At 43.3% G+C, this 288,358-nt stretch overlaps 5 protein-coding genes across 5 annotated transcripts; 4 read left to right on the top strand and 1 right to left on the bottom strand.

Annotated features, from left to right (window-relative positions):
- Window positions 1-37,392: 37,392 nt before the first annotated feature.
- Window positions 37,393-47,956, top strand: RPL10 (ribosomal protein L10). Its single transcript, XM_082263785.1, has 6 exons — window positions 37,393-37,491; window positions 42,221-42,279; window positions 43,205-43,312; window positions 44,865-45,003; window positions 45,950-46,112; window positions 47,736-47,956. The coding sequence occupies exons 1-6, from the start codon at window positions 37,469-37,471 to the stop codon at window positions 47,889-47,891; spliced, it is 648 nt and encodes a 215-aa protein (XP_082119911.1). The 5' UTR covers window positions 37,393-37,468; the 3' UTR covers window positions 47,892-47,956.
- Window positions 47,957-62,647: 14,691 nt separating this feature from the next.
- LOC309560572 (uncharacterized protein) lies at window positions 62,648-151,737 on the bottom strand. The gene is made up of 18 exons (XM_082264197.1): window positions 151,563-151,737; window positions 128,023-128,190; window positions 126,146-126,234; window positions 124,514-124,594; window positions 116,676-116,788; window positions 104,631-104,743; window positions 103,077-103,234; window positions 98,963-99,053; window positions 93,688-93,816; window positions 80,958-80,989; window positions 79,626-79,770; window positions 77,644-77,732; window positions 74,696-74,782; window positions 72,062-72,174; window positions 71,609-71,721; window positions 69,690-69,847; window positions 69,513-69,609; window positions 62,648-62,737 (listed from the first exon to the last, which is right to left on the bottom strand). Exons 2-18 carry the CDS (start codon window positions 128,158-128,160, stop codon window positions 62,663-62,665), a joined length of 1,821 nt encoding a protein of 606 aa, XP_082120323.1. The 5' UTR covers window positions 128,161-128,190; window positions 151,563-151,737; the 3' UTR covers window positions 62,648-62,662.
- On the top strand, window positions 143,986-185,614 carry LOC309559643 (mitochondrial carnitine/acylcarnitine carrier protein-like). Its single transcript, XM_082262987.1, has 9 exons — window positions 143,986-144,301; window positions 146,272-146,364; window positions 161,266-161,393; window positions 161,484-161,574; window positions 164,182-164,299; window positions 166,262-166,334; window positions 167,449-167,558; window positions 173,273-173,394; window positions 185,151-185,614. Exons 1-9 carry the CDS (start codon window positions 144,191-144,193, stop codon window positions 185,217-185,219), a joined length of 915 nt encoding a protein of 304 aa, XP_082119113.1. The 5' UTR covers window positions 143,986-144,190; the 3' UTR covers window positions 185,220-185,614.
- A 16,377-nt stretch (window positions 185,615-201,991) lies between these two features.
- TAFAZZIN (tafazzin, phospholipid-lysophospholipid transacylase) lies at window positions 201,992-241,967 on the top strand. The gene is made up of 11 exons (XM_082264700.1): window positions 201,992-202,043; window positions 210,769-210,898; window positions 214,766-214,894; window positions 215,041-215,086; window positions 215,193-215,278; window positions 222,099-222,179; window positions 231,568-231,609; window positions 231,705-231,767; window positions 235,472-235,524; window positions 238,150-238,227; window positions 241,630-241,967. The coding sequence occupies exons 2-11, from the start codon at window positions 210,790-210,792 to the stop codon at window positions 241,729-241,731; spliced, it is 789 nt and encodes a 262-aa protein (XP_082120826.1). The 5' UTR covers window positions 201,992-202,043; window positions 210,769-210,789; the 3' UTR covers window positions 241,732-241,967.
- Window positions 241,968-252,235: 10,268 nt separating this feature from the next.
- Window positions 252,236-288,127, top strand: ATP6AP1 (ATPase H+ transporting accessory protein 1). Its single transcript, XM_082262986.1, has 10 exons — window positions 252,236-252,392; window positions 261,349-261,475; window positions 262,355-262,429; window positions 264,778-264,971; window positions 265,127-265,167; window positions 266,984-267,069; window positions 271,791-272,029; window positions 275,634-275,669; window positions 286,998-287,241; window positions 287,805-288,127. The coding sequence occupies exons 1-10, from the start codon at window positions 252,283-252,285 to the stop codon at window positions 288,012-288,014; spliced, it is 1,362 nt and encodes a 453-aa protein (XP_082119112.1). The 5' UTR covers window positions 252,236-252,282; the 3' UTR covers window positions 288,015-288,127.
- Window positions 288,128-288,358: the final 231 nt, after the last annotated feature.

Below are 288,358 nucleotides of genomic sequence, written 5' to 3'. Positions count from 1 at the left end.
GACCATTCCCAACAAATCTTTTTGAGGTCTTCTTCAACAAGAGTGGCAAAGACATTTAGCCACTTGTTGTTTCTAAACTTGGGCATTGTGGTAGACCGTATACGGATGTTCGCCTTTCTAAGGTCAGGGGAAGAATCCAGGGATTCGTCATCACTGGATTCATTTTCGTCAAGTAATGATGTGAGAATTTCTATGGCCTCCTGGTCATTCGATTGTGACCCCTGTTGGTCACCATCAGAATTCATATCAGTAGCGTGAAGTAGTCTGTAGTAAATTTTTCTTAGGAAGAGACAGAGATCTTTGTATACCTCAAAGTGATCCATATTGTTTACTGGTGAGAAGGAGAGTCCCTTCTCCAGTAGATCAATGTGTCTCTGATCCACAGGGAAGTCAGACAGATTGATCACTTTTTGGTCCTTTGAGTCCGAGGAGGGAGCTAAAGCAAGGACCGGGGTTGGATTTAAACTCAAATTTGAATTAGGAGAAGTTATAACGGGGACCAGCATGTTATTTTGTTGATTTATCTCCGCTTCCCGGATCGTGTTCTCCGTTCTCCCATCTCCACTCTTTCTCCTCCGCTTGCCTCTCCTCTTCCTCTTCCTCTTCCCCCTGCCTTTTTGGATGTTTTCTTTAGGATACCTTTTATGGCCGCAGGGTGATTGTCCAGATCTCCCTGAGAGTCTTGTCCTAAAAAAGTCACTGACCTCTCATCGTCATCACTTCCCGAGAAGGTCGAGTCGTTCCAAGATCTGTTCCTTTGTGTGCTACCTCTCCTACGTGACCTACCTCTCCTAGAGGTGAGATCGAAGATTTCCCCAGTTTCCCAATCTCCTAAGTCCCTCTGAAATTTGGATTGCTTGGTACTGCGTAGATTTTTTTGTACCTTCTCGATTTCTTTCTTAAGATATTCGTTCTGCTGTTCGAATTCCTCGAGATCTTTCAGTGGTTCAAGTTTTTCCGTAGTTAATTTAATCTCCTGTTCTAAATCTGCCAGCTGGATTTTCTCTTCCTCGATAATGAGCTTCATTACATCAAGCCCATGCTGTATGCAGACAGCTTTCCATTTTTGTAGAAACCTATCCGTATGCAGATGTGTTGCTGGTATCACTCTCTCCCTTAAACCTCTTGGGATAATACCCTGTTCTACATATGATTCAAGGGAGAGAATATCCCATTTTCGGTTAAGTGACTTGACTAGTAATTTCTTATGTTCCTTAAATTGTGATTTAAGGTTTTCTCCAATAGTTTCTTCAGGTGTCAAGTTTTTCCCAAATGTTGCCCTAATCTCTGCATCAAAGTTGTCCCCAAGGACAAATGCCATGATAGACTAAAAAGTACAGTAAAACCTATGAACCGCCAGGTAATAAAATACACTGAGAACACGTCTGAACCCCAAAAGAGGGTCCACAGAGTCAAAATATCTTCATCCGAGTCTGCTAGTAACCACCAGCTTTTCTCAGTTAAAGTAGATTCATTGGGAATCCGGGTAACATGGCAGAAAAAATATTGATAAAAAACTGAGTGGCTGAGGTGGTACTCTCAAGCCAGACTAAGTATGTCGGCGAGAAAGCACTTGGATACGTACCACACGGTCAGATGGGACCGGGAACCCAGCGCAACCTAAGATATGAGGACAAAAAAGGTTGAGAGGTGGAGGGACAAGATTTACCCTCCGTGAATGGTTGCAATGAGGGGCTCACAGGGATATAGGTGCAGACAAAAAAAGCTTTAATGGTGAAGATAAACACACATGAAAAATATAGACAGGTAAATCTAATCAATAAAAGAGGTGTGGAAGCTCATCAGGTGAACTGCTTGACTCCGTGGACCCCTTGGGGGTCAGAATGGTACAGACAGCAATAAAACACATTGAGGTCCCCACCCACCCAGTCCCAGTATGCACTGTTGTTGGCGGGCTTAGTGTGATTAGTCGAGGAAACACGACCTGAAAATCACTCAAGAAGCCCGAGCAACTGTGCTGTGGCCAGGAGGGAACTATGGTGGGCCCGTGGAGGGAAAGTACATGGGGATGCCAATAAAGTGTGGGGAGGCACCTGAAAGAAATCTTATAGATATTGATATGACGTCATGTCAAAAAGTATCATCAGTGCATCACAAAAATTGGACAAAGTAAAGCATCATTGTCTCATGTAGTAACAGACAACACGGGCCTGCTCCCTATGATGTAAGTCTCATTTCCTGGCTGAGAGCCTCCAAGGAAACCTAGCCCAACGGGGCAGTGCACGGAATGGTGGTGCTGGGAGGGATCGTGGCTTAACCAGCCGTTTTGCTTAATCAGCAAGTACCGAAAAAAGGTAGGATATGTTGGGGGGATCCGGGCTTAACCAGCCACTTTGCTAGGACAGCAAAATAGATGAATGTTTGTTTCCTAAAAAGGATCTCCCGTGTGAGTAGAGGGAGGGCTGTATGATAGTCCCAAATAATGGCTTATCGCCAGAGATACTGGTTCACTGGGTGGCTGATCCACAAGTTGGCAGTGCCTGAACAGCTCAGACGTCTAGAGTCTGCATGAGAAAAGTCCCGGTCAGACCATTGGCTGGAGCTGCTAAAGGTTCCGGGGATGAGGTGTAGCGACCATGTATAACTGATGATCCAAAGTTGGATGTGTATTAAGGAAAGTGTTGGTCTTACCAGATATCACCCGTGCTCATCCAGGATAACAGGGATGGAGGTAGCATGCTCCGCACTTAGGTCACAGTCAGGGCAGGCAGACGCAGATGAAGGATGATTCGGCTGTCCGATGGATTTGTAACTGCCAGTGGCGTTGTGGCCTCTACCATCGAGGAAACTGCAGGGGCAGACTCAGTTCCGTGTCCGGGTGCAGTCCTGGTGCTGTTTCCGGGTCACGGTGGAAGTATACAGCCAGTCCGGTGCGATCTCCTACGGGGACGAAGGGTGGGCGGGGCGTCAACGTGTGATGTCGACGCGTTTCGCGTGCTTACGCACGCTTCCTCAGGACGTCATCACGTTCTCCGGGGTACGTTTATATAGGCTGAAACCATGGTGACAGCAATCAACATTTAGATCTTCCCGGAGATGTTAAGACTGAGGCCATCTGGTGGTATAAATGTGGTACTACCACCACTTTACCACAGCGGTACGGGTCTGGTATTGGTTCCCGATGTCGGTCAATTTGACCATATAAAAGACCTGGCGGTGAAGGGTAATAAAAGTCCAGTACAGAGGAGGGGGCGGGAGGAGGCGGGGGAAAACAAGGCCGTCTCACAGGACATAGTGTCGAGGTCTATGTAGTTTACACTTTTGCTTAACAATAACCGGGTTAGTAAATAACCATATAGTGTATAGACAAAGTAAAAACATAAATAGACACTAAGGTAAACATATATTCCCACTAGTAATTTGGCATGAGCCGGGGTACAACTCTAATGCAGAGCATGATCATCAAGGCAGGAGGTAGTGTACTGAAAGCAATTAGATGGCCTAAACCATGCTATTAGTTGAGTAAGGGGTGTACTGTCCTACAGTATGGATACTCAGGAGGGCAGAAAAAATATATATATATACAAATGATGGGAATAATGATACTATTTAGGAAGCGGCCCCTTTTAACTTGGACAAACAAGTGTTTCAATAGAACTTACTTTTAGCTATATTTTTCTCCCTAGCGATGTTTCTTTTTTGAATGCCCAGAGTTAATGCAGGCATATTTACATAACGAAAACAGTATCTTAGATATCAAACTCTTATTTTTATACCATTACTAAACATAATTAGACTAAGCCAATATGTATATATATATATATATATATATATATATATATATAAATATATATATATATATCTAAATTTAACCATATTAATTGTGAGCAATGAACTAGGGGCATTCAAAGGGGGGAAGAAAAGTTGGCCCTCCCACCCAGCGATCATAGGGGTTGATCACAAAGGTGGGATAGGCCTCCAGTGTTCATATGACGCATCAACTGCTGTAGGTGAACATCCGAGTTCCAAATCGAGAGGCACAGCAACACTCCAAATAGAGCACAATACAAAAGTCAAAAACAAAAACATTTTCCATATATATGTATGCATTATCCTAATCAGGGAAATGCATAAACAGCAAGATTCATCTTGAAAATGAGTAAAGAAGTCATAAGAAAGACTTGAAGCTTATCGCCTCATTCAAGCCTGGGCATTGTGTCGCAGACAAATTAAAGATCCATTTTGTTTCTCTTTGTAGTAAATTTTTATCAACACTCCCCCCTCTTTCATTGAGCGGAATGTGTTCCAAAGCAAAGAATTTCATCATATTATCATTGAAATTATGATAAAGTCCCATATGTCTACTAATAGGACCTTCAAACTTTTTGTTTTTTACCAGTTTAACATGATCTCTAACATGATGGAAGAAGGGTCTTTTTGTTTTCCAAACATAAAAGGCTTTGCACTCACATTGCATATAATACACAACTCCAACTGTTTGACAGTTGGCTCGAAAGGAAGGTTTGTATAATCTACCATTTGGAAGGACCAGTTCATTGGTATTTACAAAATTTGCATCCCCTACAGGACCAAGTGCCATTTGATCTCTCATGTTATTTTAATTTTATTGTACTATGGTGGCTATGTACTAATTTATCTCTTAGAGAATGTGACCTTTTAAAGGTAATCTCAGGACGGTTCTTTATATATTTGGCCACTGTGTTGTCAGCTTGGAGGAGATACCAATACTTGTTTAGAATTGACCGTATTTGATTATGTTGTCCGGAATATCGTGTGATAATCCGTACACTTTTTGTATTTTTGGGTCTTTTTCTTCTATATATCAATGAACTTCTATCTTGATTTTTTGCTCTGTGATAGGATCTTTTCAAACATGATTTACTATAGCCCCTGGAAAACAAACTTTGTTGTAAATCCTTAGCTTCTTTTTCAAAGTCCTCAATTTTACTGCAATTGCACCTTAGGTGCAAGTATTGACTATAGGGAATACTCAATACAACTGGTTTTGGCTTTGAACTGCCAGCATTAAGGATGGTATTCCCGGCAGTGGTTTTTCGGAACAGAGTGGAACCTAAAGTGCCATCCTCATTTACATAGATTTTTATGTCCAAGAAATCCAGACTGGTCTGACTATAAGTAGTTGTGAATTTTAAATTGAAGTTGTTTTTATTTAAAATTTCTAGAAATCTCTTCAGAGACGCAAGGGGCTTGGTCCAAATTAGGAAAACATCATCTATAAATCTCCTCCAAACAAGAACTCCCGAAAGGAGTTCTCTGATATCCTCCCTCGAGAAGAGGTCTCGCTCCCACCCCCCAGGTACAGGTTGGCGTACGATGGGGCACATTTAGTCCCCATCGCCACCCCCTGCACCTGGAGGTAGTGGGAGCCCTTGAACAAACATACATTATTGGTCAAAATAAACCTAAGAAGGGAGATAACAAAATTGTTATAGCCAATTGCAGAATTTCCCCTTTCAGATATAAAGCTCTCAGCAATTCTAACCCCACAATGATGTGGGATCGAATTGTACAGTGCCTCAACATCTATACCTACTAACCAAGCCCCCTTAGGGACCACTATACCATCCAAGGCTCTAATTAGGTCACTAGTATCCTGAATGTGGGAAGGAAGGGCCGTAACATGTGGTCTAAGGTAGTCATCAATAAGTTGACTAGCAGGTTCAGTGAGACTTCCAATTCCCGAAACTATTGGTCGACCCGGTGGCCGGGTCAAATTTTTGTGGACCTTAGGTAGTGCATATATAGTTGGAGTTTTTGGATTTTTTACATTCAAAAATGGCACATGACAATTTTTATCTCTGGGTTAAATATAAAAATGTTATCCTCATCAAAGTGTGGATATGTGCAGCCCCCCTTGTGAATAATATTATTTGTGATATTAATCTTTAAAAAGTAACTTGCTTTTATTAAGAAAAAAACATTCCCCTCTGTGTGATCTATAAACATTGCAAGGATTATAACAAACTTTGTTGCAGATTTCTACCTTTTGTTATTCTGAAGGAATAGCCCACGTCCATGTACAGCAGGGATCCTCAAACTACGGCCCTCCAGCTGTTGTTGAACTACACATCCCATGAGGCATTGTAAAACTCTGACATTCAAAGACATGACTAGGCATGATGGGAGTTGTAGTTTCTGAACAAATGGAGGGCTGTAGTTTGGAGACCCCTGATGTACAGAGTACATGTGCAGAGTGAATCTGTATGGGAGTGGTTTTATTATCAATCAGCTGCTGCACCTGCAGGGTACTAATGAGGCAAGCTGCAGGGTCTGCATCCCTTTAGATGTCATTTCCCTTTGAGAGTGTCTCACCAAAAATGACATTTTTGCTGCAGGGGATGCTCAAAATCTGATTTGTATCTTAGTGTAGACTTCTGGGAAAATCAGTAAGCCAATCACACAAGCATTAAATCTGGGGAGAGTTCTGTACACATTCTGTGTACAGAACTCTTTCAGGTAGCCATACTGCATTGCATTTTACAGAAAAGTACAGCGCTACGGAATAAACATTAAAAGGTATTTACAACTACAATATGACTTGTGTGGCAACTGTATACGCTATATTAATTTTTTTTTCATTTGCTAATTTTTTCCCCACGAAAGTGGAGTTACCCTTTAATGTAGTATTATTTTAATCATGTGACACTTGTTAAAAATGTGTGATTTATTCAAAGATCACATTTTTAGGTATTAATTATTAATCCTCAAAGGGTATCTGGTTAAATATAATGTAACATTTTCCATTTCACTTCAGACCCATAATATGAAAAAAACACTTATTTCTCATTTTAAGTATTATGATAATACCTATACTGTACATAGGTCTATATTTCTTATTATCATTAAATACTTTAGATAGCAAGATGTCCTATATGTGCATAAATAAATTACAAAGCATATAAACACTTATAGTTGTTATTTTCCAAGGGTGTCCCTCAAAGGTATAAACTATTTTGTTTTATAAAACAATGAAAAATATTAAGTTCACTTCCATTTGACCTCTCTTAGTTTTTAAGTCACTTGTAGAAAGGTTCCAGAAATATTCCCTTGTCAATCATTTTTATTGCACAATTTAGTTTGTTGTCATTCTTGATTCTTAGACAGTGCAAGGGCAGTTGTATATGCAAAGTGTAGTTTTCTCGCTGATAGATAAAAAGATTTTATCTTTCCCAGTTATAAAATTGGTCATTATTTGCATCAGCAAATGCCATGTATACAGAAAAAGGTAATTTCAATTTAAAGTGGGTTTCACGTATTCAGGCTTTGTTTCAGTATAAGTATAACCTATTGTCCATAGAATGGACATGTCTTTGATTGCAATTGATTTTCTAAATGTTTTTGGAAATCAACATTCCAAGCATCTTTCATTTTAATTTGTAACACTTGTGATACTAAGTTCATCTAAAGTTCAGTCTGTCTATCTCCTCAATATTCCATATTACTTATAATTTGATCTCAGGAAAACCCTGACAAATATTCAATTGTATGAAAATTGTGCATCAGTGAATGATCACCATAAATAGAATTCAAAGAAGAAAGTATAATGAGAAGGCAAGACAAACTGACAGATACGTTCAAACCATGGTCTTTTGATTTCCTTGATATGTAATGGTAGGCCATTTTCACCTTATTCAAATTGACTGATAAAATACAGTTTTAAAATGGTAAAAAATTTTCATTAAATCTCTATAATTTTTCCCAAGGGTCAAAATATTGGTGTAGCCCCAGATGTTACGTTATACAGTAACATTTTGACATATATATTTGTTTGTCAATTAGAACTGCTTGGCTCATAATTAGTCCCCAGAAGACTGCTTACAACATGTCAGGCTGCCAGACTTGTCAATTTAAAAAAAGGAGGGGATTTACTTCTCTACAGGGTTATAAAAACAGCTGCCAATGTTTGATTCACCAAAAATCACACCATTGTGATTTACCCCAATTGATCACAAGCTAACATAATTAAATAAATTACAGCTTCTTATTTGCCTATTTATTTTTAAAGCTAAGCTAAAATGTCTGGAAATTCAATTGAAACAATCATAATCTAAATATATTCAGGTAAGTGATAAAATGTTTTTTAAAGCCCTACACTTAACAAACAAAAGGGGCTTAACCCTAAACAAGAAAAGCTTAAGGAAGAAAGGACTTTCGAGGTGCATATACATTCATTTAAATCGATCAAGAAATTTTCAAAGGTTCTTTTTATATAAAAACTGTGTTTTATTTTATTAAATTTTAAAACCAATTGTTTTTTTTTAAATTGAGAGTCATGTCTCTTTTTTGCTAACAAACAATACATTTCCGTATGCCTTTACATATATTTCATACAACTTGCTAGAGGTTTATGGAAATGTCTTGTTTGGTAACAAAAAGAGACATGATTCTCAACTTTTGTTTTAACAATATAATATGAATAGATATGTGATGTGTATAGATAAAAAATAAAAACATACAGTTTTTAAACAAAAAGTACAAACAAAAAGTAAAAATTTGTACATTTATTGATCGAATTTAATGAACATGTATGCACCTCGAAAGTCTTCTCTTCTTTAAGCTTTTGTTTGTTCGAGCTGTTTGGGATGTGATGTCCAAAAATGTGATGTGATGTCAAAACACACATATATATATATATATATATATATATATATATATATATACATACACACACACACAATATATATATATATATATATATATATATATATGACCACTATAATGGTAAGTAGGCCGGAGTGAACATTATCACAACTACATTGGTTTATCATACTTGCAAAAAAGTTGTCTCTCAAGTCACGTTAATGGAATCTATAGATTCTAACCGTCACTTTAATTCCAATTCCAAATCACTTTAATGGAATCTATAGATTCCATTAAAAAAGCATACATTTTAAAAATAGATGAAAGAAGACACTAATAGGCAGAGTGATAAACAAATCATACCCTTAAGTCAGCTGGGACACTTCCATGAGTGCTGAACTTCTGGGTCCCCTGCAACCTTCACTGGTTCCTCCCTTTGACCTCAGGTAATTACAGTATACAGTAGTGACATGGAGGTTTGTAGGAAGAACCAGTGAGAGCTGCAGGGGACCACAGAGAATGACAATCCTTAAAAGTTTCCCAGTGGATTCTGTGGGACAATTTCACAGCAGGGGGTGGAGTATAGTGGTGTGGGCAGCGGGGAAATCTCCAAGGGCTCTTTCACACGGGCGATCAGTTTTTATTCTCCGCTCCGGTCCTTTTTTTTTTTTTCACGGCACCGTGTGTCCGCATATCATCCCATCCGTTTGCGGATGATATACGGACATAATGTAAGTCTATGGGCATTGCGGATGTCAGCGGATGACACCACTGACATCCAATTTTGCTTCCTTTCCGTTTTTTGAACGGAGGAAAAATAGGGTTCTGTTCCGTTCCAAAAAACGGAACAGAACTGAAAGGAAGAAAATTGGATGTCAGCGGATGGTATTCCACTGACATCCGCAATGCCATTGACTTACATTATGTCCGTAAATCATCCGCAAAAAAATAGGATGATTTGCGGACATACGAAGCGCCCGTCTGAAAGGGCCCTAACACTGAAAGCAAATAAACACTCTTTATTCAGTGAAGCAGGGGGAGGCTGGATCCTATATCATGGTTTGTTTGTTTTTTTATATTTTTAATTGTTACCTTGTTTATTGTTATCTGTGATCCTATTGCAGATTTTTCCTTACTTTCAGTCTGCTTAAAATGTAACTCTGTAGTAGTTTGTGTGTACGATATATACTAGCACATTATGTGATACTTACGTCCAAACAAAGCCATCGTCGTCCCCGCTGGCGGCCGCATCCATCTTCTGCCATCTTCCTTCCTGGACTGCGGACTCCGGCTACGCAACTGGCCGAGAGCCGTGTGACGTCACTCCCACACATGCGCGCGGGAGCCGCTGGTCACACACAGGTCTCTGAACAAACGGCAAGGGCGGCCAATTCTTCAGAGCGCATGTGCCGATGACATCATCGGCTGCATGAAATGTAAAAATCTCCTAAACGGTGCAAGTTTAGGATATATTTACAGTACTTATAGGTAAAATTGATCAGAGTGGGTTTACTTTAACACCCGGAGGGACAGCTGGAAATACAATTGGGCCCCCCTTACCTGTTTAGAGGCTGCCCTCTGTGGAAAAAATGGGCCAAAATCACACCTGAGAAATGCATGCAACTAGTTTCTCCATACAGGAGGCATCTTGAAGCTTATTACCAATGGATTTTGTACGAAGTATTAAGTACATTTCAGTTTGCATATTTAATACTGTTTTCCCCGTATCATCCTTTTTTGTTACACGTAACTTAATTTCTGAATTTATTTGTTTTGGTTTAATTGTAAGTATGGATTGCATGGGTTGTTACCGATATGTGGTAAACATTTAATGTCAATAGCACCTTTAGAAATAAATTTACCTAGAAAAATGGTGACTTGTACAATACTAATTTTACCCGCTGTATAATATACATCAATGCATACGGGGTACAGTGGTTAAGAATGTGTAACACAGGGGCCTTGGCACATTGGTGATCATTGGTCAGAGGGAGAAGACAAAGGTGTTATTGGAGAAAAGGGAGAAAAAAATGCCCTGATGTTAGCTGGAGGAAAACAGTCCTGTAGAAGAAAAAATGTCATCAGTAGTAGGAAAAAATCAGCAGGAAAAAATCAGCAGACCCTTAAAGTCATTTTAAATTCTCATTTTTTTCTATTAAAATAACAAACGTGTTATACTTACCTCCTCTGTATAATGTTTTGCACAGGGCAGCCTGGATCCTCCTTTTCTTGGGTCCCCCGCTGGCGCTCCTGGTCCCTCCCACCTGTCGAGTGCCCCCACAGTAAGCAGCTTGCTATTGGGGCACCTGAGCAGAGCCACAGCTCCGTGTATCCATTGAGACATGGAGCAGCGGATCCGCTCTGCCTCCTCTCTCTCCTCATTGGCTAACTGAGTTTGATTGAAAGCAGCGGGAGTCAATGGCGCCACTGCTGTGTTTCAGCCAATTAGGAGGGACCAGACGACTGAGGCATTCGTGGACATCGTTGGATTGGGAGGGGGCTGAAGTAAGTATTAGGGGGGCTGAGGGGGACTGCTGCACACAGAAGGCTTTTTATATTAATGCATAGAATGCATTCAAATAAAAAAACCTTCTGCCCTTACAATCACTTTAATATTCAGAACCCTGATCAGCCCCATATTAACTTTCAGACCCCAGATGAGCCCCTTTCAACATTCAGACCCCAGATTAGTCCCCCCTAACATTCAAACCCCAGATCAACCCTTCTTCAGACCCCAAACCACATGTAATTTAACCTTTACACCTTGTAACGCTGAGCGCTCCGGTCCCTGCTTCTGGACCGGAGCGCTCGCAGCGTTCGTTCCAGATCCACTCACCTGTGCCCGCTCCGGCTCCCTCCTCCGCTCCCCGCTCACATGGTTCCCGGAGCGCGCGCCCCTGCACCATAGGGCGCGCGCGCGCAGGTCGTTTGAAATTTAAGGGGCCTGTGCACCAGTAATTGGTGCCTGGTCCAAACCTCCCTTCCTGTTTCCTGTGACCTGTTTCCTGTTTCCTGTTTCCTGTGACCTGTGACCTGTTTCCTGTTTCCTGTGACCTGTTTCCTGTTTCCTATATAAGTGACCTGCCCCTTCCAGCCATTGCCGGATCTTTGTTGCCTTGTTGCCTTAGTGAAAGCGTTATTTGTGTAATCCTTTGCCTGTTGCCGAACCCTTTGCTAACGACTATCGCCTCTGAACCTGTGCTGCCTGCCCTGACCTTTGCTACGTCTGACTACGCCTCTGCCTGTCCCTTTTGTACTACGCCTATATCAGCAGTCGGTGAGGTTGAGCCGCTACCAGAGAACACGACCTGGTAGTTACCGCCGCAGCAAGCCCATCCCGCCTTGCGGCGGGCTCTGGTGAAAACCAGTAACTACTTAGAACCGATCCTCCGGTACGGTCCACGCCAATCCCTCACTGACACAGCAGATCCACTCCCTGCACCGCTCCTGCTACCAGTCCGGACCCTGACACACCTTATTCCAGGAGAGCAGTGGTCCGACTGGACATTGCAACACTGGATGACCTCAGCGGCCATATAGAGTCAGGGCATTGCTAATAAATAACAGTGTCCCACTGCAGTTGGCGCACAGTTGCAAAGTGGATGGAGTGGACAGAATCCACGCTGGATAGGAACAATTCATTAAGCCTAGGGAGAGGTTCCTGAGAAGGGACAAAATGGGGACACTGCTGCCAGTGCTGATAATTCCAGGACTTCTGTGCTGTGATTTAGAACCCACATCAGTCTTCTATTTGCTGATACACTACCACTTTGCCTACAGCCACCTTTCTACTCAGATGCTTCTCCAAGTGTCAATCTGTTAACTGCTGGAACCTTGCCAAAGTGCCACTAACATTACTGAGAATTTTCGCAACTGTGTTCTTGTGATATTGTGCTCCTGGTATTATGTTTTGTAGAACTATGACATTAAATACTTTGGCTCTGTACTGCGCCTTATTATTTGCCTACCTACAACGTAAATAAATAATAATTGTGCCACAATCTTTGGGTCTCTGCATGCTTTTCTTCCTCATTTAGTACCAACTCCTTGGCCCCGCCTACAGGTGTCACTCCGCAGCGTCCTATAAGAGACAGATGGAAGAAGGTCCAAAGGCACCGGTCTTCACTAAGCAACATGGTTTCATATTCCTGGGAGCAAGTGAACAATGAGCTTCGTCCAGTAGAACAAAGTGTGCCTGAACTTTTCTTCCTTCCATTTCAGAGTAGCAGTGATGTTTTTCATATGTTGTATCTCAGCAACCCTAGAAAGCCAAAGGATTATTGAGGGGGGGAGGTGTCTGCTTTTAGAGTGCAGGAATGCACGCTTTATTTAAATTTAGGTGATGAATTTATCATTATTTCCCCTGGATCTGTATATGGGGAGGTGGAATAGGTGTAGCAGGTAACGTGCTGGGTCGTCCCCTAGGTTGAAATCTGTCAATCATTTAAATAAGCCCCTTATCTAGGATCAGAAACTTCTAAGTTTACCGCAGGTCCAGAATATGTGAGGAAGCGTACCCGCTTCTTCTCTGTAGCACCAGCAGACGTCCAATGTATGTGGGAACATTTTATGCAGGGGCATTAGGACTTTATAGCATCTGTTCTGGACCTTATATCCCAATCCCTAATGTTTATTCGCTATAGAGGAGGCATATACAGTAGTGACAATGCCTTGAAAAAGTATTCACACCCCTTGAAATTTTCCACATTTTGTCATGTTACAACCAAGAACGTAATATATATTTTATTGGGATTTTATGTGATAGACCAACACAATGTGGCACATAACTGTGAAGTTAAAGTAAAATGATAAATGGTTTTCAACATTTTTTACAAAAAAATATCTGAAAAGTGTGGTGTGCATTTGTATTCAGCCACCTTTACTCTGATACCTCTGACTAAAATCTAGTGGAACCAATTGCTTTCAGAAGTCACCTAATTAGTAAATAGAGTCCACCTGTGTTATTTAGTGTCAGTATAAATACAGCTGTTCTGTGAAGCCCTCGCTTTGTTAGAGAACCTTAGTGAACAATCAGCATCATGAAGGCCAAGGAACACACCAGTCAGGTCAGGGATAAAGTTGTTGAGAAGGTTAAAGCAGGGTATGTTTTAAAAAATTTCCCAAGCTATGAACATCTCACGGAGTACTGTTCAATCCATCAACTGAAAATGGAAAGAGTATGGCAGAACTGCGAACCTACCAAGACATGGCCGTCCACCTAAACTGACAGGCTGGGCAAGGAGAGCAATAAAAAGAGAAGCAGCCAAGAGGTAACTCTGGAGGATCTGCAGAGATCCACAGCTCAGGTGGGAGAATCTGTCCACAGGACAACTATAAGTCGTGCACTCTAAAAATCTGACCTTTATGGAAGAGTGGCAAGAAGAAAGTCATTGTTGAAAGAAAGCCATGAGAAGTCCTGTTTGTAGTTTGTGAGAAGTCATGTGGGGGACACAGCAAATATGTGGAAGAAGGTGCTTTGTTCAGATGAGACCAAAATTTAACATTTTGGCCTAAAAGCAAAACGCTATTTGTGGTGGAAAACTAACACTGCACATCACCCTGAACACACCATCCCCACCGTGAAACATGGCAGCATCATGTTTTGGGGATGCTTTTCTTCAGCAGGGATAGGGAAGCTGGTCAGAGTTGATGGAAAGATAGATTGAGCCAAATGTAGGGCAATCAGGTCTCAGGTTCACCTTCCAGCAGAACAATGAACTTGAACATACAGTCAGAGCTACAATGGGATGACTTAGATCAAAGCATATTTATGTGTTAGAATGGCCCAGTCAAAATCAACCTAAATCCAATTGAGAATCTGTGGCAAGACTTGAAAGTTGCTGTTTACAGACACTCTCCGTCCAATCTGATAGAGCTTGAGCTATGTTGAAAGGAAAAACTGGCAAAAATTTCACTCTCTATATGTGCAAAGCTGGTAGAGACATACCCAAAAAGACTTGCAGCTGTAATTGCAGCTAAAGGTGATTCTACAAAGTATTGACTCAGGAGTTGAATACAAATGTACGCCACACTTTTCAGCTATTTATTTGTAAAGAATTTTGAAAACCATTTATCATTTTTCTTTCACTTCACAATTATGTGCCACTTTGTGTTGGTCTATCACATAAAATCACATAAAATAAGATCTATTTCATACAATTTGTAAATATGGCTACTTAGAATGTTTAATATGGTATAACATTAATCACCTTCTCATAATTTTTTAAGGCATTTTTAAACATGTGCGGCAATGGAACCACTGTTACAGAGTTTTTCATGATCGGTTTTAGGAGTATCTCAGGCTTGAATATCCTGCTTTTCATTCTGTTATTGATCACCTACATCCTGATATTAATTGGCAACTTCTTCATCATCTTATTAGTGTCAACATGCCAGCATCTCTATGTGCCCATGTACATCTTCCTGCGAAACCTATCCTTGGCAGATGTCCTTTTCACCACCAATATTATGCCGAAAATGTTGCATGTCATACTGAAAGAAGGATCTCGTATTTCCACCACAGGTTGCTTAATTCAGTATTATGTTTACCTTGCTTCAACGTACACTCAGTCTTTGATTCTTACTGTGATGGCTTTTGACCGCTATTTGGCCATTTGCCATCCATTGCGTTACCCTTCCATCATGAACCAAAAACTTCGCTGCCACCTTGTTTACTGGCCTTGGGCAATTTGTTTTCTCCTCCTTCAGACTGAAATAGCATCACTGTTCCAGGTAAAGTTTTGCGGTTCCAACATTATTGAACATTTCTACTGTGACATTGCCCCGATCTTAGCCATTGCTTCATCAGACACATCAGCCGTAGAGACAGAAGATTTTGTGTTTGGCATCCCTTTCATGTTTCTACCATTTATATTTGTTACTGCTTCCTATTTATGTATTTTAATTTCAATTTTTAAAATGACATCTATTGCAGGTCGATGGAAAGCCTTCTCTACGTGTAGTGCCCACCTTGCCACCATCTTGATCTTTTTTGTGACTCAGATCACCATTTACACATTTCCAGTTGGAAATGAAACATTTCAAGGCAAGACAGTGAAATATCTTCTGTATACTGTCCTGACACCATTTATTAATCCAATTCTTTATAGTATGAGGAACCATGAAATTAAGAGAGCCATACTGCAACTTTTTTTTGGAAAAAATACTAAATAACATACCCACTATTCAGGCACATTTCATGGAACAGGCAAATTCTGTCAAATTAAGAAGGTTGACAGATTAACCTGAGTTTTTCTAAACTACTTTTAAATTTGCTTATTAGAAATCAACTGGATGTGAAAAGTAGTAGGGGTGGGCCTGAAATTTCTTTAAATCTTATTTCACTGCAAAATTGCTAATCGCACATTTTCATGGAATTTGACATTATGCAAATTGAAGCCATCAGGATAATTAAGTAACTAAAAAAATACGATCACTGCCTGTCTCTTTAGATGACTCTGTAGCCACTGTACCTACCTCAGCCCCCCCCCCCTCCCCACCCCCACACAGACACACACGCTTACTACTCTCTGTCTCTCACTATCGCTAGAAAAAGCTTTCTTGACCCCCATCACTTCATCGTCTTCTCCCATAATAAAATCCTCCATTCAATTCTGAACGAGAAGGTGAATTAAGGACTTTATTGATCCATATCAATGTACTGGCTGCAATCAGCATACTACATGAATGGGTGTGTTTACAAACACAGACCATTCATAATAATTTTTAAAAAAGTGATAAAACAAAAAAATGTAAAAATAAAATTCGGTATATGCCTATTTTGCTTATCATATATTTTTGTTGTTATCTGATGTTTTTAGACAACATGAAAAAGTGTGAGAAGCGTACAAGACCAGCAAGTAACTCAAATTACTTTAAGCAACACAATCATGTAACCAGTGTTAAAAGTTGCTATTATGTCTCTATTATTTTTCTGATTGTCTGAAAAAAATCAAAAAATAAAATCCACCAAAAAAATGTGAGAACATATGTTTTTCTGGGGGGTGAGTGACACATGTTGTAGAGGGGTCTGACAAAGTCCTGATAGGTGCCAGACCCTCTGGAACTCCATCGAGGTCATTCTTGTTCTGCTTTTGTGACTGAGATTTGGTCCTACAGACAGTTCGAAAAAGAAGCAATATGCACAGTATGTTATACCCGAGGAAAAGCCATGTGTAGGGCATGATTCTGAGATGCCCTCTGCTGCATGTGTCTGGCTTGATGGCCTCCCATAAGCTAGCCAACATCTTATTGTTATCTCATTCAGTGTCTTAAAGTGTTACTAAACCCGCAACAGTAAAATCTGTCTCTATATGCAGTAAAGCATGCTTGTTATATTCACTGTAGAACCTAAGGTGTTAATCCTCTGCATTGTGTAAAAAGGTTATTTGAGTCTTTCTCCTTTGATCCTTCCCTTCATCCAGAGTCCCCAAACCATCTCAGGATAGTACACAGGCTAGGGGACAAGCTGCACATGCTCAGTTTGGTGTATATTGCTAGTGAGTTTTTTTTTCTCTTGGGAGAGTGCATGTGATCAGCACAGGGCCAATCAGCAGGGTGAGAGGTCCTGCATACTCATAGAACAGTCATGGTAGAATGAAAACCCCTCCTACATATTTTTACCAGACACTGATAGAAGTCACAATATTGCTCTAACTGCTGGTGAAAAAAGGTATTTAGCAGTTTAGATGAACTAAAACTGTTGCATTTCCATGTTCTGTGTACTGTGGGAGACCAGATATATTGAATGCAGAGTCCTGGGTTTAGTAACACTTTAAATCATACAGCATGATTACTCCTGATCGGTGTTACTATATGCTTGCCTTTGGTGGAACTAAGGAACTTTTATCCTAGGTGTAAAGAACCCAAGGTTTATTCAGGCTCCACGCACCCCTTCTGGACTATAATCAATTGTTTTCTGTTGACTAGGTCCATGGAGCCTCAGATTAAGGATTTACTTGAAAACTTTTTCCTGATATGATAGCTCCATGACTCAGGGTAGATCTGAGGGGTGACTCAACTGCTACAGCTATCTAAGAATGTTGTAAGACCTGTCCTAGTTTGCCATATGTTTAGGTACCTCTTGACCTATTGAGAACTACATCCATATTTGGATGACATATCTGTGGATGCATGGCATGCACTCTCATATAGAGGTTGTAATCCTCCTCCCCAGCTGAGAAATCACCGTTGAAATATAGCTGCTCCTTACTACCACCCCTCCCCCTTTTTCTTCCTTGGTTTTTTTTTTTTTTGGTCGGGATGTGTTTAGTTGTATTACAGTTCTTGGTTTTCCCAGCATTGGCGGGAGGCTCTTAACTACCAGTTTTGGTAGCTCATGTGACCTGGACTGATAAGGTCAACTGTTAACATGTCTTCTTGTAGTTTAGGGTATAGGCCTCTTTCTGTAAATAGTTAAAGGTTAGGTACTTGGTGCCTTGTTAGTTTCTGAAGTGCCAGGGCTGTTTGCCGTTATGAAGGCCTATGTGGTCATTACGTTTTTTTTGTTTTCTTCTTTACCAGAGATTGTAAAATAATGTACTGCAAAACAACTTAAACATGCATGTATTTTTTTCCTGACAGCTCTATGTCAGCCTACCTCTGGGTATGTTCCGCCCATACCCCCACTTGCAGGACCTAACTCATAAATTTGACTCCCTCACTCAAGCCAGCATTCCTTTCTTTTCCTCCTCACCTAGTCGGACCAAGCAGCACCCCTTACTTGGCTGCAATAAACTTGTGGCCATCCACCTGTTGCTCCCCAGGTGCAGACCTCACTTTATGGACCCTTAAATAGGCTTCTTGCGTGGGTGTTATGGCTGGCATTGGGATTGATGCTCTGTGACACCATGGCTGTGCAGCTATATTCTATGTAATTCTGCCTGATGTTATTGTCTTTTATTTGTCTCTGTGATGCATACTGCATCCTACTTCATTCCATGTATGGCAGCTGGTGTGCTTTTTGAGCTCCACAGAAGCTTGGGGATGAGAAAAGGCACCTGCTTGTGGGCTATTGAAGTTTACTCCACTTTGGTTGAATGTGCAATGATGAGAGTTACAATTCCCTTGGGTGATCTGTGTACATCAAAGAATATTATTATAATCTGGGTTTGATGAATTAATCACCTGGTGATGTCTGAGATGGTCTGGGAAGCTGCAGTATTAGCCTTCCTTAGCAGTTGTTAACCCCTTAGAGAGTTATTTCCAAGCAAACAAATTCCTATTGCATTGAATTTGTTTTTGTACTGCTTTTTTAGTCTGCAGGGCTGTAATTTGCAGGAAGTGGGTAACTTTTAAACATCTTAGTTATCTTAAGTTACCAGATGACTTAGGTAACATTGTACATGTTGTATTATTATTCTTGATGTGGAGTTCTTCTTAAATCTTGCTAAGTATCCCTGCTTGTCTGGGATTGGCTTTTACTGAGACAAGTCCTTGTTCAGCAAGCAATAAAACTGTAAGCTGTTACCACCTTGTATTTCTTACTGCCATTTTGCTGCAAAGCCATGAGCGTCGTTACCTCATCCTTGTAGCCAGTCATTGCAAAGAAGGTAAGCGGCACCATTCAGGTAAGATTTTTGCTTTTAGGTGTATGGGAAGCGAACTATGGGCTCTTGCGATTTAGTCCCTCTGGACTGGCAGGCATCATGCACTGCCTAAATTGGGCCTGTGCCACTCATGCCTTGGCAGGCAGCCCTTTATGTGGGCCATATACTCTAAAGAAGTGTTTCCACTCACCCTATGAAAGGGTTACCAATTCTTGCAATGAGCAGTCTCCAAGCCTTCCCAGGCAAACAATCCTTTTCAGACTTTACCAAAGAGAATATACATTTGAACATGACTGCAAGAATGCTGCCTTGTTCAAGCAACCAAGGATAAAGATGACAACTCCTCACAGGTTGTCACATTCATTAAGACTGCAGTCAATACACTCTAAAGGAGTGTTTCCACTCACCCTGTAAAGGGGTTACCTATTCTGGCAATGAGCAGTCTCCAAGCCTTCCCAGGCAAGGAATCCTCTTCAGACTCTTCCAAAGAGAATATATGGATAAACATGATTGCAAGAATGCTGCCTTGTTCAAGAAACCAAGGATAAAGATGACGACACCTAACAGGGTGTCACATTCATTAAGCATATAGTCAATACACTGTAAAGGCCTGTTTCCACCCACCCCGTGAAAGGGCTACCTAGTCTGGCAATGAGCAGTCTCCAAGCCTTCACAGGAAACAATCCTCTTCAGACTCTTCCAAAGAGAAGAGATACAGATAAACATGACTGTAAGAATGCTGCCTTGTTCAAGCAACCAATGATAAAGATGATGGACACCTAACAGGGTGTCACATTCATTAAGCATATGGTCAATACACTCTAAAGGAGTGTTTCCACTCACTCCGTGAAAGGGCTACCTAGTCTGGCAATGAGCAGTCTCCAAGCCTTCCCAGGCAAGCAATCCTCTTCAGACTCTTCCAAAGAGAAGATATAGATGAAAAGGATAAATATGACACCACCTAACAGGCTGTTACATTCATTAAATATGTGGTCAATACTCTCTAAAGGAGTCATCTCCACTCACCCTGTGAAGGGACAGGATCCAGGAAATTGGCACGTCTCCTACCTAGCTTGTATAAAGTATGCGCTATCCATCCTGCTCCACTGAGATGTGGTCTCTGTGTTCACATGCTAAATGCATCGTGTGTCAGGGAGCCACTCTGTTGGTCTCTGGGGCAGCATATGAGGTGTAAATCACTCTCTATTTGGAAGCAGTGCAATATCATGGCTAGAGTAGACACTTGCCTTAATATTAATACTGAGCTTCCTTATAGATGAGGCACTGCACTGCTGCTTAATAGTCATTAACTTGTTCCTAGTGCCTGCTGCTAGGGGGCGAGTGTGCACCACCGGCGGCGTGCTACCGCCCCCACTCGGCAGCGGGGACTCCGATGCACGGGGCCGGTGGCTCCAATTGCCGCCGGCCATCCGCTATCGCAGCCCGCTGAGAGAGAAGGACGTAAACACAACTGACTGTTCTTCTCTCTGGAATGATCACAGAGCACCTGTGATCCTTCTATATAGGCTAACAGGTCTCTGTGATCATTTCAAAAGCCCATCCCCCCACAGTTAGAAACACTCCCCTAGGCTTACATTTAACCCCTTGATCACCCACTGTGTTAACCCCTTCCCTGCCAGTGTCCTTATTACAGTAACAGTGCATATTTTTAACACGGATTACTGTAGTAATGTCACTGGTCCCCCCAAAAGTGTAAAAACGTCAGTTAGAGGTCCGATCTGTCCGTCGCAATGTCGCAGTCCCGCTAAAAATCGCAGATCGCCGCCCTTACTAGTAAAAAATAAAACAATAAAAATTACATAAATCTTTCCCGTAGTTAGAAGACGCAATAACTTTCAAAATACGCTTATTGTGATTTTTTTTAACCAAAAATATGTAGCAGAAAACAAATTGGCCTAAAATGTTAAAAAAATTTGATTTTTAAATTTTTTTTTGAGAATGTTAATTAGCAGAATATGAAAAATATTGTTTTTTTTTTTTTTTCAGAATTGTGGCTCTTTTTTTGTTTATAGCACAAAAAATAAAAATCGCAGAGGTAAACAAATACCATCAAAAGAAAGCTCTATTTGTAGAAAAAAAAGGACATCAATTTTATTTATGTACAGCGTTGCACGACTGCGATATTGTCTGTTAAAGTACCACAGTGCCGAATCGCAAAAAATGGCCTGGTCATTAAGGGGGCAAATCCTTCCGGTCCAGAACTGGTTAAACAAGCTCAATGTTTTTTGATTGCCTTCTGCTTCATGTGGAAACACAGATGCCAACCCCAAATAAAGACCAGCGCTACCAAAGAAGGTAGGGGACAGTGCCCATCTGCTTTCTAGGCAAACAGCCCTCTTCAGACTTATCCAAAAAGGGAGATGTGGATAAACATGACTAAATAAATCTGCTGCTAGAGAACATACTGGTGGTAAAGTGCTGAACTGTCAGCATCTGCATGCCCGGTGACTATCGGGAGCATGGTCTCTCCTGTCCTTATGTTGAGTGGCTTAGTGGACCCTTTCCAGTGGACCCCTTTCCAGGGGTTTTTCTTCAACAGTGGATATGCACCAGACTATTTATATCTCACAGACACCTAGTAAAAATCTCCTCAGTTGCCAGACAGTGGCACAAGGTCAAGTTCTCCATCCAGCTCCAGAAAAGCTTAAGTTAGCAACCTGGATTTTGAGAGGTGAAGGTTAGCAGATTTAGGTTGCTCTTCGAGAATGGTAGAAGCCCTTATGAGAGCACGGTAGAGCAGCATGAACAAAGTCTACAATAAAGTCTGGCAAAAATTCCAAGAATATGCTACTTAAGAAGTTTTCTCTAGGGAAGCAAGTTTGTCATATCCTTGGTTTTCTTCAAAGAGGTCTCGATATAAGCCTGAGCGCGAGCACACTCTAAGGACACATCTCTTCCATGTCGGCCCTTAGCAGGACTCAGTGGACCTCTGATTTCTCAATTCTCAAGGCTGTAGTAAAGTTAAGGCCTCCCAGAGCCTCCGTGTTTCTACATGGGACCTCAAAGTAGAACTCAACTTCCTGTCTGCTTCAAAAATTCAAGATGGAGTTGTCGCTATGGGAATTACCAGCTTTCCTGGTGGCAGTAGCCTCAGCTAGAAGGGTTTCTGAGTTGGTAGCTCTAGAGCAGGGGTCTCCAAACTTTGGCCCTCCAGTTGTTTAGGAACTACAATTCCCATCATGCCTAGTCATGTCTGTGAATGTCAGAGTTTTACAATGCCTTATGGGACGTGTAGTTCTGCAACAGCTGGAGGGCCGTAGTTTGGAGATCCCTGCACTAGGGTATAAAAAACCTTATAAGTCCTTCTTGGCGGACAGAGTTATTCTGCTCCCGATGCTGCATTCTATTCCAAAAGTGGCCTCAAGTTTTCATTTAGGTCTAGAAATCATGTTACCTACTTTTCATCTGAAAGATGGACAAAAAGTTAGTCCTTTGGATGTCGGGGAAACACTGAAGATGCATATCCATGCTACCCCAACTTTCAGGTCATCAGATTGCCTGTTTGTGGTTCCCAGAGGTTCACATATGGGGGCCAGAGCTTCGAGCAGAGTGATTGCTTCTTAAATTGTGAAAGTGATCTCTTTCTCATACAGTATAAGGATAGGGGGTTGGCCCTTTCAGAAGGAATAACGGCGCACTCTACAAGGGGAGCCTCAACCTCCTGGGCAGCCGCCTTTAGGGACTCAATGAAGTCAATATGCAAGGCGGCAATGTTGACATCCATACAAACCTTTATTTTGAATATCAAATACTTACTGCAATTTTCCTTTCCTTGCAAGCTCAGCACAGACTCCTACCCAGGTGCGGAAATCGAATTATGGAACTCCAGCCTGAGGGAGGGAGTCAAATTTATGAGTTAAGTCCTGCAGATGGGGGTATGGGCGGAGCATACCCAGTGGTAGGCTGACATGGAGCTCGTCAGGAAAGGAAAATTGCTGTATCTGAAATTCAATTTTCTGTTTTTGACCAAAAAAATGGAGACCTGTCACCTACTTTTTTCAGACTTTCAACATTTCAGGAGATAAAGGAGATTGTAGAATCAGATTATATAGTGTACCGTGAGCCTTACAGACTTCCAGAGACACCGTTCTGTTTTCAACACTACTGCCTGCATGTGAATATAGAGGTAGGTGAGAGCAATCTCCTGGGGGAGGGGGGAGCAGATGCAGGGTATGTGCTAATGAGGTTAGTGTAATGTTCATGCGTTTTTGTTTGTGGATGGATTTACAGCTGCAGAATTATTACACTCAGTAGCCTTGTAGAGAATCTGTTGAACAACATATCCAACTCTCAGGACTTCATCACCGTGTACAGCCTGTTATATACTATATATATATATATATATATATATATATATTAATAGATGTTTAATGGAGGGATAGCGTATATGAGGATATATAGATGAGAGACAGGCTATTGTATGGTGAGCACTAGAAGTAGTATTAGGAGAGTTGCAGGTGATGGTAAAGCAGATAGGTTCTGATGTCAAGTATAGTGCAGATGGTAAGAGGACACAGATGGAGTATTCTTAGACAGAGTAACCTAGTGCAAGGATAGTTGAAGGTAGTCCCAAGAGCTAACAGTCTATGCAGATGATAGTGGATAGATAGATACAGATAGTCTTTGGTAATTGCAGTAGATGACAGTAGGAGATTGGTTAGCAAGAATCCCCTGCGGGGTACTTATCACTTAGATAGGTTTAGGAATAACAGTGTCCATTGGAGAGGGGTGATCCCGTAGCGAGATACGGATCACCAGCGAGGTTTCCGGCTTCAGTTCAGCAAGGGAGGTATGTCAGCAGCTCCGACTTCTCAGGCGTAGGTGCGATGAACATGTGGGTTTGAACGAGCGATGAGTGAGAGCAAACCGGTGATTGAAATAGCCGCTCATAGCGGCGCTCGGCAATGATGTCATCCGGTCTTAAAGGTATATGCGTCCTTTGTTACACAAGATGGGACGCAATTAGGAGAGGAGAAATATGGAGACAAGGGTACCAGAGGTACCGGAACATTACAGTACCCCCCCCCTTAAGGCCGGCTCCGGAAGGCCTCTAGAACTGGTTTTTCCGGATATTTCGAGTGGAAATTGCGAATCAGTCTAGGGGCATGTATATCGGAGGTGTCCAGCCAGGTGTCATCTTGGGGCCCATAATTCTTCCATCGCACAAGATACTGGAGTCTTCTTCTATTGAAACGGGAATCCAAAATCTCTTTTATCTCAAATTCTTCTCCACCTTCCACTTGTACAGGAGGTGGAGGTGAGATAGTAGGCCTTATTCCTTGGTTAGGAACATGGGGCTTCAGTAGAGACACATGGAAGACAGGATGTATCTTGAGGTCTACTGGCAACGTGAGTTGTACTGCAGCTTTTCCAATAAGCTTCTCTATTGGAAAAGGTCCCAGAAATAGAGGTCCAAGTTTTTTACTAGGGATTTTTAGTCTCAGATTTTTTGTAGAAAGCCAAACAAGATCCCCAATGGCATATTGGGGAGAGGGTTTCCTACGGAGGTCGTAGTACTTTTTTTGTTGGCTATGAGCATGAGATATGGTATTGTTGAGTAATCCCAAAGAATCCTTTATCTGGGCAAGATAATCAGATGCCACTGGATTGCTTGATGGCAAGATACGTGGAGGAAGGAGTGTGGGATGAAACCCATAATTCAGGTAAAACTGACTTTGCTTAGTAGTGCTATGAGTAGCGTTGTTATAGGCGAATTCCGCCAGCGGGAGGAGATCTGCCCAATCGTCCTGTAGATACGAAGTATAGCAACGCAGGTACTGTTCAATGCACTGGTTAACTCTCTCTGTCTGTCCATTGGTCTGAGGGTGGTAGGGAGAAGTAAGGTTACGCTCTATTCGCAGTATCTGACATAGAGCTAGCCAAAACTTTGAGATGAATTGTGAACCACGGTCAGACAGCAGTGTTTTTGGAATACCATGTAACTTAAAGACATGTTTCACAAGTAATTCCGCTGTTTGTTTGGATGAAGGTAGTTTTCGGATAGGAGTGAAATGTGCCATCTTGGTCAGATGGTCCACTGACACCAAGATGGTGTTGAATCCTTTGGAAGGTGGTAGTTCCACTATGAAGTCTAAGGATACCACTTCCCACGGAACCTGGGGTATCGGTAAACTACAAAGTAACCCTGATGGTTTCGTGTTGTCAATTTTAGACCTTGCACAGATATCACAAGATGAAACGAACTTTTTTACGGTTGTCTTCATGTCTGGCCACCAAAATTGCCTAGTGAGTAGATTGAGAGTTTTAGTCATACCCATATGTCCTGCCATAGGTACATCATGCGACAATTCTAAGATCTTGGTTCGCATAGTAGGGGGTATGTATAATTTATCGTTGTAGTAGAGGAAGCCTTCTGCGTCAGTAGTTAGTTGTGGTGGAGGTGAATCCAACCCTATGCTGTGCAAAATCTCCTCCTTCAGGGAGCGAACGACTCCGATAATACGCTTAAGTGGTATTATAGGAACTGAGGGAACCTCAGTGCAATCTTTCTCGGCTAGTCGTGAGAGTGCATCCGCTTTTTTATTTTTTTCTGCGGGGGTGTAAGTTACTAAAAAATTTAATCTCAGAAAGAATAACGACCACCGTACCTGCCGGTGGGAAAGAGTTCTATTAGTCTGAAGGTATTGAAGGTTTTTGTGGTCAGTATATATCAGAATTGGCAATTGAGTGCCCTCAAGTAGATGTAGCCAATTCTCTAATGCCAGTTTTATGGCTAATAGCTCCTTCTCACCTACTGGGTAGTTCACCTTGGGGCTACTTAATGACTTTGAAAAGAAAGCAACTGGGTGAAGAGGTGAGGTGTTTGTTGGTCGTTGTGAGAGAACTGCTCCTACTGCCATATTAGACGCATCTACCTCCAAGATGTATTGAAGGGATGGGTCTGGATGGCATAGTATGGGGGCAGTAGTAAAGCTTGATTTCAGCAGAGAGAATGCTCCATTTGCTTCTTTTGTCCAATTAAATGGTTTCTTCGTGCTTGTAAGTTGTGTGAGAGGTTTCACAATCGCAGAGAAGTTTTTAATGAATTTCCTGTAGTAATTAGAGAATCCTAGGAACCTTTGTAATGCTTTGCGAGTGGTTGGCACAGGCCAATCCAGAATGCAGGATATTTTGCTCATGTCCATTTTGATTCCACTTTTAGACATAATACATCCTAGGAATAGTACTTCCTCTTTATGAAACAAACATTTCTTTGATTTAACATATAAGTTATGTGCAAGTAGTCTTGACAACACAAGTCTCACATGTTTTATGTGCTCAGGTAAGGAATGAGAATAGATAAGTATATCGTCCAAATATACTACCACACAAACATCAAGCAAGTCTCGGAATATCTCATTTATAAACCGTTGGAAGGCTGCGGGAGCATTACATAGCCCAAATGGCATTACAAGGTACTCAAACAGTCCGTATCTGGTTCTGAATGCCGTCTTCCATTCATCCCCTTTACGGATTCGAATTAAATTGTATGCCCCTTTTAGGTCCAATTTTGAAAAGAAAGAAGCCCCACGCACCTGTTCGATAAGTTCAGCAATAAGAGGTAAAGGATATCGATCCTTTATTGTGATGGCATTTAATTGTCTGAAATCAATGATAGGCCTAAGGCTAGAGTCCTTATTGCGGAGGAAGAAGAGCCCAGCAGCAGTGGAGGAAGTAGAAGGTCGGATGAATCCTTTTGCCAAGTTCTCATCCAGATACTCCTTAAGGTGAGAGAGTTCATCCTGTGAGAGAGGATATACATGTCCGTAAGGCAACTTGCTATTAGGGAGCAGATTGATACAACAATCATAGTCCCTATGGGGAGGTAGCATTTGAGCGTTTTTTTCAAGGAAAACCTCCGATAAATCTTGATAACACTTAGGAATAATGTCATCCGGCAGTACAGACAGGATCCTATCATGTGTGGGGAGGTTACATGTCGTCTCACAATAGTGAGAAGAGAAGGCTAACGTTCTTGTTTTCCAATCGATGATTGGTTGATGTATGTGTAACCAGGGAAGTCCCAAAATGATTGGAAAATGTGGTGAAGTTAATACATCAAAGGTGGTGGTCTCCACATGAGACTCGTCAGCAGTTACAAGAAGTGCCTGTGTCTGACTGGTGATAGGACCAGAGGATAAAGGGGTACCGTTAATAAAACTAACGGAGACAGGTTTGGGTTTTGAAACAATAGGTATTTTATTAAGGGAGACAAAACAAATGTCAATGTAGTTTCCACAAGATCCTGTGTCAATCATAGCCTTGGTGGTGATCCTAGTTTGGTCCCACTGCAATGTTAATTGAACAAAAAGATAAGGATTAGAAAAGGAAGTTGTGAGTCCCCCTAGCAAGACATTTGAACACTCACCCTCTTTTCTGCGGACAAGAGGACAGTCGTTTACCAAATGATTCCGGGATGCGCAGTACATGCAAAGATGTTCGGTTTTCCTCCTGGCACGTTCAGAAAGGGTCAGAGGTGGACGTATCATTCCTACTTCCATAGGAGTAGGGTCAGCAGGCAACATCCGAGAAGGACTGGAAAATGGTGAGCCCATCTTCTCAGCCTTTCTTTCTCGTAGTCGTCTGTCAATATTGATACTGGTCTGGATCAGTCCCTCTAGAGTGCCAGGTAAATCTGCTCGGGATAGCTCGTCTTTAACGGCCTCAGATAGGCCGAGTCTAAACTGCGTTCGCAAAGATGTGTCGTTCCACCCTGAATCAGGGGACCATCTTTTAAAATTCGCCACGAAATCTTCAACAGGTCTCCTTCCTTGTTTTAAGGCCCGTAATTGGGTGTCAGCGGTACTCTGCTTGTTGGGGTCTTCATATAAAGTAGCAAGTTGTGCTAGAAATAAGGGATAGGAATTAAGGAGTGGATCATCCTTTTCAAAGAGAGCATCTGCCCAGGCCCGGGGTTCACCCGTTAAGTAGGAGATGATGGTACAAACCTTAATTTGGTCAGTGGTGTAGGTTAGAGGTTTTAACAAAAAAAACAATCGACATGCGTTTTTAAATTCACGGAATTTGCTCCGATCACCAGAAAACACTATAGGAGGGTTTATCTTAGGCTCACGGGGCTGAGCAGCAGGAGGCTGTGTGAGACGGCCAAGCTGCTGTCTCAAGGTTTGATTGTCATTTTTTACCTCTGTAAGCGCAAGGATCAATGCATCTACTTGCTGTTTTAATTGTAGTACATGAGTGGATAATTCTGCTGAATCCATATTTTTTTTAAAGGCTCGTTCAATCTGTAACGTTCATGCGTTTTTGTTTGTGGATGGATTTACAGCTGCAGAATTATTACACTCAGTAGCCTTGTAGAGAATCTGTTGAACAACAAATCCAACTCTCAGGACTTCATCACCGTGTACAGCCTGTTATATACTATATATATATATATATTAATAGATGTTTAATGGAGGGATAGCGTATATGAGGATATATAGATGAGAGACAGGCTATTGTATGGTGAGCACTAGAAGTAGTATTAGGAGAGTTGCAGGTGAAGGTAAAGCAGATAGGTTCTGATGTCAAGTATAGTGCAGATGGTAAGAGGATACAGATGGAGTATTCTTAGACAGAGTAACCTAGTGCAAGGATAGTTGAAGGTAGTCCCAAGAGCTAACAGTCTATGCAGATGATAGTGGATAGATAGATACAGATAGTCTTTGGTAATTGCAGTAGATGACAGTAGGAGATTGGTTAGCAAGAATCCCCTGCGGGGTACTTATCACTTAGATAGGTTTAGGAATAACAGTGTCCATTGGAGAGGGGTGATCCCGTAGCGAGATACGGATCACCAGCGAGGTTATCGGCTTCAGTTCAGCAAGGGAGGTATGTCAGCAGCTCCGACTTCTCAGGCGTAGGTGCGATGAACATGTGGGTTTGAACGAGCGATGAGTGAGAGCAAACCGGCGATTGAAATAGCCGCTCATAGCGGCGCTCGGCAATGATGTCATCCGGTCTTAAAGGTATATGAGTCCTTTGTTACACAAGATGGGACGCAATTAGGAGAGGAGAAATATGGAGACAAGGGTACCAGAGGTACCGGAACATTACAGTTAGCTGGTGAATTACTTCCTGTGTCCTAAATCTACATACCATATAGGAACTACTTTTCTATCGAACAAGCTGGAGGCTGAGGTTAATGCCTGTCCTAAAATACATAGAAAGCTTTTTCTTTTCTGCAACAGAAGTACAATAATGGTATATTGCGACACAGGGAAGCTGGAATTTAAAAAGAAAAGGTGAATTTGGCCTTTAAGCCTGGACAGGCTGCAACTTCTAAGCAACTGAGCAGGCATTTTGCATCTGGAAATAAGAACTGAGATTCTTTTTGTTTTATATTAAAAATATACATTGAACATAATTACACCACACCTTTGAGGCCTTCATTGGTAAGCTGTAATTTATGAGGGTGAGAGTAAGTAGATTGCATCTACAAGTAAAAAATTGCTTCCTTTTTTCACAGACCGATTAGTGCTCGGTTCACACATATGCAAATTGGATACCTTCTCAACCGCATCCAATTCACATACTATGTGAATTGGAACGACTTTTAATGGAGCCGGTTCACACAATAAAAAGTTTTAAAAAGGGGCCTGTGCGTTTTTGTTCACAGGGGCTGCCCATCCAAATACAATAAAATTTGGGACCTATGGCTGCAATCTTCTGACACATGTGAATGAACCTCCACACTCCTACCCCTAGTATACATACCCGATTCCAAAAAAGTTGGGACACTGTACAAATTGTGAATAAAAATAGAATACAATGACGTGGAAGTTTAAAATTTCTATACTTTATTCAGAATACAACATAGATGACATATCAAATGTTTAAACTGAGAAAATGTATAATTTTAACAGAAAAATAAGTTGATTTTAAATTTCATGGCATCAACACATCTCAAAAAAAAGTTAGGACAAGGCCATGTTTTCCACTGTGTGGCATCCCCTCTTCTTTTTATAACAGTCTGCAAACGTCTGGGGACTGAGGAGACAAGTTACTCAAATTTAGGAATAGGAATGTTGTCCCATTCTTGTCTAATACAGGCTTCTAGTTGCTCAACTGCCTTAGGTCTTCTTTGTCGCATCTTCCTCATTATGATGCACCAAATGTTTTCTATGGGTGAAAGATCTGGACTGCAGGCTGGCCATTTCAGTACCCGGATCCTTCTTCTACGCAGCCATGATGTTGTAATTGATGCAGTATGTGGTCTGGCATTGTCATGTTGGAAAATGCAAGGTCTTCCCTGAAAGAGACGATGTCTGGATGGGAGCATATGTTGTTCTAGAACTAGGATATACCTTTAAGTATTGATGGTGCCTTTCCAGATGTGTAAGCTGCCCATGCCACATGCACTCATGCAACCCTATACCATCAGAGATGCAGGCTTCTGAACTGGGCACTGATAACAACTTGAGTTGTCCTTGTCCACTTTAGTCTGGATGACATAGCTTCCCAGTTTTCCAAAAAGAACTTCACATTTTGATTCATCTGACCATAGAACAGTCCATTTTAAATGAGCCTTGGCCCAGAAAAAACGCCTGCTCTTCTGGATCATGTTTAGATATGGCTTCTTTTTTGACCTATAGAGTTTTTAGCCAGCAATGGCGAATGGCACGGTGGATTGTGTTCACCGACAATGTTTTCTGGAAGTATTCCTGAGCCCATGTTGTGATTTCCATTACAGTTGCATTCCTGTATGTGATGCAGTGCTGTCTAAGGGCCCTAGGATTACTGGCATCCAGTATGGTTTTCTGGCGTTGACCCTGACGCACAGAGATTGTTCCAGATTCTCTGAATCTTTGGATGATATTATGCACTGTAGATGATAGAAACATAGAATGTGTCGGCAGATAAGAACCATTTGGCCCATCTAGTCTGTCCAATATATCTGAATCCTATGAATAGTCCCTGGCCCTATCTTATATGAAGGATAGCCTTATGCCTATCCCATGCATGCTTAAACTCCTTTACTGTATTTGCAGCTACCACTTCTGCAGGAAGGTTATTCCATGCATCCACAACTCTCTCAGTAAAGTAATACTTCCTCATATTACTTTTAAACCTTTGCCCCTCTAATTTAAAACTGTGTCCTCTTGTGGTCGTTTTTTTTTCTTTTTAATATGCTCTCCTCCTTTACCGAGTTGATTCCCTTTATGTATTTAAAAGTTTCTATCATATCCCCTCTGTCTCTTCTATATCTATATCCTTCTGGAGATATGGCCTCCAGTACTGCGCACAATACTCCAAGTGAGGTCTCACCAGTGTTCTGTACAGCGGCATAAGCACTTCTCTCTTTCTACTGCTTATACCTCTCCCTATACATCCAAGCATTCTGCTGGCATTTCGTGCTGCTCTATTACATTGACTTCCCACCTTTAAGTCTTCTGAAATAATTACTCCTAAATCCCTTTCCTCAGATACTGAGGTCAGGACCGTGTCAAATATTCTATTTTCTTCCCTTGGGTTTTTACGCCCCAGGTGCATTATCTTGCACTTATCCACATTAAATTTCAGTTGCCAGAGTTCTGACCATTCTTCTAGTTTTCCTAAATCCTTTTACATTTGGTGTTTCCCTCCAGGAACATCAACCCTGTTATATATCTTTGTGTCATCAGCAAAAAGACAAACCTTACCATCGAGGCCTTTTGCAATATCACTTATGAAGATATTAAACAAAATTGGTCCCAGTACAGATCCCTGAGGTACCCCACTGGTAACATGACCTTGTTCTGAATGTTCTCCATTGACTACAACCCTCTGTTGTCTGTCACTCAGCCACTGCCTAATCCACTCAACAATATGGGAGTCCATGCTCAATGACTGCAGTTTATTGATAAGTCTTCTATGTGGGACAGTGTCAAAAGCCTTACTAAAATCTAGATATGCAATGTCTACTGCACCTCCACCGTCTATTATTTTAGTCACCCAGTCAAAAAAATCTAAAAGATTTGTTTGACATGATCTCCCTGAAGTAAACCCATGTTGTTTTTCATCTTGCAATCCATGGGATTTAAGATGTTCCACAATCCTATCCTTTAATAGGGTTTCCATTAATTTGCCTACTATTGATGTCAGACTCACTGGTCTATAGTTGCTCTATTCCTCCCTACTACCTTTCTTGTGAATGGGCACCACATTTGCCAATTTCCAATGATAACTTCAAACTCTTTTCAATTTTTCTCTGAGAAACACCTTTCTGATATTGCTCCACTATTTTTCGCCGCAGCACTGGGGGAATTGGTGATCCACTGCCCATCTTGACTTCTGAGAGGCACTGCCACTCTGAGAGGCTCTTTATATACCCAATCATGTTGCAAATTGGTCCTCCAGCTGTACCTCATATGTACATTTAACTTTTCCAGCCTCTTATTTCTCCTGCTGCCGATGAATGGCCGATTCTCCTCTCCCTCCTGCAGTCAGTTAGCGGCAGCAGGAGGAATATGTAAAGATCAAATCATCTATATGCAGCTGTCCCATCCCCTCTCCTATACAACTTGCTGGCCCCCTAGTGCTCTCCAGCCCCCCCTCCCCTTGCTCTTAACACCCCCCCTGCTCTAAACACCCCACCCTGCTCTAAACACCCCCCCCTGCTCTAAACACCCCCTTGCTCTAAACACCCCCTTGCTCTAAACACCCCCCCCGCTCTAAACACCCCCCCGCTCTAAACACCCCCCCTGCTCTAAACACCCCCCCTGCTCTAAACACCCCCTTGCTCTAAACACCACCCCCGCTCTAAACACCCCCCCCCCGCTCTAAACACCCCCCAGCTCTAAACACCCCCCCTGCACTAAATACCCGCCTGCTCTAAACACCCCCTTGCTCTAAACACCCCCCCTGCTTTAAATACCCCCCCTGCTCTAAACACCCCCCAGTGCTCTAAACATCCCCCAGTGCTCTAAACACCCCCCTGCTCTTAACACTCCCCCTGCTCTTAACCCCTCAGTGCTCTTGCCCCCCCCCCCAGCGCCCCTTAGCCCCCCAGTGCTCTTCAGCTCCCCGCAGTGCTTTTCATCTCCCCCCTATGCTCTCTGGCTCTCCCAGTGCTCTCCACCCCCCTGTGCTCCCTGCCTCCCCCTCAGTGAGTTCCAGTTCCCCCCATGCTCTCCATCCCCCTGGTTTTCCCTGCCCCCCCCCCCCAGTGCTCTCCACCCCTGCGCCTTCCAACCCCCCTACAATGCTTTTCAAACCCCTCTTAATTCTCTCCAGTCCCTCTCCGCGCCCTTCAACTCTTCCAGTGCTTTCTGCTTGCCCTGTGCTCTCCGGCTCCCCTAATGCTCTTCTATCTTCTATCATGTCTGCAGTCTCTGACCTTCTTTTGTATCATGTCTGCAGTCTTTGACCATCTCTTGTATCATGTCCTCAGTCTCTGACCATCTCTTGGATCATGTCCTCAGTCTCTGACCATCTCTTGGATCATGTCCTCAGTCTCTGACCATCTCTTGGATCATGTCCTTAGTCTCTGACCATCTCTTGGATCATGTCCTCAGTCTCTGACCAACCATCTCTTGGATCATGTCCACAGTCTCTGACCATCTCCTGTATCATGTCCTTAGTCTCTGACCATCTCCTGTGTGTTGTCTGCAGTCTCTGACCATCTCTAGTATCCCGTCCGTAGTCTCTGACCATCTCTTGTATCATATCCTCAGTCTCGGATTTCTCTTGTATTGGGTCCGTAGTCTCTGACCATCTCTTGTATCATGTTCTCAGTCTCTGACCATCTCTTGTATCATGTCCTCAGTCTCTGACCATCTCTTGTATCATGTCCTCAGTCTCTGACCATCTCTTGTATCATGTCCTCAGTATCTGATTTCTTTTGTTTTAGGTCCGTAGTCTCTGACCATCTCTTGCATCATGTCCTCACTGTGATAGGGGGGCTGGGAAATTTGTGCAATAAATATTCTTGGAGACATTACAAATTTTTGCGGGTGTTTTTACATTTTAAAGTGGGGGGGGGTGCCAGATATAGGATCCGCCCCGGGTGCCAAATGCTCTAGGTACGCCACTGGGTAGAGGTCCGTCGCCAAGATGGATCTGGCCAGGCTTGGTCAATCAGAATAAAAGATGACATGGGAAAAGTTGTGCGGTTTCCCCATCCGGATTATTACTGTTAGAAACAGACTCTTGAATCTCATTAAGACTGGCTAGCCTTTGCTTTGTTGGCTATGATGCATATAGCTCAAGTTCAAGTTTCGTTGCTAAAATACTACTGCCAAGTAGATTCATCAGAGAGGGCTGCCTCTCTAACTTTCAAGAGAAGGGACCTCTTTCTTTGTGCAAAAAGGGACTCTGAACCTATCGCAGTGACACTATTGAGGAGATCCATTGGGCCATCGGGCCAGGATCCTGTTGTTAAGCAATTGAGAGAACAGTCTATGGAGTACATGGGCCATCAGGCTGAAGATAAGAGTTTTCTACAGAGAGACTCTTGTCTATGAGATGCCCTGTGAAGACTTGACAGACCAACGGGTTGTCAGTGGAACTTTGCTAGGTACCACCCCAGGAGAGGGGGTGGTGACGCAAATTTTCTTTGGTGGGGGGTGTCCTAGTGTGCGGGGTCCCCGGAGAGACTGCTAATACACCAGGTTGGACAGGTTGCTCAGGCTCCAGCAACAAAGATCCTGTCGGAAGAGGACTTTGCGTGTTTTCATGATCTGGTGGGCAGAGTTGTGGTAGCTAGTTAGTGACAGGGTTTAGTGTAACCTTTGAAGAATGCACATTAACACCGTGTCAAGCCTGCTGCCAAAGTCGTGTAGCTGGGGATAATGGGTGAGAAGACCACCTCTGCGGAGAGGGCCTTCTCACCGACTGTAGTAAGAAATGTGGAAACTTCTGTGATGTAAATGCTGAAATGCTAATGTGTTTTCCTTGCAGGTTGCCAAGGAAGTAGTTTAGTCAGTTAGGATACTGTATATACTCACCAAACAGAGTTTTGTTTGGTGGGGGTGCATTATTTTAATGCGCCTGAAATGTATTATACTGTACAGAGAAATATGTTTTTTTTTTTCACCTTAATTTATTGAATGTACATTTGTTTTTCCCTTTCCCCCTCTCCAAGTTGATGGGATACTCCATGGATTTTTCCGGTAGGAATTTTTGTAGGGGGCGGCTGCCCCAGAGCCAGTGGGGACATAGCTCATTTTTGGTGGGGGGTGGATGTAGCACCCTCCTAGATGGGTGCTAGGTAGGGAGTGTAATTTGCTCTGCCTGCTTATCAGGAGAGTGGCAGGTAAAACCTAGGTGCTTTCTCTGCCTATCAGGGGAGCCTGGTCGACAGTTAGGCCTGCTCATTGTGCTCAGTGTGTATTCATCTGGTCTGAGGGAGTGTCCCCACTGTATCTTATAGGGAGGCCTGTTGGACAGTGGAGGAAACCTGGCGAATGATACACAGGCTTTTGTAACTGTCCCAGTGGGTTGGCACCCGGAGAGGTGAATCATGGGATAGGGTATAAAAGCTGAGAGCACATGAGACAGGGGGTCTTTGGGCGGGAAGCCAAGTCCCAGAAGGAGAGTACGGCTGTTTCTCCTTCTGCAGCTGGGAAAGGTGGTCATAGGCAGTTGGCCTGGTGAAGGTGTTGTTGAACGCAGAGGTCCAGTGTATGCTGACAAGTAGAGTTTGGAGGCAACGGTGACTCTGGAAAAACAGTGTCCATGAGTACAGAGGAACTTGCCCAGGGGTCTGCCAGGAAGTGGACCACTCCAGAAGCTAGGGTCAGCAGACAGGTGTCAGCACACTGGTATTGAGAGGAAAAGGGGTGCCAGTTACAGAACCCTGAAGAGAATAACTAAAACCTTTAAAGCTATCTTCACTTCAGTGGCAAGGTGAAGCAGTGGCCTTGCCGCACACTACAGCTAGTTGTCCTCAAGATTGTGCATAGTTCATAGTTGGAGTATCCCACTCATCCCTTCTCCCAGTTTAATTAATTAACTAACACACACCTCCTACTTCACTTCTGGTTTTTAATGATCTGACCACTTAATAATAAGTTGTACTACAGGAGGAAGAGAGGTCCTATGTGACAGGTACCAAGATGCCTGCACCATTGAGGACACTACAGACAATATCACTACACCTTCTAGAGCCATATAAGATTTCTAAAATATGACAAATACAACTTCCCAGAAGCAGGAAGCACCACAGATATGACCTGGAAAGGATTGTACTCCTCACAAATCACCAGCATTATTACCTCATATCTCTGTAGGAGGAGGGTAGAGGAGGACAGATTGCACAGACCGATCTTCTGCCGCTGCTTCCTGTGGCTCCTGTCACAGGCGGTGTGCATTTCATATCACTCCGCCTGTGACAGAGCCGGAACTATACAGGAAGCAGCGGCTCTGTCACTGGCTCAGCAGACATCCGAAGTCTCCCACCGCAGCCGTGAGATCGCACGACGCTTGCGGGTGTCCGTGAGCCGCCCGCCAAGTCGCGGGAGACTTGGGATGTCTGCAGTTGCTAAAGGTAACCCAGGGGAATTCAGAAAACATAATTATCAGCAGTCCTATAGGGGACAGTGCTACATTAGATTTTATATATATATATATATATATTTTTTTTTTTTCAAAATGATGGTTCTATTTTTGTTTATAGCGCAAAAAAATAAAACCGCAGAGGTGATCAAATACCACCAAAAGAAAGCTCTATTTGTGGGGGGGGGGGGGGTACTTCAATTTTATTTGGGTACAGTGTGGCATGACCACGCAATTGTCAGTTAAAACAGCGCAGTGCCATATTGCGAAAAAATGGCCTGGTCATGAGAGGGGGTAAACCTTCTGAAGCTGAAGTGGTTAAAACAGTTTGTAAAGATGATAGAGCTTCTGTATCCAGCTGTGTAGCATTGTGTCGCCATAACAGGGAATGTGTTTGTGAGGATAAAGCTTTAGCTTTCCGCTAAAAGGCTGGACTCCAACATAATGGCCGCCCAGGGAGACATTTCTGTGTGCATTTTCGAAGACGAGGGCGGAAAAGCGCAGCGTGTAACAAGAGGTTGGTGTGGGAGGACATATTTCTGTCGACATTGACTCACTGGGTCCAGAGATTGAACTCCAACAAAATGGCCACCAGTGTTACATTTCACTTGGCGTTCGGTGTCATTTCTAGAAGACGTCAGGTCAGGTGGGTATAGAAGGGGCGGAGCGCGTTTATAAAGGAGTGCGCAGGCGCCCTAGCTTCCTCTTTGCTGTCGGCGAGGTGAGTGAGATGGCGGTTTGGGCCTGGGAGCCGGTGTGCGGGGGGTGGTAGGGGATTCCTGGCAGACCGCTGACCGGTGTTTTCTCCTTGTGTCTCCTGTGTACAGGTACCGAGCGCCATCATGGGCCGCAGACCCGCTCGCTGGTGAGTGATCCGAGGAGAGTAGCCGCCATGTGCCGGCCAGGCCGCATCCATGTAGAGTCTGAGCCGCCAGCATGGGAGGAGCGGGCCTATTCCGGGCAGGGGAGGCCGCTCATCTCTCACCCTCCATGGCTCAGGAGATATTACTGGGGGGCTCCACTGATGGGGGAGGGGAAGATGATTTATAACGAAGTGAGCAGAAAATCAAACCTTGGCCCTGCTGAGACCTCTGGGGGGGGGGGGGGGTGTTCTGATTATTGCTGTGATGGGGGGAGTCCCTCTAATTCATAACAAAAGCATATGTAGGAAACACTCTTGGCTTTCCAGGCCTACACAGCAAATTGCCCCCTTTTATAGTCAGAGGAGTGAGGCCAAGGGTGCAGCTGCTGATACTCTAGTGAGCCCCCAATTAAGAAAATTTGGGGGTGTTCTTAAAGTAGAAATCCACCTTAAAGTGTTCCAGCTGTGGGAAAAAGTCACAGCTACAAATGCTGTAGCTGCTGGCTTTTAATATATTATGACACTTGCCTGTCCAGGGAGCCCGCAATATTAGCACCCCAGCCGATTTTCAGATCGGCAGCCGTCATTTATTCTAAAGGAACCTGGCAATGAAGCCTTTCAGCTTCATAACCATTTCCCTACTGCGTGCTGCTCATTCTAATTGGTTCGGCGGCATGGGAAGGAGGATGGGGGCAGAACTTCACAGGGATGTCTCCCAGAAGTGGGGAAGGGTACTTGTCAAACGGGTACCAGTTCCTCCTATCCACCCCCCCAAAAAGTGCCAGATGTGGCACCAGAGAGCAGTGGGGGGCAGGTAAATGGAAGTTCCACTTTTAGGAATACTGAAATCCCTGCATCTACAGACATTCACAATCTAACACTAGCCTATCTAGCCCTGTAAAGAAGAAATCAGTATACATACCTTTTTTTTTTTTAAGCCAATCTGACCCGATCCCACGCTGAGCTGTCATCCGTGGCTTCGCTGTGGAGGGGGGTGCAGAGGACACAGCTAACAGAAGCCCTATAGTAAGTCCATGAGTGACGTCACTCCCCATTCATTTCCCTGCCATTGTCAGCCGTGTCCTCGGCACAGCTTCCGCTGCTGGAGACTGGATTGGCTTAAAAAAAAAGGAAGGTATACTGATTTCTTCTTTACAGGGCTTGAGTGTTAGATCGTGGAGGTCTATAGATGCAGGGATTTGTGTTAGGGCGGACTCACCCTTTAAAGTCAAATTCTAGTCTTAATGTCCTCCTCCCCGCTCCTAACAACTATACTGACAAACCTATCTAAAGAAGGTGTATACTTATTGTCTGTTCACGTGATTCTGTGGCAGCTGCAGGGGAGAGAACGCTCAATGACAGCTGGGAATGTCTGTAAGCCATGACATCACCCATAGGCTTCCATGTCCAGCAGCAGTCAGTGCTTCCGCCTCTCCCCTGCAGCTGACACGGGAGCCGGGTCATGTGACTGGAGTGGGATGAAAATGGATAAAAAAAATTTAGACAGGTTAGCCAGCAAGTTTGAGGTCGAAGGACACTTGCCACCTCTGTGCAGTTGGCTTTGTACAGGACAGCCTGGATCCTCCTTCTTGGGTCCTTCTTTGCTGCTATTAGCCCCTCCCCTCTATCGAGTGCCACCACAACAAACGGCTTGCTATGGGGGAGCCTGAGCTGCAGCTCCATGTGTCCATTCAGTCACGGAGCTGCTACCTCTCCCTTCTCCTAACTGACTTTGACCGCTGCGGAAGCCAATGGCATGCTGCTGCTGTCTCAGCCAATCGGGAGGGAGAGTCCTGAACGGCCAAGGGACTCGTAGACATAGTTGGACAGAGATAGGGCTCAGGTAAGCATGAGGGGGGCTGCTGCACACAGAAGGCTTTTAACCTCCCTGGCGGTATGATTATTTCAAATTTTAGGTGCTGAAAGCGGTATCATTTTGCATGGAAATCTGTTTTGTACATTTTGAAACTCGCCTTCCCCTGCGATCCCCCGCCGTCGTCCTGTGTGCTCGGCTGATGCTGGCACCTGTCTTCCGGTTCCCTTCCCTGTGAGCGCTGCGACGCAGGGGGTGGAACTGGTGGCAATTTCAAAAATGTAAATACACTAAATGACATGATACAAAGCTGTGATCCTAACGGATTACACTGTATCGTGCCATTTCACCACAAGATTTCACCTGGTGCCTTTTCCAGTGCCCTGCCTGTGCTTTTCCAGTTCTTTGTGCCTCGAAATTGGGAATGACCATGGCGTCCAAAATGTTGTTTTTGCGCAAAGGCGCTTTTAGACGAGCTGGAAAACGGCGACAGCTAAACTGAGTTACTTGAACTGAGCGGTAGCGATTTGTGGGAAAATTCGTGATCAGGTAGGGAAAGTGACAGCAATGATTCTGAGGTCTTCCTGGCACATCGCTCCGTTGGAAATTGTGAAGAATCATTTGATATACTTCCCAAACTCCACAAGCTATGTGCCAGAAACAGACACCAGGATCGTCGCTGTCATCACTTTCCGTACCTGATGACGAATTTTCCCATGAATCGCTCAGTTCTTCAAGTAACTCAGTTTCGCTTTCGCTGTTTTCCAGTTCGTCTAAAAGCGCTTTGCGCAAAAAAACGCTTTTTGCACGCCATGGTCGTTAAAAAATTTCCAGGCACAAAGCACTGGAAAAGCACAGGCAGGGCAGTGTAAAAGTATCCAGGTGAAATCATGTGCTGAAATGGCATGATACAGTGTAATCCGTTAGGATCACAGCTTTGTATCATGTCATTTAGTGTATTTACACTTTTGAATTTGCAGCTGGTTCCTCCACCCTGCGTCGCAACGCTCACAGGGAAGAGAACTGGCAGGAAAGTGCCAGCAATCGGCCGGGCAGAGTGCGAGGATGGCGGGGGATCGCAGGGAAGGTGAATAACAGTCTGGGGTAATCCTGAGTGTGGCTCGGGGTTACCGCTTTTGGTACTGAAATTTAACCCCGAGCCACACAGGAATACCGCTAAGGAGTTTACTCTGCGTTGCATTAGGATAAAGCCTTCTGCCTTTACAATTTAAGACTAGCTAGGTTTAGGCTGGAATTCTACTTAAAAGCTCTCTGAGGATTACAGAAAACTACCCCTACACTACTTGACTATAGGGGTAAAGCTCTGGCATGCCCCTGTCTGTGACCAGTCTCCTTAAACCTCTGCTACTAGATGGGTGTATGAAGTAATCTAGTACAATGTAAGGTCAATAGTCCTGCAATGTACAGGACTCCAGTGAGGGACCGCCCCTAGTGGAGGAGTGAAGCGTGAAGAAAGTATTAAATCTTATTCCTCGCCTGGTGTTTAAGCAAAGCTAAACTTGCCTTCAACAATCTATCCCGCACTGGCATCTTCTGGGTGCTGGGCTTTGGCAGTCTTCATTACCCATTGCGGGGTGTCCTGCCTGCGCAGGTGTCGGTCAGCCTGGCGTGTAGGGACTGTGCCTGGGATGTAAACAGCTGCCCCGCAGAAGACGGTAGGTGTTTTATTGCAGAAGAAACATTGCATGCCTCTTTTGCATTAAATACTGGGACCAAGCAGGCACTTTAACCACAGGACTTTGATTCCTCTTTAATGTGTATCTAGCCCTTGCAGTGGGACCTGGAGCACTCAAAAGTTACATTAATTCATGGCTTCAGCTTAAATAGCAGGAGCTAGTCTGACATTAGGTCCTCTTTAATGTCACTGCAGAGCTCTGCTTGTATTTTGTAGTGCCAGCACCTATTCCTCCTTGCGCTTTAGCCATCTAGTTATTGGGGGACACCTTATGAGAGGATGAGTTTGGCCATAAGATCAGAAGTGTAAAACAATCTCAGCTGTTAAGCCAAAATCCTGAGGCTTGCAGCACAACCACACTTCCTTGTTTCTGGAGTCCTTCTAAAAGATGGTTTTCAGGTAATCTTTGAGGCTTTGTCCTGCTGTGGTCCTTTGATCCCCCATCACATGCTGGGTCCCATGTCCCCCTTTTAACATCCTTGGGAGCTGGTTGTCGCTTCAGAGTTCTTGCAACTGCCCCCGATGTGCCAACATGTCAGTCCTCCAGCAGCCATCTGTAAGGATGTGTAGGATACTGGAACAGGTTTAATGTTCTACCCTAAATACAGGTGGAACGTGTAACATGATCCATAAATAAGTGAAAGAAGGCTTTAAAAGCAGTAAGTTTGCATTCTGCTTTAGGCGTAAATTTATGGGGACACAAGTGTAGCCTAGTTCATGGCCCCCTAAACTGTAGCTTAGAAGGTGTATTGGGGCTCATTAACATGGGCGAAAACATTTGTACAGTGTGCAAGAGCCTTTTTATTATGCATCTGGAGCAGTATGGAGTGGCATGTGCTGGCTGCCATGTTAGTCAGTGGAGATGCAGCAGCTCTACAGACTTGACCACACATCTGAGTTTGACAGGCATTTGTGCGTGACCCCAAACTGTCTGCATTTAGGGCCATGCAGACGGGGCTGCCTCAACAATGCTCTTGCATGCTGTACAGGCATCCTTACCCATGTGACTGAGCCATTAATGTGCCCCCCCCAAATATGACTTTACAGATATTTATTAAATATTCTGCATGTAGTGCATTGAATGTGAGTATTAAAGTATAAGGACATTGTGCCAGTGTTTTTACAGCTCCTATTGCGGATTATAAGCGCATACACTGCCGTTAAATGTTACAGGAATGTTTTTTTTTTTTTTGTACACTGTTCTAAATGGATATTCTTTTTAGTTACAGATACTGTAAAAACAAGCCCTACCCAAAGTCTCGCTTCTGTAGGGGTGTCCCAGGTAAGTTGCAACAGATTTTTTTTTTCTCTACTCACGCTTTAAACTTTATAAGAGCTCAAGCCATGTCATTAGCCTGTTGGATCCCTGGGCCTTGGTGTCAGTTTACCAGACTGAGATTTTCAATTCTAACTAAAAGCAAAAGTTTTAGTTTTGGATAGTGATGAGACCCCCTGTCAGGTTTTAATTGCTGTCTGTGCCCTGACCCTCACCCAGTTAAAGACTTGCCCTTCCAACAGGGATGCTAGGTCTAGTAACCTGGGGTCCCAAGGGGTATCCTTTGGAGAGTTCCTGTTTTGGCTATGGGACAGGAAGTAAAGGTAAATCTTAATGGGACACAAATGGGAAAAACTGACGGGTTATTACCCTCCCTTCCTATAGCCAAAATTAAAAAAAAAAAAACTGCCTTTTAGTCAAGCCCATAGTGTCTAGTTTCATATTTCTAAATGTGATCGCTTTATTTGGAGTGATATGTTGGGCACTCCATGGAAAGGCCCTTGTACACAGACGTCAAAAAGAACTTAAGTACCAACCAGGGTGTTTTATATGCCAAAGGATCTGTGCACGCTTATACTTCCGGTTTTTCAAAATGCACACAGAACTTTGATGTTGAGGCTCCCTGGTTTAATACAGCACTAGCTGTGGTGAGGTGAGACCAGTTATATCTATCCAGCAGAATTTGGTCAATCTACTTCTGCACCTTGCCTTTAAAATATTGTTTAATTGTAGTATCCCATTTCAAGTCATTTACACTTCAGTGTATTTGCCTTGTATGTCTGTCTTTAATAAGGAATGTTATTTTTGGAGGTCCTATTGTCCTTGATAGGATTTCAAGTTTGGCCTATTTTCAAGAAATTTAAGTTTCAATATTCAGAGAAACAGAAATTGTGTCAATGTCCATTTATCTGTAGCTGATTTTGTTTTTTAGATCCCAAAATCAGGATTTTTGACTTGGGTCGTAAGAAGGCCAAGGTGGACGAATTCCCACTATGTGGTCACATGGTCTCCGATGAGTACGAACAGCTTTCATCTGAAGGTAAGACCAACCAGCTATGGAGCTTGTTTTCTCTAAGTTTGTCTGGATAATCTGCACCACTGTTTAAGTTGTAGAGCTTTAAACTGTCAACTTTATTATTGCAGACAGAAAAGACTTGGTGCTCTTAATTGAGACAAGTATACACTATAGGAGTATGATTTGTTCATTTTCGTGTCTGTTTTCAACCACTTTAGGCTTTGGGACAGGATCTTTTTAGATGAGGAACACTCCATAAGGCTTGCTGTGTGCAATTATGTATTAATCCTTGGGCTTTATTTACGAAGATTAATTTTCACCTTGGCTTTTAACTTTAACCACTTCCAGCCCAAGCCAATACCTCATGTGTGGATTAGATGCTGTTTACATGTGTGGGCATGACCTGCAGTGCGGTCACTTCTGTGTAGAAGCATGAGGGGATGGGGCACTTTAAAAAAGTATACTTTTTTTTTTTGATCACTTATTCTTAACAGTAATGTAAACGTCCATTGTAATAGGAATAGGGTATGACAGGTCCTCTTTACGGAGCGATCTTGGGTCCATAAGTCTTGGGTCCATAAGTCCACACATCTCTCCTCTATGCTGGAAAGCCTGAGCTAAAAGTGTCTGCCAGCGCTGGAAGTGAGGTTATGACGTCCTGTGCCGGCCTCCCAAGAGTCAGATGGCCAAGGGCCATCTGGTCCCTGGCCTGCTCTATGGTAAACCGGCTCCCCGATTGCACAGGAGAAGCGCCGGAAGGGAGGGGCATCCCTTCCTGCTGCCTGTAAAAGCAGTCAAGCGGCTAAACAGCTGCTATGATTACTTTTTGCATGTGAGGAAATCGCCGGCTGAAAAATATCTGAATGATAGTTGCTGGCATCATTCAGATAGGACCACTTAAAGTTCAGGATGTCATTTGATGTCCACCTAAGGATAAGTGGTTGAAAGGTCATTGCAAAAAGTGAAAATGAAACCAGTTTTGCTGTTTGGTTTACAGCGATCAGCAGGTAAAGAGCCACTTTGGCTCATTTTATTTCACCTGTGATCTGTGCCATCTGACATTATCACAAGCATTGCGTGTGCGCAACCTTGCTGTTAAAGGTTTGAGATGTTTCCACCAACCCTGTTTTGTATAATGGCATGCTAAGAAGGTGGTTTAAAGGAAAGTGGACAGCACTTTGTATTTCAACAGACAATTTTGCCAATGGATCTCTAAAAAGCTATAAAGTTCTCATTAGATGGTTAAGCCCCTCAACATGCTCATGTAACTTCAAAATGGCTGGGATGATGCTTTCACCAGTATTGCTCACCCATTGATTTTCAAGGTCTTTCAAAGAACGGTTAACATAATAAAACAATGTATCGGAATAGGATTTGCAGCTTATTAAGCCGACCAGCTTTTGCCATTATCAGAAGCTGGTGTGCAATGGCTGCATACAGCAATTCTCTGGTTGTGTATGTGCTTTGTTTCACCCATACAAAGTGCTCTAAGGGACCATTGAGACATTTTGCTGCTGACAGAAAATGTCTTAGCAGAAGTTATTCTCTGACTTTAACAGACTTTTATTCTTTCTAGCTCTTGAAGCTGCCCGTATCTGTGCAAACAAGTACATGGTGAAGAGTTGCGGCAAGGATGGTTTCCACATCAGAGTGCGTCTCCACCCATTCCACGTCATCCGCATCAACAAAATGTTATCCTGCGCTGGAGCTGATAGGTAAACATAATAGATGATGTGAACTCTTAAGCCCCGTACACACGTACCGATGGTCGGCTTACAAATGTTCCTCTTTTCTCCCCGGGATGTCGGTGTCTGCTGAAAAGTGCAAAGACAGCACAAGGACAGCACAAGAATTTTGTCCGCCGACTGCAGAAGTGATGTCATGTAATGGTTAACTTTCCCTGTGTTTTCTATTTTCTGAGCATGCCCAGTCTTGCAAATCTGCGGTCTGTCGGCCGAATTGTGTACTGACAGGCGAACAATCGTCCGTTCTGGTGTCGGCATACAAATATTTTCATGTTTGCACGAAAGACTTTTGTCCGCGGATTGTGCGCAGACATCTGTCGGAGGCACCATACTAACACGCGTACAATCGGCAGATCCTTCGTCCACCGACGTTTGTATGCCGACGATCGGTACGTGTGTACGGGCCTTTAGGCTCAGAAACCAAGCCAATACCTTTAAGAGTTTAAGCTCCCCAGAAACTGCTTAGTTTAGAGATTCCAGCTTTGTAGGGCTAGTTAGGTTAGACCTGTTCTGGCACCATATTTTTAAGGCAGAACGCCTAGAGGAACCTGCACATAACCTGTCACTAGCGAAAATTAACGATCATATTGCTAACAGCTTGGCTAAAAGTACAAAAATCATGCTAATGTTACAAGTGTAGAATGATCAGTATTTGAGCTCAGTGCTTTGCTTCTTCTGACAGTAAGTCTTCATTTTCTTCCAGCAGCTAGTGAAATAGTCTACTTTAAGCATTTTCTAGCTTGCAGCTAATTAAGCCGACCGACTTTTGCTGTAATCAGAAGCTGGTGTGCAATGGCTGCATACAGTATAATCCTTGGCTGTGTATGTACTTTGCTGCCTATGCACAGTGCTTTAAGGGGCCTTGGAGACACCTCTGTGCCAACTTCCTCAGATTCTAACATATTTACCTCCACAGGCTCCAGACTGGAATGCGTGGTGCTTTTGGGAAACCTCAGGGCACAGTGGCCAGAGTTCACATTGGACAGGTCATAATGTCCATCCGCACTAAGACCCAAAACAAGGAGCATGTGATTGAAGCTCTGCGCAGAGCCAAGTTCAAGTTCCCTGGCCGCCAGAAGGTAAACAGATCTAACTGAAAAGTCAGATTATCAACTACACAGTACTGTCCTGTCCCTTTAGCTTCTGATTAAGGCTTCTGTTCAGATGTGTGAACCCAATATCTAATCTAGTATGGTTTGGGGGTATGTTCTGCTGTATACAGATTTGTTAATTTTTTTTTTTTTTTTGTTTATTGCAAAGTTTCTCATCTAGAAATCCTTTTGGTAATTGTACTTCTGTTGCAGGTTGAGCCATTGTCTCTTGACAGCCTTGTAAGCTTGCTGTTTGCTTTCCTTCAGTAGCTTGTTGGGCTGCCTCTGAAACCTTATGGCAATCTCAATATCAATGGCCAAATTAAGGAATGCAAACAGGCTAAGTTACTGGCCTAGTGTTGGTGGCTTGCACCAGTGCTGTTAGCATGGGCTCTGGAAATAAACTTTGCAACAGTTGAGACTTTAAACATTTGGGTTTTACATACTGAGGATCTTCATTCACAGCTGTTAATAAAAAACTGGATGGGTAGAACCTTGACTTTTTTGTAATGTCCTCTTTGGGAACATTCTGCTCTTGTCTAACCTTTTCCCTACTGGAGTCTCACTTAAAATTTGTTGACCCGGCTGCTCGATTGAAGTTGCTTGATGGTTCTGGGTTATTCAGTTGCAGGCAGTGGTGTGGTTGGGAATACAGCAGGATTATTCATAAATGGGTCATTCTATAGGTTTAACATTCTTTACAGATGTTAAAGATGACCTTTAGTCAGAAAATTAGTTCCTAAACCCAAAACAGTAAAATCAGTCTGTATATGCAGGAAAGCATGCTGGTTATACTCACTGTGGAACCAAAGGGGTTAATCCTTGACATTGTGTGAAAAGGCTATTTGATCCTGTCTTCTCTGATCCTCCATTTACACTGTCCCCAAACCATCTCCTGACAAGACAGCCTTTGGAGACTGCACATGCTCAGTTTGGTGTGTTTTTTTTTTTTTTTTCTTGGGATGATACATGTGATCAGCACAGGGCCAATTAGCACTGTCCAGACAGGTTGAGGTCCTGCAGCCTTGTAGGACAGCCAGAGAATGAAAACTCCTACAAGTGCTAACCAGACACTTGATAAGTCACAAGACTTGTACTGCTGGTGAGAAGGTATTAGCAGTTTATATTTACTAAAATTTCATTTCTATGTTCTGTACTGTGGGAGACCAGATAAAGTGAATGCAGGCTCCTGGGTTTAGTAACGCTTTAAGTCCTGCTAGATGACTCCATCTTGGCCCCCTTTGCCTCCATCTTGGCCCCCTTTGCCGCTATAGCTATGTAAAACATTAAGAGTCTGTACTTGTTAAAACCCCGTAGTACACTCTCATCCCACTCTACAAACATACTCAGTTGCTCTTCATTTTTATGCACTGCCAAATTTGTAGAGGCCATTCTGCTGACAGCCTAAAGATTTACTGCTGTTCAGAGGCTCTGGACTTCATCATAATGGCAGTCTCCAGCAAGAAGAAACAGGAGCAATGGTGGAGGCAATTTGCAGCGTCCACTAATTTTGGTAGCATAATTAATGTGGAATGTATGTTCCTTGCTAAAGATAATTATCAAGTTGTTGGGTAAAGTGTCGCTTTAAAGTGTCCCTAATCTTTTTTCCAGATTCACATTTCCAAAAAGTGGGGATTCACAAAGTTCAATGCTGAAGACTTTGAGAACATGGTGGCTGAGAAACGTCTTGTTCCTGATGGCTGCGGTGTCAAGTACATGCCTAGCCGGGGCCCTCTGGATAAGTGGAGGGCACTGCATGCTGAATGAGCTCCCCACTTTTATCTGGCCTCTGTACTCTTGAGATCTTGTTTCAATAAAGTTTTCAAGTACAATGCGTGTTCTGAAATGGTTTCACCACACAAGGCTATATATAATTAAAATGTTTTATTTATCTTTTATACATTTTGTAAGTTAGAATGCGTCAGTTTTCTCAGCCCTTTACAGGCTGCATGTTTTCCAGGTTGGTTAATTGGTGTGACCCGTGGATCAAGATATCCGATTACCCATTTAGGCTGTTAACACTTTTTTTTTTTTTTGTTAACACTAATGCAATGTGTGATTCCTGTGCAGGTTCCTGAATCGCATGTCTCGCAGGCAGTTCACACTGCCCTCGGTGAACTGCTGCGGGTGTCAATACAAAGTTAATGACACCCCAGATTGGTTCGCAGTCTGAACTGTGAAATGGTACAGGAATCGGATTGCATAAGTGTGAACACCCATGCGATCAGATTCCAGTGTTGACCAAAAAAGGCCTGCACTATTTTGGTCCAAATGCAATGTGAATTCAGCCATACGATCTGGCTGAATTTGCATTGCATGTGATCTGCACAGCAATGCGGTGTGAATCTCGTATGAATTCTGACATCGCAACAGTGTGAACCCAGCCTTAAAGTGGTTGTAAAGGTTTTATATCCATGCATGTCTCTTGATCCAGCGATGTGTGTGAGGGTGGGGCCAAACCATGGGTCTGTGTGTGAATGGAAACTGCTGTGGATCGGAAGCACACCTGCTTGCTGTGGGGGCATCTGGCAGGAGGGAGGGGCCATGAGTTCCAGTGTTCTGTCAAGAGCTAACTTGTCAAAATCTCCTAACGTCACTACCGGTGACTCTCCAGCAGCAGTAACTGCAGATTTTGACGACATGGCTGTTTTCACAGGACACCGGCAGCCTATACACTACAGTACACCATATAATGAAAGAACACTTTTTCCTTTGCTGGTGTTTTGGTAAAACACTCAATTTGTTGTGTAGTGTATAGGCTACCGGTGTTCTGCAAAAATAGCCAAGTCGTCAATCTGCAATAAATGCTGCTGGAGTCATCGGAAGGGACGTAATTGGAGATTTTGACAAGTTTGCTGTTATGAGAAAACACTGGCATGGGACCCAAGAAGAGGATGATCCAGTCTACTTTGTGCAAAACTGTTGCACATAGCAGGTAAGTATCTAATGTTTGTTATTAGAAAAAAAACTTTAATATTGCTTTTAGGCCTCAAAAGCACTTTGAATGTTTGACCATCCCTCCAAGATGCATTTCCTGGCAGTAGCATTTTGGTAAAGAAAAATGCTTGACATTTGTAAATTGGTGGTCATTTTTTATTGGCCCTAATTTTATTCTGCCCATTGAAATGAATGCTAAATGCTCCTAGTGTTTAAGCAGTAGTAAACTGGCCAAAAATCAAGGGCCCCTGCAGGTTTATGCCATAACGTGCTAGTATACACCGCATGACAAACTTATCTTTCTCATCTTCCAGGACGGCCTACGCATGAGAAATTATAGGCTCCTCCCAGAAACACAATCCAGATACAACTTGTTTAAAGGCCCCAGCCTTCCCCTTGTCCCTCAGTTTAGATTGGGTTTCTTCCTACAGCGAAATGTTTTTCACTGACCTGAAGACTTGGAAGTCTGGTCCACCTGTGAGCCAGGTTCAGGAATGCCGGTGAGAGCTGCACTCTACCTGCCGCCTCTTTAGGCTTCTCACAGGTCGCCTCCATTTTGCACAGGCCGTCGGTCACCAGGGTGTCCCTCTAGGCCTGTCTCTGGCTATCCAGCAGTCTCCTCCATGCTAGTAATTCGAAAAGCCCGCCGGATGGTTGTCTCAAGCCTCACTGTGAAACCGGAACTTCCGGCGTAGCATGTGCAGCGCCGTACGGAAGAGAAGCAATGTGGAGGAGACGCCGGACAGACTCCCAGGCCCCAGGAGCCCGAACAGCTGCAGGGGAAATGAAGCCTACTGCTACCCACCTCATGGAGGAGGGAAGGCCGGTTCAGGTGACTGCAGCCAAACCCAGGTTGGAACCGGGGAGAAGAGGGAAGGCCGGTCCAGGTGACTGCAGCCAAACCCAGGTCGGAACCGGGTAAGTGCTGACTGCTGGTGTTAACAAGAACCCTAGAAGGTCCTTTCCCCTGACCATAGTCGAACCCATATTTTGTCCTTTTCTAAGGTTTTATTCTTATGGAAGAGTGATACATTTCCCAAGTCATCCTCCAGGACGGTCACATGAGAGATGGCTCCTCCTACAGGAAACACAAGCACAGTTAGGTTTAACCACTTAAGCCCCGGAAGATTTTACCCCCATTCCGACCAGGGGGTATTTTGCGATTCGGCACTGCGTGAATTTAACGCACAATTGCGCGGTCGTGCGACGCTGTACCTAAACGAATTTGACGTCCTTTTTTTCCCACAAACAGAGCTTTCTTTTGGTGGTATTTGATCACCTGTGCGATTTTTTGATCACGCGCTATAAACAAAAAAAGAGCGTCAATTTTGCAAAAATAGCAATATTTTTCACATTTTTTTATATGAAATTCCCCCAAAAAAAAATGTAAAAATCAAAATTTTTAAAAATTTTCGGCCAATTTATTTTATGCTACCTATGTTTGGTAAAAAAAATCGCAAAAAGCGTATTTTGATTGGTTTGCGCAAAAGTTATCGCGTTTACTAACAAAGGGAAAGATTTTTGTCATTTTTGTTGTTTTTTTTTTTTAACGCGTAATGGCGGCGATCTGCGATTTTTTTTTTTGCGGTACTGCGACATTGCGGCGGACAGATCGGACCCTTGACTGACATTTTTGACACTTTTGGGGTTACCAGTGACATTTCTACAGTAATCAGTGCTATATATATGCACTGTTACTGTAAAAATACACTGGTAGTGAAGGGGTTAACTTTATTTGGAAGGGAGGGGCTGTGTGTGTCCCTAGGGGCGTGGTTTCTACTGTGATTGGCTGTGGCTCTAGCTGTAAAGACACTGATCAACGGATCTACATACCAGATCCGTTTTATCAGTGTCTTTGCAGCGAAGAGAATGACAGGCAGTTTGTTTACACAAGCTGCCTGACATTCTCCCTCTCCCCCGCCGATCGCCGAGTGACCGGCGGACATCGGGTCCGCTGGTCACACGCGCGGGGGGGTCCGTGACCACGCGGGAGCGCGCCCCGGGGGGCGCGCGCTCGCTCCCTAGACCCTCACAAGCAAGCAACGTAGCCCTACGTTAGTTTGCCTGTGAGGGGCTGACCGCCGACGTAGATAGTCGTGCGGCGGTCGGCAAGTGGTTAAAAGGCTGCCCCTCAGTTTCTTGTGTTTCCTGTCCTGCTTTCACAAGCATGGTCTTCTTTTTTCATCCCCTGTTTGTTATTTTCATTCCCCCGTCCTGGGCAGGCATCCCGGGACACCTCCTCCCTCCACCGGCACACAGCCGATGAGGTCATCAGACGTGCAGGTACCAGCATCAGGGGGGAGGGAGGAGGACTTCCCTAGGGGGGGGGGGGGGAGATGAGGTGCTAAGGGGGCCCACTCTTTCCTTAACAGGGCAGAACTGGCCACCCCTAGCTTTGAGGGGTTAGCTGGTCACAGGATTCAGCTTACCTCACTCTTACAAGGCTGAGGGGAAGCGGACCACGGAGGGATCTTTGCGGCCAGCCGGAGGCAATCCTGAGCCGCATGCCATCCCCTTCCAAAGGGTCCAAACATGCAGGGTGAGTCCCAGATCGCGTGTGCAGCAGCCAGCGTCGCCGCTGACGCAGCGGAAGTGACGTCATCAAGATGGCACTGGAAGTAGGGCAGCGGCCATCTTGGAAGTGGGCAAAACGCCAAAAAATCAAAAAGCTGATTTCTGGCGGGATTTTTAAACTTATAAGGTGCCCCAGCTCATTTGCAAGTGGGCTCTTCTTGGCTACAGTCGGCTGCTGCACCGACCTTCCCTCCAGGCGGTCCTTATGGCGGAGGACCTGACCCATATACCAGAGGCTGCTGATCTTGGCCCCAGCCTGTCTATGGTAAGTGGAGGGAAGAAAAGGGGGGGGTACACCCCGCACACCCACCCCCCCCCCGGGAAAAAAAAAAAAAGAGGGAGAGGGGTAAAAGGGGGGTAGGTCTGGCATTTTCCCCCTGTCCTTTTTAAGGGGAGGGGGGGCGCATTGGGGCAGGACCGTGACCTCCCCAGCACTGACAGAAATTGTTCCTTGTCTCGTTTTCTCTCTCTCTGCTCATAGCCCAAGTCCGCAGAGGTGACCGATCCTTTGGTCAAATCGAAAAAGTACTGTCGCACCTGTGGGACAAAAATGCCGACCGATTCTGACAAATTACTATGCCATAAATGCATCAAAAAGATTCTCAACGAAGAATCCAAACCTCTAAGTAAAGATTTCCTGCAGTTCAAGAAGGTTACATCCACACTGAAGTCGCAGCAAACTTCCATCGCGGAGATTAAAAAAAGCTGATCAGCCTTCCACATCTACCGCAGGCAGACACCGCATGAAGATAATTAAGCATCAAGCGGTCACCAAACTACGGGAAGACCTTTCAGATTCAGAGTCCCAGGAGGAGGAAGGGGAGGTCCTCTTCGGGGACAGTTCAGATTCAGAGGATCGGGACAGGGAGGTACCAGAGAAAGTAACTAAACATTTATTTCCAACAGATGAAACGGAAGAGCTACTGAAGGCTATCTACGTTACAGAGGATCTGCAAGAGGACGAAGCGCCAAAATCAGTAAGACTGGCTGTACAGAGGCCTTCAGGTACCCAAAACCCGAACCTTCCCGGTCCATCAATCCCTGAAGGGAATCATTAATAAAGAATGGGAATGCCCAGAGAACAAGCTCTTTTTACAAAGGCAATGAAGAAAAGATTTTCCTTTGAGGAATCAGAGGGCATCTTGTCCAAGTGCCCCAAGCTAGACGCATCACTAGCCAAGGTGTCGAAGAAATCAGACCTATCTTTTGAGAACATGGGGCAACTAAAGAACCCAATGGACAAAAAGATAGATGTGACGCTCAGGAGGGCATACGTGGCAGGAGCAGCATCATTCCAGCCAAACATGGCAAACGCCTGCGTGGCCAGGAACGTATCCTTCTGGTTAGAACAACTAAGAGTACAGTTGGAGAAGGTTCCAGGCACAGAAGAGGCGCAGGATTCCCTCCTCCTGATTGAAAAAGGGGTCGCTTACATGGCCGATGCGGCCGCAGAAGCGGTATGGATATCAGCCCGAACAACTGGCCTGATAAACTCGGCCAGAAGAGCCCTATGGCTCAAAACATGGGAGGGAGATTACGCCTCCAGAAATCAGCTTTGTAGCATTCCCTTAGACGGAAAACTCCTATTCGGCCCAGAATTGGATAAAGTCCTAGAGAGATCAGCGGACAAATCCAAGGGGTTCCCTTCCAAAAGGAAGGAAAAACAAAGGAAATTTTTTCAACGCCCAAGGGGAGACACCCAATTCAAAGGGGAGAAACCAAAACTCCCAAAGGAAGTGGGTGTTCAACAAGAACAAGGGCAGACCAAATGCCCTTTTTTCCAATGCCAGCAGCAACATCAGAAAACCCCAGTGACGCCAGATGGCCTGTGGGGGGGGAAGCTGCGATTCTTTGTCCCACAATGGGAGAAGTTTTGCCCAAACCCTTTCATACTACAGATCATCAGAGAGGGTTACAAAATAGAATTTACAGCAAGTCCTCTTCACAAATTCCGGACAACATCCCTACCGGGAGCATCTCCGGCAAAGGAAGCCTGGGAAGCATCCATCTTGAACCTTCTACAAGAAAAGGTGATAAGGGAGATACCTTTTTCACATCATCGGTCAGGTTTCTTCTCCCGAGTCTTTCTCAGACTGAAACCATCGGGCAAACACCGCCTTATCTTCAACCTCAAAGACCTCAACCGTCTGGTGAGGTACAGGAAGTTCAAGATGGAATCCATCTTCTCGGTGAGAACTCTGCTCCTGGAAGGAGCATTTATGGTGACCTTGGACCTACAAGATGCGTATTTGCACGTACCAATTCACCCAAGTCATCAAAAATTCCTAAGGTTCGCTACCCGCACAGGGCCACAGACACGCCTGTTCCAATTTCAGGCGCTCCCCTTCGGAATCACCTCAGCCCCCAGAATCTTCACCAAGATCATGGCGGAGGTAGTCCAGGACCTCCGGGTAAGAGGGGTACGAATAATTCCCTACCTGGACGATTTTCTGATTTACGGCCAATCAAAGTCGGAGGTATTGAAGAATCTTCAGACGACAGAGGACTTCCTCACCTCACTGGGGTGGGTGATCAACGCCCAGAAGTCCAACAAAATCCCCTCACAGGAGATAGTATTCTTGGGATACCAGGAAAATACAGTGTCACAAAGAATCTTGCTCCCAGAGAGCAAGATAACGAAGCTCAAGGAGGCTACGAGGCGCCTAATGGAACTACACAGAATCTCAAGAAAGGATACCATGGCGGTCCTGGGCCTCATGTCGGCAGCCATCCCAGCGATACAGTGGGCTCAGCTACACATGAGGCCTCTCCAGGGTCCCCTCCTGAGCCACTGGGATGGGAAAACCGCTTCGCTGGACGGACTGATCTCGATCCCATCAGCCATAAAGAAGTCGCTGACTTGGTGGCTAAGAGAAGACTCCCTTTCCCAGGGAAGACTCTGGATGCCCACCATCCAAGTCAGAATAACAACAGATGCAAGCCTCTTCAGATGGGGGGCACACATAGGACACCAAGTAAGGCAAGGCACTTGGTGGCAAACTGGGGAGGAGATATCCTCAAACATGAGAGAACTAACGGCTGTCAGAGAGGCCCTGAATGGGTTTCAGGGAGAAACAATAGGAAAACATGTCTAGGTCCTGTCAGACAACATCACGACGGTTTCCTACATCAACCACCAGGGTGGCACGCGCTCAAAACACCTGATGAGGATAGCCCACGACATTCTGACAGGTGCAGAAGCAAACTTGCTATCCCTCTCGGCGGTACACATAAAAGGGTCAACAAACGTGCTGGCGGACCTCCTGAGCTGGAAGAGCCTGGACCCAGCAGAATGGGAACTGAATCATCAAATCTTCAATACGCTGGTACAGAAGTGGGGGACCCCGGAAGTAGACCTTTTTGCCACCAAAAACAACAAAAAAGCGGAAAAAATGTTCTCGCTACACAAAGAAAAGAACGCACTGGGCATAGACGCCCTGGGATTCCCCTGGAGGTTCAATCTGGCATATGCTTTTCCACCAATCCAACTGATCCCCAGAACAATCAGGAAAATCCGCCTGGAAAGAGCAAGGGTGATTCTAATAGCACCCTTTTGGCCGAAACGGGCGTGGTTCACCCCACTACAGAAAATGGCAGAAGAAGATCCCTGGGTCCTGCCGGCTCAGAGCGACCTTCTGGCACAAGGGGGGGCACATCACCCTCACAGCCAGACGCTAAAGTTAGCAGCCTGGATCCCGAACGGAACATTCTTCTGAACAAAGGACTGTCCACCAGGGTCACGGAGGTCCTGCTCCAAAGCAGGAAACCCGTGACCAGGAAAATTTATAACAAGGTATGGAAAACATACAGATCAAAGGATCCCAATAACAGGAACCTGAGTGACATCAGCACTGTGTTGGATTTCTTCCTAGACTGCGTTGACAAAGGTCTTGCGATAAGCACACTCAAAGTGCAGGCAGCAGCTCTGTCAATCTTCTTGGAAAGACCCATAGCCGAAGATCCTCTGGTGAAGCGGTTCTTCAGATCCATTGAAAGATCTCGGCCCAGCAAAAACCTCAGCGTGGCCCCCTGGGATCTAGCACTGGTATTACAGGCACTCACCAAAGCCACGTTTGAGCCTATAATGGACTGTAATTTGAAGAACCTTACCTTGAAAACGGCCTTTCTGGTAGCAATCACCTCCGCTAGGAGGGTGAGTGATCTACAGGCCCTTCCCATCAAGGAACCCTTTTTGACGATCTTTCCAGACAAGGTAATCCTCAGGATAGACCCTCTCTTCCTTCCGAAGGTGTCCTCGACATTTCATCGCTCACAAGAAGTAATTCTTCCTTCATTTTGCCAAAACCCAACCTCCCCGGGGGAGGAAGCTTTTGCCACGCTGGACGTCAAGAGGTGCATTCTACATTACATAGAAGTCACCAAAGAGGTCAGGAAGTCATCCAGCTTATTCATTCTTTTCGGAGGCACTCGGAAGGGTAAAGCGGCCTCAAAGTCCTCCATAGCCAGATGGATCAGAATGACCATCATTGCAGCCTACACCGCTCAAGCATCAAGGCTCACTCCACTCGAGCCATATCCACATCTTGGGCAGAAAAGGCTGGGGCCTCAGCAGATCAAATCTGCAAAGCAGCCACCTGGGCCAGCGACTTGACGTTCGCCAAGCACTACAGGGTCGATCTGGTCTCCGCCCAGGATCTATCCTTTGGTCGCAAAGTTCTACAGGCAGTAGTCCCACCCTAGGTATGCATCGTTGGGGTCTCGTGACCGTCCTGGAGGATGACTTGGGAAAGTCTGAGTTATTACCTGATAACTCCCTTTCCAGGAATCCTCCAGGGCGGTGGACCCCCGCCCTATTGGTTGGTCGACTATGTCTATAGTATGTTGGGCTATTCGCCTAAGCTGTCCAGTTCATCTTTTAACAACTGAGGGGCAGCCTGATGGGCAGCCTTTTAAACCTAACTGTGCTTGTGTTTCCTGTAGGAGGAGGAGCCATCTCTCATGTGACCGTCCTGGAGGATTCCTGGAAAGGGAGTTAGGTAATAACTCAGACTTTTTGTCTGTATTTTCTCTTCCAGAGCGGTTTACAAGAAACCTCTAGTACTGTACCCCCCTTATCTACAGGTGACGGTACCTCAAAAAAGTGTGGTAATTGTGGGGACAGACTATCTAGCTCCCAAACTTAGCCTTTCTGCTATAAATGCATCAATAAATTAGCTGGTAAAGAGGCATCTGCATTAATGATTTTTTTAAATCTGTCCAGGAAGAAATGCTGGCTACAATTCAGTCATTTCGTTCCTCGGTGGTTTCCCCCAAGTCATAGAATCCAAGTGAGCCGACCCCTAAGGAGGGGGGTTTCTTCCCAGGAAAGCTCAGCTTCCAGGGCAGATCCTTCAGGGTCGTTATTTTCCCAGAACCCCCCCAAGCACAGCCCAGGGAGGAAGAAAGGTTGACAAGTGAGGCAAACCACTCTGACTCCCAAACCAGTTCAGAAGGTGAGGGAGAAAGGGACTCAGAAAGTGAAGCCGAGGATTCAGGAGTAAATAGGAATTTATTCGGGTTGGAAGATATGCAGTGAGTCCTTCAGGCCATTTTATGCCTCGCAAGAGATCCCTGAACCCCCGAAGGAAACTTCAGCACAGGACAGAATGTATAAGGATCTAGGAAAGAACCCCTCAAAGGTCGTACCTGTGCATCAGTCCTTGAAAGGATTAATCCTTCAAGAGTGGCAGTTTCCAGAAAGCAAGCTAGTCAAACCGAAGTCATGGAAAAGATTTCCCTTTAAGGAGGAAGATGTGGAAAGGTCTCTAAAAAAAAATCTGATCTCTCCTTTGTGGATACAGGCAATATTAAAATGCCATGAGCCGGAAGGCAGAGTCCTTACTAAATAAGGCTTGGGATGCCAATGCATCAGCAATGGCCCCAGCCCTAGCTGCTTCTTGTGTGGCAAGAAACGCTAACTGTTGGGTGGAAAGACTGACTAAACACCTGTCTCAGGTTAAAACCCAAGACTTACAGGACTCCCTGTCAGTTATAGGTAAAGCGGTTGCCTATCTGGCTGGAGGGGGGAATGGGACCAGTAATAGTGCTGGTGGGGAGAGGGGTGTATGGGATCAGTGACAGGATTGGTGTGGGGGGGGGGGGAATGGGACCAATAATATCAGTTATAGATTCAGCTAAAGTGGGGGCTCTTCTGAATTCAGCCAGAAGGGCCATCTGGCTTAAGGAATGGGAAGGTGACTTCACTTCGAAAACCAAGCTCTGTGGTTTGCCTTTTGAGGGGTTGTTACTCTTCGGGTCAGGCCTAGATGAAGTTCTGACCAGATCCTCAGAAAAAGGGAAAAAGTTTCCTGCCAAACCTAGGAGGGATAGAGGCAGGACATTTTTTCGTGGCCCCCCAGGACAAAGGCAGCAAAAAAACAGGAAAGAACCTGCTAAAAGATTGGGCTTTGGAAAAGGGAGGCAAAGAAACAGTTTGCTTTTCCCCCGCATCTGGCACAAGAGATAAGTGATGCCAGAATCAAAGTGGGGGGCAGACTAAGCCAATTTCTGTCCCAATGGGAAGAAATTGCAGTGACCCCTTATATCCATTCCCTCATAAAAGAAGGTTATTACCTGCAATTTACATCAAAACCCCTCCAAATGATAACTCTTACCCATCCTATGGAAATTCAAAAAAGGGTCCTGTTACAAGGAATTCAAAAACTGGCAGAGCAGTTAGTGATAGTCCCTGTACTGGTAGATCAGCTCTTCCAAGGCTTCTACTCCCATGTGTTTGTGGTCCCCAAACCCTTGGGAAAACATTGCCTCATAATAAACTTAAAGAACTTGAACGAGTTTTTACTATACAAGAAGTTTTCAATGGAAACCATCTATTCAGTACGAAAAAACCTGCTGAAAGGTGTTTTCATGACTACCCCGGATCTCAGAGATGCATACCTGCATGTTCCTATTCATCAGGAACATCAGCCCTTTCTGATATTTGCGGTAGTTACCAAAGAGGGAACAGCACACTGGCAGTTCAGGGCACTTCCCTTTGGGCTAGCAGCAAGCCTGAGAATCTTTACAAAACTCTAGCGGATGCAGTGGCCCATCTCCAAGGTATAGCCTTAATCCCCTATCTGTACGACCTGCTTATTTTTGGCTTGTCAGCAGATCAGGTGAACTCAGACACCAGGCAGGTGTTTAGATTCCTACAAAAACTAGGCTGGCTAATCAGCCTAGAAAAATCTTCCCTGGAACCAACCCAGGTGCAAACCTATCTGGGGTACCGTATAGACTCAAAGGTACAAAGGCTCTTTCTTCCGGTGGAAAAAGTGGAGAAAATAGTCTCTTCAGTAGGAGCTCTGAAGAGCGCATCCTCTTGTTCCAGGAGAGAAATCCTAAGAGTCCTGGGACTCATGTCAACCAGCATCCCAGCGGTTGTTTGGGCTCAGCTGCACTCAAGAGACCTTCACTTCTTCCACCTGTTCTCCTGGGACAGGAAGTTGGAGTCACTAGACGAGAATGTCAACCTCACACCTCAAATCCAGGCGTCATTAGAATGGTGGTTGGACCCAAGCAATCTGGGGAAAGGCAGACCGTGGGGTCAGTGGAACCCTGTAAAAATCACCACAGGCGCGAGCACCTGGGGATGGGGGGCTCACCTGGAAGGGGCTCAAGCTCAGGGGGTCTGGGACGAGCCAGAAGCTCAGGGGGTCTGGGACAAGCCAGTAGCCCAGGCCTCATCCAACTTCAGGGAGCTGAAAGCAGTGGGAGAAGCTCTGAAAGCTTTTGAGAGCTCCATCTTAGGTAGGAAAGTGCAGATCCTGTCCGACAACACCACAACTGTGGTCTATACAAATCGTCAAGGGGGTACCAGGTCAAATTCCCTCTTAGCACTGACCAAGGAAATTCTAGGGTGGGCCGAAAGGAAGGTAATCTCCCTGATGGCCATTTATATAAGGGAGAAGAACAACGGGCAAGCAGACTTCCTCAGTCGTCACCCTATAAGAGAAGGAGAGTGGGAGCTAAATCCCAAAATCTTCCAATTGTTGGTCCAAAGGTTCGGGTACCCGGAGATGGATTTATTTGCCACCCTGCAACAAAACAGGAAGGTAAAAGGATTATTTTCCCTTACGCAGGAGAAAGGGATGCTGGGCTTGGACGCCCTGGCTCAAGAATGGCAGTTCAAGCTGGCTTATGCCTTCCCCTGGCTCTAATTCCCAGAATTTTACAGAAACTAAGTCGGTCTCCAGGCCTGTGACTTATCCTAATTGGCCCTTGGTGGCCAAAGAGAGCATGGTTTGCAACTCTGAAAGCCATGTCAGTAGCTTCCCCATGGGAACTCCCAAATCTCCCAGACCTGCTGTCTCAGGAGTCGGTTGTGTATCCAAAACCAGAATTCTTCCATCTGACAGCTTGGTTAGTGAGCGCCAGATTCTAAAAAAATGAAGGGTTGCTCAGATAGAGTGGTAGATACACTCTTACTGAGCAGAAAACCAGTCACTAGAAATATATATCTTAAAATTTTGAAAAAAATTTTGTACCTGGCATAGGCAAAGAAACTTTGCCTCCACCTCTATTCCTATGGTTTTGGAATTTTTACAAGATGTAGTAGATAAGGGTGTGTCAACGAACACCCTTGGGGTACAAATAGCGGCTCTTTCAGTATTTTTGGATACAAGGCTAGCAAAAGAGCTGTTGGTCAAAAGGTTTTCTCAAGTCGTCTTCCAGGACAGCCCATAAGACCTAGGGCTCCTCCTACCAGGGCAGGAAACAAATAAATCCAATCAGATTAAAAGGCGGCCCTCTGGTCCTCGCCTTCAGTATTAGTGTTTCCTCCGGACAGGGGGGTAACATGTTCCTGGAACTACTCCTGGTCTCATGGACTGTCCTTGAAGACTGGGAAAAAGATGCATCTTCTCCTGCCCAAGTGCGGTACCCCTACTTACTGGCATAGGGGTGACCGCTTTGTCTCCTGTATCTCAGTGGTCTGGGGAAGACAGGACCGTGGATGTCATCAAGGATCGCAGGGGGAGTCCTCTTCCGTTCCTGGCGGCGTCCTTGGAGCAGCGGGGAGCTGTGTACCCGTGACGCCGCTGATTCAGAGCAGGGAGAGAGGCCTGCAGATTTGAATCTGGCGCCACGGACAGAGAGGGCGGAACTCCTGCGTTCCACCCTGGTCCTAGGAAGTTACAATGTCACTTCCGGCGCAGTGACGCACATCCGTGGGCGCCGGAAACAGCGGTTCCAATTTCCATGGCATGAACAGGCCGGTGTGAGGTGAAGACCCAGCACAGGCTGCGGACCACCAGACAGAGCAGGATGGATTCCACGGCAGCATCCGCTCAGGCGGCAGAAGCAGGCTCTGGCTCCGGAACCTCCCAGGTAAGTGATGGGAGTCTTCCCTCTCTGCAGATACCCGTTTGGGGGTCTTTTTTCCTTTCCCTTCCCTTTAGCTTAAAGGCTCTGGCACCGGTCTAGACCTAGCCCTCTCTGATCCAGGAGAAGACAGAGACACATCAAAAACGTGAGTTCCACCAAGCAGCACACTAACACTATCACACATAGGCACATTTAACCCCTTGATCACCCCCCAAACCCCTCACAGTGAACACTATATACAGTGGTATACAGATCTTTTACTGATCACTGTATAAGTGTCACTTGTGAGCCTAATTTACGCTTGCGTTAGGCACAAATAGGGTTAGGGCACCCGCCATCTATCCCCTAATAAAGTTTTAACCCCATTGATCACCCCCAGTTAACCCCTTCACTCCCTATCACTCTGTGCACTAAATACAGTATATAGGTAAATACTGATCACTGTATTTAGTGTCACTTGTGACCCTAATTTGCACTAAGCCCAGATAGGGTTAGGGAACCCGCCATCAATCCCCTAATAAACTTTTAACCCCTTGATTTCCCCCAGTTAACCCCTTCACTCCCTATCACACAGTGCACTAATATATACAGTATATCAGATAACTACTGATCACTGTATTAGTGTCACTTGTGACCCTAATTTGCGCTAAGCCCAAATAGGTTTAGGTCACCCGCCATATATCCCCTATAAAGGTTTAACCCCTTGATCTCCCCCTGTTAACCCCTTCACTGCCCTGTCACAGTGTTCACTATGTACAGTGATTACCGATCACTGTATTATTGTCACGGGTGACACAAATTAGGCTAGTTAGCGTCAGGGTCCCACTACACCACTGTTATTTAGCGTCAGTTAGAGTCAAGTACACACACACACCTCCATTACTAGTATAGTGTTTGAACAGATCAATATCTAATATCAATATTTACTATAATTTATCCCAATACTGCAAATTCGATTTATTGTGTATTTTATTTTAATTTTATTTTGGGATTTAATATCATGGGTCCTTGGAATATAGTTCACATTCAGATTTACCATGTATATATGATTTATCAGTGCCGCCTGGTGGTTTGGGTCCTTTGATCCAATTCACCCTTTTATTTTTATTAGATATGTTTTATAGCAGAAAAAAATAAATATATATATTTTTTTTAATTTTTTTTTGTTTATAGCGCAAAAAATAAAAAACGCAGTGGTCATCAACTATCACCAAAAGAAAGCTCTATTTGTGGGCAAAAAAATGACATACATTTTATTTGGGTACAGCGTTGCATGACTGCGCAATTAAAGTATCGCAGTGCCATATAGCAAAAAATGGCCTGGTCACAAAGTGGGGTAAATCTTCCAGAGGCCAAGTGGCTAAAATTAATCTATAACATAGTGCTATATAAACATGAATTATAATTCACAGTCTTCAATAATAAAAGTAATTGTGCAAAGTGCCCAGAGAAAACAAAACACTCATTTTGTATGAGAAGCCAGTGCTTAAGTTTAGCTGCCCTGCCTCCCAGTAGATGCAATAATGTGGAGACAGAGTTCTCAAAATAAAAGTTTTATTGGAGTTTCATGCCTTCTGCTTGATTAAACCAGTGAGGTCATTTGATCAAGAACGCAACCCAGACTGAAATGTAACAATGCCATTAAGCCTTTTTATTGATCAGCAACAAAACGTACAATTCATTTGTTGGAATGAAATGGACAGTTATAGCTCCCTGTCCATCCGTGGGTCTGTCCGGATATTGACCTCCACTGGGAAGTGGTCACTGACCTCCAGAGCCTGTGAAGAAGAAAACACATTAAAATTTGCATTCTTCATTAAAGGGAATCTGTGCCATGTGTAGCTCTCAGCTGCATTAGGTGGACTTGCTAGGAGCAGTGCCAGGACAAGCTCATCTAGAGCCCAGTATCACCTTTTTGTATAATCGTTTACCATAGTAGTACACCAGTAAACTCCTTGTAATTTGGTATATCTGTAAGAAGCCGCCACACTCGCCGGGGAGACGTTTTTGCATGCCACGCACCTTTCTATTTTTCCATCTAGCCATCTGAGGTACTGCATGGGGGGCATGTGGGGTCGTTATTTGCTCTCCTATTATATTAACACTCTCAAAGTATTTATGTCTGTATATATCTATGTATAATTATTTGTATTGATGTTTTATAGACAGTAATGATATCCTTATCAAGCTAATCCGCCCCTGAAGAAGCTTTGTATAGCGAAACATGTCGGGCAAGGATTCAAGTGGTGGCATCAATAGCCCCACACCAATATAAGGAGGATCTTATTTGTCAAACAACCTTGAATTGTCACCAATATTTTGTTGGTCATGTATTGATTTTTTCTTTATGTATGTTCTGTAATGTCAATGTGCAAATTTCAATGTCTTGTTAGATATCAATAAATAGTATCATTTTTATACAAATGTATGAGTAGTCGTACAACTTTGAGTATGATACCAGTAAAGTCCCCCCAAGCCCACACCTTACCAATGTCCTCTAGGAGGAATTGGTATTATTAGACTAAACACACACTGTTTAATCTACATTGTCCCTTCTCTTTCTGTATATGGATGATGCAACTGTAATTATTTTAATAAAATATAAAGCAGGGAAACATAAGTAGGAGGAGCTTCTTTTCCTCTGCTGCTGCTCACATGTTAAAAAATAATATAGAGAAAAAATAAATATTTAATATCAATAAACTGTTTTAAATTGTCATACAAATATATATTTGAAATCAAATCTTTATTATTTTGTGGAAATAACATGGTGTGGGCAGATTTCTGCCAGACACAGTCTGTGTTACATCCCTCCAAGCTGTGTCTTAGAATAAGAGGGAGGGGAAGTCTTCATTAATCTACATGTAATAGCCTGCCCCTATTGTGCTTAGCTGGTTAGTGAGCAAGAAGGAGGAGGGAGGGAGTGGGCTGTCATTTACCACTGTGTATACGCCCGCATCTGTGACTCTATAGTCACATGGCTGCTCACATGTGAGCAGGAAGGAAATGCTCACCATAGAAACTCACTAAAAACTGAGCATGTGTAGAGTTGCCACCAAAAAACAAATCTCATAGTGACTGAGTGAGTATGAACAGTATGTAATACACCATTTATTGATAGTTTTTTTATAATGTAGGTTTAGTGACACTTTAAATTTAGATTCTGGATGAAATTTTGATTTGTAGCTTTGAGCTAAAGAAGAACCTGCGAATAAGCAAATCTGTCCTCTTTTCTAGAAGATTATTCCTGCATTCATAATAAATGTAAAGTGCCAGCGCTTAGGATAATAAAATATATAATCAATAAATATCAACTGAATAGCTGCTGCTGATAAAAGGGGGGGTTCCTTTAAAAATGAATAAAATTATGTATCAGCGCTGCTCCGTATACTATATTTCTTTCAATATACCAATAGATGTCTCAACCTCACTAATTTTAATCTGCGCTTGTTGTAAATAAAGTGATATTATGGTGATAAATTAACAATACATTGTTTTCTTAAATAAATAACATTTCTCAAAAATAAATGTCCAGAATGTGTGCTACACAGTATAAATTCAATAATAAAGTTTCCAGTGCTCAGGTGATTAAATACGATTTTGAAAATGCTCTGATTGGCGGAGCGAAGCGCGTTAAGCCGTCTGACTTACGTACTACGCAATTTCCGGTTTCCGGTTTATGCAGGTGGAACGCACGGCCATTGTTTGGCGTCCTGCATGGGGAAATACGAATGCTGACTGTTGACTGCAACATTGTAAGTGTATTCTTTTTAGCATGTGAATAAAGAGTTTAAACATATTGCACGATGAAGGCTATTCTTTTTTCATGTTAACCGTGCATGGATAAGCAATCCTGGATGGTGTTAGTTGGAGAATGCTCTGGTTTATATCGATGCTTGGTGACTTCCCTTGATCCCAACCAGTGAGGATTATCTTATAAGGCTCATATATTACCATTGTCTGGTGAGTAGGGAACCGAGAAGGGAGCACCTGATTGCACTTGGAGAGCATTGGGGCTTTGGATGTCTTTTCTTGGCAAAGTGGGCACTGAGCACCTTTTCTGAGGAGTTGTTTTTGCCCAGAGACTGGCACCTAGCACTTTGGATTATTATATGTATTTTATATCTTATTTAATCACCTGAGCACTGGACACTTTATTATTGAATTTATACTGTGTAGCACACATTCTGGACATTTATTTATGAGAAATGTTATTTATTTATTTAAGAAAACAATGTATTGTTAATTTATCACCAAAATATAACTTTATTTTCAACAAGCACAGATTAAAATTAGTGAGGTTGAGACATCTATTGGTATATTGAAAGAAATATAGTATACGGAGCAGCACTGATACATCATTTTATGCATTCATTTGCAGCTGACTAGGGTCCACAGGCCCTGTGCGCTGTCAGTTAATGCTTTAAGGCCCTACCTACAGGAGCCGCAGTTGCGACCTGGCCCCATGCTCCAGGGGGCCTGTGCAGCTCCCTGGTACACCTGGATAGGAAAGGTGGCAAGGGTGGCATATAGAGGAGCCAATCCCTCCATTTTCTTTCTGTTCCTCTAAATGCCGCCCCGCCTCCCTTTCTATCCAGCTTCTTTCGGCTTCACATTTTAGGGTAAGGAAGCCTTCCATGTAGAAAAAGTTGGTAACCAGGTGAGAATGAATGAAATGCCTCTCTATTTCATCCAAGGAGTACACATGTTCCAAACAGAGCCAACACTAGCGCTAGTTACCATGGTTAGTGTTGGCTCTGTTTGGAACATGTGTACTCCTTGGACGAAATAGAGAGACGTTCATTCTCACCAGGTTGATGACTTTATCAATGTGACAGACCCAACCAGTACAGGGGCTTTTGGAGGGGGATGCAGGCTAGCCTCTTGCTTACTGACTATGGGCCCCTAGCATTTGAGGTAGCTACAAGCATTTATGAAGATATCCTGTTATATAATGCAAGAGGACATTATTACATTTAACTTTCAAGGAAGCCATGATGGTCGCTGCCAACGTGAAACTCAGTAAGTGAAAAGAAAGCTGGTAATGAGATTTGGACAGCCCTGGGTTTTCTTGAATAGTGTTGCTGGACAGTCTGGGACTCTAACCAAAGCAATTGTCTAGGTGTGAATTCCCATTCACCTATTGTTTCTGCCTATTGGCTAATTTGGCTAACTCTTGGAGGATCCTCTATGATGGGATTAGCCTTGTGTCAGCTCTACCTCATTATCTAAACTGTTGTGTGATTTTCTGGGTAAATATTTGGTTTTATTGTTCAGGTGGTGACTGACCTACTTTTGAAGTGTATAAAAACTTGTAGTTCTGTTCAATAAACAGTCCTTCCTTTGGAGTTTACCTCAACATCTTGTCTGTGTATGATGATTGGAGTAACAGGGCTGGTATTAGCTATCAATCTGCTGTAACGGTTTGAAGGGCAGGAGGCACTGTTTGGCGAAAGGAAGCACCCAAGCGGGGTGCCCAAGCGGTTCTGTCACAATCTACATGGAAGGACTCTTGTGTTGTGAGGTGGAGACCGCAAGTCAGGCATGATGAGTGGAAACAGAGAGCTCTTGCTGGCCCTGATTGCATGATTGGGTTGCAGTGCCGTTATCTTTCATGTGTGTTCAGGGTAAGGAAGGTTCACTTTCATGTGGAGGGATGGTGGTGTACAAAGATGAGTCTGCAGCCACTATGGAACCCACTATGACACCCGAGAGCAAGACCAGCCAGATGAATCAAGCATCAGCAGTGGCATCTACGGCTGAGAGCAAGCACCCAGAGGAACGAAGAGCAGGCACGACAAGTTTCAGAGGCTCCAACTCCTTTTTAAAGCTAGCCAAGGGTGGGGAAAACTGTTTTTTAAGCCAGCGAGTGAGCGGCAATTGCCTGACAGCTCTCATAGAGCCGCTGAAATTGTGAAACTACAGTGACAAGCATAACAACCAGTAGGACAAAGATATAGCATGTCAATTGGGGACTTTTTTTACAAGTAAAATGTATTCTTCGGGGGACATTATAGGTGGACTGATTTGACAATGTAACAATTAAATAAAAACATAAATAGATAAATGGCAACATATTCTATTAACGGTAAAACTGGAAAGGATATATGGAGAAAAAACTTCATAAAAACTACCATAATAAATGGGTGTAAAAGAGGTGAAAATAAAAGTTGAATTATAAAAACTCAAAATAAACACACCCATCCATCCGCAGACATGCATGCACAGGAACGCACTGAAAATTATGCCAGAAACGTATATATTCATGCATGCACAAACGTGGACGCACATGTACACACCATAGGCTGAAATCTGTGCATATCCACAAAAAAAAAGCTTCAGTTTGTGAATGAACAGAAATCTCTTTTCAGAGCTATTCCTGTCCATTCATTTTGTGCATCTGAGGCTGCAGAGATAGTGATTGGAACAAAGGATCAAAGGTGGAACATCAGAGTTCTGTTTAGATCCCTGATATCTCACCAAAGCCCCCCAACAGGATTCCTAAAAAAAATATTAAAAAAAATAATATTGTAAAAAAAAAAAAAAAATAATATAACAAAAATAAAAAAACTACTTACGCCAGTGGCGGAACTACCAGGGTCGCAATGGTCACATTTGTGACCAAGCCCTGAAGTTCTTCCACCGGGCTCGGGGGGAAGCACCCCAGCTGGGGGTCAGGGAGGCCCTGAAGGTTCTAGTTACATCTCTGGCTTTACAACTTATAATGAAGGTTTTCTACAAATTAGTAATCTGTGTTGGGATACCTATGCACTGCTATGTCCAAAAAAAGATAAAATAGTAGTGATAAATGGTAATATAGATAGTTCCTAATAGTTAACAAACAGAACAGCTGCAACCATTAAATAGTGAAACTCAGACAGGAGGATATCCAGGTAGGATATGGTAATTATATAAATGGTGTGCATTGTTCAAATCCCCTTACATATTATTACATGAAAAACATGTAGAAATATCAACTTGTATCATTAAATTAAAATATTATGTGTATAAAGAGTTCAAAACAATTGTGGATGTCCACTTTATGCATGCAGGTGCTCTATTCAAAATAAACCTGATTACCTTAAGAAGTCATGTGACCAGTGACGCAACGCTTTGGGTGGAGCCAGTGACGTCATTTCCGACCACTCCGTTACTCAGAAGTGCGGTGAGGAGGCGACCTATTGAGCCTGATCTATTGATATGCAATGTTTAATTTGTTTTAATGTGAGTGGATATCTTTACTTTTAAATAAATATGGATGGTTTTTAGCAATATTGTGCTATGAATCTCTCTTTATGTTCTGTGCAAAACAGGAGGATAAGATTGGGATAACCCCCACAGAGGGACCAGTGGAGATAATTGTGGACCTGGTTACATGGATCGCACTGGATGGAAGTAATTAGAAGCTGAGGACCAATACCTTACATCTAAAAGAGCGCAGTTTGACCTTATGGTCATTCCCTGAGGTGAGTGGCTATTTGTAATGTTCTGGTACCTCTGGTACCCTTATTTCCACATTTCTCTCTTAATATTGCGTCCCATCTTGCTATCCAAATGGGACGCATACACCTTTAAGGGCAATGACATCATCGCCGAGCGCCGTTATGAGCGGAACCTCGCTGCCGATCCGTATCTCGCTACTGGATCACCTCTCACTACTGAACTTTGTTACTACTACCTATCTAGTGATAAGTACCCCACAGGGGATTCCTTACTAACCTGCACTTCTACTGTCATCTACTGCATATACCAGGACTATCTCTATCTAAGCTATTTCCTATCATCTGCATAGACTGTTAGCTCTTGGGACTACCATCAACTATCCTTGCACTAGGTTACTCTGTCTTGTATACTACATCTGCTGTCCCCTACCATCTGCACTATACTTGACATTAGAACCTATCTGCTTACTACCATCACCTAAACACTCTCCTAATACTACTCCTAGGTGCTCACCATACTATAGCCTGTCTCTCACCTATATACTCTCACATATTCTATCCCTCTATTAACATCAGATTGAGTGTATGTATATTGCATAAACAGGCTGTGCACAGTGATGAAGTCCTGAGAGTTGGATATGTTTGTTCAACAGAATCTCTACACGACTACTGAGTGTGACAATTCTGCAGCTGCAAATCCATCCACTAACAAAAACGCATGAGCGTTACACTATTTCACCTGAAGGTGGCTGGTGCAGGCTATATATTTATCTTTATAAGAGTTTCTTTTGTGTTTTTGGGCACATGTATCTTGCAACAGCTAGTTTATTTTGAACGGAGAACCTGCATGCATGAAGTGGAAATCCGCAATTGTTTTGCTCTCTTTGAACACATTTTCTGAACTTTTAAAGAAGATTTAAGTGCACTTCTAACTGGACACCTTTGTTTAATTTTTTGTTGTGTGGATATTTTATTGATACAAGTTTATATTTCTACATGTTTCTCATGAAATATTATGTAAGGGGATTTGAACAATGCGCACCATTTATATAATTACCATTGCTACAAATGAGAACATTTATGACAAAACCCAGCAAGAGTCCCCTCCTACCTCTTCTTCAGAGAGCCCAAATTTTTTCTGGAAGTTAAACGGTTTGGCAGATCCTGGTATAATTGCTTTGAGGAATTCTTCTCCATGTACAACAATGCTGTGTGAATATAAGGGAATTTGGTTATTTCAAATACATTAGGACCAGAATTGACCCGTCTCTTCCATCCCTGTATTTACCGGTCATAGGCACAATGTGTTTTGGTGTTTACTGTTGTGTCGTCTTTATCACTGATGAGCCAGTGGAAGGTATCACTGCTCTGCATTTGAATATTCTTCCATTCCTTGTTCGTCACATAGCCACAAGCTGCATTCAGATCTCCAAGAAGCATAACATTCTAAGATGAGAGAAAATGTAATACATTATTTTCCATACAAAGGTACCCGTTGCTGTAGTCCTGCTACAAACATTCCTATGGATATCTGTAGTATATGAGCTAGTACACTTGCCCTGCTGCATTGGGAATGTGGGTTAAATCTACACCAGGGCTCTATTTGCATGGCAATTGTGTATTTCCCCTGTTTTTGTGGGCCTCCACCTTCAAAAAATGTAATCAAGTATATAGGAAGATGTACTGTGTGTGTCTTATTATTAACCTTTTGTAGTTACTTACATAACAGGGGGCAGCAAAGTTGTTAAAGTTGTTCTTCACCCTGACAACAAAAATGTTAAGGTCAGCAGCTAAAAATACTATAGCTGCTGACTTTTCATAATAGGTCACTTACCTGTCCAAGGATCCAGCGCTGTCCTCACCGGAGCCGGCTCTTCAGCTGTCTTCAGTTCCAGGCACCGGCATGTCTACTTTGGGAAGCTGCATGTGACTGCTTGCTGCTTCACAGCCGGCCCATTGTGTATGTGTGAGCCGTGCTGCACTTTGCGAATGGTCCAGCAGCTTCCTGGGACCTATGACGTGCCCAGAAGGCTGCGATCAAAGGGGAGGGAGGTCAACTTTTGCAGCAATCCGACCAGGACTGACAAAATCAGGTACCTGCTCCCCTGACCCCCCCCCTCAAAGTGCCAAAGTTAAAAGAGGAGAAAGCAGACAAGCAGATTCTCCCCTTAGAGAAGCGAACATAGAGCTTATATATCAGGGAGTGGGTATACAGGGAGTGGGTGTACAGGGAGTGAACCTGATGAACCAGCCGTAACTTGGTTTGTCTGCTGCCTCCCACATGGCATCCCAATTAGATAGAGGTACTGTTCAGGTATTTTGACAGCTGGCAGAGCTAACAGAATACAATACCCACAGCGAGAGATTCGTCCATCAATTCTGTGATGGGGGAATCTGATAAATGCTGGCTGAACAGAAAAAAACTCATTTGGACCGCTTTCAAATATGTAGACTTAGCAGGAGTCTCTCTGACATTTCTGCTCTGCGTGCTTGCTGCAGGCCAGTGATTCATGAAGTTTTGAAGCCAGAGGATCAATATGACAGCTGATGAACTATTATTTTCAGGCAGAAGTTCGCAATGGCAGCCTTTACATTCTATTCAGTAACATGCTGCTGATAAAAACATCCTTCACCAAAACCGTCACTAATGTTTGTGCCTGTATGACTGCCGTTGTTGAGCTTAAAGCGGAGTTCCGGCCTCAAATACATTTTTTAACCAGAAATACCCCTATAATACTAATCCATCGCCCTTTACAGAACCACTATTCTCATACTTACAAGGTGTACAGTATTGGATTTTAGTCAAAATCTTACTTTTAAAAAAGCTGTCTGGGCGAGGCCATCTTGGATGTGGGCATTGTAATCTGCTGTGTCCTTCTTCCTGATTCCAGGGAGTGTTCTGGGAGTTCTTCCCGATTCCAGCCTCCTGGGAGTGATGACAAACAGCTCCCAGGATGCAATGCAAAGGCGGAAGTGATGTCAGTGGCCGTGGCCACAGAGGGGGGAGAAGGAGGAAGTACAATCAAAAATGCCCTGAAAATAAGGTAAGGGACCCCCCAAAAAAAATGAAAATGCCCAATTGTTGATCAGCATAGCGAGCACTCCAGGAATCACTAAAGTTGCAAAATAGGCCGGAACTCCACTTTAATCTGGCCCTGTGGAGGTTAGGAAAACAATGATCTATAGAACAAGCCTCTCCATGCCTACCTCAATTCTCCAGCGACTCTTCACCTCCAACATGACCTGCAGGAGACGGTTTATCTCCTTGGCCGCTTCCCTTGGGCAAGTGTGATGAGACATCAGGGCAAAGTCTTTAATAACTGTCACAAAGAACATTTGAAATTTTTACATAGAGTTGATCATCACAACGTAATACCCATTGAAAAAGCCTTTGATGGAAGCTACAGCTGTCCTACTGCAGTACTCAGGGGCAGTCTGTTACCTAATATGCATGAAAGCTTTACTGCCAGCCTGGGCCATGTAAAGACCATTTCCTACTTCTTTGTGGTTTTTAGCAATTAGTGTTTTGTTGATGTGACCTTTAGCAGACATATACTGGCCCCTTAAGGATTATTTTGTCCTAAATGCAGACCTCTGTTCCATTTGAAGCGACATGCCAGTTCTATACAGAAACAGCAACAGTCAATAACTACAACCTACCTGTCCTTGGTGAGTGGAAGCGGACAACAAATGGTTCTCTTGCAAAGGCCTCAGGGTGATCTGGATGGTCTTCCACATACTGATACCAGTCGACCACCTTTACTGAGTCAGATCTGCCAAGTGAGGAGAGCCATAATTACTCTAGGTGGAGACAATTGCAGACCTGCAGCAAGTAAATTGTGCAAGTTGTAGGAGTTATTGGCAGCTACTAAAAATTATGTTGGTCCAGGACTGAGATCACACTTCACAACCTCATCATCTACATCAAACAGTAATGAAATGTTTGCCAACAGCAGTTTGTATTAAAGTAAACCTTTCACAGATCTGGGAAATTCAAAATAGACATAAAGTCACTTCTAGTCAAAATCATCAGCAGATCCAGAGATATACACATTTGAGTATAAAGTATATAAATATTGACTTTCCTTGTAGTAGGTAAAGTTGGCACCACTGCCCTACAAAAACAAGAACAGAGGGCACACCAGCCTTGCGCATTACCTTAATAACACATTTTATTGGAATAGTAAAACAGATATATACTCAAGCTCATCAGTATCCAACAGTCACAGACCACATGGTCCACTAGGCAATTCACAACCATGAGAAGACCCTCAGTGATGGCTGACGTGTTTTGAGGGGGGATTCCCCCTTTCTCAGAGCCAATCCACTGCCTTCTACCCCCCTGGGCCTCCCTGATATTTTTTTAATGTGATGGGTGGTGTAATTGGCCAATAGGGAGGTAAAAGGGACAGAGCCAAGATTGATTGATTGATTTTCTTTGTTTAAGAAAAATATTCAATTCTGTATAACTTCAGCTGCCTTTAGCTATAGCTCTGATCTCCTGAATGTTTTGATGTGTTTTCAAAGTAATTGTAAAGCATGTTTTTTTTTTTTTTTTTAATTTAAATAACAACCATGTTAGACCTACCTGCCTATCTACAATGGTATTGCACAGAGCTGCCCCGAACCTCCTCTTCTGGGGGTCGAGGGGTAGAAGATTTGTGCTAGGAAGGGGACATTTTTTTTTGGGGGGGGGGGGATTTGTGCTGGGTGCATATGGGGAGAGAGGATTTCAGCTGGGAGGCAAATATGTGTGCATGCAGATTAGTGCTTGATTTATATTAGGGGGGGGGGAATTTTGACACATAATGCTCATACATCTTGGGGGCGGGGGGGGCGCAATTTAGCATGCTCGCCCTGGGCTCTAGATGACCTTGTCCCGTCATTGGGTCCAAGGAAGGAAAAACAGCAAACTGGTAAATGGTCATGGGCGGCCAGGGTCCATTGATACACGTAGGGAGAGCAGGCTGGCCTGTGTAGTCTGTTCCAAGAGAAGAACTACTGTAGCTCAAATTGCATAAAAAGCTAATGTTGGTTCCAATAGAAAGGTGTCAGAACATACAGTGCATTACCATTTGTTGCATATGAGGCTGCGTAGCTGCAGACCGGTCAGGGTGCCCATACTAACCTACAGTACAATGGGCATGTGAGCATCAGAACTGGAACACAGGGCTATGGAAGAAGGTGGCCTGGTCTGATGCATTTAGGAATGGTTTGAGGAACACAATGAGTTTGAGGTGTTCACTCGGCCTCCGCATTCTCTAGATCTCAATGCAATCAAACATCTGTGGGATGTGCTGGAAAAACAAGTCCGATCCATGGAGGCCTCACCTTACAGGACCTAATGGATCAGCTACTAACGGCTTGGTGCCAGATTCCACAGCATACCTACAGAGGTCTCCTTCAGAGGTGGGTGGTCATAATGTTATAGCTGATTTGTGTGGATTGGGATCCAGGGGCAGACTGGCAACTTTTGGCCCAGGGGGCAAGTACAAACCAGAGGCCCATGGTGCAGCAACTTGGCCCCCCTTCCAATCTCCCTCTTCCTGTCCTCCTCCTGACCCCCATTTCAGGCTAAAGCCCTGCTCCAGGTACTCTCTACTCACTGGATGAATCCAGGTTCCTAACCTGGCCAGCAGGGTGCAGTTGGGGGGAGCTGGGGCACCCTTCTGGCACTGAGGCATGGAACTGGCCTCTGCTCAGACACAGTTTACACCATCCCTGCGCTCTGTCCTTGTCTTCATCCCGCCCTCGTAGGTCAGTGGTGGGGACTTTTTACTTCTATATATATGTCTGTGGCAGAAGCAGTGCAGCCTTTCTACAGGACATCAGAGTGGCCCAGGGGGCAATTGCCTCCCTGCCCCCTGGCCCAGTCCTCCCCTGTTGGGATCATGCTTTTGTTGCATTTGTGTTTGGGCGTTTTTACCTTTGGATAGAGTTGGAAAGCACCCTCTGCTGGCTTTTTATTACTGTCTGTATTTATTTTTGTTATTGGAACATAAACAGAAGGCAAAATCCAACATGTTATGGTTGTCACTAAAACAGGAGGCGAGGGGAAATTATCCAGAAGGGGCACCTGTTCAGGGGACAACTATTAATAGTGAAATTCCCCATGCTTTGGGGGGACTTCCACTTACCATGATTCTGGGACTAAAAGTGAAGGAAAATTTCCCGGATAGGGACAGCAAAAAAACAGGAAAATTGTAATTCTACCTTATTTTAACAAAATCTAAAGCAAAAAAAAAAGCCTTTGGCTTACATTCTTCTTTAAAGAAACATCTACCTGGTCCATACCTGTAGATGAAGACAAACTGCTCTTTGTAGCTGTTCTTTCCCAATCTTTTACTCTCCACATGTTTGTATTGATGGATGGAGTCATACCTACATCAAAAGAAAAGGAGAATGTTTAGACCCAGCAGCACAAAAGTGTACAGAAAGATTTTACACAATACACCACAATCACAAAGTGTAATAACAGCTTATTTTATAAACCTGTGTCTTTGAAATCTAATAAATGATGGAGAGGAATAAAAATTAAGGTAAAGAAGAAAAAATTTAAAAAATGGACATTAATTATGATAGAGCAATGTTAGTTTGAAGTGGAACTTTCCCAATCAACACTGATTATTTTTAATACTTATGCTGCTAGCATTAGAAAAATAGACAGGAAAGTATATTAAATGTACTTGTTTTTACATTTCTTCAGTTAATTCTTGGTTTCCATGCCTAGGTAAATTATGTCATACATCCCAAGTAGTCTTCAGGAGGGGTTTTCTCAGCTAAGCACACCCTCCTGCTTGCATGCCTGAGCTAAGGGCAGATGGATTCCAGGAAATAAATGCAACATGAATCATTTTCCCTTACTCCAGATAGCTACAGCCAGAAATGATAGGGGGTATTTTTCAAAGTGATTTCTCAGCAATATAAAGCACGGAGACATGGATGGATGGGTGACTGGTTTGAAAATTAAAAATTAATTACATGTTGTTTTTGGTGCTCAGGTGCAGCGTAGTTCCACTTTAAAGCAGCATTAAGCCAAAAAAGCATACGCTTACTACATTGCAGCTTTCCAATTCTTAAATGTGGTGACTGCATTTGTCTTCTTTTTTCAGGTTTCTTCTATTTTCATCTGGTGATCTGGCCAGTAAGTGTTGTTTTTCAAAAAAAACAATCTATCTTCCCGATCAGTTTACAGGGATGAGTCACACCATTTACCATGGACCTGGTTTTATTTACTTTTGTAAAACCTTTATCCCCAAGGGTAAAAAAAAAAAAAAAAAAACTTTTTGCTGTAACTGATTATAAAATCTGAGCTGGAGTTTGGCTTCAATTTCTTAGTGAAATAAAATCACCAGACAACACTGCTGTGTTCATTCAGTCAGAGTGAGGGTTCTCTAATACAGTAGGTGTGTTACTGGCCAGTTCACCAGGTGAAAACAGAGGGAAAAAGCCCAATAAAATAGAAAACAAATGCAGTCACTGCATCTAATGATTGGTAAACTGCAGTATATTACATACAGTATCTCACAAAAGTGAGTACACCCCTCACAGTTTTGTAAATACTTTCTTATATCTTTTCATGTGACAACACTGAAGAAATGACACTTTGCTACAATGTAACGTAGTGAGTGTACAGCTTGTACAACAGTGTAAATAAATAACTCAACACACAGCCATTAATGTCTAAACCGCAGGCAACTAAAATGAGTGCACCCTAAGTGAAAATGTCCAAATTGGGCTCAATTATCCTTTTTCCCTCCCCGGTGTCATGTGACTGGTTAGTATTTCAAGGTTTCAGCTGTGAATGGGGAGCGGGTGTGTTAAATTTGGTGTTATCGCTCTCACTCTCTCATACTGGTCACTGGAAGTTCAACATGGCACCTCATGGCAAAGAAATCTCTGAGGATCTGAAAGAAAGAATTGTTGCTCTACATAAAGATGGCCTAGGCTATAAGAAGATTGCCAAGACCCTGAAACTGAGATGCAGCACGGTGGCCAAGACCATACAACGGTTTAACAAGACAGGTTCCACTCAGAACAGGCTGCCCCATGGTTGACCAAAGGAGTTGAGTGCACATGCTCAGCGTCATATCCAGAGGTTGTCTTTGGGAAATAGACGTATGAGTGCTGCCAGCATTGCTGCAGATGTTGAAGGGGTGGTGGGGTCAGCCTGTCAGTGATCAGACCATACACCGCACACTGCATCAAATTGGTCTGCATAGTCGTCTCAGAAGGAAGCCTTTTCTAAAGGTGATGCACAATAAAGACAGTTTGCTGAAGACAAGCAGACAAGCATGGATTACTGGAACCATGTTCTGTGGTCTGATGAGACCAAAATAAACCTATTTGGTTCAGATGGTGTCAAGCACGTGTGGCCGCAGCCAGTTGAGGAGTACAAAGACAAGTGGGTCTTGCCTACAGTCAAGCATGGTGGTGGAAGTGTCATGGTCTTTGGTTTCATGACTGCTGGGAACTGGGTAGCTACAGTTTATTGAGGGAACCATGAATGCAAACATATACTGTGACATAATGAGGCAGAGCATGATCCCCTCCCTTTGGAGACTGAGCCACAGGGCAGTATTCCTACAGGATAACGACCCCAAACACACCTCCAAGACGATCACTGCCTTGCTAAAGAAGCAGATGGTAAAGGTGATGGACTGGCCAAGCATATCTCCAGACCTAAACCCTATTGAGTATCTGTGGGGCGTCCTTAAACAGAAGGTGTAGGAGCGCAAGGTCTCTAACCTCCACCAGCTTCGTGATGTCATTGTGAAGGTGTGGAAGAGGACTCCAGTGGCAACCTGTGAAGCTCTGGTGAACTCCATGCCCAAGAGGGTCAAGGCAGTGCTGGAAAATAATGGTGGTCACGCAAAATATTGACACTTTGGGCCCAATTTGGACATTTCCACTTAGAGTTGTACTCACTTGCCAGCGGTTTAGACATTAATGGCTGTGTGTTTTTTTATTTTGAGGGTACCGCAAATTTACACTATTATACAAGCTGTACACTCACTACTTTACATTGTAGCAAAGTGTAATTTCTTCAGTGTTGTCACATAAAATGTTATAATAAAATATTTAAAAAAATGTGAGGGGTGTACTCACTTTTGTGAGATACTGTATATTACATTCTTGGTTTAGGGTTTAATACCACTTTAAAGACATGTGGAGAGGGCAGCATAATGCGCTACATATATATTTGTGTGTATGTGTTTTCCCAGAATGCACTTTGGAGTTACCGGTTGAGTTCAGTCATAAGAGCTGGGACAGCTTCTCCCTTGGAATCTCTGACCTCTTGGATGGCACTGATGTCACAACGTGACAGAATCTGTTAAAAAAGGAGGGTCATGTGACTTTTTCTTTTTGCTCTGCACAGTGGTTTTACAAAAAGTAGCCCTGATCCTCTTCTTTTTGGGTCCCCTACCATCAGTCCCAGCTCCTGCCTCCTGCCCTCAATGGCAAGCCTCTTGCTATGGGGTCACTCGAGCAGGCTCACTCCCAAACTGCGCTCCTGCGAATAGACATTGTCCATTCACACACAGAGCTAAGTTGGGCCCCGCTCTCTCCTCATTGGAATCACTGGATTCAGATGGGGCTCAGGTAAGTGTAAGAGGTTGTAGCTGCACCCAGGAGGTTTTTTTACCCCCAATGCATAGAATCCATGAAAGTGATACTAAAGTTTCATTTATTTTTGTTTAAAACTAACAAACATACTTACCTACTCTGTACAATGGTTTTGCACAGAGCAGCCCCGATCCTCCTTTTCTCGGGTCCCTCGCCGGAGCTCCTGGCCCCTCCCTCCTGCAAGCAGCTTGCTATGGGGGCACCCAAGCCGAGCCACAGCTCCCTGTGTCTATACAGACATGGAGCCATGTCCCGGCCCGGCCCGGCTGATTGACAGCAGCGGGAGCAAATGGCGCTTTGCTGCTGTCTCAGCCAATAAGGAGGGAGAATCTCGGACAGCCGAGTCTCTCGTGCAACAGCGCTGGATCTAGATGGGCACAGGTAAGTATTAGGGGAGCTGAGGGGGGCTGCTGCACATAGAATGCATTAAAATAAAAAACCTTCTGCCTTGACAACCACTTTAAAGTGTAAAGTCTCGTCTTTTTTTTTTTCCTTAAAAATAACATATTGTACTTGCCTCCTCTGTTCAGTTTATTTTGCACAGAGTGGCCCAGATCCTACTCTTCGCGGCTCCCTCTTTTGTGTTCCTGGCCCCTCCCTCCTGTTGAGTGTCCCCACAGTAAGCAGCTTGCTATGGGGACACCCGAGCAGAGTCACTGCTCTGTGTGTCCATTCAGACATGGAGCTGTGGTTTAGCCCTGCCCTCTATCTTCTCATTGGCTAACTAACTTTGATTGACAGCAGTGAGAGCCAATGGCACCACTGCTTTGTCCCAGCCAATCAGGAGGGAGAGTCCCAGACAGCTGAGGCACTCGTGCAACATCACTGGAGGAAGATTAGGCTAAGGTAAGTATTAGAGGGGCTGCTGCACGCAGAAGGTTTTTTATCTGAATGCATAGAATGCATTCAGATAGAAAAAAAACTTCTACCTTTACAACCGCTTTAAGGTGAAAAAACCTTTTGCCATTAGAACCAGTTAACAGCAAAAAAAGGGTAATATTTGTGCATACATGGTAGGATGTTTTTCTGTTCACACCAGTGTGATTTGTCGTACAATTTCACAGTTCAAAATCTCATGAAAAGTCACACCCCACTGCCGGCAATGGAACAATTCAAATAGTTGCGACTATGAAAAAGGTTCCTGCAGTGCGTTTTTGCGATTTCACTGTGACTTGCATAGACTTCTGGTAAATGAAGTCGCAAGCTGCAATAAAATTGAAGGTCCAAATTGCACTGATCTGAAGTAGCGAAAGCTCAAAGTCGCAATGGTGTGAACCAGGGCTTAAAAAAGAACATCCAGAGAGATAATTAACTGTAAGAAATCTTCCACGGCCAAAGCTCATCCCACTACTTTTAAGAATTAGCCCTTTTTGATACATGATATTCAGTAGATCCAAAAGCACAGCCTGCAATATGCAGGTTTTGGTTTCATCCCTGACTATGCTCCAATCTACACAGAGTATTTCTATCTCCAATAGCCTAAAAAGGTGACTATGCACAGAGGAGTTACTGTTCTTAGCTTGTCCCTAATAAATTATTGCAGGGCTAACTACATAATATTTTTCAAAAACTTTTTTACCCAGTTACAATTACCCACCTTCACCAGTGTGCCCATTATCTTCTTATTTGATGCTTTAGCTTCTCCAAAACTTTTGATGTTAAAAGCACAGATCTTGAAGGTAGCTGCAGAGACATGCAGACCCAGCAGGAAAAGTAGAAGGACAGGGGTTTTCATCATGTAGCTGTAAAAACAAGAACTTACAATCTAATACATCATTGCAACTTAAGGGCTGGTTGCTTCACTTGCTTCAAAACAGGCTTGCGACACACTTTGTTAAAGCTTTCTGAACACCAGTCAAAGCTCCTGTCACTAAATAATATGGTTAGCTTACAGTCCTGTTTACACCTTGTGTTTGCTTTGCTTCGGTTTCACTTTAAAAAATATACCCCATTTTGCTTTAGTGGTGTTTCCAAGTGTCTTCAAAGCCTCCATAGAAGTATATGGCAAAGCTTGCTTGAAACACCTACAGCTTTTGAGAGGCTTTCATTTAGCTTAAAGCGGAGTTCCGGCCACCAAAAAAAAAATTTCAATGAAAATACCCCCGGGACAGTCAGGGCTAGTGTATTCCACAATGGATAGCCTCTGATCTGTCCCGGTTTGCACTTACCTGCAAGAAGAAATACTCACTTTTAAAATTTCTTCTCCAGCGCTGCCATCTCAGGTGTGGGCAGCTTGAAGCCAGCACGATCCTCTTCTGCGTCCTCTTCCGTCCTCTTCGGTCCACAATGCACTGCGCCGTCCCCGCCGTCACTTCCGGGGCCGCAGCGTCAAACCTGCACAGCTTCTGGGCATGCCCAGAAGCTGTTTAGCAAGGTATGACACGCCTGAACAGGAACTGACGTCGGGGCCGGTGCAGGCGCATTGATTCCTGGGAGCGATGACGTTCAGCTCCCAGGAATCATTGCAAAGCGGAAGTGACGGTGCGGGCCACCGCCGCCACGGGAGGAAGTGGAAGAAAGGTGAGTATATTTTTCTGCAATTACAAGGTAAAAAAAAAAAAAAAAAAATCGTAATTATCCATTTCTGTTTCAGGTGACCTATAGCAAGCGCATGGCCCAAAATCGACTATGTCGATTTTGGGGCCAGAACTCCGCTTTAAGCTTCACTTTTTTTTTTTGAGAAATTGCATGTATATGATATCAACACACACACAGGGCACCTGCCAATCTTCATAAAAGCTTCAAAAAAGCACCACTGAAGCATCATCGAAGCACCACCGAAGCATCATCAAAGCACCACCTAAGCATCAAAAACACATAAAAAAAGGATGTTGAAGCTGTAGGCGCTTTATTATGTGTTGAAGTCTAAGCAAGTGTAAATGAGCCCTTTGATAATTAAAGCTGGTTCTGAGGAATAAACAGTACTTACCTCTTAGCAGGGTATGATCTCTTTTCACTGAACTGTGAAGGTGAGAATTCCTTAATGTTTAAGAATATGTGGTTGAGGCAGTTCAAAGAAGCCAAACTACTGATTGTCCATTACAACACTATCATTGTGTTACTAAGTAAAAAAAAATGCTGGTATTATTTTCGTAAATGATAGATTGATGTATTTAGCAGAGAAATATTAAACCTAGGAGGGTGCCGTAGGAGATAAAAATATGGTACAGTAGATACTACCTCAATTCAGGAGAAGCAGGCTGGGTCTCTGGTACAGGGAAGGATAAGGATTGCTAATGTGATGTCTGATGAATATCATGGGTCTACTAATGCAAAACCCACACGACTGGAAAGGCTAGATAGTATAACTGAAACAAGCAAAGTTAGAGTTAGGGTAATTGGATGAAGTACCAGCACAGTAACTCATAAGGAGGTACAGAGGAAAAAAAAATTATCAAATCCAAAGGTTGCAGAAACCACACAGAAGGGATGTAGAAGACGAGTAACCATCAATAATGCCAGGAATGCCCAAGGGAACCAGAAAAACAGAATCCTCAAAACTCGTAAATTTAGGATGAAGAAATAACCTGGGAAATGCTTGAAATAATTAGAAATGTCCAAATTAAAAGAGAAAAATGTTGATCCTTAGCAGGTTTCTAATTTAGCCATCCAGAATTTGAACTTCAAAGAAATTACTCGAACCAGTACAATATATACTTCAAATCCTTAGGAATTCCCCATAAAATCAAGAATGTAACTCCTTGAATATATGTCCGTGTTACTGAAGCTTAAGTTACCAGAGGATTAGACAGGACAAAAACCAAATCAATGGATGATGAATGATCACAGTCGACGCTGTTAATGTCCAGAAGTAACAGGTTCATATACACACAGAGCAGGTTTGTGAACAGAGGACAGAGAGGTGCCTGCTGTGTCAGTGCTGGGTCAGCAGGCTCTGGAACATAAGAGAATGGACAATACACAAGGCTGGAGCCTGCAGGAGGACCATTCTGCAATGTACATAACGTTTTTATAGTCGTCCCATGCGGTGTGCCTCATGACAATCTGGTGGCCACTGCCTAGAAAAGCTAAATTGTCCTTCAGTCCCAATAAATTATTACATGGACTGTAGTGGTTATAAAAATCCTGTAACCTCAATAAATATACTTTAAAGCACGGGACTTTTCTGCATCTCCTTAACGCAAAGTGTTATTTTCCCAACAGTATGGTTCATGTGCAAAGAGCAATAAACAGCAACTAGTCATCTTTTACTGAGCTAACAACACTGTTGATTGAGTGACCAAGTATCATTGCGATTTTCATTGCCGATTATTTTCAAATTGATGCCTTCATATCAGTAGCTGAAAGGCAAAGTGGTCATATGTAATGCACCGTCAACTGATGCTTTCCTATAGCTTTTATCCATAGGAGTCCACTACATCTAGTATCATTTCATAGAAACATACAGTAGATATGCTATTGGTGAAAAATCTAATACATACCAAAATAATGACAAAGTTGCACATTTTATTTCAAATTGTTATTAAATATTTATTGTTGAGCTTTATGTATCTAGGTATATGTACCTGTAAAGAAAACTGATGACAGGAGTGCGTCCAAACTGTGGTGATAAATAGCATATCTTCACAATGGTCTGTAGTTGGGAAAGGGGTGCCCTAGGGCTCTAGCCTGGGACCAATTCTGTTTAACTTGTTCATATTCATAAATGATACAGAGATTAGTATAAATAGTTGAATTTTAGTGTTTACTGACAATACAAAGCTAAGCAGGGCATTACCTTCACAGCAGAATATAGAAACTTTACAAGAAAACCTCAATAAAAATAGAGGAATGGGCAAATACTTGGCAAATGAGGTTCAATGTAAGTAAATTATAAAGTACACTTGGAGGCTAAAATTATGAATGTAAGCTACACACTATGGAGAGAACCATGGAAATCAAGAATAGAAGACGATCTGGAGGTTCTAGTAGATCACAGACTGAGCAATATCATGCAATGCCATGCAGCAAGCAAGCAAGGCTAGCAGACTACCAGCATGCATTAAAAAATGGTATTTACTCAAGAGATAAATCTATAATTCTACCAGTTAACAAAACTCTGGTTCAGTCGCATCTTGAGTATGCTGTCCAGTTCTGGTCATCAGTTCTCAGGAAGGATGTGCTGGAACTAGAGAGAGTCCAGAGAAGGGCAACAAAGCTAAGCGAACTTATGAGGAACACTACAAGCATTAAACTTTTTCTCTCTGGAGAAGAGACGCTTAAGAGAAGATATGATTGCAATACATAAATATCTAAATGGTGATTCTAGCATAGGGAGGAAACTTCAGTCTCAGGTTGCTTAAGAGAACACATGGCCACTCAATGAAGTTGGATAAGAAGTGTAACCTTAAACTGCTAGGGGGTTCTTTACTGTTAGAACGGTAAGGATGTGGAATGGCCTTCCACAATCGGTGGTGTCAGTGGGAAGTGTCAATTATTTAAAAAACTGACAGACACCTGCGATCATTCCCCGTTATAAACACAGCCGACCATCCTTTTCCCTGGGATGATCGCAGAGCTCATGTGATCCTGCTATATAGGATCACATGTCTCTGTGGTCATCTCAGAAGCCACGCCCCCCACAGTTAGAATCACTCCCCTAGAGTCACATTTAACCCCTTGATCACCTATACTGTTAACCCCTTCCCTGCCAGTGTCATTATTACTGTAACAGTGCATATTTTTAGCACTGATTACTGTAGTAATGTCACTGTTACCCCCAAAAGTGTCAAAAATGTCAGTTAGGGGTCTGATCTGTGAGCCGCAATGTCGTAGTCCCGCAAAAAAATCACAGATCGACGCCATTACTAGTATAAAAAAAAAAACAATAAAAAATTACATAAATCTTTCCCGTAGTTAATAGACGCGATAACTTTTGCGCAAACCAATCAAAATACGCTTATTGCGATTTTTTTTTCTTTTACCAAAAATATGTAGCAGAAAAAACATTGGCCTAAAATGTTAAAACATTTAGATTTTTACATTTTTTTTTGGGAATGATATAGCAGAAAGTGAAAAATATTGTTTATTTTTTTCAAAATTGTCGCTCTTTTTTTGTTTATAAAGCAGAAAAAAAAAAAAAAATAAATCACACAGGTTATCAAATACCACCAAAAGAAAGCTCTATTTGTGGGGGAAAAAAACAGGACATACATTTCGTTTGGGTACAGCGTCGCATGACCGCACAATTGTCCGTTAAAATAACGCAGTGTCGAATCGCAAAATAGGGCCTGGTCATTAAGGGGGCAAATCCTTCTGGTCCAGAACTGGTTAAGTGGTTTCCATGTATTGCTGCATGTATTTGTTTATTGGTGATTCCTTGCAGTCATTCTAATGATTTCATTTTCTATTTCTGTTGTTGTTTTACAAGTAAACTCTAATAAAAATTGATTACAAAAAAAAAAAACGAGGTTGTATAATATAGGAAATTAGGGATTGAAAGGCATTGTGCTTTACAGGCCATGCCCCATATATAAAATCCCTATCTGTCTTTATACTGCATCCACCAAGGGGATGGAGGTGTACTGCTTCTCAGCTGGTCCTTTCCAGTTTGTACCATTGTTACAACTTAGTTATTTGAGTTTTGAGACAACAGACCAGTCATGGATGGGGGTGGGTTGGGGGAGGTTTGGGCTGTCTCCCTCCCACCTGTTCCCCCATCCATCCATTAGCAGCCATGTGTTTCCAGTGTGGAGACACTAAATTAGAAAGTGTTAGGACTGCAGATAAAACAGGGTGCCGTGAAGTGGCTCTGCAGCTTACACATGCCTTTGCAAATGTGTGTCAACTAATCCCCTGTTCTTTGTATCATGAGACAGGTCTACTTGGTTGATGACAGACTGGAGGGTTAGTAAATCAGACTGGGGGCTGGCTGACTTCCATGCACCTCTTATAATCCTTCAACCTCATTTTTTTTCTTGATATAGGGATGGAGACGCCGGGCACTACCCTCTGGGGTCTCACTTAAAGTCCCACCTAGCCTATTGTGTCTAGGTTGTATAATATTATTACATATATACAGAAATAATTCTGTCTAAATTCTACCTCAAAGCACAACTATAATCAAAAATGTCTTTCATAATTTAAAAAAAACAAAATAGATTTTATTAATTTTAACACAATTTGCAGAAGAGCACTTAGGCAGGAGGCAGAACAATTGAGACTCAGAAATCTATGGAAAGGAATGTACAAAATCATGTACTAAAATACTGATCAGTAGAAAAAAAGGGTGCAGGTGGGAAACTCAGTATATTATAGGTAATCAGGGAGGGCCAGCCCCTGGTACTGTGTCTAGGGTGAAAGGTGGGGACCAGACAAAATAAAAGACAGAGTAGGGGAGGAAGATACATAAGAAGGGGGGAAAGGGGAAGAGGGGGATCCAGTTGGAGTAGCCCCGCTTCCTAAGCGTGAATTCTATGAAACTAATCAGATCAGAAGAAGGATTAGAGATGAGAGGAATTACATTCAATCCACAGGCCCTACATTGCAACATAGTTGTGATAGCAGTCATGTAAGTGAGCAGTTCATTCCCCATGCTCATGTTATTTAATTCAGCAACCCATTCCCTGATGTGTGGAACAGTGGTTGACTTCCTGCCAGAGGATCAGTGCCCTGCCCAAGGAAAAGAGAAAATGGAGAAGGCCCATCTTCACTACTACTGAAGCTGGAAAGGAGGGCTATCGCTGGGTATCTGGCCAAGACATACCTGTAAGTTGGTTACATAGACCAACATCTCATGCCAGAACTGTTGAAATGTCAACAAACGCACCAAATGTGGAGCATTTTACCCTCTTCCATTCTGCGTCTCCAGTACTGGCCCGGAAACTGAGGGACAGATTTTATGTAGTATAGAGAGCAATTAAAACAACTGGTCAACTGTTTATAGTTTCTTTCCTGAACCTAACTCGCAATACAAGCTTTGATGGCCAAGAAGAAAAATTGTCTCAATCTGTGTTTAATGGCCCTTTTTCCTCTCTGGCTCCTTAGTGTAAAAAGGCCAGTTCGGGAAGGCTAATAGGATGTTGTAAATTTGTGAAATCGGATGAGTGTGGTCCTCAATGTTCATACATACTGTAGGTTCTCAAAGGGTGTTGGGTTCCTAGTCAACTATACCAGGGCTGTGAAAGAGGCAAATAAATGCTTGAGTTGTACATATGCAAACCACTGGTCTGGATAGGTTAGATCTGGTGGGCAAAGCTCATGCACTGATTTAAGGCCAGCAGTCGCCATGGCTTGCACAGTTGGAGAGGACCGTTTTAGGGGAGGAATATCCAAGTTCCCCAGGGGAAACTCTGGTTTTCTAGAAGAAGTGTTAAGGGTCACACATGGGAAGAAATGTTATATGCATGTATCGCCATATTCCCAGCAAGGAATTAACCATGGGGGGAAGATCCTGGGAAGGTAGTCTAAAAGCCTGGCAAATCCAAAGAAGCAATGTAAGTGGGGACAGTTGTTGAGTGCCTCTATATGGACACCCACAGTTTAACAGGAGTAGGGAAAAACAGTCAACAGTATGGCTAAGAATAGCTGCTGTAAGACAGAGGCCCATATGGGTCAAGTCAGTTCCACTGTCCTTTTTACATTTAACTATAAGAATATTGTGGTCTAAACAGGCTAAGTATCAGGGCCATAGAAAGCAGAGCAGTGAGGAGAGTAGAGTGTAAAAAATAGGAAGTGTCTAAAATCGGTAAAGAAAGCAAAGCAGGGCATCCATTTTACAGAGGGACATCCTAACAAACCATGAATGCTTCATACTAGGCCATAAGTTCAACATTTGCTGAGAAGCAGGCAGCAAGGGCAGATAGTTGAGATCATACTGTTTTTCTGTGTTTGCGGAGATCCAAACTCTGAGATAAGAAATTAGTGATGGTATTAATTACTGATTAGTGATCAGATTAGTGTTTAGTGATAGTAAGAAATGGCTAAAGGGGAAGGAATCCTGCAAAAAAGTTTGTTCAAAAAACCCCAAAGGGATGTTTAAGCATTCCAACTTGGTTGCAATATTCTTGAAACTACTAAAGAGGCCAAGCAGCTCCAGCACTTTTGGCAGGGAGGGAAAGCAGTTCATGGGGTTGGTCACAAATAGGAGTAAGTCATCGGCAAACAAGCTTACTTTATGAATGATGCTGCCAATAGAGAAGCCCTGAATTGAACTGTTCATACAGAGCTCTTCAGCAAGGGGCTCAGTGGCCATATATATGGAAGATGAGAGGTGGCAGCCCTGGGGGTGCCAATGGAGATTGGGACTGAATCAGAGAGGGGGCTTTTAGTGACACAGGGGACAAGAAAAGAGGGCAACAGGGGACACAGACAGGAAGACACCAAAATCAATAGAAAACTCAACGAGATTTTCAAACCTTTACCCCTGTGCATAAAAGTTGTATTTTTCTTCCCCCAGTTGGGAGAGATTTATCTTTCCCTCTGACGCCTGTTACATAGTCAAGTAAGGAGGAATCTTCATATGACAGTCTCAAATCAAATCACTGCCATCAGAATGTGACACTAGGAGTCTCAGATTGTGTCACAGAGAATGATTTACACAACCTGTAGAATGGCTCATGTGTAGAAGTAGAAGTAAAACACCATTTACAACATCTGCTGTAGCACTTCTGAACTTTAAAGCTGATATCCATGTTTCATTTAAAGCGGAACTCCATTTTTGTTGAGAAAAAAACATTCCCCTCTGGGTGATCTATGTACATTACAAGGATTTTAACAAACTTTGTTGCCGATTCCTACCTTTTGTTATTCTGAAGAAATCATTGTTTGTTCCTCTGTGCTGAGTGGGTCAAATGGGAGTGGTTTTATAATTATCTATCAGCTGTGGCAGCTGCAGGGCTCTAATGAGGAAATCTGCTGGGCCTGCATCCCTTTAGATGTGTTCCTATTGGGGGTATCTCACCAAAAATGACATTTTTGTTGCAGGGGATGCCATAAATCTGACTTGCATCTTAGGCAGACTTCTGGGAAAATCGGTGAGCCAATCACACAAGCAGGAAATGATGTTTCTGGGGTGTGGTCAGTATATATTCTGTGTACAGAACAGCTCCAGGTAGCCATATTGAATTGCATTTTCAGAAAGTTACAACAGCTGCAGATTGAAAAGAAAAGGTAATTTTTAGTAACATTCAATAACAATATGATTTGTGTCGCATTTGTATACGCTATATTGTTTTTTTCTTTATTTGCTGATTTTTTTTAATCACGAAAGTGGAGTTACCCTTTAACTTTAAATAGTTTGTTTGGACCAATCTGATCCAAATTAATTATTTACTCAGTTCTTTGCCTGGAAAAAATCTGATCTTTTTGTCACTGGCTGGTCGAAATATAGAGAAATTAGGGAGGCACAGTGTTTAGTTTAACTGTTAGAGTCCAGATTTGAACCTGGGACTTCTGTATCTGTATTCTGTCTGATCCCTTGGACAATCTTGCCATGTATCTTGTTTCTGGTAAACCTTGAACTCTGTGCTCCTTCCATGAACTTCCTGTTTTAAGCCAGGTCTCTGCACTTCCTGTTTGCCAGATTTTTGTGATCTCTCCAGCTGATATCTTGCTCCTTGTGTACCTACAGCTGTCTTTATCTTCGCTGCCATTTGTTACCATACTTTGGCTTGTTCCTTGACTATACTTTTGCTTAATCCCAACCTGCAACCACTTGTTGCCAACCTTTGGCTGGTTTACTGACTACACTTCTGCTGATCCCTGCCTACAATATCTGTTACCAACCCCGGCTTGCTCACCTCCTGATGGGGAAAATCCATATTACTAACTTGTACCCCAGGGATGTTCTTATTGAAGCACTAGAGGCAGGCTCTTTTAAAGTTACCATGACTTACAGGGACAATTCTTAAATCATTCTCAGACTCACAACTAGAATTTGCTCTTCCCCTAAATCAATTCTATAGATATTTACAATTGAGACATGCTCTTCACTCTCAGTCTCGTTTTTCTAATTTGTGCCTCACTGATCACCCTGTCATGCAAGATGTCATTTAGTGAAGGACAAAAAAAGTATGATCTCTAGAAGTTACTCAATCCTTCTTTCTGCAATACAGGAATTCTCTGCCTTACCATGTCGTAAAGGGTGGAAAAAAGACTTGGGTGGGATTTATGGTTAAAGATGGGAGTTATGCTTAGTCTTGGCCCCGATAGTTTCAGTCTTGGCTTCACATAATCTTTTCCATCTCTACCTACTTCATAGGGCATACCTGACCCCAGTTCAACTAAAACTATAAATGGGGGCGTAGACCTATGCCTTTTTGTCCAAAACATACACGAGATCATGGTGATCTTGTCCACATGCTTTGGAGATACCCCAAGCTTACTCAATATTGGACCGAGGTTATTGACACAATATCTCAGATGTATATGTTTAGACTCCCGAGGGACCCTGTTGTCTGCCTGTTGGGCGTCTTGGAGGAGGAATCTCTTACTCCACATGCTCATGTAGCGGTTCTACAATTATTATATACAGCTCGCAAGCTTATTGCTCGGTGTTGGATTGCTCCTCGGGTACCCACCAGGGGACAGTGGATAGAACAAGTGAACAATATTCTCATCCGTGAGAAATTAACATAGAAATGTTCCCGGAAAATTTTAATCTATGTGGCATCCATGGTTGGACGTCCCGGGGCCTAGCACCACACCAGTTGGTGAGGGACAGAAACCTCCAGGGTTAGGTTCAGTCCAGGGTACTGACGGGAAAATAGGTCTGATTGGTTCAGAGGACAATAGTCCTTCTATAATTGTGATAATGGAGGTCATGTGTGGTTTTCTTTTTTTCCCTTTTTTTTCCTTTAAACAAATTTTATTTCCTTTTTTTTTGTGTAATTTTTTTTTTTTTTACTTTCTTGAGAGGTCCTAGAGTTCTGGGAGGCAATTCACACCTTTCATAGCTAAATAAGCTAAGTTATTGTGTACATCCTACGTGACTGGGTATATTCCATTCTTTGTTAGTTTGATTTTCAAGCAGAGGGAAGGTGTTTGTATTGTAATGCACTTTTCTTTTTCTTCCTAGCTACCTGCTTATACCTTGTATTGAGTTAATATATACCATTGTATGTTCACATCTTTCTGATATGTATCTATTGGTTTTTACAATTAACATTTTCTGATTTAAAAAAAAAAAAGTTACCCCGACTTGCCCTACTTTATCTTTATTATTAAAGTTATGGATTGCCAATCCGTCAGGGGATCATTTATACACACGCGGTGGGGGTGTCCCAAAACTAGACCCTTGCAGTCAAAAGTTACTGAATTTATAGCTAATACATTTGATTTGCCAAACATATGCAATCCTCTGGTTTGTCTTTTAGGGGTCCTGGAAGATGAAACAATGGACAACACTACTAAGATTTTTGAGGCTCCTGTACTTTTATGTAAGAAAATTAATAAACTGGATACGTACTACTACCCTTGAATTGGTAGCTTGGAAGAAACTGGTTAACTCTGATATCACACTTTATGAGATGACATATGAGGCTAGAGGATGCCCAAAGAAATTTAGGAAGATATGGTACAGGTGGGTGTATTCCTCTTAAACAGTGACTGAAAACCCGTAAATAGATCAAGGGTAGACCCTAATATCTTAGCTACAAAGGAATAGTTGAGCAAAGGGGTACCCTGTATGATTCATGAGGTTTTATTTTATTAACTCCGGTAAGGTTCTTGGGTTTGTTTATTTTCCTCTGATATATTTTGGTGGATCTTTTTTCTTCTTCTTTGTGCTTAGTGGGTATTTGTCCACTTCTTATATACATATACTGTACACATATTAACGGTTATTTGTGAATAAGATAATGTGGGAAATCTATATAGTTCAGGAGTCCTGATCATACATTTTTTCACTGTAATTTTGTTCCAGTATCCTTGACGTGTATATACAACGATGTAAATTTTCATATATTTATTGAATACTGAATAGAAAACGTAGGTGATTTAACCACGTACCCATCAGCCGCCGTAGTTTTACTGCTGCAGGTCGGCTCTATTACGCAAAACAACGTACCTGTACGTTGTTTTGTGTAATAGACAGTGGTGGTGTGCCAGTGATTGGCCAGAGGGGGAGCAAATCAGCGGGTCCGGTGGACGCAATGTCCGCCGGCCACCCGTGATCGCTCCCTATGGAGACAGAACAGAGGTCTGCCTATGTTAACAAGGCAGACCGCCGTTCTGTCACAGATGAGCGCATGGAATCCTGTTATTTATCTCTATGTTCATCTAATAAGTCCATCCCCCACACAGTTAGAAAGCACTCCCTAGGAGCACACTTAGCCCTTTGATCTCACCATTGCATTAACCTCTTCCCTGCCAGTGTCATTAGCACAGTAACAGTGCATATTTTTAGCACTGATCACTGTAATAATGTCACTGGTCCCCTCAAAAGTGTCAGTTAGATGTCCGATCTGTACACCGCAATGTTGCAGTCCCGATAAAAATCGCTGATCACTGCCAGAACTAGTAAAAAAAAAAAAAGACAAATCTATCCCCTAGTTTGTAGACACAATAACTTTTGTGCAAACCAATCAATATACACCTATTGGGATTTTTTTACCATACATATGTGGCAGAATACATATTGGCCTAAACTGAAAAAAAATATTAGATTTTTAAATTATTTTTTATTGGATATGATTTATAGCAGTAAAAAAATTGTTTTTTTTTTTTTAAGAATTTTCGCTCCTTTTTTGTTTATAGCATAAAAAAAATTGTTTATTTGGGTACAGCATCACACGACTGCGCAATTTTCAGTTAAAGTAATGCAGTGCCATATCACAAAAAATGGCCTGGTCATTAAGGGGTAAAACTTTCCGGTCCTTAAGTGGTTAACATAAGAACAGTGGACATATATACTGGAAATGCTTTCCAAAATATCCCTCTAGCTTTTCCAAAAACTGGCCCAATTGTTCATACTTCACAGGTCATACTGCACAGCCCAAAAACAATTTCAATTTTGCAATCACCAAGATGCTTCATGCCTGAGATTTAGGCTGTCTCCTCTCCTTGCACCTTTTTGCATATACTGTTACATACTGTAGATACTGAATGGAAATTCTATCTACTAAAAACTACTGTGCTTTCAAATTTGGCCCAAAGTTATGCCTGTTAGGCCTTATGGATGAGAAATCAATACCCCCCCACAACTCAGATATTAATACATTGCTGCTTATTTTTAGGCCCTAAGCTAATCGTACAGCAATAGATAGCTCCTTTGCCCCAGACTAATTTTATTTGGTTAACATTCATTAATAACACTCTAACCAGAGAAAAATCAACATATGCTAAAGGTTGTTGTCCCCACAAGTTTGATAAATTATGGGGAGACGGTTTAAACACTCCAGGATAGCCTCTTGGGCAGATTACCTACCTGACATTGCTTCTCCTGTATTTATCCCTCCATAGTTCATTCTGCTAAATCAATAGTAATCTTGTGACACTGTCCTTACTGGTTCTATATGTGTGTGATAAATACCTTTGAAAGATTTGGGCCTAGAAATATGAAATGACACTCCCATATGTAGATTGTTCAGATAACCTAAAAATGACACAAAATCTTTCCTTTTTGTGCAAACTTATTTTTATTGTTAAAGCATAAATTCTTTTGAAACAATTATTTTTTTCGTATTAATCACCTCATGCAGAGTTTTACCAGCAACTGTTTGTTACCCAAAACGCCAATTCTGACATTTGTTCAGTGTTCATTCAGGATTTGAGCCTATTAGATCTACCAACAACGGAGTCAAGCTTTCTGCGGAGCATGATAGAGTAGATGTCCCTGGAGGACATCACAGTCACACCTCCTAGACGTCAGTTACAGATTGATAGAAAGACAACAATTTTATCAGCTTTGTGTACAATATTAAAGTACAGTACTATCATAGCAAAGTATAGGATTTTATGAATAACTTCATGAGAAAGTATTAATGCTACAGAAGATGTTGTAGCCCCATTATTCCTGATACATACTGTATGCAGGTCTTTCTCTGAATCACCTGGAGAAGAGGTAGAGAGGGTGGAACTTACAATATATATGTTATTTAAGATTCAAATGTCAAAAAACACTCCTGAGGGTATCCAAGTTATTGCACTGGAAGAGCTTATGAAGACTGTATGAACAGGAGAATCCAGATGTGAATTGTGGAAATGGAGCTCTAAAACAAAGCAACTAAAGGGAAAAAAAGGCTTTATAACTGAACCAGTCCAAGAATAAAGCCATCTAGGCAATCTTTGCCCACAGATTCCAGAAAGTTCCTTCAGTGATTCTTACATTAACATTAATTTCAGCTATTATTTCCAAGTCATTAGACCTCATGATCTATATTTGACGTGGACCCCATCTTTTGTTGATGACGTTTTTCTGTGGAACAGAAGATCCAGAAGACTTAATCCGGGGACAGTGATATAAGCATGGATATTGAGAGCTATATAAAACTGCAGTAATCAGATAGAGGAGAAAGCCAGTGGTTAGAAATGTTAAGTGACTTAGCTCCTCTTGTAGGTCATAAGATACCACAAAGTAATTACACATTTCATCATTATTTTACACACAATGGGATAAGGTTAGCATAAAAAATAGCATCAGAAGATAGAGGTCCTGAGGTTTCTTTTGCAAGAAAGTGGTTTCTGCGTTTTTCTGGACATTTCCTTTACCCTCATTGTACAGTTTTTGTTCCTTCAGCAGCTAAGAGACTCAGAACAATGAGGATAACAGATGGAAGCAAAGTTTGAGCACCACTAAATTTCAGGTTAAGATCTGCCTCCACTGGATAATGATCACTGACTTTAAGGGCCTGCAAGATAACACAAAAAGAGATCACTGAAGAGGCAAACAACATTCAGTATCATTATACAAAAAATAAAACGGTGGATGGAGATACAATTGATCTGTCACCTACAGAGATACAGTAAGGCAACTATTTAATTACTAGAAATTGCAGATAGGAAAATGTACCACATTAGGAAGTAGAGTTGAAAATATGTGGCTTATCAGATAACCAGTAATTAGTTTTATTGGGCCATCTTGCACTATGTAAATATACAACTGTGTTCAAAAGTTTGCCTACACTGGCAGAAATCGTGAAATTTTGTCATATATGATAACATATGATATGATATGACATACTATGACTGATCATGTGAAAAAAAACTTTTATTCAAGGATAGTGATCCTATGAAGCCATTTATTATCGCATAGTTGTTTGGCTCCTTTGTCAATCATAATGATAACAGAAATCACCCAAATGGCCCTGATTAAAAGGTGACATACCCTGGAATGTTTGGCCTTGGTACAGACACACAAGGTGACACACTCAGGTTAAAATGGCAATTAAAGGTTAATTTCCCACATATGTGGCTTTTTTTTTAAAAGACCTGTGTAACAAGGTAATGGAACTTTATGGAGATGGAAAAGGATATAAAAAGATATCCAAAGCCTTGAAAATTACATTTTTCAATCACTTATTAAGAAGTGGAAAATTCAGGGATCTCTTGATACCAAGCCAAGGTCAGGTAGATCAAGAAAAATTGCAGCCAAAACTGCCAGAGGTATTGTTCAGGATACAAAAAAATACTCACAGGTAACCTCAGGAAAAATACAGGCTGCTCTGGAAAACGGTGGTGTGCTTGAACGAAAAAGTAGCCAGAAGGAACCCTTTACTAAAAAAGTCAGACGAGGCATGTCAAGGTGTTGCCGGGCATATTGTAAGCAGGCTTTTTTGTGGCATTAGCACAGTAAAGGCTTCTTTCTGGCAACTTGACCATGTGTGTCAGGAAGGCTCTGTCAGAAGACAGGTTAATGCCCACAGGCAAGTCCCTGTTCCCCGAACCTCCCAAAGAAATAGGCAAAAAAGTTATTCGGGTTCAGTGCTTTATCCTGGATACTGCCATCATCCCTCTATGTAATGTAGAGCAAAAAAGTTCCCCTATGGGTGGGATTTTTGAGGCAGAGACCAGGACTTGAGTCATTAGAGTAACAAGTTTTATTGTTTGGTGATTTTATAGGTAATTCATACAAAATAATATAAATGATAATACATATAGAATAAACCACATGGGAAACTAAAAAAACATGGAAGAAAACATGGTTATAGATACGTCTCTGGTAGGGAGCGGTTCTGATTCCCCAATCTTGTTTCACCACAAGGATCCCAAAAAAGGGAGGTCCGTATTGAGGGATGTCGTGGCTGTAAGTGGAGTAGTGCTTGTCTTCACATTGCCCTTGGTGTAATAGAGTATGTAAGGTTTCTCCAGTATGAGGTCCACCAATAGGACACGTTTTCTTACCGATCCTTAGTACAGGAGTAATGGCGGCGCGCTCAGTGGGGTTATCCTACCCTCTCACTCAGTATTTTACCACTCAGAAACTCAACTTTAGGGGATCTTCCTAACAACCCCATTCCGTTAGTAAATCATAAATAAGTACAGATCAAATGGCGGCCTTTTGGCATTGTGAGTCCACACTCCGATAGGATTTTAATTTTCCACATGGTCTTTTCCAGTTTGTCACACTGAGAACCTTTCCATTTTGTCTGAGATCTGTCTCTCTTTGTTGGACTATTGAAAAAAGCAAAACCGAAACGCGTCTGGTCCCTTCCAGATATCTCAGACAGTTCTCCCTACCAGAGACGTATCTATGACCATGTTTTCTTCCATGTTTTTTTAGTTTTCCATGTGGTTTATTCTATATGTATTATCATTTATATTATTTTGTATGAATTACCTATAAAATCACCAAACAATAAAACTTGTTACTCTAATGACTCAAGTCCTGGTCTCTGCCTCAAAAATCCCACCCATAGGGGAACTTTTTTGCTCTACATCCCAAAGAAATAGTGCGTTAGCACGTGCTAACGTGCACCCGCATCTGCGCACACCCACCAATATACGAACGAATGTGCGCATGCTCGCACAATTGTGCGCCGCGCATCCTGTGGCGGATGGGGGCACTAAATGGGCAATTTAACTGGATCAGAACCCAGGATCAGTGCTATCTCGTCTACAGTGTTCTGTGATTGTCCTGTTCCCTGTTACCTGCATCTGCTCTTGAAATACTGATCCGGCTTGCTCATGACTATTCCTGCTCTCCACCAGCATCAACCCCAGCTTGTTCTTTAACTATTCTCCTGTCTTCACATCTGTACCTGACCTGATCGCTCTGTGCATGGCCCTGCTTGACTGACTCTGCTTATGTTCCAATCCATTTGGAGCTACCAAGTTGCAAACACCTGTCCATCTACTACTGGGATATCTGCTGCCATCTGGCATCCTACTTAACCAGGAGCCCAGCAGCTAGCACGTCTACTGGCACTCGTGCAACTCTGCACTCCTGCACCACCTGTATACTCTACCAGGTGCCCCTAACCAGAGGTGTAAGAGAAGCCTTCCTCTGCATAAACCAGGCTCTACCTACCAGGTACGCAACAATGCGGCTCATTTTTTTTCAGTATCCTTGTATTGTGCTCCTTAAAATCAACCACACCTTCTTCTTCCAGAGCAGCCTGTATTTTTTTGGAGGTGACCTGTGAATTTTACTTTGTATCCTGAACAATTTTTGCTGGCAATTGTGTCTGCAAACAACTATGTGATAATAAATGGCTTCATATGATCACTCTCCTTAAATATGGCATAAACAGTCATATTTTCAATAATTAGCTATACAATATGTGCCTCATTTAATTTTATAAATTAATGAAAATATAGGTCTACAATTCATAAAGTATGTGATCCAGAAAATAAATATGAACAAAACCAAATAATCTACAGGTATATACATAAAAAATTTGCATATTCAAACCCTTCTGATTGGGAACAACGATAGGATCAGTGAATATTACCACAATTTAGTGCAAAAGAAGAGAACTCTTAAAGGAATGAAATATAGTCCATACTGTAAATTCATCCAACTTGAATCTTCATTTCCACAACGTAGGAAAGGAAAAAATATTCTCATAGTGTGGTAAGTTTATTTATAAAAGAATAAAGGACATAAAAAACAGATGTATCAGCTCTTACATTATTTAGTGCCAGATTTCTCTGATTAATGTAAGAGGCCATTTTTCTGTTTTTTACGTCCTTTATGCTTTTATTAATAAAACTTACCACACTATGAGAACATTTTGGCCCCTTTCACATGGACTTTCCTATCAGGTCCGCCTGTCAGTTTTTCAGGTGGACCTGATCAGATGCTCCATGTATCTCGATAGAGTGGTGGATGTTAGCGGTGACATGCCCGCTGACACCCGCTGCTATCCGATCCAACTTTCCATCGGTCTGGAGGATCAGATCAGATGAAAACGAACAGGCAGTCCATTTTTGAGTCCATTTTCATTCGATCTCCCATAGAGGAGAACAGGGATCTGACAGGTCCATCTCAGCACAGAGTGGAGACTAACCTGTCACCAGCCTGCTCAGCCGGGATCAGCCGCTGAGCAAAACTAAGTCCACCGGGTGGAAAGCCCGCGTGAAAGGACCCTTTCTTCTCCTAGGCCATTTGGTTACATGTGTGAGGTGTATTGAAGGAGTATCCTATAATTGCCAAGGCTGGTTCCTTCTTGGAATTAGGTGAAGTGGAACCAAGTGCATACTGACTACTTTTGAAGTGGTCACTGTGGAGTGTTTAGTGTGCGCACTAGGCACTAGGTGTTTTTGCATGGTGTGCAAAGAAAGATTTAAGTTGAATGAATTTATGTACTATAGTACATTCTTATGATAATTCCTTTCTTTTGCACTAAATTGTGGTGGTATTCACTGATCCTATGATTGTTCACAATCAGAAGGGTTTGATTATTATTATACAGGATTTATAAAGCGCCAACAGTTTTCACAGCACTTTACAAAATGAAGGCAGACATTACAGTTACAATACAATTTAGTATAAAAGGAATCAGAGGACCCTGCTCATTAGAACTTACAATGTAAGAGTATGCACATTTCTATGTTAATTGTAGATTTTTTGGTTTTGTTCACATTTATTTCTTGGATCACATAATTTATTAATTGTAGTGCTATATTTTCATTAATTTATCAAATTGACAAATTGAATAGATAGTTAATTTGGTTATCACTAGCGCCCCCTACATTTCACATTTACTGTTGCTTTAAGTGTTTTCACACTTGATGGGTGGCAGCAAGTTTTCATATATCGTTTATTTATTGTTTTTTCATTTATTTATTGTTTTTTCATTTATCGTTTTTTATTTTAAACTTTAACATAGTGTTTTGTGGCACACAGGTTTAGTAATTAATTGCTATTACTGGACCTTAGTGAACCAATAGATATCTCAGCTATGCCTAGCCCATAGAATGGCTGTAACAAGCATGTTCCTTATATACTGTATTGCCTTTCTATTGAAAATTAATGAATCAGAAGGTTGATTTTGCACAGTTACTAGTTTACACTAGGGCTGGGTTCACACTGATGCGAATTGGATGCGGGTTTCCACACATCCAATTTGCATGACAGGAGACTGTGACCGGCTGTTAATGGAGCCAGTTCACACACCTCCGGGGTGGCTGCGGAGCACACTGGAAAAGGGTCCTGTGCATCTTTGGCTCAGTTTCAGGTCCAAATACAGGCAATAATTCGGATCTGATTCACACCTGAAAGGGTGACACGCAACAGAGTGAACCCAGTCTTAAATATGGTTACTGACACTGTGTGTAAGCCCACTTTAGGTGGAGTGCCCAAAAAGGTTTGGTTTAAATAAAACAAGTAAAGGTTAGAATCTCTAACAGGATTTATTGCTGCCATTGGAGAGATTTCTCATCTTTTTGAGGACAGGATGTGAGGGTAAATTTCCCTCCAGCAATGAAAAAGTGCTATTCAAACTAAACCGTCTACACCCTATCCAAAACCTAAACCATAGTCCCCTAAATGTGTCTGCACATACTTTATTGATCTCATAAAGTCATGACTGTCTCCTCATCTTCACTTCATACCTCATCCTCTGTGAGTCCCAACTCCTTTGTAAAATTGTAAATTCCAGCAGAATTCACCAAATTTGCCAATTCCTCACCGTACACCACTATCCTGGAGAAGAAAAGTAACAAAAGTTAGAGACTGAAAAATATGCTTTCTCCTGCCTGCAGATTACTTATGACATCATCTGAGCCTAGGCAAAAATCACTTGACTGTAGCTGAAGGACTGTTTTTTAATAAAAATAGGTAGTGTTTGTAAAAAATTAAACTGACTGTATATTGTGACATAAGGATCTTATTTGCACACTCTTGTACTTACTGAAAGGACCACTTTAAGATATACTATTTATTGCTTAAACCATGCTATCATTAAATGCAGTAATTTTGACTGTGATGCCATTTTAGCATGCCTTAAAGAGGAAGTAACCCCTCCTCTGTAACTTTTACCTATAGGTAAGCCTATATTAAGGCTTACCTATAGGTACTGTACATATCTTCTAAACATGTACAGTTTAGGAGATATTTACCTTACATGCAGCCAGTGACGTCACTGGCGCATGCGCTCTGAAGGAACGGCCGCTGGTGCCGTTCCTTCAGAGTCCCGTGCCGTGACCGTCGGCTCCCGCGCGCGTGCGCAGGAGTGACGTCACCGCGGGTCCGGCCAAACAGATGGCCGGATGGCGCGATCCCGGAAGACGGGCGACTGAACATGTCGCCCGTCATACAGGTGAGTGAGCGGCACGGCGGGGGCTCGTTGTAAGGTAAGTATTTCATAATGAGCTAGTATGCGATGCATACTAGCTCATTATGCGTTTGTCTTTCAGGTTGTAAAAAAAAAAATTGAAACGAGTTTACAACCTCTTTAAGTAGATGTTACTCCCGCATTCAGGCAATAATGCATCCAATGGTATCACTGTAAGGCTCCATTCACACCTGAGTATAGCTTTTTACAAGCATTTTTAAAGCATTTTATAAGCATATTGCAAGTCTTTTACAGCTTCAGGCATTTTTGTTTATCCAATAGAAAGCACCAGGGGAGGAGAGGGAGAGAAAATTAGAGGGGGGAGAGCTGCTGTTTGAGTAGAAAACGAGGGAAAAACGCTTGTAAGGCCTAATGCACACTGGACGTTTTTACAGCGGCTGTTTTTGGCGTCAGACGTTTTTTTCTGCAGCCAGTAAACTCCCCAGCATGTTATCCTATGTGTCCATGCACACAAAGGCTGTTATCAGCAGTTTTTGGCAGGGATGTTTTCTGGCTGGAAAAAACCCAGAAGTAGTGGGTTTTAGGAGTCGTTTTTCAGCTTTAAAAATGCTCTAACTCTGAAAAAAGCTGAAAAACACCAAAAAACGCTTTTATTAAGGTTTTTGAGTTATAAGCTTTTTTTGGAGTATAGTTTTGTTATAAAAAAGCTTAAAAATGCTACAGCTGAAAAAGAGCTAAGAAAAGCAGAAAAACGTTGCTGCAAAAAAAAAAGCTGAAAACTCAGTCTACAGCTACAACTTTCTACTGACGTTTTGTAAATTTCCAGTGTGCATGAAGCTCAAAGCAATCAAGTCAGGCATTTCTATTGAAGTCTATGGGGCCAAAAACACTTGTAATCTGCCAAAAAAGAAGCTCATGTGCTTTTTGGAGCGACAGGCCTTTTGCTTCAGGCGACAGAATGCTCAGATGTGAACAGGGGCCATTGAAATGAACAGGATTTGACTTGTTGATCATTTTAGAACTACAAGCTTCAAGCAGAAAATCACTCAGGTGTGAACGGGGCTTAATGCTTTGCCAGATGTAGCCCTCCTCAGATCCGGTAATCTTCAACACTGCAAAAAACATACAGGAGGGTGCAAACGCCTAGTGCATTACCACCACATTGTTTATTGAAGCAAAAGTCATCAGTATACCCACAAACATAGTAAGAAACAAGCATGTAAGAAATCAATTCCAGCCATGAGGCGACACTATCTGACCATGTACACCACAGTTGGTAGGCTAACGCATTTTGGGGGACACAGCCCCTTCCTCTGAGCTAATCCAACCAAGTGAAACTCCACATTTTTAATGATGCATTACCATAGGTTTACACACATGCCGCAGGTACTGCAACCCATTATTTTGAATGGGCTGTTGTACCCGGGAGAATACATGGGTAAAGAAGTCCCCAATCTTTTTTTTAAAAAAAGTGCTGCGTGAAATGGCATGATGCCCTGGCACTATGCAGTTTTAAGCGTATGCAAAACAGGCACGGGTGCCCAAGCATGGAGGTGCCATTAACAAATAATGGCAGCCCCGTGCATCAGCTAAAGAGAAGCACGCTTCTGTGTGGGTCCTGAACACGTGCGATAATGCAAGCATTTCCAACCTGAACATATGTAAAAACCTAGCCTTATTGTCCTGTAACCCTATAGGTTACTAATTCCACCTCTTCCTTAAATGAACCTGTACTGAGAAATATGCCAAGGCTACCCTTGCAGGCTTCCTCTTGCTAATTGCCTGGCTGTCACACACACTCAATTACTTTAGGGTTTTGAGTCACTGAGTGGGAATGAGTATGCAGATCAGAAAAGTCACAATGAAGTTTTAACTCCTACCTTACATACGTTCTAGGTCAGTGACTCAGAAATTACTAACACTACTAATCCAGCTTTACAGGCAGGCAACTAGCATTTAAGGGACGGTATGCAGTCACAACTTTTCTTCTTTAATACAGGTTTAAAGCAGACTGTATTGTACAATATATACTCACTGGCCACGTTATTAGGTACACTTTGGTAGTACCAGGTTGGACCCCCTTTTGCCTTCAAAATTGCCCTAATTCTTCTTGGCATGGATTAAACAAGGTGTTGGAAACATTCTTCAAATATTTTGGTCCATACTGATATGATAGCATCATGCAGTTGCTGCAGATTTGTCGGCTGCACATCCATGATGCGAATCTCCCGTTCCACCACATACCAAAGGTGCTCTATTGGATTGAGATCTGGTGAGTGTGGAGGCCATTGGAGTACAGTGATGTCATTGTCATGTTGAAGAAAGCAGTGGTGAGATGATTTGAGCTTTGTGACATGGGGCATTATCCTGCTGGAAGGAGCCACCAGAAGATGGGTACACTGTAGTCATAAAGTGATGGAAAAGGTCAGCAACAATACTCAGGTAGGCCGTGGTGTTCTAAATGATGTTCAGTTGGTACTAAGGGGCCTAAAGTGTGCCAAGAAAATATCCCCCAAACCATTATACCACCACCACCACCAGCCTGAACCATTGATACAAGACAGGATGGATCCATGCTTTCATGTTGTTTACGCCAAATTCTGCCCCTACCATCTGAATGTCTCAGCTGAAATGGAGACTTATCAGACCCCGAAACGGTTTTCCAATCTTCTATTGTCCAATTTTGGGGAGCCTGTGTGAATTGTAGCCTCAGTTTCCTGTTCTTAGCGGACATGAGCGACACTCGTGTGGTGTACTGCTACTGTACCCATCTGCTTCAAGGTTCGATGTGTTGTGCATTCAAAGATGGTATTCTGCATACCTTGGTTGTAAGGAGAGGTTATTTGAGTCACCGTTGACTTTCTATCACCTCAAACCAATCTGCCCATTCTCCTCTGACCTCCGACTTAAACAAGGCATTTTCGTCCACACAGCTGCCGCTTTCTAAATATTTTCTTTTTTTCGGACGATTCTCTGTAAACCCTTGAGATGGTGATGTGTGAAAACCCCAGTAGATCAGCAGTTTTTGAAATACTCAGACCAGCCCGTCTGGCACCAACAACCATGCCACATTCAAAGTCACCTAAATCCCCTTTCTTCCCCATTCTGATGCTCGGTTTGAAATTCAGCAAGTCGTCTTTACCACATTTAGATGCCTACATGCATTGAGTTGCTGCCGTGTGATTGGCTGATTAGCAATTTGTGTTACCAAGCAATGGAACAGGTGTACCTAAATAAAGTGGCTGGTGAGTGTATGGTCACAATTGTGTGGAATTTTGGAGGAGATAATTGGAGGGCACAAGTACAGACATATTGTCCTAATGCCACCACAGTAGCAGACATCTGGCCTCTAAGGTAATTGCATCATGTGTCTAAGGCTGGTCCTGGCTCTCATCTACCTTCTCAATACTGTATATATTTCCCTTTCTCACCTGTCATAGGGACACTTTGTGCTTTCTCTCACTGTAGTGTCAATGTCATCCCCAATCAGCCAGTGAAAGTTTAGATCACTATACAAGCGGAGAGCGCGCCTCTTCTTCTTAGAGAGGTAATTGCATCCAGCGTTAAAGTCTCCCATAAAAACCAGATTCTGTTATAAATATAAAGAAGAGAAAATCATTTCTGAGTAGATTCTAAAAAAAAAAAAAATATATATTGTTGCCACGTGAAGTAAAACTCACATATATAGAGTATATAGAGTGTAGAGTGTGTTGTTTTTTTTTTTTTTTTTTTTGCTATCTGTGTTCCATTGGGGAGATTTTCCCTCATTTCCTGTCCTGGGAAAATAAGTGAGGAAAAATCTCTCTCAAATGAAGAGAAATATTCTTAGATATCCGTTTCCAGAAAAGTTGTCCCCAATTGAGGATTTCCTCTCGCTTATTGTTCTTTGACAACTGTAATATATTACATTTCCAGTACTGACAGAGGTTCTAATGCTTCACCATTCTATAGAAGACAAATTCTACATTAAAATGTAACTCTAGAAATTTCTAAGTGTGATTAGGATTCTGTTCGTAACAGACAGTGAAATAAGCCAAAAAAAAACACAACTAGTTAAAGCGTATCTGAACCAAGCCTCCTAAAGCCCCGTACACATGATAAGAAATTCGGAAGGGAAATTTCGTTCGACGACCGATCTGCCGATTTTCGGCTTGTTAGTATGGTGCTTTCGACAGCCGACTACAACTTTTCGCCTGACAAAATCCTGATGTGCAGGCATTAAAATTTTTGTCCTCCGTCAACACACGTCCGATTTTTGTCTCATTTTACAGATTTCGACGGGGGAAAATCTTATGAGCAAGACTAGGCATGCTCAGAGATGAAAGAACACATACAAAACAATCCAACACATGACATCACTTCTGAAGTAGAATTCTGTAGTACGGAAAAATTTGTGTGCAGTATAGAGCACATTCCAACCAACAGACACCACTCTGGACAAAAGACGGACCACCGGTCGGCGGAAATTCGTAGCGTGTATACGGGGCTTAACTTTGGAATTTGAAAAAAGGGACATCGGCAGACAGAAAAGACATGTGAGAATGGGCATCGCTACATTGTCCTGAATATTGGGCGTGGTATAATGGAGCATGGTCAAATAAGAATCTGAACCAACATAGTGTATACGCTGCACACAATCTGCAGTCCTTATACCCAAAAACAAGAATTGGTTCAGAGCGAGAGATTATATGTGAACAAATCCACGTTGAAAAGTGCTGTCGTCCTGACATGTTTCAGGCACCAGGAGCAAAAGGAGGAAATTTTAAGGCAGGATTACTGGAGAGGTGGAACACAGGGAGACCCTCACCAGTGAAGTGATTTTCATAAAAGTCTAGTTTATAGCTATGTAGCGAACAGAATAGCAAATATTTTATCAGTTAAAACTATTTATATAGAAGTATGTGTTTCACTGGTATATTTAGCGGCTTCATTGGAGTTGGATCTGCTTTTTTTTTTAAATATCAGAATAATTGTTTCTTACTTACATTACAGCGCCAGTGTTCCATGACGTTCAAAAATACATCATAAAGGGCTTCAAGTTCCTCATCAGCTTTATCTGGGGCAGTATGCTGTGGAATCACAACCAGGTCTTGCAGGTCTGAAGAGAAGAAGAGGTAACGCATGTATGTGTATATATATATATATATATATATATATATATATATATATATATATATATATATATGTATATATATATATATATATATATATCATAGGTAAAAAGGCGCTGGTAATCTTAATATATCACGCGTTATAAAAATTAATAGGTGATTTAAAGTGTAATATATGTGATTAAAAATTGCTACAAATATATATATGATCTACTATTGGTGCAAGATCATATATATATTTGTAGCAATTTTTAATCACATATATTACACTTTAAATCACCTATTAATTTTTATAACGCGTGATATATTAAGATTACCAGCGCCTTTTTACCTATGATATATACCTATTTATTGTTTTATTACAATTAAAAGGGCAGCAGGTTCAAAAATCTTTTATTTAAAGGGCCAGGCGCCTTCTCTTTTCTTTTTATTGATATATATATATATATACAGTGCCTTGCGAAAGTATTCGGCCCCCTTGAACTTTGCGACCTTTTGCCACATTTCAGGCTTCAAACATAAAGATATAAAACTGTAATTTTTTGTGAAGAATCAACAACAAGTGGGACACAATCATGAAGTGGAATGAAATTTATTGGATATTTCAAACTTTTTTTAACAAATAAAAAAACTGAAAAATTGGGCGTGCAAAATTATTCAGCCCCCTTAAGTTAATACTTTGTAGCGCCACCTTTTGCTGCGATTACAGCTACATAGTTACATAGTTACATAGTTAGTGAGGTTGAAAAAAGACAACAGTCCATCCAGTTCAACCTATGATGTGTGTGTGTGTTTGCTTTTAACTGTACATTGTATACCCCTGTATGTTGTGGTCTTTAAGGTGTCCATCTAATAGTTTTTTGAAACTATCAATGCTCCCTGCTGATACGACTGCTTGTTGAAGAGAATTCCACATCCTTACCGCTCTTACAGTGAAGAACCCCTTACGCACTTTAAGGTTAAACCGCCTTTCCTCTAGTTTTAGTGAGTGGCCACGTGTCTTATTGTATCTCCTTTCTCTGAATAGTTTGTTCCTTATGCTCGGGTCACCAGTACAGTATTTGTACATTGATATCATATCCCCCCTCAATCGTCTTTTCTCCAGAGAGAAAAGGTTCAGTGCTTGTAGTCTTTCCTCATAGCTGATGTCCTCCATTCCCCTAATTATTTTTGTTGCCCTTCTCTGGACTTTCTCCAGTTCCAGCACATCCTTCCTGAGGACCAGTGCCCAGAACTGGACAGCATACTCCAGATGTGGCCGGACCAGAGTCTTGTAGAGTGGGAGAATAATCTCTTTATTTCTGGAGTGAATCCCCTTTTTTATACATCCCAGTATTCTGTTGGCTTTGCTTGCGGCGGCTTGGCATTGCATGCCACTGCCAAGCTTGTTGTCTACCAGTACCCCTAAGTCCTTTTCCATCCTAGACTCACCCAGAGGTTCCCCCCCTAGTGAGTAGCTTGCTTTCTGGTTTCTGGCCCCCAAGTGCATTACTTTACATTTATCAACATTAAACCTCATCTGCCATGTAGTTGCCCACCCCGTTATTTTGTTCAGGTCTGCTTGCAAGGTTTCCACATCCTGCATAGAAGATATTGGCATGCCTAGTTTAGTATCATCTGCAAATACTGAGATTGTACTCGATATACCCTCCTCTAGATCATTTATGAACAAATTAAACAGGATTGGTCCCAGGACAGAACCCTGGGGGACCCCACTTTCCACACCCGCCCAATCCGAGTACTCCCCATTAATCACCACCCTCTGTACTCTCCCCTGGAGCCAGTTCTCTATCCAGGTACTCACCTTCTGATCCATACCTACCTTCCTTAGTTTGTACAGTAATCGTTTGTGGGGAACGGTGTCAAAGGCCTTTGCAAAGTCCAGATATACCACATCCACAGGCTTACCTTTATCTAGGTGGCTGCTCACTTCATCGTAGAAGGTTAATAGATTGGTTTGGCACGAACGATTTTTCATGAATCCATGCTGATTACTACTTATAATACCATTTTCATTACTAAAGTCTTGTATGTGGTCCCTTAACATCCCCTCCAAAATTTTGCAGACTACAGATGTTAGGCTGACCGGCCTATAGTTACCCGGGATATATCTCGGCCCCTTCTTAAATATTGGTACCACGTTGGCTTTTTTCCAATCAGCTGGCACCATACCCGTCTGTAAACTATCCTTAAAGATCAAGAATAATGGTCTGGCAATCACCTGGCTGAGCTCATTAAGAACCCTCGGGTGCAAGCCATCTGGTCCCGGGGATTTATTTATGTTAAGTTTCTCTAGTTTAGCTCTAAGTCTATCTTCTGTTAACCATGGCGGCACTTCCTGAGGTGTATTATTTAGTTCGGCCTTACAAGCTGGGTTTGTGTAGCCCCCCGATTCTTTTGTGAAGACTGAAGAGAAGAAATGATTTAACACTTCCGCCTTTTCTCTGTCCTCAGTGGCCATATTTCCTTTATCATCTTTTATGGGGCCAATGTGTTCTGGCCTCGCTTTCTTACTGTTTATATACTTAAAGAACTTCTTGGGGTTCTTTTTACTCTCCTCCGCTTTATGTCTCTCGTGTTCTATTTTAGCCGCCCTGATTTCATCTTTATATTTCTTATTACACTCTTTGTAATGCTTAAATGCTGCCAATGACCCCTCAGTCTTGTATTTTTTGAAGGCCTTTTCTTTAGCTCTAATATACATTTTTATGTTGGAGTTTAGCCACCCAGGGTTTATTTTTGCTCTTTTAAATTTATTTCCCTTTGGAATGCACTGGCCAATCCCCCTGTTTAGTATGCTCTTGAAGCACTCCCATTTTTCCTCCGTGTTCTTTGTTCCCAGGGTTCTATCCCAATTGATATTTTCTAGCAGCAAGCGCAGTTTAGGGAAATTGGCTCTTTTGAAATTCAGGGTCCTTATATTACCCCTCAGCTTCCTATTACTGTAATTAATACTGAAACTTATTGACCTATGGTCACTGTTTCCTAAGTTGTCCCGTATTTCTATATCCGTGATCAGGTCTGTATCGTTGCTAATCAGTAGGTCAAGTACCGCATTGTTTCTTGTCGGTGCATTCACCATCTGACCCATGAAATTGTCCTTCAAAACATTTAGGAACTGCCTAGCCTTGGCTGAGTGCGCGGTTCCTTCTGCCCAGTCTATATCTGGATAATTAAAGTCCCCCATTATAATGACATTTCCCATCCTTGCTGCCAATCCTATCTGTAAAAGGAGGTCCGCCTCACCCTCCTCCCTCTGGTTGGGGGGCCTATAGCATACGCCCAATATTACCTTCCCCGCCGTGCCTTCCCTTTGAAGCTCTACCCATAGGGATTCTGCCTCATCCATAGCTCCATTATTAATATCATCCCTCATATTTACCTGTATACTGTTCTTAATATACAGACATACCCCTCCCCCTTTTTTACCCTCTCTATCTCTGCGATAAAGGGAATACCCCTGAATGGTCGCCATCCAGTCATGAGAGCTGTCAAACCAAGTCTTAAGTTATCCCCACAAAATCTAAGTCCTCCTCAAACATCAGCAGCTCCAGCTCTCCCATCTTGTTGGCCAGGCTTCTGGCATTGGTATACAAACCTCTTAATTTTGATCGGTTACATTTATCCTCATTTGATGTTTTTAGGCTGCTCTCTTGATTTTTCCCCATACCCACCCTGGGTTTAGGAGCTCCGAACACCCTACCGCTAATGCCCCCATTTCTGCCCTCTGAAACTTGCTTTCCCCTGGTTAATTCTACATCTGTACCCTCCCCCCCATTCCCTAGTTTAAAAGCCCCTCTAACTTTTTGGCCATCCTTGCACCAAGTACGGCTGCACCCACCCCATTTAGGTGCAATCCGTCCCTACCAAAGAGCCGGTGACCGACTGAGAAGTCGGCCCAGTTCTCCAGGAACCCGAAACCCTCCTTACTACACTGGCTGTAAGTCGCTTGGGGTATGTCTCTATCAGTTTTGCACATCGAGAGACTGACATTTTTGCCCATTCCTCCTTGCAAAACAGCTCGAGCTCAGTGAGGTTGGATGGAGAGCGTTTGTGAACAGCAGTTTTCAGTTCTTTCCACAGATTCTTGATTGGATTCAGGTCTGGACTTTGACTTGGCCATTCTAACACCTGGATATGTTTATTTGTGAGCCATTCCATTGTAGATTTTGTCTTGTTAGAAGACAAATCTCTGTCCCAGTCTCAGGTCTTTTGCAGACTCCATCAGGTTTTCTTCCAGAATGGTCCTGTATTTGGCTCCATCCATCTTCCCATCAATTTTAACCATCTTCCCTGTCCCTGCTGAAGAAAAGCAGGCCCAAACCATGATGCTGCCACCACCATGTTTGACAGTGGGGATGGTGTGTTCAGGGTGATGAGCTGTGTTGCTTTTACGCATAACGTTTTGCATTGTTTCCAAAAAGTTCGATTTTGGTTCCATCTGACCAGAGCACCTTCTTCCACATGTTTGGTGTGTCTCCCAGGTGGCTTGTGGCAAACTTTAAATGACACTTTTTATGGATATCTTTAAGAAATGGCTTTCTTCTTGCCACTCTTCCATAAAGGCCAGATTTGTCCAGTATACGACTGAATGTTGTCCTATGGACAGAGTCTCCCACCTCAGCTGTAGATCTCTGCAGTTCATCCAGAGTGATCATGGGCCTCTTGGCTGCATCTCTGATCAGTCTTCTCCTTGTATGAGCTGAAAGTTTAGAGGGACGGCCAGGTCTTCGTAGATTTGCAGTGGTCTGATACTCCTTTTATTTCAATATTATCACTTGCACAGTGCTCCTTGGGATGTTTAAAGCTTGGGAAATCTTTTTGTATCCAAATCCAGCTTTAAACTTCTCCACAACAGTATCTCGGATCTGTCTGGTGTGTTCCTTGTTCTTCATGATGCTCTCTGCTCTTTAAACGGACCTCTGAGACTATCACAGTGCAGGTGCATTTATACAGAGACTTGATTACACACAGGTGGATTCTATTTATCATCATTAGTCATTTAGGTCAACATTGGATCATTCAGAGATCCTCACTGAACTTCTGGCAAGAGTTTGCTGCACTGAAAGTAAAGGGGCTGAATAATTTTGCACGCCCAATTTTTCAGTTTTTTTATTTGTTAACAAAGTTTGAAATATCCAATAAATTTCGTTCCAATTCATGATTGTGTCCCACTTGTTGTTGATTCTTCACAAAAAATTACAGATTTATATCTTTATGTTTGAGTCCCGGTTCACACTGATGCGGCTGCGCCGATCGCATGCAATATCGGAGCGCACTGCTCCTTCATTACATGCGATCGGCTGTGCGGTGCGAGTTTAGCCATACACTTTGTATGGCTAAATTTGCACCGCACCCGCAGCAAACACGCACAGGACCCTTTTTTGCAGCCGCATCAGGATCGGATCGCACAGCGGTTCACACTTGTGCGATCCGATCCTGTGCGAACTGCAAGATCGCACTGCGATATGCGATCAAACTGGGGGTGTCGTTAAGATTACATTGACACCCCCAACGTATCGCATATGGCAGTGTGAACTGCCGGGGGTGCGTTTGCGATGCGGGAACAGGCTGCGAATTCCCGCATCGCATAAGTGTGAACCGAGCCTGAAGCCTGAAATGTGGCAAAAGGTTGCAAAAAAGTTCAAGGGGGCCGAATACTTTCGCAAGGCACTGTACACACACACACACACACAGTATCTCGCAAAAGTTAGTACACCCCTCTCATTTTTGTAAATATTTTATCATATCTTTTCATGTGACAACACTGAAGAAATGACACTTTGCTACAATGTAAAGTAGTGAGTGTACAGCTTGTATAACAGTGTAAGTCCCGGTTCACACTTCTGCGATGCGGGAACGTTGCGAATATGCAGTGTGTTTCCGCATCGCATCCGCACCCCTGGCAGTTCACACTGCCATATGCGATACCCAGGGGGTGTCAATTAAAAGTTAACGACACTCCCAGTTGAGTTAGCATATCGCAGTGCGATCTGCAAGTTCGCACAGAATCGGATCGCACTAGTGTGAACCACCATGCGAACCAATTCTGCTGCGGATAAAAAAAAGGTTCATGTGCGTGTTTAGTGCGATTGCGGTGCGAATTCAGCCGAATTCAGCCATACAAACTATATGGCTGAAATTTGCACCGCACAGAGACTGCATATCATTTAGGAGCAGTGCGCTCCGAATTACATGTGATCTCTGTGATCGCACTAATGTGAACCGGCACTAAATTTGCTGTCCCCTCAAAATAACTCAACACACAGCCATTAATGTCTAAACCACTGGAAACAAAAGTGAGAACACCCCAAAGTGAAAATGTTCAAACTGAGGCCCAATTAGCCATTTTCCCTCCCCAGTGTCATGTGACTCATTAGTGTTACAAGGTCTCAGGTGTGAATGGGGAGCAGGTGTGTTAAATTTGGTGTTATCGCTCTCACTCTCTCTTACTGGTGACTGGAAGTTAAACATGGCACCTCATAGCAAAGAACTCTGATCCCTGCACGGTGGCCAAGACCATACAGCAGTTTAACAGGCCAGGTTACACTCAGAACAGGCCTCCACCATGGAAGAAGTTAAATGCATGTGCTCAGCCTCATATCCAGAGGTTGTCTTTGGGAAATAGACGTATGAGTGCTGCCAGCATTGCTGCAGAGGTTGAATGGGTAGGGAGTCAGCCTGTCAGTGCTCAGACCATAGGCCGCACACTGCATCAAATTGGTCTGAATGGCTGTCATCCCAGAAGGAAGCCTCTTCTAAAGATGATGCACAAGAAAGCGTGCAAACAGTTTGCTGAAGACAAGCAGACTAAAGACATGGATTACTGGAATCATGTTCTGTGGTCTGATGAGACCAAGATAAACTTATTTTGTTTAGATGGTGTCAAGCGTGTGTCGGCAACTAGGTGAGGAGTACAAAGACAAGTGTATCTTGCCTACAGTCAAGTATGGTGGTGGGAGTGTCATGGTCTGGGACGGTATGAGTGCTGCCAGCACTGGGGAGCTACAGTTCATTGAGGGAACCATGAATGCCAACATATACTGTGACATACTGAAGCAGAGCATGATCCCCTCCCTTTGGAGACTGGCTGCAGGACAGTATTCCAACATGATAATGACCTCAAACACACCACCAAGATGACCACTGCCTTGCTAAAGAAGTTGAGGGTAAAGGCGATGGACTGGCCAAGCATGTCTCCTGACCTAAACCCTATTGAGCATCTGTGGGGCATCCTCAAACGGAAGGTGGAGGAGCGCAAGGTCTCTAACATCAACCAGCTCCATGATGTCGTCATGGAGGAGTGGAAGAGGACTCCAGTGGCAGCCTGTGAAGCTCTGGTGAACTCCATGCCCAAGAGGGTTGAGGCAGTGCTGGAAAATAATGGTGGCCACACAAAATGTTGATACTTTGGGCCCAATTTTTTAATTTTCACTTAGGTTGTACTCACTTTTGTTGCCAGTGGTTTAGACATTAATGGCTGTGTGTTGAGTTATTTTGAAGGGACAGCAAATTTGCACTATTATACAAGCTGTACACTCACTACTCTACATTGTAGCCAAATGTCATTTCTTCAGTGTTGTCACATTAAAAGTTATAATAAAATATTTATAAAATTGTGAGGGGTGTACTCACTTTTGTAAGATACTATATATACATGTATATATATATATATATGTATATATACACACACATACACATACACACACAGTATATATTGTGACAGTATATATTTGTGAATTGTTTTACTGTGTAAAATTGAAACCGCTGTATAGGGAAGTTTAATGGACTTTACTTTCGTTGTGTGTTTACTATAAGTCAGCTGGCAAGCCCTGAAATGAAGTTCAGACTGGCATGGTTTTCATTTACAAATGCTTTTACCACGGAGCTGAATTCCCTATATTACAATGTATAGGTTATGGAGAGTCAGCCTGGGGCAGGATCAAAAGGGGGTTAACTGTAGATGGCAGGTACTTTAGCCCTGCTTTTTAATTAGCTGAACAGAGAGTGAGTGGAGCTGCATGCAGTCTGGAAGACTTGATTGTCTGAGATTTACCTGATTGGTGAGCCTGCCTCTAAGGCCCCTTACACACAAGTGGTCCGATTGGGTCTGCCGCCATTTTTTCATCTATGGAGCGGCCGATGTAAACGGACGTGTGTCTGTTTACACCCCCCCCCCCCCACCTCCAATCCGATCCAGCAAAAACAAATGAAAGGGGATCTGTTCCCCTCCATCTGGCCGGATTGGGAGACAGTCAGGTGTAAATGGACAGCCAGTTCATTTATATCCGACTGTTCATAGAGTAGAGTGGGCTGTGTCCATGCTTGCTCTGCATAAGTGGAGCGAACACAGACCTTTCATCCGCCCACTCAGCACTACAGCTGTTTGGTTGCAGCTGCTGATCAAATAAAAATTTTCCAACATTCCTGTTCAACCTTTAGTCAAAGGTTAGAACAACTTCTGTCAGGTGAGAATGGCCATAAATTAATCAAAATTTTGATAGTCCCTGCTGAACCGTCTGAATTTCCCTCCTGTACCACAATTCCGCTAAAGCTGTACAAAATTGTACAAAAATAAAGACATGTAACTGTTGTGCAACAGCAACCATTCACATATTTCAGTTTAGTGCACTAGTGGGTTTCCATGAGAAAAGGGAACAACCCTGTCACATACATTTTAAACAACTGAGCACAATAAACTGTAAAAAAATGTACAGTATATAGATTACTATTAATAGCAATTCCGAGATTAAATGTCTACTTGAAAATTATCCTTGCATGACTTGATCAGCAGCAGTTAAAAGAAAATCAAAACTACAATACAGAAGAATCTTAGAATACTGTAGATCATAGCAAAAATTACTATAGCTGGGTTCTACTTGTGTATTGTTGATCGTACATACATCTTGAAAAAGTACAGGATGGGAGTGTTTTTTTTTCTGGAGGAAGAAGCAGGCCACGTATACCAAAAATGTCACATATGGGTGGACTGACCCCATAAGCTGTGGTTTATTATCAGGACAGTAAGTCTAGTTCACAACTATGTGGTTGAGGTCCATACGTTTTTCAGGCACGTTTTGCGGTGCATTTTTAAACTTGCGTTTTTGCATGGATTTTTCATGTATTTTGTGTTTTACATTTTATGTTTTTATTTTGTATATCCCTTTAAAAACACTGTATATAGCTGGCTGCAATATACAATGAGGGAAAAAAGTATTTGATCTCCTGCTGATTTTGTACGTTTTCCCACTGACAAAGAAATGATCAGTCTATAATTCTAATGGTAGGTTTATTTTAACAGTGAGAGACAGAATAATAAAAATATCCAAAAAAAAAAAAAACCACATTTCAAAAAAGTTATAAATTGATTTGCATTTTAATGAGTGAAATAAGTATTTGATCTATCAATCAGCAAGATTTCTGGCTCCCAGATGTCTTCTTTGCAGGTAACGAGCTGAGATTTGGAGCACTCTTAAAGGGAGTACTCCTAATCTCAGCTTGCTTCCTGTATAAAAGACACCTGTCCACAGAAGCAATCAATCAATCAGATTCTAATCTCTCCACCATGACCAATACCAAAGAGCTGTCCAAGGATGTCAGGGACAAGATTGTAGACCTACACAAGACTAGAATGGGCTACAAGACCATCACCAAGCAAATTGGTGAGAGGGTGACAACAGGTGGTGCGATTATTCGCAAATGGAAGAAGCACAAAATAACTGTCAATCTTCCTCAGTCTGGGGCTCCTTACAAGATCTCCCCTCATGGAGTTTTAATGATCATGAGAATGGTGAGGAATCAGCCCAAAACTACACGGAAGAATTTTGTCAATAATCTCAAGGCAGCTGGGATTACAGTCACCAAGAAAACAATTGGTAACACACTATGCCGTGAAGGACTGAAATCCTGCAGCGCTCGCAAGGTCCCCCTGTTCAAGAAAGCACATATACAGGCCTGTCTGAAGTTTGCTAATGAATATCTTTATGATTCAGAGGAGAACTGGGTGAAAGTGTTGTGGTCAGATAAGACCAAAATCGATCTTTTTGGCATCAACTCAACTCTACTGTTTGGAGGAGGAGGAATGCTGCCTATGACCCCAAGAACCAAACGTCAACCTCGAAACCCTAAAGACTTGGGGAGGATCTGCAAAGAGGTGTGGGACAAAATCCTTCCTGAGATGTGTGCAAACCTGGTGGCCAGCTACAAGAAATGTCTGACCTCTGTGATTGCCAACAAGGGTTTTGCTACCGAGTACTAAGCCATGTTTTGCAAAGGGGTGAAATGCACATGAATTTATAACTTTTTTTAAATGTATAACTTTTTTAAAAAATCAGCAGGTGATCAAGTACTTTTTTCTCTTACTGTATACTGTATATAGCTGGTTGTTTTAATTTTGGCCGCGGGGCCTGGTATGGATTTGGGAGGGACTCCAAGTCGCGCTCCTTAGCAACTAGCTACAATTACACCCCTGAGCTACATAAAGTGTTTTTAAAAGGGGGGGGGGGGTGGAAACGCAAAAAAATCCCTCCAGTGGAGACACAGATAAGGCCTTGTTAATACAGGGCATATAATTTCATACCCTAGGGTGCACCTAAACAAAAGTCACATTGGAAGCAGCAGTTGTGTCCCTGCAGCCACCGTGTCCCAATAGAAAACAAAGGTACTGACCGCACAGGGAAGCAGGAAACACCTGTAGATCCCTGTGCAGGTAGGCAGGGCCATCACATTGGGCATAGATTCATACACCCCATGTAAAAATGGCCTTAACCTGACAGAGGTTGTCATCCTTTCCCACTCTATACAACATTAAAAAAATAAAAAGTTTTGTTGTTCCACTTTAACCGGTTGCCGACCGCCGCACGACTATATACTGCGGCGGTCAGCCCCGGCCAGGCAGAGTGACGTATGGATACGTCACTCGGCTGTCACTGACTTGAGAGCCACGGCTCGTTCACAGACAAGTCAGTGCGTGTGACCGGCAGATTCGATGTCCGCCGGTCACACTACGATCGCTCCGGTGAAGGGAGAAAGGCGGAGCAGCTTATGTAAACAAGCCGCTGTCATTCTCCCTGGTGTAAAAATGAAGATCAGACGGTTCTACTATGTAGGACCGTTGATCTTTGTTTTTACACCAATAGCCATGTCCCTATACAGTTAGAATCACGCCCCTAGGACACACTTAACCTCTCCCTCTCCAATAAAGTTAACCCCTTCCCTGCCAGTGTCATTTTTGCAGTAACAGTGCATATGTATAGCACTGATTACTGCAGTAATGTCACTGGTACCCCCAAAAGTGTCAAAAATGTCAGTCAAGGGTCCGATCTGTCCGCCGCAATATCGCAGTACCGAAAAAAAAATCGCAGATCGCCGCCATTACGCATTAAAAAAAAAAACACCAAAAATGACAAAAATCTTTCCCTTTGTTAGTAAACGCGATAACTTTTGCGCAAACCAATCAAAATACGCTTTTTGCAATTTTTTTTACCAAACATATGTAGCATAAAACAAATTGGCCGAAAATGTTAAAAAATTTTGATTTTTACATTTTTTTTTGGGGAATTTCATATAAAAAAATTTGAAAAATATAGTTATTTTTGCAAAATCGACGCTTTTTTTTGTTTATAGCGCATGATCAAAAAATTGCACAGGTGATCAAATACCACCAAAAGAAAGCTCTGTTTGTGGGAAAAAAAGGACGTCAAATTCGTTTAGGTACAGCGTCGCACAACCGCGCAATTGTCCGTTAAAGTCACGCAGTAAAAAATCGCAAAAAAACCCCTGGTCTTTTAGCAGCCAAATCCTCCGGGGCTTAAGTGGTTAAAACCTATATGTATGTAAGTATGAATATGATTCTTTCTATTGATACATCCCAGTCACCAATGTAATTTCAAAACCTACAATGTTCCCGCATTTACTGACCTGGGTATCGCAATGTGAAGCGGACCACATATGGTTCCCGAGCAAACACGTCTGGTTTCTTTGGGTCATTGTCATGGTATTTGTACTGATCCCTCACAGAAATCTTGTCTGATCTAAGAAGGTAATCGGGAGGAGATTAGGATTAGGAGAAGGTGAGGAATCAGTTAAAGACTGAGGCTGGGTTCACACCTAATGCGGATGCGGTTCACAGCAGTGGTTTCGGTGGGTCCCTGTTCTCCATTTTTGGGAGGAATCAGGCCCGAATTTTTGCCTGAATTGTCCCTGAAGACCCCTGTGCAATCCGCTCCGAAGCAGCCATGGAGATGTGTGTATCGGCTCCATTGAGAACCGGTCACCATCTCCTTCCATGGGAATTGGATGCAGGGAAACCCAGTCTAAAGTGATTGTAAAGTCTGATTTTTTTTTTTCTATTAAAATAACAAACATGCCATACTTACCTGTTTTGTGTAATAGTTTTGCACAGAGCAGCCCAGGTCCCCCTCTTCTTGGGTCCCTGACTGGAGCGCCTGGTCTCTCCCTCCTGTTAAGTGCCCCCACAGCAAGCAGCTTGCTATGGGGGCACCTGAGCCAAGCCACATCTCCTTGTATCCATTCAGACACAGATCTGCGGTTTGGCCCCGCCCCCTCTCTCTCCTCGTTGGCTGAGTTTGATTGACAGCAGCAGGAGCCAATGGCGCCGCTGCTGTGTCACATCCAATCAGGAGGGAGAGTCCCCAAGGACCAAGGCATTTGTGGACATCCCTGGATCGAGGGGGGGCTCAGGTAAGTATTAGGGGGGCCGAAGAAGGCTGCTGCACAGAGAAGGCTTTTTATCTTAATGCATAGAATACATTAAGTATTAGGGGGCTGAGGAAGGCTGCTGCACAGAGAAGGCTTTTTATCTTCATGCATAGAATACATTAAGATAAACATACTTCTGCCTTTACAACCACCTTAAATCAGATATAAAATTTTACATATTAATATTATGTACTTCTTAAGTCAGCAGATCCAAGCTTATTTTCACACATTTGACACATTTTTCATAAACTTCTAAGCTCCATAGTTGAAAAAAATAAACAAAAAAACTGTTGATTATAGTGCTCAATAGCTCAAGCTGAAATTTACACATACAAGTGAATTGGAGCAGTGACCTCCTTTCCTCCTTCCCCTTCAATATGGTTCCATCTGCGGTTTTTAATCAGAAAGCGAGTAGCTGAAATTAGACAACTACTGCTGTGCTCTTGGTTTAGAAAACCCATAGAGCTGTGAAAATCCTGTGTCATGAGAGCACCCAGTATTACATGTTCATTTGTAAAACTATTTTTATAAATATATAAAAAGATAAACAACAGAAGTTTATGACTGCATAAGTTTAAAAAAAAAAAAAATTGACCCCCAAAGTAAATACACTATGCCTTAACAGTAATCCTATCACAAACAAGAATGCAGGTACTGGCATTGCAGACCAATCTGTATAGTAGTCTAGGTCAGTGTCTGAAAATACTGAAATAGGAGGATCAGCATGACAGTCAGGCAATTGTCATTTTCAGGAGAGGTCAGCCGTGGCAGCTCTGTGTCTGGCTCACAGGGCAATTTTAAAGAAAAACCTGGTCATCCTATAGGGGTAGCTAGGTAGGTAGCTAATGGTAGCTACCCATCTTTGTAATCTACCGAGAGGTCAGCAGTTTAACGTAAAGTAGAACTTTACCCATAACAATTTAATAAAAATAACATAAATACCACATTAATAATTATGTTACCAAAATGAGTTTGTGCTGCCTCCAGTATTGTTCCTGTTTCTTCTTGCTGGAGGCTGCCATTTTGCTGAAGCCTAGAGCCCCTGAACAGCAGTAAATCTTTAGGCTGTCTGTAGATCAGCCTCTACAAGTTCGGCACAGTGCCTAAAAATAGAGAGCAACTGAGCATGTGCAGAGCAGGGTAAGACAGTGTATTATTTTAAACAGTATAGGCACTTCTTTTTATGTTTTACATAGCTATACCTGCAAAAGGAGCCAGCCTGAATGATTTATCAGGACTTCATTTTATGACTAAAGTTCCACTTTAACCACTTAAGGACCGGAAGGTTTTACCCCCTTAACCACTTGCCGACCGAGTACGGTAGTACTACTGCGGCAAAGTGGTTCGTTATCGTCTGACGACGTAGTATTAACGTCGTCAGACACTCCCCCTTCTGGGCGGCGCTTGCGCGCTGCCGGAGGCTCGCTCCCGCTGTTTTCATTCACAGCGGGAGTCGGGCCAGGGGAGGAGCAGCGGCGATCGCCGCTGCTCTGCCCCGATCGCCAGGGATCTAGTTGTGAGATCCGCCCGCCTGTGTAAACACAAGCGGGCGGATCTCCATAGTGACAGGGAGTGACAGATCGGACTGTTCAGCATAGCTGGACATCCGATCTGTCCATGACTCACACAGTCACCTCCCCCCCTACATGTCAGTAAGCACCAGGCATACATTAACCCCTCCCTCTCCAATAAAATTAACCCCTTCCCTGCCAGTGTCATTTTTACAGTAACAGTGCATATATATAGCACTGATTACTGCAGTAATGTCACTGGTACCCCCAAAAGTGTCAAAAATGTCAGTCAAGGGTCCGATCTGTCCGCCGCAATGTCGCAGTCCCACAAAAAAAATCGCAGATCGCCGCCATTACGCGTTAAAAAAAAAACACCAAAAATGACAGAAATCTTTCCCTTTGTTAGTAAACGCAATAACTTTTGCGCAAACCAATCAAAATACGCTTATTGCGATTTTTTTTTACCAAACATAGGTAGCAGAAAACAAATTGGCCAAAAATTTTTTAAAAAATTGGTTTTTACATCTTTTTTGGGGGGAATTTCATATAAAAAAATGTTAAAAATATTGTTATTTTTTCAAAATAAACGCTCTTTTTTTGTTTATAGCGCAAAAAGTAAAAATCGCACAGGTGATCAAATACCACCAAAAGAAAGCTCTGTTTGTGGGAAAAAAAGGACGTAAATTTGGGTACGGCTTTGCACGACCGCGCAATTGTCAGTTAAAGTCGCACAGCGCCGAATCGCAAAAAGTGGCCTGGACGGAAGACAGCAAAATCCTCCGGTGGTAAAGTGGTTAATGACCAGGCCATTTTTTGCAATTTGGCACTGTGTGATTTTAACTGGTAATTGCGCGGTCATGCAATGCTATACCCAAACGACATTTATGTCCTTTTTCCCCACAAACCGAGCTTTCTTTTGGTGTATTTGATCACCTCTGCGGTTTTTATTTTTTTAAATATAAACTAAAAAAAGACCAAAGATTTTGAGAAAAAATTACATTTTCTACTTTTTCTTATATAAAAAATCCAATAAACTCAATTTTTGTCATACATTTAGGCCAAAATGTATTTAGCTACGTCTTTGATAAAAAAAAAATCTCAATAAACCTGTATTTATTGGTTTGCGCAAAAGTTGTAGCGTCTACAAACTATGGTGTATATACTGGAATTTACGCAGCTTTTACTTTCTGACTGCCTATCTCATTTCTTGAAGTGCTAAAATGGCAGGGCAGTACAACCCCTCCCCCCCCCAAATTACCCCTTCTTGGAAAGTAGACACCCCAAGGATTTTCCTGAGAGGCATGTCGAGCCCATTGAATATTTAATTTTTTTTGTCACAGGTGTTTGAAAAATGACAACAAAATACATATATATATTTTTTTTACACAAAGTTGTCACTTAAATGATATATTGCTCAAACATGCCATTGGCTATATGTGAAATGACACCCCAAAAATGCATTCTACTGCTTCTCCTGAGTATGGGGATACCACATGTGTGAGACTTTTTGGCAGTCTAGAAAATTACTTTGAACCCCCAAACATTCTATATTTTTTTAAAGCAGAGGCCCTACAGAACAAAATGGTTTGTGTTGCAATTTTCTTTGTCACACGATATTTGCGCAGAGATTTTCCAAACACACATTTTTTATAATTCAATGCACAAATACACTATATATTGCCCAATTGTTTGGTAAAATATAAAAGATGATCTTATGCTGAGTACATAGATACCAAATATGACATGCTCTAAAATTGCGCACACCTGTGCAGCGGCAACAAACTACATACATTTTTTCAGGGGCGGGAGTGTCCGGAAGTCGTGCGGGACGGACGTGCCAGAGGAGAGCTCCGATATCACCGCTCTCTATCCTTTGTAATCCTCCTTCATCTACCCTCTGAGGGGGCTGCAAACACCTCGGGGGGAACCATCTGCACCCCAGGAATCAATATTGGACATTATTGAAAAAAAAAACGCCGGATCGAAGGATCGTTTTTTTAGCTCCGAAGCCGCGGCCTTTCCTGGAGCGGGCCGCGATCGCGAACCCCGGGATCCGGTAAGGCTGCAGTACACAGGGGTCCTCCTTTGGGTGCCCCCCTCACCTACGCATCCCCTCCTACTCCTCACAGAAAGGCCCCATCAAAATCTACAGCTCCCACAGCACAGCAGTCCGCCATCTTGGCTGCAGAAGGGGACAGAGACATCCAACAGGCAGCACACTGCTCACCCTATCCAGCAATCGCCCCTGAATATATACTGGTTCTGTTGGCTGTAATACCGCACACCCGCTAGCCCCTCTCTGGCATCCCAAGAAATCTGGCACTATTTGCACTTGGCGGGGAATATGTAAAGAAGGGGCTCCCCCACCCGTCCGCCTGATACTGCAGTACTTGAGGTAACAAACTACATACATTTTGAAAATCTTTTACAGGTTACCACTTTAGATTTACAGAGGGGAACTATGGCAAGAATTACTTCCCTAGATCTGACATTTGCGGTGATACCTCACATGCATACACAGGGGAGATAGGGGTGCTTGATTTTTTTTTTTTTTTGACACCTTCCCTTTCATTTTTTGAAATACATTTTTTTGGTTTTACAGGGAATTTAAATATCCCCTATGATAGCAAAAAAAAATTGGGGTCTGTTAGACTCTAGATCTCTTCTCTGCCCTTAACCGCTTGCCGACTGCGCACAGTATATTTACTGCGGCAGTCGGCCCCGGCCAGGCAGAGTGACGTAGGTCTACGTCGCTCGCCTGTCACTCCTTCCAGAGCCAATAGCGGGCGGGCGCGCGCCCGCCGAGGCGCGCGCCCGCCGAGGCTCGTTCACGGAGGAGTGCGGGAGTGTGACTGGCGGACCCGATGTCCGCCGGTCACACTACGATCGCCGCTACAGCGGGAGAAAGACAGAGCGGCTTGTGTAAACAAGCCACCTGTCAGTTCTCCCTGTGTAAAAGTGAAGATCAAACAGTTCTACTATGTAGAACTGTTGATCTTTGTTTTTACACTAGTAGACCTGTCCCTACACAGTTAGAATCACGCCCCTAGGACACACTTAACCCCTCCCTGTCCAATACTGTTAACCCCTTCCCTGCCAGTGTCATTTTTGCAGTAACAGTGCATATATATAGCACTGATTACTGCAGTAATGTCACTGGTACCCCCAAAAGTGTCAAAAATGTCAGTCAAGGGTCCGATCTGTCCGCCGCAATGTCGCAGTACCGCAAAAAAAATCGCAGATCGCCGCCATTACTCGTTAAAAAAAAAAACACCAAAAATGACAAAAATCTTTCCCTTTGTTAGTAAACGCGATAACTTTTGCGCAAACCAATCAAAATACGCTTTTTGCGATTTTTTTTACCAAACATAGGTAGCGTAAAACAAATTGGCCGAAAATTTTAAAAAATTTTGATTTTTACATTTTTTTTTGGGGGAATTTCATATAAAAAAAAGTGAAAAATATTGTTGTTTTTGCAAAAATTACGCTCTTTTTTTGTTTATAGCGCGTGATCAAAAAATCGCACAGGTGATCAAATACCACCAAAAGAAAGCTCTGTTTGTGGGAAAAAAAGGACGTGAAATTCGTTTAGGTACAGCGTCGCACGACCGCGCGATTGTCCGTTAAAGTCACGCAGTAAAAAATCGCAAAATAACCCCTGGTCTTTTAGCAGGAAAATCCTCCGGTGGTAAAGTGGTTAAAGCATCTGACCACACCAAGATTGGTGTGATAAGATGCTTTTCCAATTTCCCAATGGTGCTGTTTAAATCTGGTGAAACCGAAGTCATGAAATGCTCGTAGCTTCCGGTATCTTAGGCCATAGAGATGATTGGAGCCATTTTGGTCTCTATGGTCAGCTCTATGGTCAGATGACGGAACCACCGGCTACAGTCTCGAGTTACCCGGTGGGACAGGAGAGCCCGAGAACACCGTGAAAGGGGGCGGGCGTGTCTGCTTGTAAAAGCAGTCTAGTGGATAATTAGCCGCTAGGATTGCTTTTACATGAAAGCCGACTGCTGGCTGTAAAAAACGATACCAAGATGATGCCTAAATCTGCAGGCATCATCCTAGTATGACCACTTAAAAGTCCAGCGACGTACCAGTACCAGTACATCGCTGGTCCTTGTTGGTCATATGTTGTACGGTTCTTTTTTTTTATGCAGCCTGTGGGCTGAACGAAAAAAAGAGAACCTAACAGATTCCTTCATTCACATCGATCGATGTGGATAAAGAAATCTCTTCCAGAAAGTGTGTGGCATGCCCACCAATAAGTTCTCTCCTCACACGCTGGAACTGAAAATCATTGGCCAATCATTGGCCAATCATTGGCCTGGACCTGATGACTGATCGATTCTTAACCAAATCGGCACATCGCAGGGACGGTGGGTGCGAGCGCCCCCTGCCCCCCGTATTTTGACCCTGCCTACGTCACACGGTCGACGCTGAGTCCCAGCCTGCCTCGAGAGCCCGGTCTCGGGGAAGAGAGAGCCGGCATCTCCCCGCCATTCCATCTACCGGATAAGATCATCACCATATTCTCCCTCTCGGCAGCAGCAACATGGACAGCTTGATCCCAGGACGTTACATTTGAGCCTTCAATTATTTTACATCCAGTGAGTTACTATTTACTGTATGTTTACTTTTCAATAAACGTATTGCACTTAAGAGGCGCTCCGCTTGTTTTTTGCTTCACTCCGTCCACAGATTGACTTCCTGTGCAGCAGAGCTGGCCCTTCGTGCAGACTTCTATCCCACTGCTCATCATCCCTTCACCGAATGGACTTTACCCCAGCCTATTGTCATATAGGTAATTCATTAATTTATGCGCCTATGATCTGACCCATGATCTTGCTTCCACACTAGCCGTATCTCAGTGCACCAGAGCGCCGGCCTCTCTTTTATTTTCTATCAATTTTATTGAGGTATAGCATTGCATGACCGCGCAATTGTCCGTTAAAGTAACGCAGTGCCAAATTGCAAAATAGGGCCTGGTCAGGAAGGGGGCAAATCCTTCTGGTCTTAAAGTGGTTAAAGTGGTTCTAAAGGCAGAAGTTTTTTATTTTTTTTTATTTTAATCTTAACACATTTAACCCCTTCATTTAGCCCCCCTTATACCTACCTGAGCCCGATCTTGATCCAGTGATGTGCACAAGAGCAGCGGCTCTCTCAGCTCTCTCACTCCCCATTGACTCCCACTGCTGTCAATCAAAGCCAGGGAGGACAGGGTGGGGCCAAGCTGCTCTCTGTGTATCAATGGACACACAGAGCCAGCTCAAGAGTGAGACCGCACATATGCTCCCAGAGCAAGTGGCTTGTGCTATAGTGGGCACTTGGCAGGGGGGGGGGGAAGAAGCCAGGAACGGCTGCGAGAAGCCCCAGAAGAGGAGGATCTGGGCTACTCTGTGCAAAATAATTGCTCAGAGCAAGTAGGCATAACATGTTTGTTATTTAAAAAAAATTAAAGTTTACAATCACTTTAACTCACATAGAAGGCTGTGAGTATGTTATTACGCATACATAACTTACTTATATATAAAGGCATATTGTTCAGTGTAAGAATTCCGGCCCAGAGGTGGACTAACGACAAGCTGGAAAAGTTCTTGTTGCCTATGAAAAAAAAGTAGCATATTAAAGTAGAGCTAATATATAAATAAATAAAAACCCAGATATTCTTTACCATATTCATTTTTTTTTTTAAAATGCTGTCTTCAATCTTTTTAAACCTGCTGCTTGCATTAACAATGTACCTAGTGATAGTGAACCTGCAATGAAAGTCATTGTTCAGGTACTTCCTGTTATGGGGTGACAACAGTCTTCCAATTGTGTTTCTGCATTGTCACCCTACCATATGTACAGTACCCCTAATGAACTACAAGGGACTATGCGAATACACCTTACACAGGCATGATCCATCATTGTATCTCTCAGGAAACTCATTCAAAGCAATTGATTTGGAGCAAGTTCGTGTAGAAAGGAAGTTCCTGAAATACGCTGGAGTAGCTCAGCAACACTCATAAGCATAAACAATGAGAACATTTTTATTTATTTTTTTTTAATGCCAAAAGATAATACACAGTGCTTCAAAAAACTAAATGACAGTCAGATATGTTTTTTTATTTAATTTAAAGTGGTATTAAATTCAAAACCAAAAATGTAATATATTACAGCTTAGAGGTCATTAGATGTGGTGGCAGCATTTGCTTTTTTTTTTTTAGGCTTTTTTCCTCCTGTTTTCACCTAGTAATCTGGCAAGTAACAAACCCCCTTTATTAGAGTGCCTCCACTTTAGATAAAGATGCAAAGGGGTCACCTTTGAACAGCAGTATTGCTAGTCTGAGGAGTGGGGAGTATTAGATGAACTAGCAGATTTAGATGCACTAATAAATTAAAGTCACACTCTAGCTCACATTGCAGTTACACAAGCAATTACAGTAAGGGCTCTTTCACACGGGCGATCTGATCAGATCCGCCTGTCAGTTTTTTAGGCGGATCTGATCGGATCCTCCATACAGCTCTATGGGGCAGCGGGTGACACCCGCTGCCATCCGTATCCGATCCTGTCCGTGAAATCTGGACGGATGGAAACCCTATTTTTCCATCCGTTCAGTAATCGGATCGGATCTGATGAGAGCGGACAGGTGGTCCGCTCTCATCCGATCCCCCATAGAGGGCAGCGGGGGCTGAGACACCTCCCTCTCCGCTCTGCAAGCGAAGACGGAGCTGTTATCCGCCGGCTCAGCGGGGATTGCGGATCGATCCCCGCTGAGCAACACGGATCCGCCTACGGAGGCGGACCGTGTGAAAGAGCCCTAACAGTTTTTTTGGGTTTTTTTTGGGATAAAGGTTTTACATGAATGGATTAAAGATGAATATGAAAAAATAAAAAAACACCCCTGTCGGTGGTTAAATATCTCAACACTCTAACTTCTACATGTGCAAGAGAGCCTTTTTGGTTGAAAAACAGACTTACTGGCTGGATCACCAGGTGAAAATAAATAAAAAAGAAAACAAATGCAGCAATCCCATCTAAGAATTGGTAAGCTGCAATATTATAAATCTTTTACATCTTTTATTTTGTTTATAAATGTATTTATTTTAAATCTTTTATTTTTAAATCTTTTTCTTTGAGCTCCTGTCAGTTTTTCTTGCTCCACCTACCTGTTCAGTCCCTGCAGGAGTTTTGACAAGGCTTGGCCTTTGGTGTCCCGCACTTCCTGGAGAAGACAGATGTCACACCGCTGCACGATCTATAAGAAAAAAAATCACGAGACATTTTCTAAAAAAGTTGCTTTGCCACAAATTTAATTTTTATTTAAGATAAGTTATCCATATAACAGAAATATATACTGTATGTATTATATGCACTGTACAAAGGTCACGTCACCTTTTAAAAATATAAAAATCTCTACTTTCTGGAATGCTTATCATATCAGGCCCCGTTCACACTGGGGCGATCCGACTTAGGGGGGCGACCTCCGAGGTCGCGGTGCGAGCAGCGCGCCGCGACCTCGGAGCGGCCGGCACGGACTTCATAACATTGAAGTCTATGGCGGTCGCCTCCAGGTCGCCCCAAAGAAGCTCCGGACCCTTTTTCTATGTCGGAGCGACTTGTGTCTCTCCTATTAGAACGGGTCCGCAGCTTCCCTATGGAAGGCGACCTACGGCGACCTGTGAGGCGACCAGGTCGCCTCACAGGTCGCCTTAGTGTGAACGGGGACTAAATCTAACTGTGTACTATTTTCAAGGAACACAATCTATCTTCAAGGTTGCTGTAAAACAAAGTAAATACATGGTTTATTATGTAAAGTGGTTGTAAACTTTAGACATGAAATATGAACAAAGCATATCCCTCTATAATGTGTGCTTGGCTCAATCCAGAGCACTAAGTGTCATTTCTGTCTGCTACCTCATTCCTCTCCTATTAGCATGAATCACTTCTGACAAGTTTTCCTGACACCAGGAGGAAAATGATATCAGGGGAGGGCACAGTCTGTGATTGACAGCCTCAGCCCTGTTCCTTTGTCGGAGGGTCCCTTCCCTCCAATCAGCTCTCAGAGCTTGTCTCACAAATGTAACTTCAGCTCCCCTCCCCCAGATTTTCAGAGATCTTGTGTAAAGTCTGCACTGAATGAATGTAAGGGAAAGACAGCTGTAGATAAACAGGTACAACGTATATAGGATGATTTGTTTCATCTCTGTGTATCACCAGAGGCAAGTCACTTTACTGGGTATATGTAAGGGTTTACAATCACTTTAAAATAAACCACTACCTTTGTTAAAAACTGATATAACTTTTAAAAGCTATACAGGCTAATTTGTAATATGTTGTTGAACGTAACCATTGTATATCATTAATCTTCAGTCAGCTATGATCATAAAGAAAAAAAAATAATAATTCTCTCGCAAGCCTGGTGATAGTACTCTGCTTTTGTACAGACCTCCCAGAATTCCTATCTCCTGCTAATGTGATTGGCTTGTTCCAGAAGTCTGCACAGAGCTTGAAGTCTAATCACATGCATCTCCTGCGTTGGCATTTTTCATCTTCTGTTCAAGACTCATAGTCTGCACATACATAAAGAGATGCAATGTTTCCAACACTTTCTTTTCCAACACTGCGCCTCACCAGATGGCTATAATGAAGGGAGGTTCTCCTACTTAACTGTCAGTTTAAGAAAGGGCGTACCAGGGGCCTATATGCATTTTACGAACATTTAAAAAAAATATATATTAAACCTGATTTTTATTTTTTTTTTAATTCCATGTGAGTTACGTATATAACATTTCTAATATGTTCTTGGAATTTGCTCAACCAAAATGCTGGCTGTTCCTCGTGTAAGGGAATTTGCCTCAATTGTGACACCTATCAAGTTGACAGTGTGTTAGGAGGAATGCTACCAATGAGGACACAGATGAAAATAAATATCAAAGACAAAGCTAAGGTAAACAAAAAAAAAACAAAAAAACTGGAAATGGGTTTAAGATTGTCTGGTAGTAGCACTGAATATCACATTAACAGATTTTGTTCTCCATACTACCTTGACCAAAATATCCAGCACCTCCTGGTTGGCGGTCTTCTTCTCCGCAAAGTGCTGGGCATTAAAGGCGCAGATTCTGAAGGACCACACATGGGTCCACAGGAGGTGAAATAGTAGGAGTTGGAGCCAACAGAACATTTCAATTCTTTTCGATTACCTCCTCATGTTCTGCAAGATACAATGAATGGGCTGTCAAAAACCTGCTCTTTCATAAGGTGGTTTATGTAATACAATCAAGATATTAATTTTTATCACATCAGGAGCATTATATATGCTATTTATATGTTATGCATAATATAATTTTATGTGCAGCTCTTTGATGATGTCCTAACTAAGCCTTCAACTGCTTTTCTGGCATGGCCACAGTCTCTATCTCCTGTAGCATGTTGAAAACGTATGACCATCCTGTAGCATGTATACAGTCTCTGACTATCACCTGTAGCATTTCCATAGTCTCTGACCATCTCCTGTAGCATATCTGCAGTCTCTGTCCATCCTGTAGCATGTATACAGTCTCTGACTATCACCTATAGCATTTCCATAGTCTCTGACCATCTCCTGTAGCATATCTGCAGTCTCTGACGATCTCCTGTAGCATATCTGCAGTCTCTGACGATCTCCTGTAGCATATCTGCAGTCTCTGACGATCTCCTGTAGCATGTCCACAGTCTGTGACCGTCTCCTGTAGCATATCTGCAGTCGCTGACCATCTCCTGTAGCATATCTGCAGTCTCTGATCATCTCCTGTAGCATATCTGCAGTCTCTGACCATCTCCTGTAGCATATCTGCAGTCTCTGACCATCTCCTGTAGCATATCTGCAGTCTCTGACAATCTCCTGTAGCATGTCCGCAGTCTGTGACCGTCTCCTGTAGCATATCTGCAGTCTCTGACCATCTCCTGTAGCATATGTGCAGTCTCTGATCATCTCCTGTAGCATATCTGCAGTCTCTGACCATCTCCTGTAGCATATCTGCAGTCTCTGACCATCTCCTGTAGCATATCTGCAGTCTCTGACCATCTCCTGTAGCATATCTGCAGTCTCTGACAATCTCCTGTAGCATGTCCGCAGTCTGTGACCATCTCCTGTAGCATATCTGCAGTCTCTGACAATCTCCTGTAGCATGTCCACAGTCTGTGACCGTCTCCTGTAACATGATTTCAAGTTTCTTTGCTGTTGCAGAACTAAAGACAGTTTTAAAGTTTTAGGTTGTGTTCTAATCTGCTCGCTCCTCCAACGCTAATTATAAATTCATTCTTCACTGAGGAAGTTGGAGTTTCCCTCTGAGGTCACTGAGGGCCCAGGCTGAAAAACTCTTTAAAAAAGGTGCGCTTAAACTGGAACTTCACTCTCCCAATCAACATTATTTTTAAAGTGGTATTAAAGGTTCAGCTTTGAAAAAAACAAAACAAAGAAACATCATACTTACCTGCTCTGTGCAGTGGTTTTGCACAGAGCAGCCCCGATCCTCTTCTCAGGTCCACTGCCGAGGCTCCTCCCCCCTTTACCAGTGCCCCAATAGCAAGTCACTTAAACCGCTTGCAATGGGGGCACTGGTGAGTGTTTGCTCCCAAGCCCTGCTCTCTGCATCAATAAGACACAGAGCCGCAGCTCAGCCCCACCCTTGCTCTCTCCAAATTGGCTCACTGGCTATGACTGACTCAGCCAATAAGGAGAGGGAGTCTTGGGACAGATGAGGCTCTCGTGCACATCGCTGGATCGAGAGGGAGCTCAGGTGAGTATTAGGGGGGCTGTGAGGGGGAGCAGCACACTGAAAGTTTTTACCTTCAGCCTTTGCAACCACTTTAATCCTCATGCTGCTAGCATTAGTAAATAGATAGGAAAGTATATAATATTTACTTGTTTTAAACTTTTTTTTACATTTCTTCAATTACTTCCTCGTCTCCAGGCCTTGCTCCCGTGGCTCCAGGAAGGGCTTCCTCCGTGTGTCATACATCCAAGGAGTCGTCAAGAGGAGAGAAGAGGAGGGGGTCTCTCTCTCCCCCCCTCTCCCCCCCCCTCTCTCTCTCCCTCTCTCTCCCTCTCTCTCCCTCTCTCTCTCCCCCTCTCTCTCTCCCTCTCTCCCCCTCTCTCTCTCCCTCTCTCTCCCCCTCTCTCTCCCTCTCTCTCTCCCCCTCACTCTCTCCCTCTCTCCCCCTCTCTCTCTCCCTCTCTCTCTCCCTCTCTCCCCACCCTCTCTCTCTCCCCTCTATCTCTCTCTCTCTCCCCTCTATCTCTCTCTCTCTCTCCCCCCTCTCTCTCTCCCTCTCCCCCTCTCCACCTCTCTCTCTCTCTCTCCCTCTCCCTCTCTCCCCCCCTCTCTCTCTCTCCCCCCCCTCTCTCTCTGGGCCCCAGTGCACTGCATTGCATCTGGACCATGTCACTTTTGAGCCATTGTGGATCATTTGGGCTGTGTGAATATCATCCTCATTATGGACATGAGCTCCCCCATGCTCCTTTGAATACACAGAGCTGAAGAAAGTATTTTTGCATTCTTGATTTCCTTTTTACATGTTCTGTTATATTTTTTACAACATTTAAACGATGATAGTGTTTCTTCATTTTTATATTTTTAAAAAGCTCTTTTCTTAATAATTATAGCTTATTTAACTTTATCTGTGAGCCACATAGGTTTTGTTTTTAGCCTTTTTAAATGTATTGCCCATGGGAATATACTTTGCAGTAAGTTCACATACAGTCTTTTTGAAGAATTCCCATTTCTGTTCTCTGTTCATCAATGTCAATATTCCCTCCCAGTCTAAGTCTTGGAGAGCAGCCCTCATCCTTGGAAAATTTGCTCTCTTAAAGTTAAGTGTTGTTATATTTCCCGTATGTGTCTGTTGCTTACAGCTAACATTAAATGGAATTGTGTTATGCTCACTGCTACCCAGATGTTCTTTTATATGAATATTGGTAATAAGCTCTGCATGGTTTGAGATTACCAGGACCAGCAGAGCATCATTCCTAGTCAGGGCCTCAAACTAGACCATAAAATTGTCTTGTAATAGGTTTATACATTTTTGACCTTTAACTGTTCCAGCAGTGCCATTACTCCAGTCAATTTCCTGGTAGTTAAAATCCCCCATTATTATCGCTGTCTCAGCCCTTGCAGCCTTTTCTATCTGTGCAAGGAGCGGAGTCTCTACCTCCTCATTAACACTGAGAGGTCTATAACAAACGTCAATGATAACCTTTGTAGTATGCACACCCAATGCTTCAGACTTATCACACTCTACATCAACTAGGTCCTCTTTCACACTCGCTTTGAGATGACTTCTCACATTGAGACAGACACCACCACCCCTTTCTGAAAGACAGCATAGCCAGGAATATTAGAAGCCTAGTCATGGGAAGAATGAAGCCAAGATTCAGCAATACCAATTAAATCATAATTATCTTTGTGCACCAGAGCTTCCAACTCACCTATTTTGTTTGGCAGACTTCTGGCATTGGTAAACAAACACTTTAATTCATTATCACGTTTTGCACACTTAGTCCCGGTTCACACTTGTGCGATGCGGGAAGGCTGCGAATTCGCAGCCTGTTTCCGCATCGCAAACGCACATCTGGCAGTTCACACTGCCATATGTAATACGCAGGGGGTGTCAATTAAATGTTAACGACACCCCCAGTTTGATCGCATATCGCAGTGCAATCTGACAGTTCGCACAGGATTGGATCGCACAAGTGTGGAAAAAAGGGTCATGTGCGTCTTTTGTGCAGGTGCAGTGCGAATTTCAGCCATACAAAGTGTATGGCTGAATTCACATCCGCACATCCGATCGCATGTAATGAAGGAGCAGTGTGCTCCGATATTACATGCGATCGCCGCACTCGCAAGAGTGTGAACCGGCCCTTACAGTATTTTGCATATTTTTTATTTTAGTACAAAAATAGTACCATTTCCTATGGTTGTTTGTAACATGGGAACCTGGTTATCACCTGACATAGCCCTCCCCCCATCTTCCCCAATTCCACCCACCAATGGGGCTGACTCCTGTCTGACCTGTCTGCCCCATTATAATCTAATTCACCCTGTCCCCCAGCACAGCAGACCAAGGGTGTAGGAGCCCACACAAATCTGGGGGGGACAGCATTTTTACTCGCCAGGTATATGCTTTTTCAGTAAACTGCGAGAGAGAGAGAGTGTGTGCGTGCGCGTGCGTGTACGTGTGCGTGCATGAATTTTTTTTAATTATTTAAAAAAAGCAAAAGAGTTTAAAGGAAGCTGCACCCAACTAAAACCCTCCCAACCACCCCCAACCCCATTTCCCTGTTGCCTGTAGGTGAACACCTCCACCAGCACAGTATGTAACCAAAGGTGACATAGATCTACATCAAAACCTGCACATATTAAAGTCTTAGGGCTCTTTCACACGGCCGCTCCGCTGTTCTTATCCGCTGCGGGACTTTTTTTTTTTCACGGAGCGGATGACACTTGTGTCATCCGCTCCGTGTGTCCGCATATCATCCCATCCGTTTGCGGATGATATGCGGACATAATGTAAGTATATGGGCATTGCGGATGTCAGTGGATGACACCGCTGACATCCGATTTTCCTTCCTTTCCGTTTTTTACACGGATGAAAAAAATAGGGTTCTGTTCCAAAAAACGGAACAGAACTGAAAGGAGGAAAATTGGATGTCAGCGGATGGAATTCCGCTGACATCCGCAGTGCCATTGACTTACATTATGTCCGCAAATCATCCGCAAAAAAATAGGATGATTTGCGGACAAGCGGAGCGGCCGTGTGAAAGAGCCCTTAATTAAAGACCAGATAGCAGAGCTTAGGAGGTCTTCTGGGCTAGGCTAATATTTTTTAATTAGTAAAAAAGCAAAAGAGTTTAAAGGAAGCTGCACCCAACTAAAACCCTCCCAATCACCCCCAACCCCATATCCCGGTTGCCTGTAGGTGAACACCTCCACCAGCACAGTATGTAACCAAAGGTGACATAGATCTACATCAAAACCTGCACATATTAAAGTTTTAATCCACTGCTTAACAGGCTGGGTGATACAAATTAACAGCAAAACCTGAACATATTAAAGTCTGAAGCCACTGCAGGCTGGCCTGGGAAGGGTTAAGCTCAAAGAAGAGGGTCACAAATAATTGAAGCTGCTGAAGAACCTAGTGACTTTTCAAGCCCAGCTCCCATGCCTTTAAATAAAAGTTTTCTGAAGTAGTGGAGAAGTGCTGGAGATCTAGGAAGAGACTGAGAAGAGGTCTATATGAAGCCCCCCACACCACTAAAAGAGAAATAGAGCCCATAGGGCAAACATTGGGGAATAGATCTGCCACAAATAAATCATTAAAGACATGTCCAGCTGTCTCCATCCCTAATAACATAGAGCAAAAAAGGAGAAAAAAGTGGGACTTTAAATGAGTTCAGCTGAACATATATAATTTTTATTTGATGTATAATATGTATAGCCTGAAAGATCTCAGAAATCGAGAATCAATCGGTAATTAGATGTTAGGTAAATAATTAATTATATGGGACATGACAGATATGGCTCTCAATAAGACTAGCCAAAACATTATTAATTGAGCGAATACATGTAGAAATGACATATCTAAAACTAAAATTCATAAATACACGATTTATTGTGACAACAGATATTCCATGGGTGCTCAGTCTACCAACATATAAAGTTGATACACAATCAATACACACTATTCTCCTTATGCTCCTGATGAGTGGACGTAGAGCCACGAAACGCGTCGAGCTTACAAGTATTTTAATCATAAATATTCATCAAATCTCCGTTCATTCTAAGATCATGTCTTCAAGAAAATTCCAGTCCTTTAACGAATTTGTTCTGTATATATCATCTTCATGGATCTATTATTAATGTATTTATCCTTATTTATATACTGCTTATATTCTGTGTACATTATTTGAGATGAGGATTTGTATATGTCATATTCTAGATTGTGAATGTAATATTGGATTGTTACTTGTGTCAACGTCCTAGTGGTCCCCATTTTCTGGGTCACATTAAAGTTTGTATATCAACTTTATATGTTGGTAGACTGAGCACCCATGGAATATCTGTTGTCACAATAAATCGTGTATTTATGAATTTTAGTTTTAGATATGTCATTTCTACATGTATTCGCTCAATTAATAATGTTTTGGCTAGTCTTATTGAGAGCCATATCTGTCATGTCCCATATAATTAATTATTTACCTAACATCTAATTACCGATTGATTCTCGATTTCTGAGATCTTTCAGGCTATACATATTATACATCAAATAAAAATTATATATGTTCAGCTGAACTCATTTAAAGTCCCACTTTTTTCTCCTTTTTTGCTCTATGTTATTAGGGATGGAGACAGCTGGACATGTCTTTAATGATTTATTTGTGGCAGATCTATTCCCCAATGTTTGCCCTATCAGATTTTCTGGGTGGAAGACACCCGTTATATAGGTCTGCCACCTATGTTCCCTACATTCATCAATCATTAATTTTTCTGCTTATCAATATATATTCTACCTAATATATTTTTTTTTTTTTATTTCTACTTCTTATAGTATTTTCTTCTATCACATACATAATATTGCCCTTTATTTTCAGCTACTATATATCTTTATAATTTCTGACTAGATATTCATCCCCACTCTAATTTGGAGGTCATGGTTGCAGCCCGGTTTTCCTTTTCCCGGGGCTGCGATGGTACTTTTAGCCGCCCCTTCCCCGAGTCTGCCTCTGTTTTTACACCCAGACTGGGGGCGGGGCTATGCTCCTACCATCGGCGCTATGCATAGCGGGCGAGCTAGGCGGCGTCTATTTGACGCCGCGTTGCTATGGCTGCCATTATCCATCTGCGATCGGAGGCGGATCTATCCGACCAACATCCGGTCCTCTGACCGGATATGGGAGGTCCTGTTCTCCGCCCTCATATATCCGACGCCAACATAGCGTTGGCGTGGTTCACATCCATACTCTGGGACTTGCAGGCTGGTCATGAACTTATCTTCTATCGTTACACTGGACCTCGGTGATGTATTTATATATCCTATCTGCGGTAATTAAGCCTACGATCTGCTAATACAACCGTCATCCCTATTGCATGGAATTTTCTTTGCTGTCTGTATATGATTTATCACATCTTTAGGACACCCTTGGACTTTACTAGAGCCTCCATACTTACTATGGTATCTAGTCTTTATTCTTTTTCACACTGGATTTCGGTGACTCTCTGTATATGTTACCCATGACTTTCTGGTTCATTTATTAATAAATCTTCTTTTTTTTTTTTTTTCTTTTTTTCTTTCCCCCCCGTGTTTTTGGGACGCCTCACTATTACTTTCATACACCCACGTTTATAACTGCACTTCCTCACTCACTTTGGGCTTCATTCCACTTTCTCTGGATATACTATTCAGGTGATTGTTATTTTATAACATATTTGGGTTTACTATTTGTACACACAACTATAATAATCTGTGTTGTCTCATTCACTTCGGGCTTCACCTCATTCATCCTTTCCTTTTTACCACTGCACTCTGGTGATTCTTCTTTATTTTTATATCACATGTGGGTCTATCCTGTTCACCAATTGCATACATAACTAGTAGATTCACGGCATAAATCAGTCTATGACATATGCCTTATTATGGCTTTCTAATCAACCCCTGTTTGCACTTATATTTTTCACATCCCCTATACTGGTTGTATATCACATTTCTTCACTTAATATTTATTTCTCATCATTTTTCCTTGCCGTTTATTCCTGTTTTTTACTTTTCCTTTGGTGAAGATATCTATCCAGTTTTTCCACTCTTCCTGGTACCCTCTCTGATTGACTAATACTTTCTGATACACGTATATCTCGGGGATCTATTTTGATGTCTCACCCTGGTCCTCTCATCTTTAAACAGAGATTTCTCCTTTTGGCTTTGCTCCTCTGCTCTTATTTTTGAACAGAGTTTTCTCTGTATCTGGCAAATATTAGTCTCTTTATGAACATCAGTTTCTTCTCTGACAAGAAAGATTTTAACTGAATGCAGTGTAATTTAGTATATATGATTTCAGATCTCATTGACTTTGGAGTTTCCACTATGTCAATCTTTGATGAGAAAAACTACAGCTCAACTCTATGTCCCCTTATCTTCAACTTTGGCTCATACCTCCCTGCTGCTCGCTCCCATTATAGTGGATGTGGTCCATGCCTCAGCCCCGGGTCAGGCTTCTCCCGGCTCGTTTCCTATAAACCTCCTCTCTAAAAGTGGATTGTTTGGAGGTATTACATCACTTCAGTAAGTGTTTACTCCATACTTTCCTATATATAACTATTTTTATTTATTTTTCTTCCCCTCTTTCTCTTCCCCTGTTTGTAATATTAATACTTTGGTATAATATATATTCACTTTTTCAGATACACAATCAATACACACTATTCTCCTTATGCTCCTGATGAGTGGACGTAGAGCCACGAAACGCGTCGAGCTTACAAGTATTTTAATCATAAATATTCATCAAATCTCCGTTCATTCTAAGATCATGTCTTCAAGAAAATTCCAGTCCTTTAACGAATTTGTTCTGTATATATCATCTTCATGGATCTATTATTAATGTATTTATCCTTATTTATATACTGCTTATATTCTGTGTACATTATTTGAGATGAGGATTTGTATATGTCATATTCTAGATTGTGAATGTAATATTGGATTGTTACTTGTGTCAACGTCCTAGTGGTCCCCATTTTCTGGGTCACATTAAAGTTTGTATATCAACTTTATATGTTGGTAGACTGAGCACCCATGGAATATCTGTTGTCACAATAAATCGTGTATTTATGAATTTTAGTTTTAGATATGTCATTTCTACATGTATTCGCTCAATTAATAATGTTTTGGCTAGTCTTATTGAGAGCCATATCTGTCATGTCCCATATAATTAATTATTTACCTAACATCTAATTACCGATTGATTCTCGATTTCTGAGATCTTTCAGGCTATACATATTATACATCAAATAAAAATTATATATGTTCAGCTGAACTCATTTAAAGTCCCACTTTTTTCTCCTTTTTTGCTCTATGTTATTAGGGATGGAGACAGCTGGACATGTCTTTAATGATTTATTTGTGGCAGATCTATTCCCCAATGTTTGCCCTATCAGATTTTCTGGGTGGAAGACACCCGTTATATAGGTCTGCCACCTATGTTCCCTACATTCATCAATCATTAATTTTTCTGCTTATCAATATATATTCTACCTAATATATTTTTTTTTTTTTATTTCTACTTCTTATAGTATTTTCTTCTATCACATACATAATATTGCCCTTTATTTTCAGCTACTATATATCTTTATAATTTCTGACTAGATATTCATCCCCACTCTAATTTGGAGGTCATGGTTGCAGCCCGGTTTTCCTTTTCCCGGGGCTGCGATGGTACTTTTAGCCGCCCCTTCCCCGAGTCTGCCTCTGTTTTTACACCCAGACTGGGGGCGGGGCTATGCTCCTACCATCGGCGCTATGCATAGCGGGCGAGCTAGGCGGCGTCTATTTGACGCCGCGTTGCTATGGCTGCCATTATCCATCTGCGATCGGAGGCGGATCTATCCGACCAACATCCGGTCCTCTGACCGGATATGGGAGGTCCTGTTCTCCGCCCTCATATATCCGACGCCAACATAGCGTTGGCGTGGTTCACATCCATACTCTGGGACTTGCAGGCTGGTCATGAACTTATCTTCTATCGTTACACTGGACCTCGGTGATGTATTTATATATCCTATCTGCGGTAATTAAGCCTACGATCTGCTAATACAACCGTCATCCCTATTGCATGGAATTTTCTTTGCTGTCTGTATATGATTTATCACATCTTTAGGACACCCTTGGACTTTACTAGAGCCTCCATACTTACTATGGTATCTAGTCTTTATTCTTTTTCACACTGGATTTCGGTGACTCTCTGTATATGTTACCCATGACTTTCTGGTTCATTTATTAATAAATCTTCTTTTTTTTTTTTTTTTTTTTCTTTTTTTCTTTCCCCCCCGTGTTTTTGGGACGCCTCACTATTACTTTCATACACCCACGTTTATAACTGCACTTCCTCACTCACTTTGGGCTTCATTCCACTTTCTCTGGATATACTATTCAGGTGATTGTTATTTTATAACATATTTGGGTTTACTATTTGTACACACAACTATAATAATCTGTGTTGTCTCATTCACTTCGGGCTTCACCTCATTCATCCTTTCCTTTTTACCACTGCACTCTGGTGATTCTTCTTTATTTTTATATCACATGTGGGTCTATCCTGTTCACCAATTGCATACATAACTAGTAGATTCACGGCATAAATCAGTCTATGACATATGCCTTATTATGGCTTTCTAATCAACCCCTGTTTGCACTTATATTTTTCACATCCCCTATACTGGTTGTATATCACATTTCTTCACTTAATATTTATTTCTCATCATTTTTCCTTGCCGTTTATTCCTGTTTTTTACTTTTCCTTTGGTGAAGATATCTATCCAGTTTTTCCACTCTTCCTGGTACCCTCTCTGATTGACTAATACTTTCTGATACACGTATATCTCGGGGATCTATTTTGATGTCTCACCCTGGTCCTCTCATCTTTAAACAGAGATTTCTCCTTTTGGCTTTGCTCCTCTGCTCTTATTTTTGAACAGAGTTTTCTCTGTATCTGGCAAATATTAGTCTCTTTATGAACATCAGTTTCTTCTCTGACAAGAAAGATTTTAACTGAATGCAGTGTAATTTAGTATATATGATTTCAGATCTCATTGACTTTGGAGTTTCCACTATGTCAATCTTTGATGAGAAAAACTACAGCTCAACTCTATGTCCCCTTATCTTCAACTTTGGCTCATACCTCCCTGCTGCTCGCTCCCATTATAGTGGATGTGGTCCATGCCTCAGCCCCGGGTCAGGCTTCTCCCGGCTCGTTTCCTATAAACCTCCTCTCTAAAAGTGGATTGTTTGGAGGTATTACATCACTTCAGTAAGTGTTTACTCCATACTTTCCTATATATAACTATTTTTATTTATTTTTCTTCCCCTCTTTCTCTTCCCCTGTTTGTAATATTAATACTTTGGTATAATATATATTCACTTTTTCAGATACACAATCAATACACACTATTCTCCTTATGCTCCTGATGAGTGGACGTAGAGCCACGAAACGCGTCGAGCTTACAAGTATTTTAATCATAAATATTCATCAAATCTCCGTTCATTCTAAGATCATGTCTTCAAGAAAATTCCAGTCCTTTAACGAATTTGTTCTGTATATATCATCTTCATGGATCTATTATTAATGTATTTATCCTTATTTATATACTGCTTATATTCTGTGTACATTATTTGAGATGAGGATTTGTATATGTCATATTCTAGATTGTGAATGTAATATTGGATTGTTACTTGTGTCAACGTCCTAGTGGTCCCCATTTTCTGGGTCACATTAAAGTTTGTATATCAACTTTATATGTTGGTAGACTGAGCACCCATGGAATATCTGTTGTCACAATAAATCGTGTATTTATGAATTTTAGTTTTAGATATGTCATTTCTACATGTATTCGCTCAATTAATAATGTTTTGGCTAGTCTTATTGAGAGCCATATCTGTCATGTCCCATATAATTAATTATTTACCTAACATCTAATTACCGATTGATTCTCGATTTCTGAGATCTTTCAGGCTATACATATTATACATCAAATAAAAATTATATATGTTCAGCTGAACTCATTTAAAGTCCCACTTTTTTCTCCTTTTTTGCTCTAGAAATAGAGCCCAAGTCCACATGCTGACAACACACCCAGAAGTAGCAAAGCCTTCTCTGTGTCTCTAATACCAAGCCTAATTAAAGAAAGAAAAAAAAATCTAGCTCAGCTAAGGGTGGGGAGGGGGGGATCCCCAGAATACTTGGCTGATCTGTGAAGCAGAACCCCCTTGTATTGTCGCACCCCCCCCCCTCCTCCTAGGAACATGAAGGGGGTCTGGGGTCATTGAGACAAACGAGAAAGCAGCGACTAAAGCAGAACTTGCTGTGCTTTGGATGGGGGTGCAAGGGAAGGGGGGAGTGGGGGTGCAAGGCTTCTCAGCTAGCTAGCCCCGCATGCATGCAGCTGCCTGCTGCTGGGTGGCTAAGGCCCCTTTCACACATACAGTCCGTTCAGTTCATCAGTTCAGTCACGTCAAATGTATCAGTTTTTCATCCGTTTTTCATCAGTTTTTCATCCGTTTTTCGTCAGTTGTCATCAGTTTTTCATCCGTTTTTCGTCAGTTGTTATCCGTTTTCATCAGTTGTTATCCGTTTTTCATCCGTTTTTCATCCGTTGTCATCCGTTTTTCGTCCGATCCGTTTTTTTGACGGATGAAAAATAGGGCATTCATCCGTTCAAAAAAACGGACATTGACGGAAGTGGATGAAAACGGATGTTAACTGATGATCATCAGTTGTCATCCGTTTTTACATAGAGATGCATTGATCTCCGTTTTTCATCCGTCAACGGATGGATGAAAAACGGACAAACGGACAGCATGTGTGAAAGGGGCCTTAGGCTGCTCGCTGTTGTGCTTGCCTGTCCAGCTCTTTGCCTGTAATCTGAGCCTGCAGAGGCTGAGGAGAGGGAGGGGGGGAGTCCCGGGGGACGGAGAAGAAAAGAGAGAAAAGCTAGCGGTCTGTGTTGTCACTCCTTGCCTACAGGAACCGTGAAGCTGCACAAAGTTTTGAGCAAGCCTGCCTGCAGAGGTAGGGGGACTCCAGCAAGCCCCCCCAGAAAAGCTGCAACTCACCCATGGCCACGGAGAGAGAGAGGAGAAGACCTGGGACTAAGTGAAACCGGAAGGAGATCCCGGAGTGCTGACTACGCTGTTCGTGGTGTAGTTAACAGCACTCTCCAAGTACTAAACTGGGGAGGATTTCCCCATACCTGTTCCCCCCGCATTATTTCCTGGGGGGGGATGTGTCCGTCCCCCCCGTCCCCCCCGGTTCCTGCGCCCATGCAGCAGACCCCCTTCCATTTAGGTGCAAACCAGCTTTAGCATATAGGTTGTACCCCAATGAAAAGTCAGCACAGTGCTCTAAAAACCCAAATCCCTCCTTCTTACACCAGGTCTTCAGCCATGCATTCTGTTCTCCAATCTCTGCCTGTCTTTCCTGCGCTGCGCATGGCACAGGCAATATTTCAGAGATTATCATATTGGAGGTTCTTCCCTTTAACTTGCGGCCTAGTTCTTTAAATTGGTTCTTAAGGAGCCTCTACCTTCCATATATTCTGTCATTGGATCTGTAAATGGTAGCAGTGACATCTAGGGCTGCCACCTCTGAGTTTGCCACCCCCCACGTCTTCACCCAACTACTACATACTACTACAGACTAAATTAATCAAGAACAGAGAAAAATATCCCAATAAGTAAACATACCACAAATGTCATGAAACTTTTCAAAAACTTTATTCACCTACTCACTTTGGGTCTATAACCCAACACTAATGAATGCACAATTATATGTGAACTCAACCTTTTGTTTAATCTTTTTCAAATAAATCAATTTTATTTACATCCTTGTATATAAACTCACTTGCCCACAAAGTCCCAACCCCCCTTGGTGTGAGGCACCAACCAACTCCACAAATTAAAAATTTTCCCTTACTCAAGATGGCCATGGCCAGAAAGGCTAAGGGGGTGTTTTTCAAAGTGATTTCACAACAAAATAAAGCATGAAAACATGGATGGATATACGGATGGGGGAGTTTGCTTTGAATATTAAAAATTATTTAAATTGTGCTTCTGGTTTGTAGTGCTCAAATGCAACGAAGATCCGCTTTAAACAGGCTCACTAAGCAGTTTATCATAAACTTTTTGGATAAAAATATACACTGCTAAAAAAAAAAATTAAAGGAACACTTTTTGATCAGAGAATAGCATTAAGTCAATTAAACTCCTGGGATATCTGGTAAGTTAAGTAGCAGAGGGGGTTGTTAATCAGTTTCAGCTGCTTTGGTGTTAATGAGATTAACAACAGGTGCACTAGATGGGCAACAATGAGAAGACCTTCAAAACAGGAATGTTTTATAGGTGGAGGCCACTGACCTTTTCTTTCCCTACTCATCTTTTCTGACTGTTTTTCACTAGTTTTACATATGGCTAGGGTCAGTGTCACTACCAGTAGCATGAGGCGATACCTGGACCCTATAAAGGTTGCACAGGCAGTTCAACTCCTACAGGATGGCACATCAATATGTGCCATTACCAGAAGGTTTGCTGTGTTATTCAGCACAGTCTCAGGAGCATGGAGGAGATTCCAGGTGACAGGCAGTTACTCTAGGAGAGCTGGACAGGGCCATAAAAAGTCCTTAACCTATCAGCAGGACCGGTATCTGCTCCTTTATGCAAAGAGGAACAGGATGAGCACTGCCAGAGCCCTACATAATGACCTCCAGCAGGCCACTGGTGTGAATGTCCCTGACCAAACAATCAGAAATCGATTTCATGAGGGTGGCCTGAGGGCCCGATAGCCTCTAGTGGGCCCTGTGCTCACTGCCGGCACCATGGAGCTCGACCAGCATTTGCCACTGGCGCCCTGTGCTTTTTACAGATGAGACAGGTTCACCCTGAGCACAGACGTGAAAGGGTCTGGAGAAGCCGTGGAGAACGTTATCCTGCCTGTAACATGGTTCCGCATGACCAGCTTGGTGGTGGGTCATTGATGGTCTGGGAGGCATATCCATGGAGGGGCATACAGACCTCTACAGGCTAGACAATGGCACCCTGACTGCCATTAGGTATCAGAAAGAAACCCTTGGACCCATTGTCAGACCATATGCTGATGCAGTGAGTCCTGGGTTCCCCCTGGTGCACAATAATGCCCGGCCTTATGTGGTGGGAGTATGCAGCCAGTTCCTGAAGGATGAAAGAATTGATACCATTGAATGTCCCCAACGCTCGCCTGACCTTAATCCAATAGGACACCTCTGGGACATTATGTTTCGGTCCATCTGACGCCGCCAGGTTGCACCTCATTCTGTTTAGGAGCTCAGTGATGCCCTGGTCCAGATCTGGGAGGATCAACACCCCAGGACCCCATCCGTCTCTTCAAGAGCATGCCTCGATGTTGTCAGGCATGCATACAAGCACGTGGGTGCCATACAAACTACTGAGTACCATTTTGAGTTGCTGCAATGATATTTCAGCAAAATAGACTAGCCTGCTGCATATTTTTTTCCACTTTGATTTTTGGGGTGTCTGATTTCAGCCCTTTGTAGGTTGATAAGTTTCATTTCCATCAAACGATGTGGCATCCTTTCCTTCCTAACACATTACCCAGTCCATATCAGTATAGCTATCCAGCATGATATTTTTCCCCATTGAGATCGGATGTGTTTTTAAAGCTTTCATTTAATTTTTTTTTTTTTTAGCAGTGTAGTTTCATTTCTCATTGCTGATTATTGGAAATGTGTTGGATTAGTTGTAAACTCAACATAATCATCATTTTTGGCTGTTTAAGAGCATCCAAAACCATACAAGTGGCTTTGAATTCTAACAGCAAAATAAAAATGAAAAAAAATAAAATAAATGTAGAAAAACATAAATGTAGATATGGTTTGAAATACAAAAAAAAGTGGGGAATTGTGAGCAGAAAGGACAAGTGTAAAGTACAGTTGTCTGGGCAGCAAGCATGTCATTCCTCAGTATGGTGCCACTGTGTGAAAGCTGAATTTGGCACAGGAATGTGATGCTTTTGCCAGGCAGGTTAAAGTCTGGAGAATGAAGCCACATGACCGGCGTTACTGTATAACCCGCTGCCCTTTTACAATATTCTATTATAGAGTAAATTATTCTGCGCATCCTTTATTAAGTGTTGACACTGCAAGGGTTTCCACAGTTAATATAAAGAGTGCTATTTATACAACACTAACATTACTATCGCTAAACTCTTACTACTTTTCCTTGCACACTACTCAGCAGTTGCTGGTTCCTCTAGACAGTGGCATGTTTGGCAATGACACATTAGTTGCACCATCAGTTGTACTGGCCTGCGAGCCTTGCACCCTTGTACACTCTCCTCCCACAGTATTTTCCCTGCAATATCTCACACCCTGCACTATCACCCGGCATCACACTCCATCCACGGCTCATCTGAGCTCACACTCATGTCTACTGAGAATGCAGCTCACCCTCTGGGTTATATTAAACATTTCATCTCTGGAGGAATGGGGGGAGTGTGTCTCACACTGGCTGGGCAGCCTCTTGACACCATAAAGGTGAGTCATCTTTTCACTACTGTTGAACATGTGTTCAAGGGACAGCTTAGAAATTGTTTGTGACCGCTGTGCTCACTATTTATGCATGCAGAAGTCATCTGTCATTGGTTCTGACTGTTACTACTATGTTGGAAAATGTTTGTTGCTTAACAGCAGGTACTGCGTTTCTGTTGCATTGTTTCCTATAATTCCTTCGAAATTAGAATGGTGGTTGCTTGGTTGCTGGAATGGAAAAAGAGCAATTTCCATGCTGGAGTTTGCACTGACCTAAAGTGTCACCATTAGCTTAAAGGATGAACCCACCCATAACTAATTTTTTAGTGTTTGGTAGCTGCTGGAGAGTTAAACCACCTGCCATTTTCTTATATCACTTGGGGGACTATTGGTGAGATTTATGCACAGAGTTTCCGGGTCTGGTGTATTGCTGTGACTATCTTGGGGAGCTGGAACATAGAAAGATGGACAAGACCAACCAAAACTTCCAGATGGACAAGCAGAGTTTGGAATGATGGAAAGATCTTATTGTTAGAGTATCCATGACAAAAATCAAGGGGCTGACCCGGCCCACCAGGTATACCTACAACTGAAATACCACTTTTGGGTCTGCTGACCCTTTAGCACATAATTTCCCCCCCAGGCATGGGAGATACATTCCCATTTTTCATACCTGTGGGTGCATCTCCTAAACAGCTAGATGGTGATTGATTACCTCACATAACTAAAATATTGACAATCCGTTACGGAGCCACCAACCATTGCCAAACTTACAAATATAGAAAATAGGAACAGGAAAATCAGCTAACAAATTGTCCTGCCGGTTCTCCTACACAGGAAATAATGGGAAATCTCTTTAATGGAAAAAAACTGACAATATCATTTTTAACATAAGTTCTGTTTCTTCCCAGCTTTACCCACTTTAAGGATGAAGGCTCTAACCATTAAAGATTTACATTAATCCACTATTGCAGAACCTTGTTCTAAATTATTCATTTTTTTCTAATATCATCTAGACACTTACCATTTTATAGCTGTTACAGAGATCCGTGGAGCTGCTCTGTAGGAAGATAAGACTCTAACAGGGTAGAGCAGATGCGCTGTGATCTCTTGCCTTCTATCTGTAGTCACAGATCTGGGTGAGGTCTTTTTCCTGCTGACTACAGACACTACTCTTTATCATTTATACCATTCTCAAAACCCCTGAAGACTCACAGTCCTGTCTGCTGCCATCTGGGCAACTACAAAATGGTAAAACCATTTAGGCTCACAGTAGACAGACAAATATCTACCAAGGAAAAACAATTGGTGAGAGATCTACCGAGAACCCCAGATATTCTGTCATCATTCATAGGTGACATGTGGCCAATGTTCATTAGCATGCGTACATAGTATAAGGCTTACGTCAGCAATTTTCCTTGTTTTGTTTTTGCATTGGAAGGGTTAAAAATTATGCCTGTGTCCCCAATAGCATGATTTCCCCTCAATTCCTGTCTCTTTGGAGAACAGAAAATAAGGAGGTCAGTCATCCCTGGGACAGCATGTGGCTGGCCTCCTGTGTTCACAAAGCAGCAAGGCAGCTGCCTGGAATGGAACCAGAAACTAGTGGAGATCACAGAACTAGCAATGTCTAAAACAGTGATTTTCAGCTTTTAGGGGGGATCCCACAAGAATGGTATATGCATAGTTACGCTGGATCAATATAACTATGTAAAAAAATCCCATTCCTGGAATTATTCTTTAAAACATATTGTCTTGAGAAAAATATATGGGCGGCCATTGCTGATCTGAATCTGAAAATGTTAGTTGCCACGTTGTCTATGGTTTTGAGTCACTTACCTAGGAAAAGCACTAAAGTCAAGAGTCATGATTTCACTTTAAATTTTCTGGCTGCATGCCCTTTGCAACTAGCATTTTCAGAAGCTGAGACCCTCTACATTTACTGAAGACTTAACCATGTAACAATGTCATTGTAGGTGAATCTACAGATTCAAGCCCGACCTGAATTAGGTGTAGCCCCTCGTTATAACAGCACTGCGGACTGTTTCCGAAAGATTGTCACCCAGCAGGTATGTACCAATCTCTAAAATTAGATTATAGCAGAATTTATTATATGAGAAATAGTCATGATTTAGTGATATATCTGTAACACAACCTCCAAATGATTGAGGAGGATAATGAAACCAATAATGATAATGACCAGAGTTCTTTCCCACTAGCGCAGGGTCTGCCAGCACACCACAGCACAAATTCCAAGCACATTGACACAAGCAGAAAGCAGTCTAGGGAAATCATTTTCATGATTTATTGCTAATAACTTGAACAGTGAGAGGGTGCAGGGTATGGGATACTCCAGGATATAAGAGTCAAAAGCAAAAGGACACTCTTATCTGAACTAAGCTTCCCTGAGACTTTTTCTCTGCTGAGCTTCAGTATACAGTTCTCCTCCTTGAGACAGCGGGAAGGCCAGAAACAAGGATCCTGTGCGAGCAGCCCCCCTAAGAGATCTACACTGGCACTGATATCCCGAAAGTACACAGCCACCAGGATCTTGTATTACAGTTAGTACACACAAGGCCATAGAGTACTCACAAGACCATAGAGCAGCTGCACACTCTTGGCCTCCTCCAGCTGCATTTAAGTGATATTGTTTGGACCAGATCCCTCACGTGAAATCTCGGGGTGTCAGAGAGGATTCAGGTGTAGGCCCACAGCTGGGACCTCGATGACTGCTAGCTTGAATCAGTAGAAATGCCTGCTGGGGAAGGCATCAACCCCCACCCAGTCTGGTGGAATCCCTGCAGCAAGAAGACCCATCTGTCCCAGAGCCCACACTATTTATTAGCTTCCCCAGCCACCTGCTGGTCATTCCTCCGATGGATTGGCTAGAGCTCAATAACTATTCAGGCTACCCATTTGTGTCTCCCTATCCTATGTTCTGAAAACATTAAGAAAGCAGGAGTGCAATCAAATCTACAGCCTGTGAATAACCCAAAGCAATTGAAGGCCAATTTACTGATTACAGTGATAACAGAAAAAAAAACTAACTTCACTTAGCAACTAGCAGCCTAGCTTGAGTGATGTCAAGAGACTGTGAACAACCCCCTGAGATCCCACCATGGTTTATGCCACAGTAATCCTGTCATGGACTATTATTTTGTAAGACAGAAAGCTAGAAAAAGATGTTTCCTTAAAGCCTTTTTGTTTTAATTGTTTTTACACACATTACAATTTTTTTTACTTAGTGTTCTGACACCGCAACACCCTAAGGCAAGCAATTTACCTAGTGGAGTAGGAAAATGTTTGCAGCAATAGCTAGAATAGTGCAGTGAAACAAGAGTCGTTTTCTTTTAAAGATCTTTATAAATAGACCCAAAACCTGACGTCCAACCAGTGACCAACAGGTTGCATGAGACAGTAACAGTCAGTAATGGAAGAATTGATTTGTAAAGGCTTGGTAATGACAGATATTTTCTAGCAGTCTGATGTAACACGATTCCAGTGGTAACGAGTTAGGGTTCAGTTTTAACCCGGAGGTTTGGCTGCTATTGCTGGGCCAAAGAGCTGCAGGTGGGAGGTACACACAATGGGGCGGGGATGCTTGTGACGTCAATGACCTAATATGGGCACATGGCCATATTAGGTCAATGATGTAATCAGCATTACCACCCCTTTATATATTCATGCAGTTAAGTGGACAAGAATCTCTCGCCTGCAGCTCATTAGCTCAGCAATGAAAGCTAATATCTGGGCTTGTGCTAAACATAAGCTCATCCCCTTTTTGGTTTAATATTTGGCTGATGCCTGCTGAAATTCATTGGCCCTACAAGCATCTCCTGGCTTAAATGTTGATTTAAAAATTGACTTAGCTGGTTGACCTGTGACTGCATCCTATCAGCTGTAATCACTGTTTGAGTATTCAGGCATCTGTGGGTGCTGCAGCTACCAGAAAACAAAAGATGGCAGTGTGGATTCCTCCATCTGCTCCGACTGAACTAGAGGAATCTAGCCATGTATGGGCCAGTGTTTGACTGTTTCCTGCAACATGCCTCTAGTAGGGTTGCCACCTCATCCCTTTAAACCCAAACACATATGAATTGCACAGGTTCTGGGGCTATGTAATTAATATGTGCTTGGGTTTAAAGTGATGAGGTGGCAACCCTAGCCTCTAGTCTCCAACCACACCTGTAGCATGTCCACAGTCCCAGAATGGTCATTCATGTCTGGAGATGCGGAATGGTCACAGTCATGTTCACAGTTGCAGAATGGTCACAGTCATGTCTGCAGTCTCGGAATGGTCACAGTCTTGTCCGCAGTTTTGGAATGGTTGCAGTCTCACAAAGGCTGCAGTCATGCCCACAGTCTCGGAACAGTCACAGTTACAGCCATAGTCTTGAAACGGTCGCAGTCATGTCGAAAGTTGAAGAATAGTCAGAGTGATGTCAGCAGTTTCTGAACGGTCACGGTCTTGCATACATTCAATGAATGCTCACAGTCTCGTATACAGTCTCTGAGCGGTCACAGTCGTGTATATAGTCTCTGAACGGTCACAGTCGTGTATACAGTCTCTGAACGGTCACAGTCGTGTATACAGTCTCTGAATGGTCACAGTCGTGTATACAGTCTCTGAGCAGTCACAGTCTCGTATACAGTCCCTAAACGTTCACAGTCTCGTATATACTCTCTGAACGCTCACAGTCTCGTATACAGTCTCTGAGCGGTCACAGTCGTGTATATAGTCTCTGAGCGGTCACAGTCGTGTATACAGTCTCTGAACGGTCACAGTCGTGTATACAGTCTCTGAACGGTCACAGTCGTGTATACAGTCTCTGAACGCTCACAGTAGTGTATACAGTCTCTGAGCAGTCACAGTCTCGTATACAGTCCCTAAACGCTCACAGTCTCGTATACACTCTCTGAACGCTCACAGTCTCGTATACAGTCTCTGAGCGGTCACAGTCGTGTATACAGTCTCTGAGCGGTCACAGTCGTGTATACAGTCCCTGAACGGTCACAGTCGTGTATACAGTCTCTGAACGCTCACAGTCTTGTATACAGTCTCTGAACGCTCACAGTCTTGTATACAGTCACTGAACGGTCACAGTCCTGTATACAGTCTCTGAACAGTCACAATCATGTATACAGTCTCTGAACGGTCACGGGCTCGTATACAGTCTCTGAACGGTCACAGTCTCGTATACAGTCTCTGAACGATCACAGTCGTGTATATAGTCTCTGAACGGTCACAGTCGTGTATACAGTCTCTGAACGGTCACAGTTGTGTATACAGTCTCTGAACGGTCACAGTCGTGTATACAGTCTCTGAATGGTCACAGTCGTGTATACAGTCTCTGAGCAGTCACAGTCTCGTATACAGTCCCTAAACGCTCACAGTCTCGTATATACTCTCTGAACGCTCACAGTCTCGTATACAGTCTCTGAGCGGTCACAGTCGTGTATATAGTCTCTGAGCGGTCACAGTCGTGTATACAGTCCCTGAACGGTCACAGTCGTGTATACAGTCTCTGAACGCTCACAGTCTTGTATACAGTCTCTGAACGCTCACAGTCTTGTATACAGTCACTGAACGGTCACAGTCCTGTATACAGTCTCTGAACAGTCACAATCATGTATACAGTCTCTGAACGGTCACAGTCGTGTATACAGTCTCTGAACGGTCACAGTCGTGTATACAGTCTCTGAATGGTCACAGTCCTGTATACAGTCTCTGAACGCTCACAGTAGTGTATACAGTCTCTGAGCAGTCACAGTCTCGTATACAGTCCCTAAACGCTCACAGTCTCGTATACAGTCTCTGAGCAGTCACAGTCTCGTATACAGTCCCTAAACGCTCACAGTCTCGTATACACTCTCTGAACGCTCACAGTCTCGTATACAGTCTCTGAGCGGTCACAGTCCTGTATACAGTCTCTGAGCGGTCACAGTCCTGTATACAGTCTCTGAGCGGTCACAGTCGTGTATACAGTCCCTGAACGGTCACAGTCGTGTATACAGTCTCTGAACGCTCACAGTCCTGTATACAGTCTCTGAGCGGTCACAGTCCTGTATACAGTCTCTGAGCGGTCACAGTCGTGTATACAGTCCCTGAACGGTCACAGTCGTGTATACAGTCTCTGAACGCTCACAGTCTTGTATACAGTCACTGAACGGTCACAGTCCTGTATACAGTCTCTGAACAGTCACAATCATGTATACAGTCTCTGAATGGTCACAGTCTCGTATACAGTCTCTGAACGGTCACAGTCTTGTATACAGTCTCTGAACGGTCACAGTCACGTATACAGTCTCTGAACGGTCACAGTCATGTATACAGTCTCTGTACGGTCACAGTCATGTATACAGTCTCTGAACGGTCACAGTCTTGTATACAGTCTCTGAACGGTCACAGTCATGTATACAGTCTCTGAACGGTCACAGTCATGTATACAGTCACTGAACGGTCACAGTCCTGTATACAGTCTCTGAACAGTCACAATCATGTATACAGTCTCTGAACGGTCACAGTCTCGTATACAGTCTCTGAACGGTCACAGTCTCGTATACAGTCTCTGAACAGTCACAGTCTTGTATACAGTCTCTGAACGGTCACAGTCATGTATACAGTCTCTGAACGGTCACAGTCATGTATACAGTCTCTGAATGGTCACAGTCATGTATACAGTCTCTGAACGGTCACAGTCTTGTATACAGTCTCTGAACGGTCACAGTCATGTATACAGTCTCTGAACGGTCACAGTCATGTATACAGTCTCTGAATGGTCACAGTCATGTATACAGTCTCTGAACGGTCACAGTCTTGTATACAGTCTCTGAACGGTCACAGTCATGTATACAGTCTCTGAACGGTCACAGTCATGTATACAGTCTCTGAACGGTCACAGTCATGTATACAGTCTCTGAACGGTCGCAGTCATGTATACAGTCTCTGAACGGTCACAGTCTTGTATACAGTCTCTGAACGGTCACAGCATTGATCAGTCTCGGACCAGTTCCTGAAGGAAGTTTGCAGTTTCTGACTTTTGTACATTCCTATTCTGTAACAGTCTTCTGTAGCATTTTTACAACGAATAATATGTACAGCACTTTGGAGCTGTCAGGGTCCCCAGTAAAGGCTCTCTATATGAAATAAGTTGATTTTAGCTGTGTAAAAAGTTCCTCCGCCAAACATTAATGAAAATCCCTGGTATTGCAGACAGTGACAAGAAGACAAATTGCAGTTACTGATTTCCTGATTGCTGTATGTTACCTGAGTGGTGCAGGGCCTCCTCGCTCTGTACTTTATCCACCGCCTGGACATGTATTGTGTATGAGTCACTAACTCAGGAGTAATGCACCCCCTTCTTCCTGAACTGGGGTGGGTGCCAGAGCCCAGCTGTCTGCCAGGGCGGGATCTGTGACCAATCAGGAAGGAGATGGGATGTCATATCTTCCTAAAACAGAACATCAGTTTGCAATAATCTGCAGAAATAAAAAACACAAACTACTTCCCAATTCACAGCCTCATCGGGGCACATTATGCTGTGCAAATCATAGCGGGTAAAATCTTGCAATCCTTTATACACTGGATGGTTATAATGTTTCTCCTACACCTGTTAACACTTTGTGATTTCTTTTTATTCGTTGACAAATCCTTGCAGCTGGTGTCTAAATTTAGGTTGTTGAGTGCAAACAAAAAGGAATCTGTTACTAAGAGTTCTTGGACATGCAGCATTTAACGAATCCAAAGAAAAAGCATGTTAATCTTATGTCAAGCCTCTCTGTGTCAAACTAAGGTTCCATTTACACCTAGGCATGTTGCTTTTCAGCATTTCTGTAGTGCTTTTTGCTGTGCTTTCCACGTTTTTTTACCGCAATTTCCCCGCAATTTGCGTATTTTATGCTTTTTTTTTGTGGAAAATTTGTTGTTGGGCAGATTTAAAATTGCAAATTGCGGCAAATTAGTGGTAAAAATTTAGTACATGCACGCTACATGCTTTTATGCAGCTTCTCCATTGAAGTCTATTGAACCAACAAAAAAGCACAGTTTTGCGGTTAAAAAAGTCCCTGACCCTTTCCAAAAATGCAGAGGTGAAAAAATACATTGATGTGAGCGTGTTTCTTAGGAACCCATGTTATAAAAATGTCCTGCATTTCTGAAAAAAGCATGAAAAAAACGCATTGGTGTGAATGGAGCCTTAAAGCGGTAGTATACTCCGCTTTTTAACTTTTAACTACAGGTAATCCTAAAATAAGGCTTACCTGTCAGAAAAAATGAATATCTCCTAAACCTGCACGGTTTAGGAGACATTTGCCCTGCATGCAGCCGCTGACACCAGCGGCGCCTGCGCTCTGAAGGTCAGGCAGACCTTCAGAGCTCCTTGCCGGAAAGTGAACTCCCGCATGCATGCGCGGGAGTGATGTCATCGCGGCTCCGGCCACTCATCCTAAAATAAGGCTTACCTGTCGGAAAAAATGAATATCTCCTAAACCTGCACGGTTTAGGAGACATTTGCCCTGCATGCAGCCGCTGACACCAGCGGCGCATGCCCTCTGAAGGTCAGGCAGACCTTCAGAGCTCCTTGCCGGAAAGTGAACTCCCGCATGCATGCGCGGGAGTGATGTCATCGCGGCTCCGGCCACTCACAGTGTCGGAGCCACCGAGCCCAAAAGAGATACCGATCGAAGATGTCGGCTGCCTCAGCGATGTATACTAGCTCAATATGTCTTTGTCCTGCAGGGGTTTTTTTTTTGAGGATACAACCGCTTTAAAGTGGTTAAAAAGGAAAGGTTTTTTTTTTACCTTAAAGTATAGCTATAGGCAATTTTATTTTCCAGTTTGGATAGAGGAAGGGAGGGTTAGAACCCCTGCTATCTCTGTCCTATTGCAGAGATTTCCTTTTACTTCCTGTCCCATAGACAAACAGGAAGGGAGAGGAATTTCCTGCAAATTAAGGTAGGGTGACCAGACGTCCCCGAACTGGGGACACTGTCCCTGGAGCCAGTCTGTCCCGGGATTTCTCTCCGGATTGCAGGGATGGCGCTAGGTGCAGGGCCGATCGTCGGTCAGTGCAGAGGGGGGTGCCGAAGCCAGTGGCATACCAACGAGGGGTGGTCAGCCCCAGATGCCACACATTGGGGGGGAGTCAGGCCAGCGTCGCCTACTGTGTCAGCTTTAATTTGAATCACTGGGCACCAGCTGTCGCCTCCTGGTTTGGCCCCTTTGATAGACAGCACACTTGTCCAATGCTGGGACGTGTGCGGTCTATCATAGGTAGGAGCCGATCCAGGAGGCGGGGCTTGTTTGATGGCAGGCGCCCGGAGATTCAAATTAAAGTTGACAAAGTGGGCGACACCAGCCTGTGTGATGATCCGGACAGCTCTCCTCTTCTCTCTGATCCCCTGCACTGGCGAGGCTGCGTCGCTAGACACTGGCGAGGCTGCATCGCTGGGCACAGCTGAGCATTGCATTATTTATGTAGCGCACTCCGGAGCCCTGCATTCTTTATGTAGCACGCTCCTGAGTGCTACTTAGCCCTGCATTCTTCCTGCATGTAACGCACTCCTGAACTCTGCACTCTGTTTTTTCTCTATTTTATCTTCATAACATTTGGTAGTCATATCTCAAAAAATTCAAAGTATATCTTTATCTCATGGACGAAAAGTGAGAAATAAGGTAATCATACATTCATTCCATAAACACATACCACATACACTGCATATATAATTTGAGAAAAATATGCTTATAAAATAGTTTACCATTTGCGAATAAAAAAAAAAAAAAAATGTCCCTGGATTTCCTTTTAAAAATCTGGTCACCTTAAATTAAGGGAATTCCTTGGGGACCCCCAGGTCACCAAAACTAGTGTCCCCTTTGGAACATTTCCCCTCTATTACTTTTCTAGAGACAACCCAAAATGTTGGCTTTTTTTTTTCAACTTTCACTTTCAATGATAATAATAAACATCAAAATTAGAGAGGTTGAATTAACTTAATGGGGGCCCAGACAGCAACAAAAACCTTATCTTACATTACCTTACCTTACATTACCTAAAATCATACCTCCCAACTTTTTGAGATGGGAATGAGGGACACCTATTAGCAAAACTATGTAGGCATAGGACACACCCCCTGCCACGGCACCCTAAAGGAGAATTTTACAAATAAATATGTAGCTCTGCCCCCTAGAGGACTGCTGGTGATTGACACTTTTGGATTCTCCTGGGACTCGGCTTCCCACCAAAGACCTCTACCTCATGTGCTCCTGGCTTTTTATACCCTGCCCCCACAACGAGAAAAAAACAGTCTGTGCAAATCCCTGGAGCTGTATCAAAAGCCTGCATGTCATTGGCCAGTTTTCCTCCACTGTCCAATGTGCCTCCCCATTTGATCAGTTGGGACACTCCCTTAGACCATACGAATCACACCCTGAGCACACTGAGCAGACCTAACTCACAGATCCTGCTCCCTTTTAAGCAGAGAGAATATAGAATTTACCTGCTGCTCCTCTGATAGGCAGACAGAGCCAAAAACTATACTCACTCACTCTCTAGCACCTACCTAGGAGGGTGCTACAGAAAAAGATTAGATAAACCCACAAGTGTTTATTTTACCACTGCTTTTACTTTATTTTGGCTTTTTGAATTTTTAAAAATGCAGCAATTTAGAAATTGGATGCAAACTTTTGAAAGCTAAAAAGTGCATTTTATATAGGACTATATAGATCAGACCAAAATGAGGGGAAAGAGGGACAGATGGATCTTGTTCCAAATTGGGGACAGTTGTGAGCTATGCTTTCATGCATTCTCTGCATTAAGGTAAAAAAACTTTCAAAAGCTGCCCCCCCCCCCCTCCATAATCTCTTGCGGACCAGCCGCCGCACTTTTACTACGGCAGGTTGGCTCTATTACGCAAAACTACGTACCTCTACGCCGTTTCGTGTAACAGGCAGTGGGGGCGCCGCGCGCACTGATTGGCCAGAGGAGCGTCCAATAACCGGTCTAGCGGACGCAATGTCCGCCAGCCACCCATAATTGCTCCCCATAAAACAGAACGGGGGTCTGCCTATGTAAACACGTCAGGCGGTGGCCTTTCTGTCGGAGATGAAAACAGTGATCTTGTGTTCCTGCTATTTAGGAACACAGATCTCTATATTAATCTAGTGAGTAAATCCCCCACATATTTATAAAGCACCCCCTAGGAACACACTTAACCCTTTGATCACCCCTGGTGTTAACCCTTTCCCTGCCAGTGTCATTAATACAGTAACAGTGCATATTTTTAGCACTGATTTCTGTAGTAATGTCACTGGTCCCCCCAAAAGTGTCAGTTAGGTGTCCAATCTGTCTGCCGCAATGTCGCAGTCCCGCTAAAAATCGCTGATCGCCGCCATTACTAGTAAAAATAAAATAAAATAGATAAAAATGAAATAAATCTTTCCCCTAGTTTGTAGACGCAATAACTTTTGCGCAAACCAATCAATATACACTTATTGGGATTTTTTCCCCAAAAAATATGTTCAGTAGCAGAAAAAAAAATTGGCCTACATTGATGAAAAAATTTGATTTTTAAATTTTTTTTCATTGACTGTATTTTATAGCAGAAAGTAAAAAATATTGTTGTTGTTTTTTTTTCAGAATTGTCTCTCTTTTTTTGTTTAAAACAGCAGAGGTGAGCAATTACCACCAAAAGAAAGCTCTATTTGTGGGGAAAAAAGGACATCAATTTTATTTGAGTACAGCTTCGCAAGACCACCGAATTGTCAGTTAAAATAACGCAGTGCAGTATCGCAAAAAATGGCCTGGTCATTAAAGTGGAGTTCCACCCTAAAATTAAACTTACCTCCATCTTCTCGCTCCGGGTCACCTGAAAAACAAATGGATAATCGCAATTTTTTTTTTTTTTTTACTTACCTCGTTTAGAAGATAATATACTCACCTTACTTCCTTCTTCCTCCCCTCGGCAGCCGCGGCGAGTCATCACTTCCTGGCATGCAATGATTCCTGGGAGCTGAACGTCATCGCTCCCAGGAATCAATGCGCCTGCACCGGCCCCGACGTCAGTTCCGGTGCAGGCGCCGTGATACCTTGCAAAGCAGCTTCTGGGCATGCCCAGAAGCTGTGCAGGGATGACGATGCGGCACCGGAAGTGACGGCGGGGCCGGTGCAGTGCATTGTGGGACCGAAGAAGATGGAAGAGGACACAGAAGGGGATCGCGCTGGCTTCAAGCTGCCCACACCTGAGATGGCAGCGCTGGAGAATACATTTTCAAGGTAAGTATTTCTTCTAAAAGGTAAGTGCGAACCGGGACAGATCAGAGGCTAGCCATTGTGGAATGCACTAGCCCTGACTGTCCCGGGGGTATTTTTTTTTAAAAAAAGGTTCACTGGGTGGAACTCCGCTTTAAGGGGGTAAAACCTTCCGGTCCTTAAATGGTTAAACACATACCTGAGCCCAATCTCAATCCAGCGTTGTGCCTATCTGCAACATCTCTTCTCCCCTCTCTCTCTTCTCCTAGGAGACTCGGCAGTAGTGGGGGAACCATTGGCTCCTGCTGCTGTCAGTCAAATCCTGTGAGCTGGGAGCAGGGGGGGTGGGGCCAGGCCACGCTGTGTGTGTCTATGGATGCACACAGCTCAGCTCAGGATCGAGCCCACATGAGTGCCCCCATAGCAAGCGAACTATCACTTTTGTTGCCAGCGGTTTAGACATTAATGGCTCTGTGTTGAGTTATTTTGAGAGGACAGCAAATGTACACTGTTATACAAGCTGTACACTCACTACTTTATATTGTAGCAAAGTGTAATTTCTTCAGTGTTGTCACATGAAAAGATATAATAAAATATTTACAAAAATGTGAGGGGTGTACTCATTTTTGTGAGTTACTGTACATATGCATATCATGTGTATATAAAGCCAAAACTTTGTTCTACTTTGCATAGAGTATGGAAGAGTTAAAGCCATCATGGTGTCTCATTAGGCAGATTTCCTTTCACTTTTTGTCCTGTAGGCTCAACAGGAAGTGAGAGGATATCTTTCCATTGTGAAGGATATCCCATCTTAGACAGCTGTCACAAGAAGAAATGTCTCCATTGAGGGGATTACCTCTCTACTGCTCTTCTGGTGGCAACTCAGGATATCAGAATTACCCTCAATTCCCTTCACAGTGACATTGGTGATAACGGCAAGTCGTGAAAGTGAATCTCCCTAGTTGGGACACAGTCAGCAAGGATAACAAAAAACCAACCCGTCACCACTCTACCCAAATCTAAAAAATTTAAAGAGTCCCTCCACATTAAACAAATGCTTCAGAGTTTGATGGATGCTGGTGAGGTAAACCATTTGAAAGTTTCTTCTATTACTTGGAACTCTCTGGGCTGAGTTGCCAGATCTGCACACCTGCTATGCACATTTGGAAGGGCTCTCACTTTTTTTTGTTGTTGCACTTTTTGTATTTATTTTAAATTCAATAAAGTAAAGCAATAAAAAAAAAAAAAAAAAAACAGCAGGTTAGTCAGCCAATCATACTTCAGCTTTACCTGAAATAATTTTTTTTTCAGTGAACTTACCCGTTAATATCAAGGTTCGATCATGTAGGCAGCCACTGGGGTTTTGGTTTTTTGTAGCCCTCCAACCACCCACCTAAACTAAAAAATGCAGTCAATTGGGGCTTGACCCCTTGCCATAGCCATGATGCTTTGTTTTGTGAATAAATTAAACGGCATGTTGCATTCAGTGAATAGGGCCATGCCGCAATTGTGCATGAAATGCACACGGTTGTGGTGCAGTGGGTCAGCATTTTTACAATCATATCATATCCTCCTGCCAAACGCCCTCATCCATCTCAGATCACATTTCAAGAGGGCTGTCAGTATAGCCCAAAGGCAAGCTTTACATAATGAGTAGCATAACATGTGTTAATGTCTGCAGAGGTGTGAGATCAGCCTCAATTTTCCAGTACTTTCTAAATCAATGAGTGCCGGTTCACACTAGGTCGCTCTGACTTAGGGGGAGACCTGTGAAGTCGCGTGCAGTGCGACTTCGGTGCGACTTGTAAGGACTTCATAAAATGAATGTCTATGCAAGTCGCTTCCAGGTCGCCCCGAAGTAGTACAGGACCCTTTTTCTAAGTCGGAGCGACTTGTGTCGCTCCTATTAGAACGGCTCCTGTACTACACAATGGGAGCGTGACAGACCGCGACTTGTCAGGCTGACAAGTCGTGGTCCAAGTCGGATCAATGGGAATGTGGTCTAAACCAGAACAACTATAGCGATAATTTTTTTTTTTTTTTTTTGGTGAATGGCTGTGATGTATAACAGTCAGATACAGTCAGGTAATTAGAATTTTCAAAATGAGGTTAGTAATGACAGCCTCTATTGTTTCTCCTGTGATTCGTGTACTTTAAACATGTGGTGCTGGACACTATTTATCACTGCACAGTGCTAAGCAATGACAGTTAGAATGAAAGAAGTTAAGTTATTTCTTCCCTGTTTTAACCACTTTAGCCCCGAAAGGTTTTACCCCCTTATTAACCAGGCTATTTTTTGCGATATGGCATTGCGTTATTTTGCCTGACAATTGCACGGCCGTGCAAAGCTGTACCCAAATAAAATTGATGTCCTTTTTCTCACACAAATAGTGCTTTTTTTTTGGAGGTATTTGATCACGTCTGCGGTTTTTATTTTTCGCGCTATAAACAAAAAAAGAGCAACAGTTTTGAAAAAAAATATATATAAATTTTTTACATTCTGCTATAAAACTTACTCAATGAAAAAATGTAAAAAATCTAATTTATAAATTAATTTAAGCCAATATGTATTCTGTTACATATTTTTGGTAAAAAAAAATTCCAATAGGTGTATATTAACCACTTTAGCCCCGGAAGATTTGGCTGCTCAAAGACCAGGCCCTATTTTGCGATTTGGCACTGCATGATTTTAACGGACAATTGCGCGGTCGTGCGACGCTGTTTCCAAACAAAATTGACGTCCTTTTTTTCCCATAAACGGAGCTTTCTTTTGGTGGTATTTGATCACCTGTGCGATTTTTATTTTTTGCGCTATAAACAAAAAAAGAGCGACAATTTAAAAAAAAAAATAATTTTTATATGAAATTCTCAAAAAAAATGTAAAAATCAAAATTTTTTAACATTTTAGGCTGATTTTTCTGCTACATTTTTTTGGGAAAAAAATTGCAATAAGCATATTTTGATTGGTTTGCCCAAAAGGTATTGCGTTTACTAACTACGGGCAAGATTTACGTCATTTTTATTGGGGGTTTTTTTAACTAGTAATGGCGGCGATCTGCGTTTCTTTTTTTTTTTTTGCGGGACTGCAACATTGCGGCGGACAGATCGGACCCCAAACTGACATTTTTGACACTTTTGGGGGTACCAGTGACATTACTATAAATATGCACTGTTACTGTCAAAATGACACTTGCAGGGAAGGGGTTAACTTTATTGGTGATCAAGGGGTTAAGGGTGACCCTAGGGGCATGATTCTAACTGTCAGGGGGCGTGGCTTGTTAGATCATCACAGAAACATACGATCCTACATAGCAGGTTCACATAGCATCTGTGATGATCTAAGGGAGAATGACAGATGGCTGTGTTTACATCAGCCGTCTGTCTTTCTCCCTCTGCTGCGGTTGATTGTGAGTGACTGGTGGCTATCGGAGCCGCCAGTCACCCGTGCTAGCTCCCCAGGGAACTAGCGGGGGCGGGAGCTATGACCTGACCAGCTCTGAGGAAGGGAGCTTGACTCCCGAAACGCGTTAGCGGTTACAATTTCCAGGACATGTTCTAACATACGTGTGACGGGAATTTGTAACACGATTTCTATTCTTCATATTTGTGAGTATGCATTCAGCATTTGATTAAATCATTTTAAACAGTACCACGGGTAATGCACTAGGTGTTTGCGCCTCCTTTTCCTTTTTCTTTCATGCACCCATTTTGGAGTTCCCTGCCTCCAGGAGAGCAGCACGCCAGTCTTCCTCTGTCGAGTGAGCGCTTGGCTGAAATTTTTGTTTGGGGGCGGAAGCACGCCTACAGGCAGCTGAGCGAGCGACTAATGGATACGTCGCTTTGCCCAGCAGCGGCGGAGTGCCGCATTATATGCACGGCGGGTGGGGGTAAAGAGGTTAATTGGTTTGCAGTTATAGCGTCTACAATCTATGGGATAAATTTATGGAGTTTTTAGTTTTTTTTTACAATTAATGGCAGCGATCAGTGATTTTTAACTGGACTCTGACATTGTGGTGGACAAATCTGACACTACATGACTTTTTGGGGACCAGTGACACCAATACAGTGATCAGTACTAAAAAAAAATGCACTGTCACTGTTCTAATGACACTGGCAGGGAAGGGGTTAACATCAGGGGCAATCAAAGGGTTAGGTGTGCGCCTAGGGAGTGCTAACTGCGTTGGTGGTGGACTAACTGGAGGAAGACAGAGATCCGTATTTTTGCTTAGAAGAAACACAAGGCCTCCATCTTCCGCTCTGACAGAACGGAGGTCTGCCTTGTTTACATAGGCAGACCGCTGTTCTGCCTCTCCTTTAAACGAGCCGGACCCTCCGATTGGCGGAAGCAGTTCACCGGCTGCACACGCGCGCCCAAGACCCAGAGCACGAGCCGACGTACAGGTAAGTTGCTTCGCACAGGAGGGCCGCCCTGCCGCAGTATATCTGCGTGGGGCGGTCCTTATGTGGTTAATATATTCTGCACTATTTGTATATTTTGTTCCATGTGACAAATTCATATCAGCTTATCCTCATCAAAACGAATGACCCTGAATGATATCAGGACCACAGTTTGAGTTCTTTCCACAGACACCATGGTGAAAGAGCCTGGGAAATAATGCATCATCTGTACAATCAAAAAATGAATATTGGAGAATGTCTTCAGTATGGTCCACCAATACCTGGTCATTGCCATAACAAAGTATCCCATGTGCTTTTCTCCCTTAGGGGTTATGGGGTCTCTACAGAGGAATGGGGGCCCCCCTGGCTGGTGTGACCCCTATAATGGCAGTCACATTTTTTGGATTTAGTTTGGGAAAGAAGCTACAGCAGAACCATCCAAGTGAGCTACTCAGGTGAGATATGGCTGCCTAACAGGTGTAGGTGACAGGTCCACTTTAAAAAAAGACCTACCTGCTTACATGTTTTTCTTCTTTTTGTTCTAGACCCCGTCAGGTTTTTGCAGCGGGAATGTTGGCAGGACTGTTCGGTGCTGTTATCGTCATTCCTGCTGAGCGGATCAAATGCTTGCTACAGGTGAGAGACAAACTTGCCAAAACTGTCTGCCTGATGTGCACAGAGCCATAAGCCACAGCAACCAATCAGATTTTAGTTTGCAGTAGTCAGATCTCTAAATATTACATTTTGATTGGATGCCTTACACATTGCATCCTGTCCAATGAATTAGCTGGTGTGAGGTTCCTTCAAAATGTAAGTTTTTTCTGTTGGTTGCCTTACTGTTTCTTTTCAAGTTAGTATTGTTTGCTCATTAAAGTGAACCTGTCACTAACATAACTATCTGACACTAGACATCACAAGGGACCTGCACCTACCTTTTTGTGACGTGAAGGATGGTACTTTTCTTCTTGGGAATCTCTGATCAGAGTCATAGTCTGTATTCACAGTATAATATGGAGAAAAGTCATATCGGTGGCATCCTTCAAAGCAATGTATGCTCCTCAATGATCTACAGAAAAGTTTGCTCTGTAAAATGCTGAAATGCAGCCCCTCCAAAAAGTGGTTCACAGTAGACAGGCAGCTAGGAATCAACACCACCTGTTTTAACCCAAAGCCCGCACCGCCTTGCCGCAACTGCACATGGCTGCAGGGTAGTTGTAATGCGACCCCATTCACTTGAATGGGTCACATTCAGCGGTGGTACTACCTGCCAAATTAGATTTTAGAGGTACAGATAAAGAGCCTGATCAACGTGCACTTTCATCCCATGATGCTTGCACTCAAGTACTTAGGTTAAGTTGCTCAGGTTAATGACAGGTTCACTTTAATCTACCCACTAAGTATGATTGCCAAAAAATTAAATTTCTATACATGGCAGTTAGGTGACAATGAAAGCCAGCTCAGGTTATGTATTTTACTTTTCTACAATGCATCATTTTATTCTGCAGAATGTTACAGAGCACATAAACCATACTCATCACTGGTGCTACCGCTGTGGAGCTTACTCTCTAATGTCCCCCACTTTATAATGTCCCTAGTCAAATCACTATACTGATTTACTGAATAAGCCTGAGTGTTAGAACAGAAATACTACCCTTGGTTATGTCATCAAATCAGCCAGTTCTCTCTCTAACTACTCCTTGTATATTCCATCTCTCCTTTATCTCTCTCACTTTAATATTTTTCTTATTCTTTTATTAAACCTGAACTCCAGAAAACCTAAAAATCCTCCCTTGCGTCTTGTATTAAATGCTTGTTTAGTCAAGGGCAGGGGTCTCCAAACTTTCTAAACAAAGGGCCACTTTACTGTCCTTCAAACTTCAGAGGGGGCTAAACCATGGCCAGTGGGAGAAGAAAGTGTCCTGGTGTCAGTGGGAGTAAACAATGCCCCATCATTGCTATTAGCTAATAGTAGGGAGTAATAGTGCCCATCATTGGTGTCAGTGGGAGAAATAGTGCCCCATTGTTGGTGCCAGTGGGAGGAAAAGTGTCCCATAGTTGGTTTCAGTGGGCAAAATTGTGCTCCATCATTGGTGTCTGTGGAGGAATAGTATTCCATCGTTGGTGTCAGTGGGAGGAAAAGTGACCCATCGTTGGTGCCAGTGGGAGGAAAAGTGTCCCATTGTTGGTTTCAGTGGGCGAAATTGTGCTCCATCATTGGTGTCTGTGGGAGGAATAGTATTCCATAGTTGGTGTCAGTGGGAGGAAAAGTGCCCCATCTATGGTATAAGTGGGAGGAATAGTGCCCGTCATTGGTATCAGAGGGAGGAATAGTGCCCCATCTTTGATATCAGTGGGAGGAATAGTGCCCCAACATTGGTTTCAGAGGGACGAATAGTGTCCCATCATTGGTGTCATTCGGAGGGATAGTGTCCCATCGTTGGTGTCAGTGGGAGTAATAGTGCTCCATCATTGGTGTCTGTGGGTGGAATAGTATTCTATCGTTGGTGTCAGTGGGAGGAATAGTGCCCCATCATTGGTATCAGTGGGAGGAATAGTGTCCCATCATTGGTATCAGTGGGAGGAATAGTACCCCATCATTGGTATCAGTGGGAGAAATAGTACCCCATCATTGGTATCAGTGGGAGGAATTGTGCCCCATCGTTGGTATCAATGGAAGGAATGGTGCCTTATCATTGGTGCGAGTGAGAGGACTAGCTCCCCATTATGGGGGTCATTGGGGGGAACTATGCCCCACTATTAAACTGATCCTTCACTCCCCAGTAAATGGCACTCCCCTACACTCAGGGAGTGGACTTTCCCTTGGCGTTCTCACATCCAGTTTAGGACTATGAACCCTGCATTAGACCCTCATGACTTCAGAGAACCTTAGACTGCTGGATTTCAGAAGAGAAGGAGGTGTCAGCAGGAATGATACTGCGAAAGTGGAGGATCGGGCAGGAAACACTGCTTTTTCCCAGTCCCCCCCAGACATAATTTATTCAGAGCGAAGCCCCACTACAAGGGAAGACTTTTACTTTTCCTGGAGCTTATCTTAATTTTACTATTTTTTTTAATCACCCCTTTCATTTTGTCTTTCTGTGAATCAGCCACTTCTTTTTTTCCTTCCCTATTTTTTACTTTTTCTATAATTTCTCCCCACAATTCTCCATTCTAACCCTCATTCCATCCAAACTAATACATTAAAATGCCTTTAGCTATAGTTATGAATTCTCTCGCTCTCAGGCTCAGGCAAACAGCTCAGTGAAAAGGTTTGCAGGACCTATAGATTGTGCCCAACAACTGTACCGGGAGCAAGGGATCCAGAGTTTGTACCGAGGCACCGTCCTCACTCTTCTAAGAGGTAAGAACTTCCTTCTTTACTTCTCTGCTTTAGAGATTTTTATCTAAAATGACCAAAAAATACTCTCAACACAAATATCAGAAAAATATATTTCCCATGCCAAATATCTTACCCATTAGGGTCCTTTTACAAGAGCGGTGCGCTCGGCGGACTACGTTTTTCTTAGCCGGGATCAATCTGCCAATCCCTGGTGTGCAGGCGGATGACAGCTCCGTCTCCGCTTTCTTTGCAGAGACGACGAAGCTGTCAGAGTCCTGCTCTCCTCTATGGGAGATCAGATAAAAATGGACCATCTGTCTGTTTTCATCCGATCCTCCAGAAGGATGGAAAATAGGGTTTCCATCCATCCGGATTTCACAGACAGGATTGGATCGGATAGCAGCAGGTGTCAGCGGACTTGTCACCGCTGACATCTGCTGGCCCATAGAGGTACATGGAGCATCCAATCAGGTCGACAGGCGGACCTGATCGGAAAGCCCATGTGAAAGGGAGGCCTTAAGGGTGTCTCTCTGGTATCATAACAATCTAAAAGAATTGTAGCCGTGTGCTTGGTTAAGAATGAGAGTGAAAGAAACCCTGGCTGCAGCTGCAGCTGCTGCCCTGTGGTGCTGAGCTATTCCAGCAAAAGGAAGGAGCTGTAGAAAGAGTTCAGTAGACTGAGTCAGTCAGCAATGCACTGTGGGAACTGTAGTCCTGGGGAGAGACGCCACTGTGTAATTTAAGAGCTTTTGAACTACATTTCCCAGAGAGGAGATTGCCGGGAGGTGGCGAAAGAACTGCATTTTCCCAGGCTGTACAGGATACAGCTTCCTTTTGGCATTGGGGAGACCAGTGAGGGCACATCGCCGTTCAGTGTGCACCACCACTGCTGCATATTGGCACCCCGAGCGGGATCCAGAGCGCTAGGTTTGGGAGTGCTGACAGCTAGAGTCACCTAGGTGCAGAACAGAGAGTGGACTGATCGCTGTGTGTGACTGGATGGTGAGCGCAGTATTATTATTATTATACAGGATTTATATAGCGCCAACAGTTTGCGCAGCACTTTACAATGTGAGGGAAGACAATACAGTTACAATACAATTCAATACAGGAGGAATTAGAGGGCCCTGCTCTTTAGAGCTTACAATCTGGTGAGCGCAGTATCGCCTGAACCGGGGAGCTGCTTCTATGGGGTTTTACTATCTGCTTCTAGAGAGACTGAGCCCTTTAGGAACTGACCATACATCCATTTAGTAGCCTTATTGCTGCCTGCAGGCTTGATTAGGACTGTTTTCATGTGCACCAACGGTACAACTGGGCCCCAACGCTAGCCAGCCAAAGAGTTAGGACTTAAGATTGTCCCTTTATTTCTGCTACACGATACCTTTACCTATTGCTTATGCTAAGAAGTAACTCTCAGGGAACATTGGACCATATCCTAGCCATTCTCCTAGAATGCACTGCAGACTAATTTTAGTATGATTATTCACATTGCAGTTAACGCTTATATACACTGTTTATTGATTACTTTGCTAATTTATGAGTTAATCCCAGTCTAATGGTACAGAACTCTAAGTTACTTTGGCATAGTGATTTTACTGTCTTAACCTACCTTCTGTGTCTTGATTTGTGTACTCAAACCCATTTATTCTAAACTGCGCCAATACATTGAGTTAATTTACCACTAAACAGTTTTGTGTCTATTTCCTGGTGCTAATTCACAGTCAAGTTAAAGGTGTACTCATGTTCTTATAAGTGCTTGCAGTAACTTTCATTCATCCGGGTGTGCCAGAGGGGCTGAGGATGTTTTTTGGGGCAAAGCGAAAAACCGAGAACCTAAATTACCAAGTGGCTCCTTCGGAGGTAGCGCTACAGAAGCTTACAATCTGTGTAACAATCACCTGTCCTGACACTGAGGGATATTAGTATATGAATTTAATATTACCTGATATTTTTCTGATCACTCTCTATGTTCTCTATAAGATATCCCCGCCACTGGAATGTACTTCATGAGCTATGAGTGGATGAAACAGATGCTTACACCAGAAGGTCAAAGGTGACTAATGACTCAATAATTAATCACCAATACTGAAGTAAATTGCTACATAGCGTAAAGCTACAAATTTTACAAAAATGCTAGACACAAGCATAATAAAGGAATATGCTATGTAATATTGTCTATATTTATGGCAGAAAATTGAGCACATGGTCAGCCCTAGGAGCCCGTCAGGCTAGGCTGATGTGCTGGCAGGAGGAGAGTACAGAGTGGCGAACTCACCAGCAGGCTGCTACTCTTTCACTGTACAGTCAACAGGCAGGACACATGTTCCAAGCTGGCTGTTTTGTTTTACAGGGGCACCTGATTTACAAGTTGGCTGCACAGAATTACAAATCCTTTATGGTGTTAAACATGTTTTATACATGTATGTCAGCTGTGTATATAGTCCCTTACCTGATGTTGAGCATTACATTTTAAATGTTCATCAACCCCCAGATATCTTTGGAAATTTCAGAGCTATCTGACAATGACAGCAGCAGTTCTAGCATCAGTTCTAGCAGAACAGGCGGGATGGACACAATGGGGTTGATTTACTAAAACTGGAGAGTGCAAAATCTCGTGCAGCTGTGCATGGTAGCCAGTCAGCTTCTAACTTCAGCTTGTTCAATTAGGCTTTGACAATAAAACCTGGAAGCTTATTGGTTTCTATGCAGAGCTGCCTAAGATTTTTAGTAAATAAACCCCGATGTTATGTTGGCACACATTTATTTTCATACTACAAACACAGAATACAGATGTACCAGGAGCTGAGAAATAAATGTTACCCCAAGGAGTGGAAGTCTCAGCCTGCAGAACAAAAGCTACAAAATGACACTGACTGATAGACATAGAAACTGACTGAGACACGTTATAAAATATTTTACAGAGAGTGACTGTTAATACTATGTGGTTGCAGTTTTCCTTGTTTTATTGGAGTCTAAGTTCAGTGGAAAGTGTAGGGCCCAAGCAGACAGCAAATGCCAATCAAATTTCAAGATTGCATGGTGTTTATAGAAATCAGGACAGTGAAAAGGAATTCTGGTTTGTCAGTATCAGTTGCAGTATTTTATCTTGATCTTCTAACACTGTACATCTGTAATGTGTTCATCCTTGTATCTTCTGAATCTCACAGCGTCAACAATCTCAGTGCAGTGCGTATTTTGCTCGCAGGAGGTGTGGCTGGCATGTGTAACTGGGTAGTGGCCATTCCGATGGACGTACTAAAGTCTCGATTCCAGACAGGTATCTCAGCCTTTTCTACATACCTGTGCTCCATGTACAATGATAAAAAATTATTTAAAGAAAAGGTGTGCTAACTCACACACCTCCCCCTTTAGCATGACACAGATGAGAGGCTTGTATCCCATCATCTGTGTCCCATCCTCTATAAGTAGCTTGCGCTACGTTGATCCATACAGTGGGGAAAATAATTATTTGATCCCCTGCAGATTTTGTTAATTTGCCCACTTACAAAGAAATAAAGGGTCTAAAATTTTCATCATAGGTATATTTTAAATGACAGAGACAGAATATCAACCAAAAATCCACGACACAAATGTTATAAATTGAGTTGCATTTCACTGAGTAAAACAAGTATTTGATCCCCTACCCCGCCAACAATAATTCTGGCTCCCACAGACTGGCTACAGTATGTGCTCATGTGGTGCACAGATTAGTCCTGTCAAAAAAGGTGCTCCTAACGACAACTATGTGTATAAAAGACACATGTCCACAGAATCTCTTTCTTCCATTTACACCTCACCATCAAGGGCAAGACCAAAGAGCTGTCAAAGAACATCAGGAACAAGATTGTAGACCGGCACAAGGCTGGAATGGGCTACAAGACCACCAGCCAGAAGCTTGGTGAGAAGAAGACAACTGTTGGAGCAATTATTTGCAAATGGAAGAAATACAAAATAACCATCAATTGCCCTCAATCTGGAGCTCTTTGCAAGATTTGGCTTCATGGGGTAAGGATAATCATGAGAAAAGTGAGGGATCAGCCCAGAACTACACAGGAGGAGCTTGTCAATGATCTCAAGGCAGTTGGGACCATAGTCACCAAACAAACTATTGATAACATAATACGGCGCCATGGATTGAAATCCTGCCGCGCCCGCAAGGTCCCCCTCATTAAGAAGGCACATATACAGACATGCCAATGAATCTGAATAATTCAGAGAAGGATTGGGAGAAAGTGTTGTAGTCAGATGAAACCAAAATTGAGCTCTTTGGCATTAACTCGACTTGCCCTGTTTGGAGGAAGAAAAATGCTGACTATGACCTTAAGAACACCATCCCTACAGTTAAGCATGGAGGTGGAAACATTTTGCTTTGGGGCTGTTTCTGTGCTAAGGGTATAGGCTGACTTTGCCACATTGAGGGGCCAATAGACTGGGCCATGTATTGTAAAATCTTGGATGAGAACCTTCTTCCCTCAGCCAGAACACTGAAGATGGGTCGTGGATGGGTCTTCCAGCATGACAATGACCCAAAACATACCGCCAAGGCAACAAAGGAGTGGCTCAAGAAGAAGCACATTAAGGTCATGGAGTGACCTAGCCAGTCTCCAGACCTTAATCCTATAGAAAATTTATGGAGGGAGCTGAAACTTCGAATTGTCAAGTCACAGCCAAGAAACCTTAAGGATTTAGAGAAGATCTGTGAAGATGAGTGGACCAAACTTCCTCCTGAGATGTGTGCAAACCTGGTCACCAACTACAAGAAACGTCTTAATTCTGTGCTTGCCAACAAGGGTCTCTCCACCAAGTACTAAGTCATGTTTTGCTTGGGGATTGAATACTTATTTTACTCACTGAACTGCAGCTCAATTTATAACATTTGTATTATGTGTTTTTTCTGGATTTGTGGTTTATATTCTGTCTCCATCATTTAAAATACATCTATGATAAAAATTATAGACCCTTCATTTCTTTGTAAGTGGGCAAACGTACAAAATCTGCAGGGGATCAAATAATTATTTTCCCCACTGTATATGCTTTTCCAGCTTGATGTGAACAAGGAGACAGGGGCACAGACACTGGGCTATAAGATCTGCAGCTTTCCCAATGCAAGAAAAGAGAGAACTAGATGCAATTGTTAGTACATTTGTGATATTCCTTGTAAACAATATTAACCACTTGACCTCCAGAATATTTACCCCCCTTCATGACCAGGCAATTTTTTTGCGATATGGCACTGTGCTACTTTAACTGACAATTGCGCAGTCGTGCAACACTGTACCCAAATAGAATTTATATCCTTTTTCCCCTCACAAATAAAGCTTACTTTTGGTGGTATTTGATCACCTCTGTGTTTTTATTTTTTTGCCCTATAAACAAACAAAAAAAAAGACATTTAAAAACAAAAATAAAAATGTATATATTCTGCTATAAAACATATTCAATAAAAAAAAAATGGAAAAATCAAATCTCTTCATAAATTTAGGTCAGTATGTAATCTGCTATATATTTCCCAATAAGCCTATATTGATTAGTTTGCGCAAACATTATAGGGTCTACAAACTATGGGATATTTTGATTTCATTTTATTTTTTTTTTTACTAATGGCAGCGATCAGCGACTTATAGCAGGACTACGATATTCTGACATTAACTTACACTTGACACTTTTTGGGAACCAGTGACATTAATACAGTGATCAATGCTAAAAATATGCACTGTACTAATGACACTGGCTGGGAAGGGGTTAAACATCAGGGGCGATCAAACGGCTTCCACTGTGTATAATGGCATGTGCAACCCCTATCTGGAAGTATCAGATCACACACATATATATATACGCGATTTGGTGCATGGGTGCTGCCCTGTAGCAGTAAAACTGTTATAGGTCGGTCTGGAAGCTGTAAAAACCTAAGTTTAGGTAATTTTTCTTTTTTTTTAAATGAGCACAAGGGATGTTACTTAAATTTAATGCAAAGTGGGATAATGGGATAGTGAAGATCTGAGGTCCTCCGCCCACCCCCTACTGGAGGCTGCCAATGCCTGCTCTTTCCACCCCATCCTTCATCCATAGAAGCTGCACTATAGCTTATTTGAATGAAAAGCACTTTTTAAATGGAAGACGGGTGGATGAATGGAAGGTCCGCCTTTTCCATTCAAAGATCGTTATTTATTCATGGAAAGTATAGTATGGTTTCTGTGAATAAAGGAGGCGAGTGGACGGGCGCGCACAGGGCCGCTGATAGAAATCATGGGGCCCCGTACAGCCTACCTGACGGGGCCCCCTTTAGCCCCACCCTCAACTCCGCCCCTGGTCCCGCCCCAGACCCTGCCTTATATGTGCTGCTTTTACTAACAGAACAGTCTGTTTTTTCTCCTTGCTTTGCAGTGAGACTAAATAGCCAGATTGCTGATCTGTGTACAAAGCATACAGCAAAGTCAGTATAACTAGCAGAAGATGGAGATATATAGGCTCACAACATGCACTGCTCTTTTACGTTTGGAAAATTGTTACTGCCATCAGAACCTTATCACATGGGTATTTTGTTACATGGCAGGGTCTCTTAAAGAAATACAGTGATTATAAAAATTTGTAATCAGCCATTGCTGACCATTGCTTTTGAAAATGCTAGCTGCTTTACTGGCACATGATGCAGTGGCTTCAATACATTCTGCAATTTTAGCTAAAATTAGCAAAACTAATTTAGGTGGGTCTTATATTACAAAGCAAAGTATGCTTATTTATTTAGGGCCCCTTCTCCATGCTGCAGTACAATTCTAAATAAAAAACCTGTGGGGAAAAAATGTTAATAATTTACTTAGGAAACGTACTAAACCTGCAGCTTACATGTGCTCCATCCACAATATAGTGTGGCTCCCTCTGCTCACTGTAAGCTGTCTCTCCTTGCCACTGCTGCTGCCACCCGCCTCACATAAGCCTCTTGATCTCGGCTGCTGAGTGGGGACCTGAGCGGAGGAAGATCACTCCGCCAGGGTAGGCAATGGGCAGCCACAGTGGCAGGCATCCAGGACTTTAGCACAGCAGCCAGCAACATGCGGAGCAGGTGCGGGAATGCGCATGCGCCCAAAATTGAAAAAAAAAAAGTCCCTCAACTGCTCCGCCTCCACCATCCCATAATCAGAAAGGGGCCCTGGAATTGCATGTAGTATATAACACCCCCTAAGCTAGTAGGAGTGGAATGAGCGGGGGGTGCATTTTGTCTGTGAGGCTGCCCGGGCCCTCCCTGCTAAGCTCATGTACTGGCTTATCAGTGGCCCTCCACTGAGAACCCTCAAGTGTTTTTCTAATGGGGTAATGTCTGTTGAGGACCATAGCATCAGGAAGTCCTGAACCTCTTGCAAGTCAGAACCCGGGATCCATAGGACCTTGAAGTGCCTAGCCCCGAACTGATCCACAATGGGGTCGGGCCCCAAAATCATGCCAATCAATAGCCCTGTCTATGAATGACTTGTAATGTCTCTATGGGTGGCCAGATGTAAATGCACTCATATCCATTTTACATCATGCTAGCTTTGATCTATAACATTTAGGTCTGCAGACCCGGAGGAAGGAGGGTGTATGGACACAAGTCCATTTACATCCAAACCCCCATAGACCTACATGGAACATTCAATCAGATCCGCATGTAAAGCTGACAGGCGGACCTAATTGAAAAGCTTGGTTGAAAGGCTATTTAAGGGGAGCGGTGGTAGTGGGAGGTAAAAACATGGCTCAGCTGCATGTTCTTACTCCCCCCTTTCCCCTTCCAAACACAAGAGTGAACTAGCAACTCATGCTTATAATCATATTCATTATGATGATCACAGCACAGCATGTACTTTATGGCTCTGTGTCACATGGCTGCTGGGTGCTGACTTTGTTAAGGCTGCACTGTGTTACAATCAGTATGGCCATAAGTTAACAAAGTCAGCACCCAAAAGCCATATAACACAGAGCCAGAGCCATAAAGTACATGCTGTGCTGTGATCATCATAATGAATATGATTATAAGCACACAGTCAGGGAGTCTGGGAGCTGTACCTTCCTTCCATAGAAGTCTGTCAGTGTCACTGTGTGCTGCTGGTCTGTGCACTGCTGAGCCCTCTCATCCATCTCTCATCAGTCACTTCCTCATTCCACAGCATGCACAAACGAATCACTCCGCCAGGGCGGCCGGAACTACATATTCATTCAGTGCAGCATATTCACAGTGCACAAGGTTAGTGTGCCTACACCCCGAAAATGGAAATAAAGTCCCTCCTCTGCTATCACCTCCTGGGCCCCTCTGTTGACCTCATGGGGCCCAGGAAAATATATTTATACACCCTGTAATGAAATTGAAGTGGGGGATGGAATTTAAAGGATTTCTATTTATTTAGGCAGAAGTTAACTTTAAAGCTGCCCGGGCCCCTAGTGGAGCTCATGGAGCCCGGCCGGTACAGCAGGGCTGGTTGTACTGCCCTATCAGCGGCCCTGGGCGCGCATTGTCGGCTGTCTTGAGGAGTGCCTCCTCAGGGCCATTAACTCACGCAGCACCAGAAGATTACAGCTGCAGAAGTATTGTACAACCAAATTGTAAGGTTATGACAAGCTAGTGTCACCCCTGTCAATTTTCATTGCTGTCTGTGTCCCCGTTAGGGAGTCACCCCCTCTCTGTTTGTCCTGTTTACTGTTATCATGAAAGTGAAAGTAAAAGAAAATCCTACATTTTTGGTTGAGAATAGAAGGGAAATCTTCCAGAGGGGAAACGCTGGTTCTGGTTATTCTGGTGACACACCAGGATTCCCTCACTTTGGAGGGATTTCCTCTCAGTTCCTGTTTTGACTATGGAACAGGAAATGAAGGGAAATCTCCCCAATGTGACATATATGACAAAAAAAACCCCAGATAGGGGTTATAACCTTCCCTTACTGTATTCAAAATGAAAAAAACGAATTTAGTGACACTTTAGGCTTTGTCATTAACAGTTTTTTTTTTTTTTTTGTCTCATTCCAGCTCATGCTGACCAATACAGAGGTGCCCTGGATGTCTTAAGAGAAGTTATGAAAAATGAAGGGCCCAGGGGGTTGTACAGGGGCTTTACAGCAGCTATGTTGCGAGCATTCCCAGCCAATGCGGTGAGTACTGAAAAAGAAATAAATAAATGCTTTCCCCTGAGAAAATCCATGTTTACATAGAGATCACTTTCCCCCATCTAGGTGCAAATGTCCGTGTTTGTAAACCAATCTATTACAAGACAAAGACAACTTAGTGCATCTAAAGGCATTGTTTTAATTTAGAAGGAGTAGAGAAGAGGTAAAACTCCTGTTATAAATTTTTTTTCTCCCTAATGGGAGATTTACCTTCACTTTCTGTCCTGCAGACACAAAGTGAAGTGAGGGAATATCTATCCAAAGTAAGCGTAATCCTGTTTTCTCTAGCGCTCATTGACAGACGTAGTCCTCGGTGATACACCACCTTCGGGTTATGTTGCCTCCACAGGAGCAGGACTAGACAGGAAATTAAAAAGCTCTGGCCACACCCTAGGGGCAGTCCCAGAGGGTATATCCTCTCTCTCTCTGCCTCAGCAAATCAGTTATTTTCTGTCTAGTTAGGAGTAAGGACCTAGATACCTTGCTGGGATCTTAGGTCCTGGCAAGAATTTTTTCTTAAAGGATTTTTTAGACAGCCTTTTTTCTCCAGTGTTCCTGTGAGATCTTCAAGCAATAAAGCTGAACTGGGCGACGGGCTGGATGTTGAGATCCGGTGGTCACCCCAGTTCAGCCTACGAGCGCGTGCAGGCCATAGCTCCGCGCTGGGTCGGCCGCGACAAAGTCCCATTAAAGGACTGACCCCGCGAGTTAAACGTCTCGCTGAAACGCCAAAGACCATGAGTCACGGCGTCCGTATCGGTCGACAGCCCTCCCGCCCCGGTGGAGAGGGGTACTGTCAGGAGTTGGTGCCCGCCTGGTTCCGGTATGGTGAGTAGTATGTTCCCCCTTTTCCCCTGACGGGTCTTGTGGTGAACGCGGGCCCCTCTCTGTATGGTAAGATAGAGTCCCTCTCTATCCTATAACATGACACAGATCCTCCTACTTTGAGTGTGATTTTATGTGCAAAAAGCCAGGAGGCTTGGTTTGGGAGCTAACAATCTAATTGTATACATGTTAAAAAGATGTAATCTGTGGCATTCTGGGAATCTTACGGTGATAAGAATAAGCTACCTACCAGTCAGAAGCCACGGACATGTAGACTGCCTTCCTAATCAGATCTCCAGCTATTAGCAGGCCTCCCGAATGGCCATGCGGTCCGCCAGGGCCGGTACCGCCAACCACGCCATATCCCCATGCAGAGAGAGTGTTGTGTGCCCTGCAGCACACCGCTATTCAGTACAGGCCGCCGCCATTTTTTTTGCTGGATCGCACGAGCCGCCATTTTGGCATAGCCTCGTGTCTCCAGCATGGGGGCGGCCATGTTTGAGGTGATCCAAACACCTCGTGGAGCTTGGGGGAGGCGCCGGAAGGCGTGCAGAGGGGCGGAGCCGCCTCCTTTCTTCCTGGGCAGCCAGCCAAAAGACTTCCTGTTTGTCAAGACAGCGCTGTAACCTGTTGCAGTTAAACTCTGAGCATCAAGTGGTGAGCCTGGGGGTCTATCTCTCTCTCTCTCTCGATCGATAGGGATCCCTAGCAGGTAACACTAAGGGGCTTTTTGTGGCGCTGGGGGTCTGGAAAAAAAAAAAAAAAAAGTTTTTTATTTTTGAATTATATTATCCAGGAAGTGACTGGAATTATCATGGACCCTGCCACACATATTCCCCCACCTGTTTCCCTCGAGGGGGCCACGGGACCCGCCGGTGCACAGAGTGTAGAGTCATTTACAGCAATTTTGGAGTCTATGGTGGCTCGGGTGGAGGCGGCCTGTCAGGGACGGGGGTCAAGGAAGCGACCCCCGCCTACCCCTATACTATCTGACACCTCTGACTCAGATTCAGAGATGGTCACTGCAGTTGCAGGTTCCTCTGCAAGGGCTGTTATCCCAGGTAAAGCCCCCTCAGACAGTGAGGAGGACGCTTCTTCTCCTGCTATAATTCAGGAAGAAGCATTGGTGGACGCACTAGTTGTGGCAGTGCAGGAAACCTTAAAACTTGAGGCTTTACCGGCAGAGGCAACTGAAACAGAGATTCCTTTTGGTACTAATAAGCCCATCAAAACGGTGAAGGTTTTTCCTGTACCCAAATGTTTCGGTAATCAGATTAAAGGAGAATGGGAGCATTCTAAACGTACCTTTACTATTTCCAAGCGTATTGCTAGACGCTATCCGTTTGAGGAATCCATCATTAAGAAATGGACGGTACCACCAGTGGTGGATCCACCTATTTCCAGGCTGAATAAAGCCACGGTTATCCCAGTGGAGGACACTTCGTCCTTTAAGGATCCGGTGGATCGAAAGATGGAAGCAGAGTCCCGCACCATCTTCTCTCTGATAGGGTCAGCATTTAGACCAGTAATTGTTATTGGTCTAGTTTCCCAGACACTTACGGAATGGGCGAAAATGGTACGCCAAGACCTTAGGGGAAAAGATATTCCCCAGGAGACATCTGATTTGATGGAACAGATTATACTAGGGCTACAGTTTATCTGTGACGCAGCCTTGGACACTACTCCCTTATTAGGGCATGCATCTATGTCAGCGGTGATCCTCAGACGTGTGCTGTGGTTAAAATGCTGGTCAGCTGACCTAGGTTCTAAGAAGACCTTGACAAATCTCCCTTTTCAGGGGAATCGTCTATTTGGGGCCAACCTAGATGAAATCATTAAGGATGCCACTGGGGGCAAGAGCACTTTTTTGCCACAGGCTGCTAAAGCTAAGGGACCTCGCAACAAGCGAGGACCTTTCTTTACCGCCCATAAAGGGCGCCCGGCTGGTACTAGCGGGAAAGGCAAGACTCCTCCAGGAGGGTTCAAGAAGGGCTGGTCGGACAAACAGAGGACCAACCCAGCCAAACCCGAAGCAAAGGAGTACACAGCCTGAAGGTGCGCCCCCACCCGGTTTCAGGGTGGGGGGACGTTTTCACCGGTATTCAGGACATTAGATCGAGCATCAACCACTACTACCGGTGCGATTCTTCCCTTCCAACATTTAAGTACTACAGGAAGCGGTAGTTACCGTTCCCTGAATAGATCTTTTCCTTTACCTTTTCCTAAGATTAGTCCCTATACCTCACAGGAATCGGATCTGGTTGACCAGATAGGCCAAGTAGCCTCTAGTCGGGTGACTTCGGTCCCTGAGGTTCAACCAGAAAAGATCACCCTTCCTGATAACAATCAGGTATCTGATAAATGTGTGGGAACAGAAAACGACCAGACTTTCTCGGATGGTCGGGGCCAGATACCTCTAGGGACGCCTGGTTCAGATTCTATCAGCGCCAGTGGTCCTAGAAATTCTAGGCTGGCCTCCTCAAGCCGGCCTGGCCGACTTGAACATGCTAGTCGCAGACGTTCCGTGGGAACTTCGTCTCAGGGAGTGTCTGTGGTCTCAAGGACCAATTTACCATCATGCTTTACAGTCGCTGGGTTTAATGGCTTGGCCATTGAAACCCAAGTACTGAAGGACAGAGGTTTGTCAGCTTCAGTCATTCCTACCCTAATTCAAGCAAGGAAAGCGACTTCCAGCAAGGTCTATTATCACACATGGAAGACTTATATTGCGTGGTGCGAATCTTTAGGATTTCCTCCACGTACCTATTCGGTGACTCGAATATTGGCTTTTTTGCAACAAGGGGTTGAGCAGAAGCTAGCCTTGAGCACCATCAAGGGTCAAGTTTCAGCATTAGCAATCTTCTTTCAGAAACCTTTAGCTACCAAGTCCTTGGTGCGGAATTTCATCCAGGGGGTGCGGCACCTGGCTCCTCCAGTCCGCGCGCCCTTACCGCCCTGGGATCTTAATTTGGTTTTGTCGGTTCTACAGAAACCTCCCTTTGAAAACATCAGGGAGATTCCCTTGCTTACTTTATCCCAGAAGGTGGCCTTCCTGGTGGCTATTACTTCTGCTCGCAGGGTGTCAGAACTGGCTGCATTATCATGCCAGTCCCCATACCTAGTGATTCATAGGGATAAGGTAGTACTTCATCCTAAGCCATCCTTTCTTCCTAAGGTGGTTTCAGATTTTCATCTGAATGAAGATATTGTACTACCTTCCTTGTGTCCTCAGCCCAAGCATCATCGGGAACATGCGTTGCATTCCTTAGATGTGGTTCGGGCAATCAGGGTATACCTGAAAGCTACGGAATCATTCCGTAAGACGGATTCACTTTTTGTGATCACGGATGGCCCCAGAAAGGGTTTGCCTGCATCTGCCGCGACCATTGCCAAATGGATTAGACAAACGGTGGTACAGGCTTATTCTATTAAGGGTCAGAGTCCTCCGTTCCCTGTTAGGGCGCACTCCACTCGAGCGCTCAGTACTTCCTGGGCCTTTCGCCATCAGGCGTCAGTGGTCCAGGTATGTAAGGCGGCCACCTGGTCGTCGGTACATACCTTTACAAAATTCTATAAAATTGATGTGACGGCATCGGCGGATGCCTCATTTGGCCGCAAGGTTTTGCAGGCCGCAATTTGAGGAGACCGGTGGTCTACCTCGAGGGTTTTTTTCTGTTTGAAAAAAAAAAAAAATTTTTTTTCTCTTTTTTGTTGAGTCTCATCATTAAGGATGAGCATTGTAAACTTCTAGTTGGCACCGGTTGGGCCTTCTAGATTGGGATTTGATTTCATTTTCCCACCCCTCAGTTGTGATACTGCTCTGGGACGTCCCGAAGGTGGTGTATCACCGAGGACTACGTCTGTCAATGAGCGCTAGAGAAAAATGGATTTTTGTAAGATCTTACCGTAAAATCCTTTTCTCTTAGCTCATTGACAGACGTAGTCCCCGCCCCTCTGTGTTTTGAGTTGGGTTGGGTTAAATCTCTAAAGACTGCTTTTTCACATAACTGATTTGCTGAGGCAGAGAGAGAGAGGATATACCCTCTGGGACTGCCCCTAGGGTGTGGCCAGAGCTTTTTAATTTCCTGTCTAGTCCTGCTCCTGTGGAGGCAACATAACCCGAAGGTGGTGTATCACCGAGGACTACGTCTGTCAATGAGCTAAGAGAAAAGGATTTTACGGTAAGATCTTACAAAAATCCATTTTTTGACAGTTGCCTTTACAATATATGTCCATACTACATTTTACCAGGGCTTTTTTTCAGCTGGAACCTGGTGGAACTCAGTTCCACCACCTCTGACTCAGACCCTGCTCACCACTGTCGCTTGTAAAAGCAGAAGTCTGGCTTCTGTGTTTACAAGTGACAGCTTGTCTCTCAACGGCTTCCACAGATCTGATCTCCTGAGTGGCTCATGTGGAGGCACTGGAGGAGGGTTGCATGAAGGAGAATCTCCACAGTGTGGATACGCAGCAATAAAAACTCTAACCATTCAGCACTCATAAACAAATAAAAGAAGTTCTGGCTTTGTATATCATTTTCAAATGAAACTGAACTCAAAAGGGGAAGACTTGCTTTGTTATAGGAATATCTTTTTTTTTATAATAATCTTATATAATATAAAAAAAATCTGTATTCATTTTCCATATATTAAATACAAAGCATTAAAATTGTTCTTATTAACATTTTTTAATTACTCAATCCCCCCCCCCCTTCCTCTTTTCCCATCCCCACCTCACACCCCTCTACTCAATCTATTATTTCTATGTGTTTACCCTTCTTCTTCTCTCTTATATTCCCACCATTCCTGCATATTTCTTTGTTTTTTTTAAATCTATCCAAACTTTCCACACGCCAGTGAAATTTTCATTCTCGTCCTCCTCACTGCATCGCAAGTATTCCGTATTGTATGTATTTTCCACTTTTTTGATCCAATCTCCTATTGTGGGGCTCTGTGATTCTTGCCAGTATCATGGTATCTGACTTTTTACCGCACTAATTAAATGCGTTATCACTGTATTTTTGTACCGTGAAATAAACATACCCACGGATCTGGTATTTCTATGTTTGTAATCTCTTTTATTTGTTGCAACGCCTCCCACCAGTTTTTCTTTATTTTTGGAAGCTCCCACCATATATGGGCCATGGTTCCTACTACTTTACATCCTCACGAACAGTATGGTGATTTCCCTATTTGATATTTTCATGCTTTATCTGGTGTTATATACCATCTTGTATGGTGTTATGATACCCTGCACTGGATATACCAAAAGCTGTCGCAAGCAACCATTTTGTTCAAGCAACCATTTTGTTCAAGCAGCCATGACAGTTTACAAAGACCCTCATTCACACAGCCCCCTCCTCAAGCTAATTCATTCCTGGAAGGCAGAGGGCTTCGACTTCAAACGGCCCTTCAAAGAAACCTTATCTCAGCACAGACAGGAATCCTAGCAGATGTGGTTTCTTCCAGAACAGGCCGGTCGTAAATCTGAGCAAATCCATTAAGGCTGACCAGAGCCGTGTCGTAAATATCACGTAGCCCAGCTGCTCATTAGAAATTGAACAATACATACACAATTCATAACTTTAAACACAAACAAGATATGTCTCTAGAAAGTGTATAGTTAAATGCAAAATAAAATACTGAACGGAACGAGATCATACATGACCACTTTAGCTCCTATGGGAGGCAAGCTAGCTGTCAGATGCCTTACGGGTCAGAGGCTACTTTGAGATGGCCTGTGTTTTGTATCTACGGATATAAAATTCAATGCTGCACAATAATCTATCAGTTTCAAGACGGCAGATATTGGAAGATATGAAATATGTTATAAGTCTGTCTATACGGGAGGTTCCTTGGTATTGTCGTAAACCTTAGGGCCACCCATGACCACTGTGTTTATTGGTCAGGGACTTCTGTTAACACTTCTGTTAACACCCCCTGTGGTCTCAGAGAAAAAGAGAGAAGCAGAAGGGGTTGGGAGTTCTCATGGTAACATCAAGAAGGAACATCTATCAGGTTTGAGAACCGATCACACTGGCTCAGCTTCTGAACTCTGGTAAGACCAAGGACATTGAATGCAAGTATTCTTATTTCCCAATCCAATCTTATTTCTCTAAATTGCTGAATTAGGTCGCTATTTCTTTGAAACACCTTTTTCTGTAAATATTTTATTTGCACCAATTTTAACCTTTTTATTATAATTAATTAATATTGTTAATCTTGTCCCTAAGCTCTTAATGCAAACTAACAAGGAACCTGTCTCTTGAAGAGTGCTACTGTATAGAATAAATCCTCTGAACATCCCTGTCTGTGGTGACAGTGCGAGTTACAGATGATTATTTTAAAGTCATAATTGGTATTTCTAAAATTGCGAGTGTCCGCTGGGCTCATTACGTAGCGGTGGTGGCAATGAAAGGGTTAATTGCTTAATTAGCCCGGTGACAACCGCTCTCAGCCTGCTTACATCTAGATTGTGGTCCCGCAAGCTGGAAAATCTATGTGTCGGGTGCAGCTGAGAGTGGAATTGTTACGCAAGTGACGAGAGGGTGTGAGATTGGCTGGTCCTTGGTCATGAGTTAGTGAGAAGGGCAGGGATCTGATACCCGCCACCGTCACATAAGGCATTTATAAATTATTTCAATGATATTTATATCTCTTGCAAGACTGTGTACCATTTTCATAATTTTTCCTATCTGTTGTTCATTCACCCATGTGATTATTTTGTTTTCCCATTTTTCAATGTATGGCGGCATTTTTGGTTCAGCCACTGTCATGAATATCTTATAGATCCGGGAGATACCATGTCCTTATTTTGTTGACGTACACAACTGATCAAATGGCAATAGATAACTCCTACCTGGAGACTTAATGAGGCTCTCCTGAAAGATCCTGCCATAGCCGCAGATGTACTAACGGAATTGAAAGCATATTTTGCCAACAATACGGAATCGGTAGATAACCCACTCTCAGTTTGGGCGGCTCACAAATGTGTTATTAGGAGGATCCTGACTAAACATGGCCACTTCATTAAGAAAAAGAGGCAGAAAGCCCTCTCTGATCTTTTGACACGTCTTCACGTTCTAGAACGCAAGCATAAAACTGGCACGGATAATGCTACTGCAACAGAATTGTTGAGGGTTCAGAAGAACACTCTCTGTACAAAGCAAAACATATTTTATTGAGAGCTAGACGTTCCTTTTACGAATATGGAGACAAACGTAGCCGCCTGCTAGCTAATGCTTTAAGGGCCAGAAGGTCCTCGACCTTTGTGCCTGCACTGACTACTCCATCTGGCTCAAAGATCCATTCCACTCCAGACTTAACATAAGCTTTTAGGAACTTTTATAACATTGGCCAAACCGTGATACCGCCCTCAGATTCACCAAACCCTTTGTACTTGGCTACTTATATTCAAGAAGCAAATCTCTCTACACTCACCACAGAGGAGAGGGACGCTTTATCTCAGCCCATCTCTGTACAAGAATTTAGTGCCACGATTGCCTCTACTCCACAAAACAAAGCACCTGGCCCTGATGGCCTCTCAGGTGTCTATTATAAGACTTATCAGTTTTAGCTCCACATTTTACCAAGGCCTTTAATGCTATCACTGAAGATAAAATGGTCCCACTAGACATGCTGAAAGCGAGCATAGCTGTTATCCCTAAGCCAGATAAAGACCCCCTTTCGTGCGGGAATTATAGAGATAACTCACTCTTAAATTGTGATATCAAACTTTTTACTTAGATCCTAGCTACGAGATTGGCTGCTTTGATGCCACGTATTATTTCTTTAGATCAAGTTTGATTTATTCAAACATGTGAGGCCCGCGATAATACTATACGGGCCCAACACCATTGATGGGGCAGAGAAATCCCAAACTCCCCTTCTACTTTTGTTTACAGACACCGAAAAGGCGTTTGAGTGAGTAGGAACTTCCTCCATGAGACACTGAAACAGGTGAGATTACCGACTCGTTGTTCTCTACTCCCACTGCGACAGTCCGTGTTAATGGCTTTGACTTAGAATCATTCTCTATAGCCAACGGTACCAGGCAGGGCTGACAACTTCTTGTTCTGACGTTGGAACCTTTCATCCAACACGTTCGGGGTAACTCCTCAATCCAGGAAGTTCACACAAAAGATTACCATCATAAAGTGGCAGCTTATGCTGATGACTTACTCTTCTACATTACTAAACCTCTCATCTCTCTACCTTCTCTGCGGGGGGAGCTAAAACGCTTTGCTTCCTTGTCAAATTTCATCTCCAGAAATCAGAGGCCCTGAACGTGACCCTTCCTACAGCGGTTATGAACACTCTACGCCCACATTTTCCTTTTAGATGGGCAACGCAACACATTCAGGACTTAGGTACGAAAATCTTGGCGAATCTGACTGAGATTTTCTTCTTAAAATTTCAGCCTCCCCTTAGAAATTTGTCCAAGTCTCCATGAGAGCAGAGTGAGTTTCTTAATGGGGAATCAATCCCGTGTAGATATAAAACCTACTGGTTGTATTTGACCTAAAAAAGTGGGATTCCTTGGCCTTGTCCTGGTTTGGTCGTTGTAATATCTTAAAAATGAATTCAATGCCCAGACTGTTATACCTCTTACAGGCGCTACCAATCAAGCTACCTCCAATGTATTTTCATTCTGTACGTTCCGCGTTTATTAAGTTTGGCACGGTAAACATCCCAGTCTGAGCGGAAACCTGCTGCTCCGCCCAAAGCAAGAGATGGCATAAGCCTCCCAGACCCTGCATTATATTACACAGCTGTCCATATGACTAGAGTCATAGATTGGTGCAGACACCAGAATCTCAAACTGTGGGTCCAGGTTGAACAGGATGTCTCTAGAGTGCCGCTTGTGGGATTGCCCTAGACGGTAGACAATACTTGGCCTCTATTACAGGGCATCCATTAATAGGTACCACCCTGGCTGAGGTGGACAGATTTTTCAAACTTACCTCCCTGGAGAGCTTGCCTTCTCCCATGACACCAATAATTGGACACCAGGGATTTCTGCCTGGACTTACAGACTCAAACTTTAGCCTTCTATCCATGAGAGGCTTAGTAAACAGCTTATGAGTACAGATGGATGGCGTACAGCTAACATTCTGCCCTCCCGGCCCACATCCCTCCTTCCTGAATCAATGGCGATCCGTCCAACTTTCGCACTTCCTGCGATCACTACCGAAACACATAGGAAATTACATGCTTTTGAGGAAATATGTTTGGGTGAGGGTCCAATTTGAGGTTCTCTTTCCAGTTCCTACAAACATTTATTGGAACTCAATGCGCAGTCCGAGCCCCCCGTCCTTGTAAAGTGGGAGAAGGAGCTTGGAGTAACTTTCTCTGATTCCCAAAAGGAATGAATACTTTATTTTGCACATAAATCTTCCCTGAGTGGCAGATACCAGGAATCTACCTACAAGAAAATGGCCAGATGGTAGAGAACGCCGTCAGCCCTGGACAAGTTGTTTCCTCAATAAAGCCATAGATGTTGGAGATGCCACTCATCTGAGGGTACCCTCCTACATATTTTTTGAGATTGTCCTGTGCTTGCCACTTTTTGGAGACCTGTGCTTCAACTTATTCAGAGGTTCACAGACGTTACCTTACAAAATGACTCATTGGCAGTATTGCTTAATCTTACGCCAATGTCGAAGAAAAGGTACCATAAATCCTTACTTAAACACATTTTAAATGCTGCCCGTGCGTGTATCCCAGCTATGTGCAAACAGCAGTCCGCCCCAACAGTCATACAATGGCTTGACAGGGTGAATGAGATTGTCCATATGGAGGATCTTACATCGGATCTTACAGCTTCTTTCCCTTTCTCTTTATTTACTTTAAAAATGTAAAATATTTCTGGATGCAAACTGACTCAAGTTCTTATTCACATGTCAATATACCATACCTTGCTGCTTACAACCAGTAGGTTTTATAACTAAACGGGATTTATTCCCCATTAAGAAACTCACTCTGCTCTCATGGAGGCTTGGAAAGTAGCATTTATTATGTGTATTTATCATGTTATGATACATTTAAAGATGTTTTATTTCTTACAATGCACATTCTTGAAAACCAAACCTACACGTTTTATTGGAAAAATTGTCGGTTCACATACAAAAACATGTTATTGTTGTCTGTGAAGTATCCTTTTAATAAAAAAAAAAAAAAAAAAAAAGGCAATAGATCTTCTCCAGATCTAATTGGTTGTGTTAATGTTGTAACAAATGCCTCAACTGAAAATACCGCCATTCATCGATCAGCAAAATTTCCTTCTTGTGCTTTAATTCCTGTAATGCACAAGTCTTTCCATTTTTGATTATGTCTTTCAGTTGTGCATTTTCATCTTTTATCCATTCCTCAAATAGTACTCTTTGCTCCGGTGGGAAATAATTTGTTTCTCTTAATGGGACTAACTGTGACCTATACTTCCATTTTCCCTTTTTGTGAATTGAGACCAATATCCTTAATACCGTGTCAATACGTGTGTGTTCGTGTCTAACATCCTATAATGTGGTAGTATCCACATAATTTTACCTAATGGTCCATTGCTAATTGTGTTCTCTATTTTCGCTTGTTTTTTTTGTCCATTCTATTTTTCGTGCCAATATTGCTGCCTTGTAATATTTTTTAATACCGTTAGTGAGATTTGAACTCACAACTTAATGCAAGGCAAAATGCAGGAAGCCGTACCAACTAATAAATTCACTTTATTGGAGGAAAACTAGAACAAGATGAATTGGATGCTGTGGATTACTGCACTTTGCACTTACATTACCTTTGCTGCTTTCATTATATTATTGATAAAGCTTACCAAGTACTGAATGTCTCTAATGTATTGCATATATTAAAAATAAACAGCTGAATACAAATAGTAAACTTTTTTAAAATCTCTTGTTTTTGTCTCAGGCCTGCTTCCTGGGATTTGAGGTGTCCATGACATTCCTAAACTGGCTGATCCCAGACAGCTCTTCTTGAGGACCCCAGAGAGACTGCCAGTGTGGGCTCCATATATATAAAACTGTAAAATGTGATCCTCAAACATGGAGCTCATCCAGCCATGAGATGTCACAGTTTGGCTACGCGGAAGTCATCACCAAAAAAAAAAAATGCAATGCTTAGAGGATCCTATTTTACTGACTTGAGAAGTCTATATGCAGCAGAGCTTGTGACTGGAAACGGAAAATCTTCACAATATCAAGAGCCTAGAAGAGGCAAACCCTGAATAAACTGACAACCTGGAGTCCCAAACATTCCTCAGACTATTTACCATTACAATCAACACTAATATAGATGAGCTTATTTTCCAGCATGGCTCAAACTAGACTGAACAGGGGGTGCAGGTGTCAACGTGTCATTCTTCTGGTATCTCAAAGTATCAAGGCTCCGCTCACATATTGGCGTCTCATGGCGATTCTGCCTGTGATCCCGAATCATTGCGGAAGTCTGTGCCATTCCTGTGACTTGCAATGGCAACCCAAATGCAGCGAGATTGTGCAACGATTGTCGCGTGACATATCGCGGTAAAATCGCGCAAACAGAATTGCGGGACGCCTGTTGCCCAAAAAAACTTTTTTTGGGCGACAGGTGTCTCACAGTACTTTATGCGTGATTTTACTGCGATTTGTTTGGGGTGCCATTGCAAGTCACGGGAATCGCATGAGCGTCCCAGGTTATGCAATGATTCAGGATCATGGGCAGAATCGCGGCGATTCTGCCCACGATCCGAGATGCCAATATGTGAACACAGCCCAAAGTGTCATTGTTCTGGGGCTCAAAGTGTTAATGTGTCATTGTCATGGAACCTCAAAATATTAGTGTATCGTTGTTCTGGGACCTCAGAGTGTTAGCATTTCGGTGTTCTGGGGCTTCAGGTGTCAGTGTGTGATTATTCTGGGACCTCCAAGTGTCAGTGTGTCATTGTTCTAGGGCTCCAAAAGGTAATGTGTTATTGTCCTAGGGCTTTAAAATGTTAGTGCATCACCTCAGAGTGTTCAATTCCCTCATCAACACAGATAGTGTTGATGTTGGAATCCCTCCTGCCGGGCCATTGTCTGCTCCTGGCAGGAGGAGAGGGGGGTCAGGCCAGAAGAAGCCGACCCCTGTCGGGAGAACACAATTATTACTGGTAGCGGCTGTAGCAGCCTCTATAGTCTATTGATAAGTAAAACCCAGGCATGCTGGCTGTTTCCAAGTTGATTGGTAAATCAACTCAGTACATTTAGCCTGCCCATACACGGTTCAAATTAAACCGCCCTAGTATGTCATTATTCTGGGACCTTCAAGTGTCAGTGTGCCATTGTTCTAGGACTACAAGTGTCATTGTTCTGGACCCTAATGTGTGAGTATGTCATTGTTCTGGGACTCCAAAAGTCAGTATTATTGTTCTGAACCCCAAGTGTTGGGATGTCATAGTTCTATACCTCCAAGTGGCATTATTCTGGACCCCAATGTATAAGTATATCACGATTCTAGGCTCAATGGGGTTGGTTTACTAAAACTGGAGAGCGCAAAAGCTCCCAGGCTTTTTTGTCAAAGCTTTAGGCTGCATTCACACTTGAGTGTAGCGTTTTCCCCCTTTTTTTTTTGCCGTGATTTTACTGCGATTTTTACAGCGTTTTTTAGGCATTTTTTGAGGCAGGCATTGACATCTAACAAAAACACTGGTAATCAGCCCAAAAAGAAGCTCCTGTACTTTTTTCAGCTACAGGCGTTTTGCTTCAGGGGACAAAACGCTCAGATGTGAACAGGGGCCTTTGAAATGAATGGGATTTTGATTGTTGGGCGTTTTGGATTTTCACAGATGAGTGTTTTATGAGCTGAAAAATGCTCAGGTGTGAACAGAGCCTTATTGAACAAGCTGAAGTTAGAAGCTGATTGGCTACCATGCACAGCTGCACCAGATTTTACACTCTCCAGTTTTAGTAAATCAAACCCAATGTGTCAGTATGTTATGGTTTCAGACCCCAATGTGTCAGTTTGTTGTTGTTCTGGGGCTCCAAGTTTCAATGTCAATATTCTGAATTCCAAGTGTCAGCGTGTCATAATTCTGGACCCCCTGTGTCAGTGTGACATTGTTCTGACACCCCCCCCATGTGTCAGTATATGATTATTCTGGGGTGCCAAGTGTCAGTGTTATTATTCTAAGCCCCAGTTGTCAGTATATCATCATACTGTCAGTATGCTATTGTTTTGAACCCCAAGTCTTAAGCCTCGTACACACGCGTCGAAAATCGGCAGGGAATTTTTGTCCGACGACCGATCTGCCGATTTTCAGCTTGTTAGTATGATGCTTCCGACAACCGACTCCGACTTTTCGGCCAAAAAAAATCTGGTGTGCAGGCTATAAAATTTTTGCCCGCCGTCAAAACACGGCTGATTTTCGTGCAGTCAGTACAGATTTCAACAGGGAAAAATCTTATGAGCAAGACTGGGCATGCTCAGAGAAGAAAGAACACAAAGAAAGCAAACCAACACATGACATCACTTCTGAAGTAGAATTTTGTCGTGCGGGAAAATTCGTGTGCAGTCTAGGCACATTCCAACCAACAAAACACCACTCTGGACAAAAGACGGACGACCGGTCGGCCGATAATCGTTGCGTGTGTACTAGGCTTTAGTATGTCATTGTAAGACTTTGGGTTCGAACAATGACATACTGACACATGTGAATTGTCAGCATGCCATTGTTTTGAAACCAAAAGCATCCGGGCCATTTCTTTGGGCCATTACGTTTTATTGTGCCAATATTCTGTTAGTATCTCTGTGTATTGATCCTGTATATATAGTAAAATTATTTATTTTCAACTCTTGTGTATTATGGAGCATGCATCCGCTGTGGGTTCAAGCCCTAAAGTGTTTGAAAGAGGTCCTGTCTGTGCTATTGCTTGTTAGAAATCATCATTCTCCATTTTCATCTTGAAAGCCTACACTGACATCATGAATGGAACATTCTCAATTATTGCTGTCAGTGGTCTAAGACTTTCAGAAGGACTCTTAAACAGGAACTCTTGGTAGTAAGGGTTCTAGCCTCAGTCAAGTGCTACCAAACTCTGGGACTGATTAGCGTTTAGACCTGAATGACTTGGTAAACATGCAGGTGGTTGGCGGGTGCTGCATTGTGGCCCAAACAAAAGATGTAATGCCTGCTATGATGATGACAAGGGACCAAATATAGTTAATAAAAAAGTAGACAAAGCCTGTAAAAATTGTCAAAGGATTTTTGAAATGTTGCGACCCTCGCAGCGGAAGGGATCCATGCACTTAAATGTTAAAGTTGGTGCTAGATATTATATTATCAGAAATAGGAAGATAACCATCCGCGACCTCCCCCTTCCACAACTATCCGCAGAACATGGGGACGTCATGGATAGGGAATTCACTGAACCTGAAATATTAATGGCCATTAAACATATCAACTCTTCTAAGGCCCCAGGCCCGGATGGCTTCTCGGGCCACTACTATAAGAAATTTGGCGAGACCCTTGCCCCCCACCTCTGTTCCTACTTCAATGCGATTAGACAGGCTCCCCTATGCCTCGGTACGAAAACAATGCCTTCATTCATGTTATACCCAAACCTGGTAAGGACCATGGGGACTGTATAAATTATCGCCCGATCTCCCTTATCAATTTGGATGTGAAAATTATGACTAAAATACTAGCCACGCGACTGAATTCCTTCTTAGCCCAGTACATTCATCCCGACCAAGTGGGTTTTGTCCCTGCCAGACAGGCCTCTGACCAGACCAGACAGGCTTTCAACGTTATATCGGCTCTCCAGTCGGACTGGTATGGGGAAGGGCAGCGGAGGGGCATGCTGTTGTCCCTCGATCTCCATAAAGCATTTGATTCCTTATCCTGGGAGTACCTGTGGCACACGTTTGAGAAATTTGGCTTTGGACCATCATTCCTTACGCTGTTGCGAACCCTGTATCGTGAACCTGTGGCAAAATTGTTGGTCAAAGGCTATAGCTCAGATTATTTAGAGATCCGTAGGGGTACACGTCAGGGCTGCCCTCTGTCTCCCCTATTATTCATCCTACCCTTGGAACCCTTGGCAATCAAAATATACCAAAACCCGAATATTCAGGGCATTCCCTGTGGAGCTGGGGTGCATAAATGCGCCCTCTTCGCAGACGATTTCTTATTGTACTTGTCTACCCCATTGGTCTCGGTCCCCAATCTGCTTCAGTACTTGGGATCGTTCCCCGCGATTTCGGGACTGCGGGTGAACCATTCCAAGTCCCAGGCCTTGAATCTCACTCTAGATGATGCCACTGTGTCAGCCCTTTAAAACAATTTTCCCTTTAAATGGCAGGTGGGATCTCTGCCATACCTGGGCATCCACCTGACTCCATCGATTGCCACGCTCTATGCATTCAACTATCCCCCCCTGTACAAAACTCTAGGGGCGGACCTCTCCAGATGGGCGACTAACCCTCCGTCGTGGTTCGGCAGGTTGCACTCGGTAAAGATGAATGTTTTGCCACGGTTGCTCTACTTGTTTCGTACATTAGCGATATCCATTAACCACTTGCCGACCGCGCGCGGTAATACTACTGTGGCAGGGCGGCACGATACCGTCCAGCCACGTAGTATTAACGTCATGCGCGATCTCGGCTCCCAGAGCGCGCTCCCGCGCGCCGCGGGTCCCGATACCAATGGCATTCGGTAGGGAACCGATCAATCACCAGATACTGACCAATGATTTTTGGTCAGTGTCTGGAGATCGGTCCCCACCAATGGCAATCTGTCCCCTGTCTGTGTAATGTAAACACAGACAGGGGAAGTGATGTATCTGTCCCTTCTGGAGTCCTTTCGGTTCCAGGAGAGAGACAGAGACACAGTAAAAACGTGAGTTTCCACCAACACTACACTGACACACCTCACATAGGTACATTTAACCCCTTCATCACCTCTGATCACCCCCTGATCACCCCCAAAACCCCTCACAGTGAACACTATATACAGTGGTATACAGATATTTTACTGATCACTGTATAAGTGTCACTTGTGAGCGTAGTTTGCGCCTGCGTTAGGCCCAAATAGGGTTAGGGTACCCGCCACCTATCCCCTAATAAAGTTTTAACCCCTTGATCAGCCCCAGTTAACCCCTTCACTACCTATTACTCTGTGCACTAAATACAGTATATAGGTAAATACTGATCACTGTATTTAGTGTCACTAGTGACCCTAATTTGCGCTTGCGCTAAGCCCAGATAGGGTTAGGGCACCCGCCACCTATTCCCTAATAAACTTTTAAACCCTTGATTTTCCCCAGTTAACCCCTTCACTCCATATAAAACAGTGCACTAATATATACAGTATATCAGATAACTACTGATCACTGTATTTAGTGTCACTTGTGACCCTAATTTGCGCTTGCGCTAGGCCCGAATAGGTTTAGGCCACCCGCCATCTATCCTCTATAAAGGTTTAACCCCTTGATCTCCCCCAGTTTAACCCCTTCACTTCCCTGTCACAGTGTTCACTATATACAGTGATTACCGATCACTGTATTAGCGTCACGGGTGACACAACTTAGGCTAGCTAGTTAGCGTCAGGGTCCCACTACACCACCGTTACTTAGCGTCAGTTAGAGTCAAGTACACTAACACACACACACCACCGTTACTAGTATAGTGTTTGAACAGATCAATATCTGATCTGATCAGAAATATACTAGCGTCCTCATAATTTAGTGTTCCCCAAACGCAGTGTTTGCACAATCAGCACTGATTCCTGCTAGCACCTGCGTTTAGCCCCCTTGCCCAGACCACCTTACCCAGGCCAGTGTAGTAATCAATAGATTACTGACACTTCCAAAAAACACATCACACAAAACCGCTGCGTTAGCAGAGTCAGGCCTGATCTCTGTTAGCACTAGCAGTTTTTCTTTGTAGCGACCAAATAGTCCTCGACAACCAGGTGCTTTTATTACCTAGTAGTCGCATCACTGTACGAGTAAATTTAGCTACCAAAATGACAAAACGTTCGTTCAGTGATGATGCTATATACAGTATAATGACCATGTCAAGTGAGAGCGATGGGGAAGCCTCACCGGCAGAATCAGGGTCAATATACGAACCAGATGACAGCAGCGGCTCCCTGACAGATAGCTCCGACAGAGGGGTCCCTGCTAGGGTCAGGCGTACCCGACCCCATTCTGGAGTTGTTGACTTGCAAGAACTGGGGGTTTCTCGTATGCAGCAGAGTGCCAGTACTAGTGCCGCTCACACTTCTCGTGAACTGGCAAGCACGAGCGGCCTAGTACATCCTGGACCTTCAACCAGCGCTGCAGTATCACCTGGTGACGTGGCGAGTCACCTGAGTGCAGTTGAAGCTGGTGCGGTGGCTAGCACGAGTAGTGGCCCGCAGCCACCGCGTATCCGAAGACAGGCCCGTAGAGCCCATAGTGTCCTCCCTGAAGCGCTGGCATATCCTAATTGGCAGCCCACAGATTCCACAGCGCCAGTACTTCCCCCATTCACCGCCCAACCCGGAATCCAAGTGGAAACAGCTGGTTTTAATCCCATAAACTTTTTTGAGCTGTTTTTCACTGAAGATCTTTTCAGATCTATTGTGGACCAATCAAATTTGTACGCTCAACAATTCATCGCCGCCAACCCAAATTCACCCCTTGCCAGACCATTCGCCTGGAATCCTATTACGATTCAGGAGTTTAAAACCTATCTGGGCCTTTCCTTCAACACGGGCATTACAAGAAAGAATGAATTGCGGTTATATTGGTCCACTGACGCAATTCATCAAATGTACGTGTTCTCTGCTGCTATGTCCAGGACTCGATACGAACAAATATTTTGGTTCATGCATTTCAACGACAATGAACTCTGTCGTCCTCGGGGAGACCCTGAATATGATCGGCTCCACAAAATTTGGCCCCTCATAGACCACTTCAATCAGCGGTTCGCAGCCTTGTTTACCCCCCAACAAGATGTCTGCGTTGACGAGTCCCTGATTAAGTTTACTGGTCGCCTTGCTATCAAACAGTACCTCCCCAGCAAGCGTGCCAGATACGGGATAAAGGTTGTATAAGCTTTGTGACAGGGCCACAGGCTATACAGTTAATTTCTGTGTCTATGAGGGAAAAGATAGCACTGTGGAGCCCCCCGACTGCCCAGGCTACATAGGGAGCAGCGGCAAGATAGTTTGGGACTTGGTGTCACCCTTATTCGGAAAGGGGTACCACTTGTACGTGGACAATTTCTATTCAAGCGTGCCACTTTTTAGACACCTCTATCAATTGCAAATTGGCGCTTGTGGCACCGTGCGATCTAATCGCCGGGGCTTCCCCCAACGGCTAGTGAATGCCCCACTGAGCTCGGGGGAGAGAGCCTGCTTGAGGTGCGATGAATTGCTTGCAGTGAAGTGGAGGGACAAAAGAAACGTTTACGTGCTGTCCTCCATTCACCCAGACACGGCAGTCCAAATTACTACGGTCACCGGTGTTGTTGTTGAGACACCCCTCTGTGTCCACGACTATAACCGTAAAATGGGAGGGGTGGACTTCAACGACCAGATGATGGGACCGTACTTAATTGCCCGTAAGGCCAGACGCTGGTACAAAAAAGTGTCTGTATACCTATTTCAATTGGCTGTTTACAACGCTTTTGTCTTATACAAAGCGTCTGCTGGAACATTATCCTTCTTTCAATTCCAAGAAGAGATAATCAGAGCCCTTCTGTATTCAGCTGGTGCTCCTGCCCAACCAGATGCAGTGAGGCGGCTGCATGAGAGGCATTTTCCGCAATACCTCCCGAGTACCCCTACCAAACGATACCCCCAAAAAAGATGCCGTGTCTGCAGCAAGCGCGGATTTAGGCGTGACACCCGGAATTATTGTCCCGACTGTCCTGACCGACCTGGTCTTTGCCACGGTGACTGTTTCCGTCGCTACCACACACTAGTGGATTATTAGCGTAGGGTACAGCACGGCACAGTTTAGGGCACATTTACACAGGGTCTCAAAAGATGTTCGATGGCTATCGTCATTTTGAGAGACCCGAACCTGGAACCTGGAACTCGACGTTTGAAGAAAAAAAAAAAAAAAACATAAAAGCCAAAAATAGTTGTCGTCTCAGTCATTTTTTATGTTCTTCTGCACTTCCTATGTACTTTTAATGTCCTTTGTATGTTTTTCATTCTTTTGTGACCTGTTTCTCTTGCAGGTACTTGTCGGCTACCACGCATTGATTTTATATATTCTGACACAAACAGTGTTTGCGCTCAGCATATATGGATACCTTTGCTGATAGCAGCTGTGGTGATTTTCTGATTTCAGCACTGCAGTTAAAATCTTATTTTGGTATACGTGGATAGCGCCGTGTATACCCATCATTAAATTCAGTGGGTGGTTGTTTGGGCGGTTAATGATGAGAATCCAAAAATTTTTGTTGTGTCAGTCATTTTATATGTCCTACTCTTCCTAATGTACTTTTTTTAATGTACTTTTTTTTTTCATTCTTTTGTGACCTGTTTCTCTTGCAGGTACTCGTCGGCTACCACGCATTGATTTTATATATTCTGACACAAACAGCGTTTGCGCTCAGCATATATGGATACCTTTGCTGATAGCAGCTGTGGTGATTTTCTGATTTCAGCACTGCAGTTAAAATCCTATTTTGGTATACGTGGATAGTGTCGTGTATACCCATCATTAAATTCAGTGGGTGGTTGTTTGGGCGGTTAATGATGAGTAATACTACGCATTATTCCTGTGCTGATTTCTGATAGGTTCTCTTTTTTTTCGTTCAGCCCACAGGCTGCATGAAAAAAAACAAAACCTATATGCCAAACAAAGACCAGCAATGTACTGGTACGTTGCTGGACTTTGAGTGGTTATACCAGGATGATGCCTGCAGATTTAGGCATCATCTTGGTATCGTTTTTTACAGCAAGCGGTCGGCTTACATGTAAAAGCAATCCTAGCGGATAATTGGCCGCTAGACTGCTTTTACATGCAGTGGGAGGGGACTCCCCCCCCCTCCTGCCGCCTTCCGTTGCCTTCCATGGTTTTTCTCGGGCTCTCCTGTCCCACCGGTTAACCCGAGAGTGCAGCCGGTGGTTCAATTATCTAACCATAGAGCTGATTGGAGATGAAAATGGCTCCAATCATCTCTATGGCCTAAGATGCCGGAGGCTACGAGCATTTCATGACTTCTGTTTCGCCAGAAATAAACAGCGCCATTGGGAAATTGGGAAAGTATTTTATCACACCAATTTTGCTATGGTCAGATGCGTTAAGGTCAGAGGAAAGATCTAGAGTCTAAAAGACCCCAATTTTTTTTAAAAAGAGTACCTGTCACTACAGATTGCTATCATAGAGGAAATTTAAATTCACCGTGATAACAATAAAAATGATTAAAGAAAAAAAAAATGAAAGAAAAGGTGTCAAAATAACATAAGAAAGCAAATTAAAAAAAAAAAGAAAAAAAAAAAAAAATCAAGCCCCCCTGTCCCCCCGTGCTTGCGCGCAAATGCGAGCACAAGCGTTGGTCTACTGTCATATGTAAACCGCAATTTCAGCATGCATGTGAGGTATCGCCGCGAACACCAGGTCGAGGGCAGTAATTCTTGCGGTAGACCTCCTCTGTAAGTCCAAAGTGGTAACCTGTAAAGACTTTTAAAGGCTTTTAAAACCGTACGTAGTTTGTTGCCACGGCACGGGCGTGCGCAATTTTTAAAGTATGTCATGTTAGGTGTCTATGAACTCGGCATAAGATCATCTTTTAAATTTTACCAAACAATTTGGAATTATATAGTGTATTTTTGCATTAAATATAAAAAAAGTGTTTTTTTACGCAAAAATTGCGTTTGAAAAATGTGTGCGCAAATACCGTGTAACAAAAAAAATTGCAACATCCACCATTTTGTTCTGTAGGGCCTCTGCTTTAAAAAAATGTATAATGTTTGGGGGTTCAAAGTAATTTTCTTGTGAAAAAAAAATATTTTTTCATGTAAACAAAAACTCACAGAAAAGGCTTGGTTTTCAAGTGGTTAGAAGAGTGGGTGATGTGTTGCTAAAATTGAGCATAAAATGCCAGGACTGTTCAAACACCCCCCAAATTACCCCTTTTTGGAAAGTAGACACCCAAAGCTATTTGCTGAGAGGCATATTGAGTCCATGGAGTATTTTATATTTTGCCCTAAGTTTCAGGAAAATTACAATTTGTTTTTTTTTTTTTTTTTACACAAAGTTGTCACTAAATAATATATTGCTCACGCATGCCATGGGTATATGTGAAATGACACCCCAAAATACATTCTGCTGCTTCTCCTGAGTACAGGGATACCCCATGTGTGAGACTTTTTGTCAGTCTAGCCGCATACAGGACCCGGAAAACCAATCCGCACCTTCTGGCTTTCTAAGGGCGTAAATTGTTGATCTCACTCCTTACTACCTATCACACTTTTGAAGGCCATGAAATGCCAAAATGGCACAAAACCCCCCCAAATGACCCCAGTTTGCAAAGTAGACACTCCAAGCTATTAGATGAGAGGCATGATGAGTCCATGGAATATTTTATATTTTGCCACAAGTTTCAGGAAAATTATTATTTTTTTTTTTTTTTTTTACACAAAGTTGTCAGTAAATGATATAATGCTCACACATGCCATGGGTATATGTGACATGACACCCCAAAATACATTCTGCTGCTTCTCCTGAGTACAAGGATACCCCATGTGTGAGACTTTTTTGCAGTCTAGCCGCGTACAGGACCCGGAAAACCACTCCCCACCTTCAGGCTTTCTAAGGGCGTAAATTGTTGATCTCACTCCTTACTACCTATCACACTTTTGAAGGACATGAAATGCCAAAATGGCACAAAACCCCCCCAAATGACCCCATTTTGCAAAGTAGACACTCCAAGCTATTAGATGAGAGGCATGATGAGTCCATGGAATATTTTATATTTTGCCACAAGTTTCAGGAAAATTATTATTTATTTTTTTTTTTTACACAAAGTTGTCAGTAAATGATATAATGCTCACACATGCCATGGGTATATGTGAAATGACACCCCAAAATACATTCTGCTGCTTCTCCTGAGTACAAGGATACCCCATGTGTGAGACTTTTTTGCAGTCTAGCCGCGTACAGGACCCGGAAATCCACTCCCCACCTTCAGGCTTTCTAAGGGCGTAAATTGTTGATCTCACTCCTTACTACCTATCACAATTTTGAAGGCCATGAAACGCCAAGATGGCACAAAACCCCCCCCAAATGACCCCATTTTGCAAAGTAGACACTCTAATCTATTTGCTGAGAGGCATGGTGAGTATTTTGCATCTCTCATTTTTTTTGGAAAATGAAGAAAAAACAGGAAAATGCATTTTTTTTTCCTCTTTTTTCAATTTCCAAAACTTTGTGACAAAAAGTGAGATCTGCAAAACACTCAACATGCCTCTCTGCAAATAGCTTAGGGTGTCTACTTTCCGAAAAGGGGTCATTTGGGGGGGGGGGTGGGGGGTCGTGCTGTCTTGGCATTTCATGGCCTCCGAAACTGTGATAGGTAGTCAGGAGTGAAATCAACAATTTACGCCCTTGGAAAGCCTGAAAGTGGGGGTTGGCTTTCGAGGACCTGTACTCGGCTAGACTGCAAAAAAGTCTCACACATGTGGTATCCCTGTACTCAGGAGAAGCAGCAGAATGTATTTTGGGGTGTCATTTCACATATACCCATGGCATGTGTGAGCAATATATCATTTAGTGACAACTTTGTGTAAAAAAACAAAAAAAATAATAATAATAATATATTTCCCGGAACTTGTGGCAAAATATAAAATATTCCATGGACTCACCATGCCTCTCAGCAAATAGCTTGGGGTGTCTACTTTGCAAAATGGGGTCATTTGGGGGGTTTTGTGCTATCTTGAAATTTCAGGGCCTCCGAAACTGTGATGGGTAGTGAGGAGTAAAATCAAAAATTTACGCCATTAGAAAACCTAAAGATGGAGATTGATTTTCGGGGTCCCGTACACAGCTAGGCTCCCAAAAAGTCTCACATATGTGGTATCCCTGTACTCAGGAGAAGCAGCAGAATATATTTTGGGGTGTAATTACACATATACCTATGGCATGTGTGAGAAATTTATCTTTTAGTGACAACTTTGTGTTAAAAAAAACATTTTTTTTTTTTTTAGTCATTTTTCAAACACCTGTGACAAAAAAATTAAATATTAAATGAGCTCAACATGCCTCTCAGAACATTCCTTTAGGATGTCTACTTTCCAAAAAGTGGTAATTTGGGGGGGTCTTGTACTGCCCTGCCATTTTAGCACTTCATGAATTGAGATAGGCAGTCAGAAATTAAAGTTGCGTAAAATTTCAGTATTTACACCATAGTTTGTAGACGCTATAACTTTTGTGCAAACCAATAAAAATACACTCATTGAATTTTTTTTTGTCAAAGACATGTAGCTAAATATATTTTGGCCAAAAAAAATGACATAAATTGAGTATATTGGATATTTTTTAAAAGACAAAGTTGAAAATGTCATTTTTTTGCAAAATATTCGCTCTTTTTTTATTAATATCGCAAAAAATAAAAAGCGCAGAGGTGATCAAATACCACCAAAAGAAAGCTCTGTTTGTGGGAAAAAAGGACGTAAATTTCGTTTGGGTACAACATTGCATGACCGCACAATTGTCAGTTAAAATCGCACAGTGCCGAAGCACAAAAAGTGGTCTGGACGGAAGACAGCAAAATCCTCCGGTGGTAAAGTGGTTAATATGCCTGATCTTAAAACATTTCAAAACAAGCTTGTGCAGTTTATATGGGGGGACAAGAGGCCCAGAGTGAATACTCCTAAATTGAGGGGGGGTTTGGGGGTCCCGATCTACTTAACTATTACTATGCTGCTCAGCTCACCCATTTGATCAGATTCCATTCTGAAGAGCCCCGCCCGATTTGGATGCAGCTTGAAGCCAACCATATGCCTACTATTCCGATTGAGCACCTGCTGTGGCTGCAACCCAAAGACCATCCTGCGATCTTGTGCCCCACCTTTCCCTGTCCCTGGGGATATGGGACACACTGGCGAAACGCCATGGCTTCAAGTCTCCCCCACACTCCACTAGCGCCCTTACTGGGCAATCCAAGGTTCCCTCAGGGCCTCTGTCCTCTCGCCTTCCCATGGTGGACTAATAAGGGATTTCTCAGTTTGGCGGATTTATGTGATAGGAGGGGTATTCTCTCCAGAACTACATTGCGGGACAAATACTCTCTCCCAGAGGGCGAGGTCTTTCGCTATACTCAGATCTCCCACTATGCTACCTCTCTTAAGAGTCTCTGTGACCTAGCAACCTCGACTCCCATGGAGTATCTTTGTAATACCATAGACAAACAGACAGGTTATATTTCTAGCAATATATACTGTATTGCTTGAGGATGATACTAAGTTGCCTTACATGACCCGGTGGGAGGAATTGGACAGAGCTGAATGGAACAAGTTAGCGCTACTGAACTCGAAATCCCTGATCAATACATCCCTGATAGAAGCCAATTATAAATCTTTCTGGGGTGGTATATGGTTCCTGTCCGGTTGGCGGCAGCAGTCAGGGAGGCCTCTCCAGTGTGCTCCAGGGGCTGCGGTCAGTCAGGCACGGTCCTGCACATCTGGTGGACCTGCCCTAAGGTCCGCCGATTCTGGATCCGTGTATATAATTTTATATATTCACTCACCAACATTATTTTGGTTAAGTCCCCTACCCAAGTGCTTTTGGGCAAACCGATTGAACAGGCCCTCAAACACACCACAAGCTTGCTCCTGGCGATCTCCGGTGATATTGCTGGAGCTGCTCAAAGCTAAGCTGACCTGGATCATGGTAAACGAGAGAATGGTGGCCATTCTCCAGGACAAACTACACCTCTTTGAGAAGACCTGGGACCCCTGGATGAGATATCTGGCGGGACCCCAGTAAGTTTGGAGGTATACCCTCGGTAATTTCCACATGAATGCCTTTCCACGGCTATCTTGACTCCTCTATAGCGGACCTGGACGCCAACCCCTCATTGCTCCTGTCTCCCATCCTCTCCTTTCCCTCCCCTCTTCTTCTCCTCTCTTTCTGTCTTCTTTTTCTTCTTTTCACACTTCTTTCTATACTCTACTTTATTTCCGCTGATCTGTAATTCAGCGGACATGGTCCTCCTGGGATCTTTATGGACTTGTCAGCGCCACCTAGAGCAGCTATATTGTTATAATTTACTGCATTTAGAATTTGGTGTATCACTGCAGTTGCATTGGTGTCCCGGGGCCGGTGGTGTGGCGGTGGGCTGGGGTCTGGGCGGCCGCTCCCCTCCATTCGGCGCAGTGTGTTCCCTTGAGGGGCGCCGGGGGGCGGGTCCGGGCCTGGCTCGGGCCGCCTCGGTCCGGGACACAATTGGAAGTGTGTTCATTAGCGTGACACGCCACTGTTATGCGCTCCTTTGGGGGCTGTGTTGCTAGTTCTTTTTCCTGATTTGTGTTATTGTATTTCATAACAGATGTTCTTACAATGTTTTCTTGTGTATTTATCATTTGCACTTAAACCAAATAAAAATCTTTTGAAATCTAAAGAAGATAACAATCCACAGTAAATCTCATTGAGGAACATACTTTAAAGCTCACAGTCTTGAGTTGATCGGCGAGGTCTCCTTTGTGATCGTTGGGTTTGGCGGGATCTCTGTGGTCTGCCGGTCGCAGATGCTGATGTATTGGCAGCAGCTGGGAGCGAGAACTCCAACCAGTTGGGAAAGGGATACCGGAGCCATTTTGAGGGCATCTAAAAATGCCGGAAGGTCCGACAGGTGTCACAGGGGAATAAAGCAACCATTTTTGTGGGCTATGAGGTGAAAGGGGTGTCCCCATTTGTAGGTGATGCCCAACTTGCAGAACGTCTCCAGAAGGGGTTTCATGCAGCGGCGCATCTGGAGGGCCCCCTGTGATACGTTTGGCAGTAGCAGGATTTGTGCTCGGTCAAACTTCATGGGTCCCTTGCGCCATGCCCGCCACAGGATGTCCTCTTTCAGAGAGTATCTGTGTAAGCCCCAGATGACATCTCTGGATCTATCCTCTGAGTCCCCTCTGGGGCCCGGAGACCTGTGTACTCTGTCTATGGCAATGACAGCGGGGCGTTCCAGAAACCTGTTAAAGGTGGCTGTGATCATAACCTTAAGGTCTGCTGGTGTGGTGGCTTCTGGGAGACCCTTAATCCTGATATTGCATCTACGGTTGCGGTTCTCCAAATCATCTAGAAGTAGCATCAATTGGGTCACTTGGGCAGCAGTGTCTAATTGTGCCGTTTGCATATTAGAGACAGTCTGCCTAATTTCTGATTCACTGGATTCCAGGGTAATAACTCTGGCAGTAATATCTGTGACCTCCTGTCATTTCCCCTCTGAGGGTTGTCTCTACATGGGCGGCAAGGGCCTCAAAGTCATCTCTGGTGGGCAATTTTTGTAAAAAGCTCAGATGTTTTGCTCAAACATAGACCCAAAAAGGGATCCTAATATAGGGGTCATAGGGGGCGATTTAGTCACTGTTCCTGACTTCCCAGCTCCTGTGGAGTGGTTGTGCACTACCAAGTACACCTTGAGGCTGTGCAAATCCTTGCCTCCCATACACCTGCAGCCCCCTGATGCTCCCTACAGAGAGATAGAGTCCTCTGAATCGTGTAGGGAGCCCGGCAGACAAGGGGAGAGATCCCCAGGAGGAGAGACTGGCGGCATGTCATTTGCTGAGCTGTTCGACTCCTTTTCTGTGTCCGCCTGAGAGAGCTGTGGCGCCGTCCTCCCTGCGGTCCCCGGCGCCATCTTTGAGCCATCCAGAGTAGAGGCCGCAGGCTGTTTCAGGATCAAATATCGGTCCATCCTTCGGTTCAAACCTCACCAGCAGCAGCCCAGGTCCGTGTCCTTGCTCAGGGGAAGGTGGGGGGGGGGGGTGGGGGGGGGGGAATCTCACTGATCCTGTAATGCAATAAGCCGCCTTAAGAGCCGAGGACCGGGAGCTCAGTGAGCACACGTCCTCACACTTCCATGCCAAGACCACGCCCCTTATTTTATTTTTATTATATATTTTATTTTCTTAGTTTTCATTTTTTATTTTATTTTTATTTTTTTTATTTCATTTTTATTTTTTATTTTATTTTTTTAGTTTTCATTTTTTATTTTCATTTTTTTATTTCCTTTTTTATTTTATTTTTATTTTCATTTTATTTTATTCTCTTAGTTTTCATTTTTTATTTTTAATTTTTATTTTATTTTCACTTTATTTTATTTTTTTTCATTTTATTTTTTATTTTATTTTCCTAGTTTTCATTTTTTATTTTTATTTTATTTTCATTTTTTATTTCATTTTTATTTATTTTCTTAGTTTTCATTTAATTTTTATTTTTTATTTTATTTTATTTTTCTTAACAAGGGCAACCATACTGTTGATGCTTTCTGTGATGAAATGGAGTTTGACACTGCTAAAAAAAATATATATATGTTTTGGGGTTTTAGGTCATTTTCTACCAAAAAATAATAATTTTAACTTGTAAGCAACAAATCTCAGAAAAAAAGCCTGGTCTTGAAGCGATTAAATAATAATAATAATAATTAATAATAATAGTGCAGAAGCTACCCCCGTGAGGGAAGAGGAAGCTGGAGGCAGACATGTTGTGTGTGTGTGAGCGCCATCTAGCGGACAGAGATAAGAGTGCAGGCTCAGGGTGAAAGCGGTAAAGGACGGTCAGTAGGGACGCCTGGGGGTGATTGAAACCTCCTTCCCTCATAGGGCGCTCTCTTCCTCTACAGCAGGTGAGTGGGTTGACCGACAAGATGGCAGCGCTTTGTCTCCTGTGTCCCTGTTTTCCGTACCGGCCCCCAGTGGTGACTCCACCGGCTGTACAGCTCTCAATAGCGGCTAGCAGGTCCGGGAGAGAAGCCGGCTATTCACTTCCTGAGAGGCGGAAGCAGACATGCGGCTTCCTTTGTACAGGCCGAAGCCCCGAGCTTTCCTAGAATGCTGCCCAGGCAGGAGGCTCGGAGGTCGGGGAGGGAGGGATGCTTTTCATGGTGGAATAGAATCTATGCACGGATTTCTCTGGGGGCCATTTGTTTCAGTTCACTCTTATTTTTGCATAATAAAGTTATTCATCAGTAAGGTCAGCTCTGATGATTGGTCAGAAATGTGTGCATCAATCAGATGGGGAAAGAAAGCCCCAACCAAACCCAATGTAATGTAGGTGTCAGCTCTGTACAGTCTATTAGTGTTATTATCCATCACCATGGTCTGCACTGACCGCTGTGTAGAAATCACAAATCAGGGATGCTTTGTTAACCAATGCGCCTGCAGCGGCCCCGCTCGTCAGTTCCGGTGCAGGCGTTTCATTCCCTGCTAAACCGCTTCTGGGCATGTCCAGAAACTGTGCAGGGATGACGCGCCTGCACCGGAACTGACGAGCGGGGCTGGTGCAGGGCATTCTGGGACTCCGACGCACCAGAAGAGGATGCGCTGGCTTCAGCTGCCCACACCTGAGATGGCAGCGCTGGAGAAGACATTTTCAAGGTAAGTATTTCTTCTAAAAGGGAAGTTCAACCCGGGACAGTTCAGAGGCTATCCATTGTGGAATGTACTAGCCCTGACTGTCCCTTTTTTTTTTTTTTTTTTTTTTTTTGTGGGACTGAGACATTGCGGAGGACAGATCTTACCCCTGACTGACATTTTTGGGAGGACCAGTGACTTTACTACAGTAATCAGTTCTAAAAAATATGTACTGTAATAATTACACTGGCAGGGAACGGGTTAACATTGTGGGTGATCAATGGGTTAAATGTGAGCCTAGGGAAGTGATTTTAACTTTGGGGGGGGCGTGGCTTGTGGAATGACCATAGAGACTTGTAATCCTATATAGAAGGATCACAGGGAGCTCTGTGATCATTCCAGAGAGAAGAACGGTCAGCTGTGTTTACAACAGCCGACCGTCCTCTCTCAGCCGGGAGCGATCGCGGGTGTCGGGCGGCAATCGGAGCAGGCGCTCGCCCCCTAGCCTGCTCGCGACCGACGTACAGTTACGGCGGTTCGCACAGGAGCTGCTGCCTGCTGCAGTACAACTTCAGCGGGCGGTTGTGAAGCGGTTAATCAGGTTTTATTTTATTTTTCAAATATTTTATTTATTCAAAGATGGATGAACCGGAGCGTATGATTATAAAACATAGGAAAAAAACAACATGTGATAACAACAAAGATAAACGGAGACATTTCCGAATCGCATATGTATAGCGTATATCCCAGCACAGTAAGAACATATACGCAGTACAACACTTCCAAGATGAGATGCACATCTCTAAGGCAGGCCATAGACGATTCGAATTACGTACGATTTATCGTTCGATAAACGAAAGCGGCACTCGTGCACATCATCGAGTGTACCATCAATGTGAGCCGAAAATCGTACGACAAAACACTATTTTTTGTGCCTTTTAACCACATCTCTACCGGACACACTCCCTACTGTTCTGTGTTTTGTTAGGCGAAATCATACAACTCCCCCACTAATGATACGAAATTCGGCCGATTTTCGCAAAAAAACCCAACATGTTGGATATGTGAATTTTTGCTGTCGTACGAAAATCGAACGTTTTACATACCACACTAACGATACGAAAATCGTTCGATAACACTGCCATTTACGATTTTCGAACGAAATTCAAATTGTCTATGGCCTGCCTAAGGCATAAAGAAGCAAAGACATGTCAGTTGCTTCTGCAACATCAGCATCCGCTTCACCCCTCTTCTTATTTTGAGAAATGTGAACTGTCAGAAAGAAGAACCAGAGGAACGAAGAGCAGGCAAGAAGAATTGGAGAAAGAGGGGAGAAAAAAAAAAAATTAATAACGAGGGGGTGGGGTTAGCGGGGCAGGAGGTTAGATATGGATGCGTCTACCAGGTTTACAAGACATCCCAAACTCCCTAGATCAGTCACAATCCGGTTTTATTATTTAACCACATGAAGGCCAGGCCTTTTATGGCACTTTTTGTTTACAAGTTTGAATCAGTATTTTTGTTGCTAGAAAACCCCCAAACATTATACGTTTTTTTTTTTTTTATTTGCAGAGAACCTAGACAATAAAATGGCAATTATTGCAATTTTTTATGGTACATGGAAAAAATACATTTTAATGAATAAAAAAAAAAAAAAAACAATATATACCCTGATTTTATTTAATTTTTTGTATAATATGAAAGATGTTACGTTGACTAAATAAATATCTAACCACGTCAGGCTTTAAATTCATGCATGCTTGTGGAATGGTGACAAACTAGGTACTTAAAAGAGAAGTATAGGTTTGGGGTATTTTTTAGATTAATACTTAGGTGGATGCAGCATCTGTCCCCCGGCGCCTCTGCACTGAAAACCGAGCGATCAAACCCCACGATCGCTCGGCTCTCCACTCCCTCCTCGCTCATTGAAGGAGGGGCGGGGAGCAGCCGGCTCAGCCTTTCAGCGGCTCGCTGAAAGGCTGAGCCAGGTGTCGGTCCAGGCACCTTGCAAATCCAGACTCCGTTGACGCAGTGCCTGGACCGACTTCTGTGACGTCAGCAGAGGGCAGACTTCAGTCCACTCTCTGCTGAAAACAGGTCACAGGAGGGCAAAATGAATTGCATTTCTGTGATGCATAGGAGAAATACAGACAAACAAGCTTTGGCTATACTTCTCCTTGAAAAAAATCTCCATAGGCAATGCTTTTTAAATGCCTTTGCAGGTTACCTGTTTAGAGTTAGAGGAGGTCTAGCACTAGAATTATTGCTCTTGCTCTGACGTTCGCGGCAATACTTTAAATGTGTATAGCTCCCAACTGTCCCTGATTTCAAAGGACTGTCCCTGATTTGAAACAAAGTCCCTCTGTCCCTCTTTTCCTTCTCATTTGTCCCTTATTTTTGTCTGATCTATATAGTTGTGTATATAAAATGCACTTTTTATCTTTCAAAAAGGGTTTCCCAGTGTTAAACCTTTCATCCAATTTTTAAATTGCTGCATTTTTACATTTTAAAAGTCAATACAAAGGAATAGTAGTGGTAAAAAAAAGCACTTGTGGGTTTAACTAATCATTTTTTTATGTATAATTGTCCTTTAAGGGGGCGTGGCAGGGGGTGTGTCCTATGCCTACACATACTTTGCTAATAGGTGTCTATCGTTCCCATCTTTAAAAGTTGTGAGGTGTGCATGTGTGGTGCGAACACAGTTTACATGTGCGTGCATTACTTGCGTATGAGCATGGAAGGATGGGGGGTGCTTTAAATTTATTTTTACATTGTTCCTTAAAATACAAACTTTTTTATCACTTTAGGGCTGGATTTGCACTGGTGTGATGTGGGAACCACAGTGTGCATCAGAAACACAGGCAGTTCCCATTGTGCTCTGCGAACCACTCTGGGTGTCGATATAAAGGTAATGACACCCCCAAATCGGGTTTTCAGAAAACAGTGTGAGCTGTGGAATTGCATCACATGGGTCTGAACACCCATCCGATCCACTTCCAGTGCGTACAAAAAAAAAAAAAGAACCATTTTGGTGCAGATGCGATGCGCTTTCAGCGATACAAACTGTATGACTGAATTTGCTTTGCACAGACATCGCATGTAATGTGCACAGGAATACGGTGCGAATCACATGCGATGTCTGCAATCACATTAGTGTGAACCCAGCCTTATTCCTATTACAAGGAATGTAAACATCCCTTGTAATAGAAATAAGGATGACCGGTCCTCTTTATGGAGAGATCTGGGATCATAAAGACACCAAATCTCTCCTTTACCTATTTAATAAAAAAAATTGTTTCCTTTCACCCTGGACTGGAAATGACATCATGACGTCGCTCTGGTCTTCCAAGGCCAGAGCCAATCAGACACAATCTAGTCTTTGTGACCAGCTGGCCGCACCATCAGATCGTTTCTCGGGGGAGCTAGTGGGTCGTTCCCTCCTGCCACCTATGAAAGTGTTCCAGTGGCTCATGAGTAGCCGCTCGGAACCCTTTCAGGAGAAAGCCAGCCACCGGCTGATGTCTTCAGCCATAACCCCAGTAAACCACTTGCAAACCGCAATGTATACAGTATATACATATTGCGGTCAGCAAGTGGTTACTAGATGTAGGGTCACAGCCTGGACATGAGATGTCACAACCTGAACACGGATTTTAGTTCTGCATCTCTACACCGCACAGGAGTCATAGACAAAAGGGAGACAACAGAAGGAATGTTGGTGTCAAGCTAACAAACCTGCTTGTAAAGATATAAATAAAGATAAGCCCAGGAGAGGTCATACAGCTCTTTGGACTTGAAGTGGTTGTAAAGTCAGAAGGTTTTTTTTTTTTTTTTTTTATCCTAATGCATTGTATGCGTTAAGATAAAAAGGCTTCTGTGTGCAGCAGTCCCCCCTCAGCCCCCCAAATACTTACCCGAGCACTATCTAGATCCAGCGATGTTGTAGGAGTGTCTTGGCTTCTTGGGACCCCCCCTCCTCATTGGCTGAGACAGCAGGGTGATGCCATTGCCTCCCGCTGTTGTCAATTAAAGTCAGTCAGCCAATGAGGCAAGAAAAGGAGCAGAGCCAGGCCACGGGCTCAGTGTCTGAATGCACAGGAGGAGCTGCAGCTCAGCTCCGGTGCCCCCATAGCAAGCTGCTTGCTGTGGAGGAGGGCACTTAACAGAAGGGAGGGGCCAAGAACGCTGAAGAGGGACCCAAAAAAGGCGGATCGGGGCTGCCCTGTGCAAAACCACTTCACAGAGCATGTAAGTATTGCATGTTTGTTATTTTTAACAAAGAAAATAATACTTTATTATCACTTAAATGCATAGTGTGCCTTCACTTTTTACAAAGTTGCTAAACTCCGGGAATTTAGCTTTAATCTGTCAGTAGTCATAAAGTTATGGCAGATTGGTGTTATATACTTACCTATTTTCAGCTCATTTTGGTCCAGTCATGTGACTTGACTCCCCTGTGTCAATCAGTGGTCGCTGCAGAGAGGAGGGAGCACCAACAACGAATGGGCCATTGAAGCCTATGGGTGACATCACCACTCCAGGCTTTACTGGTCATTGTCGAGCACCCCCTTCTCTCCCGAGCTGGCGGCACTGGCTGACAGACTGGAAATCATGTGACTAGACTGGAACGGGCTCAAAATGGGTAATTGTATTCATCTTTCTAACACAAATTAATCAACAAAGATGTCAGGACGGGAGAGGGAGCATTTTTAAGACTGGTTAGGTTCAGTAGGAATTCTGCTTTAACATTCAGAAATAAAATAATGCAATAAAACATGAGTTTTTTTTTTTTTTTTTTCCCACCCTCTTCACATATTTGTTTTATCATGAGCATTGGAACACGCTAAGCCTGGATACACACTATACAACTTTTGTTGTTCGATTTCCTTAAGGGTCCTTTCACACGGGCGTTCCGATCAGATCTGCCTGTCAGTTTTTTAGGGGGATCTGATCAGATGCCCCATTCATCCCTATGGAGCAGCGGATGTCAGCGGTGACATGTCCTCTGACACCCGCTGCCATCCGCATCCGATCCTGTCCGTGAAATCCGGACGGTTGGAAAACCTATTTTTCATCGGTCCAGGGGATCGGATCGGATGAGAGGGGACAGGCGCTGAACTTTCAGCAAAATTGATTAGCCTGCGGCATCATTTTTTCACTTTGATTTTCGGGTTGTCTTTGAATTCAGCCCTCTGTAGGTTGATGAATTCAGCCCTCTATAGGATGATAATTTTCATTTCCATCAAACAATGTGACATCCTTTCCTTCCTAACACATTACCCAGTCCATATCAGTATAGATATCCAGCATGAGATTTTTCTCAATTGAGATCTGAAGTGTTTTCAAAGTGTTCCTTTTAATTATTTTGAGCAGTGTATTTCAAGCATTTTTCTTTTAATTGTGATGATTATGGCTTACAGCTAGTGAAAACCCAAAATTCAGTATCTCAGAAAACTAGAATATTACATAAGACCAATAACAAAAAAAGAATTTTTAATACAGAGGTGTTGGCTTACTGAAAAGTATGTCTATGTACAGTATAGCCGAAGACCATTATCAAAGCAACCTGGGCTTCCATAACACTTCAGCAGTGCCACAGACTAATCGCCTCCATGCCACGCCGTGTTGATGCAGTAATTTCATGCTAAAGGAGGCCTGACCAAGTATTGAGTACATACTATACTGTACATGGACATGCTTTTCTCTAAGCCAACATTTTGTGTATTAAAAAACCTTTGTTTTTAGTGTGTGTGTGTGTGTGTGTGTATATGTGTGTGTGTATGTGTGTATATATATATATATATATATATATATATATATATATATATATATATAATCTGCTAGGAAGGGATTGTTCGATGCCAAAATGCTCATCCGGGGGGGGGGGGGGGGGGTTGCAGTGGTTATCCATCACAGGGTGCTTCCTCCTCATCTTCTAGTAAAACTATTTTCAGTTGCTGCCTCTACTGAAGGAATTGCAGTAAAAACAGACCTCTCTCCGATTTCTCCTATGTGCACTAAAGGTAAAACTTCAGTTTTGGATAGAGTGAAGGTTAGAACACATTTTAGGTTTGCAGTCTGTGCCCCTATTAGGGAGATTCACTGTTTGTCCTGTTTTCTTTTTTTTATTAAACATGAAAGAAAACGAAAATCCCAAATTTTGAATTGTCCCCAGAAAAGTAATAGAGGAGAAATCTTCCAATGGGGATCCCCAACAGATTCCCTTAATTTTCAAGGCTCTCCTCTCACTTCCTGTTGTGGCTATCGGACATGAAGTGAAGGTAAATCTTCTCAGTAGGACACAGATGGCAAAAAAGATTTAAAAATATACCCTTAAAACCAGTGGCGGCCCGTGCATAGGGGGCGCCAGGGCGCCGCCCCCCCTAAAAAAAAAGACAAAAAGAACAATAAAGTTATATAAAAAAAAAAAAAACAAAATCGGTTCGCCGGAATCGTCGACCTATGTGGTGGCTAAAGGGGGGGGGGGGTGGGGTTTACGACCCAGAAGAGGCGCCGATTGGCTGCCTTCTGGGGGCGTAACCTGGGCGCCGGAAGGAGCGCTTCGCCACCCCCACCTTCGTGATATCCTGTGATATCCTGGCTGTGATTGATCCAGTCCCCGCCCCGGGGTCACTGCTTCCGCCTTCTTCTTTACCGCCCGAGTGTGTCGCGCTGCTGATAGAGATAGACGTCCCATCCGCAGCTCCGCACTGGGCAGCCCGAGTCAGACCGGCGACGAGCGACGACTTGAGTCAGTGAGTCACTCACCAGGAGGACCAGTCCACCAGGAGCCTGGAGCAGGACGGAGAGTCGGGGACCAGGACCACTCGGCGAGTCGGATAGGGCGGCGGCGGCTGTGCTAGGGGGCCTGTACTGTGGGATTAGTGCTAGGGGGCCTGTACTGTGGGATTAGTGCTAGGGGGCCTGTACTGTGGGATTAGTGCTAGGGGGCCTGTACTGTGGGATTAGTGCTAGGGGGCCTGTACTGTGGGATTAGTGCTAGGGGGTCTGTACTGTGGGATTAGTGCTAGGGGGTCTGTACTGTGGGATTAGTGCTAGGGGGCCTGTACTGTGGGGTTTGTGCTAGGGGGTCTGTACTGTGGGGTTTGTGCCACTCTGTCAGTGTATCCTATAATAGGGTGTCTCTCACAGTATATACCATAATAGGGCCCCTGCTCCCTATTATAGGATATACTAGTACTGAGAGACCCCTTAATATGTGATATATTGGGAGAATTTGTTCACGTAAGCAAAATACAGGGGACAAAATGGGTGTAGTCTATAAGGGGTGGGGCTTCTGAGAAATGGGAGGGGTCCAAATAGAAGGGCGGGGTCTTGCGCCCCCCCATCTTAAAACTTCACCAGCCGCCACTGCTTAAAACTGAAAAAAAAAAGGTTTTGCATATAATGTTACTTTAAAGTGGAACTTAAGTTTTAATAAAAAAAAAAAAAAAACTGTAAGCAGGCTCTTTATTGCCTCTTCTGCAGTTCAGTTTACATTCCGGCACAGATCCTGTGTGCAAGAATGAGTATACTCCTGTGCATGTGCAGGAGTGATATCATACTACACCGGACAATCAAGATGGCTGAAGAACCAGCACCAGGAAGAAACTAATGCCCCATACACACGTGCAGATTATCTGCAGACTTTTGTCTGCAGACTTACCTTTTCTATGTAGTGCAAGGGCCTGCCGGATTGCATACAAATTGAAAGTGTTTAGGTTTGACCTCATATTATATGGTTTTGGTAAGTCTGCAGACAAAAGTCTGCAGATAATCTGCACGTGTGTATGGGGCATTAGGAGAGGAGGGAGCTCAGATGGTTGAAGCAGAGAAAGTATTGGGGCTTTAGTTTCAAGTTTCCAAACCAGTATCTCGATAGTAATAATAGGAATACTGGTGCAGTAAAAAGTTAACGCATCATTTTTGCTGATGTACCAATTATGTTTTTTTATCTTTTAATATTTTGTGTGTGTATTTTTATTATTGTTTCTTCAGATTGCTGCTGACCTGTGAAAGATGCCTTTGGTGGTGAAATGGCCGTTTCCTGCTCAAATACGATTACGAAGGCATGTCACTAGTATCATTGTTACTGGACTTGTCGGCACTTACAGCTGGGTTTGGACCAGTAAGTATCTCTAGATCTGCCTGAGAAAGGTGCCCAAAACCCACAGATCTTTATTTGCTTTGTGTGGAAAGTGATGAGAGAATGAGTGTGTAAAGCTGGCCATGCACGACATTGAGGTATACAAGAGTACAGATGTGCAAAGAAATTCCCTTGTATGGCAGGCTGTATGCACCATACACCATTTAAACTAGGTATATAAAATGCCTATATACAGTTAGTCTGTGTGCACGAACCTTTTAGTATTTTTTACAACTGTGATTAAATAAAAAAAAAAAATGTATGCTCTTGTTTGATTATATGCAAATTTCAACTGGTATTAGTATTTTAGATGGCTCCTGCATGAGTTTTATAGGAATTATAATTTGTTTGTATTTAGGGGTTTTGTTTTTTTTTTTTTTTTTACATTGTTCTATTTAATAAATTATATGTTTTACATGAGCAGATCAACTAAATTCTGTGAGGGGATTGTGGTAGTTTTATTATTCCCTATTCTCCCTTTTCTGCCTTACTGAGTTTTGTGTCAGTTGCTTTGCTTTGATTGTCCTCTGCCTAAAAGGTTGGAAGCAGAGAGGGACTACGATTAGAGGAATATAAGGTGCTGATCAGATCAGAAGGAAAAAAAAATACAACTTGGTACAGAGGCTCCCCCAGCCCCCTCCAGATGAAGTGGAATTTGGGTTTGGGTGTAGGTTGAGTAAATGCAGTCACGGGTAGGCCAATGGCTCGATGAGAACACTGGACGAGAAGTATGCTGTGTAGAGATTTTACTGACCTCCCACAGAAATCTGAAAATGTGGCCCTTTCTTCCATCAGATGACCCAGCCAGCAATCAGATTTTCTAAAAGAACTAATATCATGGCATATAGTTGAGAGTAGTTGACTGGTGGAGGAAAATAGTGCAATGTATATGTGGAAGAAATAATTCAGAATTTAATACTTAGACAAGCGCATACGTGCTTTTATTATTCACTTTTATGACTTTTTAGTATGTTTAATAAAAGAAACGTTTTCAAATGTATTCATTTTTTTTTAATCTAATTGAAGTTGCACCTTAAAAGTCCCAATGCCTATTTTTTCAATTGCTGTCTAATCTGAAATAGTTTTGTGGTGCACTTGATGTATAATGGCTGGTCAAGTCACACTGGGATTGGTTCACTAAAACTTGAGCACAAAATCTGGTGCAGCTCTGCACAGAAACCAATCAGATTCCAGTTTTTTTTTTTTGGGGGGGGGGGGGGTTGTCAGAATTGGACAATCTGAAGTTAAAAGCTGATTGGCTACCATGCACAGACACACCAGATTTTGAACTCTCCAGTTTTAGTAAATAAACCCCACTGACTTTTGCAGATCCTTGCTGACAAGACTAACCTAGGTCTTTCCAATGCACTAAAGTCATTCAAAATAAGTTCTAAGTGGGAGTGTTTGCCTTTACTAGAATCGTATGATCAGCTTTAGTTTTCTGATAGACTTGCACCCCAGCATTTTTCTACACTTGCAACATATTTTGCAAGTATTTTACACAAGATACAAGAGAGTTTCCAGGGATGCCTGTATTTGATGTTGGGCCTTCTGTAGACTTCTGGATGGGCTAGTGAGCCAATTTATAGTATTGGGGTTAGGATGATGGAACATTTTCTATCTGACTAATTTGAATATGATTGCAAGATGAATTCTTAGTTTTTAGGAATAATAGAAAGCAGTAGCTAACTAATTGCAGAATCGTTTATGTGTTGATTATATGGCTGGCTGGCTTTGTATCTTTGCTTTGCGGTTTCACATGGAAAAAACACACATTTCTCTTTCATTCATTGACGGACACAGCTCCTGTCATTCTTGACCATTGGGTTATGCTGCCCCCTACAGGAGTAGGAGACTAGGCAGAAAAAACTTCTGGCTACACCCATGGGCAGTCCCAGGGGGTATAATCCCTTTTCCTGCTATAGTCACTCAGTTCCCCTCCTTCCCGCAGGCACCCCCTCCCCCCTGCCAAGTTCCTCCTCCTGCTCCCTCCACATACGCTGGGGATGTGTTTTTTTTGGGGTGGTCTGACCACTTTCCTGGGGTAGGGGCAGGGCGCTAACTTGCAATGGGGTGGGGTTGTGCTGCCGGCAACGAGACGATCGACTGGCGGGGGTTTGTACCTGGTGGGGGCTCCTGCCAGGGCCCCCTGTCCTGCCTGGATCTGTTCTGAGGCCTGGTACTCCCAATTTCTGGGTCCCTGTAGGCCTCGTGGCACCGCACTGAGCTGCTATTTTGTTGTAGCCTTGTGTATTCCTATACACGGCGGCCATGTATGTGTAGTCTGGTGGCCATTTTCTTGTGGTTTGCATCGCAAATGGCGGCGGCCATGACAGTGGAGCCCCATGGGCGGTGATTTTTGGCGTTTGAAGCCCCTCCTGGGGCTGACTCTTGGATCATTTAGCTTACTGATCGCCGCACATGTAGTGCAGATTCTCCTGGTGATTGCAGGTGACTGTGTCTGCGGGTGGTGAGTCTGGTGGGGTCCTCTCCCTCTCTGCTGAGGATTGCTTGCGCTTGGCGACCTGGTGGTGCTGCCAGCGTGGTGGGGGTTGTCCCTTAGCAGTTGTTTCACACTTTTTTTTGGGATCCCCCTGGTGACTAATGGAGTCTTTGGAGCACATTTCCCCACCCGATATCCTTACTGAGGCTGCGGGGCTCTCTGGGATCCCGACCATCCATCCATCCCATGCACTGACGGCAGTCCTGGAGTCCCTTGTGTCCCGGGTGGAGGCAGCTTGCCGAACCAATCAATATTCACTTATTGGGATTTCTTTTTGGTAAAAAAAAATATGTAGCAGAATACATATTGGCCTAAAATGATGAAAAAAAAAAAGATTTTTTAAATATATATAATTTCTTTTATTGTGATTTTTTTTTTATAGCAGAAAGTAAAAAAGTGTTTTTTAAGAATTGTTGCTCTTCTTCTTCCTTTTTTATTTTATTTTTTTGTATTTCTTTATAGCGCAAAAAATAAAAATCGCAGAGGTGATCAAATGTCACCAAAAGAAAGCTCCTATTTGTGGGAAAAAAAGGACATCAATTTTATTTGGGTGCAGTGTCGCACGACCCCACAATTGTCAGTTAAAGTAGCGCAGTGCCGTATCGCAAAAAATGGCCTGGTCCTTAAGGGGGTAAAACCTTCCGGTCCTTAAGTGGTTAAATCTAAAAAAAAATACACAACTGATTTTTACTGATTTAATAGTTCTTTCAAAGTAAATGGGCTGCCTCCAATTAAAGTGCCTCCGTCATCCGCAACCCTGCTCTGTCCTTTCCATCCTCTTCCCTCCCTGCCTGTCTACTCATCATTGCCTGCCCCCTACCCTCCTGCTGCTCTTTTAATGTTTAATTTAAAATCATCCCATCCACTCTGTAATTTACCAATAAGTGTGCCTGTGTTATCAGAAAAATATATGCTGATCTGTACCTAAATCCGAGCAGCAAGTGACCGCTCGGCTCTCTTTCTCCTCTCTTCCCCTCCTCCCTGGCTGACGTCAGTGGGCAGTGCTCAGCCCTGTCCGCTGGAGCTGTCAGCCGGGCAAAAAAGAGAGCCGAGGAGTCAGCTGAGCACCGGGAACCGCTCTGATTTAGGTACAGATCGGCATATTTTTTCTAGAACACAGGGACACTTTTTGATATATTACAGAGGGGATGGTATGATTTTATATAGGTGGCTTAACCACTTTAATGCACAGAATACTGTTCTTAAATGTTCATGTGGTGGTGCAACGTACTTCACATGGATGAAGGCGGCCTAAATGTTATGTCAGTTTGTGTTAATGAAACCAAAGCTTTATGTAATCTGTTTACAATGTCTGTAACTGGTTATTTTAATATTTATTCCTGCAGAATACATGAATCGCCTGAAAGTGCACAACAAGGAAGTCTTGTATGACCTTATTGAAAAACGGCAATCAAATACACCTCTCCTCACCATTTCCAACCACCAGTCCTGCATGGATGACCCGCACCTCTGGGGTAAGTTGGCATCACGTAATAGTGCTTCATACTTCCCACACATTGGTTCATCCCAAAGCCCAGCCAGCAATCATTGCTCAGTGATAGCATTAGTGCTAAAATTCCTAGATCCCTTTTTGGTAAAGGTTTCTTTTTTTTTTCTGCAGGAATCTTGCAGCTAAAGCACCTCTGGAATATGAGTCGGATGCGTTGGTGAGTTCAATATTTCTATGTTTTAATAAAACGTAATTAAAAAACAATGTTTGTGTTGGGCATATCCACTGTAAAATATCTTCCTTGTTGTATGTCCCTGCCACAGGACACCCACAGCTGCCGATATCTGCTTTACTAAAGAGTATCACTCATTGTTCTTTAGCCTGGGCAAGTGTGTACCGGTATGCCGAGGTAAGTGTGCATTTCTTTACCAGCTGAGCTATCAGATTGTATAATTTGCAGGTAATTATAGTGCTTTGTGATCTTTATTGCCCCAACAAAATTCAGAAAGCAATAGCCTTTACTCCTTTATGACCCAGGTCAAAACAAATCTTAACTCCCAAGCCCAATTTTGCAACTTTGACATGTGTTAGATAAGAGAAATACTTTGTCATTACAATGGAATTCTATAAAAACTCCACACAGATATAATATAACAGCCATAACATAAACGTATATGAACAATGCACCCCTATATAAAGAGAATTAAAAAGGAAAGCATGAAGCATTTAAGGCCTTAAAGTGGTTGTAAAGGCAGAAGGTTTTTTTTTTTTTTTTTTTATCTTAATTCATTCTATGCATTAAGATTATAAGCCTTCTGCTTATAGCCAATCGGGAACGAGTCTCTCCTTCCTGATTGGCTGAGACGGCGGAGCCATTGGCTCTCGGTGTTGTCAATCAGGAGAAAGAGGGGGCAGGCCCGCGGCTCCATGTCTTAATGGACACGGGGAGCTGCAGGTCAGCTTGAGTGCCCCCATAACAAGCTGCTTGCTGTGGGGGCATTCAACAGAAGGTAAGAGCCAGGAGCAGCGAAGAGGGACCCGAGAAGAGGAGGATCCAGGCTGCTCTGTGCAAAACCACTGCACAGGGCAGGGAAGTATAACGTTGTTTTTAACCCCCCAAAAAAAAACAAGACTTTACAATCACTTTAAAGTCTCTTGGAAAGAAGCTTTCCTTGAAACGGTTTGTCCTCACCTTTTTATGTTCCGAAACCTCCTGCCAGATGGCAGTAGTTCGAAAAGATAGTTTCCAGGGTGGGACGGGGTCATTCACTATTTTGCCTGCCCTACTGACACAACGGGACTTATACATTTTGCTTAAAGGAACTAATCTGCAACTCATGATCATGACCTTCTGGGCAGCTTTTATTATTTTCTAAAGGGCAGATTTTTCTGCCAGTGTGCAATTAGAATACCAAGCTAAAATGCAGTAAGGCTGCATTCACACTTGAGCATAGCGTTTTCGCGCGTTTTTTACCGCGATTTTTCTGGCGTTTTTGAAGGCAGGCATTGACCTCTATCAAAAACACTGGTAATCAGCCCAAAAAGAAGCTCATGTACTTTTTTTCAGCTACAGGCGTTTTGCAAAATGCTAAGATGTGAACAGGGGCCATTTAAATGAATAGGGTTTTAATGGGCGTTTTGGAACGTTTTTTTTGAGCATTTTTGGAGCTGAAAAACGCTCAAAAACACCCAGGTGTGAATGGAGCCTAAGAGCAGTAGAAAAACTCAAAGATGTTTTTTTAAGAGAAGTCTTAAAGCGGAGTTCCAGCCATTTACTCACCTGTCCAACGGTCCAGCGATGCGGCCGCCCGAAGCCTCGATCCTCTCCCTCTGCGCCGGCATCACTGCTGTGGGCACCCGGCTGTTACAGTTTGCGGCTTCACAGCCGGGTACCCACTGCGCATGTGCGAGTCGCGCTGCGCGCCGTGATTGGCCGGCAATCTTCTGGGACCTCTGACGTGTCCCAGAAGATTGCAGGGAGGGAGGGGGAGAGGAGAACTTCCGCTCAGGGCGCCACGGCGCTCCGAGCGGAAGTGGGAGCAGGTACCTGTCAAAACTAGGTACCCGCTCCCCCCCCAAAAAAATAACATGCCAAATGTGGCATGTCGGGGGTTCAGGACTCCCTAAAGCGGAAGTTCCACTTTTGGGTGGAACTCCGCTTTAAGTATAAACGTTGCAGACCTTTCTTGGTAACAGCTGTCACGTCAATGACCAGGATAAATTTTCTGAAATATTAAAACCTAAAAACTTGAAAGCAGATACCTGCTCTACCAATTCTCCTCTGATATAGAGTGGGCCACATTACTCTTACTCTTCCTAAAAGCAATTATTAATTCCTTGGCCTTCCCAGTGTTTAGGGACAGATTGTTTACCTCGCGCCACTTTACTAGATTGGCCACCTCTTCTCTATAATATTTCTCATCCCCTCTTGAGATGCAACCAACTATAGTGGTATCATCTGCAAATTTGATGATGCTATTTGTGGAAAAGCAAAAAGTACAATCTCAATTTGATAGAGCGTAAAAAAAGCGGGCATAATACACAACCTTGCGGTACTCCTGTGCTAACCATACGTGGGGAAGAAATATGTTTGACCATCTGTGGGAGATCTAGCAGGAAATCCTTTATCCAAGAATTACTATATCTTTACATATCATTGCAACTACTTATGGCGCTTTTCCACTGCATGGAACCGTACCGGTTCAGCACGCTTTTGTGCTTTTCCACTGCTGGTACCGCATGGTATAGGGTCGGAACGGTTCGGTACGGTACGGTATAGGTTTGCTTTTCCACTGCATGGAACCGAACGGTACGGTACGGCTCTGAAAAAACAGTACCTACTCGATTGTGGTTCCAACGGGTACCAAACTGGTACCATATCCCACAATCCTTTGCATGCAGTCACTACTAGCCACTGATTGGTCAGAGAATCCCACTCACCCTGTTGTTATCCCACCCACTTAACTTTAGTACTACTTTAGTGGAAAAGCAAACCTGTACCGTACCGAACCGTTCCGACACTATACCATGCGGTACCAGCAGTGGAAAAGCAAACCGGGCCAAGCAGGGCCGAGTAGAGCCGAGCCGGTACTAGCCGGTACTTGCAGTGGAAAAGTGCCATTAGTGTATCTAGGTGGACTATATACATTTTTGTTTTTTTTTATCAAAGGAAAAGTAGCCCAAATATTACAAAAAAAAAAAAAAAAAAAATATATATATATATATATATAATAATTTTTTTTTTTTATTATTTATTTTTATGCCATTACTGTGTATCGGCACCAAAAAAACCTGCAAAATACATTCTCCTTCTCCTGGCGATTTGTGGCAGTACCATGTATGTGTATGTGGTTCGTTCTTTGTGCCCGTAGTAGTGCCATTAATCAACGGTATGTCTCTTGTTTTTTTGTTTGTCCTACATAAACACACTGACACGAACACTCGCACTGACACTAAATAATAAACCTATATATTTTATTTTTTTTCTTACCTAAATCACACTGACATTTATACTGCCACTAGCACTGGCGCCTACACTCACTAAGCTAGGTAAAGTGGGGTACACACTAGTAGAAGATCTGCCGAAAATTCCCATCCGAGGTAAAATCGTACGATTTTCGGCTAGTGTGTACACAACTTTCAGCAGGCAATGCAACATTTTCAACGGAAAAAAACGGAGGGACAAACACCAAAATTTTTATCGTCCGTCCCCAGATGACCAATTTTCGTTTAATGTGTATGCAGTACGTCTGTGAAAAATTGGATACGAAAGACTGCGCATGATCTGAAGTTGCTGACAACCCGGAAGTCTGGGAACAAATGTCCCAAAAAAAAAAAAATCGGACGAGAAATTTCTTGTCAACTAAAAACGGTTATGACCGCTGAGCAAGAGAGGGAAAAATCGGAGGATATTTTGTCCGATTTCTGTACGGGCCTTAAAGCATTGAACAAGGTAGAGTGGTTCTAAAGCCTTCAGGTTTTTTTACCTTAATGCATTCTTTGCATTAAAGGTAAAAACAAAACCTTCTGTGCTGCAAAATCCACCCCAGCCCCCTCCTATACTTATTTGAGGCCGATCTCGATTCAGATTACATGAGATCAGTGGCTCTCCCAGCTAGCTCCCTACTCACTGGGCAGATTGATAGTAGCGGGAGCCATTGGCTCCTGCTGCTGTCAATCAAATCCTTTGATGAAGGAGTAGGGAGTGAGGCTGCATGATTGCCACCATAGAAAGTGGCTTTCTATGGGGGCACACGCCGAAAAAGTGGAGCCAGGAGCGCTGGCGGGGGACCCAATAAGAGGGAGGATCCGGACTGCTCTTTGCAAAATCATTGCACACAGCAGGTAAGTATAACCTGTTTTATTTTAATTTTTTTTTTTTAAAAGGCAGCTTTAATATCACTTTAACCCTTCCTTTTTTACACACCCCTGTTAAAATGTCAGGTTTCTGTGATGTAAAAAAATGGGACAAAGATGAATCATTTCAGGAACTTTTTCCACCTTTCATGTGACCTATAAACTGTACAACTCAGTTAAACAACAAACTGAAAATGGAGGGAAGTAAAAATAAAAAAAACTGGTTGCATAAGTGTGCACACCCTTAAACTACTACTGTGTTGAAGCACCTTTTGATTTTATTACAGCACTCAGTCTTTTAGGGTATGAGTCCTATCAGCATGGCACATCTTGACTTGGCAATATTTGCCCACTCTTTGCAAAAACACTCCAAATCTGTCAGATTGATAGGGCATTTCCTGTGCACAGCCCTCTTCAGATCACCCCACAGATTTGTAATCTGATTCAGGTCTCGGCTCTGGCTGGGCCATTCCAGAACGTTATTCTTCTTCTGGTGAAGCCATTCCTTTGTTGATTTGGATGTATGCTTTGGGTCATTTATGCTGAAAGATGTTCCTCTCTTTATGTTCAGCTTTCTAGCAGAAGCCTGAAGGTTTTGTGCCAATTATTCCCTCTACCTGACTAAGACCCCTGTTCCAGCTGAAGAAAAACAGCCCCAAAGCATGATGCTGTCACCACCATGCTTCACTGGTATGGTTTTCTTTTGGTGATGTGCAGTGTTGTTTTTGCGCCAAACATATCTTTTGGAATTATGGCCAAAACCAAAAAGTTCAACCTTGGTTTCATCAGACCAGAACACATTTTCCCACATGCTTTTGGGAGACTTCGGATGTGTTTTTGCAAAATTTAGCCAGGTTTGGATGTTTTTCTTCGTAAGAAAAGTCTACCATCTTGCCACTCTACCCCATAGCCCAGACATATGAAGAATATGGGAGATTGTTGTCACATGTACCACACAGCCAGTACTTGCCAGATATTCCTGCAGCTGCTTTAACCACTTCTTTACCGCTGGACATAATATGACGTTCAGGGCTTTAAGTGGGGATATGCGAAGAATGATGCATCATACAGATATCATTTTAATTTATTTTTTTTCCCGTCGATTCCCTGTACCATAAGAACAATCGTAGCAGCTGTTAAGCTGCTTGATCGTTCTTACAGGACCCCCAAACCCACCCGCCGCCGCCTTCTGGTGCTTCTACCGGCTCGCCCGTGCGATCTGAGCCAGAGAAGGCCACCGGGGGCGGAAGTACACCATAGAGTATGACTCTCGTAGGGCCCAGGCGTGACGTGATGACATCTTTCCCGGCCTGGCAATTGTCAATATAGCCGAGATCGTGTGTTTTTTTATTTTTTTTATTTCAGGCTTTCTAGCCTGTAGGAGAGATCTGAGCTCTTTTGACCCCCATTCTCCCCATAAAGAGGACCTGTCATTCACAATGCAATTAGAGGAGAAGAGATTTAACTTTAGGGGGTTTCTACAAGATTGTGGAATTCTCTACCACAAATGGTAGTTACTGCAGAGAGTATGGCAACTTTTAAAAGACTCTTGGATGCAGAGTGGCGATCGGTGATGCGGCGTGTCACACTGACACACCGCATCTCCGATTTCGGTAAAGAGCCTACTGACATAGGCTCTTTGCCATGTGTCTAGCCGTGTCCAATCACGGCTGGTCACATAGTACACAGGAAGAGCCGTTGATCGGCTTTCCTCAGTACTTGCCTGACAGGCACGAGTAAAGGAGAGCCGATCCTGAAATCCAGGGCAGCCTTTGTTTCAGAAAAAAAGGCAACAATGTTAACCTGTTTATTTTTAATTGCAGGTATGCTTTAGTTCAAGAGCCGCCTTTATTGAATAGTTATTTTACTTTAACCCTTGTGCTGCATAGTTTGTGTTAAATAATGTGGATTGTACAATCTGTTTGTAATGTGTGGTGTCTAATGTCTAGAGCAGGGGTAGGGAACCTATGGCTCGCGAGCCAGACGTGGCTCTTTTGATGGCTGCATCTGGCTCACAGACAAATCTTTAATAAAGGGGGGAGTGTCCGGACGTGGGCCGCGCTGGACGTGTAGTCCCAGAGCTCCGTCGCGTCTACCACTCCAGTGCCATCCGCATAGCTGTGCCCGGTGCCAAGGAGATTTCTGCACCCATCGACGGTACACTTTGTGGGCTACCCACCGCTACCCGGATTGCCACACTACGGACCTCGCGGAACCGCCGCCGGCTCTTGTGCTGTGCATCTGAGGGCCTTGGCAATCACCGCCCGGTAAGGAGACCTGCCATCCGCTCTCTGTGCCCCGACAGACACGATCTCCTTTGCCTCTGACACCCAGGGACCAGCGGGAGCTGCCTCTCACATGCACTTCTGAGGCCTTCAGCGACCGGCCTCCATTTTCTCAAGGCCTTTACTCGCCTCCATCACTCGCAGGCCTGCAGGCGATTCACCACTCCGGCCTCATTGCATACCTGCCTGCTCTGCTCTCTTCCCGACCGGACTCCAGGCACTTTCACACGACTCCCATCTACTCATTGTATAGCTGCGGCCCTTGAATATGAATATTAAATAAAGGTTCCCGGCCCCTAGTGTATGGCTCTCACGGAATTATGTTCATGGCTCTCTCAGCCAAAAAGGTTCCCGACCCCCCCCCCCCCCCTGGTCTAGAGGTTAAAAAAAAAATTTCCTTTTGGACTGTACTTTTTGTTTTTTAAAGCACTTTTTTCATGGATTTCATAGATCTAGCTAGCAGTGATTATTTCAGCTCAAAACCGTTCTTTACACCTATAGCAATAATTGTTTATTGATAATTTAATGTCCCTATTACAAAATGTAGGATGATGTTGAGTTATGGCTTACTGTTCTTGCTATCTGCAGGGGATGGTGTGTATCAGCGAGGAATGGACTTCGTTATAGAAAAGTTGAACAATGGTGAATGGGTGCACGTGTTTCCTGAAGGTAATAATACTGTTACCTCTCGAGAAGGGGGAGAATGTGTGGGCCGCTAATATCAGCAAGAAGGTCCACTTGTTACCCTGAGAATCTAGTGTATCTCCAAATTTACGGGTAGTATGTAATTACTGTTATGCATTTTTTAACCACTTGCCTACTGTGTACTTTTACCCCCTTCTTGCTCAGACCAATTTTCAGCTTTCAGCGCTGTCACACTTTGAATGACAATTGTGCAGTCATGCTACACTGTACCCTTATTACATTTTTATCATTTTTTTTTTTGCACACAAATAGAGCTTTCTTTTGGTGGTATTTATTTAACACTGGATTTTTCACTATTTGCTAAATAAACAAAAAAGGACTAAACATTTTTGAAGAAAAAAAAAAAAAAAAAAGGTTTTTCAAGTTTGTTCTAAAATTTTGCAAACAGGTAATTTTTCTCCTACACTGATGAGGCGGCACTGATAGTCAGTGCCCTGATTATCAGTGTAGATGTCCCTTTCACACAAACAGATTGCTGGCTCTCCTCTCCTTACGCTGTCAGCATGAGGAAAGGAATGCCAATAACCAGCTTGTGTTTACATGGTGATCAGCTGTGATTGGACACAGCTGATCAGGTGGTAAAGGGACGCTCTGATTGGCCCTTTACCCTGATTTTGTGATCAGCTGTGTCTCAAAGACACTGCGATCATAGAGCGTGCCACGGCAGGTGTGATTGCGATCATACGGCTATAGGGAATGAGGCTGAGGTATCAAACATTATGAGCAACTGACTAGGACCATTATATACATTTTTTTTTTTTTTTTTTTTGTAACAGAAAAGAGTACCTCTGACCTTCCAGGAGAAGGAACCAATCTCTAGATTTGTAATTGTTGGTGCACTGTAAGATTAGTAGACCACTAAAGGATCCCATTTCTCTGCCCCTTGACACTTTAAGAAGCCAAGCGTTGCTATGTTTTGCAGAAAAATGTTTCTTCTAAAAGCTTATGATCAATTAATTTTAAAACTGCACTGGCCAAATTTAAAATACCTTAGTTATGCCATAAACCTAATCCAAGTACTCTTTGAGGGGTCAGTTCATCCAAAACTGATCTTTGTGTTTGAATACTGGAGAGTTAAACCACCTGACTAATTCTTCTTTCTTTCGGGGGTTGTGATGGTGAGATCTCTGCACTGAGTTCCCGGGTCTGTATAATGCTGGGGGCTCTCGCCATATAGGCTAGATTTTTATATTTTTTTTGGTTGTTATATTAAGATGAAGAATGTAACAAGAGGAGCTGGAACACCCAAATGTAGGTGGGAATATTAAGAATTATAGGGTGGGGCAGTCGGGTATTATGGCAGGGAGTTTCGGGGGTTGGGATTATATAAAACACAAAAAGGGCCAAAAACGTGATGTAGTTAAAATATCACTTTTGAGTGGACGGACCTTTCAAAATATTTCAGTGGTTATGTGCTTGGCACACTGGTAGTAAGATCGCTGCTCCTGAGTTCTCTTGTTTTGACAGGAGTGACACTTCAATTATACAGTGAGTATAGAAAAGAATCCTTCTTTTAAAATTGGCACATTTTCTTGCTTTGCAACCTGACCTAAAGACACACTATTTTCTCTTTCGTTCATCGACGGAGATAGCTCCTGATATTCATAACCATTGTGTTATACTGCCCCCTACAGGAGTAGGACACTAGGCAGAAAATAATTCTGGCTACACCCATGGGCAGTCCCAGGATGTATACGCCCTCTCTCTGCTATAGCCACTCAGTTTTTTTTTTTTTTCTGCCTAGTCAGGAGTAAGGACCTAGTTCCTTGCTGGTATCTTTTAGATAGAAAATGTTTTCCTCCTGCATTTTTCCTGTTAGATCTACAATCAACTGCCGGACTGGGTGATGGGCTGGATAATCTAGATCCAGTGATCACCCCAGTCTGGCCAGCAAGCACGCACAGACCTCCGCTCCGCACAAGGTCGGCCGTGACATATCCCTACTGGAAGGGGGCCGGCCTACGAGTTAAACACCACGCGTGGTTGCATACGATCGGGTCTGGGCTCGAGTCACAGCGTTCCTCCTGGCCAACAGCCCCCCCCCCCACTTCGGTGGAGAGGGGTTCTGTCTGGAGCAGTGCAAGCCTGGTCCTGGTAAGGTGAGTAGCTGTCCTTCCCTCTCCATTTGGAGGGTTTTGGGGTGGACGTGGGCCCCTCCTTGGGAAAGCAGTACTCCGGGGTTCCCCGCCTTCCTGCAGGCACCCCCTCCTTGCCAAGTCCCTTATCCTGCACCCCTCAATGCTGGGGCTGTTTGGGTGGTCTGGCTACTTTCCTGGAATAGGGGAAGTGCGCTAACTGGCGATGGGGGGGCCAGGGGGTTCGCCGTCAGCGACCGGACGGTCGACTGTGCGGGGGGAAGGGAGTGGGTTGTACCTGGTGGGGGCTCCTGCCAGGGCCCCCCATCCTGCCTGGATCTGTCCTTGAGACCTGGTCTCCTCCTTCCTGGGTCCCTGTAAGCCTCGTGGTGCTGCACTTTTGTTGTAGCCTCTATGTTTCTATACACAGCGACCAGGTTTGTGTAGTCCAGTGGCCATTTTGTTGTGGGTTACCATTGGAAATAGCGGCGGCCATGACATTGGCGGCGAATTGGGTGGTGGGAGCCCCCCCATCCCCCAGTGCTGACTCCTGGATCATTTTACTTCCTGATCGTCGCATGTGTAGTGCAGATTCTCCTGGTGGCTGCAGGTGCCTGTTTCTGTGGGTGGTGAGTCTGGTGGGGTCCTCTCCCTCTCTGCTGAGGATCACTTGGTGCTTTGTGCCTAGTGACCGGGTGGTGCCGCCAGCGTGGTGGAGGTTGTCCTTTAGCAGTGTTTTACACTTTTTGTGGGGTCCCCCTGGTGACTCCTGGAGTCTTTGGAGCACATTTACCCACCTGATCCCCCTCTCTGAGGCTAACCATCTATGTATGTATGCACTGATGGCGTTCCTGGAGTCCCTTATGTCCCGGGTGGAGGTGGCTTGTGGACGACAGGCTAGCAGAAAGTGCCCCCTGCCTCATCTGTCTCATCAGATCCTGAATCTGATTCGGCCGCCACGGATGTGGGTCACCCTGCTGGGTCTGCAACCACGCGCCTGGAATCCTCTGATAGTGAGGATGATTCCTCCACATCTGCGCCTGCACGCGAAAAGGCGCTGGTGGATGCACTGATTGTATCAGTGCGTGAGACCCTGAAGATGCAGTATACAGCTGCGACAGAGGTGCAAGTTTCCTCTGGCACTCACAAGCCATCCAGAGCGGCAAAGGTGTTTCCTTTCCCGGCCTATTTTGACAGAATTGTCGCTAAAGAGTGGGGTCCCTAAGCCCTTTTTACCCCTATGAGGAGTCCCTTCTAAAGAAATGGACTATACTACTGGTGGTGGACCCTCCGATTTCCAGATTAAACAAGGCTACCATGATTCCTGTTGAAGAATCCCTGGCCTTTTAAGGATCCGGCTGACCGGAAGGCGGAGGTTGTGGCCCACACTATGTACACTCTGTCTGGTTCAGCAATGAGGCTGGTATTTATCATTGCCCTAGTGTCGCAAACTCTGACCGAGTGGGCTAAGCTCCTACACCGTGACCTGGAGGGGAACAGCTCCTCCCTGCCTTTGCCCAGCTGGTCCAGGCCTGCAGTTTATCTGTGATTTGTAAACAATCGGAAGGCGCTCAGTCCGACATAAAGTGGAACAGCTAAAAGATATTAATTATATCTGCTGCCCCAGAATTTTAAAAGTATGGAACTAATAAAAATGATTATAAATGACAGGTTTAAGAGGCGCTGATATAAAAGCTGGTATATAACTTACTGTAAATATTAAAAATATCTGCTTATAAAAATCTTTAGTGTATAAAAGTGATGAAGTGCATATGCTGGACAGTGCTACATACACGCATGAAGCACAGTGCTGCATATAAGCATGAATCGGATAACCTAAATATTACAAAAATTAATTCATGTGCAATAGTGCAATATGTGCACTAAAGCGTGAATCACTCTAATGTGATGATTGACCGTGCAAATAATGTGCTCTTATGAACAATGGTAGAGTCCATATAGTGATATTAATGGTGGACAAGAAATATCTTGTAAAGTGAACTAAAATCATCCAGTGTACTCAATCTGATCCAGTGATCCAGTGAGCAAGGAGTGGATAATATAATGCGCTCACCAGAAAAATGTGGGTCTCACAGACCCTGCAGGCATTTGGATTTATATAAATCGCTCTTTAATCCTCCTCCATCAATCCCTTTCAATTGGAGGTACGTTATTCACCAGATATTCACCAGGGGGGTACGGTATTCACCAGGGGTTCACCAGGCTTCAAAGAATACACTGCTCCATTTATCTCTCAGCAATACTAATCCAAAAACCAGTAAGGGATCTCTAGATAGAAGACTCAATGGAGGGATGCAGGAGACCGGAAGCCAGGGATAGTGTAATACCGTTTAATGACATAAAATCACAAGTAAAATAATAGAATGGGTGCTTTCCTAGCACCAGATAGAAAGCTCTTGGGGGTTCTGAAACGCCGCTGTTGCTTTTTTCCGGCAGGTGACTTCAGGGCTAACGGGAGTGAATTGCAGTGATGGCGTGCGTTCCGCCGTGCGTTCCACCACTAGGAAGTGACGTGTGAAGGTCAATAGTTCGGCTTCAGACCACAATGCATTTCGCAATATGTGCATCTTCAGGAAAGTCTCTCCTGTTTATCTATGATGCCTCTTTGGATGCAGCTTCCATGATGGCTTGCCTCTCTGTTTTGACAGTGGTCCTTTGGGATGCCTTTTGGCTCAAGTGCTGGTTTGCTAATCGGACTTCAAAAAAGGCCTTGACTGATCTTCCTTTTCAAGGAGATCACCCGTTTGGAGCTACCCTGGATGACCTCATTAACCACTTGCCGACTGCCTAACGCAGATCTACGTCGGCAGTCAGCCCCTCACAGGCAAAGTGACGTAGGGCTACGTCACTAGCTTGTGAGGGTCTAGGGAGCGAGCGCGCGCCCCCGGAGGCGCGCTCCCGCGTGGTCACGGACCCCCCCGCGCTTGTGACCAGCGGACCCGATGTCCGCCGGTCACTCGGCGATCGGCGGGGGAGAGGGAGAATGTCAGGCAGCTTGTGTAAACTGCCATTCTCCTCGCTGTAAAGACACTGATCACACTGATCACAGTATGTAGATCCGTTGATCAGTGTCCTTAAAGCTCAAGCCACAGCCAATCACAGTAGAAAGCACGCCCCTAGGGATACACACAGCCCCTCCCTCCCAAATAAAGTTAACCCCTTCACTACCAGTGTATTTTTACAGTAACAGTGCATATGTATAGCACTGATTACTGTAGAAATGTCACTGGTAACCCCAAAAGTGTCACAAATGTCAGTCAAGGGTCCGATCTGTCCTCCGCAATGTCGCAGTACCGCAAAAACAATCGCCGCCATTACGCGTTAAAAAAAAAAACAACAAAAATGACAAAAATCTTTCCCTTTGTTAGTAAACGCAATAACTTTTGCGCAAACCAATCAAAATACGCTTTTTGCGATTTTTTTTTTTTTTTTTTTACCAAACATATGTAGCATAAAACAAATTGGCTGAAAATTTTAAAAAATTTAGATTTTTTTACTTTTTTTTGGGGGGGAATTTCATATAAAAAAATGTGAAAAATATTGTTATTTTTGCAAAATTGACGCTCTTTTTTTGTTTATAGCGCGTGATCAAAAAATCGCACAGGTGATCAAATACCACCAAAAGAAAGCTCTGTTTGTGGGAAAAAAAGGACGTCAAAGTCGTTTAGGTACAGCGTCGCATGACCGCGCAATTGTCCGTTAAAGTCACGCAGTGCCGAATCGCAAAATACCCCCTGGTCAGGAAGGGGGTAAAATCTTCCGGGGCTTAAGTGGTTAAAGGTCTCACGGGGGGGAGAGTACTTTCCTTTCGCAGGCTACTAAGGGCAAGGAACCTCGTTGTAGAAGTGGACCTTCCTTCTCCGCTCATAAGAAGTTTTTTCGTCCCTCAGGGTTGACTGACAAGGGCTCAAAACCTTTTAGGACCTCTTCTGGGGGATTCAAACGAAACTGGTCTGGCAAGCCAAGATCCGACTTCTCCAGACCTATAGACAAGGCTTCCATCTGCATGAAGGTGCGCCCTCACCCGTATCAGGGGTGGGGGGACGTCTTTGCTGGTTTTCGGGCCTGTGGACTTGCCAGGTGCAAGACAAGTGAGTCCACAAAGTCATTCAGTCCGGCTACAAGATTGAGTTTCACTCTTGTCCCCCGGCAAGGCTTTTATCTTCCAAATTGTGACTGTCCCCAGACTGCTTACAGGGCCTGTTTGGGTTGGTACAAGACCGATTCCTTCAAGGGGTGATTGTCCTGGTTTCGACCTCTGAATGTTTTTTGGGTTTTTTCTCAAACCTGTTCCCAGGAAGAAAAGTAAAGTGTGTCCAATCCTGGATCTCAATTTGCTAAACTGCTTTGTGCGGGTACTGAAGTTTAGAATGGAGTCCAATCAAATAGTGGTGGCATCCCCTGCGTCAGGGGGGAGTTGCTCACCTCTATCGATATTAAGGATGCCTACCTTCACATTCCAATATGTGCCAAACACCAGTGTTTTCTCCGCTTTGCTGTGGGAGAGGAGCATTATCAGTTTGTGGCGTTACCCTTTGGTCTTGCATCTGCTCCTCGGGTCTTCACAAACGTGTTAGTCCCGCTGCTAGCTTTGCTATGCCAACGGGGGATCAGGGTACTGGGCTACTTGAATGATCTCCTTCTGTGAGCAGAGTCTCTGGTGGAGAACCTGGAGATCACAATATGAACTCTGTGGGAGTTTGGCTGGATTTAGAATTTTCAGAATTCTGCTCTGGTTCTCTCCACAAAGCTGGACTCTTTGGGCCTGACTCTGGACTCGGCCTTAGCCAAAGTGTTCCTTCCTCTTAAAACCCTGGTATTGCAGGCTGCAATTCGCCTCCTGCTGTCCCAACAAATGGTCATCCCTCCAGACTTGCATGCGGGTGCTGAGCCTGATAGTGTCTACTTTCAAGGCAGTTCCTTTTTTTTCCGATCAATGTCTTGGAACTCCGAGCAATCTGACTGTCTGGATCATTGGACAGATTGTCTTCAGGGTTGTCCAGTGCGCATTCAATCGAACAATGCCACGGCCCTGGCCTATGTCAATCACCAAGCAGGCACAAGAAGTGTCCTGGCGACTCTGGAGGTAGCAGGTATTCTAAGGTGGGCAGAAGGGTTCATTCCAGCCCTCTCACCCATACATATTCCTGGGGTGAAAAATTGGCAGATGCATTACCTCAGTCGGTAGGCATTGGACCACGGGGAGTGGTCCCTTCATCTGGAGGTGTTTCATCAGCTGTGTCTCCAGTGGGGCACCCCCGAGATGGGTCTGTTGGTGTCTCTGCTCAACAGAAAGGTGCAGAGGTTTGTGGCTCAGTCAAGGGATCCTCTGGCGGACAACACAGGCGAGCTGGTGGCCCCGTGGGGTCAGTATCATCTGCTTTAAGCCTTCCCTCCTTCGCAAGCTTCTGCCCAGACTTCTACGCAGGATTGAGGCAGAAGGGATTCCGGTCATCTTAGTGGCTCCGGACTGGGCTCGCCGGGCTTGGTACCCTGATCTGGTGCGGCTGCTCGCTGACGTTCCTTGGCAGCTTCCTCTCAGGGAGAATCTGCTGTCCCAAGGACCGATCTTCCATCCTGCTTTACAGTCACTGGCTTTGATGTCTTGGCTGGTAAAGCCAGGTGCTGAAGGATAGGGGTTTATCTGAGTCAGTGATTCCTACGCTGTTGAAGGCTAGGAAATCTACTTCTAGGAAGGTCTACCATCGTACATGGATGATGTACATTGCCTGGTGTGAGTCTCTTGGGGTTCATCCTCTCTCCTTCTCCTTTCAGGTGGGCTCCAGTTGTTTGTTTGAGCTCCCACTGCCTGGTTTGCTAATGTTTAGCCTTGGGAATTTTTTGTTGTTCCAACCCCTTGTGTTTAACACTGCTTTGGGACATCCCAACGGTTATGAATATCATGAGCCGTGTCCGTCAATGAATGAAAGGAAAAATAGGATATTTGACTTACCGTAAAATCCATTGACAACTTTCTGACAAGGGGCAGCAGATTTTTCTGAAGTATTTGACAGTATTTTGCCTATCCATTTTTCCTTTTTATCCTTGTGTGCTCCAGTCAATTCTGCGGAGAAAACCCCCCAAAACAAGATATATTACCACCTCCATGCTTTACTGTAGGAGTGGTGTTATTTGGATGGTGAGCTGTATTGAATTTCTGCCAGACATATCGTTTGGTGTTGAGGCCAAATCAATTTTAGTCTTGTCTGACCAGAACACCTTTTTTCCATGTGGCCTCAGAATCTTCAAGGTGCGTTTTGGCAAAGCTCAGGCGTGACTGCATGTGGCTTTTCTTGAGGAGTGGCTTTTTTCTTGCAACCCTCTCATACAAGCCACATTTGTGGAGAATGTGATATTATTGTCGCATGCAATGACCGCTCTTCGTCGTAAATTTCTGCAACTGCTTCAGAGTTGCTGTAGGCCTCTTAGTAGCCTCCCTGACCAGTTTCCTGGCTCTTTTCAGTTTGGAGTGTCCTGATCCAGGGAGGGTCTATGTTCTACGAAATACCTTCCACTTCTTAATATTAGACTTCACTCTGCTTATAGCAACTAAAAAAGGCTTTGAAATCTTTTTGTATCCGTTGCCTGACTTTTGCCTGTATGCAACTTTATCCTGGAGATCTTTTAACGGTGCCTTGCCACTCATAGTTGATTGTATGCTTCAGTTGCACTATCAGGGACTGAAATGTTCCAGGAAAGCTCTTTTCATACTGAGCCAATCAAAATGACCGGCTGATCACAGTTGAAAGTCAAATGGCTTTGCCATTGATAAGGTGATTAGCTACACCTGATTGAGCTTACAAGTCAAATACAGCTGGATAAAACTGTGTCTGTCTTCATTTTAGGCTGCAAAGCAACAAAATGTCCTTATTTTAAAAGGGTGGGGGGGGGGGGGTTTCACGGAAGGAAGGTCGGAGTCTGCATATTGGGGAGTCTCATTTTGGGAATATGTAGGTTTGTTTAGTTTTTTTGTTTTTTATATGGTTCTTTTTTGTTCTCTAGTTGTATTTGTGTTGAGGTGACTCTTAAACCTGTCAAACACCTACTGGACTAAGAGAAATATAGCCTGTCTGAATTTATCATCAAAGATGTGATGATTTTGCTTATAACCTATGTAATTGTGTAATCGTTCTTCTTTGAATGTGAATTTTGCTACTTGTTACTGTACATCTAGATAAGTGACACATGTAGATGCATCCCTTTTTTCTTTTCAAAATGAAAGATTTTTTTATATTTTATTTATTTTTTTTTTGTAGGAAAAGTTAATGTAACACAAGACTTTGTGCGTCTAAAGTGGGGTGAGTAAGCTTTCTTATGGGTAAGAGTAACATAGATGACTGTTGTGGTAAATGTAGCTTTTAACTCCTAAATTTTACCTTTCCCTTTTCCTTAGGTATCGGACGTGTAATATCTGAGTGTACTTTGAACCCCATCATCCTTCCTCTCTGGCATGTTGGTGAGTCTTTAATATTCTACAGTGCCTTTTGAAAAAGTTTTTTTACCCCTTAAAATTTTCCAAATTTTTTTTTCATGTTCTAACCAAAAATGTTAATGTATTTTCTCTTTTGTTCATTGACGGACACAGCTCCTTAGGATTCTTGTCCATTGGGTTATACTGCCCCCTACAGGTGTAGGACACTTGGCAGAAAAAGAACTTGATTATGCCTATGGGCATACTCCCCCCCCCCCCCCCCCCCCCTTTCCTCTCTGCTATAGGTGCTCTGCCTAGTCAGGAGTAAGGACCTAGTTCCTTGCTGGGATCTCTGATCCTGGCAAATTTTTTATTTTTAAATGGCTTTTTTTTTTCTTGTGGTTTTTATACTGTGAGATCTACAATCGACTGCAGAACTGAGTGACAGGCTGGATAATCTAGATCCAGTGGTCAACCCAGTCTGGCCAGTGAGCGCGCGCAGGCTACAGCTCCGCGCTAGGTCGGCCTTGACATAGCCCCACTGGACTGGGGCTGGCCTGCAAGTTAAATGCCTTGGAAGGTCGCATACAACAGGGCCTCGGCCAGCTTCGCAGCGGTACTCCTGGCTGACCGCCCCCCCATTTCGATGGCGAGGGGGTTCTGTCTGGAGCGGTGCCAGTCTGGTTCCCGGTATGGTTAGCTGTCCCACCCTGGAGGGATTTAGGGTGGAGGCGGGCCCCTCCTTGGGATGGTCGGACCCCCGGGTTCCCCTCCTTCCCGTTGGGTCCCCCTATTGTCTGGTGGTCCCTGTGGGCCATTTAGCCCCCCCATCCAGTGTGGGGGTTTGGACTGACTTTTGGGGCTTGGGCATGGTGCTGTAATGGTGGGGGGGGGGGGGGGATGCCGCCGGCTACTGGGCTATCAGCTGGGGAGGAGGGAGAGAAAGGAATGTATCTGCTGGTGTGCTCTGTGCCCATGTGCCCATTCCCCCCCCCCTCCCTCTGGTGCTTTTCATGGGTCCCTGGGAGCCACGCGGGGTGGCCATTTTGTTTTAGCCTATATGGTGTATAGTGGCCATTTTTAGTTGGTCCGGCATACGAATAAGTGGTGGCCATTGCAGAGGAACCTCTGGGCTGCGATTTCGGCTGTGGGAGTCCCTCTGTGTCCCCTGGTGCTGACTCCTGTGTCCCTTCTTTCCCTGGACGCTGCACATGGAGTACAGTTTATCCTGGTGCTGCTGGTGCCTGTCTGATGGGGTCCTCCCTCTCTCTGCTGCAGGATCGTGGGATGCTCTGTTGCTGGCGACCTGGTGGTGGTACCAATGTGGTGTGGGTGTCCCTTAGCAGTGTTTGACACTTTTTGTGGGGGTCCCCCTATTTACTGATGGAGTTGATGGAGTCTTTGGAGCACATTTCCCCACCTAATGGTGTATAAGAATGGTAAATCAGCGCTGACCACTATGATAAAATCTATATGACCCCAATTACTTGCTTAAATCGTCAGATAAGGGGACCAATGGCTGCTTACATAAAGTGCATTCACCTAACACCAAAATGATCCAAAACTTATAAGATATGTAGCGCCAAAGGATATAAAAATAAAGTGAATATCAAATAGCTACAAAAATAAATAAATATGTGGATATCACAATAAAAGTGCACGTGCTCTTAAATCGTGATAATAAATTAAATAAATCCAGGTGGTAAGAAACTGTATCCGTGATCAAATAAGATGTAACTTAATATATAAATATTGTCACAATAAAGTGCCCGTGCTAATAAATAACTGTTAATATAGCATTAGTATACACAAGTGAAAATTCATAAAAAAAATTGTGCAAAGTTCATAAAAGTGGGTGATCCCTTCTGTGCTATGCAGATATCAGGTTACCAGGTGCTGGTGCTTTAATTCATAGGGTGACTTAGTGCATTGATGATAATGCTGGCCGCTCACCTCCTGGTTTGGCTCACAAATTATAATGAGTTTTGCACACACAGGTGCTGCTAGGTAATGGATAGGCTGCTTCCTCCTGTCCTCCCTCTGGATGAAGGTGCCTCAGGTAGGATATGCTGGCCAGACTCGCCGTGTCAGTGACACAGTGAAGGGGATAAAGTTGTCACTTCCTCATAATCGTCTCTCCACCGTCACGAATAGGTACATGTAAAAAAATAAACACAGCGATCTAGTGCTCTCTGTAATATCTGATTTATTGGGGTAAAAAACAGCAAAACACTCACATGGAATGGCACTCAGCCAGTGCAAGCATGGACAGCGATAATGGGTTCTACAGCGTGTGCAGATCACCTGTTTGGGGCTACACTGGATGACATCATTAAGAGTCTCACGGGGGGGGAGAGTACTTTTCTTCCACAGGCTGGTGAGGGTAAGGAACCTCATCGTAGACGTGGCCCATCCTTTTCGGCTCACAAGAAGTTTTTTTTTTTTTTGTCCCTCAGGGTCTGCTGACAAGAGTTCAAAACCTTTCAAGTCCTCTTCGGAAGGTTCAAAGCGGCCTTTGTCTGGCAAGCTGAGAGGGGATTCGCCCGACCTGCAGGGTCCTTCAGCATATGAAGGTGTGCCCTCACCCTTGCCTGGAGTGGGGGGAGGTCTTGGCTGGTTTCCAGGCCCATGGACCTCCTTGGTGCAAGACAAATGGGTCCACAAATTGATACGGTCTGGCTACAAGATCGAGCTTCATTCTTACCCTACGGGAAGGTTCTTTCCTTCCAATGTGCTCCTGTCCTCGGACCAATTGCAAGCTCTTTAGGGTGGTGCAAGACCTGTTGCTTCAGGGTGGGATTGTCCCAGTTCCGGCCTTAGAACGGTTTCAGGGTTTTTATTTGAACCTGTTTATGGTTCCAAAGAAAGCGGGCAAGGTGCGTCTGATTCTGAAGGCCCTGAACTGCTTTGTGCAGGTACCGAAGTTCAGGGTGGAGTCCATTCACACGCTAGCGCCATCCATCCTTCAGGGGGATTTTCTTGCCTCTATCGACATTTTAAGGATGTTTACTTGCACATTCCAGTCTGTGCCTGTCCCCAACGCTTCCTCCGCTTTACTGTAGGGGGAGGAACATTATCAGTTTGTGCCGTTACCCTTTGGTCTTGCCTTGGCCCCTTAGGTCTTCACAAAAGTGTTGGCCCCAGTTCTGGCATTGCTACATCAGTAGGGGATAGCAGTGCTGGGCTGTCTGGACAAACTCCTCTTGCGAGCGGAGTCCTCTGGTGGATGACTTGGAGATCACTATACTGAGGGATGTCGGCTGGCTTCTTACCAGAAGTCCTGCTCTGATTCCATCCAGAAAATTGGGTTATCTGGGTCTGACTCTGGACTCCTTTCTAGCCAGAGTGTTCCTTCCCCTGGACAAAAATTTCACTCTAGGTGTGCAAAGCTGGTAGAGACATCCCTAAAAAGACTTGCAGTTGTCATTGCAGCGAAAGGTGATTCTACAAAGTACTGACTCGGGGGCTGAATACAAATGCACGCCACACTTTTCAGATGTATGTTTGTAAATAAATTGGAAAACCATTTATCATTTTCCTTTCACTTCACAATTATGTCCTGTTTTGTGTTGGTCTATCACATAAAACCCTAAAAAAATACTTTTATTATTTTGGGTTGTAACATGACAAAATGTGGAAAATTTCAAGGGGTGTGAATACTTTTTCAAGCCACGGTAATCCTTGTGTCTTGGGAATGCCTCAACAAAATGGCTGCATGCACTGATTCTCCTTCTTTTGTTATACTGCAGGGATGAACGACGTGCTCCCAAATGATCCTCCCTATATACCTCGTTGGGGGCAGGTAAGTGTGGCATAGTGGGTCCTCACCAGCTACAGAGGACTAGTTTTTTATGTGTATCTGTCTTGTGTTTATTACCAGCCCCTAATGCAGTTGGCATGAGTTACTTCTGATTTCATCAGCTGAGGTCCTTTGTTCCTATTTTATACAGTCCACGCACTAGTTGAATAGTGTATGGGCTTAAGAAGATGCTCAGGTCTAATTTCTGCAAGGTCAGCCAAAGTTTCTCAATAAAAAGGTAACTCTAGTGTATTTTCATTGTGTTTGCAGTTCAAGATATTATTATTATTATTATTATTATTCAGTTTACATGGGAGTAATTCTGGATGTGATGAACGTGTTGTGTGTTTTTTTTTTTTTTTTTTTTTTTTTAATTTATTTATTTTATTTCATTGAGAGAAAAGTGCTGAAGCCATATTCACTATGTAGCACTGCTTAACAGAATTTGGCACAGTAAGGAGTAAATATGGCTCCATTTATCCACATATACAATTCCAACCTACAGTATGCTGTACATAGACACAATGTTTTTAAAACCCTAATGCATATTAATTAGAGTATTTAGCATGTCCTTTCATGTTTCAGAAGATCACGAATTCCATTTTAGCAGCAAATCTCTTTTTAGCAAAGGCAACAATTATTTATTTTTCACTGTAATTTAAAAAAGGCACGGAAGTTTAAAAGCAACATCGGGACAGTTTCACGTTCTCCCCAAAGGTCCCACCAGTTGTGGTGGGACTGCATTGGCTGGCTATTCCAGTGCAGTCCCACTGCAAGACCAGGCAAAATTCTTTGTCTCTGGTGTCCGAAAAAAGTACTGCATGCAGAATAGTGCAGGTAATCACACTCCGGCTGATAAAATTTTAAGAATTCTCACTGTGTGACATTTCAATAAAGTTAATTAAAAAAAAAAAGGGGCGCTGTATCTTGCCATTCGCAATAAAGCAGACCCTAAATTAATATTCCCCCCTCCCTCCCTCCCTTTCTCACATTTTGGATTTTTTTTTTTTTTTTAAAGCAAAGCGCCACCCAAAAGGGAAATTTTCGCTTTAAAGCGGAGTTCCACCCTAAAAAAAAAAAAACTCTTCACTGTCTGCTAGCTTACACAAACCTGAAAAAGAATTGGATAATCAAAAATGTTTTTTTGTTTCACTTACCTTGTTTTTTAAGGAAAATATACTTACCTTCCTTCCTCTTCTTCCTCTGTGGCCGCGGCCCTTGCCGTCACTTCCTCCTTGCATTGACTCCTGAGAGATGAGCGTCATCGATCCCAGGAGTCAATGCGCCTGCACCTGAGTCATTCGTCACTTCCGGGGCAGGCGCGTCATTCCCTGCTGAGCAGCTTCTGGGCAGGCACAGAAGCTGTGCAGGGATGACGCGCCTGCCCCAGATGTGACGAGCAGGACATTCTGGGACTCCGACGTCACGGAAGAGGACACGAAGAGGGACGCTCCGGCTTCAGCTGCTCACAACTGAGATGGCAGCGCTGGACAAGACATTTTCAAGGTAAGTATTTCCTCTTATAGGTAAGTGAAGCAGGGGACAGTTTAAGAGGCTATCGTTGCTTAAATGCCCAGGGGTATTTTTAGGTAAAAAAAAATGTTATTGCCCGGAACTCCGCTTTAAGCACTCCTCACCCCCTTCACCCTCTCTGCCACATTTTGGCATGTATTTTTTTTGGGGGGTACCCACTCCCACTTCATCCAAGCAGAAGTTCTCCTATCCCCCCTCCCTCCTTGCAGTCTTCTAGACTGCCTGACCATTCAGCAGCCGAGGCGCCTCCCGCGCATGCTAAGTGCGCACCCGGCTTTGAAGCCACAAGCTGTCACAGCCGGGTGCCCACAGTTGAAATCCCGGGGAGAGGACGACGGTTTAGGTGACCACATCGCTGGATCCTGGAATAGGCAAGTGTGTGTTTAACGTCAGGCACTACACTTTTTGTAGCTGCTGACTTTTAAATAACACAAAAACTACTGGAGTTCCTCTTTAGTTCAATTTGTTTTTTTGTGTTACAAAGCAGCAATTCCATATTTCTTGCCTAGGCAAGAATGATGGTTCTGGCTTCCACCTCCTGGATTCTGCATGTTCTCAGATGTGCCCTGCAGCACATCTGCACATGCGTAGGTTTCCTGGTTCATGTACAAATACAGACTGTTATGGCAGTTCCAAAACTGTAATGTGTTATGCATGCACGCAAAATCCCCCGTGCAGATGTGCCAAAGACCTCTGCCAAAACCTGAGGAAGGACAGAACTCTTCACCACATTTGTGCCCACTAAAAAAAAAAAAAGGAAAACCGCAGTGCCAAACTAGAGAGACTGAAGTTCCTCTTTAAGTATATGTATAGCCAAATCCTCTGTTGTCCTATTTGCTTTCTATTGTCTCTAATTGTCCCGATGACTATTGTTACAGAGACTGTAAGTAATGGGAAACCAAAAATGGTAGGTATGTTAATATTTTGCTGGGCGCTAAAAAAAAAAAAAAAAAAAAATCTTTAGCGCCTTCGAACATTTTCAAGAAACAATCTTCACCTGAATTCTTCCATATAAATGACAGAAAGCTATACATGGACATGCTCTACTGCTGATTGTTAATCATCACTAATCTAGTCTCTTCCCTAACTTTACAGAAGATCACTGTTCTGGTGGGGAACCCAATCAGTGCTGCGTCTTTGGTGGAGAAGTTGAGAGCTGAAGATAGAACACCTGTAAGAGCCTTCTATATCCATTTTCCACAAACATGGAATTTTCTTTGTATTTTCTCTTAAAGTAAACCTTTCGGGAAGCTATACCATTCAGATTGAGCATATAAGAAGGAAATGCATAAGCAGAGGTGATCCAAGTCAGAATGATTAGAAGACCCAACGATATGGCAGCTGAAGATACATGTACTGTAAATCTTAAAGGAGAAGTCCAGGCAAAACTTAACTTGTGCTTAACCTGCTCTATGCCACATTCTAACCCTAATCTATCTAACCCTGTAAAGCATTGATTGCTTTACCTGCCTATTCTGCAGCCAATCTGGTCCGGTTTCCAGGGGCGGAAGCTCTATGCAGGAGAGGACCGACAACGGCTGTGAAATGCCTGGGAAGTGACGTCACCCATAGACTTACTATGGGGCTTCCATTGTCTGCTGCCTCTCCTGCACCTGCCTCCACGCTGAAGCCGCCGCTGACAGCTGATGCTGGAACCAGACCGGATCGGCTGCAGATTAGGTAAGTACAGTGATTTTTGCTTTACAGGGATAGATAGATTAGATTAAGAATGTGGCACAGAGCAGTTTAGCGTTAGTTAGGTTTTGCCTGGACTTCTACTCTAACTTTTCCTTCAGAAGTTGCGTTTGACCCCTTCCCTTCCCCACCTAAATCTTTCTATCAGACAATAAAGATACTCTCCTATTAGGAAGCCCTTTTAAACTTTCCTGATACTGTACATTGAGGTAATGCACATTAACACATAATATCATGCATAACATTTTACTCCAAAGGCAAAGCAGCTCTGATGCACATGCGCAGCAGCCCACAACACGTTGTAATGTACTATGCTGCATGTTTTTTTTTTTCTTTCTTTTTTTGTCTGTTCTTGTGCATTGGCAGCCATTCAAAATGAATGGTGTTTCATTACCATAACACGTTAAAGAAATGCAGAAGAACAGCGAATGTGAATGGGCCATTCAAGCATATGTATTGCTACAACATAAAAACTCTTGTTGAATCCTTTTAGGGGACCAAGTACATGTAGTGGTGGCTCTATTGTAATTTTAAAAGAAATTATTTTTTTCTGTGTGCTGGTTTTAGCCTCACCCCCAAACTGAAGTCAATTTTTGGGTGTTCCTATAAGGTAGTCACATCACTGTATCCACTGCTGCTTCTCTGATTCTCAGTACAAATCATTGTGTATACTGTAGTGTTTTCAGCCTTTCCTGTTAGCTCTATGTCATGATAATTTGTATAACTTCCCAAAGGTGTGTGCAGCCACTGGGGATGCCGCAGAGAAAGGTATATACACTATTCTGCAGTAAGCACTGGTGGAGCTGTGTGGTCATCTGGCTGCTAGTAAAAATTCGGTGTCCTTTGGTGCCTGGATATGCCTTGGAAAACTTATGCCACAGTCAGTGCAACGCATTATTATTTGCTGTTGACTGATTTTACAGCTCTGACTGCGACTGAATAGTTTATATAACTTCCTACTCTGCATTCTTGGTAGTCTAGCTGTGTCTCAAGGAACCTGTACAAACTATTCTGACTCAATCAGTGCTTGTGGGGCTGTGTGATCATCTGTCTGCTTATAAACATATGCTGAGCTGGCTGTGGCAGGATATTTTGTATAACTTTACCAAAGGCACAACCAGGCAACTGAAGACAATGAAGGAGGGGAAAGTTCTACAAACTATTTGGCCGCAGTTAGTGCAGTGAATGGTTACTTGCAGCTGGCAGATTACACAGCCCTGCCAGTGCTGACTCTTTTGATTGCATATGTGTGATATCCTGTCTCCTGCTGTGCTGAATGACAGCACTCCTCTCTATTGTGTGCCAATTGCCAGAGACAAGCTCTGTCAAACGGACCTCATTAAATGTGCATCTCTTGTGAGCAGGATGGTCAGACGGTAGCCGGGGGAGGGGGCATGCTGTCAACCATATTAGCTTGGCAGCTAAAGCACGGTTCAGGACCAAGTGCCACATGCATTTGATCCTTTGGGGAATTCGATTTAGGATTTTTAAAATGGGTAATAATTTTTTTTATATTAAGCAACAGAAGGAAGTGCAAGATGGGCAAGACGGCCTGATTTTTGCAGGAAAATTAATGATTTGTATGTAACTTAAGCTGCTTGTATCTCCTTTGACATGCTCTTTTCATTGAAGGTTGCCTGCTTTATTTGATCTATTGCTTGCTTTTTATTCCAAGTTTGTCACATTTACTCTAAAGCCTAACTCGAGAATGATTTAATTTTAGCTTTGGTTAGAGTGAAAAAGAGCTAAACTATCTATCTGCGACTCAATTGAGGAAATTCCTTAACTTCCTCTCCCTCTGACACCCGTACAAGCAGTGGAAGGTGCAGCTGTCACCAGGACAGGAAGGTGTGAGAAGCAATAAAAACTTTGTTAGAAGTTCTACCTTTCCCATCTCTACTAAAAAGTGTGGCGTTGATTTACTAAAATTGGAGAGTTCAAAATATTGTGCAGCTGTGCAAGTTAGACAATCAGCTTCTAACTCCAGTTTGTTCAATTAAGCTTTGACAAATAAAACCTAGAAGCTGATTGGTTTCTTTGCAGAGGTGCACCAGATTTGGCACACTCCAGTTTTAGCAAATAAACCCCACACTTTTTATTAGAGATGGGAGAGGTTAGAACTTCTAACAAAGTTGTTATTGCTTTCCACGCCTGTGTCTGTTTCTCTATTGTTGTTCCTATTGCTTCTTGTCTTAACAGGACCTGACCTAAGCATGTACATTTATGTCTGTGGAGCAGGAGGTAGGTGGAAGTTGAGGACATCCCTTAGGCCTCTTTCACACGGCCATTCCGTTTTTTATCTCCTTTCCGGCACTTTTTTTTTTTTTTTTCACGGACACGGATGACACTTGTGCCATCCGGTCCGTATGTCTGCATATCATCCCATCCGTTTGCGGATGATATACGGACATAATGCATGTCTATGGGGATTGCGGATGTCAGCGGATGACACCGCTGACATCCGATTTTGCATCCGTTCCATTTTTTAAACGGAAGAAAAATATGGTTCTGTTCTGTTCCAAAAAACGGAACAGAACTGAAAGGATGCAAATCTGATGTCAGCGGATGGTCATCCGCTGACATCCGCAATCCCATTGACATACATTATGTCCGTAAATCATCCGCAAACAGATGGGGTGATATACGGACATACGGGAGCGCCCGTGTGAAAGAGGCCTAAAGCAGTTTGTGATGAGAAAAAATTGTAGCAACCAGACAAGAAAATGCAATGTAGTTGGTTTGTTCTTTCCCCAAGAATTGCTGTCCAGTCTGATTTCAAAGATAGTGTTGTGTGGAAATTCACTTTTAAAGACAGATTTCAGATCAGCTAAAAATTATATATTTTACTAAAGGATTAGCTCTCCTACTTTTTCTCTGCAGATTGAGATGAGGAAAGCGGTTACTGACTATATCCAGGAGGAATTCCATAAGTTGAAATTCCAAGCTGAAAATTTACACCAGAGTTTCCGGGAGCAAAGATGACACCATCCTAGGTGACCTTGGAGTACAGCCACTAATGCTGGCATTCCTCTAATTACCAGATGCCTTCCTGCCTGAACTTTTACCCACCCAGACCTCCTGGCAATGGACCATTTTGGGGATACAAGGACACTGTTCCCATTTTATCTTAGAATAATTGTTATCTGTAATTGATTACTGTGGCGCATGTGCCGGATTTGCTGCTAAAGGATAATGAAGGAGAATGATTTTGGGTTCTGCACGTGTGAATGTATACAGTCTCTACTGACTCGGGCACCAATAAACCACACAGTGAGGAAATGGGTTTCTAAGATATTTGTAGAAACTTCCATCTCCATTGATCTGTCCTGGTCCTAGGGACTTAGTATTTTTTTTAATGCAGACTTATCTGCCTAATTTTTAATAGTGGCATCACCCTAAGTGAGGGAATTTTAATGTTACCCCAAACTTGTGCTACACCCCTTATCTTACCTCCATAGGGAGTGCCGCATGTTAATGCACATGAGCCAAAAAAAAACTCAGGTTTGCTGTCAAAGGGCCTTCTGCCTGATGAGAAGCCAGTCCCCTCTTAATAACATTGAAGGTTGGTGGGCAAACATGAAAAGCTGAACAATGCTACACATTTGCTTGCTGCACTCATTACTAGCAGGGCCAGTGTTCAATAATATTTTAACTCAAGTAGCTGAGGCACACGAAAGCCAAAACTGCAGATTGTTCAGCCTTGAATGGTTGCCCACATCCTGCTATATTATCCAGTGGCCAGGATGTCTCGCTGGCTGATTGTCAGGCAGTAAGGTCCCTGATAACCTTTGGGGTGTTTAAATTACCCATATTTGTTTTAATAAAGCATAGTCTAAAGAATGGATGGTCTTTTATGGGCAACACTTACATTTATACTGAATCTTCCATTTCCTTATAGTTATATTAATTTTTAAGAAGCCTTTCCACCCAAAATAGATTTCTCCATTTAGGATAAGTAGGACTGTTTTTTTCTCTACTAAGTCTAACTGCCATCCTGGACCCCAGTATGAAGATCTGCCCCCACCAGAGGCAAAGCTAAGCTAATCATGTTCTTCTGCAATTCAATAGAATTTGCTATAAAGGGAGCATGATACAGTGTCTTGAAAAAGTATTCATACCCCTTTTCCACATTTTGTCATGTTACAACCAGAAATGTAAATGTATTTTATTGGGATTTTATGTGATAGACCAACACAAAGTGGCACATAATTGTGAAGTGGAAGAAAAATGATAAATGGTATTCAAATTTTTTACAAATATGTGAAAAGTGTGGCGTGCATTTGTATTCAGCCCCCCGAGTCAATATTTGTAGAATCACCTTTCGCTGCAATTAGCTACAAGTTTTGTTTTCGGTAGGTCTCTACCAGCTGTGCACATCTAGAGAGTGAAATTTTCACCCATTCTTCTTTGCAAAATAGTTCAAACTCTGTCAGATTGGATGGAGAGCCTCTGAACAGCAATTTTCAAGTCTTGCCACAGATTCTCAATTGGATTTAGGTCTGAACTTTGACTGGGCCTTTCTAACACATGAATATGCTTTGATCTAAACCATTCTATTCCATTCCAGGTCGTTGTCCTGCTGGAAGGGGAACCTCCGCCCCAAGTCTTTTTCAGACTCTAACAGGTTTTCTTCTAAGATTGCCTTGTATTTGGCTTCATCCGTCTTCCCATCAACTCTGACCAGCTTCCCTGTCCTGCTGAAGAAAAGCATCCTCCTCAACACAATGCTGGGGATTGTGTGTTCAGGGTGATTTGCTGTTTTCTGCTACACATAGCGTTTTTCTTTTAGGCCAAAAGGTTAAATTTTGGTGTCATCTGACCAGAGCACCTTCTTCCACATGTTTGCGGTGTCCCCCGCATGGCTTCTCGCAAACTTCAAACGTGACTTCTTATGGCTTTCTTGCCACTCTTCCATAAAGGCCAGATTTGTGGAGTGCATGACTAATAGTTGTCCTGTGGACATATTCTCTCACCTGAACTGTGGAGCTCTGCAGCTCCTCTAGAGTTACCATGGGCCTCTTGGCTGCTTCTCAGATTAATGCCCTCTCTGCCCTGCCTGTCAGTTTAGCTGGACAGCAATGTCTTGGTATGTTTGCAGTTATGCCATATTCTTTCCATTTTCGGATGATGGATTGAACAGTGCACCGTGTGATGTTCAAAGCTTGGGATATTTTTTTCAACCTAGCCCCGTTTAAAACTTCTCCACAACTTTTATGCCTGACCTGTCTGGTGTGTTATTTGGCCTTCATGATGCTGTTTGTTCACTAAAGTTCTCTAACAAACCTCTGAGGGCTTCACAGAACAGCTGTGTTTACATAGGTGGATTATATTTACTAATTGGGTGACTTCTGAGGGCAACTGTTCCAGAAGACTTTAGTTAGGGGTATCAGAGTAAAATGGGCTGAATACAAATGCATGTCAGATTAAAAAAAAAAAAACTTTTGAAAATCATTTATCATGTTCTTTCCACTTCACAACTACGTGCTTCTTTGTGTTTGTCTATCACATAAAATCCCAATAAAACTTTGTTTTTTGATTGTAACATGACAAAATGTGGAAAATTTCAAGGGGGGGTATTATTACTTTTTCAAGGCACTGTATCTGTATTAACAACTGTAGCTCGGTCTCAGTCTCATTGTCATGCTGGTGGAAGAGAATATTTGCCAGCAGTACCCATGTAAAATTGAGGCCTGGCCTATTTCCAAAGTTGGGAAATCAGTTTTGGGTGTTTTTGCTCAGGTGACAAATTCCTTAATTATAGTGATGACCACGTATGGTCACACTTGAAGCCAGCAGATGTGGAAGAACTAACACCTGAAAAGGGCATGCTGTGCCTTGTAGTTCCCTTAACAGTGGCTGGCTTCAAAGTAGGATCCTTGCAGATACAGCTTTTTAGAACAAAGAGTTCAATTACCAGTTGCACACCAGAAGGGGGTCTATACTTTGTACCTCTTTCCATCCCTGTAAGTCTCATTTTCTTGGTATATTTTTCTATTTATTGTAACAAAATAGGTCAGACATTTGGTTCAGAGATTAACTACTGTATTTTATTTACTGTTTTTTTTATTATTATTTGCTTTTAGCAATATGGCTGAAAGTCTATTTTATACTGCTGATTTTTTTTGCAGCTCTTTCCAATAAAGATTATTACATTTTCATTCCAATTTTCTGATGACCTTTTGTTGATAAAATTCTCCAATTATAGTGTGGTGGATTTTGGGCTCATTGACCGTGTGTGTGTTCACATTTTCTGTCTTGGTGTTTGTGTGTGCGCTTGTGTGTTCACATTTTCTGTCTTGTGTGTGCGCGCGCGCTTGTATGTTCACATTTTCGGTCTTGTGTGTGTGTGTGCGCGCGCTTGTGTGTTCACATTTTCTGTCTTGTGGTGTGTTTGTGCTCGTGTGTTCACATTTTCTGTCTTATGGTGTGTGTGTGTGTGTGTGTGTTCACATTTTCTGTCTTGTGGTGTGTGTGTGTGTGTGTGTGTGCTCGTGTGTTCACATTTTTCTGTCTTGTGTTCGTGTGTTCACATTTTCTGTCTTGTGTGTGTGCTTGTGTGTTCTTGTGGTGTGTGTGTGTGTGTGTGTGCTTGTGTGTTCACATTTTCTGTCGTGTGTGTGTGTGTGTTTGTGTGTTCACATTTTCTGTCTTTGTGTGTGTGTGTGCTCGTGTGTTCACATTTTCGGTCTTGTGGCGTGTGTGTGCTCGTGTGTTCACATTTTCTGTCTTGCTGCCTGTGTGTGTGCTCGTGTGTTCACATTTTCTGTCTTGCGGCCTGTGTGTGTGCTCGTGTGTTTTACATTTTCTGTCTTGCTGCCTGTGTGTGTGCTCGTGTGTTCACATTTTCTGTCTTGTTGCGTGTGTGTGCTCGTGTGTTCACATTTTCTGTCTTGTTGCGTGTGTGTGCTCGTGTGTTCACATTTTCTGTCTTGCTGCCTGTGTGTGCTCGTGTGTTCACATTTTCTGTTGTGTGGTGTGTGTGTGTGCGTGCTCGTGTGTTCACATTTTCTGTCTTGTGGTGTGTGTTCACATATTCTGTCTTGTGGTGTGTGTGTGCTCGTGTGTTCACATTTTCTGTCTTGTGTGTGTGCTTGTGTGTTCTTGTGGTGTGTGTGTGTGCTTGTGTGTTCACATTTTCTGTCTTGTGGTGTGTGTGTGTGCTCGTGTGTTCACATTTTCTGTCTTGTGGTGTGTGTGTGTGTGTGTGCTCGTGTGTTCACATTTTCTGTCTTGTGTGTGTGCTTGTGTGTTCACATTTTCTGTCGTGTGTGTGTGTGTGTGTGTGTGTGTGTGTGTGTGTGCTCGTGTGTTCACATTTTCTGTCTTGTGGTGTGTGTGTGTGTGTTCGTGTGTTCACATTTTCTGTCTTGTGGTGTGTGTGTGTGTGTGTGCTTGTGTGTTCACATTTTCTGTCGTGTGTGTGTGTGTTTGTGTGTTCACATTTTCTGTCTTTGTGTGTGTGTGTGTGCTCGTGTGTTCACATTTTCGGTCTTGTGGCGTGTGTGTGCTCGTGTGTTCACATTTTCTGTCTTGCTGCCTGTGTGTGTGCTCGTGTGTTCACATTTTCTGTCTTGCGGCCTGTGTGTGTGCTCGTGTGTTTACATTTTCTGTCTTGCTGCCTGTGTGTGTGCTCGTGTGTTCACATTTTCTGTCTTGTTGCGTGTGTGTGCTCGTGTGTTCACATTTTCTGTCTTGTTGCGTGTGTGTGCTCGTGTGTTCACATTTTCTGTCTTGTTGCGTGTGTGTGCTCGTGTGTTCACATTTTCTGTCTTGTTGCGTGTGTGTGCTCGTGTGTTCACATTTTCTGTCTTGTTGCGTGTGTGTGCTCGTGTGTTCACATTTTCTGTCTTGCTGCCTGTGTGTGCTCGTGTGTTCACATTTTCTGTTGTGTGGTGTGTGTGTGCGTGCTCGTGTGTTCACATTTTCTGTCTTGTGGTGTGTGTTCACATATTCTGTCTTGTGGTGTGTGTGTGCTCGTGTGTTCACATTTTCTGTCTTGCTGCCTGTGTGTGTGCTCGTGTGTTCACATTTTCTGTCTTGCTGCCTGTGTGTGCTCGTGTGTTCACATTTTCTGTCTTGCTGCGTGATGCATTAAAGAAACTCCTTCATTTTTAATGTGTGCCAGTGCACCCTAAAAAGCACAAAAAACACACCTGCACTATTTTTACACTGCAGTGCACCACACATGGGCCCAGGTCTATTGGCAAGATGCCCTGATGGCAGGGCTTGGGCCTTCAGAGCCTTTTGACACGTGTGCTGTAACGCAGATGTTTGTGTTCTGAGGCATGTTGCATTTAAGTGGTTCATTTGTTTTGAATGGACTCTAAAAAAACCATGCCTGCATTATTTTTGACAATGCAGCACCATTGCCATGCATAGAGTATGCACATCCACTTGTGGTGCACTATACAACTGCATATGTGCATTGGCGTACCACATGTATGCCAAGGATTGGCGCCAGGAAAGAAAGATTACGAGTTAAGTATGATATTTTTTTTTTTTCAGTTTTTTAGGCTGGGGTGTCAGATCTGATTTTCACCTGGTAATCCTGCCAGTAAGTCTGTTGTTCAACAGAACATGCTATCCTGCAGATGTAGCAGTTGAAGGGTTGCAAAAAAACATTTACCACTAACAGAGGTACTTCCAATGATCTTTACTTATATAAAACCTTAGGAAGAAAACTGCTTGTTGTAACGGCTAATAAAGTGTTAACTGGAGTTTTGCTTCAGTTCATCAGTGTAGACAGAGATCTTCTAGTACATCTAACACCCGCCTCCCCTCCAGGACTGACAACCCTGCTATCCAAAGATGTCCCATGTGCTCCTTCATCCTGAATGGGGGCACTCTAATACAGCAGGTGTGCTATTGGCCAGATCACCAGGTGAAAACAGCCTAAAAAGAATGCAGCCACCACATCTAAGGATTGGCAAGCTGCAATATATTACAGTTTTTGGTTTTGTGTTTTATACCGCTTTAATCACCCTTTTGGGTGGTGGCTGTGGAGAGCATTATATTTCATTGTCCGAGGTTCATAAATCTGCCACATCTTCCAATGTACCTGAAACAAAGGGAATAATGTGTTGTCCATAGCAACAGGGTGAGTCATGTGACTTTTAAGCATGGCTAAAAAATATATGAAGGGGATCCAGCTTTAAAGCTGAACTTCACCCTCTCAGTCAACATTGACTATTTATAATCTTCATGCTGCTAGCATTAGTAAATAGATAGGAAATTATATCATATTTGCTTGTTTAAAAAAAAAAAAGTTTAACATTTCTTCAGTTCCTGCTTTCCATACCTAGGCAAATAATGTCATACTACTCAGGAGGTGAGGTGGAGTTTTCTCTGCTAAGAACCCACCCTCCTGCCTGCATGCCTGAGCTAAGCACAGATGGATTCCAGGAAATAGGTGCTACAAGAATTCTCTGCCCTTCCTCAAGATTGCCACCAGAAATGCTAGGGGGTGTTTTTCAAAGTGATTTCTCGGCATAATAAAGCATAGATACATGGATTTCTGGTTGAGTTTGCTTTGAATATGTAAAATGAATGAAATGGCACTTTTGGTTTGTTGCACTCCATTGCAGAGTAGTTCTACTTTAACCGCTTAAAGTGGAGTTCCACCCATTTTAATAAGTTTAGATGTACGTAATCCCCTTTAAAAATACTTTTACCAATGGAAACTATTTTTTTTTTTTTTGCAAGGAAATACCTTTTTTTCTTCTTTATTCATCCGCACTTCCGGGTCCGGCCACCTATAAGCGATTATGTCACTCGGCAATTCGCAAGGGCTTTTGGGATATATCCCAGCAGCCCTTGCGAATCGCCTAGTAACGAAATCTTGCATTATTACCCCGGCACCAGCTGTACTTGGATGTATTGCATTGAGTCCGTGCTCCGCCCCCCCTCCTCTCAGTGAGCTCTACGGGGATGTATTGCTCACACACTGCTGGCGGCCCCCTTCTGCTGTGAATATTCTGGCACCCCCGCCGATTAATACACCGAGAACTAGGATCTGCCTATGTGACTGATAGGGAGGAAGGAATGGATTCGGTGTTCCTGTAAAGCACGGAACAAAATCCATTACTCCCCCCCCAGGGATGTATAGTAACTAAGTAGAACTACTTCACTACTGTACTCAAGTACCGAAAGGCGGTATCTGTACTTTCCTAGAATATCATTTTTTTCTCCTACTTCCACTTTTACTTCACTACATTTTTTCAATGATTTCAATACTTCTACTCCAGTATTTTTTTTTGTGCTGCATAGTTACTCGTTACTATTATAAAAATTACCACTGCCAGAACAGTAGATGGCAGGTTTCATGAAGCTCAAAACATGTGTATTATCAGCGCATACGAAAATAAATGCTACTGTATGCATAAATAAAAGCTGCATTTGAAATAATAAAAAACAATATGATGTTCAAACTTTTGACTTCTTTCTTTAATAACTACATAACACAGTACTTGTACTTTTACTTTCAGTACTTGAGTAGCAATTTTTTTTTTCAAAACTACTGGTACTTTTACTTTTCAGTACTTGAGTAGCAAAATTAAAAAAAAAAACTACTTGCAATACTTAAGTACAAAAAATGTTGAATACTTTAGTACTTCTACTCAAGTCACTTTTTGATCGAGCACTTCCACTTCTACTCAAGTCACTTTTTGATCGAGCACTTGTAATTTTACTCAAGTATGGGTTTTGAGTACTTTATACAACTCTGCTCCCCCCTAGTAAAAGCATCTTGCAGTACACACAAACACTGGCTAGGCACACAATTGAACCTTTGATCGCCCCTGATGTTATCCCCTTCTCAGCCAGTGTCATTAGTACAGTGAAGTACAGTGACTGCATATTTTTAGCACTGTATTCTAGGGATGCACCGAATGTTCGGCGGCCGAACATTGTTCGGCGGCCGAACATTATTCGGCCGAAAATAGAAAAAATAGCACTTTCAGTGTTCGGCCGAATAAGTCAAAAGGCCGAATAATTTTGTGCCGAATAATATGGCTGAACGATAGTCGATATGATATCGACTATCGTTCTGTGGCCGTAGGCGATATTCATATCGCCGAGGTCACGATATTTACAGGGGGAAGGGACTCGGAGGAGGACAGGAGGACTCACAGACTTCCGTGAAGCCGGGACACTTCAGCGGTGAGCATACATTACATTACTCACTCGTGCACTGCAGCCCGCCCCATACATTCAGTGAGTCTTAAGCAGGCCATAGACGATTCGAATTTCGTACGAAAATCGTAAATGGCAGTGTTATCGAACGATTTTCGTATCGTTAGTGTGGTATGTAAAACGTTTGATTTTCGTACGACAGCAAAAATTCACATATCCAACATGTTGGGTTTTTTTGCGAAAATCGGCCGAATTTCGTATCATTAGTGGGGGAGTTGTATGATTTCGCCTAACAAAACACAGAACAGTAGGGAGTGTGTCCGGTAGAGATGTGGTTAAAAGGCACAAAAAATAGTGTTTTGTCGTACGATTTTCGGCTCACATTGATGGTACACTCGATGATGTGCACGAGTGCCGCTTTCGTTTATCGAACGATAAATCGTACGTAATTCGAATAGTCTATGGCCTGCCTTACTCTCCTCCCTAGTTTTTTCAATGGCACATTCAGGAAGCCAATCACGCCGTGATTAGCTGCACAGCGAACCAATCACGCGTGCCTGCACACCTGATTGGTTCCGCTGTGCCGCTACTCACGGCGTGATTGGCTTCCTGAATGTGCCATTGAAAAAACTATGGAGGAGAGTAAGACTCACTGAATGTGTGGGGTGGGCTGCAGTGCACGAGTGAGTAATGTATGTATGCGGCTGTGCTCCTTTCCAGGCTCCTACTAGTCCACCTCCAGCCTCCTACTACCACCCTTATGAGAGACTGTCTGTCACTGTATAATCTGATCGAGTCCACACTGACTGACTGTCACTGAGTAATTGATGTTACCACATTAACCCTGACCTGCCCAGTGCCCTGTATCTGCAATTAAAATTTACAAGGCTGCCTGCATGCTTCCTGATTTCCATTCCCAGCATCCTTCCCAATCCCTACAGTGTCACTAACATTAACCCTATGGTACAAGGCTGCAGTGTGCACTGAATCCCATTCCCTACAGTAACATTTAGGGAGAGAGAGAGACATGAGAGGACAAGAGAGAGAGAGAGAGAGAGAGAGTGAGAGGACAAGAGAGGACAAAAAATTGGCAAAATATATGGAAAAAATGAAACACCGCGTTCGGTATTCGGCCTTCGGCCAAACATTTTATTATTATTCGGCTTCGGCCAAGAATTTCATTTCGGTGCATCCCTACTGTATTCGTGTTACTGGTTTCCGCAAAGTTTCTGTGTCCCGATTGTCCGCCGCAATATTGCAGTCCCGCTATAACTTGCTGATCGCTGCCATTACTAGTAGAAAAAAATATATAAATATTAATTAAATAAATTTATCCTATAGTTTGTAGACACTATAATATTTGTGTAAACCAATTAATTTACACTTATTACGATTTTTATTTTTTTACCAATAACATGTAGCAGCATACATATTGAAAAAAATTTGAGTTATTTTTTATTGGATATGTTTTATAGCACAAAGTAAAAAATATTATTTTTTTCAAAATTGTCGCTCTTTTTGCTAACAGTACAAAAAAACACAGGTGATCAAATACCAACAAAAGAAAGTGCTATTTGTGGGGGGAAAAAAGGACATCAATTTGCTTTGAGGACAGTGATGCACGACTGCACATTTGTCAGTTAAAGTAATGCAGTGCTGTAAGGGTCCTTTCACATGGGCTTTCCACCCGGCGGACTCTGTTTTGCTAAGCGGGGGATGAATCCGGCCCTCTGTTTCACTCACCCAGCAACTGAAATCCGATTTCCCCCCCCCCCCCTTTCAGTTACTGGGTGAGAGAGAGCGCGCTGGATTTAGGGGGTGGATTGGGTGGACCCCACCCAGATTTCAGTTCTGCCCCCCCCCCCCCCGCCTGCCGCTGAGCTCCTGCACCCTGCCCACGCCCACAGCCGGCCACCACCCTGTCGGTGGCGGGGGCCATCAGGTAGGCTGTACGGGGCCCCGTGATTTCTAACAGTGCCCTGGCTGCTCCATAGGGGTGAATGGAGCATCTGATCATTTCCACCTTAAAAACTGACAAGAAGACCTGATGGGAAAGCCTGTGTGAAAGGATTGTCGCAAAAAAATGCCAACCAATAAACTATGACAACCAATAGGATTCTAAATGATCTCAGATAAGAGAGGTTATTAGGGGTGACAGAACAGTGCACTCTATTTTTACTCATTAGTTCAACTAGGTAATTTACATAGAGCGGCAACTTTTGCACGGCGCATGCGTATTGTACAGCTGGAAGGGGCTAGGCACACATTCCGACAGCCAATCAGGTCGTCCCTGTTGCTCCCCGGAAGCTTGTGATTGACAGCGTCGGCTTCCAATGGGCGCGGCTGATGCCACCTGATCGCCACTAGTCACATGATAGCGCTGTGAGTGTCAGAGGCAGGAAGATGGCGGCTGGTCTGGTTGTATTGCAGCTCTCCGTTCTGCTGCTGGTGGGGCTGCCATGGCGGGTGACTTCCTCCCAGCAAGTGCCCGTCCTACTGTGGTCCAGTGAGAGGTGAGAGTCGCCGTCATATAACCCCCAGCCGGGCTGACATTGGGAGGGAGATGTGTGTATGATAATGAATGGTGGGGGAGGGGGGGTCTGTCCTCCCTCATCTCTGTACACATCACTGCTTCATGTCATAGAATCTGGGTGCCATGTGCTGTCCTTACACTGCATGATGGGGTCATGTCATCAATGCAGATGATGTCATTAGTCACCGTGTGATGTCATCTATTATTACCCTGGCTGGTGTCATTAAACTGAATGTGTGAAATCATTTATTGCTGACTACACTTAATGATTTATTTTTTTAAATCTGTTGTGTATTAGGATTTATCTGATTGGTAGAGAATCACATGACCCATAGACCTGGTCAGAGATTGTGTGATCTGCAGATTGAACACCTCACCAGCCTTGTGTACTGCCCCACTGACACCTCTGTACATCACCAAAGGGGACACACTTGTCTGACTGACTGTTAAAGTGAAATGCCTCCAGAGTCAGAATTGTGTCATGGTCGGTGGACTTTTTATTTGTAATTTAACAAGAAGAATTGTCAATGTACATGGGCCTTGGCTTCAGTCCTCCTGTGTCATCAGTGGGGTCACAATATTACATGTAATACTATAGGGGACGTCTGGGGACCATTGATGCAGTAGATGGGGCGGACAGCCTGGGGGCGGCCTCCTTTTCCTTTCTTTTCTATGTAGAGGGGGAGGGCCTGGGGGCGGCCGACGCTGTAGATGGGGACGGCCTTGGGGGGCGGTCTACGCAGTAGAGGGGGCGGCTGGGGACGGCTGACGCAGTAGAGGGGGCGGCCGGGGACGGCTGATTCAGTAGAGGGGACGGCTGATTCAGTAGAGGGGACGGCTGATTCAGTAGAAGGGACGGCTGATTCAGTAGAGGGGACGGCTGATTCAGTAGAGGGGACGGCTGATTCAGTAGAGGGGACGGCTGATTCAGTAGAGGGGACGGCTGATTCAGTAGAGGGGACGGCTGATTCAGTAGAGGGGACGGCTGATTCAGTAGAGGGGACGGCTGATTCAGTAGAGGGGACGGCTGATTCAGTAGAGGGGACGGCTGATTCAGTAGAGGGGACGGCTGATTCAGTAGAGGGGACGGCTGATGCAGTAGAGGGGGCGGCCGGGGACGGCTGATGCAGTAGAGGGGACGGCTGATGCAATAGAGGGGAGGGCCAGAGATGGCTGCCATTAAAGAGGAAGTAAACTCTCCCCCTCCTATGCTGCTTTTCAGTTAGACCATTATATTACATTTCTAACACATTATACTATATCATTTAATCATTTAGCCTAAATCGCATGTTCCTTACTGTGTTTAAGAAGTTTATAAATTAGTTTCTCCCAGGATAGGTCAGCGCCATATTTAGTCTTGTTTTTCCGTGTCTGTAGTGTACAATACTTCTGCCCTTTGCTGTAATCTTGCGCACGCGCGATCATTTCCCACCCAAGCCTCCTAGTTCCTGAGTTTGGGAATGTAATCTCGTGGTATTGGAGCCCGGTGGTCACGGCACACTGCTTAATGGACTATAAGCACAAAGAGCGTGCCGTGAATCGCGGGAGATATGCGCATGCGCCGGTGACATCATTACAGATAAATGGACGGATTACAAACAAACTGAGCAAGTAAGGTGAGATCTGAGGACAGCGATCAATAGAGCTTTTTATTCAGATTTGTATGTGCTAAAGTGATGAGAGTTTACTTCCTCTTTAAAGACCCTTTACCAATCCATGCCCTCATTCCCACTACTGTTTTTTTTATTGGCTGTCAGTCTTTCTATGCAGTTGTGTATGTCTAAAAATACACAAAACTTATCTTCACATACAGCTAATAAAAATGGCAGAATTCTTCTTTATTGCAACCTGATCTAATCCCCTGTATAGCGCCACTTAAAGAAGTATGACTACAGTTTTTAAATCGGCATCCCCGGTGGGACATACTATATAGAACATCTGATCCGTTCCTGGGTTGCTGAGCATTGTGGTTGATGGCTTGTGCGTGTTTAAACGCAACTACTTGCAGGACACTTGTCAGTAGTAGGAAGGCAGTATTGCCTAAAGCAGGGCGTTCTATAACCATGTAGCATACATTGTACCTCTTGCAGTTGAGGAAGTACATGTCCCAGAAGGCCCTTCCAGCAGTTGGTCAGGGTTTTTCCCTTTTGGTCAAACTTAAAAATGTTGATATCCTCCAAATCTGGAGCTTAGCAGTTTGCCCAATGTTTCTTTAGTCTGTGATGCAATGCAGTGCTGGAGAATACACAAGTCATTAGTTCCTTTTTCCATCTATAACTTCCTGGTATCTGTTCCTGGAACCAGTATATGATGTGAGTGCAGTGACAGAAAAGGTCTAATTTGACCACCAACCTGATTACTAACACACAGAAAACCCAGAGGCCAGCGGGCAGAAATTGGGCAGCTACAAGCCAGGATAACTTGGCATACACAAACCTATAGGGGTTAATTTACTAAAACTGGTGAGTGCAAAATCTAGTGTGTAGCTAATCAACTTCAGCTTGTTCAATTAAGCTTTGACAAAATAAAAAACCTGGAAGCTGATTGGTTTCTATGCAGAGCTGCGCCAGATTTTGTACTCTCCAGTTTTAGTAAAAAAATCAACCTCACAGAGTATCTACTACATAGAAGACTAGGCTGCTCAGATGTCTGTTCTCAGCATGCACCAATGTCATGGGTCTTTGTGTTCATTTGACCAAAATGTAGTAAAGTCTCACATTTTGCAGCTACATTTTTCTTTTCTGTAAAACTGAGGCGAAGCTATACAAACATTTATCAATATGTCTGCATTCTTCTTTAGTCTACACCAAATTGGTAAAGAGTAGAGTGGTCTGGTTTTGCTGCAGCTCTGAAGTGAGACAGTGTATTGGGGAATACAGGGGTAGGAAATGAACAGCTACTTAAAGGCTGAATTTTATCACGTGGGCAGATTGTGATAGATCAGTAAATTGAAAGTGTATCTAACCCAATATATAGGTCATAGATAGTGGTGCACCTAAATGAAAATTCTGGGGTAGAAACCGAAAATTCGGGATGCGCTTGACCGAAATATATATAATATAATTAGACAGGCGTCTGTTTGCATGAATTTCCCGCAAATCGTCGGCCAGCAAATTTGTGCTGTGTTTGGGGTACCATTGGAAGTGATGGGAATTGCATTGGCGTCCTGTGATTCTGCCCACCAATATGTAAACGGAGCCTCATGCCCTTTATCTTCACCTGGTGATTCTGCTAGTAACGCACCCCTTGTTTTTGGGTGGCAACGCCTAATTACTACACTGAGTCAATATAGAAGAAGTGTTCTATCCCCAGCACCCCTTTACCACATAGGTGAGAAGGTGTTGTGTAGTTCAGAGATAACTGGTAGCAGTCAGGCACTTCTCAAACAGATATAACAAAACACTTTTTATATGGTATACACCAGTGGCCCACTAACAGGCCAGGTTTGCAAGATAACTAAACTACATCACAGGTGATATCATTTGCTGCTCAGTGATTGCAGTATTCTAGTCTGCATCTCCCCAAGGTAATACTTAAAATCTGGCCTGTTAGTGGGCCCCGAGGACTGGAGTTGAGAACCACTGGTATACAGTATTTATCAAACCAAAAAGAAGTTCATTGTTCGGTTCTACATACAACTAAACAGCTGCTGTTCAGCATGAGATCAGAGTGCCTGTCCCTGGCCGGTTTAAATCCCAATCAATACTAATACTTTGGTTATGGGAGGAATCTGGTGGATGGAAGTGTCTGATTGTTTTCTCCATAGTTGGGGATGCCAGCAGTGAGGTCTCTCTGCTATAGGCCCCTTTTATTACTTCTTTTATAAGCCATCACAAAGTAAGGTCTCCCTTCCCCTGTTGTATTCTCCATAATAGAAACCGAGAACCCTTCCATGGGTGATTTTTAAAGGCTAATACTAACTCTTCTTTAAAATGTTCCCTCCTCACTTCACCTACGTATCCTTAATACCCTGTATAAAAAAAAATACCTGTATAAAATGTATCCTCCAGGTCTAGTCTAAGGTATTTAATGTTGGCTAATTACTACTCAAAAGTTACATAAAAAAAAGAAGGGGGATAGAGAGGAGGAAAAAACAAAACGTACTCACCAGAGGGAAAAGAGAGAAATATAAAAATAAAACATCCGCTAGAGGGGAAAAAAGAAAAACCCACCCGCCAGAGGGGAAAAAGGAAAAACCCACCCGCCAGAGGGGAAAAAGGAAAAACCCACCCGCCAGAGGGGAAAAAGGAAAAACGCACCCGCCAGAGGGGAAAAAGGAAAAACGCACCCGCCAGAGGGGAAAAAGGAAAAACGCACCCGCCAGAGGGGAAAAAGGAAAAACGCACCCGCCAGAGGGGAAAAAGGAAAAACGCACCCGCCAGAGGGGAAAAAGGAAAAACGCACCCGCCAGAGGGGAAAAAGGAAAAACGCACCCGCCAGAGGGGAAAAAGGAAAAACGCACCCGCCAGAGGGGAAAAAGGAAAAACGCACCCGCCAGAGGGGAAAAAGGAAAAACGCACCCGCCAGAGGGGAAAAAGGGAAAAACCCACCCGCCAGAGGGGAAAAAGAAGAAAAATAAACACCTGCCAGAGGGGGAAAAAAGAAACCGCAAATTGCAACTAAAGTGATTGGCTAGTCAAACAGAGGGGGGAGTTGGTGTGGTTTTCATTAAAAAAAAAACAAAAAAAAAAACTGCATACTTACCTATTTTTAATTTGCTCGAGTATGTGAAAGAACGCATTCGACAATAGCTTTGAATTCCCAGACCCGTGGTGCCTTCCATAGGCTCCCATGGCCCAGCCATTGGGTACGCACACTCCTCTCCCCTGCAGCAGTCGTTCATTGACACAGGGGTGCTGGAGCTGCAGGATCATTTGACTAGAGCAGATTTAAAATCGGTAAATGCACAGATCTTTATGTATTAATTTACTTTATTTTTTTTTTTTTAATGCAGGATTGGTAGGAGGAGGGGGGGGGGGGGAGGAAACATTTTTATGAATGGTTAGTATTAGCTTCATCTTCCTCTATAATCCATCCACAACAGAAAAGCCATTTGTAGACTGATTTGGTAATGGTAATATATTTTATGCAATATTTCTTCATTTCTTATGAGTAGAGACACTAAACTCCTACAGAAACCCTGCATGTGTTGTATAGTTATACAGCCATGACATAAACATAGGTTATTTGCCCAGAAATCAACATTCCATCCATCCTATAAAAGATTTCCATTGTGTAGTGCTGGACACAACATAGCCTTTGTGATAGTCTTGTCATGTGGCTTTTTGATTTGCTGCAGTTCCTGGAAAATGAATGGATCATGTGCCATTTGTCACACTAGCTTTGCAATCTGTACATTGTGGGAATTCTGGTGTCATAGAGATGCATGTAGGTGCCTTTTTATTAGGTTTTTCACACGGATGGCCAGAGGATGGGGTGGTAAAAACAGGCTAAGTTACATTTTTACCATCCTCCCAACTGCCACCCCAGAATGTGACATGATGGCCATTCGGGTCTGTTTACATTTTTACGATGCTTTACACTGCAACCGTGCACTTTTAATTTGTCAAGTAAGATGGGCAGCAGCACTTGTCTAACTTGTCCCTTGAAGTCAGTTGGACTGGCTCGCAGCCATGTGCCAGGTATGGTTATGGTGGTTGAAGTGTGGTAGTTCAATGTTGGAATAAATTCTCCTGGGGATCAAAAAACCAGTGTGCAGGAGACTGCAATGCTGCCTCTTGAATGACTGTAAACAGCTATAAACTTCCTTTGAAAACTAGATCCACCACAGATCGCATTTCAGAGTGATGATAAAGCCTGCCGCCCTTGTGAATGAGCCCTTTTAACTGTTACAGATATCATTAGTGTTCAGTAGCGCCACATAACAAAATCAGAATTCGGCCTTTTATGCTTCATTCACACTAATGCATTTTTTCATGCTTTTTGCAGCAACTCATTTCTTCACATCAATGCATTTTTGTGCCTCTGCATTTTTTTTAGAAAGGTTCAGTGACGTTTCTTTCCCCGCAAAATGCAACTTTTATTTATGTAATAGAATTCAATGGACATGCATTAAAAATGCAAGTCCTGCATTTTTTTACGCATTTTGCATTATTTAATCTGTCCAACAACAAATTGGCCAAATAAATAAAATGAAAAACGCATTAAAAACACATGTCTGAAACCGCAAAAAGCACTGCTGAAACGCCAAAAAGCAACACGCATAGGTGCGAATTGAGCCTTAGAGGGTCTGTACAGACCTCAACATGCATGCTTGTAGCTGTGCTTTACTGTAACATCTGTCATGCTATAGACTGCAGCTTTTGCCTTGTTACTAGAGGCTGTACCTATCCATTCACAGCCTGAATTCCTGCTGAGTTGTCTGAAATTTGAGCTGTGGGTGGCTTTGTCGGCACCACCTGGCTGTACAAAAGTCAAAGGTAAAATTGACTGTCAAAATTTAAAAAATGGCGTCCGAGGCTTCATATTATAATTTTTTATTTTTTTTTTAACCCTTTAATACTGCACTTTTCCTGCCCAAGCCAATTTTCAGCTTTCTGCGCTGTCGCAATTTGACAATTGTGCATTCATTAAACACTGTACACATATGATTACTCTTATCATTTTTTTTTTTCACACAAATAGAGCTTTCTTTTGGTGGTATTTATTCACAACTGGGATTTTTATCTTTTGCTAAACAAACTACAAAAAGGCAGAAAATTTTGAGGGGGTGGGGAGAGAAACCTTTTTCTTTATTTCTGTTAAAACATTTTGCAAATAAGTAATTTTTCTTCTTTGCTTAATGTGCGGTGATGAGGCTGCACAGATGGGCACTGATAGGCTGTGCTAATGGGATGGCACTGATGGTCACTGATTAGCACTGATGGGGCTGCACTTGTAATCGGGCATCAGTGCCCTGATTATCAGTGTAAATGTCCCCTGTCACAGGATATCTGTATTCCTTTACTCATGTTGTGACAACGCTGAGGAAAGGAAATGCCAATAACTGCCATTTGTGATTGGCCCTTTACCTCCATTAGTGATCAGCTGTGTCCGAAGGACGGAACAATCACAGAGTGTGCCCAGTGCGCACCCCGGGGGCAGGGTTCAACTGGGCGGCCGCGTTGTAGACATTTTTCGGCTATAGTGCTGTCTGTAAATGGGAGGCAGATGCGGACGGCTGACACAAACCCAGGAGCCAGGATGCAATTTCTAGTCGGCCTGGGATTTGTCGAGTCCTGCAAAAGCCGACACTTCAGATTCCTCCGTCCATGTTTTTTAGTGGGGGAGTCAAGTCATTTTCTCTTGTTCAGCCCTTAGGCTGTGTGTATGGCTATCTTTTGACTGCCTTCAGCTAACAGTGGGCTGTTAAGCCAGTCATAGATGAATCTCGGGCGGCTCAGCAGGGACAAGCTGAGATGCAATCCATCTATATACTAAAGTCAATCCATAAATCGACTTCATTACAACCAGCCTGTCAGATTTGTGCATGCAATTACTGGCTCCCCACCGGCAGAACACCATAGCGCTGCGGGAGGGATCCCCCCATCAACACTGACTGTGTTGATGGGGGAATCAAATGATATTTTCATCTATGGCTTGCTTTAGGGCTAAGCTCATAGTTGCATAGTTAGTGAGGTTGAAAAAAGACATCAGTTCAACCTATGATGTGTGTGTGTGTGTTTGCTTTTAACCGTACATTGTATACCCCTGTATGTTGTGGTCTCTAAGGTGCCCATCTAATAGTTTTTTGAAACTATCAATGCTCCCTGCTGATACGACTGCTTGTGGAAGAGAATTCCACATCCTTACCGCTCTTACAGTGAAGAACCCCTTACGCATTTTAAGGTTACACCGCCTTTCCTCTAGTTTTAGTGAGTGGCCACGTGTCTTATTGTATCTCCTTTCTCTGAATAGTTTGTTCCTTATGCTAGGGTCGCCAGTACAGTATTTGTACATTGATATCATATCCCCCCTCAATCGTCTCTTCTCCAGAGAGAATAGGTTCAGTGCTTGTAGTCTTTCCTCCTAGCTGATGTCCTCCATTCCCCTAATTATTTTTGTTGCCCTTCTCTGGACTCTCTCCAGTACCACCACATCCTTTCTGAGGACCGGTGCCCAGAACTGGACAGCATACTCCAGATGTGGCCGGACCAGAGTCTTGTAGAGTGGGAGAATAATCTCTTTATTTCTGGAGTGAATCCCCTTTTTTATACATCCCAGTATTCTGTTGGCTTTGCTTGCAGCGGCTTGGCATTGCATGCCACTGCCAAGCCTGTTGTCTACCAGTACCCCCAGGTCCCTTTCCATCCTAGACTCACCCAGAGGTTCCCCCCCTAGTGAGTAGCTTGGTTTCTGGCCCCCAAGTGCATTACTTTACATTTTTCAACATTAAACCTCATCTGCCATGTAGTTGCCCACCCCGTTATTTCTCACACATGCCGCGGCTCACAGAAGGGGGTCGGGTGCGTCCCTGTTTATCGATTTAGGTGCGAATCAGGTCGGAATTTCTGCCTGAATTCGGAACCAAAGACTCTCGGGACCCTTTCCAAAAGCAGACCACCGCTACCCTGGAGATGTGCGAACTGGCTCCATTGAGAGTCAGTCACACTCTCCTGTCATGTGAAATTGATGCTGGGAAACCCGCATCCAATTGTATAAGTGTGAACCCAGCCTGAGAGACTGACTGCATATGATCAGAGACTGTTAGAGGTTGCTATTTGCTGCAAATTCCTCTTCCTTTTAGGGAGAGGTGAAATTTAATCAGGAATTGGTTAAAAAAAACGATTTTTCTTAATTAAATTTGCTTGACTGGTCTCCCTTTTTTTGTTTTGTTGAAAAAAAAAGATAGTGGTGTTTTTGGTACAGCATTTGTAGCTTTTTGATGCTTTTGTAAAAACTGTTTAATTATACTTATTCGCTCAATTATATTACAGTTCCCTGTGGAGCAACGAGCCCAGCACACACGGAGGTCATGTGACAACTGATCGCCAGCTGGGTCAGTACTTGGACTCTGCACTGAATAGCGGACCCCGGAATGTCTTGCTTTTCCTCCAAGATAAGGTAATCTATGTATGCTGTCACATCAGTTTTCCTGCTTTACTAATTATTTTGGGTAGGTAGGAGTCTCATCTTTGCTGAGGTTCTTTGCACAAAGGGAAGCATGTTTGGAGGAAGATCAGGTGGTTGAAAGTTTCTATTATGATGCTTGGATTAGACATGCAGTGATCGTAAGAAAAGACTGTTCTGACTCCACATTTCACCTGCTCAGTGCAATCAACATGCTTCATAGACCTATGAGTGTGGAAGGGTGGTAGACCTGCAATTCTAAACGGAAAGCCCTTATATGCATACTTGGCATACCTAGGCTATTCAGTCCTTTATCAGAATCTTCTGTACACAGGGAGTCAGCTCCCACTCTTTACCTGCTGGCAGATGTTGCAGGTCTGCTGTTTAAGCTGGCCAATGGACCGTTTGAATCTCAGCTGGTTTTAGCAAGGGCAATGTATGGGCAGGCTGTTTGCTGGCTGGAAGCCTGCTGGATTTTTTTGTAACAAGTAGAAGCCTGTCTGATCTTGCATGCGATTATTGCTAGCGGCTGTTATAGCCGCTACCAATAATCGCTGTTTTCTGGCTTTCCCCACTGGGAAAACACATAGGCTCCGTGGGAGGGATTCCCCCATCAACACTTATCGCTTGATTCTCCCATCAACACAATTTTTTTTGTTTTTTCTCCTAAATCCTGTAATTGCAGGAAAGAAAAATTGCTCCCTCTTTTGCCGGCCTTACTTGTGTTCCCCCCAGTGTACTAGTAAGGATTGTGGCAGTAGGGCAACTGTTTGTCATGCAGATGGCAGAACCAAACCCTAACACTTCACAGCTATGTTTGCATGTTATCTGCTTACCTTCATGCTCTTCTCACATAAATCTGTTATTTTCTAGCTGAGTGTTGAAGACTTTACAGCTTTCGGAGGAGTCTATGGCAACAAACAGGACAGTGCTTTTCCTAATCTAGAAGTAAGTGAAAACTACTTGTATATGTTTTGTGTTGTTGCAGGTCATATTTAAAAAAGGGTGAGTGATGGTTTTACACACGCTGCTATAAAGTGCAGGGTAATAGGGGTGCATGCACATACCTGCAGCAGCTTCCAAAACACGTATTGTAACTGTTCTTGCCAAATCCTGGGCACTTCTTGGTGGGCAAAGCTTACCATGGCCACCCTTATACATTCCTATAGGCCTATCACATTGATGGGCTGCCTCACTGGCCAGTAGGAATGTGCAGGAGGTAGGAAGGGATGGGCAAACTTCTGCACTAACAGGTATTGCCAGTAGGTGCTGCCTGAAATTCGGCCTTAGTGGTAGATTAGTGGCTGCCGCAGGTATGTGCATGTTAATTGTAAATGTTACAGCCACTAAGGTCAATCTGTAGGATTTAAATAATTTTTTTTTTTTTTTTCTTTTACTTTTGCTGTCTTCAGATGGGATAGCAATAATTTAGTCCTGTCCACACAGGCACTGCACATTCAACTCTCTCTTACACCAAGGCTTTTAAAGTAATTCTAAAGAAATTTTTAAAACAAAAAATATAGACTTGTCATAGTTAGGACTCATGCACATTGGACGTTTTTGCTATCTTTTTGCTCCTTGCTCCAGGCAGCGGTGTTTTGGCAGTTTTTTTCTACAAGCTTGACGGGCATTAAAGTGTTTATAAAGTTTTGTGTTTTTTTTTTTTTTTGTTTTTTTTTTTAATAACAAGCCTGTTATACTTCCTCTTTGCAGTGGCCCAGAGTCTCCTCCTTCTCGGGTCCCTCATTGGCTCTTCTGGCTCCTCCCTCCTGTTGAGTGCCCCCACAGCAAGCAGCATGCTATGGTGGCACCTGAGTAGAGTCACAGCTCTGTGTCCATTCAGACATGGAGCTGCGACCGGCCCTGCCCCCTCTCTCCCCTGATTGGGTGAATGAGTTTGACAGCAGCAGGAGCCAATCGCACTGCACTGCCAAGGAGGGGGGACTCCCATGCAGCTAAGACACTCCTGCAACATCGCTGGACTAAGACTGGCTCGGGTAAGTATGGGGGGGGGCTGAGGGGAGCTGCTGTTCATAGGTTTTCTTTTATCTTAATGTGTAGAATACATTAAGATAAAAAAAAAACCTTCTGCCGTTGCAATCCCTTTAATTTAATAATAATAATTTTTTCAGCCCATTGACGTGAATTAATGCTCAAGCACTAAACGCGCCCAGTATTACCATACGTTTAAACCTAAATGCCTGTGTGTGCATGGACACACAGGCTTACATGCAATGGGGTTTAGAGGCAAAAAAAAGCCAGATGCCCCTAAGAGCAGCATCAGAAACGTCCAGTGTGCATATGAGGCCTTACCTGCTCTGTGTAACGGTTTGCACAGAGCAGCCCTGATCCCCTTCTTTTGGGGTACCCTGCTGGTGCTCTTGAGTCCTCCTGCCCTCATAACAAGCTGCTTGCTATGAGGACACTGTGCAAGCTCGCTCCTGGTCCAGTGTGTGTGTCCGTCCATGGGGACACAGCATAACTTGGGCGTGCCCACTGTTCTCTGTTTACTCGCCGTGATTGACAGAAGCAGGAGCCAATGGAGGGGAGAAAGCCGTTCTCGGGCACAGCGCTGGATTGAGAGTCGACTCGGGTAAGAATGGGTTAAGGTGGCTGCACACAGAGGCGTTTTACCTTCATGCAGAGGATGCATGAAGGTAACAAAACCTACCTTTTTAGAACCACTTTAACCTTTTATAGGACTAAAACAGCTCTTGCTAGGTAGACTAGTAGTATGCCTAGATGTCTGTTTTTTTTCCTTTTTGTGTTACTTAAGATCAAAATAGGAATGATGATATGCAAAATCCCCCAATTAGTCCAGGGAGACTGCAAAGTGCAGGGATGACTGATATAATATACATCTGCAGTCTCTCTCTAGAGGGACAAACATGTTTGATGGAGGTGAGCCTCAGACCCTGATATACAGTGCTGACATTGCCTTCTGGAATTGCTGGCCACCTGGCTGCCACACTGATACTACAGAGGCCATTTGACCAGAGTCTTTGACCTATGTAAGTATGTATTAGTAGTTCTGATTCACTGGCTGCATGTTTGAGTCACTGGAGTAGAATTAGCCAGACAACTAGCATTTTCAGGAGGCGATCAGAAAGGGGGTCCTGCATATTTCTCTCATGACAGGTTTGCTATAAAGCAGGGGGTATGTAGATGTTGCTTTATTGTGGAACTACTGGTATCAGAATCTACCAACATGCTCCAGGTGGAGAAGGAATCCTGACTCGCTGATTTTTAGAAATGGCGTGGAGGTTGCTTTAATTCCTTGTTTCTCCAAATTTTAGAGCATTATGGAATCCTCACCGTCTTCCCTGGTGCTGCCTTCAGTGGACTGGTATGCTGCCAACATCCTTCCCACCTACCTTAAGGAGAAACTGGGTGTCAGTCCGCTGCATGTGGATCAGTCCACCCTGTTAGAGCTGAGACTGAATAAAAGCATCCCATCATTGCTTGTTGTAAGGCTACCCTATGCCAGTAGGTGAGTCTTAAAGGAATTATAATATTATCATCTTTTCTACTTTTTAAATCATTATTATGACAGTGTATGGGGTTTAAACAGCCACAGACCAGCTAAAAGGTAAATTGGTTTCAAAATATGTATTCAATGTATATTCTGCTTTCTTTTTTCTCTAGTAATGGAATAATGGCAGCCAAAGATGTCCTTCGAGCCAATGGTAAGCCTGCATGTAAAAGCACATCATTCTTGCATGCCTGCTGGGAACCATGATATTCTTAGATGCGGGTAGAAAGTGAGATAGCGATGCACAGAAAAAGATCTGCGAGTTGTCTTCTCTTTTCTAGCTATGGTCTCTGCTGGCCACTTTTTAGGTCTGCAATTTTCTTGCCCTTTCACACTTAAGTGACTGTACACATGGATACCAGATGAAGACAAACATCCAGTATTTGTACTGCATCATGTGACATTCCAATGCTCACCACAGCAGGTGGTGCTACTGGAGTGACCTGTCGAGGACAGCAACATCCATTCTCAATTTACTGGAGTCCACCTTAGGGCCAATTGTAAACATTGTTCAGCACCGTGTGGTGACAAGGACCCAAGCTTAATGTAGTATTGTCACTGCTCACTCCTCCTTGCAGAAAAGTTAATACTGAGCTTCAAGCTGCCAACTCAAAATTAATATAATGTATGTTCACTTGCAGCTGGCAAATGTACCTGAATCTTTCTTGACTTCTGTCTTTTATAATCTGCTGCTCTCGTGGGGGGTTTTAGGGCAGCACAGTACACCAATCCAGGCTCTACTGCATTGCACAGTGCTATCCTGATATTAGGAGCTTTCTAAAAGTTGAGAGAGCAGCACATTCAATATCCAGTTATAGGCTTCTATGGGTCACCGATCAGGCTGTATGGCTCAGCTGCAGTAGTCTGTTGATACGTTTAGGACCATACAAGACCTGGCTGTGCTGTCTGCCAGGCGTGTTTGGATTTTGAGACTTGTTAAACAGTTAAAAGTAGTTCAGTGTAGAAACGCTGTTTGCCAGGAGTTCAGTCTGAAAATATAATCTTGGTGTTTTCACAGCATTCAAATGCTGCAAGCTAACAGTTGTCTTTTATTATGTCTCAAAAACATTTTTGTTGCTGTGGACAGAAATTGAAAATTAGTTTACAAAGTGCAGGATGTGCGCTTGTTTTTAACTCCATAATCCTTTTCTTTTTAATAGTTTTTTTTAAACCAAAAAGGATGGGATTTAAAACAAGATGGGGAAAAAATTTAAAAATGTAACTAGCAGGATGAACCTGCAGCATCTTTTACACAAGAAAGTACAAAGCAATGCAGACCTAAAGAGGAAGCAATGCAGCCAGTATGTTCACGCTTTCTTTTTAAATTCTGCCCAGCTAGTAACCCCTTGTGATGTCTCTTACTTGTATTTAGTGCAGTTTGCAATTTGTTCCTCCTCATCCGAAGCCGGCGCCATGTTGAGTACTGTCTTCCATTTGCAGCGCTTTTGGCCTTCCGCCCTTTTTTTCTCTCTGCCATAATCTCACGCATTCGCAGTGAGTTTGTAGCCAAGCCTCATTTTCATTGTGACTTTGGCAACCCTGTCACCGGCATAGTGAAAATCCCAGTTGAGCCTGTGCTCTCGCGGGATTGCGGACCAATGCCGTAGAGAGGCCGTGATCTTAGCACAGCATGTTATTGCAAGGAGTAACGGAGCGAAAAGCGTGCCCTCAAAAGGGACATTATACCCATGCGCCAGTGACATCAGGGAAGTAAACGGAAACGGATTACAAGAAAAGTAGGTAAGATAGAAGAGATCCAAATACAGTGATTTGCACAGTATGTACTGATTATTTAAATGAGGAAAATTTTACTTTGCGAGTTTCCAACCACTTAATGCTTTAAAGTGGTTTGAAAGCCAAAAAGTTTACCTTTTTAGTGGTGCTCCACCCAAAAGGGGCTTTTACAATCTTGAAACTAGACTGAACTATCTGTACAAAGTCATTGATCACTTCCTTTCTTGCTATTGCAGATGAAGTCATTGGACAAGTCCTGAGCACGCTAAAATCAGAGGGTGTGCCTTATACTGCTCTTCTCACAGCTCTTAGGCCATCTAGGGTAAGTTTTATATCATAAATGGTAAACCAAAAAAAAAAAGATCACAAAGGGCTGCCTGCAGAAGGTTTTTTTTTTTTTTTTACCTTAATGCTTGGAACATATTAAGGTAAAAAACCTTCAGCCACTTTAAACTGGTACTGAAGTATAGTGGCTGCCATCCTGTTAAAAATGATCATGCCATGGCATTCATTATATGGTGGTTCTGGAATTTGAGTTGCTGATTTAACAGGTATGCAGATTGAGAGTTCTGATTATCACTTCGATTTTTCCTGATCTTCATGCTTATTCCAGGTCTATATTAGAAAAAATTGTTGACTGGTAATTCTCATTTTTTGGAGTAGGCTAGCAGTGATATCCTCGTTTCTGTCAGTGCAGGATCCTCATAACCACTTCCTATCTGGATGATGATGATATTTATTTATTTTTATTTTTAAGCATTCCCTTGTGCTCGCACACAGAAGCAAACACAATTGTAGGTTGAGACCGCATACATAACGATGCTCACACCACACGTGTGGTATTGCCGCGAATGTTATAGCGAAAGCAATAATTCTAGCACTATACCTCCTCTGTAACTCTAAACTGGACTGCTAACCTGTAAACAATTTTCAAAGCGCCCCCTATGGAGATTTTTAAATACCTTACTTCTGTGCCATTCCACTAGTGTTTACTGGGTGTAACAGAACCTATTATATTTTACCCAAAAAATGTAGTGTTTTATATATATATATATATATATATATATATATATATATATATATATATATATATATATATATATATATATATATATATATATATATATATATATATATATATATATATTTTGGTAAAATTATAATAGGTTCTGTTACACCCAGTAAACACTCGTGGAATGGCACAAAAGTAAGGTATTTAAAAATCTCCATAGGGGACGCTTTAAAGTGCATTTTTTTTTTCCCATAAAAAGAATTGCGCTTGAAAAATTGCTGCAGAAATGCCGTGTGACATAAAAAATTGCAACTACTGCTATTTTATTCTCTAGTGTCTCTGCTAAATGTTTGGGGGTTATAAGTCATTTTTTAGCAAAAAAATTATGAGAGAAATGCCACGCTCCTTGAGGGCAGGACCGATGTGAATGTGCAATGTATATGTAAAGCGCTGCGTAAATTGACAGCGCTATATAAGTACCTGAAATAAATAAATAGCTCGGATGGGAAGTGGATAAGCAATAAGCCCAGGTTCACACTTGAGGCCGTTTTGAAATTGTGTGAGTTCAGCTGAACACGCAAGATTTCCATGCTGGCAGTCTGACTTTGGGGGCGATTTCACCTACATCTGTCCGGGTTCCTGCACAAATATTCATATAAATCGCCCCTTGAAGTCACAAAAAGTAGTACAGAAACTCTGTGCGGGGCCACAAAGTCGGCGTAGCACCAATACAGACAGTGCAATTGCCGGCAATTGGCTTTGATTTGACATGTGAACGTGGGCTAAAAGTGTAGAGAAAAATTACTAGTTGATCTGCCAGAAATGTGTGGTCCTAACTTCCTATTTGAGTTGACAACAAAGTGGCTTTGCTGCACTAAAATGTCAGTGTTGTCAGCCTAGCCTGCTGGACTACAGAACTCCACCTAACCCCCCCCCCCCCTCTCTTTCCCAGTCCACATGTTATACATGCCTTGACTCTCAAAGGCTGTCCTCCCAATCTGTGTACAGAAAGGGTTGGGGGAGATATAGTTTTAGAGACTACATCAAAAGAAATTGTGCTCTCAGCAGTTGCTTTGTAAGAATTTACCAGTCCTTGCAATTATGCTCATAGGGATTAATAGAAACTTTTTCCTACCGCTGGGACAATGTAAAAGAAACACAAATAATACTGGAACCACACTCGAGGGGGGGGTTGTCATGATGTATGTTTTAAAGCTGAATTCTAGGTCTCTTGTGACTTAAAATAACAATATTAAGAACTGTGGGGGAGATTTAATAAAACTGGAGAACTCAAAATATGGTGCAGCTGTGTATAGTAACCAATCCGCCTCTAACTTCAGCTCTTTCAATTAAGCTTTGACAATAGAACCTGGAAGCTGATTGGTTTCTACGCAAAGCTGCACCAGATTTTGAACTCTTACAGATTTAGTAAATTATCTCCTGTGTTCCTTTAGTGGGATGGAAACTTCCTTTCTCGTATACAGAACAAAATTAAATTGGGCTGGGCATTGCTCATCCATTCACAGGAAGCCCTGTATTCATCAATACAGTCTGACACGGCTTTGTTGGTTTGGACCAGCTTGGTCCAAGCTATTTACAAACCACAAAGTCAAAAACCTAGAGTCTGGCTTTAATGCTAAACACATGGCTTTTTAAAGTGGAACTTCACCCAAAAGGGGAAGTTCTGCTCTTTTTCCTACTCCAATCTCCTCCGTTAACATTTAGAACTTTATTAATTGGAGGGAGTGATTTTGACAGGTACTTGCTCCCCCACCTGCGGTTGGTTTACCACGGTGATCCGAGCGAGTTTGTCATCCACCACCCTGCCCCCACACCCCCAGAGGAAGCTGTGACTCAGGTCAGGGGCCCCCATAGCAAGCTGCATCCTGTGGGGAGCACTCAACAGAGGGGGGCAGGATCGCAGAACAGGGACCAAAGAAGAGGAGAATCTGGGCTAGTCCACTGCAACAGAGCAGGTAAGTATAACATGTTTGTTAATTTTATTGGAAAAAATAAAAGAAAGGAGACTTTGCAATTACTTTAACCACGTCTGGACCAGAAGGATTTGCCTCCTTAATGACCAGGCCATATTTTGCGGACAATTGCGCGGTCGTGCAACGCTGTACCTAAATAAAATTGATGTCCTTTTTTTCCCACAAATAGAGCTTTCTTTTGGTGCGATTTTTATTTTTTATTTTTTTTGGCGATTATATACAAAAAAAGAGCGACAATTCTGAAAAAAAAACATTTTGCTATATAACATTCTCAAAAAAAAAAAAAAAGATGTTCTAAAAAAAAAAAAAAAAATGTAAAAATCAAAATTTAACATTTTAGGCCAATTTTTCTGCTACATATTTTTGGTAAAAAAAATTGCAATAAGTGTATTTTTATTGGTTTGCGCAAAAGTTATCTACTAACTACGGGAAAGATTTATTTCATTTTTATTGTGTGTGTGTGTGTGTGTTTATTTTTACTAGTAATGGCGGCGTTTTTTTTTTTTTGCGGGACTGTGACATTGCGGCAGACAGATCGGACCCCTGACTGACATTTTTGACACTTTTGGGGGGACCAGTGACATAACTACAGTAATCAATGCTAAAAATATGCACTGCTACTGTAATACTGGCAGGGAAGGGGTTAACACAGTAAGTGATCAAGTGGTTAAATGTGTACCTAGGGGCGTGTTTCTAACTGGGGGGATGTGGCTTGTGAAATGATCAGAGACCTGTGATCCTATATAGCAGGATCACAGGGGCTCTGTGATCATTCCAGAGAGTTGAAGGGTCAGCTGTGTTTACAACAGCAGAGCGTTCTCTCTCTGCAGGGAGCGATCGTGGGTGTCAGGCGGCAGTCGGAGCTGCCTGCCCCGTGCATTGGGATCCCTGCTGACGAGCGGGAGCGCGGCAGTACACAGGAGCCCCCTAGCTGCAGGTGCGCGACCGATTTATACCTACGGCGGTTCACGCAGGAGCGGCTGCGGACAGTCATTAAAGCGGAGTTACGGTCTCGTTTTTTCAATAAAAATACCCCCGGGACAGTCAGGGCTAGTGCATTTCATAATGGATAGCCTCTGTACTGTCCCAGGTCGCACTTACCTTTTAGAAGAAATCTCCCTTAAATGTCCACATGGCCATACTCTATAAAAACACTATGGGCTCAAAAACACTCCACCCCACGCCCAGGGCCATAGTGTTTTTATAGAGTATGGCCATGTGGACATTTAAGGGAGAGATCTCACAGGTCTTCTTGTTCAGCCAGAAACTATCATTGTGACTGGTCTTTTTACTTTACTTTACATTTTCCAAATAAAGATTTTTTCAAGTTTTCACAAACCAGTGTTGAGCTTTATTCGTGCAACCCCTTTGTCCTTTTTTTTTTTTTTTTTTTTGTCATATCTAAACGGTTGCTGGGCTCCCCGGTCCATCATTGACTGTGTGGTATAAAATATATCAGGTGATACCTCCTATCTTGAATTGTTTTGGCACCCTGGGACACTCCATACTTTGTTTGTTCCACTCTAACGTAGGCCTGTGGGTACTTTTATTATCCTCTCATGTGTTGCCGTCCTGGAAGGTGAGAGGAGAAAACCGTCTGTTAGACTTACCGGTAACGGTGTTTCTACGAACCTTTCCAGGACGGCAGGCCTACTTCCTGCCCTGTTAAAAGGGTGAGGAAAGAATGTAAAGAATTGGTGGTAAGTACCTAGTGATTATTCATCCCTTGTGAATCGGTTGGAGAACTACTTTTTTGCAACTGAGGGACAAGGGGAAGGGTGGGGCCTTTTAACAGCTGTGAACTGATTTTGCTTCCAAATTATGCAAGAATCCTCCTACCAGGTTTTTCCACAAGGGGGTGTTTTTATGCTGCTTGCAGTTATTTGCATAAATATTTTGAGTGACTCTAAAGTGCTGAGGGGAAAACGGTGACCTAAAAAGTTTACCCTTATTGTGCCAACTTCCTTGACTATTTTCTTTCTTTTATTTTCCTGAGCATTTTTAATCTTAATGCATTTTTTTTTTTTTTTTCTTCAGGTGAGCACAGAAACGGACTTTGGGGTGGCTAATTTGAGGCGTCAACTACTGGCTACAGATACTCCACAGTACCCACCTGTGTCTTTCAATAGCACACAGAACATCCCATGTATCCTGTTCTGGGCCGTTAACATAACCCTACACCTTGAAAACACTGTAAGGGATCTCACTGGGAGTACCTTTTCTGGGACAGACCCAAAACTCACTGAAGGCTCCAGCTGCAATAATTCTGACTCCAGGTGAGTGGATAGTGCTATTGTTAACCACTTGACCAATGAAAGATTTCCCCACCTTCATGACCAGGCCTTTTTTGCGAAACAGGAGCGCGTTCCTTTAACTGACAATTGCGTGGTCTTGCGACACTGTACCCAAACAAAATTTGTCTTTTTTTTTTTTTTCACTTTGTTTTGGTGGTATATTATCACCATTGCGTGTTTTTTATTTTTTGTGCTATAAAAAAAAGACCAACAATTTTGAAAAAAAAAAACAAAAAACTTTTTTACTTTCTGCTATAAAACCTATTCAATAAAAGAAATTTAAAAATGAAATTTCATACATTTTAGGCCAATATGTATTCTGCTACATTGTTTTTGGTAAAAAAACAAAAACAAAAAAAGAATCCCAATAATTGTATGTTGATTTGGTTTACACGAACATTATAGCGTCTTTAACCACTTCCCGCCCGCCCTATTACAAATTGACGGCGGGAATGTGGTTGAGTTATCCTGACCGGACGTCATATGACGGCGGCAGGATAACACCGCTCTGGGCGCCCCCCGGGGGCGCGCAGAGCGGCGATCGGTGATGCGAGGTGTCAGTCTGACACCCTGCATCTCCGATCTTGGTAAAGAGCCTCTGACGGAGGCTCTTTACCATGTGATCAGCCGTGTCCAATCACGGCTGGTCACATAGTAAAACAGGAACAGCCGTTGATCGGCTTTCCTTAGTTCGTGCCTGACAGGCACGAGTAAAGGAGCGCCGATCGGCGGCTCCCCTGACAGGGGGGGGGTCGGCACTGGTAATCAGATCATTGATTACCAGTGCAGACCCTCGGGGGGGGGGGGGGGGATGCCACTAGATCCACCAGGGATGCCCACTATGACCCCAGGGATGCCCACTATGACCCCAGGGATGCCCACTATGGCCACCAGGGATGGCGATCAGGGCTCAGGGAGCCCCCCATTGCCCTCCCTATCAGTGCTGCCCACAAGTGCCCATCATTGCCATCCTTTAGTGTCGCCCACCAGTGCCCATTATTGCCCATCAGTGCCGCCCATCAGTGCCCATCAGTGCCCACCAGTGCTGCCTATCAGTGCCCATTAGTGCCCGTCAGTGCCTGTCAGTGCCGCCTATCAGTGCCCATCAATGCCGCCTATCAGTGCCCAGCAGTGTCGCCTATCAGTGCCCACCAATGCTGCATATCAGTGCTACCTATCAGTGCCGCCTATCAGTGCCACCCCATCAGTGCCACCCCATCAGTGCCTCCTCATCAGTGCCTGTCAGTGCAGTCTCATCAGTGCTCATCAGTGCAGGAAAAAACTTATTTATTTACAAAATTGTATAACATAAACAAAAAAACTTTTTTTTTTTTTCAAACTTTTCTGTCTTTTTTTTATTTGTTTAGCAAAAAGTAAAAATCACACAGGTGATCAAATACCACCAAAATAAAGCTCTATTTGTGGGGGGAAAATGATATAAATTTGGAGGAGTACAGTGTTGCATGACCGCGCAATTGTCATTCAAAATGCAACAGCGCTAAAAGGGGAAAATTGGCCTGGGCGGGAAAGGAGGGAAGTGCCCTGTATTAAAGTGGTTAAACTATGGGATATATTTATTGAATTATTTTTTTTCTTTTATACTAGTAATGGCGGAGCTCAGCAACTTATAGCAGGACTGCGATAATGCAGATGACAATCAGACACTAGTTGACACCTTTAAAACTTGCAGGAACCAGTGACACTAATACAGTAATCATTGCTAAAAATATGCACTGTCACTGTACTAATGACACTGCCAGGGGTTTAACATCTAGGGCGATCAAAGGGTTAACTGTGTGCCTAGCCAGTGTTTTTGTGTACACCTTTGTGCTGCTTTCACTAGGGGAAGAGATCAGTTCTAGTCCATGCTTTTCTGGAACACAGGATCCTCCCTTCCTCCTGTCAGAACGGATATGGTTTATTTATATAGGCATATCTTTGTTCTCTGTGTATAGCCGTCGATCAGCGGGTTCTGGAGAACATGGAGTGGCTGGCACCTGCAGATCGTCTTCTGCTGTGAATTATCACAGCAGAAGCTACCCGCCCCCTGCAGGCGGAAGTGCAGGATTGTGTGTTTTTTATTTATATATATATATGCGCACACATGGCACTTACAGTACAGACACATCTCTACAGCTAAATGCAATTTGAAATTATAATATATATCCGATTCAAGTCTGAACTGTCAGCTCGCACTGCGATATGCGAACTGATCTGGGGGGTGTCATTAACTTCACACTTAGCGATTTGCATATGGCAGTGTGAACTCCCTGCGATTTGAATGCGATGCGGGAACCTGCAGTGGATTCGCAGGGTTTCTGCATTGCATATATGTGAACCGAACCTCAAGCTCACTACTTTCACCTTTTTATTACATGTTACAGGTTACACCTATATTCAGGATGTAACATGTTACATATCCACTGGCCCCCGCACCTCCCCAGCCCTCTGATGTCACAAGCGGCGGGGATCTTTTCCCCCCGCTCTCTGTGAGAATCTTCAAAGATAATGGCCGTGCATGGCTCCACTGGCCCAGCAGTGTCACATTATTCACCGCGTTCTGTGAATTGAAAACTACAAGGTCCTGCAGCCTTTGCGGCTGTTGGCTTGTAGTTCTCAATGAACTACCACGGTGCTGTTGAGCACTGTGGTAGTTCATGGATATTTCCTGTTAATGTATAACTGCTTGGCTGTACGATGTATGGCCAAACAGCTTACAAACACAGCCTACAAGAGCCCCTCATAGTACCCACCATCTGCTGATCATGGGTGCAATGCTTTCCAGGCTCCCATTAAAAAAAAATAAATAAAATAATAATTATTGCACATTTTATGCACATTTTTTTTTTTTTTTTTTTTTTTTTTTTTTTTTTTTTTTTTTTACCTTCTTTTTGAAAGGTGAACTTATCCTTTCAAAATCATAAAAAGTAATAGTATTAAATACCTTAGTTGTAGAAAACCATTCCCTAGAGTCACTTGGTGGATGATGAACTAAATTCCTTGCCAAGCCCACTCCGACTTTTTTTTCCCTGTAGGGTAGAATAGGGAGGGGTATTATCAAGACTTTCTCTCCAATTGAGACATAAGGCAGTAAAATAAATCTGTCAGATATTGTAACTTTTTGCCATGCAATACCAAACCAAATATTGCCTGGAGTTAGCCTTCTCATATGGGTCACAGGAGTGCAGTTAGTTCTGCACTCCTGTGACCCAGATTCAGCAGACAGCAGGTTAAAGTCCTCTGTCAGCTGAGGTTGCAGAGCTGGTCCAGGCTCTGAAGGCATCCAGACAATAATGTTGGGATCCACCCAGATGCCCTCCACAGCCTGGCGCACCAGTGAGTACTGGATGAGAAGAGCATAGGGCTGGTGACTGATGGTCTCCACTCCTTTGCTCACTGAAGACAGAACTGAGTGATCAGCGGTCGTGTGATCGCTTGGTTCTCGGTCTTGGAGCTGCAGCATCAGGCACCTATCATAGGTGAATATGATTTGATGATGATTTTTTTGCCTCCTTAGGAAAATGCTAATTGCCTGACTCTCTATCTCTCATACTTATTAACATATTCTTTATTTTGCCTGTTGCAGGCTAGTCCTCAATTATGACAATGGATTGAAAATTATGTAAGTATTAGCAGGATTGCTGTAATTAAATCCAATCCTGGTGTTTTCAGCGTGTATACATTTTGTGCTGTTGTGATATTTATCTGAACGTGATATTCAATGGATGTTTAGATTTTGCCTGCTTGCTGTCGCATATTTTACATCAAGCATTTGCTATATAGATTTTAGATCTCACTTAACAGCTGTCAAAATAATAACAATTGCAAGATAAACCATACAGAAAACACATTGCTTTCAGACTATTACAGAAAACTGTTCAACTTGCACTGAGAGAGAAGGATAGTAACTTACATTCACTTAGCTGCACTAAAAAGCAGGAAGCAGAATCGGTAAATGTAAGGAGCAAATACTGCTGCACAAATATAAAGATTGGTAATTACAGACTATAAAAAGGAAAAAAAAAATATTATTTTATGTTACACGCTCTAACACCACAATGCCAACAGATATGGATAACTTGCAAAGTGCCCTAGAACACTCAAATGTGGAAAGCATGATGTAAATCTCAATATATGTTCCAAATATACATGGTGGTCCATTCTTTCCTGCCTTCCAAAGCTGACTGCACTTGAGTTTGAGGGAGCAATGTCATATGTGGGAGGTTTGAACCTCCTAGGAGCGCTATAAGGGTTGTCTTAAAGCACGATTAAACCCAAAAGCAAACCTTTATTATATTGCAGCTTACCAATTCTTAGATGCGAAGGCTGCATTCCTCTTTCTTTTTTGGCTTTGGTTTCCTTATTTTCACTTAGTGATCTGCCCAGTAAGTCTATTCCTTTTCAAAAAAACAAGCTGTTCTGCATACATAGCAGTTACAGGGATATGACAATCCATTTACCACTGACAACAGTGCTTGCAAAGACCAGTTTTTATTTATTCATGTAAAACTTTTATCCTGAAATGGGAAAAAACTGCTGCAGCAGCTTAAAGTATTACCTGGAGTTTTGGCTTCAATTTGTTAGTGTATCAAAATCTGCTAGTCCATCAAACACTACCCTCACCCCAGACTGACAAAGTTGCTGTCCAAAGGTGTCCCCTGTTCTCATTCATCCAGAATGGGAGCACTTTAATACAGGAGATGTGTTACTGGGCAGATCATCAGATAAAAACAGAATTAAAAAAAGAATGCCAATGCAGATACCACATTTAATGATTGGTAGGCTGCCATGTATTACATTTTTGGTTTTGGGGAATTTCTTTTTTTTTTTTTTTTTTTTTTTTTTTTTTTTAGTATTTTCTTCACTTTTTCACTTGGAGGTCCTGCTAAGTAGCACATTCTGTTCTAGGGTGACAACTCCCTTGCATTTGTTTGGACAAAAACGTCACTCTAAAGCCCCGTACACACACGCAGATCGTCGTCATACAAATGTTCGTCTTTTCTCCCCGGGATGTCGGTGTCTGTTGAAAAGTGCAAAGACAGCACAAGGACAGCACAAGAATTTTGTCCGCAGACTTCAGCTGACTGCAGAAGTGATGTCATGTAATGGTTAACTTTCCCTGTGTTTTTTATTTTCTGAGCATGCCCAGTCTTGCAAATCTGCGGTCTGTCGGCTGATTTCTGTACTGACAGGCAAACAATCGTCCGTTCTGGTGTCTGCAGACAAAAATTTTCATGTTTGCAAGAAAGACTCTTGTCCGCAGATTGTGTGCAGACATCTGTCGGAGGCACCATACTAACACGCATACAATCGGCAGATCTTTCGTCCGCCGACGTTTGTATGACGACGATCTGCGTGTGTGTACGGGCCTTAAGACAGGAATGTGTTGACAACAGAACACCTCTCCTTCTCCCTATTGCCTTAACCTATTGGGGAGGTGTTTTTGTAGTTAACAGTAGATAGCTGGGGCAGCCAATAACATTGTTCGAAACGCATTACGGTTCACAAAGGTTTTACAGACACAAGATTTCTGGCAGGTATTTTGTTCTTGCTGAAAAGGTTCTTATCCTAAATAAAGAAAATGAAAGCAGCTGCCACATTTAACCGCTTCCATACAGAGCAGTTAGACACCCTTCCTGCCCAGACCAATTTTCAGCTTTCAGCACTCTCACACTTTGAATGACAATTGCTCAGTCATGCTACACTGTAACCAAACAAAATTTTTATCATTTTTTTCACACAAATAGAGCTTTCTTTTGGTGGTATTTGATCACAACTGGGGTTTTTTTTTTTTTCGTGATATAAGCAAAAAAAGAGCAAAAATTTTGAAAAAAAAACACTTTTTTTTAGTTTCAATTATGAAATTTTGCAAAAAATAAATTTTTCTTCATACATTTGGGCCAAAATGTATACTGCTACATGTCTCTGGTAAAATTAACCCAAATTAGTGTATATTATTTAGTCTGTGTGAAAGTTATTGAGTCTAGAAGCTATGGTACCAATTACTGAAAATTGATCACACCAGATGTACTGACTGCCTATCTCCTTTCTTGAGGCCCTGAAATGTCAGGACAGTACAAATACCGACCAAATGACCCCTTTTTGTAAAGTAGACAGTCCAAGGTATTTAGTAAGAGGCATGGTGAGTTTTTTGAAGTTGTAATTTTTTCCCACAATTCTTGGGAAAATGAAGAAAACATTTTTTTTTTTCTTTTTTTTCCCACAAAGTTGTCAATTTATAAGCTATTTCTAACACATAGCATGTACACAGCAAAAATTACACCCAAAAATACATTCTGCTACTCCTTCTGAGTATGGCGATACCACATGTGTGAGACTTTTACACAGCCTGGCCACAAAAAGAGACTCCACGTCCAAGAAGCACATTCAGGCGTTCTAGGAGCATAAATACACATAAAACTTTCTTACTACCTATCACACTTTTCAAGGCCCTAGAGCACCAATACAATGGAAAAGTCCACAAAATGACCCCATTTTGGAAAGCAAACACTCCAACGTATATTCTATGAGGCATTATGGGTCGTTTGAACATATCATTTTTTTCCACAGGTTTTTGGAAAATGTGGGAAAAAAAAAGAAAACTTTTTTTTTTTTACACAAAGTTGTCAATTTATAGGATATTCCTAACACATAGCATGTACACAGCAAAAATGACACCCCAAAATACATTCTGCCACTCCTCCTGAGTATGGCAATACCGCATGTGTGAGACTTTTTCACAGCCTAGCCATATAGAGGGGCCTAACATCCAAGGAGCATCATCATGCATCCTAGCCACTTGCCTAGGCCTATTTTTGACATTTGGTGTTTACAAGCTAAAATCAGTTGTTTTGCTAGAAAACTGCTTAGAACCCCCAAACATTATATATTTTTTTTTAGCAGAGACCCTAGAGAATAAAATGGAGATTATTGCAATATTTTTTATCACACCGTATTTGCGTAGCGGTCTTCCAAACGCAATTTTTTTGGAAAAAATTCACTTTTTTTAATTAAAAAATAAGAAACCAGTAAAGTTAGCCCATTTTTTTTCCATAATGTGAAAGATAATGTTACGCCGAGTAAATAGATACCCAACATGTCATGTTTCAAAATTGCGCACGCTCACGGAATGGTGACAAACTTTGGTACTTAAAAATCCCCATAGGCGACAATTTAAAAATTTCTACAGGTTGCCATCTTTGAGTTACAGAGGAGTTCTAGGGCTCAAATTATTCCCCTTGCTCTAACGATCGCGGCGATACCTCACATGTGTGGTTTGAACACCGTTTACATATGTGGGCGGGGTTTCTGTATGCATTCGCTTCTGCGCGCGAGCTAACGGGGACAGGGCGCTTTAATTTTTTTTTTTTTACTATTTTATTTATTATTTTTTATTTTTACACCGTTTAAAAAAAAAAAAAAAAATTGATCATTTTTATTTCTATTAAAAGAAATGTAAATATTCCTCGTAATAGAAATAGGCACGACAGGACCTCTTTTTTGTGAGATCTGGGGTCAAAAAGTCCTCAGATCTCACAAGTACACTAAAAGATAGGAAAGAAAAAAAAAAAATTATAATATAAAATGAAAAAAAAAAAAAAAAAGGACCTTTAAACCGGTTGCTAGGCAACAACATTTTCCGTAGCTCCGGTCCTCCAAGACCATAGAGTCAAGTGAGGGCAAGCTTGCCCTCACTCGACATCCTGTCTGTGAGGATTCGGGACCGGATCGTTTTCCCCGCTGCCGGCGGGTCCAGTAAGCGGGGAAAAGGACCGGAACGCGTTGGGAGGGGGGGGGGGGGCTCTTCCGCCATCCCGGAAGGGTGATCCCACGGCGAATCCGCCGCTGGGACCACCCTTATCGGAAAGCCAACCGTCCACCGTTTAAAAAAATACCAGGGTTATGGCAGCTATCTGCTGCCATAACACCGGTATTTAGGTTTAAACGGACGACGTATATAAACCTTTTTGGACTTGGACATGGTGGCTGTATGAAGGGTGACAGGTACTCGGGTACTTTGTTGGGCAGGTGACAGGTACTCTGGTACTGATGAGCAGGTGGCAGGTACTCGGGTACTCCGATAGGCAGGTGACAGGTACTCGGGTACTCTGATGGGCAGGTGACAGGCAGGTGATAGGTACTGATGAGTAGTACTCACTGACTGATAGGTGATAGGTGATACTGTACTGATGGGTACTGATGATCAGTACTGATACGTGATAGGTACTGATGAGTACTGATGAGTAGTGATGGGTACTGATGAGCAGGCGGCAAGTACTTGGGTACTTCAGGCGTCAGGTACTCTGATGAGCAGGTGGAAGGTACTCGGGTACTCTGATGGGTAGGTGACAGGTACTCAGGTACTCTGATGACGGGTACTCCGTTGACAGGTACTCAAAGTACCCGAGTACCTGTCATCAGAGTACCCGAGTACCTGTCAGAGTACCCGTCATCAGAGTACCCGAGTACCCGTCATCAGAGTACCCGAGTACCCGTCATCAGAGTGTCAGAGTACCCGTCATCAGAGTACCCGAGTACCCGTCATCAGAGTACCCGAGTACCCGTCATCAGAGTGTCAGAGTACCCGTCATCAGAGTGTCAGAGTACCCGTCATCAGAGTACCCGAGTACCCGTCATCAGAGTACCCGAGTACCCGTCATCAGAGTACCCGAGTACCCGTCATCAGAGTACCCGAGTACCCGTCATCAGAGTACCCGAGTACCCGTCATCAGAGTACCCGAGTACCCGTCATCAGAGTACCCGAGTACCCGTCATCAGAGTACCCGAGTACCCGTCATCAGAGTACCCGAGTACCCGTCATCAGAGTACCCGAGTACCCGTCATCAGAGTACCCGAGTACCCGTCATCAGAGTACCCGTCATCAGAGTACCTGAGTACCTGTCATCAGAGTACCCGAATACCTGTCACCAGCCCATCAGAGTACCCGAGTACCTGTCATCTGAGTACCTGATGACAGGTACTCGGGTACTTTGATGGGCTAGTGACAGGTGCTCTTTATTGGGGGGGGGGGGGGGGCAATCAGTGTGTTTAGGGTGCACTGTAGTTGGTAACTAGCTGTTACCACAATCTCCTCCTCACACAGGATCAGTGTGTGAGGAGGAGAACACGGTGACAGCTAGTTACCGTGTTCTCTGTTGACATTTGTGACTGGCTGTGATTGGACACAGCCGGTCACGTGGTAAAGAGCCAATTTCATTGGCTCTTTACCTAGATCGGGGATCGACTCTGTCCGAGGGACGAGCCTCGTCCCCGATCGCTGCTCTGCGCGCCCCCGGGGGCGCGCATTGCAGAGAGAACGAGCGGCTTGTGCTGGAGCCGCTCATGTGATCGGCTGTGATTGACACAGCCGATCACGTGGTAAACAGCCAATTTCTATTGGCTGTTTACCTTGATCAGTGATGGGCTATGTCCGAGGGACGAGCCTCATCCCTGATCGCGCCGCCGGGGGCGCGCAGTAGCAGCTAGAACGGGCCGACGTCATATGACGGCGGCCCGGATCTAGACAACCACTTTGCCGACGTCATTTTACATGACTCGGTATGGAAGTGGTTAAGAACTGGTAAGCTGCAACATAATTACACTTGGGTGTTGAATGGGTTGAAATACACTTTAAAGTAAACCGGTACAAAACCTGGAAAATTCAATTAGAGCCTACAATGAAAAAAAAATGAATGGCCAGAGGTTACTATCAATGAACGATGCTTGTAACCATACATTCATTTAGAGGACTGAAATCATAAGAAAATCTTAGGCCCCTATTTAAAACCGAGCAGAGACTGCTATCTGTGCTCTGCTGTGTGGGCATTTTAGCCCTATTCATAAAATAGGGACTGTGGTGTGGGGCCTACGGTATAATGGGTGTTCTCACTGCTTAACATTACAAAGACCATTTCTTGATTGGAGGAGAGGCCAGTCACTTAAACACTGCTTGCTTTGGAGTCCTGAAGCAAGCAGAAATTAAAGGGGATCTACAAAAGCATTCTGCTTTAAAGCCTCATTTCCCCCCTCCTCTTTATGGAATGGAACTTTTTTTTGGGGGGGGAGTGGGTACCTGGTTTTTGCTCCCACTTCTGCTCGGATCACCTAAGTTCTCTCTACCTCCCTCACCACAGTCTTCTGGGACATGTCACAGGGTCCAGACGATTGCGGGACCATTTACAAAGCCCAACGCAGCTCGCGCATGCAGGCTGTTACAGCTGGGTACCCACAGTTGAGATGCTGGGGACAGAAGACCAATCAGAAGAACACCGTTGGAAAGAATGACTTTGGTGAGCACATCGCTGGATCCTGGGACAGGAGAGTGTCTGTTTATTTAAATTCAGCAGCTACAGTTTTTGTAGCTGCTGATTTTTAATAAACACAAATATGACATGCACATATGTAAAGCACAGCACTGTGCTTTTATAAATGTGCATTTATTTTTATTTTTATTTTTGTAAGCCATATTAATGCCATACTGCTCTTCTAAGCTTTTTTTGTCCTAATTTCTCTTAGAACAGAAAGCTTGTTCCTGCCCTTTAACACCTCCTATTGAGGAGTCTTGAGACAGGAGGGTACAGCCAAATTAGACTTCAACGGAAGTCAAGGTTTGCATATGAATTCAGCTTCCTATGTCCTTGGATCTATTTTGACATGTGGTTTTTACTTACTGCAGTAGTAAACCACAAAAAAAGAAAAAAAAATCATAGAAAATCTTTTACCTGCACATTAAAGCATTTGTTACCCTACTAAAATGCAGCACAGTGCTTGTGTCGTGTAATTTGACCCCTATATTACCTGAAATACCTGGCTGATCCTGCCTGGCTCTGCCCTCCCCTCTGGAAACTCAAAATGAGGTTGAAGGATTGTAAGAGGTGCATGAAAGTCAGCCAGCCCCCAGTTTGATGTACTCACCTTCCAGTCTGTCACCAACCAAATAAGACCTGTCTCTTGGTACAAAGAACAGGGGTTTAGTTGACACACATTTGCAAACGCGTGTGAAAGCTGCAGAGCCACGTCACGGCACCCTGTTTAAATCTGCAGTCCTACACTCTTAATTTAGTGTCCTCACACTGGAGGCACATGACCGCTAATGGGTGGATGGGGAACAGGTGAGAGGGAGACAGCCCAACCTCCCCCAACCCATCCCCATGCACGACTGGCTATTGTCTCAAAAAGTTCAAATAATTAGGTTAAAATACAACCATGGTGCAAACTGGAGAAGACCAGCTGAAAAGCATTACACCTCCATCCCCTTGGTGGATGCAGTATATGGATAGGAAGGGATTTTATATATGGGGCATGGCCTGTAAAGCACACTGCCTTTGAAATCCCTTATTTCCTTTGGGACTTTATATGAGACAAGCAGGTCATGCTATTGGTCTCCATCCCTGTATATGGAAAACACTAGGGTCAAATCAAAAACTGCATCCACCAAAAAACGCACGAAAATCGCACGGTGGGACTTTAGATGAGGCACCAAGCTGTTAGCAAGGCGTCTCCATCCCTGGTTGCTTTAAACATATTGGACTAGGTGGGACTTTAGATGAGACCCAAGCTGGTGTTGCCCGGCGTCTCCATCCCTATAACAAAACACAAAATGAGGTTGAAGGATTGTAAGAGGTGCATGAAAGTCAGCCAGCCCCCAGTTTGATGTACTCACCTTCCAGTCTGTCACCAACCAAATAAGACCTGTCTCTTGGTACAAAGAACAGGGGTTTAGTTGACACACATTTGCAAACGCATGTGAAAGCTGCCCCTCTGGAAACTGACCATGGTGAGGTGAGCTGAGCCTTGACATTGTGGTCAGTTTAGGTGCTGCCATCATCCACTCACTTCCCTCCCCGCCTGTCAGCTAGTGACACAGCCTGGCCCTCCCCTCCGGCTGCTGAAATAACATTTAATTCTTTAAAGAATACTCTGTTTCCTAATGGCGTGTGCCCCAGTGTGTGTGTTTTTATAAAAAAGAAATGCCGTTCTGATTTCAGAGCACCCACTGCCCTCGAACCTGAAAGGAAGACTGGGTGAAGAGGGAAGCCCTGTGAGAGGTCACAGTGCGCTGCTGGAGGGCTTCCTTTACAGGTAAGTCTTTCAGAATGTGCTAGTATGCGATGCATACTAGCACATGACATTAAATTGGTTAAGCTATGGTCATATCTTCATATAATTCTCGGTTTCCTCATGCTGTGTGCCCCACTGTTTGTGTTTTTATAAAAAAAAATAAATAAATCCGCTATATACATTGCGGATTGCTCACATGACCAGCTGCCTCTCTCCTCCCGACTGAAGTCAGCAGGGGATTCTCAACCCCATCTGCTGTACCTGTCAGATCGAGAGCCGGTCACGTGAGCGCCGAGAGGCTCTTTGAAATGTATATAGTGGCATATTGTTTTATAAAACACACACACTGGGGCACACCGCATTAGGAAGCGGAGGATTATATGAAGATATGACCATGGCTTAACCTCTTTAATGTCATGTGCTAGTATGCATCTCATACTAGGACATTCTGAAAGACTCTCCTGAAAAGGAAGCCCTCCAGCGGCGCTCTGTCTTCCATTTTCACCCCGTCTTCCTTCCGGGTTTGCGGGCAGCTGCCGTTTTGATTGGCCAAGCCACAGTAACGCCACTCCCACCGCACGGCTCTCTATGGAAGGCACACTGTCCATCGAGAGCGCAGTGCGCATGCGCCGTTGACATCCCCTGTGCTGCTAAAGTAAATATCTCCTAAGCACTGCACATTTAGGAGATAGTTACTGTACGTACAGGTAAGCTTTATTTTAGGCTTACCTTTTTTAGGTATTCATTTAAAAAAAGCATTCACTACCACTTAACACAAAACTAGCATATGCATTTTCTTCATCATTTGCTCAGATTTAACTTGAAAAATAGAATTCAAGTTGCACGAAAGGTCTGCTCACAAATTTAGAGGCCGGAGTCACATGTATACTGTGCACAATGTTGTGCGTTACTTGTGTTGCTGTAAAGTAGCCCATTAACTTTAAACATGGCTTACAGTTGCACCACAATAGATTCTCCCCCCCCATACACACATACATCGCAACACAAAAATTATTCTCACCTGTGTGTTAGTGTGCTAAAACGCAAGTGCGTTAGAGTTCCTTTTAAAATGATCAGCACTACACCACAATAACGCACATATATTACCGCAGTGCAAAGACCTAAATGTTCTGTGTGCCCCATAGCCTACAATTCTGTGTAGAATGCCTTTGTGGACCAAAGAAGGCGTGGTTACCACTCAGTTACCGAGACAGGAAGTTCTGTCAGAAAGCGTGACACACACACATTACAACCTGTATATAGAAAAACAACCATTACTCCAGCGCTCAAAAGGATGGTCACCAGATCAGGACAATGCATGTGGTCTAGATTTCCTCTGGAACAATGCGTCAGTGGTACAGCCCTCCTCAGACGGGAATCCAACCATATACAGTAAAACCTTGGCTTGAGCGTAACTTGCGTGGCAATGAGTGTTTTGCAAGACCAGCAAATTTTTTTTATAAATTTTTGACATGATAAAAGATGTCTTAATATAAAAGTAGCGTCACATCACAACTTAGTTTTAAAGAGAAGAGAGGTGCCTGTAGCAATATGGTTACATTCTATGAACGTACAACATTTAGCAACTCACATGGTTAGTGATTTAAAGGAGACACATCTAAGTATGTAGGCATCCTACATACTTAGTATGTAGCTGTCCACATAGACCATCCTCCGCACCACCACCATCATCCCTTCCACACTGCGCTTCAAGCCTCGCTTTCAGATCGCTCTACTGCAGGGTATTCTTCTCAGTCCCGACTGCAGACTGACAGCGGTGAGTGACGACGGTGCAGAGGTTGGTCTGTGGGGACAGCTTTACCCCGGATGCCTGCATACTTAGATGTGCACCTTTTAATCATCAACCGTGTGAGTTGCTAAATGTTGTACCTTCATTGAATGTAATCACATTGCTACACTTAGAGGCGCCTCTCTTCTATTTTATACTCTGTAGCTCCTGCTGGATTTTGCTTCTAATCCCCTTTTGGAGGATTCCATTTGTGGATAGACATTTTCTGGTTACACTACCTATCACATTGCTAGAATCTTTAGATATGGACTATAAACTGAAGGACTTATGAATAAATGGTTGTGGAACGAATCATCTGAGGTTCCATTATTTCTTATGGGAAAATTTGCTTTGAAATGAGTGCTTGGATTACAAGCATGTATTTGGAATGAATTATGCTCGCAATCCAAGGTTTTACTGTACTACAAAAGAACGCACAGAGGGTGCGAATGCCTAGTGCATTACCCAACGTTTATTATAAATATAAAACCAAATAGCCAATTGAATACCCACAAAGGACAAAAGCAGCATCCATAACAACAATCTGATGATCAACCAGCGTGGCAATGAGTGACCAAACTGTAGGCGATGTCGGCAAGCGAATGCATCCCCTTCCTCAGAACTCGTGCCAATTGGTGCATCCAGTTGGTTTGAGCTCTGAATAAGGGGATGCCTCGCCCAAAAACGTCAGCTTGCTGACATCGCCTACAGTTTGGTCACTCATTGCCATGCTGGTTTATCTTTGGAGATTGTTGTTATGCATGGGGGGAAAAAAAGGAAGGTGTAATATTTCTGTTATGGTGCACCATCACCCCCTAAACACACACACACACACACACACACACACACACTTTTGGTTTATTAGAGTAGATCTGTTTTCTCAAGTCTATGTACACAGGGATCTAGAGTCATTTGATAGTGAGCCTCTGACACCGCAGTGTTAAGTGCCATAAAGGTCTCGTGGACCTCTGCACTGTCCCTGAGGACTCCTAGGTAGGTTTTAAAAAATGTTGTGTAAAACGTTCATTGGAATCAAATAGATCACAAATGAATTCTGTCTTATTGAAACATTTTTTTTCCCCCCCCACAACTTTACTACAGATTCCATCTGAGCAACCGCTGGCACCGCGTGTCAGCACGCAATTGGGCCACATTGAACCGCATAGAGGTATTTAACCAAACTCACAATGCCACATTCCTCGCTCCCCAAGTGAGCAGTCCCAGCATCTATTCCTTCCACTGTCAGTATGTCAGCAGTCTTTCCGCATATGGTCCAATCCTGATAAATAACAGCAGCCGAGACTCTCCCGGAGCAAAGTGGAATCTCCACATCACCGAATTCCAGGTAAGCCAAGCTAGAGGCCCTTTATGTGCTTGCACACTTCTTTTTTTAAGAATTATTCACACAGGTGCACAGACCCATACAATCGTGTAGATGGCTGTGTTTATTTACTTTGGAGGCACAGGTGATCTGTACAGCCAGCCTGGTGAAATTCAGGCTGACACTTCATCACACTAGATCTTTACTTGCATCTCCGTGTGTACATCTTTGTTGGATTGATGCATTGACAGACTGCATTCAGAGTCCTGTCTCAGTCCTGCATGGATGTACACACAGAGATGTGCGTAAAGATCAGTGCAGTCATCAGCCTGTTGTTTTAGCTGGCTGCATGCAGCTGCGTGGACCATCTGTGCTTCTTGGGTGGATGCACACAGCTTTCCACATGAATGTATGGGCTTGTGTGAATGAGCCCTAAATATAAACGTTTTGCCTTTTTTGTAATGCACATTGCTATGAATAAACAGCCTGTCCAATATGTGCAACTACCAAGAATATTGCATAGTTATTTGCAGTATCTCAGTTTGCCAGCAGGGGATATCTTGACTTATCTTGTCTTATTATACCAGATCCAGGGCTTCAACATCACCGGCCTCATGTTTTCCTACGCCAGCGACTGTGCTGGGTTCTTTTCCCCTGGCATCTGGATGGGGCTCGTCACCACGCTGCTCTTCGTCTTCATCCTTACCTATGGGCTACACATGGTTATGAGCCTGAAGACCTTGGATCGCTTTGACGATCCTAAAGGACCTTCTATTGCTGTACCCCAGACAGAGTGACCCTCCTGCTCCTACACAGGCCACAAGCCCATTTAATGATCTTGCCATACCTGAACGTCATTTGATTTCCATCCATCTCTACATCCCCACTGCACCTACATTCCAGACTTTTTTCTTTTGGGCTTCAATGCGTGTGTGTGTGTGTGTGTGTGTGTGTGTGTGTGTGTGTGGGGGGGGTGGGTGTGTGTGTGTGTGTGTGTGGGGGGGTGGGTGTGTGTGTGTATGGTCTTCTGCAAGGGCGGATTGGATGTTCTGTGTTCATACACTTCACAGAAATGTGAATTGAAAAAGCTGATCGGGTAATGGGTTCATGAGGAAATGTGAACAGACCCTCTCTTCTTTAT

This window comes from Pelophylax lessonae (genome assembly GCF_965119305.1).
Source record: "Pelophylax lessonae genome assembly, chromosome: 7".
Taxonomy (NCBI): Eukaryota; Metazoa; Chordata; class Amphibia; order Anura; family Ranidae; genus Pelophylax; species Pelophylax lessonae.
This window is presented reverse-complemented; position numbering and strand designations above follow the sequence as displayed.

What these genes read in the sequence shown, in the direction of transcription:
- ATP6AP1 (XM_082262986.1), top strand. Translation starts at nt 252,283, where the DNA reads ATGGCGGCTGGTCTGGTTGTATTGCAGCTCTCCGTTCTGCTGCTGGTG. An exon ending in CTACTGTGGTCCAGTGAGAG is followed by an intron (nt 252,393 to 261,348) that starts GTGAGAGTCGCC and finishes ATTATATTACAG; the next exon opens with TTCCCTGTGGAGCAACGAGC. An exon ending in AGGCTACCCTATGCCAGTAG is followed by an intron (nt 264,972 to 265,126) that starts GTGAGTCTTAAA and finishes TTTTTTCTCTAG; the next exon opens with TAATGGAATAATGGCAGCCA.
- LOC309560572 (XM_082264197.1), bottom strand. Translation starts at nt 128,160, where the DNA reads ATGTTCTGTTGGCTCCAACTCCTACTATTTCACCTCCTGTGGACCCAT. An exon ending in ACAAAGTGTCCCTATGACAG is followed by an intron (nt 99,054 to 103,076) that starts GTGAGAAAGGGA and finishes TTTCTTCTCCAG; the next exon opens with GATAGTGGTGTACGGTGAGG. An exon ending in TTGGGCTCTCTGAAGAAGAG is followed by an intron (nt 62,738 to 69,512) that starts GTAGGAGGGGAC and finishes TCTTCTTCACAG; the next exon opens with GCTCTGGAGGTCAGTGACCA.
- LOC309559643 (XM_082262987.1), top strand. Translation starts at nt 144,191, where the DNA reads ATGTCTACTGAGAATGCAGCTCACCCTCTGGGTTATATTAAACATTTC. An exon ending in GGATCAAATGCTTGCTACAG is followed by an intron (nt 161,575 to 164,181) that starts GTGAGAGACAAA and finishes TCTCGCTCTCAG; the next exon opens with GCTCAGGCAAACAGCTCAGT. An exon ending in CTTACACCAGAAGGTCAAAG is followed by an intron (nt 166,335 to 167,448) that starts GTGACTAATGAC and finishes TGAATCTCACAG; the next exon opens with CGTCAACAATCTCAGTGCAG.
- RPL10 (XM_082263785.1), top strand. Translation starts at nt 37,469, where the DNA reads ATGGGCCGCAGACCCGCTCGCTG. An exon ending in CTTCTGTAGGGGTGTCCCAG is followed by an intron (nt 42,280 to 43,204) that starts GTAAGTTGCAAC and finishes TTTGTTTTTTAG; the next exon opens with ATCCCAAAATCAGGATTTTT. An exon ending in AGTTCCCTGGCCGCCAGAAG is followed by an intron (nt 46,113 to 47,735) that starts GTAAACAGATCT and finishes TCTTTTTTCCAG; the next exon opens with ATTCACATTTCCAAAAAGTG.
- TAFAZZIN (XM_082264700.1), top strand. Translation starts at nt 210,790, where the DNA reads ATGCCTTTGGTGGTGAAATGGCCGTTTCCTGCTCAAATACGATTACGA. An exon ending in AATATGAGTCGGATGCGTTG is followed by an intron (nt 215,087 to 215,192) that starts GTGAGTTCAATA and finishes TCCCTGCCACAG; the next exon opens with GACACCCACAGCTGCCGATA. An exon ending in ATATACCTCGTTGGGGGCAG is followed by an intron (nt 235,525 to 238,149) that starts GTAAGTGTGGCA and finishes CTAACTTTACAG; the next exon opens with AAGATCACTGTTCTGGTGGG.